This window comes from Abramis brama (assembly GCF_963993115.1).
Source record: "Abramis brama genome assembly, chromosome: 3".
In the NCBI taxonomy this organism is placed as follows: Eukaryota; Metazoa; Chordata; class Actinopteri; order Cypriniformes; family Leuciscidae; genus Abramis; species Abramis brama.
In genome coordinates this window covers 25,792,658-26,081,015 of record NC_139965.1, presented here as the reverse complement: position 1 = coordinate 26,081,015, position 288,358 = coordinate 25,792,658, and the positions used below count along the sequence as shown (strand labels likewise).

Below are 288,358 nucleotides of genomic sequence, written 5' to 3'. Positions count from 1 at the left end.
CTCTAACCAGAAAAGTGACAAATCAACATTTTGTAAGATAAATGATCTAAACAATGTTAAAATAAAATAAAATAAAATATAATATTATTAAATGTACATTTGTTTTATATGGAAAATGCTTTATCTTCTTAACTAAATACGTTTGTTTGTGATCATTAAAGCTGAGATTGGCATAATATTAGATATTATGCATAGAATGAAGCTATATTATTATTTCTTAATGCAAAAATCCACATGCAATGAATCCAAAAACATAACATTTTAGTTGGCGGGTTAAAAAAGGCTTTGCCTACCGTTCTGCCCTCAAGGCATTTATACATCTTATAGGCAACCATAACCAACCAAGACACCTGCTTCACAACAGCAAAATGAAACGCCATACATTACAATTCCTGTCACTCATAAAACCAGAATGGGCCCTCATCACTATTACATCCATCCATTCAGGAATCAGCAGGAGCCGGTCACAAGCTACCTCAAAGCATGAGTCTGTGTCTCACAAGGACATCAACACATATAGAGCTACACATTTAGCATTACATATACCATGTATTGGACTGCATTCATCAGTCAGATACATAAGGCCAAAGACAGCACTTTAATTAAATCAGAAACAGCTTTCAATTAGTTAGTCTAGGCCATGGCTGGGCAGGAAGGCTCTGTGTCAGGAAGCTGACTCATAAAGCACAAAAACTTTTTGTTTTTTTCCCTTTCTCCTTGCCTCCCCTCCCTTCAGGGGAAGATGTGTCTGCTGAATGAGATCTACGAGTGATTAAAAATGAAGAGAGGGAGAGGACAACTAAAAAATAAAAAGTACAGGCCATCTGACCTTCTGTGAAGCGATTGCGCTTCCGGCCCTGGACACAACCCGTGGTGCCTATTGACACCTGGCTCCCCAGCGTGGGATCAATGGTGCTAAAAGACACTGAGGATCAGCAAGAGGCTCTGCAAGCATCCTACTCCGAAAGCTTTGCCTTCATGTTTTGCGTATAGTTTATTCAGTTTGTGCATTTAATTTGGGTGTAAAATATTCAGATTCCAATCCCAAAATTAGCATTTGTTCAAAGTTCAGCATGAGCTCACCAGCAGAAAACAGCAGCAGCTGTTGCGGAAGCCTCACCTCCAAATCTCCACTTACGGTAAAATTTGACATCAAAACCGCGAGTCGGTGGGAGGGAGGCTAACAATCACGAATTCATTCTCAGAGCCTCGTTTTCACAAGCGAGAAAGCATCTGTCAAGGAGTTTACCAGAGAACAAGTATAACGGTGTCGTAAGACAATATCTAGTGTTGCCCTTAACCCCAGTGCCCCTATTAGTGCACCTGCATTAAATGTGATCATAACGTTTGACACCCCGGTCACGGTCATGGTCAGGGGCCAGGCTTCAGCATGAAAATTTGGTGCAATAAATTATAGAGAATCATAATTCAAATAATAGCATGCCTGCGGTTTCTGAGCTTTCATGCAAACCCCAATCAAGGCCATGTTGCTGTGATGAGTCATCGCTCTATCCAGCTGTCCACGGGGCATACATCTGATTAGCAAGCCCACGCTCACCCGGTAGGCGCAAATGTAAATATTGTAATAAAACCCTTAGTAATAACTCCCGTGTCTTGGAGAGGCTTCACTTTATTTATTTTTCCCCACATTTCAGTAATATTGTTTGAAGGAGACTGCATACTTAAATATCAGTTATTAAAGCAAACATTCAGGTGTGGATTTCCAGAAACCATTCTTCAACTTCAGGCTTTTTTTAAATCTCCCACAAGAGCTACTTGCATCATTAGTGTAATTATCCTTCACATCATTGTTGGAGTTATTTACCATCAAAGAAGTGGGTGTTTCGTTTCACCTACAGAACTGCAGAGTGGCACGCTGCTTGGTGACTAATACGCCGCAATATTTACAGTTTTTTTTCCCCCGTGTCCCTGAAGCGAGAATAGAGAGTTTTCAAAAAAGAAAGAGAAATAAATAAAATAGCAAATAGCATGCAAATCAAAGTTCAAGGGCTGCTGTAGAGGTTGCGTTTCCTGCAGTGGATCAGAACAATGCATTTCTTAAAAGATATTCAACGGGTGTGTTGCTGTGGTGACACAGAACGCTTGAGGGCCTCAGCTGAGCTCCCACTAAGAGGCTGTCCCCTCTTTGCCAGCTTAGCCACCTGGTACAGCCATGATACATTTGGCTAATGATGTCACGGACTCCCTTTCATGCCGCGCCTCCACCACCATGGCCCAATTGTCTATTCATGAGAGTAATGAGAAGTCAGGGAGAGGGAGAGTGAGAGACAGACAGAGAGAGACTTTGCTCATGGCCACTGATAACCCCAGACTAAACTTGCAACCTTACGAGGCTCGAGCTTAATATCTGGCCGTCAATCAGCTCTGCCATCCCTTGCCGGAGTGTTTAATTACAGAGATCAATTATTCACCAGCCTCGTCTTTCAATGGGCCACACTCCTCGAAAAAATACTGCCACAGGCTGAAGGAGGAGACAGCGGCTTGCCAGAACAGACCAGAAATATCCCCAGTACAACATGTCCACCAGGAGAATGCAGTCTGCACCTTACCTAAGCACACGGACCTATTTGCCATGCATGACCGGTGCGAGTGTAACATTACATGAAAATGTATTGAGGTCTGCCGCCTGTCCTACTGGCCCTGTCAATGCGCTGACGTCATGGCTTGTTGATAAATACCACAGCGTCAGCACTGCCGATTGCCGTCATCGGGTCTTTCACAGCCGGCCGTTTTATACAAAGTATTAAAGGAGTAGTTCACCCATTCAAGAAAATTCTGTCACCATTTAATCACCCTCATGTAATTCCAAACCTGTGGGGAACACAGAAGATGTCCATACAATTAAAGTCGGTTCAATGTTGTTTTGGACGCCATTGACTTTCACTGTTTGAACAAAAACAGTTTAAACATTCTTCAAAATATCTTCTTTTGTGTCCTGCAAAATAAACTAAATTTATACAGGTTTGGAACGACATGAGGGTGAGTAACTGAAGATACAGTTTCCATTTCTGCCCAATCTATGTCTTTAATTTTTGGTGCCACCTGTTGCATTGGCCAAAAAAAAAAAGAAGTAAATTAATGTTGGTGGTGTGAACAAAAGAGATGGTCACATATGACAGCAGGTGATATTCTACCTCAGTGAAAGAGGAGAAAAGAAGGTGTGGCCAGGATGGGCATCTTGTCAGAGGGTCACTTATCGCAGGACCCCATGCTTCAAGCAACTCTAAGAGCTTACCCCATTATCGCCATCTAATTCAGAATCACTGAAAGACAAACTGATCAACTGACCCCAGATCAGCCCGAAAGGTAACTTCAGCCAATTCCCGAATCCTCCCCCGTTCTCCAGACTGACAGCTCATTAATCTCCCTTGGCTGCAATCCTTCCTCCCTGGTGACAGAGCCTGAGCCAGAGCAGAGGATTCCCCTATGCCTGGCTGTGTCCATCCCTGCTGGTCCACCTGCCTGGATCAAACACTCTCCACAGGGAGGGGACAAGACGGTAAAGACTAGAAAAGGGGGGCGTTGGGGATTTTGACGGGCAATAAAACAAAACAAATCACTTCCTGTCAGGGTGTGTCTTTACTGAGTGGGCGTGCAAATGTGTGTAACCAGGCGCTAAGAGCAGGGCCAATAAATGAGACAGGACATGAATAAAGCAGCGGCTGGCTTCGATTGTTCGTGGGCAGGCTCCAGGGGAAAGCCAGTACCGAGGAATCTATCACAGGAGATTGGCTAGGTCGTGGGTGGACGTCACCAAGTAAAAAGGCCCTTTGGTGAGATCTGAGAATGGGCCCACCAGATCGCAGTGTATAAATCTAATAGACAATAACGTATGCCCCTTCACCAAGGAAACTGGAGAGAAATACACATTGCAAACTGTCAATAAGAATGAGTCTTTTGTTTATAAGATCACCTCAGGACATTCTAACACCATTATGTTCCTCAGCTCGGGTTGAGGGGGGCGAGGTGAAGTTTAAAGTTGAAATACTTTCTCAGTCAGTTTAATGTGCAGACAACTTTAGAGACAACATTGCTCTGTTTGTTTAAGCTGCCTGACATAGCAACACTGACTCAACCAATGGTGTGATTTGGGAGGCGGGGCAGTCTGTTTGTCTGACCAGTGGCAGATAAGTAGAGTGTTCAGGGAATCCTGTTTAAAAACAAGCAAGCAATCATTTTAAATGATAAAAGTACATTTAGTCATCCCAGCATTATAATGTAGAGTATAAAAATGAATGTTAATTTGGAGATTTGGTTTTTAAATGTTTTAATTTGTGGTTTTATAATATTTAAGTAAATGTTAGACAATGACAAAGGTAATGTAAATGAATGTAAATAAAATAAATTAAATGACCAATTAAAATCTCTAATATTGGAAAACTAGTCTGGTACAGATATATTGTGCTTCCCTAATATCATATGCATTACATTATAGCCACATAATGCCCATTTGCCATGAAATGCCAAGCCTCTGTCCTGCCTATTATCCTTATATGCCTTTGAAAATTCAGTGTTCTGATGATGAGCTGTGACTAAATCCTGTTAGAGAAATGTGAATGAGAAGCATGAGGACAAAACATAAATGTACACCTGCAACGATGGTATAATGAAAAGCCAGAGAGAAATTCATGGCAACACATGTATACAGGCCTTTTGCCCTTTCCAATTGGCTCTAACACTATGAGACAGCAATAGAATCATTCCTAAAGGGTCACATCTGGTTTTGAGATTGGTCTGAAATGGCAAGGAATGAAAAAGCTGAACCTGTGAACCTCCTCATATCAATCTGTTACACTCAGTTAAGCTCTATGTGCACTTGAAGATTGTGACAGAGAAGAAAAGGCGGAAAATGAAATGAAGTAAAAATGAAATCAGTCTCGCATTTTTCGTTTAACGCAAACTTTGCACACGCTCGTCCAGAAAAACTAATCCAATTGAATGAAACGTTTAAACCAATTTTCAACTAATTTCCAAACAGAAGGGAGCAAGGCATGCATCGCTACCTGGTCAGGTCACGTACTGTGCATGATTACACACGGCTGTAGGTCTAATGTGGACAAACATGTCTATTCCCCTCAGACAGATGGAAGTTCCCACTCCCCCATCTCCTACTCCGCTGCTACTGTCATTCTCAAATGGCTTCCACATTACACCCCTGTAATCAAACTGTAGGATTCACACTGCTCATTATTCAATTAGCCAAATGCTACAGTCGCATCCTGATGGTTAAGATAATTAGTGTAAAATGGTTATTCGGCCGGCAAAGTGGATCTGCAATTAAAGGTGAATAGAATATCTAGTTGTACCTAACGTAATTTTTTTCCAGGCTAATTTGGTGGCTAATGAGGCTGCTCTAGTTTGGCTAATTTATGGGCGAGTGGAAGGTGAAAAGGCCCAGAATGGGAGAGAATAGAGAGAATTAACAAAGAATTCCATCTTTCCCTCAGCTCTTTCCCTCTGTCAATGGAAGCTTCTATAAGAAACAAAACAGGATAATGAAACACTGAAAGATTGTCACTTAATGTACTGTAGTTCCCAGGTTTCATATATTTTTTATATATATATATATATTTTATATATATATATATATATATATAAAGCTGGTCAATGACCTGGTCAATGACCTGAAAAGAGCTGGGACCACCGTTTCCAAGGTTACTGTTGGTAATACACTAAGACGTCATGGTTTGAAATCATGCATGGCACGGAAGGTTCCCCTGTTTAAACCAGCACATGTCTTAAGTTTGCCAACGACCATTTGGATGATCCAGAGGAGTCATGGGAGAAAGTCATGTGGTCAGATGAGACCAAAATAGAACTTTTTGGTCATAAATCCACTAAACGTGTTTGGAGGAAGAAGAATGATGAGTACCATCCCAAGAACACCATCCCTACTGTGAAGCATGGGGGTGGTAGCATCATGCTTTGGGGGTGTTTTTCTGCACATGGGACAGGGCGACTGCACTGTATTAAGGAGAGGATGACCGGGGCCATGTATTGCGAGATTTTGGGGAACAACCTCCTTCCCTCAGTTAGAGCATTGAAGATGGGTCGAGGCTGGGTCTTCCAACATGACAATGACCCGAAGCACACAGCCAGGATAACCAAGGAGTGGCTCTGTAAGAAGCATATCAAGGTTCTGGCGTGGCCTAGCCAGTCTCCAGACCTAAACCCAATAGAGAATCTTTGGAGGGAGCTCAAACTCCGTGTTTCTCAGCGACAGCCCAGAAACCTGACTGATCTAGAGAAGATCTGTGTGGAGGAGTGGGCCAAAATCCCTCCTGCAGTGTGTGCAAACCTGGTGAAAAACTACAGGAAACGTCTGACCTCTGTAATTGCAAACAAAGGCTACTGTACCAAATATTAACATTGATTTTCTCAGGTGTTCAAATACTTATTTGCAGCTGTATCATACAAATAAATAGTTAAAAAATCATACATTGTGATTTCTGGATTTTTTTTTTTAGATTATGTCTCTCACAGTGGACATGCACCTACGATGACAATTTCAGACCCCTCCATGATTTCTAAGTGGGAGAACTTGCAAAATAGCAGGGTGTTCAAATACTTATTTTCCTCACTGTATATATACACATTGTACCTACTTTTACACACTTTGATATCTATGCTGTGACATCTATCTTCACATTTCAATAGAGCACAACAATTCCTTTTCTCCATACAAAAAGACTTGCTATTTAACTTACATTGAAACAATTTACATTGTACATTTTTTTTAATTATGTCATGTCAAATTTAAGCAGACAGTACCTTTGTTGGATTTTCAAGTATTATTTTATTTTATTTTTTTATTTTTTTGCTTTGAATCAAATCTTGTAATGTTATGAATAAATCTCAGAGCTGGTTGTTTTGGTTTGAGGACTCTTTTTTATTAAATGTTTAAAATCAAATTGCCTAATGGAGAAAAAAGAATGGGAATAAAAACACTTAGGAAGGAAAGGAAATAAAATACTTCTGGAAACAAGGCTGCAGAAAAAAATTCAGTGGTCTTTTCTGTGCTCTATAGGAAGGTGCTAAAGCAGTACAATGTCATGCTTGAAATCCCCAAAATATCACAAAATTCAGTTTTGCAATGGCTCTAGGTGATAAGCTAAATATGGGTAACCTTCCCTCAACTGTTTCAACAGTTCCCATGGCAATAGGAAAGTTGGCGTGGGCCACCACACATGTTGGTGACACCTGTAAGCAGAATGAGAAATGAAGTGTGCAGCCGTTCTTACTGGAATTTTTGTGGTAATTATGCTGTTGCAGGTACAGTGTGGCTGAGTAGCAGTTGTGAATTGGGAGCACAGGAGAATAAAAATGAGGGGAAAAATAACGTGATTGTTGTCATAAGCGAATGTATACAAGCAAAATATTGTCAAACAAGTAAAGCACAGACCATATGCCGTCACCGTCACAGAGCATTCAAGGGCAATCCCGCTTACAGAACCAATTTTGATGGATTGTCAGTGAAATCTCTACTCTGCAGCTGCCGTTCCAGGGGGTGACGCGTGAAAACCCTTAACCTGTGCTGCTATCCATTCCTGGATAGCTGCGTGGGAGGTGGCCGGCTGAAAGCCTACATTTACCCACTTTACTGTAATTGCTGCATTTACTCTTTGATTGCCTAAGAGCTCCATTCATACTCACTCCTGCCTTGTTGGATGAGAGCTTCTGCAGTGGGGTTGATTGCTTTACAATGGCAGATCAAAATATTAGAGTGATCCCTCTGAGCAGTCACAGTAAGCGTTTGACTAACAGTTATTATTACGCTGTCTGTCAGAGTAATAATAAAGGAGGCTAAATTGATAATTATTAGAAGAGCATGAACCAGCTCTTTTTTTCCACATTGAACAATTTGCTGCTTGCTTTTTACATTTTGAGACTAAACACTTCAAGCAATAAAACAGATCTCTACTGATTAGAAGACTAAAGTCATGGAAGTAAAGGCGCATCTTGAAATTCTGCTGTAACTCCCACTTAGCATTAAAATCAGCACAGTACAGTACGTTAAATACATTAATACCAGCATGATCTTTCCACATATCACTTTACTCTTATTGTCTAATCCCAAATTTATAAAAACAAATTGCTTTATATATATATATATATATATATATATATATATATATATATATATATATATATATATATATATATATATATACACACATACACGTACAGTGCTGGTCAGAATTATTTGCCTCCTTGGTAAATATGATCAAAGATGGCTGTAAAAAATAAATCTGCATTCTTAATCCTTATGATATTTTATTTTAAAAAATGTTTTAAAAAAATTGACAGATGAAACAAAACAAAAAAAAGACCTTTTTGGCAGCAAACACTTAATATGGGTTTAGTTCATACAGGGATAAAAAAGTACCACGTGCAAAATGAAATACTTTGCTGTATCTTTAATGCTGTGGGCCTAATTTTCTGCCAGAGGTCCTGGACATCTTGCTCAGATACATGGCATCATGGATTCGATCAAATACCAACAGATAAAAAATCAAAACCTGAACACCTCTGCTAGAAATCTTATAATGGGCCATGTTTAAATCTTCCAACAGGACAGTGATCCAAAAACAAACATCAAAATCAAAACAGAAATGGGTCACTGAGCACAAAACCAGGCATCTGCAATGGCCATCCCAGTCCCCAGACCTGAACCCTATAGAAAATAAGTGGGCTGAACTGAAGAAAAGAAGGGCCAACATGGATCTGGGAACCTGAAGGATCTGGAGAGATTCTGTATGGAGGAATGGTCTCTGATCTCTTGTCAGGTGTTCTCCAAACTCATCAGGCATTATAGGAGAAGAAAAAGGAAAAAGGAGATTGCAAAAAGTATTTAATAAAAAGGGGGCAAATAATTGTTCCCAATGTGTTTTGGAGAAAAACATTTATTTCATAATGTGATTTCCCCCCCACTTTCAATTCTTTTACTTCTATAAAAGGTTAGATTTTTGCATTTTTTTAATGCTGTGCAAAAGTCTTGTGATTATTACAATTAATGGCAAAAAGAATGTTTGGAAATGTAAACTGATATTTCCTACTGACACACTACAGCAAAAGATATAAATAACTGACTTAAAACCTTTTTTTTGGGGGGGGGGGGTATTAACATGCCTAAGACTTTTGCACAGTACTGTATATATATATATATATATATATATATATATATACAGTGCAATGCATAAGTGAATACACCCATGCTAAAGTTGACTAAAAAGAGGAATAAAAAATCATATTTTGGAAATTGAACTTAATGCCTTAATTTAAAAAATTAGGAAAAATCCAACCTTTAAGGACACCAATTTTCTTTGTGAATGAATAATGTATCGTAAATAAATAAATGTTCTTCCTTAAAATACATGGTGCATAAGTGAGTACACCCCTATGTTAAATTCCCATAGAGGCAGGCAGATTTTTATTTTTAAGTATTTTTTTTTAGGATACTATGCATCCTGATAAAGTTCCCTTGGCCTTTGGAATTAAAATAGCCCCACATCATCACATAGCCTTCACCATACCTAGAGATTGGCATGATTTTATTTCAGTTAGCCTAAAAGCTAGTTTGATTTGCATTGAGAGATGATCTTATGGAAAGTGCCCCATGCCAATCTCTAGGTATGGTGAAGGCTATGTGATGATGTGGGGCTATTTTAATTCCAAAGGCCAAGGGAACTTTATCAGGATGCATAGTATCCTAAAAAAAAATATAAAAAAATACTTAAAAATAAAAATCTGCCTGCCTCTATGGGAATTTAACATAGGGGTGTACTCACTTATGCACCATGTATTTTAAGGAAGAACATTTATTTATTTACGATACATTATTCATTCACAAAGAAAATTGGTGTCCTTAAAGGTTGGATTTTTCCTAATTTTTTTAATTAAGGCATTAAGTTCAATTTCCAAAATATGATTTTTTATTCCTCTTTTTAGTCAACTTTAGCATGGGTGTATTCACTTATGCATTGCACTGTATATATATATATATATATATATATATATATATATATATATAATTGCAATTTCTTTTTATAAATATATACACTGAACAAAATTATAAACATAACACTTTTGTTTTTTGCCACCATTTTTCATGAGCTGAACTCAAAGTTCAGAGACTTTTTCTATGTACACAAAAGCCCTATTTCTCTCAAATATTGTTCACAAATCTGTCTAAATCTGTGTTTATCTGTGTTGTGTCAATAAAACCTGTCAGTATCTGGTGTGACCACCATTTGCCTCACGCAGTGCAACACATCTCCTTCGCATAGAGTTGATCAGGTTGTTGATTGTGGCCTGTGGAATGTTGGTGTGGACCTCTTCAATGGCTGTGCGAAGTTGCTGGATATTGGCAGGGCCTGGAACACGCTGTCGTATACGCCGATCCAGAGCATCCCAAACATGCTCAATGGGTGACATGTCCGGTGAGTATGCTGGCCATGCAAGAATTGGGATGTTTTCAGCTTCCAGGAATTGTGTACAGATCCTTGCAACATGGGGCCGTGCATTATCATGCTGCAACATGAGGCAGGGCTTGACATAAGCAATGGCCCGACGGCCCAGGGCCAGTAAAAGAGTATGTTGGGCTAGTTGATTGGCCAGTGACTGGCCATCAGCAAAACAAACAGCAAACGTCATACACAGTGGCGCGAAGAGTGTCAATGTTACTTCAGGTTATTTATAACGCGTTAAAATGTCAAAGAACTACGAGGCTGATACGAGAAACGGATATAAATCCGATCTTCAATTCCCGCGCTATATGCAGATTTAAAGGAGTGCACGTCACCGAAAGCAACAGATATGAGCTGCATTTTATTGATCATCAGCTAAAATTTCAAAATCAAAGAGACAGCAGCAACAGCTTTGGTAAGATTATTTTGTTTCTTTACTTTTAATGATGATGATTGTGTGTTAAGAGTCTGCAACTTACTTTCACTTTGATTTGAAATAGTTTGCACGTTGGCTTAATGAATACATGCTCAGCTGCTCATCTGCGGTGATGCGTGTTGCAGTAGCGTCGTCTTATCTGGCTATAACATGACATAGCCTATAACACGCTCTCACACGTTTAAATTTTAGCATTTTTGGTAAGTAAGTATGCAAAACTCTTACTTACAAAAAAAAGGAGGAGGTCCAGTGAATAAAATGGACCGCTGAGGGAGAAAAGGGAGGGGCTAAGGGGAAGAGAGGAGGAAAAGTGGAATCTCTTAGTAAAATGAATCCCTGTGAAAACCACATTCTCTCCGTGTTGGCGAGCCTATGTTCATTGCAGGAAAAATAATATATACTGCAATAACCATTCATAGTTACAATGACAATTTGGTTATTTTTGCATGTCTCCAGGGGCTCTCTCTTAATTCCTGTACTCCCTTTGCTGTATTGATTAATCCTAATGTATACAATAAATACAGTTTAATGGAAAAGTGCTTTTCCTTATATTTCTTTCAGGGCCAGTAAAAATATAGAAGGGGCCAGCAAAACTCTGATCTACTGGCCCTGGGGGGTCTCAAGCTTTTTTTTTATGTTGAGCCCTGATGAGGTGATGGTCGTGGATGAATGGCACAACAATGGGCCTCAGGATCTCTTCACGGTATCTCTGTGCATTCAAAATGCCATCAATAAAATGCACCTGTGTTCGTTGTCCATAACATACGCCTGCCCATACCATAACCCCACCGCCACCATGGGCCACTCAATCCACAACGTTGACATCAGCAAACCGCTCACCCACATGACGGCATACACGCTGTCTACCATCTGCCCTGTACGGTGAAAACCAGGATTCATCCGTGAAGAGAACACCTCTCCAAAGTGCCAGACGCCATCGAATGTGAGCATTTGCCCACTCTAGTCGGTTACGACGACGGACTGCAGTCAGGTCGAGACCCCGATGAGGACGACGAGCATGCAGATGAGCTTCCCTGAGATGGTTTCTGACAGTTTGTGCAGAAATTCTTTGGTTATGCAAACCGATTGTTGCAGCAGCTGTCCGGGTGGCTGGTCACAGACGATCTTGGAGGTGAAGATGCTGGATGTGGAGGTCCTGGGCTGGTGTGGTTACACGTGGTCTGCAATTGTGAGGCCGGTTGGATGTACTGCCAAATTCTCTGAAACGCCTTTGGAGACAGCTTATGGTAGAGAAATGAATATTCAATTCATGGGCAACAGCTCTGGTGGACATTCCTGCAGTCAGCATGCCAACTGTACGCTCCCTCAAAACTTGCGACATCTGTGGCATTGTGATAAAACTGCACAATTTAGAGTGGCCTTTTATTGTGGCCAGCCTAAGGCACACCTGTGCAATAATCATGCTGTCTAATCAGCATCTTGATATGCCACACCTGTGAGGTGGATGGATTATCTCGGCAAAGGAGAAGTGCTCACTAACACAGATTTAGACAGATTTGTGAACAATATTTGAGAGAAATAGGCCTTTTGTGTACATAGAAAAAGTATTAGATCTTTGAGTTCAGCTCATGAAAAATGGGGGCAAAAACAAAAGTGTTGCATTTATAATTTTGTTCAGTGTATATACATATATATATATATATATATATATATATAATATTGTGATTTCTTTTTATAAATAAATATATATACACAATTTAAAACACAAATGAATTTAAAAGACTATTCTATTATCAATAGTCAATATACTTTCACCATGTTCTCTGGGAGGAGCAATTTTACTAGGAGCTCTTTTGCCAACAAACCAAGTGCCATTGCATTCCAGGGTAGAGTAAATTCGAAGTTGAAGAATAGGCTTCCTTTCATTTCACGTATGAGTAAATTTGAATTGAATTGGCCATTAGTTGAAATGGATTTTGAATTGGAATGACAGGAAGATGAATTTACTCAATTGCAATTCAACAAAATTCAACAGGTAATTCTGGGATATTAAATTTAAAAGACATGTTTTAAAAGTTTTTAAGTTTTTGAAAACAATTTGTTGACATTTGTTAACATGCATCATGCATTAATGATCAGTACATTTACAGCATTTAATAATCAAGGCTAATGGTACTTTCTATGCATATTAATACATTTTATAATATTATCAAGTTGTACAAATTAACATTAATGTATGAAAAATGAATTATGAATTACTGAAATTAAACATGAATTACTAATGAATAATAGAATATTTATAAACTAACATTAAACTAGATTAATATAGTGTAGAAAAAGTTGTTTATTGTTAGCTAATGCAATAAATAATGTTCACAAATTGACTTTATTGTAAAGTAAACATTTCAAAATTTTAGACACGACTGTCATGTCAACATTCAAAGTTAATCTTAACAAACTTTCTTAAATTGCACTTATTTGAGTTTTTATGAATTTCAATTAATTTGAATTTCCTTCCTTAAATTCCGTTTTCAATTCTAGTTCCTGTTTGCCACTTCAATTCAACTTCAGATTCAGAATATAAAAAGCATTCTCAATTCAATTCTAAATGGTGCACAACCTCGTTGCATACACAAACACATCTGTGAAATGCATTCCTTATTGAAGCACAGACGGTCTCATTATTTTTTATTTGATTATTTGGTTAAACGCAGGCCTTTGGCAGGCTGTCTCTGCACCAGTTGGCCCATGGGCGGATAGTGAAGTTAAGAGGTGCAAACCTTAGTCAGGAGTGGTGCGGTACTGTGGTGCCCCACGATCTGCCAACAACCCAACAGTGGTGCCATCACTGACTCAGTCACTGACCCGGAGCCCCCACCTGCATGAGCAACGATTTGAGCGGTAGGACCCAGCGATGCCCATCTCAAGCTGCCCACTAGAGCAGAAGGCCCTTTGACTCACGCCCATCTGGCCTGCTCGCACGTTAGAGTACGCCAAGGTCTGTGAGCAGCACTCTGCTAACTTCCCTACCCTTCCCAAGAGGGGACAGTTAACAAATCGGGAGTCCTAAAAGTTTTAGTGACAAACAACTTTTTTTTCTTGTCAAGACGGCATGTGGTTAACATGGCGATGACAAGTCAACATTCCGCCTCCAGGTTTTCCCACATACATACACAAACACACAAACACTAAAGTTCAATGTTGCACCCTGTGTAGGAGTTAAAAAGGATGCACGTTATGGTCTTTTTCATTAATTATTTCCATCTAAACATGTCACGAATCACATGATTTCTGATGATACTGCTATTCGAAAAGATATTTGGTAGAGGGTAAATATTCGTCAATATTTTGCATTTATTCATTTGGCAATTTGCAATCTTATCTCATGAAATCAGACATAATAACTAAATTACTAAATTGACTAAAACAATTGCAAATATTGTACCTTTAGGGGTACAATACAGCTTGTCACTGGGGCAGTGCCGTTATAGGGACATACCTTATTTCCCCCTAATAATACATATTACTACTCTAATGTACTGTACTAATATGTACCTTTTAGTGCTAGATAAAGTACCATGTTGTACCACTAAATGTACAATTTTGCACTTTTTTTCTGACAGTGTAGGTCTTTACAGATTCAGCCACAAAAAATATAAGTCCAAGATGCACATGACACAAATGTGACCTCACAAACTGCTAGATACATGTATAGTCAGTGTAAACACTTTATTTCAGTGAAAGCTGACTTCAGATAAAGAACTGACTGACCTGCCCGGGTTTGATGTCCAGAAACTGCAACACTTCCTTCACCATGACTGGTGTGTGTAAGGGTCTCTCGCTTTGGGTTGACATCTCTGAATTTTTTAACTCAGAATCAGGGTTTGAAGGCACTGAGCCAGTATAGGGCCTCAATGGATGCCACAACTTTCTCCTACATCGTCTGAACATTCTGGAGCCGTGGTCAGGAATCACGTCTTTACACAGCCCCAATGTCCATTTGCAAGGTGTAACCATGAAAAGATATATAGTTTGTTCGTTTTCTGTGGTTCTGCACAGAAAAGAGGACAAAAAAAGGTATGTGATATAATGAGAATAATACTGACAAGCTGTATAATCCAAGATATATCATTTTTGCAAGTGTCATTAAAGGTTTAATTAAAAAAACGGTGATATTTTAAACTCACAATCACTTAAAAATGCAAATATGGTGTGAAAATGCAAAAGTCATAATATAAATTACTTTCTTATACATTTAATATTACCCATCAGTTTATAATTTGTAAATGTCGCAGCATGAGAAACTCCCGCCAATATGATACGAGACACAAGGACACGTGCAGGACGCCAGAGCAAATGTTTTTCAGGGATGTGTTTGTGATCAGATTTTAAAGAAAGTGCATGTATTTGTTGTCATGTCTGTCAACACGTGATGTATTTACAGACAAACGTCTCCGCACACCATACAGTAGCCTATATATAATATTCAAAGGTCAGTTCGTAAACATAGAACTTACTATGCAAACAGATAAAACAATACAGCAGGTTGTGAATGATTGATTAATCGCTATATACTAATAAGCAAGGTTGCTTGGTCCTTTATTCAGCGCGGAGGTTCATGAGTGCAGCTGTGACAGCTCCCGGAAGAAACAAGAAATTACTATTTTGTGTTCCTCCTGCAACAGGACGAGCACAATACACTGAGATACATTATAGCGATATTTTACATGTGCAGCGACACTTCAATTAATGTTCATCAGTTTAATCACAATTTCTCAAATTATACACAAATATTTTACTTCATACATAGTTCAGTGATGCATGCATCTAAGAAATAAGTATGTGTTTTATTCACAACTGTGAGTCTCAAACTACAGTCAAAAATCTGTTTTTTTAGAACCAATAGAAAGATACAGCAGTAAATTAACATATTTTTATACATTTACAGGCATATATATATATAGTTGTCTGGAAAGTGAAATACTTTTTTGGTTTGGTTTGGTGAAATACTTTTAATTTGTTTCGTTTAATATTACAATACAATTTAATAATCAATCAGTTAAATCAGAATGGGGCTTTGGGTTTTTCCACATGGCATAAATGTGACTACTGCCATATGTACATGTTTAATGATTATGAATATATGAAATGATTATGAATATATGAAAATATGGTAGTATCAGGATTATACAGTAATCAGTACCTGTGTATTTTCCCCCTGAAGCTTTGAAACGGCAGTCGTGTGTTGTCTTCATGTTTAATCAGTCAAAGCGTTTCTATCTTCTTTTTATTCCAATACTTTGAAACATCATCGGGGCAAAATAGATCAGTGACATCACTGTGTGCAGTAAAAAAAATGGTCTCTTTTTAGATCCTTAAAACTGAAAAGCTCATTTTGGTCGCAGGATGTGGAACCTAAATTACATTCCGCGAAGTAACATTCAAAGTACGCTATCACTTAACTGAAATCTGCTATATATTACATGTTTTCGAAATCATATTGTTCAATGTAATTATATATTTTATGCAATATTCCACCGTAAATAAAACTCTCATTCGCCTAGAACCAGTCATAGCGTCATACGTCCCTGACGTAAGAATGCGCTCATCCAATCAGATGTAGGGACGGAACAGCAGCTTGTGTTTGAAATATTCGCGCTTATGGTTTTGGTTTTGCTTACTATCAGCTCAAATGTAGGCTTTAAAAGTACAAATTTCTCTTAATACCATAGCCAAATCATTCGCCGTAGATTCCGATTGTATCAGATGGTAGGTTATACACATTTTATTGCGTTAACTTGATCTTTTGTGATTCAAATGAAATGAATGAGCAGTTAGCTGCAGCTTTTAGCGCAACGCTAGCAGATGCTACTAACTAATGCTAATAATAGTTTTAAAGTAACTTATATCAACTAAACTTTATAGACGGATGATATAGCCAAGCGTGTAATGAATGTAACTGGCCTTGTGTTACTGTGCGATTAAAATGAATTGGCACCAAATCTGGTTTGCAGTAACGTTATGCTGGTTTGGTTTCAACAATGGCCTTATACTAAAACGTCCTGCGTAAGTTACAGTCTATGAGAGAATTTTATTGGTTGATATGCAGTATGAGGCTCAACGTTAGTTTTCTTATGTTGAGCCCCCTTCTGTTAGAGTTTATTTGGTATCAAGCCACAATAAAACAAACTAACGTTAATGTATGTTTCCAGCATGTCTTGACACTTAAAAGTAAATAACGTTAAGTGTCATAGGATTTGTTTTTGTTTTTCCCTACATAAAAAGTACTGAATAATTATTTGTAACTTGCTCTTTTTCTTGTATTTTATTTCCATTACTGTTAGATTGTTTGAAATCGTCCTGTTTATAAAAAAAAATATTCTCTTGTGTTGTACAGATACACAAACATCAAGAAGCAGAGATTTTCAGTGGGAAGCTGTAAAACAAGACAATGTCAGATGTGGAGGTGTGCAGCCACGTGAAAGTGGTGGTTCGTGTTCGTCCTTTAAACAACAAAGAAAAGGATGGAAATTGCAAGAAGGTTGTCCACGTTGTTGACAACCACATGCTTGTCTTCGATCCTAAAGAGGAAGAAGTGACATTTTTCCGGGGACAGCGGGTAGGCAACAGGGATGTGCGAAAGAGAGCCAATAAGGACCTCAAGTTTGTATTTGACAGCGTGTTTGGTGAGGACTCTTCACAGCTGGAAGTTTTTGAGAACACCACTAAAGCAATAGTGGATGGTGTCCTGAATGGCTACAACTGCACTGGTGAGACATTTTATTTCTCTTCATTGAATCTGAAAGTAACTTTCTGTGCCATGTACTTGGTTTCAGCAGTAAAACCAGGATTTATTATGCAATTTTGGGCTGACAGTCTTTGTCTTGCTTGAAGTTGATACAAAATGTGAATCCATGTCAGTGGCATAAAAGTTTTTGAAGAGCCTGATGCCTTTCTCACATTTTGTTACTGCTACAAGAGCAAGGCCTGTGGTGTTGTTGTTGTTTTTTTTTTTTTTATTTTATTCCACCTTGCTAGAGGGATCTTTTTCTCAAAAGCATCGTAAGCCTAAGTAGATCGCAGAACTATTGACACCAATGGTCTCTATGATCAACTCGGCATACAATATGTTTGGGAAACACACCCCTGGTCATTTATTTATTTATTTATTCATTTATTTGACATGGACATTGCAATTAAACATAGTACAAAACAAGTTTGTAACTGATGCTATGCAAAAAGAGTTTATAGCTAATGCTAATTTTCAACTTCAATTTATAAATGTGTCATTTTTAGATGCAATTATTTATTGTCACTATTTGATACTTCTCAGGAAATCAGACTGTTCAGATAGCTCATGTCATTATGGCAGTGGTATAGCTGATCAAGTTTATTCCTAAATTTGTGTCTTTTTATTTGGCCAGTGTTTGCTTATGGAGCTACTGGAGCCGGAAAAACGCACACCATGTTGGGCACTAGTGATACCCCAGGAGTGATGTTTCTCACTATGAAGGAACTGTTTGCTCGTATGGACCTCATCAAGGAGGACAAAGTATTTAACATAGCTTTTTCTTATCTTGAGGTGAGGTTTCAAATTTCCACAGTATTGTTCATTTATTAATTCAGATTTATTGTAGTTTTTTACCTCTTGATAGCTGGAGGATTTTAGTATTTTATGTGTCCATCACTGATATACACTACCATTCAAAATTTGGGGTCGGTTAAGATATTTATTTATTTTTATGATTCTGAAAGAAGTCTCTTATGCTCACCATCAGCAAGGCTGCATTTATTTGAACAAAAATACAATAAAACGGTAATAATGTGAAGTATTGTTACAATTTAAAGGGGACCTATTATGCCCCTTTTTATAATATGTAATATAAGTCTCAGGTGTACCCAGAATGTGTCTGAAGTTTCAGCTCAAAATACTCCACAGATCGTTTATCATACCATATTGTAAGCTAAATGCCCGTTTTGGAGTGGAAGGAAAAATATGCTGTTTTCATGCCTGTATCATTAAATGCAAATGAAGTACATCTCGTGCCTCAGATACTCTGCCAAAAACTAAAACATCTGTTTGGTTTTGATTATCATCTCTATCGCGGTCACGCTCACGTGACATTGCAGTTCTTCATCATCATGAAAGCTTATTATCTGCATGCGTTTTAAAGCTGTATCAATCTAAACTTATTAAATATGGTTTTCTGAGCTGGATGTCAGATGGCGTGTCCCGGGAGTATTAAACCAAGTTCTCTTTCACGTCTTATTGCGCTTAAACTGTCAAATGCACTCAGGGTTATGTCAAAAACACACAAAGTTCACATAAACACAAGCAATCACATGACATCACATTGCTTAGAAACTGAAAACGGCTTATTCTGAAATACTGCTTATGATTTATGGATATAAAAAAAGGAGTGGGTGGATTTTTACCATTATTGGGTGGTTGTGTACGTGCACACACATTTATGTTCAAACACCATGTAAAGATGAATTTTGCATAATAGGTACCCTTTAAAATAACATATTTTAATATTTAAAAATGTAATTTATTCCGGTGATGGCAAAGCTGAATTTTCAGCATCATTATTCCAGTCTTCAGTCTTATTGTTTTGATCATCTGAAATTCATGAGCCAACGTCTGAATGATTTAGTTTAATTACCTCCCATTATCTTACATGATTGCGTTCCCAAAAACCTGGCATCTGAACGCAACGTGTTTCGTCGTCTCCTCTGAGATGCAAGTCATTTTATGATGTTGGAAAAAAGTGTCCTTTACCCTTAAAATTGAGCAAATTGAAAATACGCCCAATGGAAACAATTTTTTAATTTAGCAAAAACCATATATCGCAAAAAAAAATAAAAAATACGCTCACATGAGGTGGGTTTTCAGGCAATTTGAAAATATAATATTTTGGAAAACTGCAATGAAATTTTTTTTTTTCGCATTTACAGGTCATCTACAGATAACATGCCTACGTCTTCGATAAAAAGTAATGGCTGATGTGGTGGCTGCGATATACTTAAACCTACTAATATCTTTTGTCATGATTTTTGGAATTAATTGTCACGAGAGGATAATTACGTTTTATTCGCATAACATCGTTGAATGGAAATGCCGTCGTTTCGCAATAGTTTTTTTTTTTTTTTTTTTTTTGACATTTAGAAAATATTGCAAAAGTTTTGTGCAAATCTGTAATTGAAACCTGGCTAATGGCTTCCCTGATTGCAGCAATTTTTTCATTTTATTTTTAAATATATATTATTTTTCATTTGTATTGCAGATATTTTGTCAATTCCCCAGGAAGTGACGATTTTGTTCTCTTGAACACATGGAATGGAAACACTGCTTTATTTGCGAATGTTTTATGCGATATTCCAATTTTTTTAACAGTTTTGTTCAATTTAGTTTGATCTTGATTAAATATAGTATTACTGACCTCAACCTTTTGAACGGTACTGTGCATGTGTTAAAGGTGCACTCAGTGTTTGTTTTTTGCACTAGTCAAAATATGGCAGGCATCTACTGACACTTAGCAGCGTGGATGCAGAATCACTCAAAAGCAAAATATTTTCATTACAATGCTTTTTTTTTTAAGCACTTTTTTAATGAGGGGTAAAACTGAGTGCACATTTGAGAGGAAAAACTGAGTGCACAAAAAGTGCTATATTTGTGTTAGCTCTAGTTCATTGTTCCTTGTGCAGTTTGAGTTAGTCAGCCCTTTTGTTTTCTGAGCAATAATGTTCTGCACTGTCTCTGGAACAGGTTTATAATGAACAGATTCGGGATTTGCTAACTAACTCTGGTCCATTAGCGGTGAGAGAGGATGGCTCCAATGGAGTTGTGGTTCAAGGACTCACCCTGCACCAGGTGAAGTTGGGCTGCATGTGTCATCTGTGCATTTTCAGTGACCTTGATTCATGTCACCATAGACCACAAAGAGTTGTCATTGGTTTGCTTCATCTGATTGTGTGTGTGTGACACTTTGTAGCCCAAATCTGCAGAGAACATCCTTGAAGCTCTTGATTATGGCAACAGAAACAGGACGCAGCACCCCACTGACATGAACGCCTCGTCTTCCCGCTCCCACGCCGTATTCCAGGTAAAAGGCTTCTCGCTATCTTGCCTCTTTTCTCTGTAAATATCACATCCGGTTCTGTGTAACTGTTTTTTATGCTGTTAGGCCTCATTCTGTGTGTGGGCACCCCTATGGGCCTGAGCAACTTTAAATTAATCCTCTTGTTTTGATATTGAGCGTGAGCTATCAGATGACTTGCGTGAATAGACAATTTGATTTTTGTGCTATTTGTGTATTTCCTGGAAGATTTGACAAGGCAATAATAAATCAAGCTGTTTGGCTTCTCTGATTATTTTATTCCTATACTTAGGGCTGTGCGATATAGCTAAAAAATGTATCACGATATAATGTTTCATATCGTTCGATGTCGATAATTATTGGCTTTTTTTATAATCTTTTTTTTTATTTATTTTTTTAAGACAAGTAGAAAAGTTTGAATTTAAACCACTGTTTTTATTTTATTTATCCACATTATTTAGGCAAACAACAACTTGTATTAGTTTTAGCAGTAAACAAAAAATCTTATTTATTTATTATATTAAGATAAAAAAGTAAGTGTTAAAGAAACTCTTGAACTTAATAAAATGTTACAAAAAAGTGTAAACGTAGAACAATCAATGCAAACTTTGAGGTAGATCAACATCTGTAATAATAAGTAGGGGTGTAATGGCTCACAAAATTCACGGTTAGGTATGTTTTTGATACAGCAAAAAGAAAGAAATGCCTGAGAAATTTCCTTGATTTAATAAAAAAAAGAATTATTTATTAAAAGAATTTATTTTTAAATAAGTGTGAGTTTTCCTACACCTTGAAACTTTTAGTTTTATAAATAGGGGTAATATTTGAAGGATGAACAAATAATGTTTTGGTCATCACATTAAAAATAACATTAAAATATGATAATATTTGAGTTTTGAAGTTCTGGAAAAAGATGTGTGACGTACTTGAAAACATTTTACTATTCCTGCCAAACTTCCATTGTTACAGTTAGTGTTACTAAATTAAATCCATGGTGAATGTTGCTGATCTGTGGACTTAAAGCCTATAACTAGTTCATTCATGGCACAATGTTTCTCCTGGTTTCCAAGTCAGCGCTGTTTGATCCATTAATAACGGAGAAATTTGAATGCTTCTCACTAGATCTCGCAGCGATGTTATTACTTCAGTGGCGAATTCAAATGCTTCCTTTACTGGATCTCTTAGCACTGTGTAGTAACAGTGTTGCTTGATTAAGATCGGCTCGCTGATAAAGATTGGTCCAAACTGATAAATGGTCCATGAAGCACAAAATAATGAGTAGCGCAGTTTCATTCCACTTTCATTACGTTTGCCATTTGATGTTGGGCAACGTTGTGGTGGTTGCGCCAGCAATGCGTGCATTTTTAGGAAAATATCGAGCAATATATCTAAAAAATGTTATATCATTACCAACAATGGTGTACCGTCGATAAATGACGCTACCGTTTTATCGCCCAGTCCTACCTATACTCATGAACGTAGTTTGTGATTTCAAAAGTAATAAAGCTTTAATATCTTCTCTGCAATCCAACATCTCAGTCATCTATCAATTGATCTGGGTGTTTCAGAGATAACTGCAAAATTTAAACCAGTGTCAGCTGGCTTATAAAGTTGTCAGGAGAAAATATAAATATTCAGCCTGAGAAATGTTCTCGCTCCATCTTTTTTTCTTCAGATCTACTTGAGGCAGCAGGATAAGACAGCCAGTCTCAATCCAAATGTTCGTGTGGCCAAGATGAGCTTAATCGACCTGGCCGGCTCAGAAAGAGCCAGTGCGACCAACGCCAAGGGGGCTCGTCTCAGAGAAGGGGCCAACATCAACCGCTCACTCCTCGCCCTGGGGAACGTCATCAACACGCTTGCCAATCCCAAAGTAGGTCTACACCTCCCGTTAAGATTGAGGGATTACCCAGATCTTGCTGAAAAGAGATCTGTTTTTATTATTAAATTGAAAACAGTTTATGTGATTTTGATGTTGTAAACATGGGCTGCAATTTAATGAAATGTGTACGCTTTTAGTTATAGGTTTGGACATTTAGAATTTTTTTCTCACTATCTTAAGTCTTTTAATTAAAAGACTTAACACCTAGAACGATTATTATATTAGTGTCCACATTAACATATGCCAGTGTTCTCTTTATTGTAAGTGCATGCTGCAGTTATGTCATCTTTAAAGGTGAACTAAGTAACTTTTTTTACCTTAACTGAACAGCTTCGGAGTCATTGGAATGGTTATATTACTTATTTCGGGTTGAATGGTGGTCGTTTCGCACCCCCCTGGTGAGCGGAAAATACGCACTTGCAACTTTGAGCCGGCGGGCCGCCGCGTCTGGAAGTCTCGCGTGATATCAGGTCTCGCGATGTAAACAATTGCTTTACGGCCAAAAGAAATCTGCTAAAATGCTGTCATTATTGCGCTCCCTCACGCTGTCCGAACCCGAATGAAGAAGACGTTTTAAAGAATGTCCCATCTGCTTTGATGTCGTTGATCTATAGCCTCTGGTGTCTGAGAATCACCAACGAGTTTTTACAACAGTGTTGTCAAATATCTATTCCGAAGCTGTGGGGGGAGCTCTAGAGAGAAACCTGCGAGCAAAAAGCGAGAATACAGCGAAGAAATCCCGAAGCTACTGAGTGCTGCTTTAAATGCTCAAGCTTGTTAAAGTTGGTTGGATTCTGATTGGCTGTCAATGTTTTTATCAGCTGGAAAAAAATTCTGAAAGTGATTCCAATGATGTTGTTCCTCTGTATTGTTATTGTTATATTTGTGGTGTGGACTGCCCTATTCTCATAGAATCAAACTTTAATGTTTCGTTCTTGGTGTAAACTTTACTGATTAATTGTGGGTTTTTTTTTTTAGAATAATATAAAAATTGCGGCCTTATATTTGTTTGTTATATTTGTTATATTTGATATTTGTTTTTTCTTTTCTTTTTTTTCTTTTTTTTGTTGTTATATTTGACATTTGTTTATTTTTTTATTTTATTTTATTTTTATTTTGGTCTAGAGTTGGGTATCGAGAACCGGTTCCATTTTAGAACTTTTTAAAATTCAAAAAAACCGGGGACTCGATAAGACGTGCGCATTTCTGTGCTGCACACACATTCAAAGCACACTCACAGAAAAAGGGATTTTAATGTGATTTTAAACCATTCAAGCGCAAGAAGAATTGCGCCCTGTTTTCTGTGCTGCACACACATCCAAAGCGCAAGCACAAAAATGGGTCTCATACTTTATACTGCATGATACTGATCTGGGTTCTCTTCTGGTTCTTTTTGAACTTGAAGCTCTTAAAGTGACAGTAGCCAACCAAAGACAAAGAAAAAATTAACTGGCTGTTCTTGACTGAATAACTTTTGTAATGTATATTTTAGAGCCTGGCCGATATATCGGCAGGCCGATATTAGGCATTTTCCAAACTATCGGTATCTGCATTTATAATGGCCGATAAATGAATATAAAAAAAAAACTAAAAAAACGGACGAAACACCATGTAATGAGTTTTGGCGTTGCATAGTTTGGCCCCAGAGGGCACTCTACAACGTCCCTGTTGACAATAGTCAGGCAGAGCGAACATCCACAACTGAGATCATCTGTGAAGTGTGTTTATGGTAATTTGGCAACTGTCACGAGACATACATTGCTTGAATAACAATTAAAAGAACATCCCCATCAGTTCTCAAATAATTCGTGAAACAAAATTCGTGACTGTCATGTCCAGTTTTGCTGCTGTTACATGTAAGCCGAGAGGGAAACGGTATTAGCTAGTAATTACGTTAAGTCGTTACAGTATAGTTGACTGACTGTCGGTTTAACTCGGACAATGTGACTGAAGATGTATTTATTTAATAGCGTGACAGTTATAGCAATGAGACGTATCATCTCTCCCCAGCCCGTTATTTTTAAAAAGTATAAATTATATACTAAATTATGGCTTATCATAGACTTTAGCTAACCACAAAGCTAGCTAATGCCATGGCTATCAGTGGAAGACCGCTAACATTAATGAGCTTGGAAAACACAACAAACTTATTCTGCCTAAATAAAGTAATGTTTACTGTATTTATAACTAGCATATCTGTAGTTCCAGTCCCTATGGTGGCCCAGTATTGCACAACACTACACTACGAAATTAAGCCACAACACAATTAAATAAATCCACAACACAACGGAAATAAATAAGCCACAACACAACGGAAAATGTACAACACAACGAAATAAAGCCGCAACACAACGGAAATGCTCCCGACCACTAGAGGGCTCTCGGAGCGCGGTAAAGTTAGTTTTCCTTGCCATTGTTCTATAGTCGGCAGTCTTAATATATCGATACCACTTTTAGTTTTTACAGTATGTAACCATTGTATATCGACATAAAATATACTTCAAAATCACCGACATTAATTATAGCTGCGTATTTATACTGGAGAATGCTTTGACGCTCTACCACAGCGCATCCCTAAGGCCCTTTCACACTGGATGCGATTTTGACGCACGAATAATTCGCGCGATGGTTTTATTTTTTGATCAGCTGTTTGTGTAATGAGTGTTTTCACACCGAACGCGAATGTGCTGCGGCAAAAAAACGAATTTTATTTTTTTCGTTTCGATGTCGATTTTTTTTTTCTTTTGCGGCGACAGAAAAGGCTTCAGCCAATCGCATACTACAAGGACAATGATTGTGTGGCATAGCATTGCCAACCAACTCGGTTATCACGACTGTGAGTATGTTGTGTGATAGTTTTAGTTGTTGTATAGTCCTGTGCTGTGTAGGCTAGCAGGCTAAACTACATTTGGGATAGAAAGCTAATCGTCAAAGATAGAGACCGTGTTTACGCGGCTCATGTGATGGGTTTTGACGCGAACTATTCGCACACGAACTATTCGCTTTTTCGTTACGCATCCGGTGTGAAAGGGCCTTAAGGGAACGTCTGGCAATTCCACCAAGTGGTTAAAACGTATATTTAATTTTAATATAATTTGATTAATCAAAACCATTTGGTGAATTGCAGAATTACAGGAAGGTATTGGCACAATTTCACCTGTAATAAGTCAGTCTGGTCACTAGGAACCTACCACAAGCTTTGGGATATGAAAACAAAAACCTTTAGGTGAATTACAGTAGGCCTAATATTTTTATAAAAAACAAATTGTGTACTGTGCATACAGGGAGCTATTGGCACAATTTCACCTGTTGTAAGTCAGTCTGGTTAATAGGAACTACAACCTTTGAAACATGATTAAATTTTTTTTTTTTTAAACTTGTATTATATTACAGAAATTTCCCTAAAAATATATTGGGAAAAAAATCAGCTGTAGTAAGTCAGTCTACTACCAATACAATCAAGCTTTTGATTTGGAACATGTCTGTTTTTGAATGTTAAAAGTAATTTAATTAATACAAATTATACGTTTTAACAACTTGAAAGAATTGGCGGATATTCCCTTAGGGATCATGCGCTGGTAGAGCGTCAAAGCATTCTAGAGTATAAATATGCAGCTATAATGCACGTAGGTGATTTTGAATTAATAAATGTCGATATATAATGGTTAGCTACATACTGTTAAAACTAATAGTGATGTTGTAATTTTTTTAGCATGGAAAACTAACTTTAACTTTAACTTTACTAACTTTTTAAACTAACTCCGAGAGTCCTCTAGTGGTCGGGAGCATTTCCGTTGTGTTGCACCTTTATTTCGTTGTGTTGTACATTTTCCGTTGTGTTGTGGCTCATTTCCGTTGTGTTGTACATTTTCCGTTGTGTTGTGGATTCATTTCGTTGTGTTGTGAACTTATGTTTGCTTTTTAAATTTCGTTGTGTTATGCACTATTGGGCCACCGTAAGTCCCTGGATTGTAAAACGTAAGTTAGGCACACGAGGAGTGAACATTTAGACATGGAGAAAAAGTATCAAACATAGCCTGTGCATAAAAGCTAGGTTTTCTTTTACGTGTGTGTGTGTGTGTGTGTGTGTGTGTGTGTGTGTGTGTGTGTGTGTGTCCAAGTGATTCAAGTGTGCGTTGCTGACTTTGTTCAGCCGCAGCATTAACGAGTCACATAATGGATTTAGTGCATCACTAAGTAGTACATTTTAGAAGGCAGGCAGCAAATGATGATTGAAAATGGTTTGTTGTAGCTTGATGGATAGAATTAAAAGAGTGCAGGTAAAGGGATAAGCAAGTTGACATTGTAATTATAAGGTAGCTTATAAGGCAAAAGGGACTAACAATTACATACAAAAAAAAAAACATTAGGTGTGACCTTTGTCTTGTTTTTGTTCAAAGGACTTTAAGTTTCATATCTTAAGTTTGTATTTTTATACATTTTATTTATCAGAACTTTAATATATTTTGATGTTTCTCTGTTCTGGTGTGACACTAAAACAAACAAGTTTATTTTTAAACTGCAATATCATATTTTGGTGAGGTTGAGGACTAAATAACTACAAATAACTAATGTTAGGGAAATGTTTTTGTTACGCGTTTCTGGATTTTTAAAATGTATATCGGCTGATATGTCGGATTTTTAAATCACCAAATATTTGTATCAGTATCGGCCTTAAATCCTTTATCGGTCGGGCTCTAGTATATTTTATAAAGTGCGGTGTTATTTTTCATTTGATTACAGTTTCTGTACCTGAATACCTGAAAATCTTATAACACTGTTTATTTCAGTCATATCTTTGTTCGGTTGTATTTATTTGTGCAACTGCTAGTTTGTTTTTGTTATTTATTTTTTTTAATTACTGTGTTTACAAGTGTTTACTTGTATTTAATAATGCTTGAAATTTATATTAGTTAGGCTAGTTGTTTTTGCTATGGTATTTTTAAACCACAGACAAAAGTTCCTTTTGTTTGTGTTCTTTAGCTTTTTTATATTTGTTCACAGTATTCAGCTACAATGAAATGTTTGCAATAAGACTAACAAAACTAACACCTAACAAAAAAAAATTGTGGCAGTGCATATGTCTGACTAATTGATAGCAAAATTTGTTGTTCACTATCATTGTCAATTAGTGTATGAAAGAGTTTATCAAAGAATGTCTTACTTTTAGCTTCATTTAACACAAACTTAAATGCGTACAATGGGCACGCAAATTCTGTGTGGGCCTACCACAAAAGCAATTACCTGCCCCTTGCTTTGATGTAAACAAATGTATTTACTGTATCACACTACTATTACTTATCTTCACTTTAACCTTTCTTGGTCTTTATCCAGTCTGGGTCAGCTTGGTTCATAACGTGCTATGGCACATTTACTCTGATGGTATTAGTCTTCTCCTCTCTTCTTTGCTTTTGGGACAAACCCAAAGGTTTCACTGGTACAGTGGTTCAGGAACTGATGCTATCAGGGTTAGGAAACCTACAACTCAGACTCTGTTGTGTACACTTATCTCTTTCCTGTGTGTGTGTGTGTGTGTGTGTGTGTGTGTGTGTGTGTGTGTGTGTGTGTGTGTGTGTGTGTGTGTGTGTGTGTGTGTGTGTGTGTGTGTTCCTGCACATGCACTAGTGCTGATTCCAGTAGGCCTCCACCAGAGACGCTGTGTGGAACTGTATCCAGATTTTCCGTCTCTGAGGCTGTTTGAGGGTAATTTACCACCCAATCCCATTAGCCCGTGACGGATATAGAATGTAGTCTTAGAAAATGGCTGTTAAATCTGCCTTGCGGTGTTTGTTTCATGCCATAAGCTATTATAAACCATCCTTTAATTATTATTATTAGGTGTTAGGTAGGAATTTGCTGCGGTGTATTCAGATTATTCAGCTTTTAACTCACGTTGGTTATAAAAAATCACTGAATGGAAGCTGATGTGTTTCATGTCTGCTTTTTGAAATTGATTTATTAAAATTACTGCGCTATAAATTCATTGCATGGGTTTAGGTGATTTGAAAGGAGGAATCACAGTCAGTTTTTGTGATCGATATCATATTTACAGGTTTGACTCAAATTTTATTATAGGGTACAAATCAATTTGAGAGTCACACCTGTAAAAACAGTTTAATGGTTGGGTTCAGTAAGATATATAATTATATTATTATTTATTTTATTTTTAAAGAAATTAATACTTGTATTTAGCAAGGAGGCATTAAATTGATCAAAAGTGACAGTAAAGCCTTTCTTAATCTTACACAAGATTTCTTTTGAACTTTCTGCTTATCAAAGAATCCTGAAAAATTTATCAGTTCCACAGAAATATTAAGAGTCACTGTTTTCAACATTGATAAGAAATGTTTCTTGAGCACCAAATCAGCAGCATTAGAATGATTTCTGGAGGATCATGTGACACTGCTGAATATTCAGCTTTGCCATCACAGGGTGTCTTAATCAGCTCCCTAGTTCAGTAATCAGGGCACTGATCCCTTAACAGAAATTCTGAAGCTCAAAAACATAAATCGCGTGAGTCGGTTCACCGCACATAATTATATGCAATAGGTGTTTTGAGAAAAAAAAGAAAAAAAAAAACATTGTTTAAATATATTTTTGCAAAAAACATACATTAAAGGGGTCGTGAACTGCATTTTTATTTTTATTTTACGTTTCCTGAGGTGCACTTATGTTAGTATGATTTTCGCATAAAAATAGTCACTTTAGAAATAAATGTCCATTTTCTACACTGATTTTATCCCTCTTATTTGAACGCTCTGTTGAAAGTGTCTGCTGTGATACTTAAGTGTAAACGGCCACTGCTATGATTGACTAACATCTTGCATATGAAATGAGCATTACATATGGAACTCTCTCGAAAACTCGTACTATTACAGCTGTGGAGATTAACTAATTGTGAAAAGTGTTGATTAAAGCATTATATTTAGATCTACTCCTGTCACATGAAAGGTTGCAGCAATGAGTATGTAGCTGATGACAGACATGTCTGTTGAGCGCATAAATGCAGTGATCTCATCATTGCAACTCGATGCACTCTCACAAATAGGGGTGGGAATCACAGGGTACCTCCCAATATGATACATGGCTCAGGATACCGATAATTTCACGATACAGCTATTCTGCGATAATCGATATATCGCTAGTAGTGTTGCACGGTGTATCGATACTTCAAAAGTATCGCGATACTCGGAAATGAAAAACGTCACGATACCTAAATTTATCAGTATCGATACTTAAAAAAAAATAAAAAAAACCCGCCTCCCTATGGACGTCTGTGTTTTTTTCCTGACGCACGCAGCAAAGAACCTGCCGCTGTCAGTGTCATGTGACAAAACACTACAGCGAGATGGCTGCATGTGCGAGCACAAGTGGCCCACGACTCGTAGAAAAAGATGACGCGAGGAGTGACATATGGAAGTACATTGCCTACCTTGCTCTGTTGCACGGTGCACTGATACTTCAAAAGTAAATCGGAAATTAAAAACGTCACGATTCCTTAATTTATTAGTATCGATACTTCTAAGAATGACCGCGTTCAAGATTTGTAAGGCCGGTGACACACTGGCTGCGTGTCGTGTCCGTTTTTATTTCGGCTCCCATGTTAACTGCCTGCGTGACACACGCGTCTGGGCGTAGCTCGAGGCGCGCGGAAAACGTGTGCATGCTAGAAATAGAACCGACGCCTATTTTTCACGCAACACGCAAGCGTGTTGGAAGCGTTTCCAGGCAAAATATGTCATTTGTCATGTCATGTCATTTTGACACGAATACATATTAATAAATGACATTTTGATGTTTGAAAGTTTTGACATAAATATAAATGTAATTTAAAAAAAATATGATCGATTTTCAAATATTGCACCTCTCAATACAGAACGAATTATTCTGTAGCCTATTTTGCCGTCAACACTGCCGACGTTGTCTTTGCTGCTATTTATGTTTAACATGAAGTATAGGCCTTCCACAACTCTCTCTCCCACGTCAAATATATCACCAATGAGGCTTATCATATGTTACCAATATTAAACATTGTTTAATATAATCACTGTTCATATTTTTATTCAAAGTTCAGAATCAAGATAAAGCACTTATGTTTCTTATGATAAATGAGATAATGCTGCTAAATTTATCATTTTTTTTACCTTGAATGTCATTGCTCTAATGTATTTTTTATATTTTGATATTTCATATTTTGTTCAAATGTTTAATATATCTGCTGTTCATATGTTCATTTATTAGTGTGTTATATGATTAGAATGTTGTCCCGGTTTTAAAATAAAGCACAGCAATGATATTTGAGAGTGTTTCTCCCTTTTCAGGAAAAGTATCGAAAAAGTATCGAAATCGCAATACTTGACTTGGTATCGGTATCGAAACAATAATTTTGGTATCGTGACAACACTAATCGCTAGACAATCCTATAATGATACATCACAATATCTGTCTAACTATGGGGGGGAAAAATGCCTGTGAAAAGGTTAAGTGCAGGTTTTCTAATTTTTCATATACAACTGACAAACTTCCGTGAGGTCGCAAGCAAAAGTGATCTCACTTCGGGGGGTGTCTGTCTGTCTCTCTGTCTGTGTCTGTGTTCTTTACTGAAGGCAATACTCCAGTCTTCAGTGTCACATGATCCTTCAGAAATCATTCTAATATGCTGATCTGGTGCTCAAAAAAAATATTTCTTAAAGGGATATTTCACTGCTGAAAAGATTGTGTATTTAAATTGGGTCATTTATGTAGTAGAAATGTGAAATTATTTTAGAAGTTGGTGCCTTCTAGACTGAGAAAAGCCAGAAAATTTATTTTTGGCTCATGTCGATGAAAGACAACAACTCCCAGAATGCACTTGCTTCGCTGCCCTACGAGGCCACTCCCAAGTCACGCCTACCAGTTACAGAGGTATCGGAAGAAATGATACAACTAGGCTACTAGTTGACCCGAAACTGAAAAGACGCAGTTTTATCGTGAGATCCCACCCCCTATGGGTGGGTTGAAAACATGCAGAACTAGCTCCTACTACTGGCTGTAGTCTCTAGCCTCTGGCCAAAAAAGCCTCCAATGACGCAAAATGATTTTTGCGTCATCTGAGGGTTTTTTTTTTTTTCAGACACACAATACAGAAATCTCTCGTCTCAGGGGGACATGAGGGAGGGAAGCACGGTCATTCGAAAATACTACCAGGTTTCTACTGATACAAACCTTAATCCTAATCAGTGAAGTATCCCTTTAATATTATCAATGTTGAAAACAGTTGTGCTGCCATCTTTGTTGGAAGTTGGAACTGATGATTTTTTTCTAGGATTCTTTGATGAACAGAAAATTTAAATGTATTTATTTGAAATAATAATTTTTTGCATTATTACGATTGTCTTTTCTGTCACTTTTGCTCAATTTGTTGTGTCCTTGCTGAATATGTGTTAATTTCTTACAGACGCCGAACTTTGCTTGCATGGGTTGACTGCTGTCACAACCATGTGCGTGCGTAACCGCATTGTAACTGTTGTTTCTCAAACGTTTGTTTTAAGTGATGAAGTACTGTAGAAGTTTACTTGTTCTAGCTCATGTCCAAGTATCTAAATTGCTGGCTTTGTTTGTGTTTATTTTACTGAAGAGCAAAATGGAGGGAGGCATTATTTAAACGTTAAGGCTGTTCTAGTTTTGTACTCGTTTGCTTTGTCTGGAGTTTTTCAGCATGCAGTACATCTTTTTTTCGCCTGCAGAACAGCTGACTCGAACAAGCCTGTGACCCATAAATATGGGAATGGTCAAAAAACTGAGAGAGATGTTCACTTGAGTTATTTTGGTGCTGGATAAGTGCAGGCCCTCTTTCTGTGTATTGTCTGTCAAAGCAACATCCATGTTCTTTTCATTGTTCCTGTAAATTGATTGTACTTGTCGTCATGTCCCCATATGTTGTTGTTCTGGCACTGTTTAAATATTGTCATGGGATTGTTTGATTTGTTGATGTACTTTTATGTTTGTGTTGTGTTTTCTGTGGTTTTTGTATTTGCCGTTTGATGCTAGAGTGTTTTGGCTGGTGTGTGTAAGGTGAGGAGGTTTGTCCCTGTCTCTGGGCCCCTCCGCAGTGCAGCTTCATAGGTATTGTTTTCATGCCATCCGCATAAATTAACCTGTCACACAGACGGCTCTCCTTACCCACGTTCTCCTGGGAGGGCCCAAAACAGGCCACTCGCACTCACACACACTGCTAACGTTGTCGTGCCAACAGAGAGAACATGCTGCCTTCAGAAATGTGATTTTTCACAAACTTGCTATCATGATGGTGCAGCTTGTATGTTTTTCGGTTACATAATCTGGTGTTTTATCACTAAAAATGCCATTTTTTCTTCTTGGTGCAGCAGTTCCTACCAGAGAACGAGAAAATGGCTGAAAAGTGGGCCTAGGTCTTTATTACACCCCTTTGCAAAGGGATTTGTGAAGTTCCCAGCAGGCCACCACTTGATTCAAAGTTATAATGAAAACATGAGCACATACACAGTCCAGATGTAGGCTATAGTTTGATACATAAGCTGGACGAGATCAGATATACAACGTTTCCACATTTCCATCCCCTGACTGCTGTTTTTTTGTTTTTTGTGACTGCTCTTGTGTTTGTGTTGGCAAATTGTGCATATGTCATTCTCCATGTATGTTTTCACATTAGCAAAGTGGAAACTTGGCTTTGAAGTTTTTTTTTTTGTGGATGCCATTGTATATGGACTGTGTATCAATCGCTGGATCCTGAGATTAATTAGACCATCAGTTTGTGAATGCTTTCCTTTCGGGTCAGACAGACCAGCAAGATGAAAGCCAGAGTGCTAACTGGCTCTTTCAACGCTTGTAACGGTATGAAGCTGTTGAGATTAGATACATTTGAAGTTATTGTTAGGATGTGTAGAGAAGGTCAGTCAGCATCAGTGTTTTTTGCTACCTTAGAGAGGTAATTCACCCACAAATTAAAATTTTGTCATTTACTCACCCTCATGTCGTTCTAAACGTGTTTCTTTGTTCTGTTGAACACAAAAGAAGATATTTTGAGGGGAAAAAAAACTTGCATGTCAAACTTGCATGTTTAGAACAACTTGAGGAGGGTGAGTAATGATGACAGAATTTTCATTTTTGGGTGAGCTATCCCTTTAAAGGTGCTCTAACCGATGCTGGGTGACGTCACTTCTTGTTGACGTTCGAAGTATTGTCAAACAAAACGGAGGCTAGCTCGACTCTCCCTCGTCCTCATCCCATCCCCTCCCTTCCGTGGATTTAGAAAAAACAAACTGGATTTACCCACCTGTCCAGCAAAAAGAGAGCCAACTGAATGTCAGATTGGAAGCCCTTCTGCCGGTGGAGTTCTCGCCACCTTTTGAACGCTTTTCCGATGTAAATTCGGGACTTCACGTTCCTTCTCATTTTCCCTATTCTTTATTTGTTCATCGGAACGTCGTCTCTTTGGTCGTGTGTCGGCCATATCAAAATTCAAGAGAATATACAATTTTAACGTTAGTCGTTGTTAGGACATCTCTCCTCTAGCTAACTTCCCTCTTCATGCTTCTCTCTAACCCCCCAACCCCCACCCCCAAATCGTTCTTGCCAGTTATTGGCTGGAACACTGTGTTATGTTTCGTGGCCAAGGCTGGGCCAGTTTGTTTTTCTTGCTGTTTGTGGAGCCTGGGCTGTCTAAAGAGACCGCTTTTTTTTAACTTTTTTTTTTTTACAGTGTGTTCAGGGGACAGGCAGCTAGCGGATAGTGAGGAGACGTTTGCTGGATGTGACGACAAATGTTTTGGTGACATCGTGTGACAATCACTTAGAGCACCTTTAAATGTACTGAAGGAAATTAATATGTGGCTTTGCAAGCAATGGGCTTAGTCTTGTGAACAGCAAATTTTTAAACCAAAATCTATAACCAAATCAAGTTTTGGAACCAACATTTTTTTTATTGAGAATTATACTTTGAAATGCTTGGATTGCTGTTAATTTAAGATAAACTTCACCCTCCCTGGTTACTGTTGCGAACTCAGACAAGCTTCACAGAACATCCCATAGGAATGAACTGGAGATTTTGGATTGAAGAAAAGTAGATTTTTGTTTGTATGTGGTCAGTTATAGTTATTTGATCGGCAATTGAATGGTTCCGGAATCAGCCAAGAAAAATTGCAATCAGTGCATCTCTAGTTAAGTGGACTAAATGATTGAAGTCATGTATACATCACCAGAGAGAAGTCTTTCATTTCACTTAAAATCGAGTTATGACATATTGATTAAAAATTACAAGGTCAAAAACAATTAAAAAAAATCAAGCATGCACAAAATAATCGTTTACAATAAGATTAATAACATGAATTTAGAACATTTTGTGAATTATTTCATGCTGACTTGAAACCTCAGTGTGAATTTGTCTCTTATATGCTCTCTGGGTACATTGTTACTATTAAGTCACCCTGTAACAATGTTTTAGCCATTTAGTTATTTTTGGATGTTTTCCATTTAAAATGCTTTTACAACTATCCAGACACAAGGATTCTCCATAGACTTCTATTAGAAAAGAGCAAAAGCTTGTCTTGTCAGTAACATTTTTAAGGCAATGTTTAGCGAAGGATCTGTTGTAAATTAAATGTAAACTCATCTCAGAATAATGAAATTAAGCCTAATCATGCAATCTCAGACTAGTTTTAGAAAGCTGTATTTGTTTTGTTTTTAGGCCATTGTGTGTTGTGTGTCATTGACTTCCTTTTGTGATATTCTTGAATTAGATTTTTCTATGGTTTTGTTTGTTTTCTATTCTCAGTGCAAGAAGACGCACATTCCTTACAGAGATAGCAAGCTGACACGGCTCCTCAAAGACTCTCTGGGTGGAAACTGCAGAACTGTGATGATTGCGAACGTCAGCCCATCCTTGCTCTCCTATGAAGATACACACAACACTCTCAAATACGCCAACCGCGCCAAGGAGATCAAATCCACTGTACGTCCTACACATGCACGCACAGCTTCAGCAGTCCCTCAACCAACAACCCACAAGTTCACCACCAACAAAGATTGTATCAAAGCGTGATTATAATATTAATCGTATTTCTGATTCTCTCTCACTGTTTTTTAGCTGAGGAGTAACGTGATGAGCTTGGACAGTCACATTGGACAGTATGCCATCATCTGTGAAAAGCAAAAAGTAGAGGTAAAAAAAAATAAGCCTCGATGAATCTCATCCTTAATCACATCTTAATGTGGAATTATTTACTTTGTAAATCTGGTTTGCTTCTCTTGTTAGGTGAAATGGGGCTAATCCACATGAGACTAGCTTGCCTAATGAGTGTGTGCTTGTGTGTGCTTGCAGATTGTCATGCTGAAACAGAAACTCAAAGAGTATGAAGAGCGGAAGGTGGAGGTTTCTGCCTTTAATCCAATCCCCATCCAGAGGAGAGCAGAATTTGAGAAGTAAGCACTGTGTGTGTGCACGTGTTGTATGAGGACGGTTGCGTTCAGTCCATAAGTGTGCACTCATGCGACACAGCAAACTCTATTTGCAGGCATCAGCATGCAGCTTGAGACCTGTGTTTTTGTTTGTTTAGATGTTGTTTATTTTATGCCATGTGTGATGTGCAGCTCTTTAACGCTGTCCTTTGAAACTTTGAATACGTCTCAATTATTCATAAGTAAGAGTACACAGGACAAAGCCAGACACCATCGCAGGTGGAGGTCTTCTTACATCTGCATTTTTCATCAGGCCCAGCAGAGAGTGGAGACTTGTGCTTTGTGTTTTCCTCTTTCTTTAATTTTTCACTTTTTTTTTCTTTTTTTTTTTCCTTTTTTAAGTTTTGTTTGTTTTGGACAGAAAATGTATCATGGTTTTGCGATAGATCCCGCCCCCCCAACCCTCAGCCTCTAGATTTTGTGTGTGTGTGTTTCTCATCAGCAAAAACCGCCGCAGCATCCGTAGATGGGAGGGAGAAAATGAAGGAGAGGCGGAGGGAGGAGAGAAAGAGGGAAAATAGCAAGGGTGGGAGGGATGGAGAGGGGGAGGAGGAGGGGAAAAAGCTGAATGAGTCTCACTCCTACGTGTTTCATTCACCGGCATCAGAATTCACAACTTGCCGAGCGAGTGAGGGAGAGAGGTGCTTAGAGGCAAGGAGGGGTGGCGTGCTCCTGCCCGCATTAATAATGCAGGAGTCTGGCAGTGTCGGCGCTGCACCAACATTATGGCCCCAAATACAGCCTCTGCACTCTCTCGCAAATGTTTATTTTTATTTTTATTTTTTTTATCAAAACTAATACCGCCCACACACAGTTCAGGTGATATCTCAACGCATTCATTGAGGTGTCGTATGCTATGTTGCAAAAGGCTGTGTGGAGTATTGAAGGCTCTCAGTGGAGAATTTTTGAATGAGAGCATGATGGCCTTTAGCGCTAGCCTGTATCAAATAGAAGAGTAAAGGATGCAGTAAGGTGAGATATCTCCTCAGTTATTATTGGATGCACTCATGGCCAACCGTTGGGTGTGTTTCATATTTTTCTACTGCTCAAAAGTTTGGGGTCAGTAAGATTTTTAAATGTTTTTTCTCTTCCAACCCCTGCTAAAAAAAAATATGGAATCACCACACTTGGTGGATAGCATTTTATACTTTATAGCAAACAAACAAATCACAGATATGACACAAAAAAGGTTTTGTTCAAGTGCTTACTCACCTTAATGAGCTGTTGGACTTGTTTAATTGAAATAAAATTAATAAATAAAAAATGTAAGTGAATTTGTTTGAGGTATGTTTCATGAAGCCATAATGTTTTCATGACTCTTTCAACTTTGGCAAAGAAGTTGGTTGTTCCCACTTCCTAGTCAGCTGTGTTTCTAAAATGTGGTGCAAGTATAAACTTGTATAAAGTAATAAAAGGAAAATATACGGGCAGACCAAGGAATACGTCAGAGTGCCAGAATAGAAATCTCAAAGCAATATGCCTTGAAAATAGAAAATGCTCAAAACAAATGGAGAAAAAAGGGTGGAAACAGGAGTCAATATTTGTGACAGAACTGTAAGAAACCAGCTGAATGAAATTTGATTTGCTTAAAGAAGAGCCAAACGAAAACCAAAGCAGAAGAAAACAATGTTTGGTCGGATAAAGAGAAGCAATGATGGAGTGTAGATGATTGGATGAAAGTGATAATCAATGGTGAATCACGAATCTGCATTGGCCAGGGAGATAATCTATAACTTTTGCCTGGTGCTGCTTTAATGAAACAGAGGTGACTGCCTCTGGACCAGGGTTAATGGCAATCACAATTGCCATTCTATTTTAGGATTGCTTTTACTTGATTATTCATTTTTATTTGCTTATTTTTGTATTTAAAGTGTGTTGTTTTTCTCTGTTATGTTTGCCTGTAAAGCGCTTTGAGAAAGCAACTTTTTAAAGGCACTATATAAAATAAATGTATTATTATTATTATTATTATTATTATTATTATTATTATTACCTTAACAGTCAATTCACAGGTGTACATTGAAATGTTTGACTCTTTTCTCATTCCATCGATAGAAAATACATTTGGTGATGATGATGAAGTCATTTTTCAGGATGATAATGCATCTTGCCACAGAGCAAAGAGTGTTAAAGCTTTTCTTCAGGAAAGGCATATCAACTCAATGACATGGCCAGCAAACACTCCAAATCTCAATCCATTTGAAATTTAGGGTGGAAATAATAAAAAAAAATGGTCCAGATAAGGCTCAATCCTGCAAAGCTGATATATGTCAACCGTTATTTGAAAAAGTTAGAACCGGCTTAATAGTGAAGTCCATGCCTCAGAGAACTCAGGCTGATGATGCCATATTTTTTTCCTCAACATTGAGTGATTCCATACTTTTCCCCTCTATTTGATCTGGAAAAAGGCATGCCATTAATAAAAAAAAATGTATATGAATTTGTTTGAGGTACGTTTCATGAAGCAAGAAATAAAAAAATAAAAAAATTCAGTCATATCTGTGATTGGTTTGCTATAAAATAAAAAAGCTGGGTGAACAACATCCTGTGGTGATTCCATATTTTTTGCCAGAGGTGGCATGTTCACCATAGCTGTACTTATTTGATAAAAAAATACAGGAAAGCAGTAATATTGCGAAATACTATCATTTAAAATAACTTTTTTTCTATTTTCAGCAGTCATTATGCCAGTCTTCAGTATCACATGATTCTTCAGAAATTCTAATATGCTGATTTAGTGCTCAGTCATTTTTGGTTTTTTATCAATGTTGAAAATTGATGTTTTGTATTTCTTTGAGCAGCATTTTTTTTTTATTATAATTCTCTCTGTATCAATCCTTGTCACATTTGATCAATTTAAAGCATTCTTGCTGAATAAAATTATGAATTAAAAAAAAAATGTAATCCTAATGACCCCAAGCTTTTGAGTGAATAATAATTCGAGTGCCATCACTGTTTTATTGTGGCCTGCTGAATGTTGTTGTTTTTTTGTTTTTGTTTTTTTTAAACCATGTTGTTAAACACATTCATCTGATTTATAGTCAACATTATTTTCTAATAACCAGCAGCAGATGGCAGATGCTGTTTTGCACTAGTTTATTTAAACCCCACAACTCCATTAATTTTATTTTAAGCTGCTTTTTGTATTTTTATTTATTGGCTCTTTATTGGCGTTTATCACTCTGCCGCAGTTCCGACATTTTTTATCATTATTTATTTAATTTATACATATATTGTACAGAGGATAGGAAATCATGGTGAAATGCCACTTTTGTGTGTCGGAACATATGCATTAACCGCCAGGCAACTTTTCCTACACAGAACGTATACAGCCAGTATAGGTGTCTGTGTCTAATGTCTGTGTGCTTTTTGTGTTTGCGCAGGATGTCTGAGTCCCTGCGAAGTGTGTTTGCAGCACGTCTGCAGGTCCGTAAAGAGCATCTGGACATCGAGAAGCAGCTGAATGAAAGCAGGTTGACTATGAGACACAGGGAGTTGTGGCATCAGCAGAGCCTGATCTTCTTTCCTGACAACAGGGCCGAAAGGGTAACAACACTGATTCATAAACGGTTGTTTAAAAAATGATTTTTATAAATCCTTATCCAGTAATCGTGAAAATTCGTAGAAATTCTTTCAGTATGTGTGTGAACCCTGTTTTAGTCAGTTGTTTGTTTGTTTGTTTGTTTGTTTTAGGCCACCTGTAAATATGAGCGTAAACTGGCCTCCATAAAGTCTCACCAGGAGCACTTGCAGAAACGCTTGTTGGAGAGTGAAAAGCACTTCCAGGAGAACGAGGGATGGCTTCACCGCATTGAAAATGAGATGAAGCTGCTTGGACATGAAGGTCACACTCCAGAGGTCAGGGCTGGGTCACTTTTACTTCAGATTAGGGCTGCATGGGCGATATACATGCTGTTGTAGAAATGTCAACCAGTAGAGCTTCTGCTATATCTATAATACAGTGTCATGCTCAAACTGCTGCAAAATATGCGAACACAACCATCAAACACATCCGTCTAGCCCGTGTTTACAAAGAAACATAATGGAAAAGCGGCTCAGTGGATTGTCAAAAGGCCTTCTGTGGCCCCTGACTGTAGGTTGATTTATGTTTTTTGCTTAATTTCATAATATGAATCTGCTTGTGCATTGATGGAGAGATTTGTTATGAATTATCTTGCCTTCAGAAGGTTTGTTTCCAGTTTTAAAAAAGTGAATCAAATAAGTTGTCTCTCTTTAATCTTTATCAAATCTCTAGACTCTTGAAAAATAGACATTTACTTCATGTTTATGTAATATTAAAACCATTTTGAGTTTGAATTTGCAGCAAAAATAGCTGTATCATATATTGTGATATAAGAATTTGTCATACCGCCTACTCCTGCAACAGATATGTTGTTTTTTTGTCCTTTAGCTTACCGTGATATTTCTTTGAGGGCTCATTTCAGCCTCAGAGTGGACAGCCTTGGTCTTATCCATTTCGAAATGCCATTATTGAATGTTTTCATGTTTTCCACCTGAGCAGTGCACTAGGGTGCCAGTCTGCAGTGTTGTGTTGTCTGAGGCAGACATACTCCTCTGAGGCCCTGTATAGCGGTGCTCTTCTGAAGCACTTCTTTGAGCTCATCAGACAGCCAACTGCTCTTAAAGAGGTTTAGAAGACCTGGCATAAATTTCAAATTTCAATTGAAATATTTTGCGGCAATGCACACTGTTAATCAGTCTGCATGTAGGAGGCAGACATTCATCAACAGACTATAAAAAAATCATTGGTGTTATTGGACAAGCGTAGAATATTGTGTAATCTTTGTTTTCTCCCTCATTTGTGGCCCTTTGAAAGACACTGTGACCATCGCTGTGTCTCTTTCACCCCTCTTTTAGCTCTTCTCTCTGTTTCCCCACCAGAGGATGTCTTAATAAAAGAAAAATCAATGCTTTTCCTTTATCACTCCCTATAGCTGCTTACCTAAATCCACACCTCTTTTTTCTCACTCTCTTTTTGCTCTCCTGTTTTTCTTTTTTCTTTTTTTTTTTTTCCTGGAAGTAGAACGGAGTAGTGACGCACCCGCCCATCAAATGTTCTGTGCTCTGCTGTTTTGCGTTTTCTTGCGTCAGAGGGGGTAGAAGACTCCTCAGAAGGTGCATTTTCTGTGAGACAGAAAGAAAACAAGGAGCTAGACTAAAAACAACATCTAAGCCGTTTCATCATTTTTGTAGTGTCTTGCCTTTGTTGTCTTTCTCATTATAGCGCATAGATGAGATGGTTTAATCTTGTCGTTCTCTTCACCCAGAAAGCCACGAGAGTCCCACTCCTGAGCTTGACATTCTATTAAAATTTGTCATCTAATAGATGGGAAACTGCACATCCCTATCTGTGTCCTGATTTCTATATATAATTTATATATAATATTTTTCCCCATATTGTAGAACATAAGCCTATAATTTTCCTTTAATTGCATTATTTAACATGTTCATTTTACATACCTTATTAAAATGTTTAGTAAAAAGATAAATACAAATATTGTTATTTATTGCTTTGTACTGTTATATTGGTGTATATAAATCAAAATGATCAAATATAATTTTCCCTTGTTTTTAAGTAGATTGCATTTTTTTTTTTTTTTTTATCTGTTTATTAAAAAACAAAAACATAAAAATACAATCTATTAAATACATACATGCATACATACAGTTATATTGATGCGCAAACAGTAGGGGTGTAACGATACCCTCATGTCACGATTCGATACATATCACGATACTGAACTCACGATACAATACTATTGTGATACTCCAAGACATGTACAAGGTTAACAAAAATGTGCTGTTGATTAAAATCCTAAATTTGATATTACATCATGGGTGTAAATGAATAGGCTTGGACTTTGTGCTGATGCACAGGACAAAAAATATTCATGATTCTGAAGCTGAAAATACACTATATAATAAAATACACTTGCATCACTATATATTATATTCAACATTATATAGTAGTTTCATGTAGTACTGACTAACACTAACTGTACACAATACATATTGTCACTATCCACGATACATATTGTTGCATTTTTGTATTGCGATATATTGTGACACGATATATTGTTACACCCCTAGCAAACAGTGTATGTGGCTTTGCGCTCTCGACGCACCGATCACACATTGTATTTATGCACAGATTCATGTCATTACAGTCACATTGTTTCCACACACTTTCAGCATAATGTTTTGATTTGGTGTGTATGTTGCTGTGTTGAGCAGTTGTTGGATCCGTGCACAGTAGTAGGTAAATGCGTTTGGTTTAGGGTTGTTTTTTGGCAAACAAGCTCTTTGCTGTTGCACTGTACACATACTATATACTGTGAATCCTGAAAAGTTTTGTTCTGTAATGTTTTTTGTTTTTGTTTTTTCGTGTGTGCTTTGGTGTGCATACATTTATTAATTATATGGACTCCTTATATCATTTGGTTATTTTATGTCTTTGGAGTCTCCAAGTATTTTTTTATTTTTATTTTTTTGGAAAGACACCTAAGCTTACCTTGAAAAAAGCTTGCAGATATCTTCATCCGTCAATCCTCTCTCTCTCTCTCTCTCTCTCTCTCTCTCTCTCTCTCTCTCTCTCTCTCTCTCTCTCTCTCTCTCTCTCTCTCTCTCTCTCTCTCTCTCTCTCTCTCTCACGATTTTAAATAAATGATTTTGATATACTCATGCCCAATTCATTTCAAGGGACTAGAAAGGAGCTTCTGAGGTTGCTGTAATGATTGTTGCATGCATTTTTCTTCTTTATGTTAAGATGTGTTTTTGCCTACAGGAGCTGAAAAAAGAACTGCAGTGCCATCAGCTGCAGCTGCAGATCTCTGACCTTCAGCAACACATCAAGCACACGGGCCACCTCATCAGTGTTCAAGACCAGGAAAACACGCACACGCACAAGTATGAGTCAACACTCATAGAGGTTATGCACCAGGTTTCATTATTTTGAATTGAGTCACCCTTTATCTGAGTGTGTTTGTGGGAATGTTCTTTGTGTTCAGATTAATTTGAAATTTGCAATGTAAATGCCTCCATCTGTATCATTCAACTATATCACACTTGCTCTCCGCCTGTCCTGTCAGGTTGGTGAACGCCCTGCTGTCCACCTGCCGTCGACAGCACCTGGCGTTGAAGGCCGCTAGCATTGCCGCAGATGATGCTGAGTGGGAGGAGCTAGAGCGCCTGGTCCATAGGGAGCGAGGTGTGGTCTGGGCAGACCAGGAGAAAGCAGAGGAGAGGGATGATGATGGTCCAGGAAGCACTCATCTACAGCCCATCCTGTCTTTCTCACACCTCGTGTCTCACCAGAACACGCCATGCAGTGAGTGAAATCTCTCATCATCATACTTCAAACTGATGTTATAAAGTGTTTCACCAAACAAGGGAGTAAGCTAACCCACAATGTCTGACTTAAAAGTACACTGCTGTTCAGAAATTAATACTTTCATTCAGAAAGGACGCATTACATAGTAAAGATGCTGATCTTTTGAACTTTCTATTCATCAAAGAATCCTGAAAAAATGTATTACCGTTTCCACAAAAATATTCAGTTTTCAACCCTCATAATATGAAATGTTGGTTGGGCACCAAACCACCATTTAGAATGATTTTTGAAGGATCATGTGAAATAACTGGTTTCTATTTTAATATTTTAAATTGTAATGATATTTCACAATATTTGTTTTTACTGTATGTGCATAAGAGACTAAAAAACATTGAACCCAACTCAAAAAGAGACCCCAAACTTTTGAACGGTAGTACATGTGTAAAAAATGTGCCATTTCAATAACATTTTGTTGATTCAGACAATCATAATAAGCATTAGCATTCGTTTTAGCAGATAAACACCAGGACTATAACCATCAGGCCAAACTACAGATTTTTTGTTTCTGTTTTTTTATATTTTATTTTTTTTATATATAATTATTATGTTGATAATAATTGATATATTTTTTCTTACAAAACAATCTTTATTTCTATATCTTTTTTTTTTTTCTTACAAAACAATCACCTTTGTGTGACAAAAATTAGATCTTGTTTAAAATGCTATTTATCTCTCCTGTTTTGTGGTAATGTTCTCAGTTGAGGATGTAAGGAAATAATCCAAAAGGATAATGTCAGCAAACTTCCTGTTTCCAAGATGAGCCATCTCATTTGTGTCATACAGCCACCTCATAGTGATCTCATTTTATGTCTGCCTTGTGATTTACTGTTTTTCGTGTCGGTGTAATGTGATCTGCATTGTGTGAACGTTGACAGATGTATGTGCCTTGATGTGTTTAGTCCCTGTGTGATGTATATGCTGGATTGAATAGAAAGGACCAGCTGAAATGAGTAACAATGTATTTTCTTCACTCAGGCTCAGAGAAACACGCACGTCGAACCTCTCAGCGTCTCAGACCAACACACTCATCTAAAGGTAAACTCATCTCTGTCTCCCCCATTTTTCTCCATGGTCTGCTTCAACATACTCTGCTTAAGACATCAATCCAGCTGCCCCAATCTTTCACATTGCTCATACTGACAGCCTCAAGGCTTTAAGGTTTTGTAAACTAGCTTTGTTTAAAATGGTCCCCTTTTAATATGTCGATTCTTTATCATTTTCCATGTAAGCATTACAATAAAATAGTGCTTTACTAATAGCCAAATCATATCAGTGTCAGTTTTACAATGATAATTATGCAAATTATTAACAGAGTTGCTTGACATTCTCCATACTGACACAGTGAAATACAAAAACAAGCTTTGAGGGGTGGGAAATTGAGGGGTGGGAGAAAGGGGAAAAGGAATAGAGGAAAGCTTTGGGAAATAAGAGTGGTGAGTTATTGCTCAGTAAATGGAGAGTAATGATATTTGCTGCAGAACAGGTGTTCCTCATTTGATTGAGACACGCTGTGGGAAATACACACATTTCAGGAAAATACAAAGACCTGCAAGAAAGAAAAAGAGGGAAGTGGGGGAAAACAGACGGATACTGTTAAGAATTATGTTTAGAAAAAATATTGTAAACTTCTGCATTGATAGTATTGGGAATATTTTGCATTGTCGAACATCATATTTATTAGAAACAAATTTCCTATGTCTATAATTCTTCATTTTTGACAAGGAGATTGGGGTGTTTGTTTATTTTTTACCCGCAACCCCCCTCCCCGTCCAATGGTTGTTTAAATCTGAATGATTAATTTCAAACACCATATGGGATTTGACCAGGTCAGGACAGTATAAAAAGTTCATTTTCAGTGGAAGAAAATGGAACTTTTTGAAAATAATGAATAATGATTTGTTTGCTGCCTCAAAAGAAACGTAAAATATGATGCATATTTCAAGAAAAAAATGGTGTGCAGGTTTTTATCAGTCCGCTGGGGAAAAAACTTGTTTACAAGTTCCCAGTCTGCTCCACTGAGCTATTCCAAGGACGAACTAGTCGCTGGCTCTGCAAGGTTTCATTTTCGGCGCTTAGCAAATAAATGCAATATTCATGACCTCTACATTCCTTTATTGTTCTAAACATGAAATAAAGCATTTATTCCTTTTAGACAGATTTTAGTTTAGACTACGTGTCCTACACAGGTTTTCCATTCATTTTTGTGTAACTGTTCTATCCTATTTTTGTGAATGTGATGCAACGTTTTCAGATTGGCATCCGAATAAATTTGCTGCTGTTTTAAAAAGAGATGCTTATTTTCAAGGTTCACACTGTTGAACAAGTTCTTCTGGCATTCATGCAGCAGGAAATAAAAGCTGTGTTCAGTTAGTCCTGCTCTGCGTTCCCTGCTTAAAGACAATAGAGACGGAGCCCTGTCTGCAGGAACTGAAAGAGATAGAGATTCAAAGAGAGGGTTATGAATGAACCTCCGCCCCACCCCCCACCATCGACGTGCTTCATGACGATACTGTCTCTGCACTCAGGCTCAAGTGCTCGGTGGAGAGAGGGAGCGAGAGCGTGAAAGGGTGGAAAATAGTGATGGAATAGAGGACAGAAGCAGGAGGGGTCACGTGTCAACGAGCACGAGACTGCCGCCCCTGCTTCTCAGACTTAAGGCTGCAGTCTGTTGTCTGTTTCTTTACATTCTCCTTCCTCTCTTCACTCTTTTCTTTCATGTTTCTGTATGTTTTTATCTGTGTGCTCCTTATTTTTTAATCATCTTTCCATCTCCATTGTCTGTCTCCTCCTCACCTCGCCATCTACGTCTAGCCTCTTTCAGTAGCGCCGACCCTCCGCCCTTCTGAATTTCATTCATAAAATCATTGCTCGGTGCAGGGAGGAGGGAGCTATTACATATAGTATGAAACGCGCCTGGATTGGGCGAGGACAATTCTGCAATAAAAAGAGAGAAAGCAATGAGAGAGCGAGAGCCAGGCGACCCTAATCCGCAGTGGCTTCCTCCAGAAATAGCGATTCATGCATGTTTTAATCCCACCAGCCAAAAATACACCACCCAGAGCACTCTGCCACCAATTACTGATCGCACCTATTCCTCTGCCTCCGCTCTGGGCCATACATCACTGTCTGCCGCCCATCCTCTCTCCCATCCTTTTTTTTTTTTTTTCTGTGCTTTGTCACCTGATCATCCCGTGCCTCTCAAATGAAGTTCTATCGCCCGTGCGCTATAGCTGTTGGCTTCGAGAGGCAGTCAAAGCAAAGTGCATTCAGTTAGAGTTTCAGAAGAGGCGTTTAGTTCTCAAACTTTCTTTTGCTAAAAAAGTGAGTATAGTTAGTCATTAACAGGATGTCAGGTCCTCTCCCATGCAATCCAGATTTCTGAGAATCAGCACTGACTCAGAGAGAAGGAGAGATGGCTGTGTGTCAACAGTTTAACCAGCAGGAGCTCTGAAGCATTGCGATTGGTCAAGAACGCTTAAGATGCAGCCGCAGTGTCTTTCTCTCCCTTTTCTGCATCGTGTGAGTCAGTGTGCAGCCAGACTGCGACGTGCTCCGGCATACTCCACCACTCAATATCCAACGTCAGACCCCTCCAACAGCTTCCTGGAGCCTCCCTTGCCTTCCCTACCCACATACACCCACCGGCACACACATACTGTCTGTCTTGACAGAGCCTGCTCTTTAACAACATATCGCTCTTGGTGTGTTACAAACACACGAACGCTTGCTTGACAAGCGTGGATTAAATTATCACCGTTTTTTGAGGACATAATGTTTGTGTATTTGTATCAGTCATGTAAAATTATTGTGTGTGTGAGCTTCGTGTCCAGGAATGCGCCTCATAAATCAGATTACTATAACTGAGTAATATTATAACATACCCAGTTACTCGTGTTGGTCAGGATTCATTCAAGCATTATTGGCCCCAACACTTTTTACAATGACCAATTTTGGCCCCACCACTTTAGGAAAAAATTGGTGATGGGGTGTATTTAATACAAAAAAGGAAACCGCTCAAATTTAGAATGCGAGTTTTTGTTTCATTACTGTTTGTAATAGAGTGCTATAATTTATTCTCCTTTAAACTTTCACATTGATTAAGATTTTACATGTCATTTGTTATAATTTGTGGTAAGTGACAACAGGTCTGCCTATCTATCTTTATTCCACTGCATATCTGTCTTCAGTTTATCTCTATCTGTCTGTCTATCTCTCTCGATCTATCCGTCCAACTGTATAACTATCTGTCTAACCTCTGTGTATCTCTATCTATCCAACTACAGTATGTCTGTCTGTTCCCTTTAATTTTCTTTACTCTTTTTTTTTTTTTTTTTTGTCTAAAGTCTAAAAACATAAGTCAAAAAAAAATCCAAGGACTGACTGACAAATGTTGTAGTGAAGTTAATGTGTGTCAAATCAAACAAGTTTGAGCACTTGATTTGTTCGATAAGAACCGTCGTTACCCGTTTTTAAAATGGCAACTGTTTTAAACATTTCTGATGATGTTGTTGACAATTCAGCTTTGACTTGGAAATAATCAGTATATCACATAGCCTTTTCCATTTGGTGATTTCTTCCGATAAAGCTGGTGAATTTTGTGCTTCCTTTTTCTTTCAGGCCCTCAGGAGGCAGAGGCTGAATGTCCTCCTAAAAAAGTCAGGAGGAAGCTTTCTGTGTCTTCTGAGAACCCAGATGAGGCTGGGCCCATTCCTGTGCTGTCCCATTACCCTCCTGCCCTTCAGGAGGTCTTAAGGCAGGAGGGCATGTTCCTGCTGCAGTACACTCCTGAGGGGCAACCGCTCGCCTCCAACAACTTTGATCCAAACTCCACTATCGACATCGGTCACGAGGAGGACCCGTCAGGCAGTAATGCCACAGTCATCCTATCACCCGAGCCCCCTGGCCACACAACACTCCAGGCACTACGTGCTAACAACGGGAATGAGCCAGCTAAAAGGTACCGCATACTGTCATTTGCATGGTTTAATAATGCGGATGTTAAAGTGAACTAGGTAGTTCTGTTTTGGATGCCGTAAATGCGTTTCTCTCCAATTGGTTCCTAGGTTGCAGATCCCATCGTTATTAGACCTTCGAAGATCCAAACCGTCCTACATGGCCATGACCTCAGCTGCTCAGGTCAAGCGCAAGTTCAACTGGTGCGTGTTTATTGTGGGACCTGTTCACTACAGCTGTTTAAAATCTTGCCTTGTTGACATTTTGCACTCTTGGTGTTTTCCAAAATCTCACTTCGTGTCTGTTTGTACCAGTTCCAACCTTGGAAAAGAAGAAAGTTCTCAGGCCGCAGAACCCAAGCGCATAAAGAGAGATCCCTGCAAGCCGTCTAAACCACTGCGAATTCGACGTTTTGGAGGTTAGTATGCTATCCTAAATGCAGAAAAATTGTTAAAAGTTAAGTTACCCTCTATGGGTTCTCCATTTGTATCTTGGAAGTGGAACATAAGTGTCTCTTATTATATTCCATTTATGAAGTCCTCACATAATCCATTATCTTTGGTAAAGTATTGTAATAGTGTAATGGGTGGGCCGGCTGACAGCTGTGAAAGAATGTCAGGCGCACAGCCAGGAGCGCACAATCTCCTCCTCCCACTCCCAATGGCTCTTGCGCTTTCTTTCTCCTTAGTAATATAATGCCATGATTTGGCTGAATTTACCCGTTTCATAAAGTAATAAGCCATTAGAGGCCGTGCATTACAGTGATTTTTGCCACATTTTTGGGGAGCTGCTCCTATTAAATTAAATGACCAAAGAAAATAAGGCACCAATGTTAAAAAAGCCTCTCATTCGATTAAAAATTAATTAAATTAATTACATATGCTGATTAAGCAAATTAAAGGAGTAAACAGTGACTTTTTTTGTTAAACCACTGTTCTAAAGTTTGGAGACGTTACCATTTTTTGAAAGTTTTTTTTTTTTTATGCTCACCAAGGCTGCATTTATTTGATCAAAAATACAGTAAAGCATAATATTGTGAAATATTACAACTTAAAATAGTTTTTCTTATTATAATCTTTATACCCTCTGTTCTCTTTCTCTGCATCTAGTATCTTCGGAGAATGAGCCAAGCCGAAGAGTAGTACGGAGTGTATCTGAGGGAAACCTCCTTCAGCTTGACCAGCGGAAGTCCAAGTTGAGCTCAATGGGGCCCGCTGCGCTCTTTAAAAAAGTCACCAAGAGGATGTGAGAGGTTTCCTCTTGCTATTAAAGGCGCCGCTTTCTCATACACCGACTTTCTCACAGACTTCCTTCTCATTAGAGTTGATGTACAAAATATGTAAAAAGGGAATGTGGGTTTTAAAGTTGTTGGAGTTGGAGGAGCAGGTATTTGGGCTTAATTATTTCTAGGAAACTGTATTTTTTTTGTTAATGTTTTAATGTATGTGTGTATAAAACCTGTTCAGCCTAATATGAAGCACACATTAAAGTATTAATTGATGTTCGGGTCTTGTAAAGAAACATGGTTTTATTATTGCCACTGAATTACTTTTTTTCTCACCTTTTCAAATGTTTTAATTAAAAGAAATTGCTCCATTTAGAGTTCAAATGTGTTTCTATTTCCTGACTGATTAAAAAGAAATCAATTGAGAAATATTGACAGTGTATTTTTTTGAACTAAACTTTAAATTATTTTTTTTTAATTCATTGTCCTTATGCCCACAAAGCCAGAAAATTCAGGAATAATGCACAATATTTGGAAATTCTCTAAACTAGCCAATCTTTTGGCCACCTGGTTACACTATTTGCTTTGTAATAGTTTTAAACTTACTTTGTAACAGTAATGTAGCTGTTGCTCTGACTGGTAACAACTCAAATTAAGAACAGGGTTTTTATATTTCTAGGGAATTTACAACTACTATAATTGACATTTTGTGTTGTAACATTTTGAATTCAGCTGCACAGCAAAACCTATTCAGTCCAATTAACCACAGTTTTTCATTCATCTTCACCTCCAACTGTCTTACAATGCTGTTCGGTCATCTTGTTTCTTGCTGATTTATATGCTTTTCAGTGTGTTCAGAGATTGGGTTCAGCCCACATAAGACATAAAGGGAGTCTGGTGGTTTGGGGTCCATTTCCTGCATACCATCTGTCTGAACCAAAAGAAAATTGAGCCTCCCGTCAGGAATGTGGCCCATTTAATTTTCAAACTCTTTTAACTTATCCAATAATACAATGAGGTTCCATAGAAGTAGTAGTTCTATTCTTCAACTAGAACAGGATTCTCTGCCAATGTTTTGGTTTAGCCTAATGTTTGGAGTTGTCAATACTTGCTGCAGGTAAGAGAGAAGAAAGCAGTGTTATAAATATTATCACTATCTGTCTATATAAATTGGTGTTTTTGAATATTTTTGTATGTTTGAGAGACAAGCAGTTGTGCATAGCTGCCCTGGTTCTAACATCATGCCTAAGGAATTAACAGTAATTAATTCTGGTAATGAGGCTATTATTAACAGATAATTATGTAATATGCCTACAGGAAGATAAGTAGTGGGCTCATGGCATACAGAGCAGCACATCCATAAAGTTTCACCTGTTAGGCCTTCCAGTGGGCTAGAAATTTTTATTTTATTTATTATTATTATTATTTATTAAATTAGACTTTAAAATGTCTTGAGAAACTGCATTCTTCTGTACAGAGTACAGGAATTTATTTACCTTTTAATATTCACATATGCTTATGCTTACATAATTGAATAATTAATTGTGAAAGACTGATCACTTTGACACTAGAATAAATGTGGGACCTTTTCCTTAAACAATTTAGAATAAAACATTTCATGTTCATGGTATTTGCTGAATTGTCTCGCAGTGTGTGGCTGTTCTGCAAAGGAGAAGGAAACTTAACAATAGAATAACAGCAAAAAAGTGACACCAGGAGCACCCAAACACACGAAAAAGTCGTCTGAATGGAAACTGATGTTCATAAGGCTGTTCCTGGCATCACCCTTCTCAACACCTGGAATGTTAGTACAGTTAGGCTCTGGACTGCTGTCATACATTTTGGATTTGACAATCCAATTTATGAATTTTTAACAATGCATTGTTTTTTAAAATATCTAGTGGTGTAATGGGCGGACCACCTGACAGCTGTGAAGCAATATCAAGCACACAGCCAAAACCACACAAACTATTACTACTCCCAATCTCTCTCTTCTCCATTTATGATAATATGAAACTTTTTTATAGTGCCGGTGAACACGTCATCAGAGAAGAGATGATGCAAGAGGGAGGGGAAGTTATTTTGATGAAAGATGACAAGAACATGAATTTAAGACAAAAAAATAAATTAATTAATAACAATCGGATAAATAATTTATAATAAAAACTGCAATATTCCATAAAAAATATGAACTGTCTATTTTGATTTCATGGTGACTTTAAACAATTGGTCCGTATTTTCTCCCAAAAACTTACCGTGTTTTCTGCTCCATATTGACAGAGAAAAAGCCAGACCTGACATTTGAGGACCTACACAAGTCAGGCCACAGACAGTCTTCAACAGGATTTGGGAGGGACTCACCACGTACTCAGCTATAGAAGGTGTTCCACTACCTTCTGTACCGAAGTCACTGAAAAAATAAATTAAAAAAAGGTTATCTTTATCGCCATTATTCAAAATGCATTTATCAGGCACATTAGTCTTATTCAGTATTTAACAGAATTATCACATTTACATCCATTTAAATGTCTCTTGAGATCTTAAGTTGCAGACTTTCCGTTCACACCAAGAACGATAGCGATATTAGTTTCCACACCAACGCAGAATAATGTTCTGTTCATTATAAACACGCTGCAGTCTTGTCGTCTGTCGCTTTAAATGCTAGAGCTCTTTAAAGTAGGACAGATTTTGATTGGCTGTCAATGTTTTTATCGTTCATCAGCTGGAAAAAAAACGATACCAACAATATCATTCCTCGGTGCCATTATCATCAGTGCAGAGTAGATTACTCACAAACTGTAATCCATTAATAATCACAAATTACATGATGAAAATTGTAGTTAGTAACGTAGTCTATTTCATGACACATTTTAGGTAATGTAATCTGATTACTTTTGACCTAACTCATTTATCACATTCATTTGAATAGAATCTTGTAGAGTGAATTATGTGTCAGTCTTTCTCAAACTGGGGTTTGTGTAGGACCTCCAGGGGGGTCGTAAATTGACGAAAAGCTAGTAATTCATTTAATCTTAATGTTCAATTAAAAGAAAAATATTTTAAAATAAAATAAAAAAAATTTCATAATGGAACATTTGTTCACTTATTTATGCTTTGCACCCTCTCAATTTTCCATGTAATTTTGCCTAACTTAATCATTTTAAATTTAAAAGATAAAATTAGGAGAATATTAAGTAATCATAATCAATAAAAAGTAACTGATTATGAGTAAGCTATTTTAAAATGTAATCTGATTACAAGTATTTAATTTTAGGAATGTAATCAGATTACAGTTACTACCCAGCACTGGTTATCGTTATAGTTGTGGTGTGGTCTCTGCTATTCTTTTACATTTAAACTATATCTTTATCGTTATAGTTATCGTTTTTGGTGTGATCAGGAATTTTACTGTCCAATATTTGTATCTGAAGAGGCTGAGTTTTCTCAAAACTATACTCAGAATTAAGCTGTTTAACATCAATTAACAACACTGATGAAAACAAAATTTTTTATATGTCACAAATATAAAATTTCATATTACTGGCCCCATATTGGAGTTTACATCTGTCAATTCAATATGGTTTCTTTTATTCAGTGTTTAAATTACTTCAGATTTCTATTACACTACCGAGTGATTTTTAATCTTTGTTCTTTTTTTTAATAAATGTCTAAATTAGTTTTTTGAGTTTTTTTTTTTTTTAATTTAAAGCAACTCTAAACCTGAGGAATTTTTACTCTGACAATTTATTTAGTTAATTATTTCATGGTTTTGAGAGGATTTATTCGCATAAAAATATGAATACATATAAATTGATTCATAAATCTCTCTAATCTCATTTTGATTTCTCTTTAAAGGTGAACGCCAGAATTGCTCCAGTGATTTGGAAAACTACCATAAACCATCTAGTATTGATCACTGGTGGGACTATTGTTGAGAATTCTGAATTGCAGACTAAACAGTAATGAGATACTACATAATACCCCTTTGGTTGCTGTTTTCATATTCCCACAGCCAAACATCACAAAAGACTGATATTGAACATGCAATCGGACACCTGCCTCCCTCTTTTAGTGTCTCTTAAGCTCCGATCTCTTGGGTGAAACGCAATGCCAGCTAAAATACTGGAAACGTCTCTTCTTTAACTTTGATATCAGCCTCATAACTGTCAGTTTGCAGCATGCTTTCATTGTCTGCTTTATTTTTAAGAGTTCGCTCAAGCACCTGCTTATGTTCCTCCTCTCTCATTCACAAAAATCGTACACTGAGCTTTTTTCCCCTTTTTTTCTGAAAGGGGAAGGCTGTGACTAAAGTTTATTAACTTCCTCTGAGCCAATGAGCTCACGGCTGTGTTTCCAAGATTGTCCAATAGGACGAAGTGAGAGGTTGGAGGTGGATGTTGCTTAGCAACTGCAGGTAGAATGAGATCACGTTGAACTCATTGTCTTATCAGAGGGCCTCGAGAGACTTCACATGCATTGTTTTGTGATATAAATTGTTGAAAAAGATGCACGTGTAAAGTGCGTCAAAAAGCCCTAAAGTCTGAATTTGATGGGATTACAAACATTTTTTGGAGTTGATAAAGAAATCCTTTCATGGAGATAGTTGATAAAGTTATATCTTAAAGGGAAGTAGTGTGGGGGGGACTGTGTATTATCACCAGATATTGTTCAGCTTTAGGTTTACATGCACTTCTCTTTTTTAAAAAACATAATTTTAATATTGCCATGTATGAAGTTCTCCAGAATTTCAAAGCAGACTACTCCTGGCTGTTTTTGTGACAGGTGAGTGGCATCGCAATGTAAACAAACACACGCAGTACCTCCTACGGTGCAACGTAGCCAGCCGGCTCACATCACAGATGCCATGCTTTTGGTACCCGGATAATTACAGACTTCGGCACCACTGTACTTCCAACATGTGACAGAGAACACTTTCTCTCTCACAGAGAGTTTGCCAGCTAACACTTCAGAGATGATGCAGCCTTGATAACTTCTTGGTCGTGCGTATCACTACATCTGACCTGAAGTTATATTGCACAGATTTACGTGTGGGTGTGCAGTGTCATAATGCATCATTTTGACTAAATGTGTGGCGTACTAGCAGATGAAAAAACACAATTTGAAGCAAGATTAACAGTTGTATTGAAGTTCATGAAATGGTTTAACATGGCTTGTCTTATTTGCGTCTGTTATCCTTCCTATATTCCTTTATCTCTTGTTGTAACATTATCTTTTAAACTAATCCTCAACTTCTAATCTTCTTTGACGTCCAAGTCTTTTTAACAGAAAAAGCAATCATTTAAAAGGCCTTATCAGAAGATACTGCATGTCGGGGTGAAGCGGGGCAGGGACAAAGATTGGCTCAAAAGGAACACAGTGTTTTAGAATTAAAAAGACAAATAGGCTGAATCTAAAAGCTGAGGGGGAGAGCAACAGGGAGGGAAAAAGAAATAGCTGGATGGTAGTCGAATGCCTGAAAGGATGAAGATAATGAATAAGTGTGATTTGATTAGCAGGAACACCTGAGACGAACCCAGAAATAGATGCTGACTCAATGATGGCCTCAATATGAGTTGCAGAAAATGCCACTGATAGCCACAAGTCTTTAGAGAACAAGTAAGAAATGAGAAAAATAAAGATATTGATTAATTTATGATTAAAAAAAAGAACTTTAATTACATTAACAACAGTGTAACATTTTCACACACACACACACACACACATAGAGAGAGAGTGTATATAATGCATTACTAAGTAATTCATGACTTTTCACTTGAAAAAGTAAATTAAAGGATTTATCTTAATTGTTCTGTATTTTAATTAGTTACTTCTGATGTAATTACATTAAATAAAGTAGACTATAGAACAATTCATATAAAACAATAATGGATTTAACATCAAATTTGAATGCGTGTTTTTAATGTAACCTCCATTTAAATACTTTAGTCTGTTCGATAATAATCTGCAATTTTATATTATTTATTTGAAAGAATTAAAAGAGCAGTTTCATGTCTATCCTTGTATTGTTCAACTGGTCGATGTTGTTATGGGATTTATATATATTTATCCCATTTAACTACTATTATTAAATAATTTGAAAGTGTCAGTACTGCCTCAAAACTGAGCGTAAAGAATATGGTTAAATTATATATTAGGTTAAAGGTCATCAAATTAAATGTTGGCCTTTGTCTGCGTGTAGCTCCTGCAGGGAAGGATTGATTATTATGCAAACCACAAGCAGGTGTGCCTGTAACAAGTCTTTGATGCATTATCTTTTAGAAACTGCAGGTGAGTAATGGATAATCATATAATTATGAAATTGTTGCCAAAAAAACAATGGCTTTCTATATAGGCTAAAGACAATCTATGGCTATATTGGAAAAGCTGGATGCAAACAGAATTTAGTGAAGATTAATCACATTTTATACAAACAACAATACAATAATTTAACTTTTTTACTAAATTAAATTGTGGATAACAGCCCAGATAGATTGTTCATAGACAAATTTGATTAAAAAAATAATGAATTAATGATCAAATAAAAAAAAATAATAATAAATTCAAATTAATGTTTGATTTTATACTGATATCGTGCAGAAACCTTGACAAATATGAGTTTTGTCTCACTTTGTTGAGATCTTTTTGAAAGAGTCACATTGTGAGAGAAGATGAGATATTACTCTCCATTTATTCTCATTGCTCTCTAGGAGAAACAGTTGAGACATTAAGATCTCATGTATGATTTTCCTTTCTTGCGGGGATGACGGGCATCTATTATCACGAAGTTTGCGACTTTCATACGAAGGATTATAAAACAGGACTGTTTCAGCACACTAATTCCCAGCTTTCAGAGTGGAAAATATTCAAATAGATGGTATGGAAATCCTTGGATAAGCTAAGATTTGAAATGTAAAGCAGGGTACGTGGGAGATCGACCCGCTCCCTAATGCTCCCTGCAAGCTCCGCCACTCAGACGAATATCAAAATTCTTGGAGCAGGGAGAGAATCCGTGGATCTGGCGCGTTTTCCGAAATCAGACCCAGTCAAATGGGACCACCGGTCCGACACTACCTAGCAGCACACCACAGCATTAAGGTAAGCCTGATGGCAATTAGCATTCTGATGCAATATTAGTTCCTTGTATGAACTGTGGCTGTGTCCCACAGAAACACAGCCCGACAGATACAGGAAAAAGATGTGCAGATAAGATGGCCCAACCTGAAGTATGTAGGTGAGCAGTAAGTACAGATGAAGAATAATGAGAATGTTCTTGTTTTAAATGCTGAGCGCATTGTTCGAACCTTGCAAACAAAAGGTGTGTCATTACGTCACAGGGCAGCGAGAGGTTAAGCGCAGAGTGAAAACAATGCAGCTTCCATTCAAATATATTCAAACCAAAATACAGGATCACCACAATATCCCATTGCATGACAGCAGGTGATTGCATTTTGAGTATGGATCATGTGAAGGGCAAAAGTAGTGTGTGTAGTTATGGTTACATACAGACTTGAACCTAAGATTGGCTTTGCAGAATCCTTTGTAGAAAATTTCAGGCAGAAATGCATGATGAAACAAAATGAGGTATCATATTCTTTGCCTATTTCTTTTATTTCTTCCCACCATACTCCTACGTATACTCAATTTCCCTTCAAATTAAATTGTTGTCGCTACGTTACCATTCAGTGGGTCAATAAATAGGACGACTGTATGGGCATTAGTGTTGATGAGTCAGTCCCTGACGACCTCGCTCTTATTGTGAGAACACCTAAAGGCTGTCTATTGCCTTATCCTGAGGGTGAAAATGTCCTGAGGTTTGACAGTGAAATGAAAAATGGCACATAATGTGGACACTGGATTTGATTATTAGTGTGGCGATCCTCTCTGAGGATTTGACGTTTTGTTGTGGTGTTTTGCACCAATAAGGGTCATTTGGTTTCAGCCCTTTTTTTAACTTCAGTTGAGTCACAAAGGACCGGTGTTGATTAGGTAACTCCTGGCATCAGAATCCAAGGGCAAATGTCCATCCCGTCATGACAAGCTGACATTTGCGAAGGTTTGACGATAAACATTATCCGGTCTCTCACGAGGAGGGAAGGAGGAACGTGAGAGAAAGCAAGGGAGTGTCTTGATGCAAACGTTCTTATAGGCTTTATTTTGTCTCTCTCTGCTGCTTTCTCCTCCTTTACCAAATATAGCAGTAGAATAATGAAAACAATATCCAGTTTATATCTGCAAGTTAGTGAGATACCCACTCTCATTTGCAGCGAGAGCAAATGACCCCGGGGATGAGTCATAACATCACTTTAAGGCTGTTACATTCTCTCTACACAAACATGGCGAAATCCAACATGCGCCCAGGTATCCTTACTAAATATAAGTGGCCAGAGAGCTCTGTTACCCAGCAGGGCCACGAGTCCCACAGTCCTTCCCCTCGATGCCCTTCCAAATCTAGCCTCTCTTTGAACATTTCCATTGAAAGGCAGCACTTTACCCATGGGGAGTGAGATGAAGAGCTAATGAGAGACTTTTCTAGCTGATTAGACCTGCCATACATGAAGCGTCTGATAGTGTGATGTGATGGTATGTTCACATTGTGAAATAATATATATTCTGTCATTGTTTAATCACCCTCATGTCGATCCAAACCTGTATGACTTACTTTCTTATTTGTAACACAAAAGAATACACTTTGGAAAGTTTTTTTTTTTTTTTTTTTTTTCATGCAATGGCTATCAACCTTCAAAATATTTATGTGTGTGTTCCAATTAATGAAAAAAGTTGTACAGATTTGGAACGACATACGAATAATTAAATGATTTTAATTTACATTTTTGAGTGGATTATCCTTTAAGTTGGACTTGATATTACGGAGCATTTTAAATTAAGTGTGAGGTTTTGCATTATTAATTTGGTGGTTTTGACCTATACATTCTTATGAGATTTATTTTGACCTAAAAATGCTTATGAAGTACTGTAAACTCAGTAACATTCCACATGACTTAAGTGGGAAAAAAACTTGTCTACATGCAAACTATTGACTGAGGACTGTAAATACTGTATTTGTCTTATCTTTTCATTCATCGTGCCGCAGCATACTATATATGGTTAAACACATTATTTTATTCTATGTCAGATGACTGACATAAAATCATTTTCATTGTATTGAAACCATCTTGAATCTGTCTGACCACTCCCTACTATACAGCCACAGGCTTAAAACTAAAGTGTTAACAGTCTCTGTCTTATCAGACAGATATCAACTTTGCTTAGTTTAAAGGAAGAAAAGAACCAAAGGGAGGTGGGAGGTGTGTGGGGGGGTGGGGGCTGGGGGGGTGGGTGCTGGTTGTAATCGGACCCTGTTTCCAGGAGTCTAAGAGGATTTCGATGCAGTAATATTATATGTCGGTCCGAGCTAAAGGAAGACAAAGGTGCGCAGCCAAGCACCAGAGCAGAGCATGTCATCTAAATAGTGCTGGGCTTCTATTTGCAGTTTATTACATCCAACTGCTTTGTCAGTTGAGTTTGGCTGGGAGGCGGCACAAAGGAGGCAGTTTGTTCACCCTCGACAAGCATGCTTTTATTTGCGGCAGCCCTTTGATGTATAGAGAGAAACATTTGGAGTTAGATATCCCTAACAGATCAACAGGGAAGAAATCCCACTCTTTTAGTATTGTCTTTAACAATTCCCAGCCTTTCAGCAACTCCCGCCTTTATTCACTTTAATGGCCTTACTTTAGACCATTGAGCGAGCTGTCTATTATTATAGCGTTATGGGGAGACATTTGTGTCTGAAAGTTTAATTGTATGCATGCCAAACGTGAGGGAATGGACATGTTGGAAATTGTAGTTTAACAGAAACAGTAGTTTCTCACGCCAAGTGCACATATGTTCGCTCAGTGTCAAAACAGAATTACAGACCCAATTACAACATTTAGTTTGCACCTGGTCCTTAAGACAAGGCTATAATAACAAAGCTAGTCAAGGAATTAACTAATATGCCATTAGCAAGATCTAGTCTTAATGGTAAGTTGCAAATGATGATGCACCAAACTGTCAGACAATTTGCATTATAATACATTGCAAATTATGTTGTTGTGACTCCACTTGAACAAAAACAATAGTTTAGTGGTTAATGACTGTGGAGAGGAAGCTCATGTCCTCAGTTTTGTTTTAAAAGGACCATTCACCAAAAAGGACATTTCTGATGAAAATGACTGATAATCTCTCTCAAGATCTTTGAATCTTGATCAGTTTGATGAATCATTCAGACTGGTTTTGTGAATCAAATAAAGTGATTCATTAAACAGATTTGACTCCGGCAACAACTTCTCAAGAACTGAACTGTCAAGAATGTGCCAAGGAGAGCTAAAACGGGTGTCAACCTTTTTAGTGAATAACGATTTGTCAAATTGTCCTTTGTTTTGTATGTTCCAGTTTCTGTCTCTATTTTTTGTGCATAGAAAAGAGTGACCAGTGCATTATTTAAAATGTACTTTTTGTTCCACCAAATAAAGTAAGCCATTCAGGCTTGAAGCAACAGCAGAATTGTACATTTAGGATGAACTTTTCTTTAAAGGAATGATAAATCATTATTTTCTATAGGTGAGGTTATCAGTACAATAAAAGAATAGTCATTTATTTTATTTGTCTCTTTCACACACTGTCAAGTCTTAATTAAAAAAATGAACTCTATTAAGAAACTTTTTACAACTGCCAATAGTACCACAAGAGACCAAATTCTAACTAAAATGGCCAACGAAAATGGCCACTGACTCACCAGATGAATAAAAACAGTGCAAGCGCATATGCTCTTGAGACTTGCAGCTTTCATGTCTCAGCCCTTATAAAAAGAACAACGGTATTTGATGTATTGGTACCTAATGATGTCCACAGATTAATTGTCTCATTTTGTGTTTGTCCTATTTTGTCTCGTTAAGCAAAGGGTTTTACTGATATAACTATGAACAGCGATGCTTATGGCTGTACGATGAACAGATCAATATTAGATGTCCATGTACTCTGAGATGCAAATAAACAAAACCTCACTGTTGTTGGCCCTTACAAACCTCAGCTATTGAAAAGCATGCAAATAAGACTAGTCAAATAAACTGCAGCACCTATGGGTGAGGGAACATTGGTTGTAGTTAAAAAAATATTTTGCTTTAAATTATATGGATTATAATTTAAATTATAAATGATATAAAAAATCTACTTATTTCATTAGGCAGCAAATTAATTTGTTGTGATATGTAAGTGCATGAGAATGAATGTGCTTTTTAGTTAATTTTAGCTATGTATAAAATTGACATTTCTGTGATGATTCATGCTTGTTAGGCAGTGAATTTAATCACTTTTTATAATAAATAAATGGCATAAACAATGTTGTGCAAGTAAATTACTTTATGATGATATGAATGCATCAATGTAGCGAGAGAAAGATCAGACAGAAATATTTGTTATATTTAACAAATAATCCATAATATCCCTCACTCAAGCAAACCATGGACTAGAGTTAACTGCAGCTAACACACAGGCAGAACCAGGTGTACGGTTACAGGACACATTAAGACTGATAAGACTTTTTATGACCAAAAGGAATTTAGAGAGAGTTTTGACTTACTTAATTCTCGTTGAAAAGGCTGAATAAACCCTTTTAAACCTATATATTCTATATACACTCACCTAAAGGATTATTAGGAACACCATACTAATACTGTGTTTGACCCCCTTTCGCCTTCAGAACTGCCTTAATTCTAAGTGGCATTGATTCAACAAGGTGCTGAAAGCATTCTTTAGAAATGTTGGCCCATATTGATAGGATAGCATCTTGCAGTTGATGGAGATTTGTGGGATGCACATCCAGGGCACGAAGCTCCCGTTCCACCACATCCCAAAGATGCTCTATTGGGTTGAGATTTGGTGACTGTGGGGGCCATTTTAGTACAGTGAACTCATTGTCATGTTCAAGAAACCAATTTGAAATGATTCGAGCTTTGTGACATGGTGCATTATCCTGCTGGAAGTAGCCATCAGAGGATGGGTACATGGTGGTCATAAAGGGATGGACATGGTCAGAAACAATGCTCAGGTAGGCCGTGGCATTTAAACGATGCCCAATTGGCACTAAGGGGCCTAAAGTGTGCCAAGAAAACATCCCCCACACCATTACACCACCACCAGCAGCCTGCACAGTGGTAACAAGGCATGATGGATCCATGTTCTCATTCTGTTTACGCCAAATTCTGACTCTACCATCTGAATGTCTCAACAGAAATCGAGACTCATCAGACCAGGCAACATTTTTCCAGTCTTCAACTGTCCAATTTTGGTGAGCTCGTGCAAATTGTAGCCTCTTTTTCCTGTTTGTAGTGGAGATGAGTGGTACCCGGTGGGGTCTTCTGCTGTTGTAGCCCATCCGCCTCAAGGTTGTGCGTGTTGTGGCTTCACAAATGCTTTGCTGCATACCTCGGTTGTAACGAGTGGTTATTTCAGTCAAAGTTGCTCTTCTATCAGCTTGAATCAGTCGGCCCATTCTCCTCTGACCTCTAGCATCAACAAGGCATTTTCGCCCACAGGACTGCCGCATACTGGATGTTTTTCCCTTTTCACACCATTTTTTGTAAACCCTAGAAATGGTTGTGCGTGAAAATTCCAGTAACTGAGCAGATTGTGAAATACTCAGACCGGCCCGTCTGGCACCAACAACCATGCCACGCTCAAAATTGCTTAAATCACCTTTCTTTCCCATTCTGACATTCAGTTTGGAGTTCAGGAGATTGTCTTGACCAGGACCACACCCCTAAATGCATTGAAGCAACTGCCATGTGATTGGTTGATTAGATAATTGCATTAATGAGAAATTGAACAGGTGTTCCTAATAATCCTTTAGGTGAGTGTATAGCCACTTGAGAAAGTTGTAAACATGTATCCAATTTTCCCATCTCATGATTTTCATTTTATAGGGTTTGGCCTATATATTAATTCAAACTCAGAATTGCATTCTATGGTTAACTAAAATCACATGTGTAGCATGTTTGGTATGAACTCCAATTTGTATTCCCTATTTGTTCATTTACATCACATGTTGCTAACTCTGTGACCCATTAGTATTATAAGAGTCTTGAAGGTTCTTCTCTAAAACACCCAATCAATTATTGGCTTACACACCTCCAGAGTGTGTGACAACTTATATAGAAGATCACAAGATCAGGGTGGATTCTGAGAAATTATAATGTGAAGATGATGCTGAGCTAGAAATCTTCTAAGGAGCCCTGAGTTTGTGCCAGGCTGCGGCCTTGTCTTTACATGCACCAAAGATCCTCTGACTCCACCTTGTTCTCTCTCATCAAGACAACATCAGCACAGATCAACTAGAGCCTCAACATACTGCATCAGAACAGATAATGGGTGAGACAAACATAGTCTCATTATTTGATACATTAAGTATCCCTACCCCCTTTCAAAGAAGGGTGTATTAGAACTAAACTGATGGTTTGCTCAAGGCTGTTGATCAGCTGAATTTCAAACAATGCTACAACTTCTTGTTTTCCTGTATTCTGCTTCAGCTCTCTTTCCGTTGCTAAACTGTATGCATGTATGTATGTGTGTGTATGTTAGATTAGTCTACGTGTTTTGTCTAGTTAATAAAGTCTTGTTCGTGTCACATTTAAAGTTGTTTGTGGTTCGTGCTCATATACTGGAGTCCCTAATCATGCAGATTTTGGCTACATGCTCTGAGTAGTACTGTACAGTATGAAAGTTATTTTCCATACCCCGGAAATTAACATTTCTTAGAATTAATAAATAATTAATACTAAGCATTCGCTGGACGAACAGGTTAGTAGATAGTGGTATTAGTTCTGCTATATTCAGTTAATTCTATTAACTGATCCCAATATTTATAACTAATTATAATGAGTTATAATTAATTATTCATATTTCCCTTGAGCTAATTTGCTACATCAACTTACATAACCTAGTAGCCTACATTAACTGTTATCACATACAGTGTGCAAATGAATGTGTTTGTACTTGTGCATTTAGACATGTCTCTCTCAGTACATGTATGGTGACTCCTAGATCTTTCACATTTTAAATATATGTGTATCTAATGCTGTGCACTTACATTAATGCTAAGATTGTCTTTGTGTGCATCTGTGAAACCATATGAATGCTATAGATCAGAGCTTGTAAAAAACTTAAAAGCCTATTATAATGGCCACAGAGTGAGTGTATCTATTTAGGAAGTATATTGTAAAGGTAAAGAGCTCTACACACTACCCTGTAACACAAGCTCAATGCTCAAATTAAACATTTGATTTATGTCGCAAGCTCCAGTACTAGTAGTTTCTCAATTTACACCACTGTGTGTTTGTTTGTTTGTTTGTTTGTTTGTTTGTGTGTGTGTGTGTGTGTGCGCGCGTGCGTGTGCGTGTGTGTGTGTGTTTTCTTACAATTGCCAAGCAGCTTCACAGCCGGCTGTTAGCCATGTCGTGTTGATATGTAAATTGTGTTGATGTGCTACTAGCTGGAAACTGTTGCCTGGTAGAGAGAATTAATAGTAAAATGCTGATTTGATTGATGACTGCTTTTCAGATCCGCTTTAAGTATGATCTTAGAAAATATAGAATAGAATAGAATAGAATAGAATAGAATAGAATAGAATAGAATAGAATAGAATAGAATAGAAAAGAATAGAATATGCCCATATCTGAAAGCATGTATATCAAAAGTTCACTAAGCATAATGACAAAAAACTTTATCTAAAAAACGATTGTTGATAAATGTTAGAGGAGTGACTGTGATGGACTTTTTGTCATCAATCTTATAGTCATAACAAGTTTGACATCATCATCAAGTTTTAACACTGCATTATGACTCATTATAATATAAAGATCCACCTCCCCATGTGATTCAGTCATTGGCACTTTTTCATCACAAATCACTAGATGCTTTACTATTTTAAATCATGAGGATTCTTGAGGTAAGATCTGCCACTGAAGAATTCCAGTGTGAGTATCAAATCCCAGATCTAAGCACTGGGAAACAATATGTAAGTCTTTTCACATTTTTAAGCAATGGGTTTAAAGCATAATAGGTTTCACCTGGGATGTGTAGAACTTTGTGAATCACAGGCATTCCAATTCTGCTGAAATCTTCAGGAAAGTTTGGTGTGTGCAGATTTGTTATAGGCCTGTACATAAAGTGAATATAAGATATAAGCAACAGTGAATATAAGATATAAGCAATAGTGTATGAACAATTTGAAAAAAAAAGATGAATGGGGTGTCAGGTTTACTTCACCCTTGCATTAAAATGTTACCTCACACGTGATGTTGCGCAATTCTGAAAAGTGTCAGAGTTGAACTAGCTTAAACAGTAGAGCACGGCACCAGAAAGCAGCTGTAAAAGAGAGTGAGGATGACAGAGAAATTAAGTGAAGAAACAATAGATGTCCCTTCAGCCCTATAGAAGACGAGATGCATCCTTCCACCGACACGTGCACACACCCACTGCTGAGGGTTATTTTTACTGCCAGGTACTGTGTAAGTTGTGACGTGCAAGCCCCATTACTGATATTTATGGAACACAAATTGAAACAGAGAAATGATACGGCATTCCCCACGGACCCATCCACTCTTAATAGTGGTCGGTAAATGGAGTGAAGAAGGGGGCTCAGAAATGCTGACGATGCAATTCTTTTGGCTGCCATACACTTCAGTTCTCATAATGATTTTGGAGACTGAGCGAAGCCCAAATGTAATTAGGCATGACAAACAAGCGAGCTCAGGTGACCTGGATAAAGACAACATTGGGTTCAAATAAAACTAGCCAGAGAAATGAATTTACATATTGTGACAGTATAGAGTTATAGGATAGACCTTTCTACCCTCTCCTCCCAAAGTTTCTTTTAATAAGGGACTTTTTTTTCTTGTTAAACCTAAGTTTTGTGGTTTCTACAAAGATGCACAGTATTTCTCACTTCCGGTGAAGATCTCCCATGCCGTGCTAATATTTTTGTATATTTCAGAAAATTTCATTTCATTTTAATTATTTGTAAAATCTACTAATTATTTCTACACAAATTTTTTTCAGTGCACTATTGTCTTCAGGCTTTTGTCAACTAAGCCCCAAAATGTCTAACTAAAATTATTTTACTGTCATAATTAAAAATAAATTGAAGAGAACACGTCTTGCATTGAAGTAAAGTTCATAATTTGGGCTCAAACTGTTCACAACAGGATCTAAGATTGTGTGTGTGTGCGTGTGTGTGTGTGTGTGTACTTGTACAACTATCTTTGTGAGGACCAGTTTGAGTTTTAGACCATTGGAGTGAGGACAAAGAGAGTAAAGTGAGGACACATTTTGGCCGGTCCTCACTTTCTGAGACCCCTTTAAAGGCCTGTTTGAGGGTCAAGACTTGGTTTTAGGGATAAGATTATAATTAGGTTAAGGGTAGGTTTAGGGTAAGGGTTCGGGTTAGGCACTTAGTTGTGATGGGTAAGGTTAGGGTAAGCGGCTAGAGATTGCATTGTGTCAATGAATGTCCTCATAAAGATAGATGTACAAGAATGTGTGTGTGTGTGTGTGTGTGTGTGTGTGTGTGTGTGTGTGTGTGTGTGTGTGAATATTGAATATAAATGGCAGTGGTTCAGGTGCTTAAATATATTACTGTTCAAAAATGTAAGGTGTCGGATGAGAGTGGGTGCAGTCTTAGGTAGGAGACGGTGCTGGTGGTCTAACTGACCTGTAGTTTGAGGTTCTGGGTATCTCTTTAGGAGTTACGGGGGAGGGCAGAGGTGGTGCAGAGGGCCGTCCTCTGAATGTGAGTCATCCAGGGTGCCTGTGAAAACTGTGGGAGCGTGGAAAGAACGGAGGAGAGGAAAGGAAGACTGGAGTGATGAAGTGATGTGGCTTTGAGAAAGAAGAGGAAGTGATGACGGGTTATGAGGGAGGTTCTGGATGTGTTTAGACATTTAGAAGACAATTAGTGTGGCGTCCTCAGTACTGGCCCTGAACCCTCCACAAGAGTTATGCTTTTTTGTGGCGGTGTTTTATTCTGTTTAACCACTTCAAGGACCATGTCCCTAAGCAACATAGCCCTCCTTCATCCGTCTCGACGGTCTTCATTTGAAATATCTATATACTCCACAAACTATACTCACCCGTGACAGTGTTTTCAACCTTGAGCCATTCATTCTTCAAAAAATGTCTTCCGTAATATCTATGCTCATTAATGTGTCCTTACAGAGCATTGTTGACCCTCTTCTGATCACGGAGAACTAGAACGTGTTAGTCTGGAGTGCACCAAGACCTGCAAGAGAAAAATGAGTCACGCAGGGACGAATTTGAGGCAGGAAACTCAGTAACAGAAAAATGTTCAAATAAAAAAAGTGAATAAACCTTTAAAAGAAACACTCATACTTTGCTTAAGGTATGTAATGTCACAACCCAAACATTGTATGGTATTGTATTTAATTGTTTTGTTTCTGCTTTAGTAAATAAGCAGATTCCGATATCATCATAATTTATTTAATTAAAAAAAACATGAAAAATACATTCAAAGTGCATCTAAAAACTCTTGAAAAAAACTTTAAAAACAATGTGAGATGGTCTGTAAAAATGCTGTTGCAAATTGCATTATATCTTAAGCAGCCTGGCAGGGATGGAAGTTGCAGTTGTGTGTAATCAGCTTTTTCTTGAACTAAAGCAAACCCAAGATGAGAAACACAAAGCCAGCGTGTTTGCATTAATTTCCTGTCTGATATGAAGGGATCAATTGCCATATGTATTCTATAATATATAGTAGTCCATGGCCCCATATATGAATGGTTAAATGAAGGAAGGAAGGAAGGAAGGAAGGAAGGAAGGAAGGAAGGAACTTGTTGAATCAAAGCAGCAACTTGGACTTTGCTAACCAGAAAATAATTTTATCTAAGAAAGGGGTCTGTCCACTGATCTTTTGAACTTTTTCTCCCTTTCTTTCCCCCCCCAGCTCGTTTACTGTGTATGTCTGTGTTGCCTCGGCATACTGTTTACTGTTGCTCTGAGTTATAAATACAATAGGGTTTCGTGTCTTTTACAACTCTCCGGCTCGAACGAATCTTGGATCATACGCGGGTAAATATCACCTATTACTCATGTTACTTTCCAGCACATTTGTAGGACACATCCAAGCATAGCGCCTCGTCACTGCATAACAATTAGATGTCTGAGTGTTCGCGCTCTGATGGAATTTTACTGATAACAGACAACGGTCGCCCTTGGATTTCGTGACTTCCATTTCATTCTTTATGTTAAGATACTCCCGTACTGGGGATAATAACGTTGTCATTTCTTTAAGTTGACAGCGTGCCTAAAGACTGACGAGGATTCAGCTTTTTTCTTTTCCTATAGTACACACAAAACGAAGCTCAAAACTGTTTTGCACAGATGTAAGTATGGTACTTAAAACCATGTTTTTCCTCTGTTTAGCTTTCAATACCACAGCTTTGCAGCAGCAGCAACAAGTCTCCCGAGAACTTAGTGCTACTTGGCAGAAAATAAGATTGTGAAATGTGATCTTACCTGACTTCTCCCTCAGCTGGGAAAGCAGCCAGATTTAAAATGTCGTGAACTGTACCGGCTTTGCGTAATGTTGACATATCACGCGCAATGCACGCACAGACAAGCGAAAAAAAGTGCACATTGCTGTCTTGGATGTGCAACTTTTCTTATGGTCATTCATTTTCACTCAGCATCTCGGGGTTGTAGTTACTGGTCAGTTTAATTACCACATAAACTCGACCGCCTTCGCTTATTTCAATCACGTAAGATTCACGTTTCTCTGAGCGAGGGCACTGCGTAAATCTGTACAGGGGTTTTGGGTAAATCGCGACTGGTTGCTATTTGTCCTGTCGGCACAGTCACCAAGGTGTTAGAGAGTTTAAGCACGCGGATATTGCAAAGGGTTATTAGATTCATAAGTCACCCAAGTGGTGGGCGATCTTCTGAGCACGGCAGAAGTTCTCATATGATGACTTCAAACAAGACACATTACCTACCAGCATCTGTTGGAGTGTGTGGATATTAAGACACTTCTATCTCCAGGACAGCATAGGGGAAAATGGTAAGTAGCATGGAAATACTACACTTAAAGGAATAATTACTCCAAAAGGCATGGCTTGTGTTTACACTATAGTGCTGGTAATCAAAAGAACAGATTTTGATGTACGACATTTACGAGTGCTCTCGTGCTTATGGACCCTAACGCTGAAGGCTACTTAAACAAGGGTTCAGGTTTGCTAACATGAATGTAAAACTTTGTAATGTTGCTGTTTTCTGTGATTCGTAGGTAGAGAAAAAAATCTGAGCGAGGCAAACGCAGACACATACACAGCCGTAGAGAATATAAATTCTAATTGGGGTTTTGCCTTTGTTGCGCTGTGTGCCAATCTGCGCTTTGATGCCTATTGGGCGTTTAGCCTTTATTCTGAATTTAATTTTTTTACAAGTGCTCTCTGTCAATGAAAAAGCAACATGTGTAGACATGTCCATCTGCCCTGCAGGACAAAAGCAGAGCACCAAGACGCTATAACTGTGTGATTTGGGGACATGGGTTTCAAGCCTTTTGGGGGGACTCCTTTTTAGAGGGTTATGAGCGACTTTTCAGATAAGTGATTCTTTTGATAAGAAAACCACCGACCAACATGTGATCAAATATTAACAGGACGGGCTTGCCAAGGATATATTCACGTGACAAGGCGTGGGGAAGCAATAGAGTAAAGCATTATCAAGTGGCACTTAACGAAAGTATAGATTTTGCCTCTAAGTAACCTTAGCTGTGCTATGATTTCAGCACTTTGGACAGAGGCACCGGAGTCGTTGAACGCTGAGGACTAACACGGAGTGAGTGGACATCGCCTTTTGTGTTTTGCAGTATTTTTGCCAAAGCTAGGGAATTGTTCCACTTTTTCCTTCTTTTTTTCGCTTTCGGAGGGAGACCGGTGAAAAAAAAAAAAAAAAAAACAAGCAAACGCGAGGAAACGAACCAGTCGATAGTGGGGCTGCTTTGCGCTTGGAGTTTTGTCGCCACTTAGAGCATGTGAAAGTTGAAATGGTAGAGCTGCTGTAGTGTACGCGTACTTTGCAAGCTCCACTTGGTGCACAGTGTTAACTTTGGGAAATGCAAGTATTGGTCTTGGAGATCTAACCACTGATAGTGGTTGTCAGCTCTTAAAAAGGTAAGACCTGTTTGTTTTATTCACCCCTTTACTAGCAGTCGTTCTTGGGCAGATGTTTTACTTGCACATGAAAAATTACACCACTTTACGTCGCCTATTTTAAGTTTGATTAGTGGTTACTGCTAGATAAAATGTTACGCTGTGAGGAACAGCTTTGGGTAGTGATGGTAGAGGGAAATGTTAAACTTACGTTATCATTTTACATTTTCCCTCTACTTACTCGTATGATTTTACTCTGACTAGAGCAGAAAACGTAGCGGTGACAAAGTTGTTTCAATTAACAGCCACGGTTCTGTCACGAAATCATAGAAACGGAATAATGCATGTATTTCTATATCTCACAGTTCACCCCATAGACTTGTTCACAATTAGCAGGTATTTTAAATGAGTTGCTATTTATAGCGCAAAACAAAATGTAGAAAGTAAATTGTGCATGTAAGTGCGAAAACCAGCTGACTTTCCGTCCTCATCACAATCAAATGCTTGCGGAATTCTTGTTGTCTTAAATGCGCAATTGTCTAGCACACGCTTTTCTTTGCTTGCTGAATAATGGGGTATGTCTTTAATAAAATATACGACTCAGCACGAGCTGCCATCTACCACTACATTGTCTTGCTGAAAACGAAAAGATCATGATCTATCTATCTATCTATCTATCTATCTATCTATCTATCTATCTATCTATCTGTCTTATCTGTCTGTCCGTAGCAGTCATTCTCATCATCCTTTCTTATCAGCTAAATGTTGTTTTCGTTAGCATGGAGGGATAATTTATTCGTTGAATCGATCATAAAGTGGTGCAACCAGCCCTATCAATGTAATCGCGACTGTAGCATCTCCGCACTTCGTCATCGTGGACAGATTGCTAGTGTTTTTACTACGGACCGCTTCTCCGTTTCATTCATCCCGAGATTTCCACTCCTCTCCTCCAGCATCACCTGCTCATCTCGCTCCCAAGCGCACAGGTCTGTCTGTGCACACGCCGAACTGTTGGGAACCACTTAGAGCTAAAAGCTTTCGCCACAGATAACATATCATGTTAAAATATTTTGAACTGGCTCGCCAAAAATAGCCCGATGGTCAAAACATTATGTGTGTGTGTGAGTGTGTTTGTGTGTTCATCTATATATTTCCAGTTAAAGTGAATAAGAATTTGGATAGGCGTGGTCAGATTTTGTTCAGTCTGGGTTAGATGGAGCCACCGATAAGATTGCCTGATAAGGAAATGGCTGAGAGGGTGTCACGCGTATTGTGGAGAAAGCTGTGCAACACTGAGACGAAATTAGGACAGTCAGCGTTTTAAAGGAGCTTTTCGCTGATGATTTTCTGACTTTTATGCCGACTAAGTTTAGGAATTCGTCTCAGTTTCTGAAAGGGGTGAGCGGAGAATATTGGCTACGGTCGATTTTTTCTTTGTATCCAAGAATCTGATTAAAGGGTGAAGCGATTGAATGACAAACAGGCAGATATGAAAGCCCACGGGCGCCTCAGCACTGCGTTAATCAAGAGTCTATCAGGCGGAAGACATTCAGTGTCATTTAGCTGCTTTTAAATGATCCTTATGACTGTTTCTCTTTGTTCGAATGCATTAGCTTCTTTCATCACTGCTAAATCGGTAATTTCTCAATTAAACATTTATTTCCTTGTCATAATCGTACGAAACATGTTATCGAGAAAATCTCTGTTGTTACAAAAACAATGTATCGAACATCTGACTTTAAAGTGACAAATCAAGCGGGACAAGCAGCAGATGTTTTTTGGACTGGTCCGAAAATATTAGCAGCTGATATTATAACTCGATTTTATTATCGCTGTTTTATCATTGTGATCTTCGTAATACCCATGTCATTTATGGGCAAATTTTATAAGAATCATTATTGACACGCAACAAAACGGTCACGAGCGCTGTTTTTATGAGCAAATATTTCATGCATAATTTCATGTTTTTCAACGAAATAATGCCTGTTTTTGTTTATACAAATAATCCAGTGGTGAATGACTAAATACTTCTGCATAAAATATTAAATGTATTTTTTTAAAGCTTTGACTAGAGTGAAATCTTATTATTAAATTGTTCATTTTTGTCATTTATTGCACACCAAACGGCTCAGAGTCGTGTTTTCATTTATTGAATGCATATGTTTTATTATTTATAAAATGAATATATAATATCATTTTAGTTCATGAGACAGAGGGATAGAGATGTGGGTTGGTGGTGTGGGTGTGGGCATGTGGGGGGAGGGGGGCTGGAGGCGGATGCGGGGAGGGTGGGGGGTGCTGGGGGATGGCACGACACACTTTGTATGTACGGAAGGTTTTTTATAGAACTTTCTGCAATGTACGTCATCGGATCAGTCCATAAATGGGGTTGTGTTATCTAGCTGAGAATCTCCCTCTCCGCCCCCCTCCCCTCCGCTCTCCGATCGCTGCAGAGTTAAGGGTGGGCGTCAATAACAAATCTGAGCTTGGTAGATTTCAATTCAGACATCACATAATGCTATTGTATTGTGGCATTATATTTCTACAGTTTAATCGGCGTTTACTTCGTCCTTGTTTGACTGACCGCCGCGGATGATCACAATATGAAAATTGTTTTGTTTACGGAGAGCGGCTTTCCTAATTAACTTTTATAGAGATGTACCGACTTATTGCGCCCTGCTTCACTCGCGGGAGGAATTTATTATAGGCCTACTGAATATGCAGAGTTCCTCTGGGAAATAAAGCGTGTGCTCGTCACAATTGCGAAAAAGAAAAAGGTCCGGTTTTTTTATTTACTCCCTGAAAAGATTATTTTTTTGCGAACAACAATAGTCTCACAATTTTGCTAACAACAAAAGCAATAACTATACAAATAATAATCATCATTTTAATATTAAGATTAATCACAATTTCTATAAATTGCAAATATAAGCAGGCTAATTAACTACGTGGTGCCAAAATAATTTGAGTGATACTTCCGATGCATTTAGTGTAATTATTCTGTGTTTATGGGGCTATTTGGACAAGTCTAAAGTCATTAGTCAATTAGCACCTCCGATTGCAGGTTTTCTGCGCAAGAAAACCTCAAGAGGCTTGAGGAATTGTGCGCGCGCTCAATACTAAGCAAGAGCGTGACTTGCTGTGCTCTAGCGCAAAGCGCTTATTCTGAAAGAGGTCGTGTGACATCTACACTTATGGTGTAATTCCTCAATAATCTGCTTGCTAGATATGTATATTTTTCTGTAATACTTTTGAAAATAACTAAATGGAACACCACCATTTAGGCTGTTGTGACCCCATTGTATTTGTGTGCAGGGTTGTTTGTGTGTCTGTGAATGTGTGTATGGTATATACAATATTTATATTCTTGACCTCTAGTATGTATCTGCATACAAGTTTCTTTGATGGGGTCTGTATGATGTGCTTTGCTAGTTGTTTGCCCCCCACCTGTGTGCTTTACTCACTGATATAAAATGGAGTGAATAGCTACAGAGCAGCATTAGTGCTGGTGCCTGGCAACTAAGGCTCCGCCAAGGAATCCTCTAACTATTCGCCAACGTCAATGCTTGGGTATGTATATGCAGGACTTCTCTTAACATGTTTGCAATTTGCCTCTGCGCATGTTGGTTAAGAATGGCATCCCGACTGTGTTTGTGTCTGAGCCTGACTTTGATATACTTGCTTAATGCTATTTCTTAGGTATCTAAAACAAGGGTGTTTAACAAAGCAAAGGGTTTTTTTTTTTTTTTTTTCAACATTTGAATGTTTAACATTTCTTAGAGGTCATTCAGACTGCACTTCCTCTGCTATTGCTTAGTAGAACAGTGATTTTCATACTTCATAGACAGTTCTTCATTTCTCATCTTTATTCTCATCTGTGCTATTTCTCAAACTACACTATAAGTTTATAGTGGGTTTTTTTAGATGCATTTGTTTGTATATTAATATATCCATATTTTAAATGGATATCCAAACTATGAATCTAGTAACCACTAAATGTGTAAAAGACAAGAAATGTCTGCCTAATTATGTAAATATGCTCACCCTTGACACATAAGGGTTTGTTGGGCAAGCAAAAGGCTAGATTACCAGAGGATGTGTGTACAAAAGGATAAAGTGCAGCAGAGGGCTTATACCCAACGGATACATTACCAGTGTAGCCGGTGTATGCTGCAAGGGATAGATTACAGTTACGTGGATTGTATAGCTCATTGTGTGTATGTGCTAAAGTGGATATCTAAGTGTGTAGTCCTATAATGTAGCTGCTATAAGTCAAGGCTTTTGAGATCTTTATCTTACACGGCTGGCCGCTGTTGACCACCTTCAGCCGTTTATTGAAAACAGGGACCTGTTGCATCTTGCTATTGGAAAGATGAGCACTGCGCAATTCTTCAGTGTACTGAGTGGGTCTAGAAAGAGAGACGGTGATGTGAGTCACACAAAGCACTGCCCAGACTCCCTTCACTAAAGACAGCAAGCCGAAGAAACAGAGACAGGCACCCAGGAATGTGAAAACTTAAATTCCAAAAAGTGACTCACTCATTTCAATGCAATGACAAAATGGAAAGACAGAACCCACTTGAACAAGTGTACATACTTAAATGTACACTCCACATTACAGTCCAAACAACACTAAATCATTGACGTGGGCTGAGTTTTATAAGATATACTCTGCATGATTTACACGTTTTTCACATTCGTCATTCATATTTTTGTTGTCATTCATATTTAGTGTGGGAAATGTTTGTGAACACTTGGCTACACTCTTAAAAAATAAAGATTCCAAAAGGATGTTTTCGCAGCGATGCCATAGAACCTGCCATAGAAAATGCAAAAAGAACCACTTTAAAGAACTTTTTGTGCAATGAAAAGATGAATGTTAAAGGTTCTTAATTCAACAATGTAAAGAACTTTTATTTTTAAGAGTGTACTTCAGTTTGAAACCTGGTGCCATGCTGACAAACATTTTGTGATTTTTGTTTTTCATTGCATCGCTGATGGTCAAAAAGGGCATTGTTCACTTTCCTGTACTCTGTGACACTACTGTGATGTGTTTGATGAATGTTATAAACTAACTTTATTGGCCTGTCACACTAATATCTGGTCTAGTTTTCTAATTTTCTAGCAGTGGCTCAAAACTCTTTTTTTCTCAAAGTGACTTATGAAGAAGCCATCACCTCTGTTTTTACAACTATTTTTGATACTCTAAAAGTTTTATCTTGCCCTGAAATAGCGTAAACTATTCCACCATTTCAGGTTTGTATAAGACACTGATCACCTTCATTAGGTCTCACAATGCAACTTCAGAATCCTATTTTGCCATTATGTGGAAGACCTGTTCTGATGGTTCCAGGATGGAATACGCTACGATGGGTCAAGACAGCACACAAGACAACAGAGGGAGAGATTTTGAGAAAGCTGAGGTGACGTCATTAGCGACCCGACCTATTGGATAGAGACACGGCCATCGCTTCTGACGCCGCTCCGACTCTCTCAACATTCAACACTTTGAACATGTCGATCCTGATCATCAAGTTTCAACCAACGTTTCAGCTATAATGCCCACACTGTATGGTTTGTCAACATTTTTATGGATCCTAAAGTTTTCACAAAGTTGCAGCGAATGAAAGTCAAGGTCTTCCCACAGTTCATCTCTTGCTGTATTCTCATTAGTCCATATGTCCACTTTGTGGTTATCATAGTTCTTTCTGTGGTGGTGTCAACTTTGTGCTGTATGTGCAGTTCTGATCGAGATCCATGTTGTTTTTGTGCTCCTAATGAGAAGCAGAGTGATTTATTTATGGATTACCTAGCTGGAACAGCCCTAATGCGCAGTGTGAGAGTGTACATGAGTGTGTGTGTGTGTGTGTGTGTTTTACCTCTCTTGGAGTCATGTCGCTCAGTAATTGCTGATGCAACTCTTTGTCATCCAGGGTTTGCCCTCTCCTCCTGTGAGCCTATGGGATGAGTTATATTCATCTTGGCTTGTCCCTATAGGAGAGAGGAAGGGAGCTGTAAGCATGAATATGTCGAAAGGAGTGAAGGAATATTTGTGAAAGTATGTAAGTTTAGCAGTGCAAAAACATGGAAGATGAGAAGGAGAGAAAGAAAGAGAAAGAGGGAGTTTGTGTGTGTGTGTGTGTGTGTGGATGTGTGTGTGTGTGCGTGTGTGCGTGTGTGCGTGTGTGTGTGTGTGTGTGTGTGTGTGTGTGTGTGTGTGTGTGTGTGTGTGTGTGTGTGTGTGTGTGTGTGTGTGTGTGTGTGTGTGTGTGTGAGAGAGGAGGGCAGGTGTTAGCATCCACTCTCATGCTGGGAACAGCAAGGTTTGAAACCGCTCCATCTCATTACCTTATGCAGAGAAAAATCATCATCACTATACATGAAACTCATCAATATAAATCTTGCATTGGACGAGATCCAAAAGCACTTGGAGCTCAGAGTCTTGGTGAAAGTTTTGGGCTAATGATGTGGTACAGCATGGGGTGAAAGAACAAAGAATGCTTTCCCTAAACTCTCCCTGGAAGGTCATTTTAAATACTACATAGAATAAATGGCAAAGCTGCAGTTGAAGAGCAACATTATATCACCCTCTTATTAGTTTGAACATCTTTGACTATTTACCTTACACATATCAAACAAAGCGCTCCCATTATTGGAGGAATATAACTGACACTGGAAGAACAATGAATAGTTTTAAAAGCATTGAACCAACATCTGGCACATAAGCTCCTTTGGCAGACAGAGGGGCTCAAACTGACAATAGTTTAAAATATCACATACAAAGATGGCCAGGGAATAATAGATCCTTGATGTGGCGGGGACAAGGAGTGAGTTCTTTACTTTGAAGCTACCTTTGTGGAGTCACAATTGCAAATATCAATTTCAGCAGATGATCTATAGTCTTGCCACAAAAAGGTGTTTCATATTAACCTAACAGCTGTCCATTAGGAAGCTATTGCAGAATTTGGTGGCAGCAAAGCCAATGAATTGAAAGTGCAATGAACTGATGAGATTTAGATGGCAAATGTAATAACTTAAAACCATCTTTTAAATTGAGAACGGCAAATGTAATAACTTAAAACCATAAATTATTATTTTACAGATTTACGAATTAAGCTAAAACTAAACAGATTTCAAGTGTTCACCTGTGGCCAATTTCTGATGTCTAGATAGCCTACAAATAGCCTTGTCAACGAAAATGAAACAAAACACTAGCCTATGTGATTCACTCTGTATCGGCATACAAAGGAATCATGTATATATAGCCTACCTTTATTCTAAAAGACGAAGAGAAGGAACAAATATCAAAAACCCACATTGATTGTTGACTGATTATCAGCTGAAGGAGCATTTAAGAGAAGAAAGCGATTACTTCAAAAACGACGGATATAAAAAAAAAAAAAAAAAAAAAAAAAAAACATTTTCAGGCTCAGTATGTTCAGGAATTATGAAGGTTTCTCTCATATGTTGCTCTTTGGCTAAACGCCACAATAACATTCTTTCCGGTTATTCGTAAGGCATAAGTGCCTCACTCGGTAGGCGCTCGGTCGCGCTCTAGCTGGAGTCACATGTTGCAACGTCACGGCAGTAGTTAGTTACTGTAGTCGCGAGGAATGAAGCCGTCATTTCAAGCTGGAGAGCTCTCTCAATGCGCACTACACCGCGAGCGCTCATCATGCCATCCAACTGCTTCAACCCAACTCCAAAGGATCCGCTCAGTCATGGGAGTCCATTACCTCAACCATGCAATTTCCACTATCAATAATTTAATCTATTTGCTCAAAAGCTGAAGAGACTACTTGCAGCTGCTGCTTGGCGAAGAGCGGGCGAATATCGCAAACTAGTTACGCGGAGGGCTTATCCAAAACATCCCAGATGACACTGTCCTCCTGAATGGTCTCCTTTACGACTGGACAGTAAAGGTAGGTTTTTTTGTGCGGAAAAGAGTGATTACTGCAGCTTTTGTAGCCTACTGACTGCGTCTGAAATGAGAAGGGGAGTTAGGAAAAAGTAATCAAGTGTTGGATCATGCAGCGGCAACATGAAACGGTATCCTCGCGTTCATTAATACGATACAGCGTTATTATGTTGATTGAATTTCTGTTAGGGGTCAGTAGAACCAAAAAGTTGTTTTTGCTTATTATCCAGGGCTATTAGCTGTTTATCCTTGTAGCTTTTATCTGTTCAACTGTTTATTAGTTAGTTTTACTGATATAGCCTGTTTTACGTATTAATAGCGTATTAAAGTTTCACCAAACGGCATAGCATAGGTTATTTATTCATAAGGACAGACAGTTTAAGCGAAAACTAGGCTATCTAAAGAACGTCCAGAGAATAAATGCGTTTGGTGAATTCAATGAGACTTGGAAGAACATGAAACTTGAGATCATCGTTTAGGTTTACTGTGTAGGAACAGATGAACTCCCAAAGCAAACATCAAGTTTTCGAATTAAAAACTAACAAATAAATGATAGTTCTAGGCTGCTTTTTGGATGTTAACTGGACAACACTGCTTGAACAAAATTACACTTAAGTTGATTTCCAAACATTTTCTCCAAATCCTAATTGACTCTAATGTGTGTTGTAATTTATGATGCTTACACACAATATTCTGTTTGTAATTTGTTTTAGATGAAAAGCATATAGATAATATAGGCTGCAGCAAAGAAAGCAGGCACATTTATTCTTATAGCTATCTGGTAGCCTCATTAATCTGCGTTCTCTTTGTGTGAGCGTATATGTTTATGTGACAGAAAGAGAAAGAGATGTTTCTCATGCTATGCTTTTCTGCTTGCCTTCACTTCAAATGAGCTTTGTGTAGACGAATGCGCCATCTAGTGCAGAAGTGTTGTAAAGGCTATTAACGAGTAAAGGATGGATTGTGTGGATGCCGCTGTTTTAAGAGAATCCTCTCTCTGACACCACTTTTCAAGTTTAGAAACTGTAATGTGACATAAAGTTTATAGCCTACTTCCAGCACCACCGCGGCTTGAGAAGTAACGTTAGCCTATGTGTAGGCTACTTGGATATGTTTTCAATTCCCTCGAAAGTTCCCGGAAAAAACTCAATCTCTACTAACATATAGAATGGCAAATCTTAGGTGATATTTCCCTCGCGGATCCTGTTCGCCAATGCGTTGCCCTTTCTCCTGTTACGAGAAAAGACGAAACTTATACATAAATTATTACAGCACTAATGTTTAATTTGTCTTTGTCTTCTGCCTTTCAGCTTTAGAGCCACATTTACAATCGAGCGAATTAGATTGGCTTTCAGTGGGGTCGTGTATTTTAGAGGGCTTTTAAAGGAATTTCAACTGTTCTGTTTGTAATAGCCTATTTAATTTTAGCCAATGGGTGTAATAATCTGTTGAGGTTCGTTTTGCGCAACTAAACGTGCCACTGTAACCTTTAGCTAAACGTCAATAAAAACTTTTAAACAAAACATGTATTATGATATATCTGTGAATATGTAAATCTATAGGCTAAAGAAGTGATAAATAGTGACTTGCTTTTCTACTTACCGCCCAACACTGATCGTATTGCGCTTGCGCAACTTTTTGTTGTTATGGTTACCTTTTCTAGCGAAAGCGACTTCCGGTGAAAGTGCAGGTGAAGATACGCTTAATTGCAATCTAACTTTTCTCACTGGTGAGGTGATGATAAAACACCGTTTAAAGCTGTATAATCTTGTAATGGAAATATATATTTTACTAAGACCCCACCCCATATCACATTATTGATGTGAGCTACACCGCGTCTTAGTTCCCCTTCTAGTATTTATTTTAATTTTGAATTTATTTTTTATTTTTTACAAAATTTAGTTTTCAGCAGTAGCCTACTCATACTAATATAAAATACTGTAGTTTTGGGGGTGAGGGGGCTCACTCTTGTTGCTTTTGTACATTGCATTTTTATCGTTATTTGTAGGCTATAGTTTGGGATAGACAAGATAGAGGCCTTGATATCCTTAAATCAGCTCTTTGAAAAAACTTGCTTTTGAAGACAAAGATTTCACCACAGATGAATAGAGAGTTGTCCCTTGTTGTGTTACCACTAATGCCAGATTGTAACCGTTATGAATTCCACATTTTAATGTGTTCTCAAAGTCAGAATAATAATTAACAACTGCGACACCTGTGTGAGCTTAGGTGATGCACGCTACAGTTCATTGAAACAAGTACACCAAAGCAATCTAAAATCTTTTCTTATGCTACAAGCATTTTCCCCCAACCTTTGTTCTTTTCAAATATTTAATCATGCATTGTTAAGTATCTTGCCCTAAGGAGTGAATGCTGCTTCTTTTTTTCTATTTTCCTTTAGAGCGCTAAGACCAACAGAAAAGTGTATGTTACCACAATACTTTTAAGTTGGAAGATCCTTATACAGCTGTCATGAGTGTTTTTTTCTCCTAACCCTTCTATGGCATGGAGATTTAAGCAAATACAGTTGTGGGGGAATCAGGATCATGTAGACCTATCTATCATGTCCTATACCTGCCACTCTCCAAACAATTGAGCAGGTGCATGTAGACTTTTGCCAAAACTATAGAGCTGCCACTCATGCCCAATTAAAGTACAATCATGTTTTACAGTGAAAGGTGTTTGAACGTGCTCCTATAAGCCCTGACCACAAGGATCAAATACAGCTGTGTGGATGAAGTATTTCATCAAGATTACTTTGTAGATAGAGAGCTTGAAAGATCACTGCAGGCTGAATGGTTTCTCATAAGAGTTTTGATTGATGGAACCTTGTTTGTAGTATTTTCAATGCCTCATAATGAATCTGGCTTCAAAGGTCCAACAAATAGGACTCGAAAAGCATGAATTAGCAGCTTTGTTAACATGACAGTCTAACAGATTATCTCAGCATCAACCATGAAAGTCATCTCCTTCATTTAGACATTTAAACACCTGAAACCGTGACTAGATTCTTTTATTATTATTTTTTTTTTGTGATGGCTGCTACCACATAACCACTCTCTTTCTGTGACCCATCAAAACCACCTGTACTCTCTCTATACACAAACACACTTGTTTGCACATCGTACCATACGATGACAGGATATTGATATTACATTATCATACGCAGTTCAAACACACGCATATTAAAGCAGAACAAACATGTCCGTCAAGGTAATCTTGTCTTCCCTCGCTGCTTTGAATGAGACAGAAGGTCTCAGTTATTGCCAACTCAATCCCAGAGCAATAAAGTGATTCATCGTCTAGATTACGTTTTAACAGGAAGTTGATTGAGAGTGTAATCCATATTGATTCTCTTGATGGAAACAGGAAATAGCAGAGTTAGAAATAAAATCGTGTGTTGTTCCTGGTGAGAAGGGACCCCAGAGGGAAATGGAAAGCAATTGCGAGCTGATGAGTGGCACTGCCCCCTAGCACCACTCCTTCTAGCCCCACCGCCCTTTTCCTCTCATCCCCCTTTGAGACCAGAGAGAGACGTCATCAGGGTTGTTGTGTTCTTGGCCTCCACCCCCTGCCACACAACTACACACCGGTGCTCTGGTCTAATTAGGAGGGAAATATACAATTTAGTCAGCTTTTCGAAGTTCAGTAATCAACAATAACTGACCTTTTACATGATACCGCAAGCCAAGTAGCTCTGTAATATATTTATTAAGGTGATGTATCACCAGTAGGATTTGGATGAGAGATGACATTGGTACTCCACCTGCTGTCAGGTAGGCAACATTAGGGATTTGGGTGTCAGCATGACTGATGCTGGTATTTCATTCAGAAGCCTCCGCAATATATATATAAATACTTTGCTCATTAGGGAGACGACAGATGTTTGCTAATTGGGATCATCCTGAAACTGGGGCGGTTACTGGGCTACGCTTCTCTGTGTGTGCGTAAACCAGCATTAAGGTTGTCTTGAGAGTAGGAACGCTGACAATAATCCATCCGTCCTCACAGGCGCGCCACATCTGGAGGAATGAAATAAGACAGAATCATTGAATAATCCTCAGGCAGGCACTTTAAATTCTTCGCTATATTCAGCAGAGGTAATTGCTGACAATGTAAGAAGCTTTTTCCATTACGGGGAAAGCTGACAGACTGAAGTATCTTTTCATGCCTGCAGAAGCAGCTTGTACACACATTTTGCGTGCTGCCTGATTTGATTAAGATTGATCTGTCCTCCACAGCTGTATCCTCGGCTCTGGGTTTTTCCATGCGTGTTTTTGACCATTTGAGAGGAGAGATTAAAGATGCTTCCATCTCATCTCCCTAGCTAAACACACACACACACATTGACGCACACACGCTCGCTCACACACGCCCCTCGTGGACTGCAACGTCACTGAGCGAGGGGACTTTGAGCTCATTAAGTAGAGGGCTGTGATATTCTGAATCGAGACTGTGGGACTCCCAACCGGCCTATTTATAGAAAGCACATCTCCATGGCAGTCATCTCTGCGCTAGCAAATCGCAGCCGTGGCCCCAGACACCAATTAAGAATGAAACAAATGCCTTTTAGACAGGGCGTGTCCCTCCTTGTCTCCTGCTGGCCCGTACTGCCTTCTGCTCTGGGAGCGGATCCTCCCTCTGCCTCTTCCTGAAGCTGCGTGGGGCATCGGGAGGACAGCACGCAGAGAACTGGCGAAGCCTTGCTGCGGTGCTGGATATTTTTAAATGCACCCCCCTCCACCCCCCTTACCCCAGCCCTACCTCTCCTCTTCTCCTTCTCCTTAGGAAAGTGCGAGTAATGGGTATCTTTTTTGTTGTTGTGTATGCATGTTCCCCTGTCTGTTCGTATGTGTCGGGATGCCGTTGGATGCAATGAATCACAGCGACTCATAGAGGGACTTCAGAGAGGTAAGAGAAAGCTGCAGAGGGGTTCGCAGAGAGGAAATGAGAGAGATGAGGAATCAAATAGGTTTCCTAGAATTGTAATTTATTTGCATTGATTTTGTAGCCAGGAAAAATTCCATTGACTAAAACATGCAGTTTGTGTGTAGGTTTGAAAGGATAAATGAATGACTGGCATCTTTTCTCCTTATCTCTGTCTCGTTCTCTGATCACTTGATTTCAGATCTCTCTCTGCTTTCTTACAGTGTCTTTCCATATCTCTCTCTGTTCCTTTGTCTCTCTGTTTCAGTTTGAAACTCTCTTAGTTGGAAAGATAATCATCTGTGTGGCATCGTGGTGTGCAGGCTTGTTCTTCCAAATTTGTCCTGCTCAGTTCATTCCAGAGAAGTTTAGATGTTTGTTTTACATTTAAGCAGTAGGTAAAGTTCATCCTTAACTTGAATTTTATAATCATAAATAATTATGAAAATAATAATAATAATAATAATAATACAATTATATTATTTAAATAAGAAGAATATATCATTTTAATAATATTACATTTTAAAATACAATTATTTCAGCATTGGATTACTCATGCAAACTAGACACTGTTCTGTCATTTTTTGGTGGGATTTGACATGTCACCTATTTCTGCTCCATCTGAAAGTCACACAAGCAGTTCACACACCTCTAAGGGAAGAGTGGAGGAGGCAAGGGAGCAGGAGAGAGTGGAGGAGGAGGAAGGGAAGGGGAAGAGAGAGACGGAGGAGAGTGGGAGCAGTTCTCTGGTGTCCTCCTAATGATACTCCAGGGTCTCTGAATTTAGCCTGCTGCATTTGCTGCTAAGGGGGAAGGGGGGCGCGAAAGTGCAGGTGTGTGAATGGGGATGGAGAAAGTGTGCAGTGTTAGTTGCACTCCCGTGGGCCAATAACTAAAAATGAATCAAAGAAATAACAAGTTGGCATGCTGTGTTTGTGTCACGCTTTGTACGGAAATGATTTGCGATCTCAGTTTCATTGGCCACAATAACCACACAAGACTATTAATCTTTCTTTGATTAGGGGAGAAGTGTTTCACGTAATGTTACATGCAGTATCTTGAATGAAAATGGTTTCTTTACGTTGTGTTTTCTCTTCCTCCCTCCTCTTTTTCACTCCCCCATCCCTCTTGTCTTTCCCCTTTTGCTGTCTCTAGTTCCAACAGGTTAGAAGAGTGATGACCATCCTGTTTGTTACTATGGTTATTTCATACATCAGTTGCATGAGAGCTGCGCCCGTGAGAGAGATCCCGGGCCTGCAGGGGGGCCACTGGGCCGAGAGCTACCTGGATGCCGCTGCCGCCTCCGCTGCTGCCGTCACCTCAGGCAGCCGAGGCCACGGGACTCCACAGAGTGGGGGCGGGCTGCCCTCGCTTACGGACACTTTCGAGCAGGTGATTGAGGAGTTGCTTGAGGGGGAAGGGGAGGCGACGCAGCAACTGGGGCCCGGGGCCGACCAGGGCCAAGGAGGGGGCGGTCCCGCAGCCACGGCAGACTCGAAGGACGTTGACCTGTATGCCTCGCGGGTGATGATCAGCAACCAAGTGCCTTTGGAGCCGCCGTTACTCTTTCTCTTGGAGGAATACAAAAACTACCTGGACGCCGCCAACATGTCGATGCGCGTGCGGCGGCACTCGGACCCCGCACGGCGAGGGGAGCTCAGCGTTTGTGACAGTATTAGCCAGTGGGTGACGGCTGTGGACAAAAAGACGGCCATAGACATGTCGGGCCAGACGGTCACCGTCCTGGAGAAGGTCCCTGTGACTAACGGTCAGCTGAAGCAATACTTTTACGAGACCAAATGCAACCCCTTGGGGTACACAAAGGAGGGCTGCCGAGGAATAGACAAGCGGCACTATAACTCGCAATGCCGGACAACCCAGTCTTACGTGCGAGCCCTTACCATGGATAGCAAAAGGAAGATCGGCTGGCGGTTTATACGGATAGACACTTCGTGTGTATGCACATTGACCATTAAAAGGGGCAGATAGTGTACACAATGTATAGATTTTATTGAGAGTTCTAAAAAAGAGAGAGAAAAGAGAAAATATCTATTTGTATATATACATAACAGGGTAAATTATTCCGTCAGATGAAAATTTTATGGACTGCATGTAAAAAAGATGAAGTTTATACAGTAAAAGTGATACTACAGTCTATTTATTGAACATATTCATGACCTTGTAAACAATTAAAAAAAGATCTGATCAGTCATTTGCGCCCAGTTCAAATTACTATATCACATTCCTCGAGACATTGTGTTTTTTACGTTGCCAAGATTTTGAGAGATGAGGAGAGGAGGGGGTGAGGAAGAATTACATTCAAGAAAAGAAAAAAAAAAAAAACGAAAAGAAAAAAAAACTTGCATGCTGCTTCAATTGTGAATTCAGAAACTGTCCACTTTGGGAAAACAAGGAAACGATTTCCGACCAAAACATTCCGTTTACATTCTCAACCGTAACAGGATTTCCTCCTCTCAGTACTCTGTCTGTTTACTATCCTCAACTTCTCAAGGTAATGTTGGAAATACATACTATGTCAAGGTGCTGTTGTCAAAGCTTTGCTGTTTATTTTTTTATCCCCACAAGATGAAAAAAGTATATATAAAATATATATAAAAATTTATTCATTGACATGTGTTCTGGATTAATATAATTCATTTTGTATGTTGTGAAGTTGTTTGCAATATTAAATTGAAATATTTGAAGAAATAAAATTACTATAGGCAACTGAAAAACAAAAGCAATGTCAATAAAGTTTGAGCTCTCGCTTTGCAGGTCTAAATTTGGCACAAGTTTGGAGAGAACATCTTCTCTCGCAACGAACATACATTGGATCCCACATTCAAATGATTTCAGAAGGGATAACAATTTATTTCAGAATTTATCTCCCATCCTCTCATCATATATATATCAGTATAATTGAGCAGATGAAATGCTAGTTTGAAATTTTGCATTGAAGAATTTTGCAAATGCAGATGAACACGTATGCAATGTAGTTTCGACTCTCTTCCACGGAAGAACAAATAGTCCAGAGAGTTCTCAGGTAAGACTTGTTCTAAAATAAGTAAATTCTATGGAAACCAGTCCCTCATGTAATGTTGTCCAGTCAGTGAGTACAGGCCTTCATCGCTAGCACTAAGAGATTAGGATTTTCTTTTGTCTGAAAGATAGATCAATGGAGTCAACACTCCAATGCACTCTACGTGATATCTGATACACAGACACAGACCTATACACAAACCTGCTTTCCTTCAAAGGCTGTTATCAGACAACTAAACAGAAACTGTCTGACACCGATACACTGCTACAAATAAGAGAGGACACAGAGTTTCATCTGTTTATGGTAAGTATCTCACTGCATCATATAAGCATGTGGACAGGGCAATAAGGAAATGATGCTCATGCAGGAAGTCAAAATGCCTGATCATGGGTGCATATTTTCTCAGCAAACAAACCATTTTCAGGTCTTTATTTCAGGTTGAAATAAATAATAGTTCTCAGTATTGCATTATTAGAACAAAAATATAAAAATATAGTATGAGCTCTTTTACTGCAAAATGCAACATATACAGCAATGGCAAATGGACTAGATAAGGAAATAGACAAAACAAGATTATCCTGGTGCATTTTAGCCGAGAAACAACTTGCATGACTGAGTTATTTTTGTGAGGTTCAGATTTTCCCCAGTTCAAAGTAGTCCTTGGTAAGACCCAGCAGGGCCCTGTCCCATTTGCTACAGAAGTAGGCCACTCTATTCTCTTTTTCCCTTTCTACAATACCAGCAACTAAACCCCTAGAATCACTGTTTTAACAAGCCAGTCCAGTTTGTTTTGTGGCTTTGATAAAATATTGAGTAAAAAACTAATACAGCAAAATGAATCTAATGAAAATATCATAAAATAATTGCAGAATTAAGTAAAATAATTACAGTTAAAATATTATTTTCAGTGTGCAGTTTGGTTATAAAAGTGTGTTCTCAGGATTGTATATTTCAAGGCACATATATGTAGATTAGCCTTCTTTTAATGGTGTTCTTTAATTATTTTATTTTTTTTAAATAAAAGAAATTCAAATGAAATGTTTTCTTTTATTTATCTGTACGTTTGTTACATATAATAAACTATGAAACCCTGTGGTTTTAATACATAAAGCAAATCATCCTGGTTATGCAGATGTCCTGACACAAATGACAAAAATGGCTGATGGCCATAAAATAATATATAGAAGATCATAATTTTTTTTTTGCATGGCACAGTTCTGGTAACCAGGGGCCAGTTGCATAAACATAGCCATTATATTTAGACTGTGTCTTAAGACAGATGACCATCTAGCAGTTAGTTAGTAGTAATTAGTCTTACTTTGCGGTATCAAATAGTGCTGGATAATTGATTGCATGTAATCTGGATTACGTAATCAGATTCCAAAAATTAAGTACTTGTAATTAGATTATATTACTTTTTAAAATACTCGTAATCAGACTATACAGTTTGGCCTATACTTTTCTATTGATTACATAATTAATGGCTGCAGATTATTCAATTCATTGATTCTACTTCTTTGTTATATCTACATTTTACGTTCTATAAAAAGTCTACTGTGGCTATTCTACATTCAAAAGGTCTTCCAGGTTTGTAGAATTGCACTGATGAACCGGCCACTATGAGCCGATCACTGAAAACCGAGCAAAAAAACACTAGATTTACAGAAATCTTTTCACTTTTGACAAATCATTTCTCAACATTGCATATCTAATCAACTTCTGACGAACACAATCATTATTTGAATTATCACTCAGTGACAGTGATTTATTAAACCATGTATGACTGTCTTTGGAAGGCTTTTGTCTTTCAAACACATTAAAATGTACAAATTCACATCATTTCATGTTAATGCAAGGATTCCCTAACTTTTTTGTCAGCTGAACCTCTTTGCCCTAATATGTTTACTTGAAGAAGGCCCAAGCCCTTAGATTTTAAGTTAATAAGTTAGGTCAATAATGAAATTAAGTTAATATAATAATAATAATAATAAAATTATGTTCACGGTTGGTTCTCTGATGTTGGTTTATGGTCACATAACATGCAGGTAAACAAATATGTTTTTAAACCTTTTTTTAGTAAATGTTTAATTTTTATTATTTTTATTTTAAAATTATTATTTTTATATGATTTAATTACTTAATAGCTTTTCATTAAACTCACAAAACCCAGTCTGGGAAACCCTGACCTAGTATTTAATGCTTGATGATGTTGATAAAAAGGGGAATATATTTTATTTCTCTTTGTATTGTTATATCAATATGGTACAAGATGATCCTATTCAAGTCAATGTGATAAATGAGTTAGGTAAAAAGTAATCTAAAAAGCAATCAAAAAGTAGTCAGAAGAATACATGAATACTGAATACATGTAGCTAGCCTACATAAAAATAGTAGCCTAATCTAGATTAGGCTACGTTACTACTAGCCTACAATTTTTGTTATGTAATTTGGAATCAGTAAATGACTTCAATTTGTAAGTAATCTACCCAGCACTGTTATCAAATTAGATCAATCTACGTTTTTATGTAGCCTAACTGATTTTAAAAAGTTATGAACAGTCCTAAAGAAAAGAAAAAATGGATGACTAACTTGTAAGACTAGTTTTAGCCATTTATGCAAACGGCCCCAGGGGATATCTTCCACTGAAATCATGCGACCAAATGAATGTGCTTAATAATAGTATTTGCATGACAATTTGTGTTAATATAGTAACAGTAATAACATATAAACCAAGGCCGATTCCCTGCTGTATTTGCAACTCTGTATAGAAGGTCTTGCCAAACAGTATTCTTTAGCTGTAATTATATATTTTTTTTATTACTTAAATATATTACATATTCCTAATATATAATATAAGCATATTTCCTTGGGCTGCTCATAATGAAATATTGTTTGTTGTGGTATGCAAAGTGTCTGCACAAAAGCAGCGCAGGTATGATGCTCTTGACTCGTCCTCTAATCTCTTTGCATTAGCCACAGCGCTTAAGCTGAGCAGCTAACGTTAGCTAGCTAGCTAACAGCAACAAACACAGCAGCGGAGACGTGAGTCTGGAGATTTCGCCAAACGCAAACTCAATAACCAGGGCTAAAATGGCCTCTTTAGGAGAACCTGTACGTCTGGAAAGAGGTAAGCCGCACGCTGAAACACTTTCTGTTGAATGTAATGCTCAGGAGGTTGTGTAAATCACGCTTTTTGCTCTTAACATCCCGCTGTCACTTCATGAAATGGATTAGTGCAGTGGACGACAGCGAGCTAACGTTAGCTCCCATTCATTGTATCAACTCATTCATAATATTCAATAAACACCGCGACGTATACGAAAACGTATAAAATGTGAAGTATGAACATCTTTTTCTGTCGTTAAAGCGCATGTTTACGTTCAATGAAAGCAAAACACGAGGCTAGCTGTCAGAGGCAGTAATCTTTTGTGAGCAGCACTGTTAGCATGGTCATGCCAGGTCAGTGTTTAGTAATAGTATTAGACATCAGTGTACAGTATTTAATTGTTTCTGGTGGTTTAGTACAGTATTTCAGGGAAATGCTTAAAGACATCATCTTATTTGTTGTCCAACTGACAGTTTATGGGGCTTTATTTTGTGAAGAGTGAACGTTGGCTAGTAGATTAGCAAAAGCGCTGATTTAATGATGATAATCAGAGGTCTATTGTTATTTTGATATTTGTATCTGTATATGCCCTTACAAAGTTAGTTGGTGCATTAGTTGACTTGTGTTAGTTCTGTGGCTGAATCTGAGAACTATACAGAGTATTTAAAGATCTCTTCCACCCAGAAGTTATATTATTTTTCAGATTGATTAACAAAGGATATTTCTTGTTAGCTGTAGAGAAATTTGATCGCAGTCCATGCGAAACACGCATATAATAATAATAATAATAATAATAATAAAAATAAATAAATAAATAAATAAATAAATAAACAAACAAACAAACAAAACATAACATATCAGGGCGAACAGTTGTAATTTGATTTTATGGAAAGAAAATTTCAATGTCCTCCAGTCCTGAAATATTAACTTTTAAAGCGTTTATTGTTATTTATTAGGCATAGTTGTTTAGCCAAACAACATCTCCAGATGGCATGATGCATATGATTATCCATGGTCTTGGTCTTGCCCTCACTGTTTTGCATATGTTCTTCTACAGACATATCTCGTGCTATTGAGCTGCTGGACAAGCTCCTGAGAACAGGGGAAGTGCCTCCCCAGAAGCTGCAGGCACTGCAGAGGGTTTTGCAGAGCGAGTTCTGCAATGCCGTACGGGAGGTAAGTGTGCCAGCATCACATTCATGCATTCAAATGAAATTCAAATCCTTATGTAATCTTATAGCCCATGACTGTTTTGCTTCATTCATCTGTATAGAAGTTTTTGTTTCTGACCCTAGCAAATCTGTCTCATGATCAAACTAGGGATGTCAGTTTACATAAATTCTCATAATGGATATGTCTAAATTAATGATCAATTGATCAATTAATCATTAACATTAACCTCTTAAATCCAAAGCGGGTAGGTTATTATGTTACTTACCAACCACTTTTTTAACCAACACAAAATAGGTGTTGTTTAAAAGCTTAGAAGCTTGGATTTACGGTGAGTAGAGGGAATATGACCATCACTTAAAGGAGAACTCCGGTCAATTTTAACATTGAGCTCATTTTTTTGTAAATTTGGAGTGCTGTCAATACAGAGAACAACGACAAAAATCGGTGTTGCCTACACCATGTTATCCTCTTTTTAAAATTTGCACCCTGTTGACTTAAATGGGGCAAGTTTTAAACCTGCTTTTAGCCACTTAACATCCTTGATGTGTCATTACAAGTGCACAGCCAATGTGAGTAATTCCTTCAGAGTGAACACGGGTGAATCTGACTGTAGTAGATGTGAAAGATATGAATAAAAATGATGTTATTTCAGCCAGCGCACATACCTGTATTTACATCCTGTTTTCGGTCGTAGTCCATAGTAATCGATTGTCATGTGTTTTGCACATGAGCCGCACGCACCTTAAAACTACGCACTCTCATGATGGACCTTGCTTTATCGACCATGGTTAAGTTTTATCGATTCAATTATTATCGACAGTCAATCGGTCATCGATTAATTTAAATTCTAGGCCATTTGGTTGCCCATGATGATTTTGGTTGTCCTTTACAACACTGTGTTTGATTTATTAGAGATTTGAATAGTGATATTCAGAAGTGATGCAGTGATTTCTCACGAAGACACAATAACTTATCTTTACTTATTTTATTTACTTCAAAACAGTTAATTTTGATATACTGTGGGATTTTGCTTTATTTACAGTTGGGACAGCAAGACTTGACTTTTTAACTTGTCACACTAATGAGACTCATTCACTTAGTGCACGCAAATTTGTACACACAAATTTGTCTGTGAAATCTGCGTACAAACATTTTCATAACAAATCCTGTTTCACCTTTTGTACTGAGATTTAGTTTAAATTTATGAAAAAAATGTAGAAGCAACTGAAACCACACATACCCAAAATCACATACTTTGGGTGGCCTTCTAATCACGTTAAGATGAAATTTTATGGATTTCATCATATACGAGTAAGGAAATCGGTTATAGCTTGAGCTACATGGTTTCTCTGTTACAACTCAGATATGCATATATGAACAGCCGGCTGATGAGGTCTGTAATCTGGGTCTTTATTGTGTTTGAAATAGTTTTGAGGAGAGTGCGACTTTAGAAAGAGTCATATGTTTGCTGAGAGTGATGAAATTCATGTGCGTATGAATGTTGTGAATTAGGGTGATTCCTTTTCCCTTTTTTTAACGGAAGTTGTTTCATCCTCATCACCAACCCCTTTTTTCCCAGCCAAGTACACGGCTTATGACTGAAAATGCTCTCATCACTTATGACAAAGTGCTCATTGGTGTAGTACATGGGTAGTTAGTTATTGTTGTGCAGAAGGACTGGATATTGATTCTGATGTCCGCAAATAACATCCATCCATTTGTCTGTTTCAGACTGGGCATAAAACTAGTGTTCTGTTGCCCATGTAGTGAATCTAAGACTGTTGGCACTTGACTGGTCTCCTCCCTGCTGCTTGGTCATCTGTCGTGCTCACTGAAGACTCTGAAGTCTCAGCACAAGTGATGCTCGCAGCAGAGATGCTGTTCCAGCCTTGCGTGAGAGCCTAGAATAAAGCAGGGGTTTCTGAAGCAAAGATTTGTGAAAAGATTTGAAGAGGCTCTATGAAAATCAGTTAATAAGGATCATCATACTCCTAATACTGTCTACAAGTCAAGGCAGGCACTCATCTTAAATGATTTTGCCCATTTATAAACTGTATTTTCAGTTTTCAGCAGCAGTGTAAGAGTGATTTTAGTATGGGTATGTTTAAGTTTGTTCAGTTACGACAAAGTAATTTCATTGTCATAAAGCAACTGTTTATTTATTTGTAGTGATGCACAGATAAGACAATAATTATTTTCATGTTACGCCTGGTAACTGATGAATGTCAAATGTTAAAATTCCATTCTTCTAATGATTTCTAAATCAAGTAAAAATATTTGTTTTAAATATGTGAGTATAGGCTTAATATTATAATGGACAATATTAAAAATGGATACTCATTTTGAGGTTTGCCAAACATGAAATTTAAAGTACTGTTTTTAATGCTTCGTTTTAAGTAAGCTAAGGTAATCTAAAGGATTTGTTAATGTTTTTCAAAGAAGTCACTTATGTTCACCAAGGCTGCATTTTATATGCATTTTATCAGAAATACAGTAAAAAAAACTTAATATTGTGAAATATTATTACAATTTAAAATAGCTGTTTTCTACTTGAATATATTTTAAAATATATTTTTTTCCTGTGATGCAAAGCTGAATTTTCAGCACTCTTACTCCAGTCTTCAGTGTCACATTATTCTTCAGAAATCATTCTAATATGCTGATTTACTGCTCAAGAATCATTGCTTATTGTTGGTGTTGAATAGAACATTCAGCATTTATTTAAAATACAAATCTTTTGTATCATTACTATCACTTTTGATCAATTTAATGTTAGGGATGCACGATATGTATCAGCCACCATATCGGTATCGACCAATATGTTCATTTTCAATTTTATCGTTATCGGCCCCATAAGGAAATTTGGCAGATATATCAAAGCCGATAAATCATTTATTATTTCCTTCAGCTAAGACGCTTCAGATGTGCACTGTTCACCATGATAGTTGTGAATTGCTTGAAATATGATTGAAATCACTTCAAAAAGGAAAACTCAGTCAAGTGTAACATATAGGTCAATAATTCTGTCATATAGACTATATAAAATGATAATGGGATCATTATTATAATTGTGTGTTTGGGACATGGTTTTTAATGTTGAGACTAGGGCTGCACGATTATGACAAAAATCATAATTGTCGATTATTCCCTTGAAATTGTAATTGCGATTATTAATTACGATTATCACAATTTACATTGAATATATATATAGGCATATACATGTTTACTTAAAAATTGTGAACACACACTGTCCCCCTTTACTTAACATACACATAAATTGTAAGAATATGACTAATAGTAAAGACTACTAAGAAATAAACATTAGGCCTATGCTAAAGCTATTAAATAGCAGTCCCAAACTAGCTTTTGTTAATACAATGTTGGTATGAGCCACCAAAGTCATTTAAAATATAAAAAATAACACTAAGTGAAAATAAAGTGGCATTTTGGGGTTAATACACCAGGGCTGCCAACTTTTGAGTTTAGCTTGGAGTGGAGTTTTTTTTTAAAAAACAAATATTGCATCACAATAAGTGTATTTGTGATTGTCAAAACATTTGGTAAACTAAATAGAATTTTATGAAGTTTAGTGACAACATGTTACAATGTTTACATTGTACAATGACTGTAGGATACAGTTTTTATTATTGCTTGACAAAAATTTCAAGATTTTTAAATTCCATTCTTGTGATTTGATTCCGATTTTGATTCAATATTGACTAATTTGGATACATGTTTATTTTAAATTTGAAAAAAAAATCTCACCTAATGCTGTAAACATAGAGGGCCCAATCTGCTGGTATTATTAAAGGTTAAAAATAACAAATTAAATTAAATATAATGCAGTTTTTGTTATAATAACAATTATTTAATGTAATAATCAAAATATAATAAATGTGTAATATAGTGCTCAGCAAAATCTCCTCTCTAGCTATTTTTTCTATTCAATTAACATGCTATGGTCATTAAATGGCTTTCCTGAGGTAAATGTAACGTTATGTGACATAATTGTTCTCCTGCTGTTATACTGACCTCTTTCTGTGGTTGAAAAACACTAATTGGTCGATATTATGTATACTTTCGGTAAGTTGTACTGCATCTTTAAATAAAAAAGTAACAGATGATCGGTTCACGCGATCTGTCACGTCACATTTACAAGCGCCAAATCAGTATTTTTGTCTGAATTTCGTAATAAAATTGACGGAATCTAAGAGCTGAGAATTAGTTTAATATTAAAAGTACCTCTTTGCTCCACAATTTTTCTGTGCGTGAGAAAATGGATGTGTGGCGTGAGAGCGTGTGAAAAGTGTCAATTGCGTGAGTCTCACGCTCAATGCGTGAGAGTTGGCAGCCCTGATACACTGATCTAGCCTATATAGAATGTCATTATATAGATCAGTGGGTTAATATTAAAACGACAGTTACCATGGTGATACACAATACTAACAAGAACTGTTAATGAAACATGGAAACTGCTCCTGGTGAATAGAATGAAAATCATCCCTGCATGCAAATCCTTCTCAGCTAACACACGGCGTACCAGTAACGTGATTTATTGGTATTTTACTTTTGTGACTTACCAATTTACAACGTAACAACGTTGCATGCTCGTAGTTTCCTTTGCACTTTATACACAGCGCGCGCCGCCGCATTTGCGCGTGCAATTGAAGAGTGTACGCTACGAGCACAGTAGCCTATAACGGCTGACATGACAGGAACGTCCGTTTTTCTGAGGTGAAAGACTTTTTATTTCAGCGTACACATACGTCGCTGCCTGGTAGTTCCTTCCTATTGTGCTGGGTTTTCTGAAGTAGTTGTGATTTGCCTCTCATAACATGCTCTAAATGCACGCAGAGTGGATTTTTTTTTTGTAATCGCGGCTTTGAACGATTACGTAATCGTGGCATCCATAATCGTAATCGCGATTATAAATTCGATTAATTGTGCAGCCCTAGTTGAGACTTTTGTTTTTGTAATCAGGCTCTCAAATTATATATATACAACAATATATAAACAATATATCGGTTATCGGTATCACTCAGCCAAAATGTTCATATCGGTGCATCACTATTTAATGCAAAAAAACTATTGGCCAATTACTAATATAATGTGGATGACAAATTTTTTATTACTAGAAAAAAAATTGTAAATTATTATAGTCTGTATTATAGTTCAAGCACCTAAATGTAGTTTTATAAAATGAGTTCTAGCACGTTTTATAGTCTCAGCAGTTTTTTTTTCTCCTCCCTGTTGAGTGTGTAAGTCTTGAAAATGCATCATTAGTTCACTGAAACTCCTGGAAAGTTTAACTTCACTTATCCACACAGTGCCTACACAGTTTTAATAAACCCAGACCTTTAATAAAACGGTCTGTTTTGCATGTTTTGTTTTCTCCAGAAATGCTTATTTAGGTTGTTGCATGTGATGGTGCTTGAGTTATGTGCTGTACAATTTGTGATTGATGTGTAAAGTGGCTGATTAGTAACTCAACAGCTTCGTCTCTTAAACATTTACACTTTGCACTGAACCTCTGAATGCTTGCTTGATTCTCAGATAAACTCGCATGACTCGCAGTTGAATGCTGAGGTATGTGGGTGGACTTATAACAGCGGCCCCGAATGGAAGATGGAATAGAGGTTTAACGTGCTAAAGCATCAAGAGGCAAGCCATGTAAAGAGATTGATTTGATACTGTAGCTTCTTAATGGTGTGGCTTTCCAGTCACCGATTACACCCGGTCTAATACACAGTTGCTCTGTTAATGGTGGCTGTCCACTGAAGATCTGATACAGACTAATGTGATTCATTTAAACTGCTTTTTAAGGGTGAGTTACGATTCACAAGTAATTTAGTTTGTAACTAAACTGAGAAGGATCTGGGAAACTGCCTCAGGTTCTGGAAATCTGGCTCAAATTGTACATCGGTGTATGAATGAGTGAGTGAATGGGTGAATGTGAGGCAATATTGTAAAGCGCTTTGGTGGCCATTGGGTCTGTGAAAGCGCTATATAAATGCAGTCCATTTACCATTTACCATTTACCATCTGTGTTTGTTTACCTGGATAGTTTATCAGAGGACGACCGTAGAGGTTCTATTCAATACTGTATTGGCATTTTTTGTTCTGTTATTTTCAGGTATATGAGCATGTGTATGAGACAGTGGACATAAATAGCAGCCCAGAGGTGAGGGCGAATGCAACAGCAAAGGTAAGACGCTGAATACCTCCTAATCGAATGGACAAAAGTTTTTTTGTAACTCACATTAAATCCACACATTGACAGACAATCTCATTATCTGATTGGCTTGGTTGTAATGCCTTCTTTAACACCACACTGATGGCCTAAAAATATATGAGCAACTTATTTGTGGCATGTAGCCATTTGCAGTTTTTTATTATATAATGAATAAATAATGTATTTATTTATTCACTACCATTGAAAAATTTGGGGAACTTTTGAAAAATGTTTTTGAAACAACTCACCAAGCCAAAAACAGTAATAATGTGAACTATTATTATGATTTAATGTGTTTTCTATATATATAGATTATTATTTGTTGTATATATAAAATGTTTGTGTATGTTAAATTTGCACAAGACAATAAATTAATGGTACTCATAAGTGGTTGATTTACGGCCATCTTCGCTTTGTTCCCAGGCTACAGTTGCTGCATTTGCAGCCAGTGAGGGTCATTCTCACCCCCGTGTGGTGGAGCTCCCAAAAACAGAGGAGGGACTGGGGTTTAACATCATGGGTGGGAAGGAACAAAACTCACCCATCTACATCTCCCGTATCATTCCTGGAGGCATCGCTGATCGGCACGGCGGGCTAAAGAGAGGAGACCAGCTGCTTTCCGTTAATGGAGTGGTATGTACATAGCTAATGCCTTGCACACCCACATGATCCACAATAACGCTTTATATGTTGTAATTAGGGGCCAAGCACCGAAGGTGCGGAGGCACCTATTGTAATCGTTAGTGTTCTTCTTCTTCTTCTTCTTCTTCTTCTTTTTCTTTTTCTTCCGACTGGGAGTCTATGGCAGCCCATAGAACCGCTTGCGGGAAAGTTATGAAATTTGGCACACTGATAGAGGACAGTCCAATCTGTCACCATAGCAAATTTGGTGTCTTAAAAACAATCCCTCTAGCGCCACCAGCTGTCCAAAGTTACACTCATGTTTATGCTAATAACTTTTGAACCACAAGGGCTAGAAACAAAATGATTTTCCCCTCTGATTCCCTAGCTCAAGACTAGGGATTCTGTCCAAGATTCTGCCATTTTGAATTTTTCGAAAAACCTACTTTTTCGAACTTCTCCTAGGCCGTTGCTCCGATTTTCACATTGAACCAGATCATCTCCAGACCATGACGACAAAAAGTTATGGAATTCAAGTTGATTCGTCAAACCGTTTTCGAAAAACCCACGAACAATTTTTACGTAGCGCTTGCGAAAACAGACGTAAGGCTGCATCTCCACAACGCTTTATCGGATTCAGACCAAACTTGGTACATGTCATCATAAACATGACCTGAGGCTACATGCTGCGTTTCGGCGCAGCGCCACCTACTGGTCCGGAGATATGAAAAAAGGCTATTTTAGTTTATAGCTTTTGAACAGTTTGTCCAAAAATCATAAAATTGGTCTCTTTAGATTCAGGGCAACATGCCAAGTCGACTTTACCATATTGGCCATTTTTGCTGGCGGCCATTTAGAATTTTGTGCTAAAACGCTGTATTTTCGGATCGCATGAACGCATTGTTACGAAACTTGGTATGGGGCATCAGCACGATGCCCTGAATGAGCCTGAGAAGTTTCAAACCAGCACCACCTAGTGGTCAAAAGTTATAACAAAATTTCCAAAAAGGCTAATAACTTTTGAGTAGATCTGCCTATTGTAATACCACTGGTCTTAATAGATTCCTTGGGTCACGCCGAGAAGATAGATACCAAGTTTACCTTATTTGGCCGAACTTCCTGTCCACCATCTTGATTTTCATTCTAAACCTACTTTTTCGAACTCCTCCTAGACCGTTTGTCTGATTTTCACCAAAATCGAATTGTATCATCTCCAGACTGTGCCGGCTAAAAGTTATGGATTTCGTGTCGATAGACAAAACCGTTTTCGTATATAGCGCAGCAGCAAAATTTAGGCATGATGCCAAAAGCACTATTCAGGCTTTATCTCTGCAATGCCTTGACATATAGACGCCAAACTTTGTATGTGTAATTGTCACTTCACTCTGACCACATCACATCAGTTTTTTAACTGTGCCACCTATTGGTCGAAAGTGATAATCAATTAAATCATATTTTTTATTACTGTTTATATGATTTTTCAGCCATTTCGCCTAAAATCCTCTTTAAATGTTTTTAATTGCTCATTGTTGCAGTTGGTCTGACACTTTCAGCAATGTTGGCATGTCTTGTCATCTTATTCTGCTTGGCCCCGGTAATTGCTGCTTGCAGCTATATTTTTTAATAAGTCTGTTTAAAGCCACACTATGTACGATTTTTCGATTAAAATATCCAAAAACCACTAGAACAACGTTATATATTTTGTTGATTTGTGTACTTACATTATCCCGAATGTTTAAATCCAGAGAAATTAGCTGTTTTAAACAGGACGCAGACCGGGTCCATGCATCGCCTATCAATGACATCATACCCGCGTTACCCTCGATTTCCGTTTTTATTTTGTGGAAACCATGGAAACACCAAAGACGCTTTAATATATTATGTGTTTTATTAGACAATTGTGCAACTGTTTGGATACATTCCATTGACAGAAAACAAATCATTGTTACACAGCTCAACACAGTTAGTCTTTTTGTTTAAATCTTGTTTTCTTGATTTACCGCGAGTACCAGTTTTACCATGCCTATTATCGATCTAGCTCACTGCAGTGTGCAACAAGTGTCTCACAGTAGCTGCCGAGCGAACGCACAGAGTAACATTATAAAAGCTCCACTGCTCCCGACTCGAGCTGTGTGTCGAGCTTGTCTCTCATTACCAATCGTTCCAGCGGCCTCATTCCTCTCCAACGGTTTTTGTAACGTTAATAAATCTTTAATACATTAGCGGTCAATGAATATGATTTCTGCCCGAGTCCATCGTATTCTCCACTGGGTGTAGAGGTGAAGACAACAACTCCCATGATTCCCCGAAATCAAGGCGTCATCAAGCAAGCGACCTCTAGCGGTGAAAAGTTACATTGTGTGACTTTAACAATAGATTCATTGCATAATTTGTGATGGTTTATATTATTTGAAATGCCTCACAAAGTATGTTTACATGCATGGGAATGATCGAGCTTTGCCAAATTGAAGTCTGATTAATCCATATACTTTCTGGATGAAGTCGAGCTATAATCGCATTATCTTGAACTTTTTGCAACAAAAAAAAAAAAAAACTGACTGGTGCTATTTTAAGCATTTACATGACATTTCATAAAGATGAATTATTTATTTTGTCTGACTGGGATTGAACTTTTAAAGTGCATGTCTTTCAGAGTGTAGAAGGAGAGCACCATGAGAAAGCTGTGGAGCTGTTGAAGGCTGCTCAGGGGACAGTGAAGCTGGTGGTACGGTACACCCCTAAGGTCCTGGAAGAGATGGAGTCGCGCTTTGAAAAGTTGAGGTCTGCCAAACGCCGGCAACAGAACAATTTCCCCCAGTAGGGCGTCTCGCCTGTGTCCCCCAACCCGCCCCTCCCATCTCTCTCGCTCTCTCTCTGTCATTGTCTTTAATTCCTCTGCCATCTGTCTTCCTCGATCACACTCACTCACCCCCTTTCTGCAGCCAGGGATTAGCCACATGTTTGGCACTCCTTTTTGTGAAATTTTCTAATTCCTCACCTCCTGAACAGTTTTTTAACAGTCTTTTCACACACTTCTTTCTCATAGCATGAACACTACTATATGGGCTCTGGATGTTGTCACGTAGACATCACATACATGCACTATCGGTGCATTACTAAGAATGTACTGTCATTTGAGATGTTGATTAGTCAGATATGCAAGGGGACCATTGCAATGTTCAAATCCTGAGGTCATCTGAATGAAAATGTCAAAAAAGTGCCTCGAGATGTAAAAAAAAAAAAAAAAAATGTCCGCAGCCCTGTATGTCCCATCGTAGGTTGTTTTATGGTCCAAACACAACACTACCACCTTGTTAAAATGCTAAATTGTGTAAAAGTTTCATGATCTCGAAAGAGCAGGGGGTTTTTTTCTTTCAAAAAGGGTTTATGGTGTATTGTTTGCCACAGAAGAAGGAAAAGTTCCTTTTAAAAGTTTTAATGTTAAAATCTTATTTTGAATCTCTGGAGAGTTAAATGGCAGAGTGGTGACATGAGCATCCTATCAGAATTGCTATATGCTTCAAACACAAAATGTCAGCTGTGAATATACTCCAGTACAAAAAATGCCAAGCCGATCCCACTTGCTGACCCAAACCGATGGACTCCTCATGTTTACAGTACATGTCGAGCTGACACTTTTTTTTTCTTTTTTTTTTTTAAATGAAGGAAAAAATGCTGTGAAAATGCAGTTATTAATATATCAGCTCTATTGAGTAAGCAAATCCATTTTTATCAACAAAAATAGAGAAGAAATAACCGTTTGGGTCTGTTTAGACTCATTTAAACAGTCTGCTTTTGATTGAAAATATGTGAATGGAGCGTTTACAAATTGTTCAAGCAAACAACAACTCAGAGGGGATGCTCGTGGCACTGTTTGGGTGTTAGATAACCAGAAAATTACTTAAAAATAAAACATTTTCGTAGCATATGCAGAAACACAATGAAGCAGTCACTAGCTCTCATTCCAGTTTTTATTTGTAGAATTTAAGATTTTAATTTAAAAGCAGAAACACTAAGTTAAAACTGTAGTGAGAGATTGTTGTTTTATGGTTTTGTTTTATCTTCTGTTGTTTCATAACGCTTTCTGAATGTTAATGTGGCACTTGCCTTTCAGTCGGCTGTGGGTCCATATGTTACGCCCAGTACATTCTGATTATAACAATATTATAACACCTGCATCATGTTTCAGAATTAATTCACTTAAATGGTTATATTAGCATATCATGAGGTAGCAAAACAGCAATGAATGCATAAATGAATGTTAAAGAATGTCAACCTTATTCACCATGGAGGCATGTCTAAATGAAGCTCAAGTGAAATTGATTGTCAATTGGTGCTGTCTTTTTTTTTGTTGTTGTTTTTTTTTTTTTACCTGATCAGTTGTTTTTCTGAAAAGTCAGTAATTCATTCACCCATATTAATGTCAGACTTTATGGGGAAAGAGATGCAGATCTGGAGCTGAGATGTTTAAGTTTTATCAGGTCTTCTCCAGATACCTCAGTGGCTAAAGAAGCAGTCCCGTTACATTCACTACTTAAGCTTCAGTTCTACTTGTTCATGTAGCCAAATTTTAAGGATTTAATTGACATGTTTTTTGTTAAATCCTGATTTGTCAAGATTCATGTTTTAAAAGTAGTTTCACACTGCACTTTCTCTTTGTACTCGTTTTCACGTTTAAAAAATGCAACACGTTTGATGTATTTTTAACCTCAAATGCAGGTATTTTCAGTGTCTGACAAGCTTGGAAAAAAACAATCTATTTTTCTCAGTCTCTCATAAAATATTTAACGTGTCTAATTATAGAGGCCCATGACTCACCCTGAGCTGTGAGATACGTAGGTGTTTTGGGGGTGAGAGATAAAAGGGAGGTCTGATGTCTTGCATGAAGGAATCATTTGTGTTATTGACAAAAAAGAAGCATCAAGAATCAAGTGATCCCTTTCTTTCTTTGGTGTAATATGTGCTCAGGTTGGTTCTTTCTACAATATCATGAATTTTAAAGCATCATGTTTCACAAGAGCAATAATAAGACATCCTATTCCTGTCATCATCTCTAACAGGTTACTCACTCCCCATTATACTTGGGTTTTTCCACAGGGGGCTGACTAACTATTTTTATAACCATTTTCTTTTTATATTTTACCCATTTTGATAAAGTGATTTTTCTCTCTAGATTTTTTTTCCAGGAATGTTTTGTATTGATTTGTCTTGGCCACGTTCTCCCTGTGACTCAAGTAACAAGACCAAACTTGCATCCTTTTTGGGAGCTCTTTCAGTGTCTGGTCAGCTAGTTTTTAGACTGTTTTTAAGTATCTGTTGTTTTAATGTATTATTTGACAGTTCTGTCTTGCTGTATTGTGTTACATTAATGTGGATGTATAAAGACTGATCAAAAAGTGATTTTTGAGGATAGAGTTTAAATATACTGTGGGTTTAAATATTTTGTGTGCTTGCTTTTTACTTTGCATGTGTGAAAGAGAAAGATATATAGTTTTCTTTTCTTTAGAAAAACAAAACCAAAATAAGTGTAGTAATTGAATTCCCAGGCAACAGTACAGTTGCATCGTTTAGCCAGACTAGTACGCATTTACCTAAACACTAGAGGGCGCTGCAGGACAACACTTGTTATAACTCTTCTCTGGTCTCGGGCTCTTTTAGCACTGAAAATCTTGATCAGAATAAATAATTGCAATTTAATTGTTTTAAAACACTGATAAATGATTGTAATGTTATATAATCCCTCAGTAACAGAAAACAAATGTTAAAAAGAGCAAACAACATGGAATCACAACATTAAGTAACAAACCTAGCATACAATATTACAAAACCATGTGTGGCATTGAGTGGTAACAGGGGATCCGAAAATGACATCATAACATTTTAAACATGTTAATTACTTCTTCTTTTTTTATATACAATCAAATTTCACTATAAACACCTTAAAGATTGGGGATGAGTTTACATACTTTTATGTATAAATAAATTAATAATGTATTCAAGACCTCGATCACAACAAGCCTAGATGAGTCTTGTGTCGTAAAGCGATGTCACACCGTCACAGACCTATAAACACTCTCGAGGGATTAGTCAGCCCAATTTAGTTTCTTGTCAATATTGTCATCGACCGTGTTCCGTCTATCTCAGGTTGCAACGTTAAGACGGGGCCTGCACGTCACCGAAAAGACCTACTGATTAATAACACGTAATATAAAAACAATCCCTCTTCTGACAAGGTGTAGAGAGTTTTGAACTGTGGTAATGAAGAAAGAATAGGCCTGCTGACTTTATTAATGTATGGATCTGTGACTGTCATTCAAGCATTGCCAGCTCTGCATTTCCTCGGACTGTTTTCCAGTCGCGAACATCCGTGCTGAAGTCACGTGGCTCCACTGAAGCCAAGGGTAGTAAAAGAAAACCTAGATTATATATTCTACCAGTCAAAAGTTTTGGATCGGTAAGATTTTTTTATGTTTTTTAAAAAAAGACTCTTCTCCTCACCAAGGCTGCATTTATTTTATTAAAAATACAAAAACAAACAGCAATATTGTGAAATATTATTACAATTGAACAGCAATATTGTGAAATATTATTACAATTTAAAGCAGCGGTTTTCTATGTGAATGTATAGTAAAGTGTAATTTATTCCTGTGATCAAAGCATCATTCTCAGCATCATTACTCCAGTCGTCAGTGTCATGATTCTTCAGAAATCATTGATGATATTATTATCAATGTTGAAAACAGTTAATTACATTTTTATTTCAGGATTATTTGATGAATAGAAAGTTCAAAAGAACAGCATTTATCTGAAATAGAGAGCTTTTGTAACATTAAATAAACATAGAATTTTTATTTTATTTTTTGGGGGATAGAAATAAAAGAATATATATGAAGAGTTCAGATGCAAAAGCCTCTAAGTGCCATCTGAAATTTTCTTCTAAAATGATAATTTTTATCAAGCTTGTATATTTAAGTTCAGTAATTTCACTTAAATGGCAATGAAAATGACCTATTAATTGTCATTTAAGTGAAATTACTGAACTTAAATATACAAGCTTGATAAAAATGATCGAAAATTTTAGATGGCACTTAGAGGCTTTTGCATCTGAACTCTTCATATATATATATTGGTTAAAGTGGATTTTGGCAGGTGGGGGAACCCTCAAATTTTGTGTAGGTGCAACAGGGAAAAATGACTCACCGTGGGACTACATATTGAGTATCGTGATATAGCAATACTTTTTGGGACAAGAGTGTCACTGTGGCACCAAGTATCACAATACTTATTTGCTATTTTGGTCCATCTACATCTACACTCACTGATATGATGATTATACTATGTTAAAATTGCCGAACACCACAAACATAAAAATGGCTGAAGACAACTATAACAGAAATAAATCACATCCACAATTATGTCAATTTGACATTAGCCTACTTCACCTTTGACTTTTAACTCCACTGCAACATCCACTTGCTCTAGCTAGAACAGCAACTGTCAGGGGCGGACTGGGAGAAAAATTCAGCCCTGGCACTGTAACCACACCAGGCCACATTACCGTATACCATTTTCTTAGACAAGTTAATTTACTCAAGGCTACCAGGGGAAGCTGTAGCCTAAGTCAGTATTGCCAATAGGAACCTTCTACAAGCTTTGGAATTTGAAAACGTCTGTTTTTAAATGTTAAAAGTAATTTTAAATAATACAAATTACAGGCTGTTTACCGCAGTTGGTGTAATTGGCAGACGTTCCCTTAGATATCATGTGCTGTGGAAACGTGTCAAAGCATTATCAGGTATAAATAGCTATAACGCACGTAGGTGATTTTGAATGAATATTTCTTGTCAATGGTTACATAATGTTAAAACTAATCCTGCTATTGATATCTTTGTAAGACTACCGACCCAATAGAACAGTGTCAAGGGAAAAGAAATGTCGGCGCATATCGAACCCAAAGCTAACTTTACCGCGCTCAGCCAGCGTGAGTGCATCTCACGTATTAATCGCTGGCGTTCAGCGGGGAGGGGAGGAAGGACTTGTCTGCATGCGTGAACCGGCGTAGATGCATTCAAATCAGACAGGAGAACCGTGACTGATAACATAACGTCGGGAAGCGTGTTTGTGAAGGTATTTGTGATATTACGTTTTGATTTGATGCGGAAGGACTCAAAACGTGTACACGTAACAATTTTACCATCGCGCTATCATTGATATTAATGAATCTATTTTTTTTAAATTTATCTGCATGCGTGAACCGGCGTTCCAGCCCACTTTAACCCCTGTTCACTAGTGAAATGTCACCATAGGCTGCCATTCAAATTCAATTGTTGATGTCAACAATTGATTTCTTAGGCTACTAGTTGAAATTGCAATTTCACATATCAGAAATTAGTGATGTATGTCTCACTTTTACGTGGTCTCGGTCTTGTCACGGCCTTGACGGTCTTTGGTCTTGGTCTTGTCTTGGTCTCGGACCTCTCGGTCTTGTCTAGGTCTCGCTGTCTCAGACCAACATAGTGGTCGGGGGATTTAGCAATACAATACTACAATATCCACGACGACACAACGTTCGATAATGCAACATTATTATCCGCAACGGAACGGATTGAAGCGCGCGTCCGAGTGCTGACAGTGCGGCGTGTGCGCGAGCCACACGAGAAAACACTGTATCCGCGGCCACTGATCGCAGCGGCAACGAGCACTTTGATCACTTGGTTTAAAAAACACATATCAGTAACATGATGGGTTTTAACTTTATTCAGGAGTCATTCATTTTGGGTAACTGCACAACTACACAACTGACAGATGACTTTGAGCGTACCGCCAACGGTGTGTGTGTGTGTTACCATAGCGACAAAACGACCAACTTTCGGATCCCGCACTTAAGCCTATAATTTCGTTTTTAAAAATGTAATTAAGTATTTAAAAGTTGCAGAATGGGTTCATTTGGAGTCTGAGACTCCGAAATCGGCAGAGATAGGCAGGCATTTGCTTAGATGAATTTGTGTCTTTGATATTTGTGTGTGTGTGTGTGTGTGTGTGTGTATGTTGTGTTGCTGGTGTTAGACTAAATAAATGGTCTTTTAAATATCATCTGCATATCTCCGTTGTGTTGACTAAACATTAGGCCTAATCCAAGTTTATAATTGTGTATCTTTAATTTGATGTTATACGTTTTCATCTACACATTAATTATAATTTCAATTGGTTACATATTTCTCATTCTTTAGACAGTTGTTGGAGGAGCAAGATGGTGTTGGAGGTGTTTGATGTTTTGTCAGATGAACCAGTCAGTACCAGTCATGTCAGTCCTCAACAGTACACAAAAGTTAAGGGAGTCTCAATCCTCTAATAGTGCCGTCATGCAATTGCTACACATAGTTGATCTCACCCAGTCTGCAAAAACATTTACAGTGAGCTCACAGTCACACACATGACATGGTCTGTCTCTGTATTGTTCTGGCTGTGTAGTTGAAGTAATACCATCTAATATGTATTGAATGTAAACTGCGGCTGAACCCTATGCTGTTCTTGAATTCATACAAGTTATTGCTTAGCTTCAACACTAGTCTGTTTTTTTCCCCTCCGGTCTCGACTTGGTCTCGGTCTTGGTCTCGACTTGGTCTGTCTTGGTCTTGGTCTTGTCTTGGTCTCGATACCCTCTGGTCTTGGTAATGTCTTGGTCTCGGTTTAGGCGGTCTTGACTACAAGTCTATCAGAAATACAATTCTTACTAGTAAATCCTTTATTTTTCGATATCAAGAATTCAATTGTCACTAGTTGAAATGTCTATTTTGATATCAACAATTGAATTGCTACTAGTAACAATATTAATTTTTTATATAAATACTTTGATTTTCATAATTCAAGAAAATCCAGGTGTCCAGGCCGAAGACGGTGGTGTCCGTGCCGGAGACGTGGGTGTCCGTGCCAGAGACGTCGGTGTCCGTTCCGGAGATGTCAGTGTCCGTGCATGAGACGTTGGTGTCCGTGCCGGAGTCGTTGGTGTCCGTTCCGGAGATGTTGGTGTCCGTGCCGGAGACGGTGGGTGGTGTCCATGCCGGAGACGTTGGTGTCCGTGTCGGAGACGGTGGTGTCCGTTACGGAGACGATGGTGTCCGTGTCGGAGACTTTGGTGTCCGTGCCGGAGAGGGTGGTGTTCATTCCAGAGACGGTGGTGTCCGTGCCGGAGTCGTTGGTGTCCGCTCCGGACGCGATGGTGTCCGTGTCGGAGACTTTGGTGTCCGTTCCGGAGACGATGGTGTCCGTGTCGGAGACTTTGGTGTCCGTTCCGGAGACGGTGGTGTCCGTGCTGGAGACGGTGGTGTCCGTGCCGGAGACTTTGGTGTCCGTTCCGGAGACGGTGGTGTCCGTGCCAGAGACAACGGTGTCCGTTCCGGAGGCAGCGGTGTCCGTGCCGGAGCTATGCCAGAGACGTTGGTGTCCGTGCCAGAGACGTTGGTGTCTGTGCCGGAGATGGTGGTGTTCATTCCAGAGACGTTGGTGTCTGTGCCGGAGATGGTGGTGTTCATTCCAGAGACGGTGGTGTCCGTGCCGGAGTCGTTGGTGTCCGCTCTGGAGTTGCAACTATGGCAGCTGAGAAGGCCATTATTTATGTTCTTTTTGAAGAATTTTCGGAGCCTGATGAAATCGGTATAAATACGTGTTTAATACTGCAAAATACGCTCGATGTTACAGTCACTGCCCTTGCCGTCCAGAATAAAAGAGAACATCCAAATTGAGTGAAGGGATTTGTGGAAACTGACAAAACAAAAACAAACAAACTAATAAATAAATAAACAAGGAGGCATTTCAAGACGTTCGTCTTACATTTTTTTTTATGTTAGGCCTACTCGTTACAATAAAACGTCCATAATATTAGAAAATTATAAAATGGAATGGTCACATAACCAATGAATTATTTATTTATTTTTTAATCTACTTAAACTTAATGTGAACGTTAGCAAAACGTTCGTAGAACATATTTCTATCAGCGGGACATGTAACGTTTAATTAAATCTAAAAATAATAACAAATAATATTGTTATTGCAAATACAGTTTGTAATATTTTGTCCAGTAATAAAAGCAGTTGTAAACAATGAAAGAAATACCTGTGTAGTGTGTGCACAAGGACAGAGACACAGCTGCTTAACTTCAATATGGAACAGGCCATGCAGTCATTTTGACACCTCGGCCATCATGGCATGTCTGGGACTCATTTCAAACATTTCATCCTCTCAAAATTGCCACTGGAGAAAATTCCAGAACAAAGCCATGCAGGCCAGCCATGGTATCTATCTGCTCTCAGGATAATACCACTGAGTTGACGCTTCCAGATGGACTGTGGGACATACTGACCATGTGCATGAAGAATGCATTTGATAGCTGGGCCATCACTCATAGTTAGGAGAGTGCGTCACCATGATGTAGGCTATGGAAACTTCCGGTAGACACCTGTCTTCCGCTCCCAGGGTGACTGGTTTCTCAGGTAGCTAATTGATGGTGTCTGCTAATTGACACATTTATGTCATAGTTCAAAGAAAAATGAAAAATGAAATTTCCTGTGTGTTCGGGAAAATTAGCAAAAAATGCAAATGAGTAATATAATTATATTACGAATGTGTTCAAAAGAAAACCAGACGATAACAATAAGCTTCAAGAAAACTCAGCTTTATTTAGCACGTTATATACCATCAGAGTGTGGAAGAGAAAATACTAGACCCTACAGCAGAGATCTTAAATACAGTAAAATGAAGTGAAATAAAATTAACTCAAGCAATAAAGAAAGGAAAACCACACCTAAGCACAAACCATGGGATGTTAGTGAGAAATGGGGAGCACAAGCAAAACAAGAAAACCACAGAAATATTTCTTTGCTCTGTCATTTGATCACGGACATGTCATAGGGATCAGTTTCAGGAGACAGAAAAAGGATAGTGACACAGTTTCTCCAACCCATTACGTCTCTCTCATTTCTTGATGTCTTTTATGACTGGAGCTGCAATGAAGTAAAAGAACCATTATTAGATTATATCCTGCATTTACAATAAAAAAAAAGGCTACCACTGTAGAATTACCTAAAGTTACCTTAAATTATGTTTAAAATAATTCATTATACGTCTGAGTGATCTACAACAAACCTGCATGCATTTCAGAGCTCCATCTTCAAAGTGGATGAACCCATTTTTGTTAATTTTGATCATATACAACTGTACTGGGCATTGTGAGTTGAGAAGTTTAATGTTCATTTGAAATGAGTAACTCGTATAAAACGTATAGATAGATAACCCGTGGAAATGTTCAATGTCCAATAAGTTATATATTACAGGATGAAAAACATGGATAAGTGCACCTGTTGAAATAGTTTGGGGTCAGTAAGATTTTTTTTTTTTTTTAAGATAAAAATATATATATTTTCATTCAGTAATGGCACAATACATTGTTTAAAAGTGACAGTAAAGACGTTAACATAGTAAAAAAAAAATATTGTAAAAAAGATTTCGGTTTCAAACTATGTTCTTTTGAACTTTCCATTTATCCAATCCTGAAAAAAAGTATCACGGTTTTCACAAAATGATTAAGCAGCACAACTGTTTACAACGCTGATAATAATAATAAATGTTTCTTGAACACCAAATCAGCATATTAGAATGATTTATGAAGGATCATGTGACACTGAAGACTGGAGTAATGATGCTGAAAATTCAGCTTTCCCATTACAGTTATTGAAGATTGTAATAATATTTGACAATATTATTGTTTACTGTATTATCAAATAAATGCAGCCTTGGTGAGCATAAACAGTTTCTTTCAAAAACATTAAAAAAATCTTACAGAGACCAAACTTTTGAACAGAGGTGTACTTCAACTGTGTGTGCAACACTAATATTAGTTCTGTCAGTATCTGGTGGCTCAGAGACCAAGGGTGCTTCTCATTTCTTTAATTGTGCTTCCTAGTGTCCTTTTCTTCACATCGCGTCTAATATCCTCCATCTCAAGATACAAGGGAAAGATTCAAGGATCAGACGCAAGGACACAGGCATCATAGCAACACACAGTATATGTGTATGTACGCTGAATACTTGCTTATATGTGGTTTTATATATATATATTCTAAACAAAGTTACAGAAAAGTTTGGATTGAAATCATAGGAGGAAAATGAATGTGTGTATCATGTGTTTCAGCAAACGTCTTCATAGGATGCAAGCGTTACCTCTCCTCGCTGTGCTTTTAGAGAATAGATATGTCCTTTGTGATGGCGGAGTTCGATCGATGTCAGTACTGAGAAGCACCCAGACAGTCTGGATTTGAGACAGTGTTTGTAAGAGAAAGTGCATGCAGTGTGGGTGTGATTGCAACACATGGGGCACCATCATGCTTACCTTGGACACATTTCACACAGAGCAAACCTGAGCTTACTGTTTACTCACGCACTGAGGGAGTGAGGGCGGTAGGGAATGTGAAGGGAAACAGGAAGTAAGGAGTAAGTATTAAAGTGTGACACACGTCAGGAATCATGGATCACTAGAAAGAGATCCATTCTGGACCTTCAGATACACCTCTAGGTCCAATCCAATAGTTATTAACCACAATGAAACATTTGGATTATGCCAGGACATGTCATCCATGTTTCTTTATTTTGTTTGAGTAAAACTGCCGTTCTAGGATTTTTTTTTCTAACTCACAGCAGACTCCGTATTAACATTTTATAAAATAAAAATAAAATGTTAATACAGCATGGATGGATTTTGATCTACATGTCTCAGCATATATCTTTCATTGATCATAAGATTGTGCTCTTATGTTCAGCGGTCATTCAGGCGAGTTTCATTCACTCACGTATACATACACTACCATTCAAACGTTTTAGATCGGTAAGAATTTTAATGTTTTTTTTGTTTTTTTTTAAAGAAACCTCTTCTGCTCATCAAGGCTGCTTTTTTTTAATCCAAAATACAGCAAAAACAGTAATATTGTGAAATATATTTATAGAATCATTACTCTGGTCTTCAGTGTCACATGATCCTTCAGAAATAATTATAATATGCTGATTTGCTGCTCAATAAACATTTATTATTATTATCAATGTTGAAAACAGTTATGTAATTTTTTTTTTCATTTATCTGAAATAGAAATATTTCTTAACATTATACACTACTGGTCAAAAATTTAATTTTATTCAGCGAGGATGCATTAAATTGATCAAAAGTTACAGTAAAGACCTGTATAATGTTACAAAAGCTTTCTATTCATTAAAGAATCCTGAAAAAAAATCAACATTGATAATAATAGGACATTTTTCTTGAGCAGCAAAGAAAGTTTGCTGCTGAATGATTAGAATTGAATGATAGCTTAGAATGATTTCTGAAGGATCATGTGACTGCTGAAAATTCAGCTTTGCCATGACAGGAACAGATTACATTTTAAAATATGTTCAAATAAAATGTAAAAATATTTCACAATATTATTGTTTTTGCTGTATTTTGGATCACATAAATGCAGCCTTGGTGAGCAGAGGAGACTTCCTTTAAAAACTTTTTTTTTTTTTAAATACCAATCTAAAACTTTTGAACTATAAATTAGATAGATAGATAGATAGATAGATAGATAGATAGATAGATAGATAGATAGATAGATAGATAGATAGATAAATAGATAGATAGAACACACACACAGCATCTCATAACTTTTTTCAGTGGAATGCCCTGAGATATACAACACTGATGAATGTTAAAAATAACAAATTTTTAATGTATTTAATGTCACTTTAAAATTGTAATAATATGTCACAATATTTCTGTATTACTGTATTTTTTTATCATAAATAGATTCAGCATTGGTGAGCATAAGATACTTCTTTCAAAAACATAAAAAATCTTACTGACCACAAACATTTAAACAGTAGTGTAATTACTAGACAAATCAGATATAAAATATACAGTATGTAACAATGAGACAATTTTCAGTGAGACTTCAACCAAATGATGCTAAGTAAATCTCTCAGTAGCTCTTGAGCAAGAGTCAAGTACTTACAGCGAACTTCCAGTTTGCATTCTACTAAGTCTTCTCCGCTTGCGTTGACCGCCTTACACATGTACACACCTCCATCAAACGGACACGGCTTACGGATCTCCAGGGTCAGCACACCCTGATTGCTGAACATACGATACTTGGCCTCGTTTGTAATGTCCATCTTGTTTTTGTACCATGTGATTTTAGGCTGCACAAAACAATCAGATGTAAGTAGAAACAGATTATCTTTCCAATTTTCTTGCATAAACATAATGATAGATAAGATAGCTATCCAAATCTATTGTTATTTCTTTCTTCGAACCTGCTAATATCTGGGTTAAGATACTAATATATTTATCAGAATTATGTGTAAAACAAAATGAAGCTGTCAAACATTTCAAGAGCAGGGTAACATGATTCGGTGTTTTTGTAAATTCTACTACATGGTCAAAATAAATAGACTAATTTGAACTCTTAACAGGTTGGGCATTTTCCACTTCTACATGACAGTATTCTTGTGAACAAAGTGAGGACTTTTGGGATGAATTGTAATGCCGACTGTGAGCCAGAGCACATTAGTGACCTCACTGATGCTCTTGTGTCTGAATGAGAGCAAAAGCCCAGTTACATTCCTTTCAGTTTGAAATGAAACGCTAAACAAGCACAAATGAGTGTGATATTTTCTGCTCATACTTTTGGCTATATAGTGCATCACCATTGCTAGTAAGGTCCCACATGCTCACCTTAGGGATGCCTCTTACGGAGCAGCTGAGTGTAGCGTTGTATCCGGATATAACTGAGCGACTCATGAGAGGATGTGTGAACTTGGGTGCCTCAGAGAAATCATGCTCTTTGTAGGAAGGATGCTTATACACAATGCCTGTAAAGAGAACCAAAACATTTTATCAGGAGATCTGGGTGAGCTACATGGGAATTAGAAAGATTTCAAATACCAAATTCAAGCAGAAGTATTCTTGCTATATACACTGCATACTAGTGAGCAGACATGAGAATCTAGTGCATCTGGGCACAAATGGTCACCTGTTTTCTGGATGTAGGCACTGTCTTTGGAAAGGCAAGGCTCTGGACTCAGACCCACCATGTTTATGGCGTACACACGAAACACATATTCATTCCCCATGATCAGGTCTGATACCACACAATTAGTGCGACGATACTGTTCATACACAGTGTACCATTCCTGCGAAGAAAAGAAAAAACACATAAACGTAGTCATATATTGTGTACCACATTGTACCACCCTTTACTGTTTAAAAGCTTTATCTGTTCTTCTCTGAAACTGACTAGACCATAACATTATGACAAAAATATCTGTTTCATGGAAATAATTAAAATATCCATAAAATAATATATCATTTTATAGGTACTTAAACTACCGTTCAAAAGTAAAAAATAAAATAAAATAGAAATTAATACTTTTATCCAGCAAGGCTGCATTAAATTAATGAATAGTTAAAGTAAAAGCATGTATTGTTACAAATGGATGCATCAAAATTTCCACAAAAATATTAAGCAGCACAACTGTTTTCAATACTGATATTAATGAGAAATGTTTCTTGATCACCAAATCAGCATATTAACTCTTTCCCCGCCAGCATTTTTTTTAAGTTGCCAGCCAGCGCCAGCATTTTTGATAATTTTCACAAAATGTTCATGAATATTTTGTTGTATGAATATCTGAACATGCAATATACCAAAAGAAAAAGCAGAGCCAAGAATAATTAAAAAGCAGAGCTAGAATAAAACTTCATGCATTCTTTTTAATCAACACTTGAATGTGTGTAAGTTTCATAAAAAAGCAACATTTTGAGCAAAAAGCTGAGAAAAAAAATGCGTATTTGTCAAAGACTACATCCAGATCGGATTCACAACGATGATCAAAACATAGATGGAGTAGATCGAGTCAATCAACACCATCAAAGCATCACAGTCCTGTACCTTGTCCTGGGTCGGCATTTCATTCAGTAACATTAGGCAGTTTTGATGCTGTTTAATGTTGATGATCGCGTTATTTTATATAATGCGTCTGCTTCCATTATATGCTATCATTTGTTTCTGCTTTGTCTTCACATATTGTCTTTTGATCAAGAGATTCAGTAAGCAATGCGTAATAGCACCCCCTACCGTATAATATAATATAATGTAAAGTAATATAATATAATAATACATATTTTCTGCAGTTGTGTACTTCCAATATCCCAAAAGTTCCCAGAGATTTTTAATTTCAGAGAAATTCCAATTTTAAATAATGGCTTGTCCCTGGTCATTGTCGCCTGTCAATGACGTAATATCCGCGTTATCCCTGGTTTCCACTCGTACTGCCATAGTAACCATGGCGACAGACATGGACAACTGCGTTACGTCTAGTGGCACGCTCACACTGTTGTTGTTTCGTTCAAACATTATGGATCATGGCAAGCAGACTTTGGGACAAAAGGAGAACTAAAATGAGGATCAATATCAGCGAGAGCTCCACGTCCGCGACTAATTTGGACTTGACAGCGCTTTGAGTCACGACAGAGACACCGCTCTTGCATGTACTTTATTAGACAGCTGAGCAAATGTATATAAATGTAATCAATGTTATATAGCTCAACATGATGAAATGTTAGAATATGATCAGTATGTTATTCTAATGTTGATCTAGCTTACTGCTAGTCTCATACAGCCAACAAACTAACACATAGAATAACATTCAACACACTCAAATGCTGTTTAGTGTGATAGTGTAGACCAAGTGAAACAGCGCTGCGTTACCTCACAAGTTTAATTCGTCAAATAAACTGACCAGTGTGAGTAGTAATTCTGCACTTGCGGGTAGTTCGGTTGAATGAAATGTACTTATTCCTTTATATCCGCGGGACTCGCGTGTGGCGCTGATATCTGTCTCTCATTAGCAATCGTGCCATTTGTTATTCTAAGAGGTTAGCGACCCCTAGCGGCGGAAAAAAAAATACATATTGTAGCTTTAATCAAATGTATGCATTCTTGGTGAGCAAAAGACACTTATTTCAAAAACATTACAAAATCTCACTGAGCCCAAACTTTTCAAAAGTAGTGTATTTAAAATTTATTATTTTGTTTCGGCTATGTTTTAATCATATTTATGTATTTATTGCAGGGTGGGCGTTGCATTGGATTTAACTGTTTGTACACGTTTCATGTTTGCTTTGTGCTGGTTGTAGCCTATGTGTTTGTTCATTCAGAAATGTACTAGGAACTATTCATTTTAAAGCTTTTAAAATTCAGCTTAAAGTCCCCATGAAATCAAAATTGACCCTATTTACGTTGTTAGCGCATATTACTAGTCTTGTGGTGAACAATTAATCCGTGCAAGAAAATATTAAAAAAAAATTTTTTTTACCATGGTAATCTTTAATCAAAATCTGAAAATGCCCCTCCCCTCTGCATTGGAGGACCTTCTCTGATGACGTAGGTTTGAGGAATTGGTTTGGGCAACGCTTAACCACTCCCCTCAAACCGTTAGTCTGCTATGAGCAGAGATGGAGAGGAGGAGCGCTAGAGTAAAACCCTGCCCTCTGTTCAATATTCCTTTTCACTGGGAAATACGTCATAACACTGGAGAAAAGTCGTTTGCAACTTCCGGTTCACGGGGACTTTAACTATAAAAATGGGCATAAAACACTGCATGTTCATGTTCATTGTGAACCACTTTGTCATATGGTCACCAGCAAACAGTATGTGGCTATACTATGGCACCTATTATCCATGCTAATCTAAAACATTGTCACGTGGCTCTCAGATGTCAGAATATACCACTGTAAAATCATTCCGGCCATTGTTATATAAGTAGACAATGGGGAAAACGTAGGATCGCTTAGCACATGTATTAAGCCGAAGTGTCATTACTATGTCCGTGGGAGCAGTAGATGCAGAAGCAGGTAAATGGCCTGCCTATGAATGTGCCCCAAGGCCTGCAGCCTAAAGAGCTTTTATATTTAGCAGCAGAGCATCTCCGATTTCTGATTGAGATTGTCCTGTGAAACCTGATAATTCGTTGTCTTCCTGCCTGCTGCTCTGAACACAGCAAGAGGAATAGACTGGCTCTAGTAACAATGTGAGGTGAAACCCAAACCGGGTGCTTTTTATTTAGCTGCTAACTTTAGTGGCTCAAGAGTACAAAGGGGTAAAGAGAGCACTATAATGACAGCACTTAAAGCAGGGCAAGGCCGTAGGCTAAGATTACAGCATGCCTGCACCGAAGGGGGCACAGGTGCCATGGAGTGGTGAGTGGTAGGGGTCATTTTGGAGCTTTGGGTACTGGATGTTCTGGATGCTGTTCCTCTGGCCCTCAATTCAGTGCCACTGGCCAAGTGTATATCACAAGAGAGGCCATAAACTCAGAGCGTCCCTGTAATGCTGTGCCACTGATGAATAGTGTACATACATTACTCAATTACAGTGATCACAAGCTTAGCTGCTTTAGATAGACAATGGCAGGCTGTCAGTGTGGGGAGGCTTCCGAACCCAGGCTACGTTCACACTGCAGGCTGAAACGACCCAATTCCGATTTTTTTGCCCCTATGCGACCTGTATCTGATCTTTTCATGACAGTCTGAACGACACAGATCCGATCTTTTCAAATGCGACCCAGGCCACTTGGGTATGTGGTCCCAAATCCGATACATATCCGATCTTTTGAAATGCGACTTGTATCCTCGCATGTATCCGACCCGCACGTCATTGATACGCGAAAAACGTCATAATTCTGCGTTGAAGTAGTAGTCGGTTTGAAAATGGACTGCATATTCGTCGAGCTGAGGTAAATCTGCCGAACGGGTCGACCTCGACGAGCCCGTTAATTAAAAAAATAAATAAAAGCCCACGGCCACCATCATTATATATGACTAACGTTATGTTAACTTATTTGTGCTGATATTAGATAGGTCAGCGGCTGCTGTCTGGCTCTTGTGTAACGGTCGCTGCGCGCGCTCGTGTGTGTGTGTGAGAATCACAGTTAGTTGAAGTTTAGCTACTAAGTTTAGTGACGTCGTTGACCGTTGAGTACTCTTCTGCGCATGCGGGTCACTTCTGGGTCATTTCACGTTCACACAGGAGATCACAAAAGGTCGCATTTAATTGGAAATGTGAACGGCCTTGCAAAAAAATCTAATTTTTTCAAAAAATCGGAATTGAGCATTAAGCCCTGCAGTGTGAACGCAGCCTAACTCTCTCTTTTTCTCAAATTTTTTCTCTGAGTCTGAGTTTTACTACTAACAGTGCTCAGCAGGGGAGCAGAGCTCTCTAACAGTACATACAGTATGTATAACTCTGAACATATCAAAGAGAAGAGGTAGGGCAGTCATTTTCTAAATAAAATAAAATAATTTTCCATTTCAGCAAAATCCCTAGTTTGCAGGTTTGGGTTTACCATGGTTTTCTTGTCAGCCTTCTGGATGGTGTAGCCTGTGATTTCACAGTTGCCATTATCCTTGGGTGGTTTCCACTCCAGGGCAACGTTGAAGCCCCAAATATCCATCACCTTTAAACTTTGGGGTGGGCCTGGCAGGTCTGACATTAGAAGAGAACGAAATGCGTTCTGATGTTTACAGATGCAAACAAAGACACAAGTACTATATAGAAGAAAACACATTCTGTTTATGTGAACAGAAACTGAACATTGTACTGTATGTACTACAAGTTATTCTTGGGCAACTGTGTCAAATCTGGTCAAAAATACAGGTTAAACTGACAGTGTATGCTGTGTGTCCTAGTAACTTACCAACAATCTGTATATTCACATTGGCTTTGTCCTCCACATTCTCAATCTGCACTTGAACCTCATATTTCCCAGAATCCTTTCTCTCAGATCTCCTGATGAAGAGGATGGTATCAGTGTCGCTGTTCCGTATGCTGACCAGCTTAGGGTCCAGAGGCTCATTGTTTTTTGTCCAGGTTACTTGAGGCCGTGGTTTACCCTTAAAAGTGGGTGAAGAATGTGTCAAGACATCTCACTAACTATATTACTGACAAGAAACATAAAAAGTACTTATGTTATGACAAAAATGGATAGATGGAGAAGTTTTAGACACTAGAATTCCCTACAGGGGTGTTACAGCTGCTGTTCAGCCTCGTTGTGTCATTGACTGCCATCTGTATGCAGCCTCCTTCATTGTATTACAGCCATAGAGTACAGTGTATTTATAGAGTGAGAGGATGAAGATCTATGTTTCACAAACTGGGTTCTGTAAACAAACAAGTGGACAAGTTACAGTCTAGCCGAACACTGAAGCTCTGGCTGATGGAAACTGTTGGAGGTCAAAGTCTGCATCAAAAGAGGACAGCCAATGGCTTCATTTTGTGACAAATAATGCAGCTGGATACAGCAATAGAGAACATTGCTGGATCTTTTCATAGCACTCATGCCTGCCAAGAAATTAATCTAAATTGTTTGCATTTGAAAGAGGTTCAAATGAATTATTCACATGTCCTGCGGCATAATTTTGTTAGGTATTTGCATGTTACAAACACAGTCTGAAGGATGACTTTTCTCACCTGGAAGGGGATTACCAGGTTAATCGTTTCTCCTACTTTCTTGATGAGTGTTTGACGAAGGTTACGGGGAAGCCAGATTTTGGGCCGCTCTGCAATAAGAGAATGTAAGTGATTCATGAAGATAATAGTCTTCATCTTTGTCTAATCTTTTCCATCTAATTTCCTTCCCAACACTAGACTATAATGAGATGTAATAGATGGATCTTCACTTAAAAATAAAGCTTATTTGTCTGAACATTACCATGTATAAACTTAGCTTCAGTCTATTATCAAGTAGACTCATCTGTAGCAAGAGGCCTCACATTTCATGTCTGTAAACACAATCTATATAGGGGAGAACAGGCCAATATGTAGGTCAGAGAAGAACTGCACCCTCCCCCATCGACACTGTTGCTGAACTGAATTGAATCAACATTGAACTCTTGCAGTCCACACTGTGCAAAAAAGTAATCATTGTGTTTTGTATCCCAGGGAAAAACACACCTTAAAGGGTTAGTTCACCCAAAAAATGAAAATTCTGTCAGTAATCTCGCGCATGCGTCGTGGCGCTCGCATCAGAGGCCCACACGGAAGAAAATTAATAGTTGAATAAAGTCATTATTTTGGGGTTTTTTTGCTCACAAAAAGTATTCTCGTCACTTTTAACAATTTCTTTACTAACTTTTCTGGGATGGCAGATATCGATTAGCTAGCAGCCTATGAAGGAGTGAGCCAGCTCTCAGATTTCATCAAAAATATCATTGTGTTCCGAAGATGAACGAAAGTCTTACGGGGTTGGAACAACATGAGGGTGAGTAATTACTGACAGAATTTTTGGGTGAACTAACCCTTTAAGACATTGAGGGGGGGAAAGTCCCCTCCCACCCCCCAATAATTAGAAATGGCCAAATTGTCCCCCCAATATTTGAAATTCTTGCACTGCTCTGCTGCACTCCATTATGCAGCAATGCACGTTGTTAGGACGATAAAAAGGTTTAAAAGTAAAAAAAATTGTCTGGTCTGAATAGCGCTCGTTGATGTCAAAATGATTGAGATGGCCAATCAAATCAAAGTAGGCGGGGTTTACTGTTCACAAAAGCAGAGTGTGAATTCCAGTGCAAAGCGTCAGTTTAATTTTGAAAGAGTGTGAGAGATATAAATATCGAAATATTTAATACAACTTTTACGATAGAAATGTTAAACCACTGACAGTAACATCCAGTGATGCAAACTACTCGAATGCAAAATGATTATTTCCCAACTAGAATTAGACCTAGAATTTCCTTCACTGTTCTGTTCTATTTCTTTATGCTTTCTAAAAAATTGGTCCCCTCCAATGTTCAAGACATGGTTTCGGACTTGTCCTTGGGTAATGATCCAAAAAGTTGCCCTTAAATGGGCTTCCCTAACATTTTAAGATTACTCTCTGTCTTAACTCACGCATGATTTCACGGATGGTGACTGCTTGTTGCAGTGAGGCTGGAGGGCTTGGGCCTGCCATGTTATACGCCCTCACACGGAACTGCATCTTCTCTCCAGTTGGCAGGTCACGGATGATCACAGAGGTCCTATCTGTGAGACCCGAAAATGCAGGGATCCATTCATCAGCTATAGAGATGAAATAAAGTTTTCAGACACAGAATATTGAGGATTTATTCTAAAAAGCATTTTGATGCTGTTGAAAATAATGTTTTTACACCAGGATTGCTAAAAATAAGAAATAAATGCTAGTGCATTGTAACATGAGCATTTGTAAAATAGGTTTGATGGAGATACATTTCATACAAATATCACTAGGCTGAAGCTACACTACCGTTCAAAATGTTTGAGGTCGGGAACATTTTTCATAGTTACAAAAAAATTCTATTTCAAATCCCCAAAACTTGTTTTTCAACATTGATAACAAGACTAAATGTTTCTTGAGCACCAAGTCAGCATATTAGACACTGAAGACTGGAGTAATGGCTGCTGAAAATTCAGCTTTGCCATCACAGGAATAAACTACATTGTAAAATATATTAAAATAGAAAACAGTAAGAATACAGTTTTTGCTGTATTTTTGCTGTAAAAATGCAGCCTTGGTGAGCATAAGAAAAAAATCTAACCGAACCCAAACATTTTAACAGTAGTGTACAGTTGTGTTCAGAATTATTGGCATCCCTAGTAAATATGATCAAAGATGGCTGTAAAAATAAAACAAAACTCCATTGATTATCCTTTTGATCTTTCATTCAAAAAAATTGCAAAATTCTAACCTTTCATTGATAATTAAATACTTTTTGCAACCTCCTTTTGCCAAGATAACAGCTCTTGAGTTTTCTCCTATAATGCCTTATGAGTTTGGAGAACACCTAGAGATCAGATACCATTCCTCATACAGAATCTCTCCATATCCTTCAGATTCCCAGCTCCATGTTTGTGCTGCTTCTCTTCAGTTCAGCCCACTCATTTTCTACAGGGTACAGGTCAGTGGTCTGGGACGGCCATGGCAGCAGCTTCATTTTGTGCTCAGTGACACATTTTTGTGTTGATTTTAATGTTTGTTTTGGATCTTTGTCCTGATAGAAGATCCAACCACGTCCCATTATAAGATTTCTAGCAGAGGCCGTCAGGTTTTGATTTTTATCTGTTGGTATTTGCTAGAATCCATGATACCATGAATCTGAACAAGATGTTCAGGACCTCCAGCAAAAAAATAGGCCCACAACATTAAAGATCCAGCTGTATATTTAACTGTGGGCATGGAGAACTTTTTATCCCAGTTTGCACCAACCCCATCTAGTGTGTTTGCAGCCAAAAAGCTGCTTAGTTGATTGGAACTTCTTAATTATTGCCCTGATGGTCAAAATAGGGATTTTCAATGCTTTAGCTAATTTTTTACAGCCACTTTCTATTTCGTAAAGCTCAAAATTCTTTTGATGCACATCAGAACTATATTCTTTGGTTTTACTCATTGTGATGGATGATTAAGGGAATTTGGCTTTTGTGTTTCCTCATATTTATACTTTTAACTTTGACTTACAGCCTTCCTTGCAGTACTCAACCTCATAGCCTTCAAGCTCAGCTGAGCCTATCCTCTCTGGAGCCCTCCATTTCAGCGAAATAGAGGTATCACTGATGTCATCAACACACAGGCCAGTGGGCTCGCTGGTAGGAGCTGTAGACAGGAAGTTTTAAGAATGAGATGGTGTTCCACTAAAAAGAAAACATGTTCTTGTATAAAATTTTGTTCAAGTGCTTTATATCAGCAGCTGGAGTAAATGCATAGTGAAACTGTTGGAAAAGTTCAACTGACACTATAATTTTTCTTTCCATTATCACTTTAGCCACCATGGTTTGCATTTTTGCACCTAGCCATTCTGAAATGATATTGTACTAAATGTTAGCTTTGACAGCTGATTACAAACCATTGTGTGTATGATGTATTTTGAGTGCACACATTTTCTGTATTACATTTATGCACTGTTACTAAGCCATCAAATACAGAGATAGTACTGAAGACTTTTTACTACATGGCTGGATTTACCTAGACTTATCACCCTGGTCTCCAATAAAATCTCACTGAATAATGTGAGAAGAGCATAGCATTGTCACAAGCCAAGCAGCCATAGAAATAGAAGCAAGGTTCATCATTTCTACTTCACAGTAAGCCTTTCCTTACAGACAAGAATAACTAACATTGCTTGAATGAGTCTGAGGTTGACTAGGTCAGTGGTGATAAGGGCCTCCTGAAGATATACATGCTCTCTACTGTGATTTGCAAGCAAGCTTCAGTCTGAAATGTTTGTGCCATATTTAAGCGGCAATGACATGCCCAGGTCAAACTTTATTTAAGACTAGGAACTTGCAGCAAATCCAAGTACATCTATTCTTATCTAGCCAAGTTATCTAGAGTGCAGTTACTTTTCCTTGAAATGCAAACAACCGTTTATCACTGTAAATAGGACGGCAACTGATTTTTAACTTAAATAGATAGAGTAAAAAGATGAGGCTTCAGTTTGGTGTACTTATTCAGGCCTTAAAGTGTGGTTACATTTACTATTGTTCAGCAAATTTTCATAGTGCAATAGGAATTTGCACTATCGGGAATTTCGCTTCAAGGCGAAAGATTTCCATATGCAGATTTTGCATTGCGTTCAGGTCGTGTACACAATTCTGATGTGTTGACTGTTGACCAAAATAAAACTGCTTGGTTTGGAAGTGACTTTGAAAGTGGTCTGTGCTTCATACAGTCAGTGTTGTATAAAGTACTGGAAAGCAATACTTGAGTAAAAGTACAAGTATCATACTAGAAAAAGACTTTGGTAGAAGTGAAAGTTACCTTTTAGAACATTACTTAAGTAAAAGTCTTAAAGTATCTGATATATACTGTACTTAAGTATCAAAAGTAATTTTCTGATATTTAATGTACTTAAGTAATTGAAGTAGAAGTAAAAGTAATTTTATTTTATTATTATTTTTTTTTAAAGCAAACGGTTAGAACTTTGATTGTGAACTTTATTGTGGCTTTATTGTGGGGTGGGTGGGGAAGTTGTTGGGATGTAAAAAAAAAAAATCTTGCATCACAATATGCAATATTGACTAATTTGGATAAATATTAGGTACACAAGATAGGCATTAATTTTTCTCAAGAAAAAAAAATCTCACCTAATGCTGTAAACATACAGAGAGCCCTAACAGATATAAATATAATGCGTTTTTTATCATAATAACAACTTTATTTAATGATACAAGTAAAAATATAATAAATATGTAATATAGTACACATATTTAGCTAAATACTCTCTATAGCTCTTTTTTTTCTAGCCAACTAACGTGCTATAGCCTATATTATGGTCATCAAATGGCTTTCCTGAGGTAAATGTTATGTGACATAATTGTTCTCCAGGTGTTTTACTGACCCTTTCCGCGGTTGAAAAACACTGACTGATCGATATTATGTATGATACATTTCGGTAAGTTGTAGCCTACTGTTTCTTTTAACATTGTTCATTCGTGTTTATTTACTATTAGCTAGTAGAGATGATCGGTTCACGTGCGCTAGTGATCTGTCATGACACATTTACAAGCGCCAAAACGGTATTTATTGTTTGAATTTCGTAATAAAAAGCTGAGATTTTTTTATATCATAAGTAACCTGCTCTGTCTAGTCTGTCGGTCTCCGTGTCCTCTTTGCTTCGCGATTTTTCTGTGCGTGAGAAAATGGATGTGTGGCGTGAAAGCGTGTGAAAAGTGTCAATTGCGTGTATCTCACGGTGAATGCGTGAGAGTTGGCAGCTCTGTGTCAGGGTGGTCGTCTACGATAACGGGAGGTCCTCCAGTAGGTGCTTGTGCTTCCATGGCGGTTTCAGTTGTGCTTCCTCCTCCTTTGGCATTACATGGCAACAAACAACCATTACGCTGAAATAGAGCGCGCGCCGTGCGGAGTGATTCGCCAAACCTCCCTTATTGCAGTCGCACACATTTCTTCTGATTTTATTTTGTAGTAACGAGTAACGAAGATGCTTTGTGGAAATATATCGGAGTAAAAGTATACATTTTATCTAGGAAATGTAGTGGAGTAAAAGTGAAAGTTGAAATAAATTTAAATAGCGAAGTAAAGTACAGATACGTGAAATTTCTACTTAAGTACAGTAACGAAGTATTTGTACTCCGTTACATTACAACACTGCATACAGTACATCACTAATCACTAACAATGGACCTTCTTTACTCACGTAATTTTGCTAACGTTTGCATGCAACCATTCACACAAAAACCACTCGCGTATTAAAATTCTACATGCTCAATTCAACAAAACAAAAGTTTTAAGCACATCATTGCCCAAGCCAAATACAATAGCCTGTGATTACATGCGGACAGGCATTATCAAACCATTTTAGGTAATTCCTCTCTATGGCATTGTCATCAGTGAATGGTTCTGGACATAAGTTAATGACAATGATGGATCAAAACAGCCATAAAAAGAGATATAAAGATGTCATGGAGACTGATATAATCCCTGCATTAATAAGCTCCCCAAAAGATTGTTAGAAATGGACGCCTACTGCCAACAGGTTCAGGCTCTGGTTCCGGCTCTGGTGGGGGGGCTGCTTCTGCAGATGGTACCGCCTCCTGTACTGTTGGTGCTGCTTCTGCTGGAGAAGCTCCATCTTCAGGAGGAGCAGGAGCTGCCTCCTCCTCAGCTAGAGGTACAGGAGCAATGCCCTCTTGTGCAGCTAGAGGTACTTCAGCAATGCCCTCTTGTGCAGGTTCTTCTGGAGGAGGTGCTTCTGGCTCCGGCTCTTTGGTTTCTGCTGGAACATTGGGCACCGGATCGGCCGGTGGTGTTTCAGCTGGTGGTGCCTCGGCTGGCTTCTTCTCCGCAGTCTTGGGGAGCATTGGTTTGGTCATTCTGCCTCTGGATCACTACAGTCTGGTACGTTTTCCAAGGAGAGCCTCCTGAAAAGTGTCTGTCCGCTCTGTAACACCTGCTGTGGTCTTCTCCTCTGGCCACAGTGACGCGACAGGGCAAGCAACAAAGGAAGTGCACTGTCCTGCCCCCTCCTCTCTTTAGACAATGCCATAGATACAGCTTTGCAGAGTTTTAACATGCCATTATTTATAGAGGAGGATGCCAAGAATAGTTTCCTAATCAGCTGTCTTGTAACAGACAACAGTCTACACAGATAGCAATCCTTTTAACGCAGCTAACTAGAAGATTATGTGAAAGATGAGAAAAAAATGGACTCAGAATTTAAACTGAAACGACCTTTTTCTGACCAGTTTAACAACACACAACCTGTTGAATGGACCAATTAGATGAATGGCAAGATGTGTCTAGTCATTCTACATGTCTGGAGATGAACAGCAGCCACTACCTATTACATTTAAATATTGGTAGAAGAGGTTTAAAGAACAGCAAGGGAAACAAACGTGTCCCTTATACATAAGTAAAGTTATAAATCAAAGCAGTGAAACTCACCAACTGGCACAAACGGCTGGGAGGCGGCACTGGGGCGTGACATGCCGATGGCGTTTACTGCATAAATGCGCATCTCGTAGGCTACGCCCTCAATCATTCTCTTGGCTTCATATGTTGTCTCTTTATAAGGATCAAAATTGAGTCTCATCCATCTATAGCTCTTTTTCTTCTTCCTTTCTAGGACATAACCTTAGAAGACATTAAGAACACACTGTTGTCATGCATTTTCCTAAAGTGCACATTTAAAAGGAGATTTTCAGACTTTTCGGCCATATAATTAGGTCATTTTTCAGAATATCTAGGTTGTATAGGTTTACATAACTTCACTTAACTTCAAGTTAGATGGGGTTTGTGGTTAAGTTAGTGGTTGAGAGAAACTCATTTATAGTTCTTATGAACTTGTAATGATGTCAACAAGAGTTACTGATGATACAATATTAACTATGTATCGTAACATGTACTGTAAGGTAAGTCACCTATAACTGGCTGACCACCATCAAAGAGTGGGAGATCCCATTGGACAATACAAGAATCTTCACCAACGCTAAGGATTCTGGGAGCTTCAGGTGGATCTGGCACATCTGTAAAACATTAAAAGTGCAGTCAGACCATTTCTTTTATAAGGGTCAAAGTGCGGTACAGCTAATATACAGTTACATCAGAGGCATTTTGCTCTAAAATGGACTGCAAACCTCATAATGGCAATACATGAAGCAATCTATTTCTGGAGTGATAATAAACGTCTAGATCCAAAAAAAGAGATCTGGACAGTTCAGTTTGTGGCCTTTTTTTTTTATTATCTAAAGACAAGAAAGTGCAGTTCTTCTGTGTGCCAGAAGCCATGAAAAAACCCAAGAACTTTTTTAAGAAATCTAAAGAGCTTTCTGAGTTCATGTACAACAGGGTGTTGCAACATGACCTGTAATGAAATTAGGGCCTAACTTCAGCCTCCTGGAGAACAGCTGGGAAGCGTACCCACACTAATGAGGTTAAGCTTACCAACAACTTTGACATTAATGTCAGCTGTATCCTCTCCAGCAGGATTGCGTACAATGACAGAGTACACGCCCTCGTCCTGACGCTCCGCCCCCTCAATGGTAAAGACGCAATGGCCTTTGGTACTCTCCACATGGACACGCCCATCTGAGTCTGTCAGCACCTGATCGACCAATCAAAACCACTTGTTAAAAAATGGTCAGTGGTTTTCAACCTGGATCAGTCACAGGCCCTCACATTCAACTCTGAATTTTCAAAACCAGGCAATCAGGAATAGATAATGGAGAAAGATCAAATATAATACTTGCCAAAACACTCAGATATTATACATTACCTGGTAAATACCTCCCTCTAGTTCCTATGAATGGAAGGTGCTTACCTATTATTTTCAAACTTTATACTTTATGAACATTAAATCATAAAAGACGCACTCACCTTGTAGACACAGTATTCTACAGAGTAGTGTGCGGTGTGTGAAACACTTGATGCTTTGTAGCAGTGTAGGGATTTCACAAGTATGATGAGTTTTGTTTCAAAGTGATGCTTGTGTTAATGTTAGAGCAGCTTGTTTCCTTTGTACCCAGGGAAAGACAAACCACTGTTAAAGTAGAGAAGAAAGAACTAAACTGCACTACACTTCACTAAATAATAAAAAATTAAACACTTAAAAATGAAGTACTATTAAATATCGACTATATATATGAACATGAGTTCCCATGGAGTGTCTCCCTGGATTAAATCAATCAAGACTGCATCATCATCATGCAGCATGGGTCAATAACAAGGCATCCAACATCATAGCCAAAGCAAGAAGCATATAAGGCACAGAATAATGTACATTGTACAAGCAGTCGAGGATTGTTAAGGCCCGAACTCACTTCACCGTTCTTCACTGTCCATGTGTGCCTCGGTTCAGGACGCGACTCTCCCTCCTTAGAGCTATCCTACATGAGCAGAGCAGAAGCTGTGAAGCCATGGCAACCAGGTCAGGGGTTTAGTTAAGTGTGAGAAACTGAAGTGTCAACCTCTCATCTCAGCACAAACCTCCCAGTCCCAGTGAGCCTCAACAAGACTTTCTGGTTATGGTTGGGAGATGTTACAGTACCTACCTGTCAAGGCTTCTGAAGCCCACATGCTGGATCTCCTGTTACATTTGCAACAACATGGCAAATCGTAAAGAATTACAGTACACCACAAACTGCAGATGAATTCAAACATAAGTTGTCCTCAAATAAAAATGATTTTCTAACTAAATAACATTCTAAAGGAAATGTTTGGTGTCTACCCTTACGAAAAAGAAGTTTATTCAAGTGTTCTATTAGTATACTTCTTTTAAACTAAAAATAAGAAAGTACACTTTCAGTCTACATTTTATATTCTTAGAAATATACTTTATGTACTTCTCAGAAATATACTTAGAATTACACTTAAGTGTATGACTAGTGTATCTACTAGTATGACTTGTACTGAGAGAAAAGTCCAAGTATATTTGGCCTGTACTTGTACTCAATCTTTTGATTGAGATATACTTAAAAGTATAATTAGTATTCAACGTATACTTGGTTGTGTTAACTCTTTTGATCGAGTAGCCTATTAAACATACTTTTTTTTTACAGTTTTTCATATTCATTCGATTCACATGACGTCACTGTAGCTTTGCGCCGCCATCTTGCAGTCTTATGAAACTTACATTGTTTGAAAATATTTATTCAAATATTTATATAAAGCAGATATGTTTCTAATTCTGCGTATGTGAATTTTTGTGTAGGCTAGTCCACTGGTAGTGTATAGGAATTTACTCTAATTCTACTTTTTCCCAACATTGACTGAATTTTCCAGCTATCCATGTTTTCACTGTTATAGGGTAGGGGGCGCTATATGACACATCTTCTAGTAAAGAATCTCCGGATCAAAACACAGGAGAAGAAGAAGCTGAAACAAGCGATAGCAGATTGCTCACGCAAATGTAAAATAAGGCGATCATCAAATATTAAACAGCTTGTAAATCAAAACTGCTTAATATTACCAAATGAAATGTCAAACACATGAAGAGAAACGACTGTGAAGCTTTGGGGATGTTGGACTCGATCTACTCCATCTGTGTTTTGATCGTTCTTAATCTGATCAAGGCGTTAGTCTTTGACAAAAATGTGATTTTTCTCTGATATTTCACAGATTTTTCTTTATGAAACGTACCGACATGCAAGTGTTGATAAAAAAGGATGCATGAAGCTAATAAAATGTTTTTAAAATTAAAGTAAATAGTGCTAAATAAAAAATAATATCTACATTTGAACAATGTGTACTTTCATAAACTAAAATGTACTATTTGTATTAAAATAGTAAACTACTAGTATACTTATAAGTTTACTTGTAGTATAGATGCATTACAAATGAGAAACCTAGTTCTGTACAGTTTACTACTGTTGCACTTAAATGTATACTTTTATATACTAAAAGTGGGCCAATTTACTCCCAAGCAGTTTCGAAATAGTACACTTACAAGTTTACTAGTACACATTGATATTAGTATACTTACTACATAAAGTATACTTAAAAATATACTTGAACATTACTTAAGTATACTTCATAAAATGAACTTGAAGTATACTTCTTTTTCGTAAGGGTAGGTTTGGCTATTCTGCCATAACTGACCAGGGCTACATTTCCCAAAAGCAAGTAGATCATACAGACTATTGTTGCCAATTGTTTCTAAGATCTACTTAGACTTGGGAAATGTAGCCCAGACTTATTTGCTCAGAGAGGGATCGGATAAATTTAATGAATCGCTCTTACCTTTTCTCTTTTTGTCCAAACCACAGTGGGGGCAGGATCTCCAGTAATTGGTACATCTAGTCGCAGTTTGTTTCCAGCCACAACCAAGATTGTGGATTCAGCGGTGCGTCCCATGCAGTCCAGATGAATCTTGGGAGGATCTTAAAGTAAACAAAAGAGAAGTATTTTTTTTTTAAATCTAAAACAAAAGAGAAGTATTTTGGCACATACATTACCTTAAGAATGTACTGTATGACACAAGTCAAACAGAGCATTTATGATTTAATGTCGTTCCTAGAAATACATGATTGATAAATTATTATTGATTATGTTCATTTTTTTACCTTGACGGGGAACAAAGTCAATCTTGACCTCTGTAAAGACAAAACACAATATTAAACAATGGAATTGAAATTAAAAAAAGTTTAAACTTACGTTCATCAGTAATAATTAAACAAGAGGAAGTAGGTTACCTAAAAAGTTGAGCTTGGCAGAGAGATTGAAGGCATAGCCTTCAGGTACGAAGGTGTAGTCACCCTCATCCTCTGGCTTCACGTCATCAATGGTGAGCTTATGAATCCTAAATACAAATATATAAATTACCTTTACATATATTATAAATTACCTTTATATAAATTACCTTTATATAAACATCTCAGCAGTGTTGTGCAACAGTGAAGTGAGGCTGTAATATATTTTTTTGAAATCCTGTTGATTAAAAAGGGCCCTAGCTTTGGCAATCATTACAATGCTAACTTTTCTCTGACAATGACAGCTTTGTGTAGTTTCTGTTTTGTTCGTCGGTTTTGATTCAGAAAATGTGAATCTCTGGCTGCTTCTCAAATGGAAGGCTGCATATCTCGGCTGCCATGTCATCAAGCACAGCTGAAGGCCATCTCAGTTTGAAGGATCCTTGAAAGGCTGCCTTTGTTTCGCATCCTTCATTCAGCTCATTTTGAAGGATGCATCAAGTGTATTCCACATCCCAATTCACAAAAAAGAGTCGGCACTGAGCTTGTCTGAGTTCATTGTGAAATGTAAGACAAAAATAATGTTTTTGGAGATGATGGCATACGTTATCTTTGTTTTGGCGTAAATTAATCAGCACTAAACTGCCAATAATGTAAGCCACTGGGAGACCACAGATGGCTGTCATTCACTGTATTGTATTAATAGAAAGCCAGTAAATACAAAGATTTTTAATACAAAGTATTTTTCCAAAATTAAGTTTTAATAGTATTTGTGCCTTGAGACTAGACCGACTAGACTGTCTCATTTCTATGGAATAACTTTTTTTTTTCTTACAGTTGGTTTAATACCTTTAGGTCAAACGGTGTGGTATTTTAACAGACTTAAATGGGTTTAATATTGTATAAAATAATATTCTGAGTAATTTACAGTTGGTTTGATACCTTTAGGTCAAACAGTGTTGTAGTTTAATGGATTTACAGTATTGCACACATTTTAAGTTCTAAAATTATTATAAAATGTATAAAATGCTAATTCCAAAAACAAAGCCTTGTGCTATAAAAGGGAAATCTTTCTGAACGTTTTACTATTAGTTTGATACCATAATGCCATACTATTTAAATTGTTTCATTGATTTATAGATCTAATTAATATACATTTTATTTCTTGAAATTAAGCCTTCTGCTATGCAAAGGACATTTGCTTATGTATATCTGAATTGGTTTGGGATGAAAACATGAAATGCGCAGAGAATTTAATGGCTATTAAACCGACTGTCTAAAGTTAAACTAACTTTACCGCCTTTTGGAAGCGTTTCAGATAATTCAGTCTATATATAGCTACTATATATATATATATATATATATATATATATATATATATATATATATATATATATATATCGAAAAATCTATATTTTTGTTGTAGGTTGGCTACCATTCAGTTTAGATTAATCTTAGTATTTTTTTCAGTAGAACTGTTGTTAGTTTTTTTTACATTTTTTTATAATGTGCTCAACCAGAACCAGTAACACAACTAAATGCTGTCAGAAATCAGATTGTGGGCGTGTGATGAAATGGTATATACTAAACATTTATACTGGCTAAAACTAATCCTAATAAATGAGTGCATAGACATTACATTTACGTTTCAAACTCACCATTAAAGTAACACACACATGTACTTACCTGCCAATGTGTGTGATATGAGTTCTGGCATCAGATTTCACCTCCACTCCATTTTTGTACCAGATGCCTTTCACATTCTCATCAGAAACCTCACATTTGAACACAGCCTGGTCTTTGGCCTTCACGGTAAGGTCAGCAATGCTTTGATAGACCTCTAGCTGTTTCTCTAAAGGTCAGAGGTCAAAGAGAGAATTATGTCATCACTACCGCATTACACCAAAAATGCTATTCTAGCATACAGTATGTATTATCAAATGTAATGTGGAAATTCAGGTGTTAGATGTATAATATGAAAAATTCATGTTTTCATGTGATGTTTTATTGTTTTTGGGTGGACTATGCCTTTAAGATTATAATAAAGAGAGGTGGGGTAAAAAAAAGGTAACAATCCCACTGCAGCCTGGTAGAGTTACAGTATTGCTTGGCAGCTGTTTTTTTTTTTTTCCTTGGCACCTCTTGCACTTCAAAAGCCCAGACAACCTGGTAGCTGACACACCTGGGTATCAGTTTGCTTGTAAAGTGCAATACATGCTAGAAGACTCAGAGACAGAATGAAGGAGGGAGAAGAGAGAGTGTGAAAGAGACAGAAACAAACAATAAAAAGAAATGGGAGAGAAAGGTCAACTTTCTAAGATGCTATTAAAAGAGATGGATGGAGTGGTGTGTGACAAAGACAGAAAGAGAGAGTGAGGGAGGGAAAGAGTCATCTGCCCTGTTAAAATATATGGGTCAGGTGGTCTAACAATAGCTGGCATGTGGGCACTGTGAGTGGTAACCTTGTACAGAAGTGTCGGTGGCCATGTTTCGTGAACTGACAAGAAGTGGAGTTTGAATGACATGGCCATGAGGGGGTGAGGTTTAAGGGAGGAGTGAAGAATGAAGAACTCTTAGATGTCTTGAACTTAAATCATGGCATGCAGACTTAGAACTATAGTTACACATCCTACATATTAGAAACCTTAACGACTGCCATATGCAATAGATGTGTGTGTGTACATTTTTAATCCATTCCAGTATCAAACACAAGTTACATTACAAATCTGGAAACATTTGTGGGGACAGACATCTGCAAAAAAATATCAAAGGCCTTGAAACTATATCCAAAATCAGGTATTTACCCTGAACCATGAGCTCTGCTAATGATTGTCCTCCATTGGTTTTCACCCGGTAGTGTCCACAGTCCTCCTTAGTCACCTCATTAATGATAAGGACATGCTTACATCCATCTTTCTTGAAGCGGTACTTGAATGACTCATCTCGGGTGAGTTCCACACCATCTTTCTCCCTGTACAGGTCAGAGGTTTGCTATTAGTTAATATTCATTAAAACTTCAGTCAGCATCTCATTGAATTGCAATTCACTATTCAAACTCATTTACATATTCATTTATATATTTAAACTCTATAGAGATTTGTGTTAGTATTCATTTGAATTATAATCTTAAAATAATTATGAAACAAAAGTAGCAACAGATCTTTTTGTCAGTATTTTGACATATATTCAAGTGAAATGGTTCTGTCCATCGGTACTTGATTGGATTTTGAGATGTGAGCATTGCACTAAAAAATGAATGCGAGCTTGCAGTAGATTGTAAGAATGGGCAGGGTTTAAGGGGACTAAATAATTGGAGAAGTCTGTCGTTTTGACCGGAAGACCATGTTATGATATTTTATCATGAATGGTTCACAGTAAGTTCTGTAGCATGCATTTACTAAATATATGCATTTCAAGCTGACTTTAAAATCTCTAAAACTTTACTGAAATTAAGTTAAAAATCCTTGGAAGTACTACAGAAGTAACTAAGTCCCTGAAATGACTTTTGTGAAACAAAAGGCATGCTTCTCTAGTGCCTAGGCATTTCATACATCTCAAACCACTATTATCTTGAAAACGAGCCAGTTAGAAAGAAATCAATGACAGAAAAGATGTTTAAATACAATTGTAAGGGAAATTCCAAGAAGGTTTGCATCTGAACATTTTTGAAGGTGTAGCAATGGCTAAAAGAGTTATTGCCGAGGTGTATACTCAATAATAACAACCTCTGAAAAGTAAATCTTGATTTATGAGCATTACTTCAGGGTAGTAGTGGGCAAATGTGATAAATCAAATGGCTGACATAGTAGACTAACGATTTATATTAAGTTTGCAGTTGCTAATCTTTTCTCATACACACATAAGCTTATGTGCTGATCCCCAAGCCATGCAATTCTCCATCTTGTACATGCGTTTAGACTAAAGACACACAAAAACACATTACTACCCCCATTTTACTTGTAGTCATACACTGCGGAGTCTCAGTACCAGGAATAGTATCTACTTCTGCCTTTCCCTAATCATGTTGGTTCTAGAAAGTCATCCACTATTCAAGAGAGGTGCCATTAACCACCGGTGACTTTCTCATTCCATTCTAGGACACTTGTGAGGTGCTAAAAGGCTGCTATGACCTTTTCCAGGCACTGATCATTTACAGCCCAGGGTGATATAGAGCCTTGGCTACAGGTATGGCAGAACCAGCACTCACTCATGCACCACCATCTGTCAGCCAGTGTGACTCACCCAACCAGCCAGCCACGCTGAAACAGACACATATGCCATCTACTGGACATCTGAAGAATGCCAGGAATCAAGGACAGCTTGTGCTAACCTCTTCTCTGACATTGTTTGATATCAACTTTTTGTTTGATCATTCATGTTTACTACAGATGCACATCTAACCAGAAAGGCCTTTTTTAATCTGTCATGTAAATGTGTTATTAATAACGAAAAGGAAAAGGAATAGGAAGTGTGCGCATGTTGATAGACCTACCATTTCACCTGAGCCCCCTCTTCAGACACTTCACACTCAAACTCGACTCTTTCTCCTTTCATGACCATCTGATCCTCTAGGTTACGTACGATCAGAACAGGAGGCTCTAAAAGGCACAGAGAGAGAGATTCAATTTTTTAATTTTTTTTATATTTATAAAATATTTACAAAATGTCTTTTCTCAAAGATCTTTGTCTGTGGAAGTTAATTACCTTTAACAAAGAGCTCAGTGACGGTCTTCTCATCTCCAACTACGCACATATAAGCAGCATCATCTGCCAGAGAACAGTTGTTGATGGTGAGGAAACGTTTGTTGCCTACACTCTCAAAGATGTACCTGCGAAAAACAAGAAATTGTTCAGTAGCATTTCCAGTTTTGTTCTCTAGATGGGGACAAAGCATCACTGTTGGAGAGGCTCTTCCAAACATACATCACAAATTAACAAAACACTTTTATAAAAGTTTTTTTTTTTTTTTTTCATCAATGAAGACATTATCATGTCAGGAATTTTAATATACAATTGTTAAACATATGACAAGACTTTTTCAATTCACAAGATGTATTTTTACAAGAGGTTTCACTTAACTAAGGTCACTGAAAGCTATTATAAGCCAATGAGGATTGTTTAGTTTGTTTTTCCATTGTTATTTCAGTCTGTCCTTAAACATCTGACAGTCTCCATCCATTGCCACAGCTGACATCTGAGTCTACAGTGCTGCTGTGCATTCTTGGAAAACTGTCCCTGCATATTCATAGTCAACAGGCTGTTTGAGACATCTAACCCCACAGACGAGCCCCGAGGTTGCTTATCAAGTGTAGGCTGCGTACTGTCATAGGCATACTGTTGAGTGTCACTCACTTGCTAGGGTTGACAGCGGAGAGCAGGAAGAACAGTCCATCCATCAGCAAGCACACAGCGTTTTCAAAAGTCAAAGAAATAGACAGTTATTTCTGATCCTGCCCTTTCCATGCGCTTTACTGCTTTAAGACAATGCATAATAATTATAACGCAGAATGTGTTTCCCCCCCCTTTTAATTAAAGTGAAAGGACCTAAATAGATACCTTCCAGTTGGGTGTATCTCTTGTCCATTTTTAAACCATTTTACTTCTGCATCTGGATTGGCCACTTCAATTTGCATTTTGATCTTGTGTCCCTTTTCGACTTGGTAGGCTGGGTCCAGCTTCCTAAGAAAAGCTGTGAATAAAATAATGAAAAGCTCAGTCGCACTATCAGAAAAAAATACTTCTTTAATGTTACATTGTTTGCTGTCTTTTATTGGCTTTGTGCTCTTGTATATTGATACAAGTTTGTAAGGGAAAAAACACTTCACTTCTAATGCATCAAATGTGCATGTAACAAATAAACCTTTGATGTTTTTTATTGAACAAATCCATTTCAAGCTATAAAACTGCAAAGCATAGTCTTTCATGTACTAATCCACACAGTATATTTCTCCATCATCCTTCCAACTTGAGCTATCGCTAATAGTCACATTTTTGTGGTCTTTAAGATTAACAAAGGGCTACAAACCTGCACTTTTCTTCTCTTCTTTTTTTTTCATTTTTTTGAGTCTCTTAAGCATCCCTCGCAAGTCAGTGATTCCATACTGGAAGGCGATCTTTTCATACTCTGACGGTGGAGCCTTCTGGAGGATATCCCATACGTCTATGTCAGGCTCTGTGGTCACATGAACAGCTCTGCAAACCCACAACAGAAGATGGATGTTGATCAGGAAAGGTAAATCAAGCCTGAACATCTTGTGTCTTCACAATGATTTAATATTGCTCTTTTAAGAGTTTATTAAAGGGATAGTTCATAAAAAAAACTATAATTTTGTCATTATTTGCTCACCCTCATGTTGTGCCAAACCTCTATGACTTTCTTTTGCGTAATGCTGCAAAAGATTATATTTTGAAAAATGTCTCTGTTTCTGTCCATACAATAAAAGTCAAAAACTGCAATGTACCCCAATGACTTTCATTGTCTGGAACACAAAAACAGTTGAAACATTTTTCAAAATGTGTTGTTTTGCAGAAGAAAAAAAGTCATACTGGTTTGGAATGACATGAGGGTGAGTAAATGAAGACAGAATTTTCGGGTGAACTATACATTTAAGACTCAAAAATAATGAAAATATAAGCATTAAGAGTGTTCGGTACATTATTCATTCAAATTCTTTTTTTAAAGTATAGAAATGCAATTTACAACAGCAAATAAATATTAATAAATGAAATCAATGTTATTACTAGAATTTTATTCTGTATTTTTAAAAAATCTTACCGTAGGCCAGTTTTTAAGAAACTGCTGTACTTATGTAGAGGCAGAACCCAAGCATCAAGCAAAGACAAACCACAGCTGATTAATTTCACATTATCAACCTTTTAGATCACAAAGCAACAAACTGCTAGACCATCAAGACAATTTCACAATTCATTTTTATACATGCATTAAACAAAAAAACATGCATAATCTACATTGTAGCCTAAAGAAAAGTTTCTATTTATTTATAACATATCTTCCTGTGTCTCTTGTGTCTATTAAACCTATAAAATATATATATATATTTTTGAGTGTTTACTGACATAAGCATTTTGCAATGCCGTGGCAGAGTCAGTGAATGTGGGATGGATGGCGTGGGATGTAGAATGACGAGGGAATCGTGAGAGTTCTAGGTTTATTAATGTGATTAATTAGGAGTAAATGAGTATGATAAAGGAGTTTGCTAAAAATAAGTAAAACGTGACTCTATCTAGTTCCAAGTGGGTGTGCAGTCTACGGAGTGGAAAAAACATTGAAGGACTAAAGTTGGCAATCAGTGGCTGATTAGGAGAGAGAACAATCAAGGTATCACACACACACACACACACTTGGCAGTACAACACTCAACATTCCTTCATGCACAAGCAGTCAGTTCACTGTGACTCACTTACTCTCTGAATATGGGAGTGGCAGAGCCACAGAGGAGAAAAACAAAAAACAATTAAACATAGATGAGCCTAAAAATTATATAGGGAAATTGGAATAAATAAAGCTTATACGTCAATATAGTAAATCACAATTTATACATTAAGGTACCTGTATTTAATTTAAATCATTCACACCATATGTAGCTCTAAACATACAGTGGAGTTAAAACGTCAGACAACACTTTGAAAATTTTGGATTTAAAATCAATTTTAGACTTGGAAACAAAAAGTTGTAACATTGATTGCAACAAAAAACATGAAAAAGGAGCAGGATCTATGCGCAACCGTTTTTAATAATAACTAAGGGTATACATGACCATGTACAGACGACAATGTTGTCAAAACGATCCCTGTTCACACGGATCCACGGAAACCTTTAAAAACGCTGTATTATGCATGCCAGGTCAGTAGTTGGCGATGTGCACATTGTAAAGAAAAGCTACGCACCTATAAACTAAACACGTAATGCGCATGTACATGTTTTTGTAGTTTACACAGAGACGATAACAGTATTGTTTTCAAAAACCTTGCACTTTGAAACCCGTTTTCAAAAGATAGCATTTTCTGCCCCCCAAAACACTGTTGTCATGTAAATGAATGGCCAAAACACATAAAAAGTTTTCAGTTTTTTGTTGAAAACAGTGTTGTATAAACGGCCCCTTAATCAAAATAAAATACTAAGGCATCTAGGCAAATCTCAAAAGAACTGGAACAGAACAACATCCACAATGATAATAACGGAAAAACTAAAGCACAAACTAAGAGCTAAATATACACAAACTAATCAGGGGTAAAAAATGACAAGTGTGACTAAATCAATGAACTAATGAGTAACCATGGAAACTAACCAGAAGCGGGAACTAGGAACAAAGGAAACAGTTCGATTTTTCAGGACAACTTAAATTGTTAATAGTTATTTGTTCAAAAATGCATAAAATGATTGCATTTATTCACAAGTGGTCTCAGACTTCTGGACCCCCACTGCATTCATTGTGAAAGTTTTGGACATGTGTAGACAATGACAGACCTGCCAACCTGTACGCATTTTGCGTAGCGGATACGCATTTTGACTTCAAAGTACGCTGGTACGATTTGTCACTCTAAACTACGCAAAAACCTGGTGACGCATCTGTGCACGCGCTGTCCTCAAATCAAGCAACAGCAAAAGAAGAAGAGTTCGACCAATCATAGCGCTGGGTTAATTCCCCAAATAGCAAGCGGGAATGATTGACAGATGCGTAAGGCCTATCATTAAAACGAGACTGAAAATCGACACCAATAAAGATTCCCGCTCGATCCCCCTTCCTCTCCCGCGGCCGCTGTCTGACTGATTTCATAAGCGAGGAAATTTTTTTTGCAAGGTTGGCAGGTATGCAATGAATGTATCTGTATGTTTTAGATGCCTCAAGACTCACCTCTTTTTCAGTAAAGCACTGAAGTCCAGTTCACCCGAGTCATCACCTGCATCTATGCTACTGTAGGAGAAGAAGGAATCGAGAGCCACAAAACATGAGCATTCAAAACTGTTACATTCTAATCTCATTATAAGGTAAGCACATTTTCAAAATAGGGGAAATCTTTTAACAGCTTCTATAATGTTAAAATGCAGTCATTTAAAAAACTGAAATGTAATTAATGATTATGTAAAATAACAGAATATCAAGTATGTTGATGCATATGTCATGTTCAAGCTGTATTATTATGCTTAAAATATGGAATGGTTCGGTAAGATTCTTTAAAATATTTTTGAAAGAAGTCACTTATAGGCTACTCACCAAAGCTGCATTTATTTGAGAAATTACAGTAAAACTGTAATAGTATGAAATATTATTACAATTTAATTAAATGTTTTCTATTTTATAATGTAAATTATTCCTATGATGGCAAAACTGAATTTACAGCAGCAAAAGAACAGCATTTATTTGAAATAGATTTTTTTATTTTTATGTTTTTGATCAAAAGTGTCTTTATTGTCATTTTTGATCAATTTAAGGCATCCTTGCTGAATAAAAGTTCATTTCTTTCTAACTAAATATCTTACTGACCCCCAAACAGTAGTGAACCGTATGTATACTGACACATACAGAGCACATTTGGGACAGATGTGTTATGCTGATTTAGGAGAGATGCACAATGAAACACATGCAAATAATTTTCTGAGGCAATGGAAACTGGAACAGATCTGCACTACGCTGTTTTTAAAGTGCCCCTATTATTCAATTTTAAAGGTTCCTCATTAGGTTTTGTAGGTATCCTATTATAGGTTCACATGCTAAGTGTCTGAAACGGTTTGATAAAGGATTCGGTCTTTCTAAATCACGTCTTTTCCGAGAGCCTGCTCTGATTGGTCAGATGGCCCAGTCTATTGTGATTGTTCTCCTGCTCACTGTGCATTTCGGAAACAAAATGCCCGTTTACCATATCTGAATTTCAGCTCCAGAGGCTTCCTCAGTCTTTGATACACAGTGATTCGAACAGTAACGATGGTGTTGGATTTACCATATCAATTCGAGCCGAGTATCAGTTCGAGCCTGAGATCAATTCGAGCCTTTGGAAATGCCTACAAAGTGGCAGCGCAGAAAGCAACGTCTTCTCAACACAAAACAAACTATTCCAGGTCTCAGCTACAACTACAGTGCTTGAGGTTGGGTCAAATTAGACATTGTTTGCGGTGTGTCCAGTGACGACCATAGGCTGGCATTATGAAACTTGTGTTTGTGCAGGAAGTAAGAATGGAATTACTGATGACTCATTTCAGGCAGTTCATAATGGGCTCTTTCTTTTGGGAGACAATGACTCCATTTATTGTACACTCTGACCTTAAACCGAAACTTTGTAGACCTTTTGCAGCTGTATAACAGACTACATGAAAAGGTAATATCCAAAAAAAAAAAAGCATAATAGGGGCACTTTAAAGGCACTTTGTTGGACAATGTCGAAGATGAGGGTAAAAACACAGAAATGCTGATGCACAGAAGAAATTCATGGCAGACTCCTTCTAGGGTCATTGTCATTGACCTCGGAGGCTATTTAGTTATTATAAGGCAACAAGTGAGGAACTTCTCTTATGGTTTGACAACATAGCAAATCACCATGGAATGAAGAGGAGCAACAAAAGAGACACATCACTCAAAGTTTGGGCAGCTGGTTCCACTGATTTTGACAAGGTATCAGCCACAGTTAAGAAGTTGAGGTGCATGGAGAGATTTCTGTTATTATATTTCAAATAACCAGAATTAAAGTATTACAAAACAGTCACGAACATAGTGCAGTTTCTGATTAAACTGGTGGCAACGTTATTAGTGTGATCCTCTAATTTGCTCACTCTTAATCAGTGTCTGCACTTGAAAAGATCAGTGGACAGGGAAATCATATTCACTTTAAGGCCGTCTGCCTCTGATACACAGTAATGAGTGTTGGGGAAATTGCCCTTCTCACAAAAACAGAGAAAATGGTCAGAAGGAGAGAACAGGAAATGAGAGTCATGATGAGAGTTTGCAAAGATCCTTGGAGAGTGAGTCATAAAGCGTCAGCGATGAGTAATATCACTCTCCTTAGATGTTGGCAGACAAAGGGAAGATTGAAAAGGACAGAAAGAAAAGGGCAAGCTATAACAGATGTCTGACAGAGGGACACGGATGGACACTGAAGGACTCAATGAACTCTTTGATGACAAATCAGAGGGTTTGGTTGAGTAAAGACAATGGACAGTGTTGTGAATATATCCCCTGCTGCTGCAGCAAACCCCTATACTTAGCTACCTGCCAGGTTCTCCCATCTTCTTCTTACCACCTGCACTGGTGCTCCTGGGTAATCAGCAGTTCCAAAAAGGGTTAATGCAGTTTAAATGCAAAATTTTAAATCCCAAATATGGACTCATATGCTATCTTAATGTACAAACAAACCACGAAAAGAAGTGCTAGGATCTATGCACACAAAATTATTTCATCAAACTTCAAACCAACCAAGCAAGCAAGCAAGAAAAAAAAAAAAAAAACAGGTTAGCATTTCAGTATGTTGCTGAAATGGCATGATACTGTTGGCCAGCATGACCTTTTTTAATTTTAAGGAAGAATTGTTGAAATCAATACTTTAATTTATACTTTAATAAATAAAGAAAAATAATAAATGACATAAATACTCACGTGCGTCTAAATGCAGAGCGAATATCAAACCCTTCTGTTGAACGAGCCTCTGGAGTAGAATGCACACAGTGAAAAGCACACATTAGAAATTAATTTAGCACAATTATAATTATTAACACTTAATTATTCCTTGTTGTTGTTTATCAAGCATGCAAATGGTTCTTCTTATTCAAACTGTTTTTGTCAGGCCCAAAATAAAGGTTTGGGTCTTACCATGTACTACTAAGTCAAAGTTACAGCTGTCAAACTTGTCTCTAGACGACACCTCACATCGATAGGCTCCAGCAAAGTTGGCTTTAGCTGCAATGATATGCATCTCGAATGTGTACACCTGAATAGAAAAAAAAATATTTTAATTTAAAAATTTTACTTATTTTTGACTTTCAAACTATTCTAAATGTATTGTGTATTACGTAACTATTTGAACACAGACCTTATTGTTGCGGTCATAGTGCTCTTTGAGTTGCAGGTGCTTTCCTGACTTGCTGGCCAGATCCATCCACTTTCCTTTGAACCATTTTACCGTGGGCTTCTTCAGCAGAGATTCACCACACACCCGAGCAACAATGGTAATGTTCTCACCTACATGGGAGGAACAGATTGGAGGAATGTTTTCATTTCATACGCATTATCAGTTTCTTTTTGACTAGAGGCAGTGTCACTTACCTACATTCACCTCCCCACTTTGGGGCTTCTCTGTGAAGAGACCTGTAAGGTCCTGCCTTGTGTCAGGATGATGACTTTCAGGCAGAGCTTAAAAACAAACAGAAAAGAGGGTTTGTTATTCAGTCAATTTCAATCATTTGAAATGTGTAATTAGATGACAAAGCATAATTAAATATGTCTGTGTGTATTTTTCACCTTCAGGTACTACACCATCTGACGCTGGTCCACTGGTGTTTGGATTTGAGCTTTCAGAAGGTGCTGGTGGAGCTTCTTTAGGTTCTTCAGGCTTAGGATCCACAGCTGTAGGATCTGGGGATATGGCTTTTTGTGGTTCCTTCACTGCAAAGCAGGATGCAAAATTTTTTTTAGCTCACATGGCTCTTGAGTATAGCTTTTTAAACATAAAAACATTTCAGATATATTACCCTTAAAACACACTCTCTGTCTATTAATGAACATGCTTTTGCATCTCCTTTTTAGCTTTGATATCACTCTCTTCAGGATTCTACTGGCCACACAAATTAGCACTTGCTTTCATCTTCGTCTGTGGCTGGATAAATGGCTCTAAATACCTGATGTATAACCATTGATCTATGTAACAACGGTAGAGACTTAAAGTTGCAATATGTCCAGATGAAGCACATGAAACATTGGTCATTTATACTCAAGTGTGCTTTGGCCATGAAAAAAATAGCACTAATACTTGTTATACTGAACCTCTTCAACAGTTCTATTTGGACAAGAATAATTCTGTTGAATTTCTGTTTCTTTTTTCTGAGAATCAATTTATCAGGAAAAAATGCACTAAAAGACAACTAAACTTTACTTTGCCTCTCTTGACAGTGACTTTATTAGGCTATTCATCCAGTATTTAATTGAACCCACACTTATCTTTATAATGCCTTACAGGACCACAAGCTCTATGACTGGACACTGCAGTTTGTGCGGTTTCACAGACAAGGCATAAGCCTAGTCCCAGACTAACATGCATGTTTGAGTTGTCTTAACTGAAAGCAACTTGCTCTGACAAATCTTAAAATATATCAGTGCCATTGTTTTGTCTCAAGATGCATAAGTAATGTTTTTCTTCTAAGGCACGTTTAAAAAAGCTACTTAAATGTTGTAATTGAACTAAGGACTAATCCTAGTTTAATCTAAGCCCTGTCGGTGAAACCGGGCCTAGGAGTTTGAAGTGAGGAACAGCTATAACTAAGAGATCTGGTGAGTTTCCCAGATTCCACAGCAGTCTGAGAAATCCTTACAAATAGTGTTTACATGCTCAGAAAATGTGCATTAAAAAACATCTGGTTGCAACACCAGGGAAAAAGTGAATCAGAAAGGAGAATGGTTATGGTGCTCTGTGACTGTTTTACAAACGAACCAAAGGTGGGGAAAAAGTGAAGTAAATACAGGAAAGACATGAGTCACCATCCAAAAATCACCCACCTTCTGATTCTTTTATTTTTAATTCAAATTTGACTTTTGACACCCCAGCAATAACAGCATATCCCACTGCATCCTCGTGGACTGCATTGTTTATTGTGAGAGAGTGCTTAATGCCCTCCGCTGAGATGGTATATTTGTCACTGGATGAGATGTCCTTGGAGTCTCGCTGCCATCTCACTTTTGCATCAGGCTTCTCAGTCTCAGCTTCAAATATGACTGTTGCCCCAATCTCAGCAGTCTGAGACTTTGGTTTCTTGATGAAAGCTGAGACTGAAGGAGGGAGGGAGGGAGGGTCAGAAGGAAAGGATGTATTTCCAAAATCTCCATTTCAAGCTCTAATCTCTGAAAACCTCCTCTCTAGCCTCTCCAATATTGCACACTTTGAATGGTCCTCAAGACTTTGTGGTCTAATGCTTAGATCTCTAGATGTCTCATTAAAATATTCTATCATTTAGCAATATAAGAAAATGTGTTTAGAAGAAGATTAAGACTAATCTAATTTATATTTACAATATATATATATACATATATACTGTGTATATATATATATATTGTTTTTTGTTTGTTTGTTTTTTTTAAATTGACAACTAAATTGATTTGCTGGTCAGGGTCAAAAATGGAAGTCAGACTTTATAACATATTGTAAGACTGGAAAAACTGGAAGAGAGGGCAACTCTCTGAGAGAACAAAGGAAATTAACATTTGAACTCACTCTTGTGCACCATTCGAGACGCAAGTCTCACCTCAGAATCATCCTAATCTACATCTCTTTCCCTCTTCCCCCCTTCCTTCTCTCTCATGCTGAGACCACCAAAATTCACCCAAGAATCTATATGGTTTAATGTGAATAATTATCATACAGTATTACACGTTTGGTATCATTTGAAATGTCTCAGTGCAACTGGTACAAATGTCTCATTCCCAAAGAAGTAAACCAAAAGGTAATAAGGTATTTAAGAGTTTAGAGATAACTCGCACACAGAGGAGGGTGTGTCTTCCAGGCATCCTTGGCATCCTCAAATGGCATCCTTCTCTCAAAGGTGTAAACTCAATGCAAATTCCCATTGTTAGCAAATGTTTCCATGTAAATCAACTTCTGTCCCCAGTAAGTCTGGGATGGTGGTTAATGCAAATTCCCACTGTGAACTCTTGTTTACATTTGAAAAGAGGTTTCTGCCTTGGTCTGAGTTTTTAGGGAGATGCTGAAGAAGGCTTGTGGCGATTTGTAGCTCAAATTAGCCTGTGATGCTGAGAGTGGCCGAGACTCTCAGCATCATGTATTTTCTAATGTCAGGTTCGCATCTTTTCTCCTTATTCCAGAGCATTTGATGTTTTGTAATTATTATCTTTGAACTGATTATGAAATTGGCATGATACACATAATAAATTGTTACATTTGATTTTATTCCGACTGACTCTGAAATTGTTTTCCCAAGTAGATTAAACGGATTTGTATGTTCCCGCAAGTTTTGCGTCAGATTAGTGACGACTAATATTTGGCATCAATTCAAGTGTACTTGGTTTGCAAAGACAAGAAGTGAATTTACCTCTGTTTTAATTTAATGTTACTTTAGATAAGTGTACGTGGGAAACCACGGCATGCCCAATCCAAAGCTATTATAAGAGAAGTAATGTTAGTCAGCTTATATCTATAATAGTGGCCATACCTCTACTGAAGTAAACGTTTAAGTTAAATTCAAGTGTATGCAATTCCATGGGGGCTATACCAAAGTATCTTTGATTGTGTAAGCATGAATGTGACCGATCTCAGGTAGGATATAGCAATTACCTCTGTTCGGTGACCAAAACTGAGCTTGTGAACGTGAGACCCTGTTAAACAGAAGACATGAGGACCTCTGAACAACATAGTTTCCTAATCTGAACGGGTTAAATATAATTAAAGAGTTAAAAAGAATAATCAAACATTCGCTCACTTTTAATGATGCTCAGATATCATTAAAACATTTTTCATTTATGGAGTCAGATGAAATAACGAGATAATACATATGAGAAAATGTATTTCATTTAATCTTGTTGTGTTGCGTAAAAGGAAAGACAGTAACGTGCAAAAACCTTCACCCGTATTATTGGAGACCGCCCATTGGACCGATAAACGGGCTTAAAGTAATGGTGTTTTGTTTTTGAACTACATTGTGGCATCCACATTCAAAGCTATAAAAAAGCAATTCTAAACTAAAGTTTTTACACTTAGTGGATTTGTAGTGTCCTTATTTTTATTTCCAGTGAAAAAAATCTAAAACACCTGCCCCAGACTAAAATACATGTTTGAGCTCTCTTAACTGAAAGCAACTTACACTGACATATCTTAAAAAAATGTCAGTGCACTTGTTTTGTCTCAAGACGCACACCAGTAATGTTTCTTTCTAAAGCACGTTTATAAAAGCTACTTTAATGTCCTAATTGAACTAAGGTTTAATCCTAGCTTAAATGCTTTTTCACTTTTTCAAATTTAGTTAATTTGTAAAGTTGCTGTTTGAGCATAAAAAAGATCTGCAAGGTCACAATGCTCAAAGTCCACTCCAAAGGGAGATATTTTTATTCAACAGAATTCACTTTCCAAGAACTACAATGAACGACTCGTTTGGACTACAACGCAATTTTTCCGGGCCTTATGAAGTCACAATGTTACTCATTTAAATAATCTCCACCCACACAAAAAAGGGACGAGGCCTGGCTGAGCTGTTGATACAGTACGTCAAAGAGATGCTGTTTTTTCCACCCCTTTTCCAAAACTCATTTGTTTGACCTTCCTAAGGCTGACGAATTTAGAGTGGTTAAAATTTATTTTAAACACTGTTCCTGAACATTATAATCCAGATGTTTATCTGTGTGCAGCTCATTTTACAATGAACAGTTTCAAGAAACTAAGAGAGTACAATGCAGACTACACATAAAAGCTTCTCCTGAAATGGAGCAGTTCCCACTTTGTCGGGACAATCTGTTCTTTGTGGATCACATCTTGTAAGTAAGTCATATTATTTGTAGCAGTGTTTTCTATTAAAGTCCCCCTGTGGTGAAAATCAAGTTTTTAATGTTGTTTTAGTCTATGTGGTGTTTTTAATATGCTTTAAGACAAACCATGTCCAAATTCATAAGTCAACACCATTGCTGAGTATTTTCCCTATAAAACTGCAGTGAACCCAAAACAGTCTCAAAAACACGGTCTGAAATCGCTGGTGTTTCTGACGTCACAAACTACCTTGTAACCAATCATGTACGTGTCAGCGCGCTTTAACATATCATTAAATGACCGCTCTGAAACAGTGAAGTCTCAAGAGAAGCCAGGTTATCCCAGTATATTTTTCTGTTGATATGTAAAATTGGGTAGATTTAGCAATATAGTTGGTAAATTATGTAATTATGATGTTATGATGAACTATATACCTTTCTCCACTGACTTTCTGAGTTGTTCAAAGTGTTTCTAAGGATACTGAGGCAGCAGTCTGAGATAGCCAACGGGAACATGGTTCATGTAACATTAGCAACCGGTATTAGCTGCCTGTATGATAACATAGTCAAGCAAACGGCTAATCATATTAATTACCGCTATGTGTCCATCGTTGTAAAGAGCGATACCATTGCGCAGCGTTTACCTCATGAGTTGACGAGTGAATCTGTGAGCTGGAGTGAGTGGAGGCGGGGCTAATTAGCATATTCATAGATCTGCATGTACTAAATGAAGCAAGGGTGTAGAGTTACATTCAAGCTATTTTAAGGCATGAAGAATTTTTTTCACAGGAAAAAAAACCGTTTAAATATGTAATTTTGGTGATCAAAGATGAGTTTTAAGGGATACAATTATTGACTACAGGGGGACTTTAACAGTTCCAATTATTTTTAAGTTTTATGTTTTTGCTACGATGTAAAAATGTCCTGTGAAATCCATGCTTGCATAGTTCATACATGAAATCCGTTCTGGACGATCCTCTTCCTTGTTCACATTATTAAGTCTGAATCAGGTTTGAATTGGTTTGAAAATATCCTTAATATTTACATCAGAGTAGAGCTCCTGTTATATGGTAAGGGGCGTGACATTTCCCGGACATGCGCTGAGTGGTGCCAATCACAACACCCTGGGCCAGCTAACCAATCACTGTACATTTTGTATTTCGGAAGGAGGGGTTTAATCGAAACAGGAACTATGGCATGTTTGAAGCAGACTGGGGAGACAGGTGCTGTAATGTAAAATATGTGAAAAAATAATGTGTTTTTTGAACAACCCTGCATGAAAGCATATGCTAGTACACCCCAAAAACAAAATCAAGACTTTGTAAAAGGGCATAATAGGACCCCTTTAGTCTAAGCCCTGTCTGTGAAACCAGGCCCTGATGTATTTAGTTTGCTTTTAAAGTTAGTTTTTGGTGTGCATTTAGCTCATTACGTGAATTCTCCAGAGGGAATTCTGTAAAAATACTAATGTGTAAACATAGAGTAAAATATATACACACAGTAATTTGCTTAGGAATAGCTTAGGCAATATTTGGAAAACTACTTTACACTTTTGACACTTGAAGAAGGTGTTACTGGAACTTGATCTTCGTGGCTATTGTTACTCACATACCTTGAATTATTAACCGCTTATTCATCGTTCTTCCTTTCACTTTGAGTCACGCATCTTCAATCGCATCATTCAAACATAAAGCAAGCCAAACCCTCTGGGTTTAAAATAGTGCATGTGCTCTCCATTGAGAACTGCAGTCCATTTTGACACAGCAGCAGGTAGCTGCTAGATGGATTAACTGAGATCTATTTCTGTTGTATATCAGTACTGGTCCCTCTCTTGCCATTTCAAAACTGCTGGTATCCACATTGTCTTTGTTCCATGGATTGATGGATGTTTATGGATTGTTATGTTACTTTGTTCCACAGTAAACTATTGATCTCTATGTGGTAAATGTGTTTTGAACTATAATGCATGTGAGGTAAGCACAATGTCAGGACCTGTACGAGGATGCATGTTAATTTGAAATGTTGGGTTGAATGCCTAATAGAGGACTGATACGTAAAAGGTAATTGTCTAGACTCTAGAGTAAAAGAGGCAGTTCAAGTCAGCCAGTGTGCCAGCCAATAGTCACTGGATTTCGCTGTGAGCTGGGATGGGAAGGGAAAGTATTTCATGAAGGTGACTTGTATCATTAAACTTATACTAGATGCTGATGGTTGCCAGACAAACATTTAAATCCTAGGCGTGTCTGTCACTCAAAAGAAAACATGATATCTGTTCAGTCACGATAAACTTAAGAGAATATATATTTGTTGAGATGTCCTGTTTTGAATATAAAGCAGTGGTTCTCAACTTTTTGACTCTAAGGCTGCCCTTTGTCCAAGATAATATTCGAAGGCCCTTTAATCTGATGTACCTCTGGTATTTCTGGTGTAATAAAAATAAATAAACTCAAAAATATTATGTCAGTTTAATATTAAGCATCTTTATTTTAATTAAGATTGTTAATATAACTACATCTAAATAATTTTAAGACTTTTGGGGCTCCACTGTAAGTGTGCCGAGTACCCCTATTTGTCCACTGCCCCTGATTGAGAACCACTGGTCTAGAGCCACTGAAGTACACTGAAGATATTGAAAAAGGGAAGATGCAACAGCATTGTTAGCAAGCTGTTGGTCTTAGCGAATATCGCCTGAGTGGGCTGTCAAACAGGTGGTATCACATTATGGCAATCCTTTAATTCCTGCTTAGGCAAGGTTATTCTGTGCACTTTTGGAAAAAAGCCCTTTGGTCCACTGCCATTATTCTATCTCTTTTGCTTAGATAAAGCATTAAATGGTATTTTGGATTAAAAAAATATAATAAAAAAAAAAACTGCCAAGAAGAAATTATACAGCAGTGTATAATACAGTCACATGCTTTGAATGCTGTTTTCATACAGTATGCAGTACAGTTTAAAAGAACATCTTGACAGTATATTAAGAAAATGCTCATCAAATCAACTGATTCTGCCCATTTTGCCCATGTGTTCAACAACAAATGTTCATAATTGTTCAAATTATTACAGATTACACCAAAAAACAACAAAACAAAAAAACAGAGGTGCAGGAGTTCAATTCATGGAAAGCACTGTATATATTACAAATTGCTGAGGTTTTGAAGTTGTACTGTGATCAATCCAGTACACATAGGGTCAAAGTTCAGAACAGAAAGGTTAACATTTCCTCAACCAACAACTCTTTAAGTTAAGAACAAAAACACTAGCATACCTGTTTTTTTAGTTGGTTCTGGCATCCTGGTTGAGTGTCCCAAACAGGCATTGTGGACACCAACACCAACACTTCTCTTTTAATAGATACCCCCCGCCCCCACACCCCTTAAATGTCGCACAGTACTTGCCCCAAATCATCCTGTCCACCCCTTCACACATCTATGACCTATCATTGAGCCCACCTTCCATCACCCCCATTGGATGACAGAACAAAGAAGCTAAAGGTGGATGGAGGATAAGGGAGCAGATCAGATGGGGTAAATTTAGAGTCTGACTGTAGCAAAGCATCTTCAGATGTTTCAAAAGTAGCAGTCAGTATGTGGTTTGGCCAGCAGCTGTTTTGAGTACTACAGTGCATCTCATCCTCATGGACTGCACCAGATTTGCCAGTTCTTGCTGTGAGATATTACTCCACTCTTCCACCAAGGCACTTCTGGGGGACGCATGGTTACACGCATCTTTCTTTTGGTGTTCTGGAGTCAGAAATGTCTCTATAGTGTCCTAAGCTAGTATTGTTTAATTGTATACTGCCTGTAAACTGTTAGTATATTAAGTTCTTAGTGCTGTTCTTCCTTTTTATGGTTCATTGAAAAAACATAAATTAAACCATTTCTAATAAAGATCTATAAAGCTTATTTGGATTTTACAAAATTACCTTTAATATACAATATCCTGAGTTGCTGAGTATATAATCTTTTTTATCTCCTGAAGGTTCTTTTATGCAGGATTAATTTACTTAACTTTGTGACTGCTTTCACATACTATTGTCAACCATGGGGCGCAACTGCACATTTCCTGAGGGCAAGATCAGTGTATATTCAGAGTATATGCCCCTGTATATTCTATCCCCTAACACTAAGCCTCACAGAAAATTTTGGAAAAGTCAATGACAGCCACGGTAATTATTAAATTATATCTGGATGAGGTGATTTACTCACACATCCAATTGTTTCTGATATCATGTTTGACTGCACACAGAAGATTAACAAAAGATGAGGCCAAAAGTCCAATACCTAGCTTGTGCTTGGAGTGATGCAAACTCATCAGGGGTTAAAAAAGTGACAAAGATGCAACTCCTCTCCCCACCATATTTGATACCATAGCAAAACGCAAAAAAGTGTATTGTATAACACCCCCTTTAACCCCCTGACAGCCGTTCGACCTCAGACAGAAATGTTTAATATTTTTTTTAAAACAAACACGTTTCAAACAACGCATGTATTGCTCACTTTTTAGTTACGCAATTTTTGAATGATTCATGGTAATTATTTCTTATTTATTTGTCTAAAAATTATTCATATTTTTTGTATATTTTTATATAACATGGGAACATTACATTTAAAATTCACTTTAAAGATGATCTTTTTTTCTTTCATTTTTATTCATGGAGATAATTCATGGGAAATGTGCCATGCTTAAGTCGAAGATTTCTGCCATCTGGTGGAAAACAAACACTTTTAAAATGAAAATGACATTTTACCACTACAACCGGTAGATGGCTGCAGAGGATCACTCATTGTCACATTTACCATTTCCACTCCCTAAAAGTTTTGCTTTTGGATTTATATTTAAGCACTTAAAAATCACTTTTTTTGTGTAAAAGGTCAGCACTGTTTTGTAGTATGAAGTAGCAAGAGTTTTTAAAAACTCATCAGATCTACATGAATCACACAAATAGCCTATTTTGAATTCCAAACAGCGATTTTTGGCAAAAGGTGACTAGTTTTCATCCCTGTTAAAAATCTCCTCATTTCCTATCGAATGTAAATTGACTGCCCATTTACAAACAAACCATAACCTTATTTTTTGAGCGACAGAGATATTTGGAAATTAACTGATATTTAATAACTTTGCCCTCACAGCCTTAATGACTTACAATAATAAAAAAAAATGATAGGTTAAACTTACCAATCTCTGTTTGTTCACTTGGACATTGCTGTTCTCATTTTAATGCATTGTTTTTAATTTCCCTTTGTGCTTTTCTGTTCTGCACCCCAGGACGTTTCCCTGACTGTTCATTTTGGTCATGTGACTGTGTAATGTCGAAGGTTGAGTGGTTAATACTCACTTGATAATAAATACATTTTTGAACTAATTTAAAATGCTAAAAAAAAAAAGTTTAATAAAATATTTCCTTTCGATTTTTTTTTTTTTTTTTTTTAACAAATAAGCTTTAGGTTATTTACGTTTTATTAAAAAAGATTTTCACAGAACAATTTCATCAAAATGGTCCCTGCATATACTACATACCACATTTAGGCGCCCCAGTGTCAACCTTTCCTTGACCCCGAAACCGAAGCATAAACGACACAACAGAACATCAACAACCACTGGCTTTTGATATATGCATCTGGTTTTGATCTTACCTTTTAAGAAAATAAACCCTGTCGTTTAACTGAATGCCCTTAGATTAATATTGCATCTTGACATCAATCTAGTATTCAGCTAGCTACTTTTAGATACATTGCATGATACTGTTAAGACGACCTTCTAACATACTGTTAATTGCAGTGCCCTGATGTCCTTTTGTATCTTTTGAAAGTCATGTTGTAAATAACAGATTACCATTGCATGTATTACTGTCCGTCACTTTGATAAGTTGTATGGTCTTTTGACCACAGTCACACAGGCCTGTCAGCACCTCGTCATTCCAGACAGTCACACTTGCGGTTGCATGCTGACAACTGCATGAAAGGCTTCAGCTTTCGACATGAAAGAAAGTTATTTGCAGTTTCTTGTAATGACTATATATTCGCATCGGGTACCGCAGTCGGCTTTCTTCTAATCTAAGTGTGAATCCAGGAGGATCTGCCACAGCTGAATCACAATGAACTGGAATTATCAACCACTGTGAAGCTGTGTTGTGTGATTTAAGTATTTCCTTGTAAATCGAATAACCACTTGGACTATTTGGATATGCATTTTATGTATAGCCTACACATGACGTGTTTCACAGCAGGATATTATGACCTCTCAACATGGCCAACGCAAATAAATGCGTGTGGACTAGCCTACGTGTGCGCTGTCACTCTCACAATGGCACATTCCATTGACATTCTGTGAGGGGTGGGAAGTCTGCGTCGCGGTTAAGATCTGTAGTCTGTCTGGAGTCACAAACCAAAGATAAGAGCTGTCTGACAGGGTCCTTGACCTATAACGAATACTGTGAAATCCCGCGTGTAAAGCAACTTTTTAGTAGGCTAGTTTAATTTCGCACAAAAACAAAGAATGAGAAAACAAACATTTTTAAAAAGGGGAAACACACAAACAAGTAGGCCTATTCTCTTCCATACAAATTCACAAACTTAAGTGAAGAAGCTGCTGTTAATAATAATAATAATAATGTGACACTGGTGATTTATTTTAATGTTTTATTAATCTGGTCAGATAGGATCATATTTATTTGACAGACAGGTTACACGTAAATAGAAAAATGCTTATTCTATTAATTTATTTGTGATTTTATAAAACTTTCCCGTTTTAAAGGGATATTTCACCCAAAATGAAAATGCTGTCATGATTTACTCACCCTCCTGAGTTAATACTTGGATTCCCCCTAGCGGTCTGTGTTACAAAATGAAATGAAAATTAAAAAAGAAAGAGAAAGAAAGAAAAGGAGAGGTGACAACAATCTAATCTTATCGAATAACGTAAGACAAAATGTAAATAAACTGAAAACTACACGGTATTTAAACATGTTTGAGATCGTGTAGGCAGGCCTATACTACATTCACCCCAGTGATAAAACATTTAAATCGAATATGGCTAGATTAATGCTTACACTTAATATTTAAAATTGTATTTATTTTTTTAATGTAAGCAATTATTTTAAATTAATTAGTAATACTGTTACATATTTTAAAAAGTAATTATTTTCGACATGAGACTTTTATTTTGAAACGAAAGGAGCTTTAATATTTGCCCGGAAGTAGTATGCTGTAATCGCATAATCGCCGTAGAAGAGCAAGAGCATCTGATCTGTATATTATAAATCACGCAACGAGAGCCGTGTAAATAATCTAGAGATCCGTAAACCAGAATTTGATTTCGTTTATGTCCTGTGTTTCATTGTGTTTTCCGGACACGTTATTGTTGCATCAGATACAGGAAAATGGCAAGCACGGGAGATATAGGTAATATTTCTCTATTTACTTATTTCACTTTTCTTGCGATGTAACATGCATGATGTATGCTACTGAACATTAATGCGTGCTCGTTCTGTTAGACCTGTTTGAAGTGATTAATTAATGTTGGTTCTTTTCAAACCTGCAGCTGTTACAAGATTTTGCCCACTATTTATTCTACTATTTTACTGCTCTTAACATAAACATGTAATGTTATATGTGGCAACATCCCAGAGTCTCTCCTATTGCTGTTTCACTGTCTGTCATATTGTTTTATTAGCGCCGTGTCGGAATATTGCTTTGACAGTTAAGATGAAATCAGTCAGCCGAAATAGTGAAACACATATGACACATAAGGAGTGAAATAATTTCATATTTAACTAGAGGTGGGAATCGAATGGAATTGACCTCTTCCGGTTCTTTGACGTTTACATTAATTATTCTGTGATCGTGGGTATTTTTGTGAAAGAAAATGCAGCCTGTTACAAAATAATGAGATCATTATCAGATTGCATCAGATAAGAATCTTTTTTCAGAACATACACAGACACACATACAAATAAGTCTTATAATAAATCAATAATAAATCTTAAAATAAATCAAATAAGATTTATTCATCCTCAACTGTTTCATAAGTGTTTTTAATTTAATAAAGAAAAGATTCATGATAATCTATATCCTTTTTTTTTTTTTGCTCTTTCCCATGTTGCACTCATTCCGCAGAATTTTGTCATGTATTGTTTTTTTTCACAACAGTACCTTAATCAGTGTTATTGTAGCATTATTTATATACTATTATATTTGTACTATTTGGAGTTAACTTTTATTTCTTATATTTTCACAATTTATTTTTAGTTTAAGTTTTATTGATTTAGTTATGGGCTTTTGTCATTTTTATTATTATGATTTTATTTATTTTTTAAAAAATATTTAAAATATCCTCTCTTTTTTTCAGTTACATTTTTGTCATTTTAGTACTTTAACTTAGTTATTTCATTTCGGTTGGTTGCCAAGGCAACATTTCTCATTTTCATTTAAGTTTTTCATCTATTTTCTTAATTTTTTTTATTTTATTTTAGCTTTATTTCAATTAACGAAAGGATTTTTCATAGTTTTACACTACTTTTAGCAATAACAAAAAACAATTTTAATTTCAGTTAATTTCAAAACAATGTCATTGAAGTTACCCTCAATTATACAATTAATTGACATATTTGTGAGTGTTGTTGTCCAAAAGTGTGTGATCAGATTATTACAGTTTTATGTTTCAGAGGAGTGAGGTTAGAAAGGATTACAGGTGTCATCACAGGCATTCTCTACGGGCCCCTTGCTCATTTCTAATGTCTGCTCCTCTATGTGTTTATGTGTGTCTATGCCCTTTTGTTTTCCCAGCCTTTGATTATGGCTTCTTACTGCGCATAAGTGAGGATGCTCGCAGGGTTGAGGCTCTGAATGAGTACTTGAGCAGTCGCAGTTACCTGGCTGGCTACGGGCCTTCGCAGGCGGATGCAGAAGCCTTTGCGCTTCTATGTGGGCCTCCACCTGAGCGGCATGTCCACGCCCTGCGCTGGTACAAACACATAGCCGCCCTGAAGCCCCAAACGAATGACCAGACCTCAGAATGCAGCAGTGAGTAGACAGAACTCCCCCTGTCATAGTCAGGGTGCATGAACGTAGGTTGTAGCTGAATTGTGCATTGTGCATTTTGTACTTCAAGTTAGTGGTTTCTGTGCTGAGGACATCTGCAGAATGTGTTGCATGATTCTGAGGGGTTTTTGGTGTGTTAGTATACATAAGCTGAGGTGTTGACAGGAATCTGACATCAAGGAGTGTAGTCAAAACGAGACAAGTTTGAGTTGAGGTGGTGACTCGTCCACATTGAGGTGTTTGTGTTTTTTCTCTATGTGCAATCAATGTTCAGTTTGCACATTGTTTGTTTCATTTTCACTTTGTGATTGCGTCACCTTTTTCTATACATGTTTTATGTCTTCTATGAGAAGAAAACCTCATCATATACTTTTGCAGCAGGTGTGCAACAACAGTTATTTCCCATAGTGCACCTGTTGTTTCGACACAAATGCTGGATAGTTTTGGGATTGGTTACTATAAATGAATCTATAGCTCTGACTCATTTTTGTATCAAACAAAGTCATTTTGGTTAAAAAAAAGTGTCTCTTGTTTTTCAGCAAAGGGGAAGCGGGTGCAGCCACCGTGGTCTCCCCCACAAGGAACAGACATTTCAAAGTTGCGTCTTTACAACAGCCTCACACGGACCAAGGTATGAAAGATAAAACAACATGGCTTCAACTTTATATTATACTTTTCCCTTACTACAGTATAATATTACCATTCAATATGTTTTTCAAAAGTTTGGGGTCAATAGTACATTTTTATTTAAGAAATGTATTTATTCAGCAAGGATGCACTAAAGTGATCAAAGGTGACAGTAAAGACATTTACAATGTTACAAAACTGTTTTTCTGTTTTAAATAAATGCTGTTCTGTTGAACTTTGTTCATCAAATAATCCAGAAAATATGTGTAACGTTTCCACAAAAAATATTGAGCAGCACAACTTTTTTTAAACTAAAATCTAGCTTCGCCATCTCACCAGGAAGCCTTAGTGAGCATAAGAGACTTGTTTCAAAAACATTACAAAGATTTTACCCCAAACTTTTGAATGGTAGTGTACATGAAAATCTACAGAATTCATTGTTGTTTGCACTGCCAGTAATGAGTAATCAGTAAAGTTGGTATCTTTGCTGGTTGAAATTGAACAGATACAAATTCTCGTCCGTTCTGTTCTTTGTTGTTATTGTCAGAGGTGTATATTGGATGCTGACAATAAACTGCCAGTATCATTCATACCTGTTCTGTTTTATGTCTTCTAGGAGGTGTTTGTACCACAGAAGGGCAACAGGGTTTTGTGGTACTGCTGCGGCCCAACGGTGTATGACGCTTCTCACATGGGCCATGCCAGGTGACATATTCCCCATCCATTCATAGATGTTTCTTTGTTTTCAGGGTCCCCCAGCTGTTCAAAACAGCCCAATAGACAGAACAACAGTCAATGAAAAGGCTGAAACAGACATTCAGCCATTCAATCTGAGCTAAGGATTTGTTAGTGTGTGCATGTGAGGCTGTAAACCAAATCAGAAAGCACATTGAACTGTTGTGTTTGAATATGGTTTGGTGAAAGACAGAGAGAAAACAGAAAGTTTTCCATCCAAGGCCCTTGCTGCATGTTTTATGCACAGTATCAGTTCTCTGTATTTCATGAGGATTCAGTGTCCTTGTTCTTTCAGGTCCTACATATCTTTTGACATACTCCGGAGAATACTGAAGAATTATTTCAAATATGACGTCTTCTACTGTATGAACATCACAGATATTGATGACAAAGTAAGAGCAGTGCTTACAGAGTCTTTATAACCTCTTTAACTCTTTTGGTCATATAAAATGAATTTAATTGTCACATGCGATACAATTTTCTCAATATACGATCATCGTTGTGACTTCTTCGTTTCAGATCATCAAAAGAGCCCGACAGAACTACTTGCTGGAGCAGTACATAGAGAAGAAGCCCAGTGCCTCTCAGATCCTGCAGGATGTGTTAGCAGCCCGAACGGTGAGGGAAAAACTACATCACTCATACAGTGAAGTGAACGAAAGGGGTAGTTTGGACAAAATAAGTACGGTTATTATCTACTCAGACTTGTGGGGTTCAGTGCCATTATTAGTTTTCTTTTCTGTGGAACTTAAAAAGGTTTGTTTTTTCAGACCCTGAGAGAACCTAAAGTCCGAGGTCACCATGATATCAAAATGGACCATACTACTAATGAAATATTTAGTGTTTATTTAAATCTTTTAAAAAGTGCCCCCGTAATGTTTAATCAAAAATATAAATGTTCCTTCTCCCTCGCAATGACATTTCTTCTCTGATTATTACAGCAACCTGTCACTCACATGAAAAGATCACAGTAAAAAAAAAAAAAAATGATTCATGACAGTCCAATCAGTTCCCATGGGACAAAATCAAATCCTGCCCTACACTTTTTTTTTCCTTGTTCAAGAATACGTTTCACTCAATATATAAGTCACAGTAGAGAAGACGGTTACAATGAGCATTTCATGCCGAATTTAAGTTAGTCAGAAATACAGTTAAATTTTAATTATTTTCTGTGAATTAGTAGTTTTTAACCAGAAGGATTTAGCAAACTTCCAAGGGTGCCATACGATGACTTAAAATGATTAATTTTTAAATCTAACTTGATTCAAATGCTAAAATCACAAATAAACCCAGATGGGGGGTTTTTATTGAAGAACACAACAAATCAGGATCTTCTTTAATCACAAAATTACAGTTATTTTTGATATATCAACATTCCTTGTTTCTGTTAATATAAAGTTTGAGAACAAGCAGCATTGTTATAATTACATCAGGAATACCAAAGGAAATATATTAGCCAATATATTTTGAAAATTGTGTTGAACTATGGGGGGCCTTCGAGTCAAAAAGGTTGAAAACCTGTGCTCTAAATGACACTATTATGAATACACTTTTCTTCTAATAGTTCGGATCTGTCTCCAGTTATCACTAAACTCATTATCAGTCATTATTATCAGTGTGCGCTGACTTATGGTGGCACAAACCTTCCAAGTGAACATTAACAAGGTAATAAAGATTTATATGTACTGCTGAAGTACTGGCAGAGCTGCTATTGACTAATGAAAATAAATGATTTTGCTTAAGAGGTTTAAGCAGCTCTGAAGACAAAATAAAAGTATGACTACCTCAAACCCTCTAGACAGTTAGTTACTGGCCTTCCTACAAATGTTTGCATAGCTTTCATCTCGTTCTCCATCACTGTGCTTTAATGTAATTTGGTTTTATTGTGTTTAGCCTTTTAAAGCCAAGCTTGCTGAGACTACTGACCCAGATAAGAAGCAGATGCTGGAGAGGCTGGATGCAGCTGTGGACGCTGCCCTGGGTCCCCTGCAGATGGCAGTGCAGAGCAACGCTGCGGGCCATTCACTCCAGGATCACGCACAGGTAGATGATTCGCACAGCGTTTTAAAAACACATATGTGACCTAGTTTGATCGGGGCCATGTCCGAGGCATTTTGTTCCATATCATTTGGCTGATGATATTCTGTGCCGCATCTATCAAACTTGTATTTGTAGTGAGATTCTTAAACCGACATCTCTTCTTCTTTTTTTTTAAATGGTTCTCATTTTTAGGTCTTATTGGACGAGGCCAAGGATCTTTTGTCAGAATGGTTAGACTACCAATTTGGGAGCCAAGTGACAGAAAACTCAATCTTCTCTTTGTTGCCAAAGTATTGGGAGGGAGAGTACCATAAAGACATGGAAGCCCTCAATGTGAGTGAACTAGTACTGATGGGAAATTCAATACCTTTAATGACCCAACTATGACTTACATTTATATAGTTCAAATGTTTGGGGTCAGTACGATTTTTTTGGTAACACTTTATTTTAAGGTGACGTAGTTACACGTTACTACATGTAATTAATATAGTAATAACAGTAAATTATGCATAATTACAAGTAACTAACCCTAAACCAAACCTTAACCGTAACTTTATAGTAAGTACATGTCGTTAATTAATATTACTCAGTACTTATTTCAGTAAGTACAATGTAACTGTCACCTAAAAATAAAGTGTAACCGAGTTTTTTAATGTTTTTGAAAGCAGTGTCTTATGCTCACCAAGGCTGCATTTATTTGCTAAAAATAGAGTAAATACAGTAATATTATTGAAATTTAAAATAACTATTTTCTGTTTTAATATATTTTAAAATGTAATTTTTTCCTGTGATGCAAAGATGAATTTTCAGCATCATTACTCCAGTCTTCAGTGTCATATGCTGATTTGCTGCTCAAGAAATATTTTGTATTATTATCAACGTTGACAGTTGTGCTGCTTAATATTTTTGTGGAAACCAAGACAAAATATATTGTGATGTACATGCTGATGTGTAAAAACTAGCACGATTCACGATATATCGGCTAACATGTCGGTATCGGCCAATACATGTTCATTTTTAATGTTATCGGCCTGATAAGAAAATTTGGCTGATATATTAAAGCCGATAAATAATGGATTATTTCCTTCAGCCGAGACACTTCAGATGCACACTATTCACCATGATGTTTTGAATTGATTGAAATCACTTCAAAAAAGAAAATACGGTTAAGTGCAACATGCAGCGCAAGTCTGTCATATAGACTACATAAAATTATAATGTTCTCATTATAATTGTGTGCTTAGGACATGGCTTTTAATGGTGAGACTTTTGTTTTTGTAATCAGGCTCTCAAAAATTATATAAACATTTGGATTTAGATTTATTGGCCAATATATCGGTTATCGGCTTTTAAATATAAAGAATTATCGGTTATCAGTTATCGTTATCAGCCAAAATGTTCATATCGGTGTTAAAACCCTAGTTAAAACATGTTAACTCTGAGCAGTGACAAAAGCCTGTGGTGTTTTTGATTGACAGGTCCTCCCTGCTGATGTTCTCACACGGGTCAGTGAGTACGTTCCGGAGATTGTGGCATTTGTCAAAAAGATTGTGGACAATGGTTATGGGTAAGACTAGAGATGTCTTCTTTCTAGATTGTTTGATTATTTTGATATTTCATGATATGCTCCTTTAAAAAAAACCCAATACTTTCCTAGAATGTCTATGAATTAATTTTCTTTCTTTTCTCACAAGATATGAGTCAAATGGGTCAGTATATTTTGACACGGCAAAGTTTGATGCCTGCCCTGCTCATTCTTATGCCAAACTGGTACCAGAGGCTGTTGGAGATCAGAAGGCTCTTCAAGAGGGAGAAGGTACAGGAATAAATTGCAATACATCATTTAAACTGATTTACTCTTTATTTTTCTTTTGCAAATGGGTCTTTGAAAAGTACAATAAATGTATGCAATTCAGCTGTCTATCGTTTCCATGGCAACTTGATGTGGAATGGCAATGCAATATTGCCATAAAGCAACTGCCTTGATGCTCACCGAAAGGGCAGAGTTATCAGATAATGTTTATAGCTCGAATCATAATATGAGCAGTGGATACAATGAGCCAGAATCATCTATTGTATAACAGAGCATTAGGACCTAATGCAGTTGCTTGTACTCTGAATTCTTTTCATGAAAAGTGTTGGCTTCAGTGTTCACCTGGATCTTGAATGTTTTTTTTGTTTTTTGTTTTTTTTGTTTTTTTTGCAGGAGACTTGAGTATCTCAGCAGACAGACTCAGTGAAAAGAGGTCACAGAATGACTTTGCGCTGTGGAAGGCCTCCAAGCCTGGAGAACCATCTTGGGATTCCCCTTGGGGAAAGGTGAGTAAGTACACATCAGGCAAAAATGCGTGTTACTTTTGTTAAGTTCAGAAAATGAATAGATGAGTATGATGATTTGGCAGCTTAGTAGGTTTAACATGGTACAACAAAGGTTTGAATGCATCGCCCATGTTTTCAAGTCGGGCTGAACATTTACAATTCTGCTGGGGTCGTTACAGGGGAGACCTGGATGGCATATTGAGTGTTCCGCCATGGCTGGATCCATACTGGGAGAGTCTATGGATATCCACGGAGGAGGTTTTGACTTGCGTTTTCCTCATCATGACAATGAGTTGGCACAATCTGAGGTGAGAAAATAAGGTCCTCATATAAAGAATATGTCCAGTAGCCATTGCTGAAAAGCTATTATTAGAATCCAGTTCATTATTCCATAAAGATTAATGCTTCATTCACGTCACTTTGGAATTACCATAATAGTCTTTGTCAGACTTTTAATTAAAGTCCCCCTGTGGTCAATAGTTTTATCCCTTAAAACTCACCTGATCACCAAAATGACATATTTAAACGTTTTTGCCTTAAAAAAGCTTGGATGTAACTAAACCCTTGCCTCATTTAGTATGCGTGGTTCTATTAATATGCAAATTAGCCCCACCTCCACTCACTCACACCAGCTCAGAGATCCACTCGTTGACGTGACTGGTTACAAGGTAGTGACGTCAGAAACACCAGCGATTTCAAACCACATTTGGTTTACTGCAGTTTTAAGGAGAAAATACTCAGCAATGGTGTTGACATATGAATTTGCACATGGTTTGTCTTAAAGCATATTAAAAACACCACATAGACATATAAATAACATTAAAAGCTTGATTTTCACCATGGGGGACTTTAAAACATATTTCTGTTTGATGTGTATATTATATAGTCAATGTTAACAGTTGCTCTTTTTTTTATTTTACACGAGCATATAGAGAGGAAATAATAAGGGGGTGATTAAATATTTTGCTGTCATCAAACACAAAGCTGCATTATTTTTTATTTATTTTTTATTTTTTTTGGGCACTGCCATGTTAACAAATTTTTTCTAGTAAAAAGTAAATCTGAAGACCGATAGTAAAGAACTTGATCCTGGTCCTGGATTCCTGTTTGTCACACCTTTAAAGTTGCAAACAGTATGTGTGGATTCAAGTTTTAACATTGTATATGTTTGATAGGCTTACTTTGAGAATGATCACTGGGTACGGTATTTCTTGCACACGGGTCACCTGACCATCGCTGGATGCAAGATGTCCAAATCTCTGAAGAACTTCATTACTATCAAAGATGCCCTGGCCAAACATACGGGTAATTATGTTACAATTAAAGTTTTATTAGAATCACTGTGTTATATATTTAGACATCTGCATATGGGTCAAAGATTTTTTTGGTCTGAATTTATGGTTTCAAAAATGTGATTGAAATATTTTTAATTTGAATAATCCTCATGTTTTCAATTTTCTAATTAAAATTATTTTTGAGATTATTATTTAAAAAAAAAAAAAAGATCTTATGACAAGAAAAACATAAAAGTACCCCTTTAGACCTTCATGAGGTCATTATACAAGCCTCTTTGTATATATCACACATTTCGTCCTCTTAAATGAAATGGCATGTTTTGTTCAGGTCAAGTAGAGTATGCAAAAGAATGATATTAATCTCATGAATTTTGACATTGGAAATGTTCTTAAGCATTTTTGAAAATAATGATTAAATAAACTCGCATATATTCAAGGTTCATGGAAATTATTTCTGCTTGATAGATACACCACTTGTCATTTTAAGGGTTATTAAAAAAAATGTTTTTGCAGAAAAACAATTTTTCAAAGATGTATTAAACCAACATTAATTAATGCAAAGACTAGAGACCTTGGCACACAGTTTTTTCCTTATCTCAAGAAATGTATCACAGAACTATGTAATTATCTGCAAACTACGATAGGATGTCAAAGTTTTGACATTGTGCATTTGTGCTCTGTTTCCTTTTAGCAAGGCAGCTTCGTTTGGCCTTTCTGATGCATACATGGAAAGACACGTTGGATTACTCCAACAACACAATGGAGTCAGCCATCCAATATGAGAAATTCATAAATGTAAGTGAGAAACCAAAAATTCATAGTCTATCCAAATTTAATATTTGCCACTTATCAGCATACAGAATCCTCATAAATCCACAATAGGCTTATCTAGATTCCTTCATGAACCCAGAAGGTCGGAGAATAGCAGGTGTCCTTCAGGGCGCATTAATTCTGTCTTGCGCTTCTTTCTTTCTATCAATTACTCTGTCACCAAGGAATATAACATGGGCAGAGCTCCAAATTTGCCTGATACTCACACAGGCAGCTATTAGCATGGGAAGTATGCGAAGGTTACTTATGACTGACCTACATGCTATATTTTCTTAGACCAGCCTCACCCGAACTTGAGGTGTGGATCTTAATGAGACACACCATGTTTTTCCTCTACCCCACTGCGCCAACATACTTGAGTAAAAATGGAGATGGCTTATTAGAGGGTGATGCAATAAGAGTGCAATTCCCTCAACAGAGTTTGGCTTAAATAAAACTGGAGATGAATAGATATTCTGTGGTCCCAAATTAGAAGTAAAAGCTGTAAATATTCAAACAAAGTAAATTAAAAAAGCTGAGGGTGTTGTTCGTGTCTGTACAGAGAGGAATGTTTCATACTTTGTAAACTAAGCACTGTTTTATGAATGGTCTAGATTCTAGAAATAGCCATTTTTTTTAGTTAAATAAATAAAGTGCTTCAAAACTGCCTCAGGAAAGATGTTTATGAATTATGCTTAAAATGAATTTATGCATGCAAGTTCTTTGCTACACTTGAAGTAATAGGACCTGGTGGGGTTTTTTATTACTGTGGATTGTCTCAATATGTTAACTCTTAGTATGGTAAAATATTTTTAAAACACTTAAACGAATGAAAGGAATATGATGGATTAAACACAAGCTCGATCAACAGAATCTGTGGCTTGTTGTTTATTACCACAGAAAATGCACTATTATTCAAAAGTTTGGGCTCAGTAAGATTCATTGTTCATTTTTAGTATGGTAAAATATATATTTTAAATACTTTTGTTCAGAAAGGACACAATAAATTGATCAAAAGTGACTTACAAAAACTTTTACATGGTTACTTTTTAATTAAATTTAGCAAGCAAATCTTTTGAATCCTGAAAAAAAAAAAAAAATGGATCACAGTTTCCACAAAAAATATTAAGTAGCCAAACCATTTTCAGCTGTGATAATAATAAGAATAAATTACATTTTGAGAATTTAACGGTACGGTGTATCAAATATTAGAACAGTATGGTGTAATTTAAACTCCTCTCACAGTTCATTCAGTTCTTATTTTACGTTTTCACAGGAGTTCTTCTTAAATGTTAAAGATATTCTGAGGAGCCCGACAGACATCACTGGCCAATTTGAAAAATGGGAAGCTGAGGAGATTGAACTGAACAAAAGGTGATGCATACTTTCCGTACTTTTTAACATTGTCTTTGTCTTGAAAGTAAAGTGTTATCACTCATCATTATAGTCATTTGTGTGTATGTGTGTTTGCGTAGCTTCTATGAGAAGAAAACCTCAGTTCATGAGGCGTTGTGTGACAACATAGACACTCGTTCGGCTCTGGAAGAGATGCGGGCTCTCGTCGGTCAGAGTAACACCTACATGGCTGCCAGAAGGAGTGCAAAACTGCCGCCTAACCGCATGCTGCTGGAGAGCATTGCCCTGTACTTGACCAACATGCTTAAGGTAACATGTCAACAATTATTTTATTTTTTTAGTAAAACAGCTTGACTTTTGACATACTTGAAACCTGGATGCAACAAAGGAACAACTGTTTCTGTATTCTCTGTAATCCTTACCCTGTTTGCTACATTAAACCTTAATGTCTAGTCCTTTCTTGCAATCTGCATGAACTGAGATGTCGGGACAGGACTGAAACTGTGAATGCACAGTGAAGTGCTTGCTAAAGCTGTTTTCTGCTTTGACAGACATTTGGAGCAATTGAGGGAACTGAGCCCATTGGCTTCCCTGTTGGAGGAAACGGTCAGAATGCTGATGTAAGCAACACCACTCAGATCATGTTTGATTCATCAAAGGTTTTCTTTTTAATTAATGTTACAAAGCTAGACTTGTTAAGACATGTTATTAAAGATTCAATCTAATAATGCTTACTTGTGGATTGTAAAGATAATGACTAATCTGTCATTAAACTCTACTTAATCTTTTGGTTTCTGTTTCAGTTGGAGAGCACAGTCATGCCCTATTTGTCAGTGCTGTCGGATTTCAGGGAAGACATCAGAAAAATCTCTAGAGAGAAGAAAGGTAAAACTCTTGCTGTTTTTTATTTATTTATATATTAGTGTGAATATCTGCTACAGTACAAAGTCATTTGGTTTGTTAAAAATTATTTCTGTATAAAAAATTTTTTTTTTTTTTTTTTTTTTATGGTTATTGTTGTAGCTATACCTCCAGCAGACATTTGCGTACAATACAGATTGTACTTTTTATGCAGAAAAGAGAATTCATTAGGAAAATTTGTTTGTGTTCCAGTGACAGAATTGCTGAAGCTCTGTGACGAATTGCGTGATGACACTTTACCTGAGCTGGGTGTCCGACTGGAGGATCGTGATGGTAAAGTAAAGAAATAGAGATTAGCTTAAACTCTGAATGTCATGGAAAATGACAAGTTTTTTTTTTTTTCTCCTCAAAGGACTCCCCACATCGGTGAAGCTGGTGGACAAAGAAACTCTTCTGAAGGAAAGAGAAGAGAAGAAAAAGGTAATGACAGAATCCGTCTATATGGCCATGTACTATGATCTCTCTACTTGATATTTTCTGTTTCAGTGGTGTAGATTTTGTATCTCATTTTACATACACTACTGCCAGTGATGTACTGTTTGTAGTACACCTTATTACAGTAAAAATAGCCATTAATCAGATCAAAGTTATCTCACCACCAGGGTAAGGTGGTGTGTTTTTCTTTCCATCTCAAGCATCACAAAAGAAATGAATCAGATGCAAACCAGGTCATGAAAAATGTATTTAGGTCTTTCGAGCTTGTGAGTGTAAATGCTGGCCTTCTGAATGTATTATAAGGACTCAAGTTGCACAGGTTAATTGTTGTACCTTCTTTGAATTACTCCTTTGAATCTTGTATGCATGCTTACAGCTTTGGACACGTTCTGCTGATCCATCATGATCCACCTGAGATGGTCATTGATAAACAATAAACTGTTTCTAAAATAAAATGTGTGTGTGTGTGTGTGTATATATATATATATATATATATATATATATATATATATACATACATACATACATACACACACACACACACACACACACACACACACACACACACACACACACACACACACACACATATATATATATATACACATATATACATACATACATATATATGTGTATATATATATATATATATATACACACACACAAATTTGCATATATATATTATATATATATTTATATACGCAGTTTTTTGTGTGTATAGAGAGAGAGAGAGAGAGAGAGAGATGTGTAACTGTTTTATATATATTTCTATAGTTTATTCCTGTGGTGTCAAAGATAATTATTCAGCCAATTCCTTCTGCAATCATTATAATGTGCTGATTTGGTGGTTAAGAAACATTTCTTCTTATTATGATGTTGAAAACAGTTTTGCTGCTTTACACTTTTGTAGAAACCATGATGTCCGTTTTTTAAAAGTTATATTAAAAGATGATATTACTTATTTTGTTAATTTGTTTCATTTATTTGACATGTTAATGTTACTGTCCTGCATAATACTTATATTGTTTTATGTTTCAAGATGGAAGATGAAAAGAAAAAGAAAAAAGAGGAGGCTGCCAGGAAAAAACAAGAACAAGAGGTGATTAGAGCGATTACAGAAACCACCTGAAACACTCCATAATTTAGTCACCCGTCATGTAGAAAGCCTCTCATGTCTATTGTTAAATATTTTTATATTTAAGAAAGTATGTTCCCGTTAGTCCTCCATTGTTTTTTATTTATTTGTATATTTTTTGTGATAGATGGCAAAGTTGGCAAAAATGAAGGTTAAACCCAATGAAATGTTCCGTTCAGAGACTGACAAGTACTCCAGCTTTGATGAAACGGTAATGCAAACCATTCAGTCTTCTTTTGTCTTAAGATACACTCTTTTATGTCACACTGCTGTATGTTGGATCTATTTCAAGGTGACTATTAGTCTATAGGGGATAGATGAGTCCTTATGAATTTTTAATCATTTGGTTACATCTATTCAGAAATGCTAATAGTATGTCTGTTCTTTGTATATACAGGGTTTCCCAACACATGATGCTGAGGGGAAGGAGCTCAGTAAGGGACTGACCAAAAAGCTTCGCAAGCTTTACGAGGCTCAGGAGAAGCTGTATAATGAATACCTTCAGTTGACTCAGAATGGGAGCTGAGAACATGAGGCATTGAGTCTGATGCAACCTGCGATCCGCCCATAGTGTCTGTTGTGAACTTGTCTTTTGTTTGTGAAAAGGCAGCAAAACTCAAAGACCTCATCTGTGAGTTTTGGCTCTAAACTTTGACAAGGTTTGGCAAATCCTTCTGGTCATGGTTGGAGGATTTTTGTTTTCCTGATGCTCTGCAAACATGACTTTGAGAGGTATTTTATGACTACGATATTAAGGGTGTATACTTAAAATTTTGTGCTTTTTGCACATGTAGAACAAAGATGCAAGTATATCAGAATTTTTCTAATGTGGGTTTGGTAGTTTATATGAAGTATGCAAGAACTATTTAGCTTGTTAATGTGGAAATGGATCAAACATTTAATGTTTTCATTATGGATTTTTAAAATCTGGCTGATCAAGTAGGTGTTTTCTCTGAAACACGGTTTACAAATCAGCTAGTGTTAAAAATGATTCATCCAGAATCAAAATATCTCTGATAATACAGGAATGAAGGGACTTCAGGTTTGTAGGTTCACCACAAATGAAAAATACATAGGAGCACCAGTTATTGTTAGTATTTACATAGTCTTTACAGGAACATGAAATGCCAAAATAAAAAAAGGATATGCTTATTTGTCTCCAATAACTTATTTCTATATATTTTTTCCATAAAGACTTTTTTTATTTAGTTTACAGTCATAAAATATATGCACAGAGCTGCATATACCAAACCTAGTGAACTTCTTACCTAGACAATGTTGTGGGCAGCTCAAAAGCCATTAAAAACATACATGCATTTATTATTATGTAACTATTAATCATTATAAAATTATGCATACAAAATAAAATAGAAAAAAAACGACAAAAATAATAAGTGTGTGTGGTGTGGTGTGGTGGGGGTAATAATATAAAATGTAATTAGAATAAGGGTAAATTCAGGTATAAAACATCAAATGCTGTCTATGCACAAGAAGCCTGTGATTAATGAAATCGAATTTGTCAACGAATTTTTAGTGGGATATTTTTAATGATCGTTATGTCCGATTCTTAATGAGCCGAGAATCGGCACTTGGAATGAGAACTTGAACACCCTAATAGCAGAAATGTTACAAATGAAAGGTGCTAGAAATTTATTAAAACATGCAAAAAACATTTGAGATGAAAATGAATTTTGGTAATGTTTATTGTAAATGCAAATTATATTTAGGTACTAAATTACTTTGTGTATTTTATTCATGGCTGCAACAAATTAAACTAAGATAAGTTAAATGACAATAAACCGCTTTATTTGAATGTTTTTGAGCATACAATATGCTACTGAACGAAATCCGACTTATTTCAGCGAATCGGTTCTATCGAACAATTCATCTCAAAGAACCGGTTCAAGTCTATGGTCAAACACATACTGTCGCTGAAGCGGAGTACTACTGGCCAGCCAATGCGCTTCAGCTTTACTGCCGAGTCCATCAGCCGAACAACACCCGCTGATTCAGGTAAGAACAGCAATCTCCCTGAAACAAATAAATGTTTCAACAAAATGAGGCATTTTACTTGAAAATACATGATATATTATGCGTGTCCAGTTTATACAAAGCAGAATGGGTGATATTTTCGTGGTTGTAAATGTCTTATATTAGTGTGCCGCTTGTGCTCTCACTGCATGCCATCTTTGTTTTGATAAAGTTACGAGCGACTATTATGAATTGTTACAGCTTCAATACAAGTCAGTTAGCAAACAATGACCCTGAAACCTGTTAAACGCGGCAGAGATAGTCAAAGCTCAGACCCGGAATGTGTTTTTGTGAGGGTCTGTTAGCCTGCTAACCTGTGACATTTAACGTTACACTTCAGCCGTGACCCGTCTACAGTGTTCGTTTGGAGATCGTCCAGTGTCCGCCCTCTGTCACTGTTATGACCCCCACCATTCACATGTGCTAAACTCTGTGGTTGTGGAGATTATGAGATCTGATCTGATTTGATATGGTCTGGATGTGGCTAGTTTAGCGTGTTAGCTGCTAGCGTGAGTGTGTATCTCTGATGGGCGTCAGCATGACACATCTGCTTGTAACGTTACCTTTACTTTGAGATGTTGATTTTGATATTTGCAGTTTTGCTACATGGCACGCTAACATAAGCAATTTAAACGTTTCTTTGGAACAAGGAATATTTTTCTTTCTCTTACCAGCATATTCTATGCTAAGCAAAGTTTCCACCAAATGAATACAAATATAACAAAAACAAACAGAATAAATGTTCTTTTTCAAGCTAAGACGTTTCCAAAATCTTAAGTTAATTATAATACTTTTTATAATTGTTATCAAGAGTATGTTATTATTTTGAATAGTTGTCATAATAAAAAACAATAATTGGCTTCTAATACCAAGTTATCTGTTTTATTTTAGTTACAATAACTTTGTCATATAATAATGATACAACAGTAACTATTAATTACGTGGAAAATTTTGGGTTGTTAAATGTGTAGCTTGAGGTTTTAATTTTTTTTAATAATAATAAATTCGAGTCGCTGTCCATGATGAAAGCACTGAAATATTTGACACAAATGGAAACTGCATTGGTTTTCATGGTTAAAAAAACAATTAACTTCTGACTCTGTGTTGAGGGCCATTTAGGTTTATTACACTGATGTTTTGGTTGTGCATTTCCCAGCATCAGCTGTTTTTAATACATTTTGTTGTTTTTTTAATAAATATTAGTTAAAAGTCTAGTTAATTAAAATATGTACTTTCGTCTTAACTAATAGCCAAAAATTTACTTTTAGGCAAGCTGAAGTTGTACGTTTTGTGTTTTTCATAGAATATTTGAGCTGTGGTAGCAAGATGGATGCTGACAAGGAAGCCAAAGGTAAAGGAACTAGGAATTCCTGGTATTGTCTTTGATTATTATCAAGCTCACAAAATTTTTAAGATGAGATAAACCTTGAATATTCTATTTAGTTGTTGTTGTTTTTTTTAGTTTTTTAAATACTGACACATTTATGAGCTGGCAGAGAAAATGTTTTTAATGTGTGCTACTGATTCATGGTGCTGCTCAGACAAAAGCCAGTATAATGTTTCAGTGTAAAAGTTTCATGAAGCTTCTGCACATCACTGTTGCCAATGATTTAATGGAAAAGATTTTGGAGGATATCTTAAGAAGTCTTGCAAACCTACTGAGAGCAATATGAAAGTCTAAAAAATTAAATATGAAACAATAGTGGTGTTTCTCTGTGCTGACCATGCTACCTTTAAAGTGGATGTCTGTTTCTGGAAAGGACTGTGTGCAGTATAAACATGCTTTGACTTTGAGACATTTGACTGATGAATAATGATTTAGTGCATTCATTTTTAATGCTGGTGATGGCATGTTATTTTCAGGTAAGGTGAGCGACCAGGCGATGCAGAACCCACAGGCATTGGCAGCTCTTCAGGACAAAATAGACAGTGTCTCACATAGTGCTTCCATCATGGACAGGTAAGCGAGACACAGAAGGTGAAACACTAAGGCTGTTTCATACAAACCAAACAAATAACTTAGAACCAAGGAGAGACTAACAGGGCAAACAAAAATTCTGTACCCGATTGTCTTTATTACTTGTCATGGCATCATGTTTTTATTGTTTCCTATCTTAAGAAAATCTTATTCTTATTATATCTTATCTTATTTCCCGACTGGGTGTGTCTCATATTTCCTGCGTGGAATTTTAAAATGCACATTGCATTTTCATTGTTTCTAATGTTACATAGAGAGACAACCCTGCTAGTGTAATATAACCGTCTGTCTTAGAGGGGAAAACTTTAGTCAGGCCATCTGCCTGCAACCTAAAATCTGTCTCTGCTTGTATAGTTATCACACAGAAGTCAGTCCTAATGGTGTGTGTATGCATGTATGTGTATTTGTGTCAGATTGAGGATGCCTAGAGAGAGGTCACACACCCATGAATGCTAATTTCACTTCCTGAATTTGGCTGTAGTTGTAGTGGTTTATGAAAACGATGATACAGACAACAGTATTTGCACAAAATTTTCATTTTTTCATTTGTGTGTGAACACTGCAAGACCAAACATAAGACTTGTGGAAAGAATGCTGTTGGGTCAAGCAGTCAACTTAGACTAAAACAGGTTCAGCAGTTGTAGCACAAACCTTATCTTTGTTGTTTACATGAAGCGCATGACTTGAGTTCTCAGAAGTTTGCTATGTGATTTGAACAGGGATCTTGTATCTGATGCTCTTACTTCAGACCAATCTGTTGACCCCAGAGAGCAGGGAAATGCACCAGTCCAGCTGTGCATTATCGGACACCCATCTGCTCACATAATGTCTGTCTTCTCTTCCTCTATCAACTTCTGTCCAGCTTACCAAAGTCTGTGAAAAGAAGAGTCAATGCCTTAAAGAATCTTCAGGTTAACAGCACACACATCGAAGCCAAGTTTTACAAGGAGGTGCATGAGCTGGAGAGAAAGTATAGCGCTCTTTATCAGCCGTTATTTGACAAAGTGAGTTTGTGTGTGTGTGTGTACACTTTTTTTTAAATATATATTTCACAATAATAATGTTTTTACTGTATTTTGATCAAATTAGTGCCGCCTTGTTGAGCATAAGAGAACGATAGTGAATATATATATATACCATATATATCTCAGTCATGTGAAAAGGAAAGTACACCCTTTTGAATTTTATGGTTTTACGTATCAGAACATAATAAAAAATTGGGCCTTGTCAGGTCTTAAAATTAGGTAAATACAACCTCAAATGAACAAAAACAATGACATATTATTACATTTACATTTAGTCATTTAGCAGACGCTTTTGTCCAAAGCGACTTACAAATTAGGACTAAGTTAAGCGAGTCATATTATACCGTGTCATTGTTTATTTAACAAAAACTAGGCCAAAATGGAGAAGCCATCGGTGACAGACTAAGGGGGTACTTCGTTTGTCACCCATGGCTTCTCCATTTTGGCCCTAGATTTTTGGCTCAGATTTTGGCCTATAAAATTGTTTATTTAACAAAAACTAGGCCAAAATGGAGAAGCCATGGGTGACAAACTAAGTACCCCCTTACTGCTTCCATAGGAATTAAGAGTGTAAGTAACAGTCAGGCACTGCTAATCAAATGCCTTTGATTAATTGATCATCAGCAAGCGTGACCAACTCTATAAAAGCAGAAGTTTTAGCAGTTTGCTAATCTGGAGCATTCAGGTGTGTGATAACACAATGTCAAGTTTGATGGGCTAACCCTAACCCTAGCCCATCAATCTAGGAAGTGTTTCAAGGCCATTTCCCAACAAAAAGCTTCTTCTCTATAAAAAAGAACATGGCAGCATGGCTTAGGTTTGCAAAGTTTTATCTGAACAAACCACAAGACTTCTGCCACAATGTCCTTTGGACAGACGAGACCAAAGTGGACCAAAACCACCAAAGTGGTTTGGCCATAATGCCCTAGGCCACTTCATTAAAGGAGAACTCCGGTCAATTTTAACATTGAGCTCATTTTTTTGTAAATTTGGAGTGCTGTCAATACAGAGAACAACGACAAAAATTGGTGTTGCCTACACCATGTTATCCTCTTTTTAAAATTTGCACCCTGTTGACTTCAATGGGGCAAGTTTTAAACCTGCTTTTAGCCTCTTAACATCCTTGATGTGTCATTACAAGTGCACAGCCAATGTGAGTAATTCCTTCAGAGTGAACACGGGTGAATCTGACTGTAGTAGATGTGAAAGATATGAATAAAAATGATGTTATTTCAGTCAGCGCACATACCTGTATTTACATCCTGTTTTCGGTCGAAGTCCACAGTAATCGATTGTCGAGTTCACGCGCGTGATCATAGGTAACTAAACCTATGCGTGTGAACTCGACAATCGATTACTGTATTGACAGCACTCCAAATTTACAAAAAAATGAGCTCAATGTTAAAATTGACCGGAGTTCTCCTTTAATGTGGCTCCATGAGTAAATTGGTCAATTGTACACATTTGTCGAGTTCACGTGCGTGATCATAGGTAACTAAACTTATGCACGTGAACTCGACAATCGATTACTGTGGACTTCGACCGAAAACAGGATGTAAATACAGGTATGTGCGCTGGCACATAAATGAGTCCAAACATAATCAACATAATCCATCACTCAGAACTAAAAATATTCCTCATGGAGTTCTAACACAAAAAATACCACAGACACACAGACTCACATAGCCAAGCAAGGTAGCTTAGACTTGGCCTTTTTACTCGTATCTTCATGAAACATACATCGATCATGAAAAATGACACATCGTTATTTACAGCAGGAGCTCACGATTAAAAAGAGCCATCAATATATTCCATCAATAAGATCTAAAGATATTCCTCATGGCGTTCTAACACAAAAAATACCACAGATGCACCTAGCCAAGTATACAGTGAGGAAAATAAGTATTTGAACACCCTGCTATTTTGCAAGTTCTCCCACTTGGAAATCATGGAGGGGTCTGAAATTGTCATCATAGGTGCATGTCCACTGTGAGAGACATAATTAAAAAAAAAAAAAAAATCCAGAAATCACAATATATGATTTTTTAACTATTTATTTGTATGATACAGCTGCAAATAAGTATTTGAACACCTGTCTATCAGCTAGAATTCTGACCCTCAAAGACCTGTTAGTCTGCCTTTAAAATGTCCACCTCCACTCCATTTATTATCCTAAATTAGATGCACCTGTTTGAGGTCGTTAGCTGCATAAAGACACCTGTCCACCCCATACAATCAGTAAGAATCCAACTACTAACATGGCCAAGACCAAAGAGCTGTCCAAAGACACTAGAGACAAAATTGTACACCTCCACAAGGCTGGAAAGGGCTACGGGGAAATTGCCAAGCAGCTTGGTGAAAAAAGGTCCACTGTTGGAGCAATCATTAGAAAATGGAAGAAGCTAAACATGACTGTCAATCTCCCTCGGACTGGGGCTCCATGCAAGATCTCACCTCGTGGGGTCTCAATGATCCTAAGAAAGGTGAGAAATCAGCCCAGAACTACACGGGAGGAGCTGGTCAATGACCTGAAAAGAGCTGGGACCACCGTTTCCAAGGTTACTGTTGGTAATACACTAAGACGTCATGGTTTGAAATCATGCATGGCACGGAAGCTTCCCCTGCTTAAACCAGCACATGTCAAGGCCCGTCTTAAGTTTGCCAATGACCATTTGGATGATCCAGAGGAGTCATGGGAGAAAGTCATGTGGTCAGATGAGACCAAAATAGAACTTTTTGGTCATAATTCCACTAAACGTGTTTGGAGGAAGAAGAATGATGAGTACCATCCCAAGAACACCATCCCTACTGTGAAGCATGGGGGTGGTAGCATCATGCTTTGGGGGTGTTTTTCTGCACATGGGACAGGGCGACTGCACTGTATTAAGGAGAGGATGACCGGGGCCATGTATTGCGAGATTTTGGGGAACAACCTCCTTCCCTCAGTTAGAGCATTGAAGATGGGTCAGGCTGGGTCTTCCAACATGACAATGACCCGAAGCACACAGCCAGGATAACCAAGGAGTGGCTCTGTAAGAAGCATATCAAGGTTCTGGCGTGGCCTAGCCAGTCTCCAGACCTAAACCCAATAGAGAATCTTTGGAGGGAGCTCAAACTCCGTGTTTCTCAGCGACAGCCCAGAAACCTGACTGATCTAGAGAAGATCTGTGTGGAGGAGTGGGCCAAAATCCCTCCTGCAGTGTGTGCAAACCTGGTGAAAAACTACAGGAAACGTTTGACCTCTGTAATTGCAAACAAAGGCTACTGTACCAAATATTAACATCGATTTTCTCAGGTGTTCAAATACTTATTTGCAGCTGTATCATACAAATAAATAGTTAAAAAATCATACATTGTGATTTCTGGATTTTTTTTTTAGATTATGGCTCTCACAGTGGACATGCACCTACGATGACAATTTCAGACCCCTGCATGATTTCTAAGTGGGAGAACTTGCAAAATAGCAGGGTGTTCAAATACTTATTTTCCTCACTGTATACTCATGAAGCTGTCATGTTTGGTTTTCGCTCATAACTTCACGAAGCATGCACAGATCGTAGAAAAATGTACATCATTATTTTCAGTAGACTATCACAATTAAAAAGAGCCCAAACTCAGCATAATCCATCACTCAGATCTAAAGATATTCCTAATGGAGTTGTAACACACGAACCCCCACAGGCGCTCACAGAGCCTTGAATATAGATGTAGCCTAGCACTTATGTCGCGTTTTAACTCATAACTCAGTGAAGCATGCATAAATTGTGGAAAATGGCACATCATTATTTACATGAGATTGTTAAGATTAAAAAGAGCCCAAACTCACCATAATCCATCACATGCACATATGTGTACATAAACAATGAACATGCTCTGTGCCATTTTGTACAAAATAAAAGTTTTTCAAAACAAAATTCCTGGTGAAAAATGAACAGTGCCAATTTTCTTCAGATTTTATTTAATATTTCCAAAATTATTCAAAAATAATGTTTTTTTTACTCAAAAAATTAGATGCTTACTCTCAAATAAATGAGGCCTACGGTTAATCAGATGCAAATAGAAATATAAAACCAGTCCTAATTGAAAGAGAACAAGTTGACAAAAAGATTGAATCCAATATTGGGTGATAATACAACATAACAAGTGATTTATAAGCTATTTTTTGTAGGCCGGTCATTTTTGACCGGGAAGACCACAAGTGTGACAATGTGCCATTTTGTACAAAATAAAAGTTTTTCAAGACAAAATTCCTGGTGAAAAATTAAAGTAGACTAGTGTGATAAACAGTGCCAATTTTCTTTTGATTTTATTTAATATTTCCAAAATTATTCAAAAATAATGTTTTTTTTACTCAAAAAATGAGATCCCTACTGTCAAATAAACGAGGCCTATGATTAATTAGATGCAAATAGAAATATAAAACCAGTCCTAATTGAAAGAGAACAAGTTGACAAAAAGATTGAATCCAATATTGGGTGAAAATATAGTATAATGAGAGATTTATAAGCTATTTTTTATAGTCCGGTCATTTTTGACCGGGAAGATCCCGGGGGTTATAGGGTTTTGAACACCACACAAGGGTTAAAACTTGCCCCATTGAAGTCAACAGGGTGCAAATTTTAAAAAGAGGATAACACGGTGTAGGCAACACCGATTTTTGTCGTTGTTCTCTGTGTTGACAGCACTCCAAAATTACCAAAAAATGAGCTCAATGTTAAAATTGACCGGAGTTCTCCTTTAAGTCGACCATGAACTCCTTTGTATACCGTATAGGTTTTGTATAAGTATCCTTTGTATAAGTATTCTTGAGTCAAATGTGAGGCCATCTGTCCGACAGCTAAAGCTCGGCTGAAATTAGGCCATGCAACAGGACAATGATCCCAAGCACACCAGCAAATCTACAACAGAATGGTTGAGAAAGAAAAGAGTCCAGGTGTTGCGCTGGCCCAGTCAATGTCCAGACCTCAACCTGATTGAAATGCTGTGGCATGACCTTAAGAGAGCTGTGCATAAACAAAAGCCCGCAAACCTCAAAGAAATTGTTGGATTACAAATTTATTAAATGTTTAATTTAGTTTGCAACAGTAAAAGTTGAGTACATTGAAGTTAGCATTTTAAGGTTAGGTTAGGATAATAGTAACAACAGTTTCTGCCAGTCCTGTTTTTCTCTATTGTGTTTTAAATGAGTCAGATCACTGAGATTCTCACCTTTCGGAGCCCAGACGTTGAATCATTAGGTTGATTGACTTTCACCTTTTGTCTTTAATGGCTCTCGGATGGCTCTTGGAATTGGAGTTCCTGGCCAGTATCAGCATGTGAATAGTTATGCTGATTCAATTGGACTCAGAGTAGGGTGTGTTCCCACTTCATTTGCATGCTTTATTCAGAGTTCCCGCCTCTATGTAATCCCTCCCCCTTGGAATGTATATAACTACAGTGCATACTGTATTAGAGTTAGATCATGGATGTACTACAGCAACGTACAGCGGAGTTCTCAATAAAGAATAACTTCCGTTGAACGCAATCCCAACTGTCTCCTGGTCTCTGCTTCGATGAAAGAAAACTTTCCAACAGATGGTGCCTTGTGACCCGGATGGAGAAAAAGGAAACTCAAAGAACTTCAAGCAGCTTCCTCCAGATTGAAAACTTCAAGCTCCAAAAAGATCTCAATGGCTGACTGAGTTCCAGACTGAATCTTGAAACTTCAAGCTCAAAGATCTCAACAAAGCTGACTGAGTTCCAGACAAATTTTTTTCTGTACAACCAACGGTTCGGTGAGTTTCACTCCATTCAAAGAACCAATGCAGACCAGTACAAATGTGTTTTTCCTCTGCGCCGTTCAGAGAAGTAGTTAACAAACAGCTGTAGAGTTTGGTTAACTAAAGATGAGCCTCTAAAAAAGTTTTTCTTTTAGAGATGAAATTTATCCTCTGTTGTTGGCAGGGAAGATTAACAGTTACATGTTAATATTGTGTGTATGCTCTTGCTAGAGAAGACCTATCTGTAAGCTAGAGAAAGTTAGCATCAAGTGCTAATAGTTGGCATCCTTTGCTTTAGGCAGAGAAGAATTAGCTTTACGTGCTAGTTATGTCTGTTGATCCTCTGTTCTTGTCGGCAGGGAAGTTAAGTGTGGTAATTTGGAAAGTTAACAATAGTTAAGCTGTGTTAACAAGATTGTACCCTCTGTTTGTAAGACAGTAGAGAGAAGTTTTAGTGTTTTGTGATTGTGAAGTAACAAAGGAACTCACAAAATGGTTAGAAGGAATGCGAGACTATTTCCCACAACTGAAAAAGCTGGACGAGCTACACCGTTATGGACAGACAAGGAGTTTAAGCCTTTGTTATCGGAGCACATGGACACAATAGTGACTGAGCAAGTCAGATTGAATTTAACAAGGAAATTTGACATTGATGCAGACAAAGTATGGTCAATTGAAGATTGCAAGAAAGTGTTGGGTGCATGTATCAGGAAGAAAAATGTGAAAGGCATTATCTGTTGTCACAGTGAATTTAGCTTATCCATTGCACAAGAACAAGCTCAGTGTATTGCTAAGTTAAACGATCAGAACAAACAATTGCAGACTCACATGTCCTGTCTCAAGACAAAGGTGGGCCATAACAAAGCCTCAACCAAATGTGATTTAGAAGACCAACAGTCAGATGAAAGCTATCCTGATTTACAGTCATTTGATAGAATAGAGGACAATGTCAATGCAGATGTAAATGCAGTTGAAGTGTGTGGAGCTAGACAAAAGCCTCAGGGAAAAGGTGTTGATACAGTTTCATTTGCAACCCCCATATTGCAGCTACAAGCAGTCAAAACATCTTTAGGTCCTAAAGATATCTAGAGAATTGCTGAAAGTTTGCCATCAGTGCAAAGAAATTTTTCTGAGTTTAGAAGAGAGTTGTCCAAAAAGATGCAGCTCTATGAAATGTCTCTATCTGAAATCACCCAGCTAATATCACAGATCTTGACTGAGTCGGAATTCAATGATTTTGAAAGTGCTGTAAGCAATTCCGAACTGCAACATGTCAGTAAAGGTGATTTGAGAGAAGGTGTTTTGAAAATCCTAAAGAATATCTTAGGACCCAAAATCGATTGGTCGAAAATGACCAATTGTGTACAGAAGAAGGGTGAAACTCTTTGTGAGTACACAGAAAGATTTTGCCAGACCGCTGCCGCTTACAGCGGAATTGCTTACACGCCAGAGAAGGTGTTAGGTGATAATGGCCCTTTGGTTCGCACATGGTTTCATTGTCTTTTGCCAGAACACAGAAAGGCGTTGCCTTACTTAAACATCACATGGTGTACGAGAACCCTGGAAGACAACTTGGACAGTTTAGTCACTTGGGAAAGAGACTCTGATGTCAAAGAGAGAGTAAGAATTGCAGCAGTTACTGTTAAGGTCAACTCAGAGAAGCAAAAGAAACGCAAAAGTCCTAGAGAAGCCAGTTGTTCTTACTGTGGTAAGCACAGACATTTTGGAAAAGAATGCAGAAAAAACAAAAAGAACTTTAAAGAAGTTAACAAGGTTACTCAGCTTCTGCTTAGCCTGCTTGATATTCTGAAGCAGCCTCTCCCCTCCTCGTTGAACTCGTGGGGCAACTTGATACGGTGTTTACCATTTAGGCTGTGAGTGCTTAATTTCCCCAGTAACTCACAACAAAGATGAAAGACTTATTTTTGTTTAATAGAACAAAAGGAAAGTGACTGTCTCAGCCTTTGTTTGGGGGACATTCAGTATACTCACAGCCTTAAATGTTATGCCACAGAATATTGCAGTCAGACAACCATCCTCTGTTAATGATGTTTATTAGGACTGATGTTTCACTGGAGAATGGAAATGTGCCAATTTTCTCACACACTGTACAGTGTGCACACAACAGGGACAGAATAGGACACACAGACCAATGCGGAGCCGATGGAAGAACCGAAGTGCAACAGGCCTCGGGGGTCAGCCATGTGGTGAAGATTTCCTCATCCCCCACTTATCCCCACCTCACTGGTCCATAGGTGTCAAATAAATTAAGAAATAGGGAAAGAATGAAACAACAGCAGACTCTGAAAACGATACAACCCGTATTTAAACAAATACTGCTACAACCCTAGTGTTTGAAGAAATACTGCTCTGTCGTCTTTAGTTTTCTTTCTTACTCTGTGCAGATAAACACTTTTTCCGAGATCCATATGCAACGACCGTCTCATCTGCGTATGAAGCCCCAACCTCAAGAAGACAACCAGACCCACTGCTGAACGAACTATCACAAAAGAAAATGAAAAATACACAACGCAGAGACTTCACGGACCCTAATTGCATGTTTGTTTCTGTGTCAACATGCAATTACAGAAAATCAACACAGAACATGTGCGACTTATGGAAGAATGAAGTCCATGCATGAATACTGCTGGTCTGCCGTTTCTTTGTTTTATTATGTTACAGTTATGTGTGTATGCCATGATGTCATCACAAGCGGCATACTGGTATAAAGCATCACCTCAGATTTCCATGAACAAGCCTCATGAGGGACGAGTCATCAGAGCGACTCTACGTGGGAAATAGACTCTACAGGAAACAGACTTCACAGCTATTCAGGCGCCATGGACTTTCAAGACTTCCACTCTTATCCTACATGGTTTTCTGTGTAATCATGTGACATTTTACACCCTGCGTCGCAGGTGTCAACAGTTATGGTTTTGAGAAGAACTATGACACTCATGTAAATCAAGGACACAACACAGAATAAGTTATACGTGCCTGTAACTTACACAAGTTACAAGAATGAACTTGCTATGTGCCTGTAACTTACACCAGTTACAAGAATTAACTTTTAAGTGTCTAAATTTGTATATTATGTGAGAGTTATTAGAACTCTCAAAGGGGGAAATGTTGGATTACAAATTTATTAAATGTTTAATTTAGTTTGCAACAGTAAAAGTTGAGTACATTGAAGTTAGCATTTTAAGGTTAGGTTAGGATAATAGTAACAACAGTTTCTGCCAGTCCTGTTTTTCTCTATTGTGTTTTAAATGAGTCAGATCACTGAGATTCTCACCTTTCGGAGCCCAGACGTTGAATCATTAGGTTGATTGACTTTCACCTTTTGTCTTTAATGGCTCTCGGATGGCTCTTGGAATTGGAGTTCCTGGCCAGTATCAGCATGTGAATAGTTATGCTGATTCAATTGGACTCAGAGTAGGGTGTGTTCCCACTTCATTTGCATGCTTTATTCAGAGTTCCCGCCTCTATGTAATCCCTCCCCCTTGGAATGTATATAACTACAATGCATACTGTATTAGAGTTAGATCATGTTGGAAGTACTACAGCAACGTACAGCGGAGTTCTCAATAAAGAATAACTTCCGTTGAACGCGATCCCAACTGTCTCCTGGTCTCTGCTTCGATGAAAGAAAACTTTCCAACAAAATGAAGGAACATTGTAAAGAATAGTGGGCCAAAATTCCTCCAGAACGATATGAGAGACTGATAAAAACATAGAGAAAATTATTACTTCAAGTTATTGCTGCTAAAGGTGGCTCTACAAGTAATTCAATCATAGAGTGCACTTAGTTTGTCACGCATGGCTTCTCGATTTTGGCTTTATTTTTGTTAAATAAATAATGACCTGGTGTAATATACCGTGTGTTGTTGTTCATCTGAGGTTGTATTTACCTAATTTTAAGACCTGTTAAAGACCAGATGTTTTTTTGTTTTGTTTTTATTATGCCCTGTTACATAAAACCATAGAATTCAAAAGGGTGTCCATTCCTTTTTTTACATAACTGTATATATAAATGATATACACACACATAGTACATATGTGTATATATATATATTATGTATTATTCTTTAATTGTAATACATTGTTATGCATTATAAAATATAAACAATTATAGAATAAATATTCTACTTTTCTATATTTCTAGAGAAGAAAATGTGTGTCTGGAGAAGTGGAACCCACTGATGAGGAGTGTGAATGGCAGAGTGACCATGAGGATGAAGCAGCATTAGCAGTGAGTATTATCTGACCACTCACATTAAAATCAGATCTGATGCTGACAGAAGAGCAGTACTCCAATGCAATCTTTTCTTTTTCAGGAAGATCTGAAGAAGAAAGCTGCTATAGGGGAAAAGACAGAAGATGCTAATGAGGAAAATCCCAAGGGAATTCCAGAGTTCTGGCTCACCATATTCCGGAGTGTGGACATGTTGAGCGATATGCTGCAGGTGAATCATCAGCAGAACCTTTTCATCTGAAGTCTCTATTCTTTTCTTATTAATGATTATTTAATGTTTGCTTTCGCCCTGTAACATTAGACAGACGATATACAACTCCATATTATGAATGTGAATACACTTATATTACATATTTATTGAAAAAAATGATGAATACAGTTTCATGAAAAAGACATGGTAATATTCAAACACCACATTTTTTCCCATTTTTTGAAATTAAAAGAAAGCTTGTGCTCTTTCTCAACAGGAGCATGATGAACCAATACTTAAACATCTTCAAGATATTAAAGTGATATTTTCTGGTCCTGATCAGCCTATGGTAAGGACAAAAATTTAAAGGCTTAAGATTATTTTAGATTATAAAATATTGTCATATTGCTAACTGCTGGACAAATCAGATCATTTTAAATTTACTACACTACTATTATACTATATATTATTTTTTATTATTATTAATCCTGTATTTTACAGAGCTTCACATTAGAGTTCCATTTTGAACCCAATGAATACTTTACCAACACAGTCCTCACAAAAGTATACAAAATGAAATCGGAGCCAGACGCAGAGGATACTTTTTCGTTCGAGGGACCAGAAATCATGGACTGTGAGGGGTGAGCAGTTAATCAGTAAGACTCAGATCGTCAACAGACTTTCACACTTTTTCATTATTCATCTCTCCTGTTGGCAGGTGTGAAATTGATTGGCACAAAGGCAAAGATGTGACGGTTAAAACAATCAAGAAGAAGCAGAAGCACAAAGGCAGAGGGACAGCGAGGGTCATCACCAAACAAGTGCCCAATGACTCCTTTTTCAACTTTTTCAACCCCATTAAAGGTACACAATATAACAGTTGTGCATGTGAACTTTTATGAATGCTAATAAAGGAAAATGAGACTGGTAGGTTGAATACTTTGGGAAACCATTAAGGTGTGCTGTGTAAGGTGTACTGCAATGTATAAACACATCCTTGTTTATACTTTCGCCTGGCTCCGCACCGCGAGCCTCCGCTGACTGCGCGCCCCTTCACAAACGGAGGAGGCGTTTATACTTAACTATTCTTTGAAACAACTCTGAGTAATTGTGCTTTAAACCATCAGAAAGCAGCGGTAAGTAGTAGTATGCTGGAACAACACTCAAAGCATGTCATCTCACGTGGAGTTGCTGAATACATTTTTTTTTTTTACATACAAACTGATTAGGTTAGGTTGTGGGTCATTTCGGAAGGCACACATGAAAATGTTTGTTTTTAGTATACTTCACTAGCCTGGCAAGCCAGACCTACATCAAGATGTTAGGTCTGGCAACTTACCATAGACACGGCTCAATCCGAGGGGCGGGATAAACGGCTGTCTTTCAAATTCACTCTGCACACAATAGGACAGCGCTTCAACCAACCAGAGCGTTTTCCCAACAGCGGAGCTAACGTTAGTTGATAGATTCAACTTTTGAATCTGGCTGGCAAAACTACGAACTCATCTTCCTTTTTTAAGAATGACTTAAGTGCCGTTCTTTGCTCTTTTCTCAAAGAAAAACTTAACTCCAAGTCCTCCAGAGTCGCGGCCAACTCACAACTCTGTCATCATTATGTTAAGCCCGCCCCACCTACTCTATACACGATGTGATTGGCCTGACCCAATTTAGGTTTTTACAGCTCCGAAAGTCAACGGAGAGTTGCTAGACTACCCTGGCTGCAAAATAAATTTTGCTGCCGCTAGGGTGCGTCTAGATTTCTAGGCTAACATTTCACCAAACCCACACTACCAAAAAAATCATGTAAACCCAGTAAACCTTGAGATTATTACTTGTGACATTAGAACAAAATATATGTATATAACATATGTATAAAACTAAATTGAACAACAATCTTAACTTTTTTCTATTTTCATTCATAATTTTTATTAAACACGGATCTTTACTTTCATTAAAAGGCCTATTTCTGCTATTGTACTCATTTTGTAAATGTAAAATTTAATTAAATTTAACTTAGAGCGCTTAATGCAAATGTATATTGGTCACATTTATAAATATTTTATGCCAAGTCATCTTTATTTTTATAGTGCTTTTTTCAATACAGATTGTTTCAAAGCAGCTTTACAGGGGCAAACAGAAAATAATAATTCAATGATGCAAACTGAGTTCATTTCGACTATACAGTAGCTCTAAAAAGAAAAAAAATGTGACAGAATGGAGAAAAAATCCTTGGGAGAAACTAGGCTCAGTCGGGGGGGCAGTTCTCCTGTGGCCAACGAACGATCATTAGTGTGATTATGATTCCAGAGATCACTGGAATCACAAGTCAGATTGTGGATTGGTATCATTCAAATTATTTAATCTAGTTCCTTCTGCTTTAAATAGAGACAAAAGTATGAGGTTAATCACGGTCTGTCACCATCAGTTTAGTGTAGTGATTGTGTAATTGTGAAGACACTGATGAATGCCACAAAAAATCTTTATCTTTTGGTTTTTATTTTTCATCAAACTATGTAGTTTACAATACAACTTTAAGCAACGAATTCTAATAAATGAATTCTAATTGAACTAATAAACTTTATATACAAAATTTTTTACTCTTTATATACAATAAAAATAAAAAGTACTTTACTTAAAAAGCTTTGGACTCAAAAAGGACCTCAAAGGCACTTTTTACACCTGTTATAAGATGCGTTTTGATCAATCGGATCACAAGTAGACGAGGGAGACACATACCCGTTCACACCTGGTATTTTTTGTCCACTTTCAACCACTTTTGTCCTGATTTCTTTGAGGGGAGGGTCTATGGGCAGGTAAAAGTATTGACTTTTTAAGATCTTTGGATCTAATGAACGAAATAAGCATATTTACATATAAACGCGACTGGAGACGACGGAAAAACACACAGAGAGCAGCAGCTTTCATTTCTGCTCTGACAGCCGCAAGACCACGCAGAATGTCATGAGTGTGTCTGTTAGAAATCAGGAATAGTGAGAGAACATTGTGCTTGGCACGTTTTTCATTTTCAAACCAAACTTGGGTCTCCAACCAAAGTTTAAATCCTGTCTGGCTAGTGCACTTCCCATAATGTTTATGCGTTAGGTCAGTAGGCGGAGAGTAGATGGTATTTTGTGGTTGTTGAACGCTTTCGACCACATGAGCGTTTACACTACGAAAGCAATCCGATTGAATGCATTTAACTACCTCTGAAAGTGTTCGAAAGTAGACAAGCTCAAAACGTTTTATAACCAGTTTACACCTGTATTTGGCTTGGTCCACTTGTGATTCGATCGACCAAAACGCATCTTATTACCAGGTGTAAATAGGGCCAGAGAGAGATCTGCCTCAGATCAGTGTCTCCATCACTACACTACTACTTCATTATACCTCTGAAGAAATTTTGCATGCTCAAAGTCTAGTGTGACCTCGGCTTTACGCTCCTGGTGTTTTAAAAACGTGGCACTCCTATTCGAAAACAATTGGAAAAATATGCTTGCCGCGGGGGGAAAAAAAACACACGGCCTAAAGGCAGAGGAAGTGAATATGATCGACATTGTGTGATGTCACGATAAGTCTCAATATGGTTCTTAAACTGAGTATAGTTTAGGTGTCACTGTTTCTTTAGATTCCTTGTTATATCCCATTTTTATCAAAATTCTTTATTTTGAATTAACATTATTTACAGCTATAGTGTTGTTTACAAACTACTGTATTTAAGCCCACTTCAATTTTGATTGTACACGTTGTACCAATGAGCCGGAGTTTTGTATTAAGTAATTATCAGATGAATATCAGATGAATATTTATATTCTGTCGTTCAGATGTTTAACTTACTGCAGGTTTACTTTTTGCTATCGCATGAAATAACCAATATTTTTTTCTGTTTTAGTTTCACCAGATAAAGAGTTGGTAAGTATTTTGTTACTTTATCCTTTTTAGTTTTAGCTCATCCTGTTTAGTTTTATCTAGGCATTTAGTTTGTATGAGACCAATTATATGTAATTTGAGGATTTTTATTGCCAATAAAATATGATTTTGCCTGCCTTATACACCATCATGCCTTCTGATAGACACGAGTGATTAGTTTACTTTTAAAGTTTAGAGAATCATTTCAGAGATCTAGATATAATCAGACTTAATTTTTCATCTTCAAATGATCAAAGAAGTTGATCTAATTCCTTTGTGTTCAACAGGATGAGGATTCAGAGTTCACCTTAGCCACAGATTTTGAAATTGGTCATTTCTTCAGGGAAAGAATCATTCCGAGAGCAGTTTTGTACTTCACAGGAGAAGCTCTGGAGGATGACGAAAGTGTACGTATTTTCAAACAACTGTTTCTTGTCTTACGATTTCTATGGTTCCGCAGAATAGTTCCAGTGTGCATTCATTTGTAATATACATTCATTTATTTGTTTGTGTCAGTTTGAGGAGGAGGAACTGGATGAGGGTGAAGAGGAGGTGAGTTCACCATATACATAGTATTAAAGATAAATGGAGCAATCAGTGTTTTATAAAACTTCACAATGAAATATGTTTTATTTGATATTAAGTTGCAATTGTGTAGGGTAAGTGTGTTTTGTGTGAAATAGGACCAAGATGAGGAGGATGAGGATGATGAAGAGGAGGGAGATTCCAAGGTGAGTTTGGATTTAGATTATAACTTGATCTGAATGAGTTGAATTTGAAAAGGAATTACTGCATTGTCTTTTTGTTTAGCAGTCCTCACTCTCTGTAACTTAATTTTCTGTTCTGTTTTTTCTTTGGATGAATGTTTGTGGTGTATTTGCATGTTTGATGATTAATGCTGATTGTGGTTGTTTTCTACCTCCTCCTGTTCTGCCCCTAGTGACAGGCATAAGTCATTCTCACTTCATACATTTCTAGGTAAGAAATGTCATGAGTCCATTCTAACCTTTGCCTTCACATCCCCCTCGGCCTCGTCCCTCTCCTTACGTCTGCTATCCCATGCCCTCAGCAACCCTGTAACATTGTATTGAACCATTCATTTCATATCATATTATTAAGGCCTTGCCCAAAATCTCAGTACATGACTGTAAAAGAACAGAGAAGAGGACAGAATCACGACTGCTGTATTAGAGAATTTGGGGCAATGTCCTTCCATCCCTTTTGCTCTATGTATTAACCCCCCCCGACCCCCCCTTTGATTTTTTTTTGATCAAAGAAATGCAGCCTTGGCGAGCATAATAGACTTTTTAAAAACATTAGCTTAACATTATCTTGAACAGTAGTGTACATTCTTTGGTCACTATGGTCCAAAGCAATGGTCCCCTAGTGAAAAAAAACTATACCAAAATGTATTTAAAATACATACATTTCTTATTAAATATACTACAAATCCATAAATATATTTACTGACATATCGCTTGAGACTTACTGATATACATATCTTTATTTGGAATACTACTTTATTGCACAATGCACATTTCTTAATATTAAGCCTAAAATGTGTTTAATATCACTATTAGTAAGGATAGTATGATCTCTGATCAGTCTTTAAATACGAGATATTTAAGTCTACCTTAAAGGTGGGGTATGTGATTCTCTTTTTTGTCCATTTTTTCAAAATCACTTGAAATCCTATTCCTAACCCACTTACAGCCACTGAGTTAGAAGCACTGAAATGAAAATTAAGCAATTTAATCATCTGTGGAACGGGCAGGACTCGAACAACTCCAGCCAATCATTTCCAAGACCACCTAGAATCATTGGACAGTAAGTTCGTCAATCAAACGGTCGTACCATATCCCCCCCCCCCCCATCCCCCTCGCGTGCGTGACCGCGAGAGACAGAGAGAGAGTAATGGGTGTAGTCAGGGCCAGCGTTGGAGGAAAGAAGGTAGGACCATTTGAGTTGTGTATTTTCAAAATCTGCCGGCCGTTTTGCAAATCCCATACCCTACCTTTAAGTATACTTGCAATAGTTCCGCTTTAGCACGATCAAATATACCTAAGTATATCTTTAGTTGGACCTCAGCACTATTTCTGGATAACTAAAGTGCATTAAGTGCAAAATTAGTTCCAATTTAGCAGATTTTAAGTATATCAATTTAGTATACCAAAAGTACAATTGTAGGGTATTTATATTAAGTGCATAAATATGTAAATGTATTTGTAGTGTACTTAGCATAAAATAAATGTATTTCAAATACATTTTAGTATATTTATTTTTCACTAGGGCCACTTATAATGTTAGTCAGATTTTATTTTTGTTTTATTTTTTCCCTCAAACTTTTTTCTTGACCATTTCAGTCACTTCACCATGACTGGATGGGCCAATTTAATACTGCGTAAGCAGAAACTGAAGGATTTCAGAATGAAGAGTTTTAGCAGTTTATTAGTGGTCTCTTTGCACAGGAGAGGAAGTTATGGATTTTTTTTAAGTTGAAGGGAGATTTGATTCATTGTAATATGACCCCTTCATGCAAAACAACTGCTTCAAACAACCATTTTCTTTCGGTGGATCAGGCTCTGGTGAAACACGCTTTCTCCCATTTAGTGATAGTGATGTATCTCCAGTACAAAAGAGTGGTGATTCACTTTAGATTCCCTCACACTTTTATCTTAATTAATGACTGTATTCACATTGTTGATCCTACAGATGCCTAGAGAGATGTGTCAGTGTAAATGTGCTTTCATTAGCCACTCTTCTGTGATGAAGATATATCTCCCTTTCTCTTTCTCCTGCACTCTAACTGCCTCAAGTTGCAGATGCAGTATAAAGTTATTGAATAAAGAATTCTCTCTCCTTCTCCATCCCTATCTTTTTTCTCTTTTCAGCCCGTGGATCCTCAGCCTGCAGAGTGCAAACAACAGTAGTTTGAAGCGCTCACTCCTGCCACTGTCAAACCCCATCAGCTCTGTAGCGCTGCATACAGTCTCTGCTGAGCACACCATCTAACAAAACAACATGATGATGCAGTACATTGGAAAATTAGTTTTTTTTTTTATCCAGCACAATTCGATTACTTTACAAACTAATACAACAACCAGTATAGATAAATTGGGCAATTCCACATTACAGGCAGCCTCAGAATTATATATATATATACATATAATATTTATACAACAGTTCGTTCTGGTTCTCGAATCTGATTGGCTGAGAGCCTTTTCCAGCCGTGTGATATTCCCCCAGTATCAGCACTCGAACCCTTTCACCATTTGTATCACTCCATTTGCAACATTTTTCACAGAGAGTCATGGCGGACGAGCAAACCACCATCGTTTTAAAAATACTACGGTTATTGTGTCATGGAATGTAGTTTTAAGAGGGTTTTTTTAGGCGAGAATGTATTTAAAACGGTGAAACTTTTCCAGTGCTGATACTGGGGGGATATTGCATGGCTGGAAAAGGCTCTCAGAAAGAACTGTTGTATGTGTGTGTATATGTAAACGTGAAACAGAAAGACATAATGACTTCAGACATGCTGTTGCATAGCCAAAAAAAGTTGACAAAAGCACAGGTTTGAAACAATCTTGCATTTTTATTTAACTTGCAAGCATTGTGTCCTTACATTCAGACAAGTAAAATTTTAAGCCTGAATTGAAATAAATGGGATTGTATTATAACTTCCTGTGCACATGTAACCTTTGTCAAGGTTGTTTGTATTTAACAAATTGTTTCTTTACTCAATTTTGAAGTGTTCTGTGTCATGGGCATAACCTTGTTTTCTTTGTTTGTTTTTTTAACACAGCATATCTATTTATTTACTTTTTGAACAAAACAGCATGTTTATGCACTTATTTATTTATGGAAATGTGTGGACAGTTGCTAGCTAGCTACCAACTAATGTATCGATGATACCTTGCAGGCATCAAGAAATTGTTTAATCATATCTGGCTACTTTACAATATGGATGTCTAACATTTTTATCTTTCATAATTTAAGAAAAAAATGAATCCCTGCACTCCACTACTTTAAGTACCTATATGCTTAATCAATGTAGTGTCATTTTGTTTATATGTACTTCAATATACATAAAATCCATAATGCTGGAATTGCTCAATTTAGATATGTAGTAGTCAAAGACGATAGGGCGAAAGTCCACTGCCAATGGTCACTGAATTCTGAGTGAACTGCAGATGATTACACGTCCTGAAAGTCACATGTTTTATGTGAGCACATCCTCAAGGCCATTTTTTGAGATCCATCATCACATCCCAAAGTTGACCGAATAATTTATTTTGTGACTTGATCTCATAGGCTACTCAGGGTTTTTTATGCCAAGATGACAGTGTGCGAGTATCCAGCATTGTGAAACTGTTGATATCTAACCTGCTTAATGTTCTTTTTTGTCTCGTAAAAGAACTAAATCTTTTAGTTATTACAGAGTTAATTATATATCTTGTTTTCCATCTTTTTATTATTGTTTTGAACTCTCTGTGTTGGTCTTGTGCTTCTTGGTGGATCCCTGAGAGAATATGTTTTGCTGATGTATGTACTGTACTTAGTTGATTATAGTCCCTTTTAGCATTTTAAAAATGATTTTGCTGTACTGCCCAAGCACTTACTAAAAACAAAACAAAAACAATTAAACATGTTTATTGCCAAAGAGAGTGATCTGATTTCCCTTTACGCCAACCATTTCTTTGTCAAAGCATTTCAGGTCTGCATTTCATTTAAAATAATTTGACAGATAATGATACTAAAGAATGCAGGTTATGTTTCAAGTTAAGCTCAATCGACAGCATTTGTGGCATATATGTTTGTTACAACAAAAGATAAGTCTGATTCATCCCCACTTTCGCTTTCAACAGCAAGAAATATGAAGCTGATACAAGAATTTGCATTTCTTTTCTTCAGTGTTGATGTGAAAGGTCCATGCTTTGGGATTAATTGTTTCCAGTCCACCTTTGTTTCTGCTCAATGAAGAATAAGTCATTTTCACTAATGAGGAGGAAATACTGAAGACCTCGGACTGAAAGAAGTGAATGAATGATAGGTCAACTGAAACGTACAAGACATTAAGTTACAAGAATAATATTGAATTTTGAATTGAATATTGAAACTGTTACTATGTAACTATGTGCTATGTACCATTATGCTTCAATGAAAATCACAGCTTAATTATTTTTAAATGATTAAAAATACTTAAGTTATAAGTTATCCATCTGTTGTGGCAGTATGTGGTGTTATTGTGAAGGGTGGTAATGACATCATAGCATGCAAAATTCACAATTTCTTCAAAAAGCATTCCTGTTTTGGTCTTATTAGCAGGAAACTGCCATTTTCTATTCCTAATCCTACACCCAGTCAGGTTTGTTATTGAGGCAAGCTGGAGCTAAATACACTACGTTATTATTATGCTACACTGTTTTGGAGTCATCTATGTCTTCTGTCTTCTAAGGTCAAATCTAAAAGCAAGGCTGTGTAATAGAGTTCTTCCATTCTTCAGAGGTGTTGTTATTAGGTGCATTTTGGTAGTATTGTCTATAGGGGGCTCTGCAACCACTTTCTCCCCGACTCACTTTTTCATTTTTATTTAAGCAAAGAGAAACCCCCATTCACATGACATCTGTCATTCATTTTAATAAGCACTTTTCAAATGTGTACCATCCTAAGTGATGACATCTCTGTTATCATACTTTTAAAGCACAGATAACAGTTTTCATATATTCTCCAGGACAAAAGGCCAGCTTGACTCCCTAAGACAGGCTAAAGTGCTTATCCTAAAGAGTGACATGCCAGTCGGGTCCCAATGTCTAGTTGCCGGGGAGTCTGTAAAAATTTGATGTGCTGATTGTCAAGCACTTACACACAAGAGTCTTCACTCTCCTTAATATACTGTCACTGTGATGTCAGTGGACTCTTATTCTCTCTCATCCAGTGGGACTGAAATCTTAAAAGGCCTTATCGCCATGACACTTGTATTTTATGCTCACCATGGCTATATTTAATTTGATTAAAAGTACAGTAATATTGTGAAATAATATTCCAATTCAAATAACTCTTTTCTATTTGATTATATTTAAAATGTAATTTATTCCTGTGATGGCAAAGCTGAATTTTCAGCATCATTACTCCAGTGTTCAGTGTCACATGATCCTTCAGAAATCATTCTAATATCCTAATTCGGTGCTCAAGAAACATTTATTATTATTATTATGAACATTGTTGAAAACAGTTGTGCTTATTAATATTTTTGTGGAAACCATGACATGTATTTTTTTTCAGAATGCTTTGATGAATAGTTAAAAAAAGAACAGCATTTATTTGTAATTGAACATTTTTTTTACATTTTGTTTGATCAATTTAATGCTTCCTTGCTGAATAAATAAAATCAAACTTTTCAACAGTAGTCTACTTGTGCTCACATGCTTCTATGTATATTAAATGGACGATGCAAAGTGAAAACATATCACATAATAAATCCAGCAAAAAATCACCATTATTAGTTGCTTTCTTACTGAATATGTTTCTTCTACAATATATTTATATTTCTTTCTCTTATACATGTTTCTTCTGTTAGCATCCTTTAAAACTCCTGTACTGTCCTTGTATGTAACTCATCTGTCCTCCCGCTAATTGTCCCCTTCTGCTTTGATTGATTTCAACTTTTTATTTATATGATTATGAATTATTCTATCGAATAGACCTTAAAAAGAAAACCTTTAGAGTTTTTAAAGCTCTGTCTCATTTTCATCTTTTGTGATACGTCTTTGGCTCTATTTTGCATCCAGATCCTTTTTTTTTTTTTTTTCACTACACAACAACCTTTCTTTACCTCCATCTCGTCCCTTCCCTCTTCGCCATTTTTCTCCCTGCCTCTGTCCTTCCATTCTCCCATTCTGTCGTCTTTCTCTTTCCTTTAGCCCCCCACCCACATCCCTCTCCATATACCAGTTGATGAATATTCATCAGGTTCAGTCAGACTATACACTTCACAGTTCTTGTTTGGAGCAGTGTGTTAATGACATTCAGCAGAGAGTCCAAATGTAGATAAGTGTGTAGCGCCCCCTACTTGCCTTTCCTGTAATTAAGTAGGATCAGCAGCGCTCCAGATTCAGTAACTATATGCCTACAGATGTTGAAGTTAGGCCCCTCTGATGTCACTAACTGAATTAATTCTCTTGTAGAAAAGTATAATATTTATCTATACTCAATTGTGCTTAAATGTACTGCTATAACCTCTCTTGAAAGAATAAAAGTCTTTGAAAGTGACAAAATGTAACAAATTTAATTTGTGTAAAATAAAAATAAATAATATTAATATAACGAATAAAACAATGTGTGCGTAATTCACAGTTATCTATTATCTCAAATCACAAGGACACAATATTACCCCAAAAGCAATATATTATTATGCCAAAATGAATGAATGTGTATGTCACACTTTCACTGCATATGAAAAATGATCAAAATCACAGTTTTAACTGTACTGAATAACAAAAATGATAACCAAAACACTGTGGGCCCACACACAACACACAACAGTTAGTCCCCACACACACACCGTTGCAGGCCTGAATCGTTGCTGGGGTACGTGGTGGCCTTGGAAACAATAAAACTGGCCGCTTCACTCTCCTGAGCGGGAAAACAATTATACACAAAGGATACCTGAATTCAGATGGTAACCATAAGTGACGCAGCTGCACTATGAGGAATCCCAGGAAATCTTCCTCCTTTGCGTTCGTTGTTGCGCGCCCGTTGAATACAGGCCCACGACTCCTCGGCCCAGAGTAACCGTACAGGTCTCCGCGATATCCTCCTCCGGGGCGCGACTGCGCGTCCTCTGATGACGATGCAGAACGTCTATCACGGCTGGCAAACTTCCGAGTCTCTCGTCAAAATTTCAACGATTGATAATAAAACGGAAGTGTCTTCAGTACTTCACCAGTTCTCTTTACAATAACTGTAAACACTGTCTGTACTGTCGAACTGTCCCATAAAAGAAAAGAAAAAGGTGCCGCGATGTCGAGCAAACACACGGTGTGACTCAGTTACAAACAAAATAACTCTTCTTCTAAAACTTGTGGGTATTAACAGACGTTACAAGGCACAATAAGCGTTTTAAACAGATGAATTATAAAGATAACCACTTTTTGTTACCGCAATCTCTCCGTCTCTTTTTAATCGACCGCCTCGTCAATCTCCTCTCTCCTCTTTCCTGAACAACCACTCACGTTACCTAAAACACCAGTGAGGGCGGGACTTAATTCACATAAACCAATAACATAATGAAACGCCTAACTTGTTTGTTAATGCCACGTTTTTCGCATGTGCATATCAATCAAACTTGAAATAGGGATGACATTCTTAAAGGAACACACATCTTTATACATCACTGAATTGAAATGTATATTTCAATCACCTATTAGATCTGAATTAGAACCAAACAAAAGCAAATAAAATTGAGATAACCCATAACCTGAAGAATTATATTCTACTGGGTTACATGCTCCCCCTTCTAAACCTCTCATGACCCCATGAGATTACTTCTCAGCACTTTAATGGTGACTTTAGGCTCAGTATAAGGGTTTATTTGAGTACAACGAGCACACTGTGCCATAGGGTGACACCACATGGTGTTACAGGGTTTCGTTTCTGACTCTTCCCCACCCTCTACATTTATAACCATCCCTCTATGAATCAGAGTTAAAGGTCGGTTAGTGGGCTGGCCCAGATTATCATAGCTCAACTTGACTACAGGTCTTATGTCTCTTTTTGGGCGGGACTGAACTGTCTCTACTACCTCTTTAGTAGCATTGACTATTTCAAGCTCTCCCCCTTCTAAACCAGGATCTCCCATTGTCTCTGAACTCGGATCTGGAAGCTCCCCAGGGCCTTCTTCCATGAGTATCAGCTCTGCCATTTCTGCAAGGGGTCTATCCAAGTCACCTCCACAGTTAACAGTTTCATCCTCCACTGTAGATTCCTCCCGTGTAACACCCTCTGGCCTGTGCGGTTCCTCCACTCTATCCGAGTAGTAATAACACACTTCATCCTCTTCACTTTCAGAGTGGTTCCTTAATTCACTTCCTGTCAGGGTCACATTCTTTTCTCCCAATCCTCTTCTCCGTTTTCTCTCCACAGATCTTGTCCTTGTCTCCGGCGGAGCAGAAACTTCCGTTGGTTCTCCCAGATCTGCCAACCTCACATGGTCCCCAACTGGTAAGAGATGGTCTCGGTGTAATGTTCTTACATTTCCCATGCCGGATTCAGGTTTCAGGCGATACACAGGTAAATTCAGTAGCTTTTCCACCACCAGGTAAGGAACAGAATTCCACTTGTCTCCTAATTTGTTCTTTCCAGTCACGGCCAGATTTCTTATCAGCACACGATCACCCACAGTCAGACTCTGGTGTTTCACTCGCTTGTCGTACAACCGTTTGTTCCTTTGTTGACTTTTCTGGGCAGTTTCAGTGGCTAACTGATATGCTCTCTGTAACTCTGATTTCATTCTTTCCACATACTGTCGATGGTTACCGGCTTCCTTTCCATCAGGCGAAGTCCCAAAACACACATCCACCGGCAGACGAGCCTCTCTTCCGAACAGAAGATAATAGGGTGAAAACCCGGTTGCTTCGTTCTTAGTACAGTTGTAAGCGTGTACTAATCTGTTAATGTGTTGACTCCATCTGTTTTTCTCTGCAGGATTCAGCGTACCAAGCATGGAAAGAAGTGTTCTGTTGAACCTTTCGGGCTGTGGGTCTCCTTGTGGATGATAGGGAGACGTTCTGGATTTTCGGATTCCCAGCATGCTTAGTAGCTCTTTTATGAGACCACTCTCAAAATCTCGACCCTGATCTGAATGGATGCGAGAGGGTAAGCCATAGTGCACAAAGAATTTGTCACACAGTATCTTAGCCACAGTCAGGGCTTTCTGGTCTTTGGTGGTAAACGCTTGAGCATAGCGTGTGAAGTGGTCTGTTATGATTAGCACATTACCAATACCTTTTGAGTCAGGCTCAATTGACAGGAAGTCTATGCACACTAAGTCGAATGGCCCACTGCTGGTTATGTGATTCAATGGTGCAACTCTCTTGGGTAATGTTTTTCTCGTTACACAACGGCCACAATCCTTAACATACTGCTCTATGTATGCAGACATTCTAGGCCAATAGAAGCGATCTTTCAGGAGTTCCATAGTTTTCTCTACTCCCAAATGGCCAGAGTCGTCGTGCAAAGAGTGCAACACCGTAGACCAGTACTTTCCGGGTAAGACGAGTTGTGTCTTTTCTCTACCACAGGAACTTTTGGTGACTCGGTATAAAAGTTGGCTCTTTATCTTTAACTTGTCTCCCTGCCGCTGTAACAGAGCAATGGTAGCATCAGAACTCCTAGCCGCTGTAAGTATTCTCCCTGACTCCACTTCTTGCTTTACTACACCAACTACGGGGTCAACCTCTTGAGCTTGCCTCAACTCTGCATTAGTCAGCTGTTCCATTTGACCAAGACCCAAAGCTGTGGGACAAGAGAACGCATCGGGAATACTCTGAGGTAAAACACCTAAGTGATCTACCAGTCTGGATGATGAACCTCCACATTCAGCAACCACTGCTAACTGACAGATGGCTCTTACTCCTGACTTGGGTATTTCCTTCCATTCAGAGCAAGCAGTCGATTCACAGGGGTAGCGAGACAATACATCCGCGTCAATGTTGTGACTTCCTGGTTTGTATTGCAAGCTGAAGTTATAGGTAGCTAATGCAGCTAACCAACGATGACCCGTCGCACTCAGCTTGGCACTTGACAACACATAGGTAAGTGGATTGTTGTCGGTCTTCACCACAAACTGGGCTCCATATAGATAATCGTGAAACTTGTCCACAACCGCCCACTTGAGCGCCAAGAACTCTAGCTGATGAATGGGGTAACGCTGCTCGGAGGCACTTAGTTTCCGGCTTGCATAGGCTACGGGCCTCAGTCCTCCAGAATGCTCCTGATTCAAAACGGCACCCAGTCCACTCAGACTGGCGTCTACATGCAGTACATATGATTTGGCAGGATCAGCGAAAGCAAGTACTGGGGCATGTGTGAGACAGTAAATGATTTTATGGAAAGCTGTTGTACAGGTGTCGTCCCAACGCTCTCCAAATTGCTCAGATACTCTGAAGTATTTCTTGCCATCGCTTGACTTTCTGTCTTGCCCAGATGTTGGTGGGTAACCTTTGGTGAGCTCCGTCAAAGGCCTTACAATGGCAGAGTAATCCTTTATGAATCGCCGGTAAAATCCACAAAACCCCAGGAACGACCTCAACGTCTTTAGGTCAGTGGGCCTTTTCCAGCGTGTTACGGCGTCAATCTTGGCTGGGTCTGGTGATACGCCAGCAGCTGACACAATGTGCCCCACATACCGTACTTGAGGCTGGCAAAACTGGCACTTGTCAATTGACACTTTCAGGCCACACTCTCTCAGGCGATCCAGTACTTTTAACAGCCTCTCTTCATGTTCTTCAAGTGTGCGCCCGAACACAATGATGTCGTCAAGGTACACTATAACTTGGAGAAGATGCATGTCACCTACAGCTTTCTCCATTAGCCGCTGGAATGTGGCTGGAGCTCCAGTAATTCCTTGAGGCATGCGTTCGAACTGAAAGAATCCCAGGGGACAGATGAACGCTGTCTTCTCTTTATCTTCCTCCGCCATGGCTATTTGATAGTATCCACTGCGGAGGTCCAGTACAGAAAACCATTTACTACCAGCCAAACTGTCCAGGGCATCGTCGATCCTGGGAGTGGTGTACTGATCAGGGATGGTACGAGCATTTAGCGTTCGATAATCGATGCACATTCTGATTGCCCCACTCTTCTTCCGCGCTACAACAATGGGCGATGCGTACGGACTCCTTGACTCCTTAATTATTCCCGCTGCTAACAGTTCTTTGATGTGACGTCTTACATCCTCGATATCTGCAGGAGCGATGCGTCTGGAGCGTTCTCTGAATGGTTTTGGGTCTTTCAGTCTGATGATATGCTCAACCCCACGAGCTAATCCAACATCCCATTCCTCAACAGAAAACACATCACCTCTGGTTGCCAACTTTTGACGCAGTCTCTGTTCCCAGGCCTCAGGAATGGATGACTCACCAAAATTAAACAAGCTCGGGTCTATTGTTTGGGAGCTCTGTTCTTCAGAACTTGCGGTGAGTGTGTCGGTCGGATATACATTGGCAATTACTGTTCCTGCAGGAATGGAGATATTTTTTGATGTTTCATTATGGACCAGCACTTGGATGTTTTGTCCTTCTACTGCGGATGATGGGAGTACCACTGGGGTTATGAATGTTCCAGCTGGAAGACTAGCGTCCTCGGGCGTGTCTACCACAAAGATCTCTTTTCTTAAAGGCTTGTCAGTCTCCAGTTTACAGACAGCACACACTTCTCCCCTTGGTGGAACTATGCAATCACCAGGTCCTATCCATCTGACTTTTCCTTCAGGTGAATCGGGAAGAGTTTCAGTTTTTTGCTGCTGTGGCAGATGGATTGCAGGGTGTCGAGTCTGGATTCTCAAAGCACATGCAACATTGGATCCTTCTGTATCCTGGGTAAGAGCAGCAAGGCGTGTGAAGAAACTGGCATTGGTACCAATAATGACTGGCAGCTGGGAAGGACCTTGGGGTTCAGGACATACAAGAGCCAGGATGGACAGCGACTCCTCCACACCAGTGACAGAGGCAGGAAAGGTGACATCCACTATAATATAGCCCTTATAAGGATAACTGGAAGAACTGAGGCCCCATATGGATAATCCAGTCAAGGGGTGAATGGGCACATCAGGCAGGTTCTTGGAATACCAGCTTTCAAACACAATCGTCACTTGTGATCCGCTGTCTAACAGTGCTTGACATACACGGCCATTAAGCTTCACTTTTACAGTGGATGCCGGTCCTACTAGTCCTTTAGGAAGATGGCTGGATTCATGGATGGTGGTCTGGCTCTTTTTGGAGAAACAGGCTTGGTTTTGAGTAGTTCTATTGTCAGCTGTCTCATGCTTCCCACCTTTTGCCTGCCGCAAAGAACGAATCAGCTTCTGAATCACTTGATCCGAATTTGGTGGAGCTTGACACTTGGTGGCAATATGGCCATCTTCTCCACACTTGTAGCAGAAGTAGTCATCTCTTGTTCGGGCTGACTGATATCTTAACGCCGCGGGAACAGACTGGCATGGTTTTGGCCGCTGCTCTAGCACATGAGGTGAGTATTGAGTAGAACTGACACTCAGAACTGCCAACTGCTGCTGTAGGTGTTGGACCTGTTTCTTTAACTCTTGGACTTCTGAATCATCAGCTTTTTCAGTTGTTTTCTTGAGTGGTTTTTCTTTGGTTTTAATCACTAATGATGAAGTAGAAACATCTTGGCCCTCAACCCCGCTTATTTGGGTTCTCAATTCTTGAAGCTCGGCCTTGAGTTCCTGGATAACAGACACGCTGGCTCTTTCATCTTCGTGGAATAGTATGGCCTTCGCTTTCGCGGACATTCTGTGGCGAGCTGCTTCACTCTCTTCTGCCTCACGTATTTCCTTCAGCAGACTCAGAAAAGAAGGTGGGTGATTTTTTCTTTCTCTCAGCCTCAGTTGGAGCAACATCATGTCAGAATTCACAGCCCCTCTAATCAGCTGTTCCACTCGTACTTTATCGACCATACTGAGGGTCAGTCCGTCTCGTTCCACGACTTTGCTGAGGGTCTTCTCCATCCTTCTCAGGAATTCAGATAAAGCCTCCCCGGTGCCCTGGCGCATAAGACGAAACTTGAAGTATAAATCCTCACCAGACTCAGATGATCCAAAGGTGCTCTCCAACGCTTCCAGATACTGTGAGGCACTAGCTTCAGGATCAGAGAATCTGACAGCTCTTACAATATCCATTGCAGGCCCCTTGAGGCTTTCCACAATTCTGCGTCGTTTTTCTTTTTCGGAGCAGTCACACTCAGTTATCAGCAGCCTGGCTTGATCAATCCAAGTTTCCATATTCTCCTCACCCATGGGAGTTGGAACTACGGCTGAAAATGTGCGCAGGCGTCGGTATGTGTTGTTGTCGCTCGAGTGCTTTACTGTCTTTTCCAGGACCTCACCCATGGCACGTATGATTGACTCGGGGGAACTGTCAGTGGCACTGTGTGGAGAAATCAAAGCTTGTACCTCGCTGAGAGACTTTCCTTCTTCCATCAGGAACTTTGCAAACTTTTCTATAAACCCTGCAGAAGCTGTGTCAGATGCAGATTCTGTGGTCTGGATTACTACGACTGACCAGGGCTCTTCCTTTTCTCCCCTTGACACTTCAGGAGGTATGCACTTTGGGTCAATGGCTTGTCGACACTCACACAACACCAGCAGATAATGTGAAGTGGGTCCTTCTCTCGTGTCTCGTACTCGAACTCTTCCTAGAGCTTTTACTGCTTCCATCACCTCTTCAATTTCGGCCACTTCTGTGTGAACAGGTACATTTACCAACATAAGAGCATGAGTCTCATCAATGTTAACATCTTTGCACCAGTTGGCCAACTCTGCTTGGAGACTGGGGTCTTTTGTTAGGGCCATGACGACACTTTATGCACTATTCAATTAATTATGATGTAATTACAGGGGTGTGTTGAGCTTAAATTTCTTTGTTTCTTCTTCTTTCAGCAAACTATTTTGTGACTTGCAGAGGGAGATCCCGGACGAGCCCCCACGTTATGTAGCGCCCCCTACTTGCCTTTCCTGTAATTAAGTAGGATCAGCAGCGCTCCAGATTCAGTAACTATATGCCTACAGATGTTGAAGTTAGGCCCCTCTGATGTCACTAACTGAATTAATTCTCTTGTAGAAAAGTATAATATTTATCTATACTCAATTGTGCTTAAATGTACTGCTATAACCTCTCTTGAAAGAATAAAAGTCTTTGAAAGTGACAAAATGTAACAAATTTAATTTGTGTAAAATAAAAATAAATAATATTAATATAACGAATAAAACAATGTGTGCGTAATTCACAGTTATCTATTATCTCAAATCACAAGGACACAATATTACCCCAAAAGCAATATATTATTATGCCAAAATGAATGAATGTGTATGTCACACTTTCACTGCATATGAAAAATGATCAAAATCACAGTTTTAACTGTACTGAATAACAAAAATGATAACCAAAACACTGTGGGCCCACACACAACACACAACAGTTAGTCCCCACACACACACCGTTGCAGGCCTGAATCGTTGCTGGGGTACGTGGTGGCCTTGGAAACAATAAAACTGGCCGCTTCACTCTCCTGAGCGGGAAAACAATTATACACAAAGGATACCTGAATTCAGATGGTAACCATAAGTGACGCAGCTGCACTATGAGGAATCCCAGGAAATCTTCCTCCTTTGCGTTCGTTGTTGCGCGCCCGTTGAATACAGGCCCACGACTCCTCGGCCCAGAGTAACCGTACAGGTCTCCGCGATATCCTCCTCCGGGGCGCGACTGCGCGTCCTCTGATGACGATGCAGAACGTCTATCACGGCTGGCAAACTTCCGAGTCTCTCGTCAAAATTTCAACGATTGATAATAAAACGGAAGTGTCTTCAGTACTTCACCAGTTCTCTTTACAATAACTGTAAACACTGTCTGTACTGTCGAACTGTCCCATAAAAGAAAAGAAAAAGGTGCCGCGATGTCGAGCAAACACACGGTGTGACTCAGTTACAAACAAAATAACTCTTCTTCTAAAACTTGTGGGTATTAACAGACGTTACAAGGCACAATAAGCGTTTTAAACAGATGAATTATAAAGATAACCACTTTTTGTTACCGCAATCTCTCCGTCTCTTTTTAATCGACCGCCTCGTCAATCTCCTCTCTCCTCTTTCCTGAACAACCACTCACGTTACCTAAAACACCAGTGAGGGCGGGACTTAATTCACATAAACCAATAACATAATGAAACGCCTAACTTGTTTGTTAATGCCACGTTTTTCGCATGTGCATATCAATCAAACTTGAAATAGGGATGACATTCTTAAAGGAACACACATCTTTATACATCACTGAATTGAAATGTATATTTCAATCACCTATTAGATCTGAATTAGAACCAAACAAAAGCAAATAAAATTGAGATAACCCATAACCTGAAGAATTATATTCTACTGGGTTACAAGTGTACTCTGGGAAAGGGTTTCCCTCCCGCTGGCTAACAACACTCCCATTTATGGGATGTTCATGATGGCACGGTGGTCAGCCACACTGGACGGATTCCTCCTGTCTCTAGCATGCACTGCTTTACGAGCATTTAAAATCCACTTTTATGGTCATTATGATGAGAGCTCCCTCTCTTTTTGACCACTGTCCTCCTCTTCTTCACTATACAGGAAAATAGGGTCATGTTCATGGCTCCATCAATGGAATCTTTGTGGTGCACTTTTATGCAAACCTATTTTAGAATGGATGGGTTTAAGTCTATGTAGATTTATGCGACTATAGTGGGTCTAGTATTGATGGACAGGCCATCTTGGAGGTAGAATCCCTTTGAGAGTGGATCTCCACTGAGCTGTGTACATTGTTAATGGGAAGGGCAGGACACAGCCGGGTTTTGTGTGTCTAATGAGTGGTTTGCCTGAGGAGGAGATCAAACTGCTGCTGTCCCACTGCTGGCAGCCACTCCCACTCTGCTTTTGTCCAAATATATCTCCACCCTCTCTTTCTCTCTTATTCTCACATTTCCTGTCTTTATGCCATTGTGATCAGAGTGACCAGAGTTCTGTTGTTTCAAATACAGACCTCTTTCCTTAGGTGATTTTCAGACCTGGCACGACTGAGCAAGTGTTATTGCTTTTATACAATAACGCAGTAAGCAAGGAGTTAATATAGGAAGATTTAGGGTGTGGTCACATTAGTAAAATTTATGCAGAGCTTCTTGGACAAAAAGGTTTATTGTCTATCGCCAATAGTATAGCTATAAAACACAACTTTCACTTTCAAAACAAGCTGTCACGGTTGGTTGTAGTGAAGCGCATGACGAAAGGAGTAGGGAACAAAAACAGTCTTTAATAAATCCATAACAGACCACTTTGCAGGAGATAACTTTTTTATGTCAACAGGTTCCACATAACTGGGTTACGTTAAACAAACATAATGTTCATGTAACTTCAACATCATGGAATGAAGTAATTTTAAGCGACCCATTTAAATAATCTCAAAGTGAATTTTTAAAGGCTCCCTGACATGATTCAGGTATATATATATATTTATTCATCCATTAAGATTTCATTTATTTTAGTGACACACAATTGAATTGATAGTCTATAGCTAGCTATTTGCTTGCAGTAGCACATATTAGCATCTTAAATGCTCAGATTTACATGCTCCTTCACCCAAAACATCTGAAAGTATAATTGAATCATTCCATAGACTAACGAAATGCTCCACTCTTCTCCACAATGGTAACCCACTGTAATTTAAATGGTTCTAATAATTCCAATGTAACTGAACATTGAACACAATTACACACTATCAAGTTTTCTCATTTTCTCAAAAAAACATAAAATAACACTTAATTTTAACATTTATTCTCTCTTAATTCAACCATATGCACAGCATGCTGGGAACTAACAAGCACCGCCCAGTTTCAGTTAATGCAACACAAATCATTCATGTAATCCAACACAAACGGATTAAGTAAACTTAAATTTTACATATAATTAAGCAGATTGAACACAATTAAATTAAGTTAGGACAAAATGTATAGCAATTGTGTTGCTTAAGCTAATTTTATTTAAGCAATGTGAACAAGCAGCAAAAATATTTTTTTTCAGTGAACTAAGGAAACACAGGGCTTAAATACATGAGGAGCATAATCAATGTCAAACAGAACAGGTGCAGGAACTAATTAACAACCAGGGAAACTGACTAGGGAACACAGAAAGGCAAACAGGGAACCAAAACAGCATGATAATAAAACAGAACAAAACAGAGCATAAACTGTTACACAAGCAGCTTTCTGTAGTCCTGTTGTGAAATCTGCATATGGAAATCTTTCGCTCACATGCGAAATTCCCAATCGTGTGGATTTCTATTGAAGAGACTGCATGTCGATGCTCACGTTAAATGTGACAGCATCCTTTACATTTAGACGCAATAATGTCAGTTACTTTGTTTATTTTTGCTCAGATAATAGTTCCAAACGTAGCCACAGCAGAATTAACCGTTGTGTTTTCAGGGCAACACGCAGTAGTGATCAGTGTTCAGTGATCAGTGTTCCTGATTCAGGAATCATTTAGGTCAGTGGTTCTCAACCTTTTTGACTCGAAAAGCCCTCTTATAGGACATAGGCCTATTTTTCCTGATATTTCGACTGCAATTATGAAAATCAAACTTTGTATTAAAAGAAACTAGGAGTGTCCATGCATTAAATTACTTAACCACAATCCATTAAAACATCATGATTCAAGAAGAAAAATGGGGCAGAAATATGATTTCAGTTTATATCATGGTTTTATGTGTTTGTAGCATTTTAATTTAGATTAGAGTTAGATTCTTTTAAGATAATAATGTAAATTTACTTTTTTAATTAATTACATTCAAAGTCATCCTGAGGCCCCCTTGAAAGTTTGCTGAGGTCCCACTGAGTTAGGTGGACATGTCACTACCTTCTAGTGTAATGAGAAACCTACTGATAATCCCCACCACTAAAACACACACTGACAATACAAACACTAGACGAGCGGAGTGCTACAAAAGTCTAATTGCTTTCGGACTAAATATCAGAAGTCTTGGAAGACTGCTCAGCCAATCAGATTTAAGAACTGACACTAACTGTTGTATAAAATACAATATTCATTGTTTCTTGCAGTGTTTCCCACCAGCTTCAAATATGCCACAACTTCTGAATGAGGAAATGTTAGTATAAATAATAATAAGCAATTGCTTGTTCCCAGGAAAAAAAGGAAAGAGAGAGAGAGAGAGCTATATATCATATCAAGCCAACAGAAATCATATTTTTAGCCACAACAACAATAGTTCATACTTTTTTTGGAGTCCAGGAAAACAAGCCAAGCAAAACCAGACCTTCAATGTATTGTGGTGAGATTTCAGGCTACTTCTTGGGTGCCACCCCATTCGTACAGTCGTAGCCTACATACCTTTCTACTCCCTCTCTGGGCCGCATGCCAGCTTATCAAAGTGGCACTGGACCACCAATTGTACCACTGAGCTTTTTGTCATATGCCTATGTGCCACTCCTGAGTCTCAGTAACCATGGTGACATGCTGACTGTGCCAAGCATACATTTGGTGCCCTTTCAATGACAGAAGAGAGGGCTAGTAACTGGGCAGGGCAGTTATTTACAACACCATCATATTTGGGGATTGGCTCTGCTGGTTCACTCTAAATAGATGATGGGTAATTTTGTCCAGACGAGAAAAACTTTAAGTGAGGCATTCATTTCCATACTTTGAATAATAATAAAATATTAAAAATCGAAGCTCTTATTTATTCATTTATTTTCATTTAAAAGCACAATTCATGTCTTCATTTTCTGAGGACACCTAGAACCCGTCATGGCTTGAATGTCCCAGAGCTGAAAAGTCTTTCCCAGTACATTTTGTATAAAACTTGAGTGCTGTATGCACTGCAAAAAGGGTCATAATTTTTTTAAATGCAACACTTTTCTACAGCTTTTTCATTTCATGTGTCATCCCTTATTTAGAGTCTTTCACTCCGAAAAAATACTGTATTGATTTTCTCATTCAGATGTGTAACAGTTCAATAATGAATACACACTGGAATAAAACACTTCTAAAATGCCTTGGCTTTAAATTCACTGACATGTATCGTTTCAAGGATGTAAAGCTAATCTCATTCATTCACTGAATCGTGCAATGAACAGCATGACTCAGATTCAGATCAAGCTTAGGGCAATACAATAAGGTTGCCTCTGACTTCTTCAAATGCATCTGATTGCTTGCTTTCTTTTGCAGTAAAATGTAAGTAAGTAAAATGTACTATAATTCTATGTTGGTTTGACAAAACATACTTTTATGCGATCAGCAAAACTGATAAACTGCATGTCCTCAGGACTCTGAGGGAGCTTTCATTCATACAAGCAGTTTATAACCCTAAACAAGCTTTATAGCCCCAAAATGAACTGATGTGAGCGGATGTTCGAGATGTGTATTTGTGTTTTGGGGTGTTTCTTTGTGTCTGTAACAAGTGCATATAATCGTTCTTTTTATTTGTTTTTGTTTTGAAGCAGAAGCAGAAGCAGCCCACCCTAAAAACAAGCAGCACACAATCACTCCATTATGCAATGACAAAAGTGCCTTTGATGTGGTGGAAGCGGAGCAATCTAGAGTCACAACAGCACAGAGAGGCAGGAGATATTTACTGAGTGAACACACTCGGCTTACAGGAGCAGTGCTGTTTGGAGAGACAGCAGCTGCAGGAGGGACATCCCCGTTGTTTGATCTGTTTCAATCCCTCTGCGGTTTGGATACGGTTACCCCCAGGAAGCCCATCGGTTTGCAGTTGGGACTTGGGAGAGTTCAAATATCTTAGCCCATTCTGAACATGATTGGCCCAAGGCAGAATCCACATACACATACACTATAAAATATTAAAGTCTGTACCATAAAACATACTTCCATGGGTAATGAATAAATGCTTACATAATCATCTCCCATGCTTTTCTCTAATCTGTTCTGTAAATACTCAAGGCTGGACCCTCTCCTCAAAATGTTGCCATGTGGTGTATATGATAACATTTTACGCATAGTATCTTTTAGTTGTGTGATGTATAAAGAGTATAAACCTTTTCTTCTTTCAGTTAGATAGACAGATAGATTATAGATGGATAGATAGATTTGTGTTCAGAGACAGTAGGCTATAGGGTCCCATGCACATGGCTGACTCAGTGGCCAGGCTGAGTGGGATCCTCAGCCTGTAGGAGCACATGACACGGATGCACATGTGATCTCTCGCCCCCTCAGACACCAGGAGAGAAGAATTCTCTCTCAGCCCATTTGAAGGTCATGGCAGAGGGTCCTGCAACCCCAGCTGTGTGTGTGTTTGTGTGTGTGTGTTGCAGACTATAGTGAATCTATGACTTGCATATCAATAAACAAGTGAATGTTATTGACATATAATTATGTTGTGGATTATAGTGGCACATGGAATTGTCTTAACATTGAATACACAATGCATGATATTGTAAATATAGAACACATCTGACTTTAGGCTATAATACATTGGGGAAAGCTAGCAACATATCAGCACATCATATAAGATATAAGGGTGTATTTTCTCATTGCTACTAGCGAAATACGGAGCTCTAAATAAATCAATGTATGTTAATTTTACATTGTTGTGTCGTTTGGCGCAGCGCGTTTGGTGAAACTATCGTGCAGCCGTGTCTGTACACGGAAAGGGGGTGTGTGAGGATACTGGCAGCGTTTCATGCAGCTCCAGCGGACACCTAAAGCGGGACTCACTGGTGTGTGTGTAAAGAGAGCTAACACACTCTCACACACACTTAACATTTGGACACAACATGGCGATGAGGGACACGACGACTCTTCCCCGACTAACAAGACCACGTTATGTTATAGGTTAGGGGGAGCGCGCGACAGGGAAATACGTGAAATTACGCGAAACGAATTAAACCTGAAGAGATTATTTCCCGAATTCCATTATATGCATGTAGCTTGTAGCGGTCATATAAAGCACACTGCTTTACCCCGCTGCTGGAAATCAAACGCTGTACATGGCGGTGGAGAATATCTGGCTCTTCTGTCTACTTTCTCTGGGTTACTGTGGAATATCCGTGCAAGGTAATACAAGCTAAATCTAATCCCCGGTGTTTTCCCATGCTATGTCTTTTAAGTTGTAGCCTATGTGTGTGTGTCTTTTAGCCTACATATTTAAATATATTTCTTTGTATCTGTCAGAGTGTGTGAGTATAGATGGGCTGGAGAGAGAAACTGTGCACCTTGCTTGTTGCAGCGTTGTGGAGCTTTTACTTTTTCACGTTTTCCTTTTTTAAAAAACCTTTACGCAAACAGGCAGCCTATTTGAAGTAGAATATTTATTTGTGGATTAAACTTTTTTGTCACATCCAAACTTCACTTTTGTAAACGCACTCAATATAAAGTAACGGTTGGTTAATTTAACGTAATATTGAAACATTAACAATAAAACAAATCCCGGATGAAGAGACAAATAATGCAAGCCAATTAGCTCAGAGGGGCGGATAGTGTAGTAGGGGGCTCTAGTTTTGGAATGTACAGGTTCATAGTCATCACTCATCATTATAGCAAAGTAGCCTAAATCTGGTCAAAGAAATGTTGGACTTTAAAGGGGGTTTGATTGAATGCCTTATTTGGACTTATTTAGAAGCCCCCCGATCGATGGACGAGGGGGTGTCTTAAAAAGTCCATATTATCAGTCCACGTAATTACTTAAAAGTTGCAACCCATTAACTCATGTTAATAATTATTAACTAATATTTAGATATTAGTGTTCTGAGTGTCCTTGAGTTGAATATGAAACTAATTTGTCAAAATGGCCATTTTTTGTTTGTCTTGACACTGAAATAAAAAATAATTTAAAAAAATTAAACACGTAGAAACTCCAGAAGTTAAATTGTCATAATTCCTCAAATTGTTCTACTAAATTGTGATATAGCCTATATACCTATAGACATATTTATTGTAATCTTGCGTAAATAAATGTACACTGTAAAACCTAAGACTGAAAGTTACTAAACTAAATGAGTACATTTAACTTATTTTTTAAAAAAAGTTAGTTTAACTTAATAAAATATGTGATATTAACTCAAAAACTGCAATGTATTAAGCAGAACTTAAACCGAATAAGTTATGAATAACCTATTTGTTATTTTAGCTTTTAAATTTTATTTTTCAAGAAATTACTTTTGTATAAGGAGATGAAATAAACACTTAAATACATACATTTAACATTTTCTGCTTCATTTGAAGCCTACATTTAGGTCTCTCTACGGCGTTCTCCCTCACGCACCGGAAAACCCCGCGTATTTATTTCAATCTGCCCATCCCCCACAGCTCAGCTCACACACGAAGTAACTCGGAGTCGGAACAGAATGGCGGCCATGGAGAGATTTAACAGGTAAGCACGGCAAAATGCTTCGTCCTCTTTAGAGCACTTGTACGTTTAACGTTGTATTGTCGTTACTCTTCATCTTATGAAGACCGACTAGCTAAAGTAACGTAGGCTACTAACTACTGTAATAAGACTTAGTTATGCCATTTGTGTCACGTCACAGAAACGCCAAGCCAACGCGACATTGCATTTAGCACTAACTTAGAGATTTTTTTTTAATCAGCGGCAGTAAGTTAGTTGTACTGTGAGTACACGACAGTTTTGTCACTGGAACAGTAATTTATATGTGTGTGCGTTTTGTCACATTTTTACAGAGCGTGTCCCGCGCAAATTTGGATATTTATCAGTGAGGACGAAACTGACTGACTCCACTAGTGCTAACGTTAACCGTCATTCACACGGCAAAAACTAAAGAAATAGGTAACGTTAATACAAGCTGACATACTCTTTAATTTATTATGTTGTGAGTAAACCACAGAAGTGGAAAATTAATATTTTTTGTGTTTTCTCATTTTAGCGTAAACAAACGTGTCCCGCGCAATTTTGGATATTGTGAGGAGACTAGCAGCTATAACGTTATCGTCCACCGACCGACATTTACCCGGCAAAAACTAAATAAAAAAGGTAATACAAGCTGACCTATTTCTTCATTTATAATGCTGTGAGTAAACTTAATTTTTTTCAGTGGAAGATTAATTAATTTCTGTGTGTTTTCTCACATTTTTGCTTAGACAAAAGTGTCCCGAGCCATTTTGGATCATCATCAGTGATTGAGACTACCATCCACCGCCCGTCATTCACATGGCAACAACTGCAGAAATAGGTAATACAAGCTGACTTATTCCTTTATTTATTATGCTGTGAGTAACGTAAACCAATTTTTTGACAGTGGAAAACTAATTAATATTTTGTGTTTTTTCTCACATTTTGTCATAGACAAATGTGTCCCTTGGGCAATTTTGGATATCGGTGAGGAGACTATCAACCACCGACCGTCATTCATACGAAAAAAAAAAAAGGTAATACAAGCTGACATATTTCCTCATTTATAATGATGAGTAAACTACAGTTTTGTCAGTGTAAGAGTAATTCATATTTTTGTGTTTTCTCACGTATTTGCATAGACAAACGTGTTCCGTGCAATTTAGGGTCTAGTGAGGAGACTGACTGACTGTCCTCCACATCGTCTGCCATTCACGTGGCAAAAATGAAAGAAAAAGGTACTACAAACTGACCTATTCTATTTATTATGCTGTGAGTAAATTATATTTTTGTCAGTGGAAAATGTATTAATTTTTTTTTTTTTTTTTTTTTCACAGTTCAAAATAGACAAACGTGTCCTGCGCATTTTTGGATCTATTTCAGTAAGAAGACTGACTGACTATCCTCCAGTGACTGTCATTCACATGGCAAAAACTAAAGAAAAAGGTAATTTCCCAGGGAAAGCAAGAACTGAGAACTGATAAGAATGTAAAATGTGCACCTTGAAATGCAATGTAAGTCATTTTGGATCTTGTCAAATCTAGTTGTACTGTCAATCTCAAAGCTCTTTTCCATTTTAGATGTGTTTGTGTGTTTTTATAGTGAAAACAAATACTGCCGCTCAGTCTTTTTGCCACTTAGCCGACGGTGACGTCACGCATAACCTCTATTCTAGCATTTATGCTGTGAGTAAACCAGTTTTGTCAGTGGAAGATTAATGTTTTTTTTGTTTGTTTGTTTATTCACAGTTCGCCAGACAGAAGTCATGTGCAGTTTTGTATTTTGGACAGTGAGGAGACTGACTGACCATCTTTCACAACATTCATCACTGAGAACCTTTTGTAAAATAAATTATTTTTCAATAAATACTATTAATAACTGCATCCTTTTCTTTGACCATTTCTTTATACCAGGGTTCCTCAAACTCGGTCCTGGAGGGCCACTGTCCTGCAGAGTTTAGCTCCAACACTGATCAAACACACCTGAGCAAGCTGATCAATGTCTTCAGGATCTCTAGAAACTCACAGCTAGGTGTGTTTGATCAGGGTTGGAGCTAAACTGTGCAGGACAGTGGCCCTCCAGGACCGAGTTTGAGGAACCCTGCTTTATACCAATGTTTTTCCTTTGTCTTATAAAACTTTATTAATTTGAGTTAAATCAACTTAAATCATTTACCGCAATCGGTTTCCTAAAACCATTTGAGTAGCTATATAGTTGTTATGACTTGATTAGATTTATTAAATGAACTCAAACCAGTTAGTTTAAATGGTTTAAATTACTTTAAAAGTTTAATGGAATGAACTTAAAATATTCAAGTTACATATACTCAAAATGAATGACTAAACGAACACTAAATTATGAGTGAATATGACTCAATATATATAAGTTCACAATACTCATATGTATTTATTTTAAAACTTAAATGGTTTGCCGCAATTAGTTTCCTTAATCGGTTTGAGTTGAGTTAACTTGTTGGGTTTTACAGTGTAGCCTACATGTAAAAGTTCAAACGACTACAGCTTTAACAACAGAAAAGTTTATTTTGTTATTTTTAAACGACCAAAGTGCCTTTCACACAGAACAAGATGACACATGAGTTGGACAAGTCAGGTAAAAGAGATGGCAGTCTGCTTATGTTTCATAGTGTCTTTTAAGTGTCTTTAAACTTAAACCAATAAAATACTTATTCTGCAACATTTTCCCACATTCCCTAAATTGCCGAGACAGCAACACATGAAAATAAAAATATTTTGTAGCTTGTTATATTACCTTTGTCGCCCACTAGAGGGACTGGACTGAAATACCCCCACCCCCCAAAATGTACCCCCCTGAAAGGCATTGTGTAATTCGCACCCTTTTTAAAGTAGAGATATGGTGACTTGGGTGAGTGGAAAATTACTGTCACGAGCTTGTTGTGGTATTGATATTTCTAGCTTAGACATTTAAATCAAATAATTGACTTATGAGTTTAAACCAGGCTTTGATGCTTTTTGTGTAGAATACCATAGGCCTACTTTTGTGCTATTTTATGGCATATATTTATCGCACTAAATGGCATGTAATGAAATTAGAGAGATCAAAGACGGTGTTGTTATGGCTTGAGAGGGGTGAGTGCTGGCGCTGTTCAGTGCAGGAGCTTCGGGCAGGATTCAGCGACTTGAATTCAGTCACAGGCGCTGGAAGAAAAAGGGGTGGGGAGTGGTCAGGGCGACTTATCCAAAGACTATACACCTTATTTACATAACAAAGAAGAGCACTGAAACACATGGGCACCTCTTGGCATCCAGCGATGCCCTTGTCTCACCGATGTCCATTGGGAAGTATAAACGGCAAACACAGCGGTCAAAACAATATGTCATCTTTGAGCTCTGTTAACGATTTTAGTGCCTATATTATTTATGGCGGGGCAGGACCTACTAGTGGTAAATTGCATTAAAAATGTTTGTGCTAGACCGCTGTGCCGTAAGGTGGCTCTGTTTTCGTTAAAGTAGCCTACTTATTTAATTTTTTTTTATTATTTTTTTTTTTTATATATATTTATTTATTTGTTATTAGAAAATTCTAAATACAACTTGTGATTTTCTTCCAGCATTGTTTTGACAGATTTTTTAAAACATCTTAAAGGTAGGATAGGCAATTTCAGAGAGGCTAGCAATGGTTTTTAAGTCCCAAATAAGTCCCGCCTTCTTTTATTCAGAAGGTAGGATTCTGCCATATTGCTTGTTGCAGTTTCTCCCATTCATAAGTAATAGGAGTGTTCCATCTTTGTATGTAGTCTTTGGCAAAAACTCATTTCCAAGAGGTAGCTTGAATAAAAAGATAATATTATAGTATATTATATTAATTTGCATAAGCCATGTGGTTCATTCATTCAGTAATATGTTGAAAGCAAGTGTGCCGCACAAGTCCTTTAAAGTGAAGCCAAAGCATTTTGATCGCCCCCTTGTGGCTGGTTGTAGTATGCCTATTGGTCTTAATCCCCTCCCTCGACACGAGCCAAACTAAAAAAATCCTATTACACTTTGAATAATTTTTTTCTGAAGATGGTTTCACGTAGACCAAGTTCAAGTGTTTGTTTTTCCAGTGAGTTTGGTTTTAGTTAGTTATTTGATGTTATAAAAATGGGGTGTAACATCATGATTGACAGCTGTGCTTGCGATTGAGTACTGGCGGGACCTTGATACCATCGCTATCAATATGCGGAAGACTCCCAGAACTTCCGGGAGAGGTGGGATGTCTGTAGCCGTGTTCGCAGGATGCGGACTTCGAAGGCAGTGAAGATCAGACCGAGCATTGTTAAGTGGGACGGTCTAACCTACGGGGGATTGTTCTTGTTGCCTAGCAACCGTGACAGCTGCAGTCTACGAGCGGGAGTAGCGTTTGTACTAGACTTTTATGAAAAATATTCAACTGTCTGAAAAAAAACAGGATTCTCAACCTGTCTAAATATGTTCACCGTGGTCCATTTCTGTACATAAAAGTATGAACTGTATAAAATCCCTCTCAGTAAGATGTCAACATCTGAACCGCTTTAAAGTTTTTTACTTTTTTATTTTTACATTTGTATCATTAGATATTCCAGTAAGTTGAAACCCAATACTTACATTTAAAATTGTAAAAAAAATCCTGTTGTCACCTGCATGCAATGAACTCTGGGGAAGGGTAGGGAACTCCTTTAAGGATCCATCGGTTGTATCCTCCATTGCCCGGGAAACGAAGGACGCATTTCGAGGCTACATTTGAAGGAGCCTTTAAATTGGGACAGCCTTCGTTGCGGCACTGTGACGCAGTCGGCCTTTGAATGTGGATGCAGTCTCTGAATTGGCAAGGAGCTTGTGACTGCTGCAGATTATTTCGTTGTTGATAGTGTTACCATAGAAATGCACAATTCCAAGTCCGAGGACGTGAACAGCGAGTAGAACGTCATGGGTTGCCATCTCTTAATTAATTTTTGATGAACTGTAAAAGGTGGCTATTGTTTGTTTGTTTGCTGCTCGGTGACTGTCTGTCTACAACTCTGCAGCGGAGCACAGTATTTTGACAGGTGTCACCGCAAGAGATGCTGTAAGCAAAAACGTTACTTTGAGAAGGTAGAAGGGGTGGTTGTAAGTAGACCTCCTTGTCTGAGGGTTCAGGTTGATCTTCGAAAGTCATGAACATAACACCCTATTTGTTCACTGCAGCTATTCCCTCCTGTCCACTAAGATTTGTGCCCACAATTTCAGGCTGGCTTTCCCTGAGGCTGTGTGCGGGGTTTACAAAGAGGAAGAGGAATGTTGTTATATGTATGCGTGTTGTTGTGTTAAGTGATGCTGGAGAATCTTGAAGGTAATTTGAGGTGATCTATTCCTCTCTTTTTTCCCCTTCTTTCTCTTTATAAAAATATCTGTGAACTCTTGGTGACTAGATGATGAGTGGTGCACTGATGCACTTAGGAGGCTGTACATCTCCACATTGAAAATCCAGTTTATGTTTTGCTTTCTTATATTGTGTTGTCTAACATTCCAGTGTTCTCCTAAAAAATCCATGTACAGCTGTCTGTTTTGTTTTTTTCAGTTTTTTTTTTAAGACAGAAGCAGCGTAGAGGCCAGAGGGCATGTTTTACAGGGTCTGTCACATGGTCTCACAGGCATGCTGCTCCAAAACCCGTGACTCAGTGCTGCAGTGTGTGCTCTGTCCTGGGGGGCTCACCATGTTTTGATCACAACATCAGTGCAACATAGCCTGTCCTGCAGAAAGGAAAGAGTTACTCTTTTGTGCTCCATCGCATTATTTTCAGCTTCATCACTTGATCTGCTGTGTAATCTTTCTCTAGTACTGCTGCAGCACTTCTGCCATTACCACCATTAAAGCATCCCTTCATGACCTAATTTTCCCTCTTCTTTATCAAGCCTTAATATTGTTTAATGCTCCTGAGAGGGATGAAGGGATTTTCAATAATTGCACAAACTGTAGACTGAAGCAGATGCTTCTGCATGAAGTCAGGGTAGTTATAGTAGGGAACAGTATATAGATGCATTTATACTTACTTTCGCTGTTTGGTCTGTGATCCTTAAGTTGAAGTTATTGTTCAAAAAGAAAATGTCTTACTGGTTAACTTCTAGGGATGCAGTGATAGAGAAAATTCTGGCTTTCCTGATTGTTTTGATGTTATGGCTGATAATTGATAAATGGTGAATTTTATAAGCACAGCAACTCTCTTCAGTATGTGCTGAAAGTGTGTGTCAAGAGCTCTTAAATCTTTGCCATCATTATCCTTTTAAATTGATTATCTAAATCTTAAAACATGCAGATATACTTAAATTATCAGCTGATGAAAATTCAATATCAACTGATAAATTAGGGAAAAAAATCAATGGTATTTCATATGCTGAGTATGTGAACTGTCATTGAAAAAAGATGACTTTATAATTCTTTGTAGATGCAGCTTGGGGTTAGTGCGAATAAAGTCAGCATGGAACTTGATTTTGTCCGCTGTGAATTGACTGGATCATTGTCATTTGCTAATTGCCAGTTTTTTCTGTAGGGACAGTTGAAACTGGTCTTGCTGTTGGAAAACCTTATTGCTCTGTCCTCGCGCCGGAAACAGAAAAGAGATGTCGTTTTTAACTCTTTCCCTGCCATTGATGAAACTTTTTCGTCAATTATGAGACAACGCTTCCCGCCTCCTGCTTTCAGTGTTTTCACTGTTTTATGGTAGAGGGCACTATGACACATCTTCTGAAAGAGTACTGAACCTCCTGACCAAAAGACATGTGAAGAAGAAGCAGAAACAAGCGATAGCCAGGGGGGTAATCAAGCTCTCGAATTCCGTACCACCCCCGGGGGCCGCCATTGGCTAACAAGCCATCACCTTGCTGTTAGCATTCCATTGACTCCCATTCATTTTGGCGTCACTTTGACAGTGAATAACTTTACATCTGAGGCGTTTAAAGACTCCATTTGTCCATTGTTTATTTCTAAAGAAACACGACAATGTATGAAAGGCTCCATTACCTTGTATCTTGCGTTATGGCCCCGTAGAAGCCGTTTTTGTAAAAATAGGCTAATGATTGCATCATAACCACGCGACTCTCTGGAAATTACCGTATAGACAGGAAGAGAAGCTCACAGTCAATCGGGGGGACGTGGAGGCATAAAGTCCGATAAAGTCAAGGGAGAAGCCCATAGAGAGCCATAAAGTTGCTCCTGCTCCTAGCTCATGGACAGCTCCTACTCACGCTCTCCGTCTCTGCAAGATTCGGAAGGGAATGATTCAGATTTCGCCTGGCACAGCTACTAGAAGACTTACAACTGTCAGACAGTTTGCTCACGTCACATCTACGTCGTCAAGCTCAGTCTGAGTCTGCGCAATACGCTCAGCCATCAGGAAGTGAGTGCTTCTAATTTGCTTCACTTTTCTCCGTTGAAACCTATGGGGTCGCTGTGTCCAGTTTATATACTGTCTATGGCGATAGCATAATTATGTAAAATAATGCGATCATAATTAAAACTGCCTAATGTTACTGAATGAAATGTCGACCCAGCACGAGGTACAGGACTGCGATGATTTGGGGGTGTTGATTTACTCGATTTTCTCCATCTAGTATGTTTTGTTCATCTTTCTGAATCCGATCCAGATGTAGTCTTTGACAAAGAAGCATTTTTCTCAGCTTTTTGCTCAAAATTTAGCTTTTTTTAATGAAACTTACCCACACTCAAGTATTGATAAAAAAGAATGCATTAAGCTAGAATAAAAGTTTTTTTTTTTTAAAGCAGGGGCTGTTTCTTTTGATATATTGCATGTTCAGATATTAATACAACAAAATATTCTGGAGGCCATGAACATTTCGTGAAAATTGTCAAAAATGCTGGCAGTGGCTGGCAACTTTTTTTTTTTTAAATGCCGGCGGGGAAAGAGTTAATTAAAGATTAGGAGGGCACATTGTTTTAAAAAAATAATGTGCACATATAAATCATTTATAATAAATTCTGCAACATTCCATGAACAACTTTGATTTCATGGTGACTTCGTTTCAGTTAAGATGTTTCTGCTGGCTTCTGTTTGTTTTCTAGAGTTACTGTGTATGTCTTTGTTCTTTTATACCTTAACTTTGACGGAAAGATTTAGGTTGATTCATATTATTTAGTCTTTTTTTTTGTTTTGGTGTATGTGGTTGTTTCAAGCCTCCTTGTATTTTGCATTTGCCGGGTTTGCTGCTCATGGTGAGGTGAATCATTTTTAGGAGAATGAAATGTGGGTCATACAAGGAAGTTATTCATTATCCTACTTCCTGTCAGTCTTTACAAAGGTCTGCCACAGGTTGTTAACCCTAGGAAAGGTTGACAAATCTCTTCAATGATCTCTGTAATGTACTTAATGTTTTAAGTAGTGAGACCTGAAAGTGATTCAGTTGTTGTTAGAGAAAAAATTGAACATCAGTGTAATATATATTTGACCACCTGCATTAAGTCCAATAAGAATCCCCAAATTGATCTATGGGTCATATGAAGCTGATAGTGCTTAGTTCTCTGTGTTCTGTGTTGCAATGGCTATTTGAGTTCAGCATTTGTACACATGGACTCCAGGGATACTGTGACCTGGATAACAGCTGTCAAAATCTATCAGCATGTGGCTTGACCAGAGATAGAACCTCAGATGGGTCAAAGGGAGATGAAAAGAAGGACAAAGGGAGGTACTGGATGGGTCGATGGGAGAATGGACATGTTTAATGAGTAACTGGAATAATTAGTATTGCCCATTTAAATGATCATTAAAGTGATTGCTTGTAAATTCATTTAATTTAAATGTAATTTAAAGATAAATTAAATTCTGTCAGCAATTACTTACCCTCATGTTGTTCCAAACCCATGACTTTTTTTTTCTGCTGAACACAAAAGAAAATATTCTTATTTTCTTTTGTCCATAAAATGGAAATGAATGGTCACCAAAACTGAATATTTTCTTTTGTCCATAAAACGAAAATTAATGGTCACCAAAACTGCTCGGTTACCAACATTCCTCAAGACATTTTTTATTTATTTATTTTTCACAGAAGAAAGAGCATTTTACTGATTTGGCACGAGATGAGGGTATATGATGACTATCCCTTTAAAGTTCTCTCATACTAGCAAGTGACAGAGCCAGTATAATGATTTTTATTTATTTATTTATTTTTATTTCAAGTCCACACTATAACTTAAACTTCAATGCATCACTGCATTTTCTCCACTATGAGTTTATAATTGACTTGTTTGCTTACATGCAAACTGCCAAGAACATTCAAGCCCTGCCAGAGGCCTCTTAGCCAAGAGCCAGGAGAATATTTTAAAAATAAAGTTGAAGTTTTATTAATGGTTTCTACTGTTCGTAATCACATTTGATCCAGTTCCCTTAGTTTTATTGGACAGCTTGCTGTTAAGCGTAGCCAGAAATGTTTCCCTCACAGTGATCAACATCCAGTGTTTTTTCAGCAACTCACCTCCCACTTGAGTTTCTGCAGCTTATGCATAGCAGCTTTTTAAACTAAGACTACTATCACACCGACCAGAATGACCACAGTCAATTTTGTCTGATATCTGTCCATACTGTGCCAGTATCTGTTTTTGTTACATAAGTACACACACACACACACACACACACACACACACACACACACACACACACACACACACACACACACACACACACACACACACACACACACACACACACACACACACAAAACAGCTTCAAGCCCATGTGTACTGTGATTTACAGCGATTCACAATGTTTATCCAGTCGGTAAACGTTGGTGTCTAAAAGAGGTCATGATCCTTTGGGTTTTGTGTATTCTCTATACATTTGCTGAAACAGAGAAGATCATCACTGCTGTTCAGTAAATTATAGAGTTTCAATGGGTTGACATTAGTTCTCTGAATGAATCTTGGAAAAGTAAAAGTTGGGTCCAAAATGATGATTTTTATTGATTAATTAAAACGTAGGTGTGTCATCAGTCATCATTCTCAGACTGTGAGATAAATGACAAAATGTTGCAGTAAGTTTATGTTATGGATATTATGTTAAGTACAATGTTGAATTCTGTTGTGTGTTTAATGAGTAATCATTTGAGATAATGTGTTTATGTATAGTTGCATGTTAATGTATGGGTTGGTGCGTGCATGTGAGCGAGTGTGTGAAGCGGGGTCTATTCCTCATGAAGCTGGTTGGGTAAACAGTCATACGATCGCATTCCTTCCATTCCGTGCTGCTGTCCACTTGGTCACATGACCACACAGGAGGGCTCATAGTGGTGTGGGGAGGCATGACTTAGGAAGGGGAGCCATTTATCACTAAGGACAATTGTGGATGCAGGCTCCCACATTTACAAGGGTGTATTTTTTTCTTCAAAGCAGATGTATTAAACATGTCAGATACTGACTGTTATAAAAATCCTGACACACAAAGAGGCTGTGAAGATAATTAACAAGAGTAGATTCATAAAAGGTTTATAACCTTGCCGGTTCACCAGGTGTTTGGCTTTCGGTGCATGATTTTGTCTGTCTGTGTTAGTGCCTTTGTCCTGAATTTCCTTTTTAAAATGTTGTCAAAAGACTGCAGTAATTGCTTTGACAAAATAAAATCGCAAATAGTTCACAGAGGAGAAAAAGAAATTGTAAATACCGTCAAAGACTCCAACTGAGCTATTTAAATTCCTGCTTTTAGTATTGATGACAAATGTGTGGATAAATGTGGTCTTAAACCAGACCTGTGCCAGGATTGGGCCATCTGGGGACCCCACTATTATAGTGTTGTGGACTGGGATACCCTCTTGAAAGTCTATAAAAAGACAGTTCTGTTATTTTGAGGGTAAGTAAGAGTGAGCACACCACAGGACAGCAGACATTTCAAGTCAACTCAAAAGTGCTTTATTATGAAAAGGTACAGTGTATTGCCAAAGCATTTGCAAGATCTACAAAGAATAAAAATTATACACATAAATTATGTATACTATACAGTGGCCCCAAAAAGTATTTGGGATTGTTCATCCAAAAATTTACTCGCCCTCATTTTGTTCCAACCCATACCACTTTTGTTCATCTTCGGTACGCAAATTAAGATCTTTTTAATGAAATCTGAGAGATTTTTGTACTCTCCACTGACAGAACTATATGTGTATAAAAACCTAAATTTAAATCTGTTCAGTGTATGCCTCTTCAGAAAATTTGGACAAAACCACTCAATTCATATGGAATAGTTTTACAATCTCTTCATTAACTTTTTGAAGTGTCAAAGAGTGGTAGTTGCGTGGACTGTCAATGGAGGGATATTCAAAACAGAGACAAGTATTTTGACATTTTCGAATTTCAAATGTTAGTTTAACATGCTTATATGATGGACTACTGTTATTATACTGTGAGAGGAAACAACTTCATACATCCACTAAAAATTACCTTGCCAGGTCTAGGTCTGTCATGTGTTTGCAGATGTGACTTGGTTTAATTAATCTTTAATTTTTCTTGTAAATGTTTTTTTTCTCTCTCTCTTTCTCTATTTGCATGACATTTATAGTGGCCAAAGGTGTTCATATAGTGTTTCACATATTTTTGTAAAGCATTCCTGTGGCTCACGCAGTGAAGGATGTGGCTAGAAAAGCCAATGTCAAGGGTTCATTTCCCAAGAAGTTCATGCCACTGATAAATAGTCTTGAATGTAATGTAAGTCTTCCAGGTAACATGCCATATGTGTAAATGTCCATGTTCTTAGTGCATCTGCTGCAACATCTCATCTTTTCAGTGAGACTCAGTTGTCAGATTCCTTTTCTTTTAGTTATAATATATCTCATACTATTGCCTAGTTGTATCTGTCTCTGCTCTGCTCCTTTGCTTTTGATCTAGCTGCACCGAGTTTCCCTAAGCAGAATTCCCAGAATTTTATATGCAGAGACAGATAACATCAATACATATCATGTTAGAACTTTTGTGTCTGTGGTTTACAGATAAAGAGGTAGAGCTGAAGCTTCCGTAACTGTCATGACTGTTACCTCTTATCATACAGATAGCATCTGTGACAATGGAAATGCTTCTGCCATTGAGTATAGATTTGGAACTGGGTTTTCACTTTGCCATTTAGTTTTTCAGACAGACTAAGGGCATTTACTTGCACTTTAAAGGTTCTATTTCACATGGACTAAAGCAATAATTTGTTTTGGGGGGCCTCAAAAACTGTTAAAAAGTTTGGGGTCAGTAAGATTTTTTTAATGTTTTTGAAAGAAGTCTCTTAAGCTCACTAAAGCTGCATTTATTTGATTAAAAAATACAATAAAACAGTAATATTGTGAAATATTTTTACAATTTAAAATAATTTTTCTATTTTAGCATGTCATTTATTATTATGACAAAGCTGCATTTTCAGAAGCCTTCAGTCTTCAGTGTTACATAATGCCTCAGAAATCTTTCTTATATGCTGATTTGGTGGTCAGAAGAAACCACATTTTCTTTGATAAAAAGCTCAAAAGAACAGCATTTATTTGAAAATTAAAATATTTTTAACATTATAGATGTCTTCACTGTCACTTTAAATCAATTTAATGCTTGTTTGCTAATTAAAAGTATTCATTTCACAAAAACATCTTTCTGACCCTAATCTTTTAAATGGTAAATATGTATGAGTGGTAACTATGGACATCATGGTCTACTTTTGAGTCCAGTTGCAACGGTTCACATGGCAGGGGCACAGCTGCAGGATGTGCAAAGTCTAGCGAGTGAGTCATTCTCCGTTCATGGTCTGAGGATATAACTTGTCCATTCCAAAGGAACTTTGTTTTGGCCATGGATGCCAGAACTGCCACAGCCAGAAAGAGAAAAAATGGTTTTACTTTTTTGTACATAAAAATATTGCGAGAGATTTGATGCTTGAGAAATGAATTAGTTATCTTTATGTCGAGTTGTTTCAGCGCAGCAGACCACTGAATGGGACGGCACTCTTGCACAACTGCTCTTGAAGCCCTATTTAAGACATTGTTAGGCTGTGAGAATTGGCTGTCAACTTGGGAAGCCGTGACCTCTTGAATAACATCGGCTTATTCCACTCATCAGGACTCGCTCAGCAAGCAATTTAAAAGTCCTTATCATCATCCTCATTTTGAACGCAGTGAGATTTGCTTGGAATCCTGTAATTGTTTGCACATCTCCCTAGAGCACTGTGGTTATTTTTTTGGTGTACTGTAATCTCTTCTGTCATATTCCTGAGAGGCTTTCCTTCATTTGGCCTAGAACCGAGACACCACAATTGTTTGGTAAAGAGATCAGAATACTAAATCCTAAAGCTCGGCTGATAGGATGTGCACCTAGATAAGATTCAGTGTTCGCTGGGTTTCGTTGATAGACCCATCCTGCTAGTATAGAGATGTCGATGAATACACAAGTTACAATTAAGTGCACTGAGGATTAGGGCTGGGTATTGACAAGTTAAGGGTCATTTAATGGCTTTTCTGATGTAAATGTAGCATTATGTGACATGTTGTTTACAAGCTGTTTTACTGACGTCTTTCCACAGTTGAAACACTGATTGAGCAATTACATGAGACATGATACGGATATCTGTAAGTTGTACTGTATCTTTCAACATACCTTCTAATGTTCATTCATGTTTATTTTGTGTTGTAAATAGTAGTAAAGTGGAAGAGGTGATCAGTTCTCATGCGCTCTGCGCTGCTGCTTTGCTTGAACTGAGATGCTACAGTGATCTGCCACACCACATTAAAGAGCGCCACAGAAGGATTTATTGTTTGAATTTCATAATAAAAAGGGTAGAATTTGTCAAAATATAACTAAGCACAAAGCGTGCAATTTATTGAATGAGAGGCGTGCTACAAAGTTTTGTTCATTCATCAAATGAAAACAGACTAAAATACCAATTCTTGGGATTTGAGAATCAATATTGGTTCATAAAAATGAGAATCGATTAAAATCAAGAAATCAATCATTTTTACCGAGCCCTACTTGAGGATGTTGTCTGAACTGTCAATGGATGCTTTACACATTTCTGGGGTTCTCTTCTAAGAAGTGGAAGTCATCATAATTGGGTAAACTTCTGTGGTGAACAGGAACAACAAATAAATTTTTTGCATTCCCATTTGATCAACAAAAGTGTTTCTATGACTTTCCAAAAGAGAAAACAAACATAATGAGAGACTGATTGGTCAGAAGAAAGAAAAATGTCAAATTTGCCGTCACTCCCTCAGCTGTTGTGTTAGTAACACTATCTCAGTAGCGTTAACAAGTGTTCTGTAATTTAATGTCAAGGTAATAAAGCACAAATAGTGTTATAAATGTACATTACATTTTTTAAAAATTAAAACATAAAAAAACATAATATTTATGACAACATCCATTCCTGGGTCCTGAGGACACTTACTAGATGTGTTCACTACTATCTTCAGTGTCTTTTCCGGTCTGTCAGTATTCCTCACATGCTTCAAGAGCACTGACATCAGTAATCAAATGCTTTAAGTGGCAATACACCTTGTTTCCCTTTTGGTTGCTTTCTAGCTAAACAGATTAACAACACCATTGCAATCCAGACTTTATAGGACACTTATCAGTGATGTTGAGAAAAGCTCCTAAAATAATCACCCTGCACTCTACACTGCGGTCTTGCAGTCACGTTCCTGTCACTACTAATGGCCTGCTATTAGTTTGTTAGTGTGTTGTTGCTTGCTGACCTATCAATTTGCTGATTTATTTATTGTCACTACAACTAAATGACACATCTGTCACTCTACTGTCACTGTTTGCTCTGAATTCCTCCTACTTCAATCCCTTAGGCATACCATTTTTTTATTAAATACAATGTCTGAGGAACAAAAACACATGCAGCCTCTTATTTGTGACTGATGACTTTATATCTTGAAAATTTGAAATTAGAGATGCATGATAGTCGATTTTTCATTACATGGCCAATATTAAAATTCTAGATGTTTTTAATCTAAATGCATTTAAAATAAATTACTAAACTAAAATGAATTGTTTTAAATTCATCACGTGAATTTAGGCATCACAATACTGTAATGTACAGAATGAAAAATGGATATTCATTTTTTAATTTGCTAAACAATTGCCAGTTCAAAACTAACAGTTCAAAATTTGAAATTAGAGATGCATGATAGTCGATATAATGATTTTTATGATATTAAAATTCCATAAGATTTTATATATATATAAAAAAAAAAAAATCTTTTTAATTTTCATTAATTTCATTACATGGTCATTATAAAAAATTCTAGATATTTTTATCTAAATACATTTAAAATAAAAATGACTAAATTACAAAAAAATAAAAAAAATACTAAAACAATTTTTTTTTTTTACATTTATCAAGTGAATATAGGCATCACAATATTATGATTTACAATATGAAAAAAAGATATTCATATTCATTTTTAGATTTGCTAAACAATTACAATTGTCCTATCTGTAGCATTTTTCCTTCTAATAAACTGATTTGTTTTTCCAAATGTTTTTCTTTCACATCAACATTTTCTTTTCTTTTTTCTGCTGGCATAAGCAATACATTTTGCTTATCCAAATTTGAATTTCTTTGATTTCTGAGTTTGATTTCTGAGTTGGCCCAATGTTAAGTTAAAAATGCAGTGTTATGCAGTGGTCTGAAAAGATTTTGTGACTGTTTGAAAAGAATGTAAACTCTTTTATTCCTAACCCCGAAAGTCCATTGTATTCCTTAAATGTGCACAGCCTGTCCTGGATTCCATCCATTGTCCCCTCCTAGAATGGCATGTCCTTCAAAAGTCTCCAATTTTGGGTTTACATCATGATAAATCTGGCACATACAGTAGTTGTTAGCAATGGGTTAACAACACTGTGCTTTGCTTCTGCAAATAAGATTACTTATAAATACACTGTAAAATATAATTCTTTGATCAAGTGAACACTGCTGATAAAATAACCAAATATTGGCATATTAGTGTAGTTGTTTGGTTGACTTTCTAGGCTGGGGGTCTCACAACGTACTACTTTCATAAACAAGTAATGCATCTCAAGGCAGCTTTTCTATTAGTTCAAATAGACCTACAGTCCCATTTGGCCTCTTTCCAGCATACACTAGTGAATGCATAATTGAATATGGGTGCGTTGCGTGGTTTTGCTCTTTTTATTTTAAACTTTTTTTAGTTTAATTTGTTTAGTAACTTGTCTTGTGATGTCAGAATGTGCTGTTTCTTTATTTAAAATGATTAGGTAGTTGTCACCCTTGTTGTGTTTCATGTAACAGATATTGTGTGTGGCATGTGAATTGCACTGAATAGCACTGGACAGTAAATGCCCTCTTAATTAAATGCCCTCTACAAATAACAACACATACTTACTGACTAAGTCCCCAAAGCTTCCCTAGAACTAAACTTAACGTATTTTTTTAGATGTACAGTCAAGTAACCTTTATTTATATATCGCTTTATACAATACGATAGTTTCAAAGCACCTTTACAGTGATAACAGGAAAACGATGCATCTCGGCTGTTGTTCAGCTAAAGTCAGTTCAGTGTTGATTCAGTTCCGTTGTAAAGATCATCAGTTATTAAATTAGTTTATTCTTATTATTATCATCTATAAAGCAGTTCTGTGAAAAATTATGTCATCGTCCAGCTCAGCTCAGTTCAGTTCTCATTTAGCAGCATCAGAACAGTCAGATCAATAATTTTGTTGAATATTAAGTGTCTCCAACTAAGTATGCCAGAGGTTCCTGCAGTGGCAAGGAACCCAGACTCCATCAGTGTGACAGAATGGAGAAAAAACGGGCACTTGCCTTGGGAGAAACCAGGCTCAGTCGGGGGGCCAGTTCTCCTGTGGCCAACAAACAAAGATGGTGTGATTTATAATTCAGGCTGCATCACAAATCAAAATTTAGGTCTGGATCGGTAGCATTCAAATATTCATCTAGTTCCTTTGCGGAGGACCTGTCTGGTTTTTGTGGTCTTTGCTGAGGATCTGTGCCGATGGCTGTCATGTCAACGAGGCCTTCACAGGGGGTGGTCTAGTAGACACAGTCTTTGCTGACACTCAGGGCTGTGTTTATGGTCGTGTCTAGGTGCAGGTCCACCTTCTGATCTATGGACCGGATCTGGCTGACTACGGTAACCTCAGGATAAAAATGAGACGCACAGACAAATATTAGCATAGATGCCATTCTTTTTGCGATGTAACAAGTACATCGGGTGTTATAGGAAGTGTTCCCGGTTCCAGTTGACCTCATTTATGCAGCCTAACAAATCATTTAACTGATTTGAATAGAAATTGATAATGTGTTATGTGTATGCCTGGTTAAAGAGATGTGTTTTAGTCTAGATTTAAACTGACAGAGTGTGTCTGCTTCCCGAACAATGCAAGGAAGACTATTCCAGAGTTGGGGTGCTAATTAGGAAAAGGATCTGCTGCCAGCAGTTGATTTTGATATTCTAGGTAGGTATTATCAACTGGCCAGAATTTTGAGTATTTTTAACAGAAAAGGTAGATTCAAGATCGGTCTGTAATTAACTAGTTCTTTAGGATCAAGTTAAGTTTTTTAATAAGAGGTTTAATAACAGCCAGCTTTAAAGTTTTTGGTACGTATCCTAATGACAATGATGAATTAATAATATTAAGAAAAGGATCTATAAATTCTGGAAGCATCTCTTTCAGTAGCTTAGTCTGTACTGGGTCTAACATACATGTTGTTGATTTTGATGATTTAACAAATTTAGACTATCCTTCTTCTATAGCAAAAAAATGAATGGAATTGTTCCTCAGGGGGTCTATAGCACAATGTCCATTGCGATACTGTTGTAGACGGTTGCATGGTTATAATTTTCTCTCTAATACTATCAATCATGCAAGTGAAGAAATTCATACATAGTCATTTCTGATGTGCTGTTTGGAAACTTTGGAAAATCTTTATTTCTCGTTAATTTAGCCAAGGTATCAAATAAATACTAGAGTTGTGATTTTTCTCTTCTAAGAGAGTCGAAAAGTAAACGGATATAACCGTTTTTAAGGCCTTTCTGTATTCAATAACACATTCCTTCCACGAAATGTGAAATACCTCTAATTTTGTTTTCTTCCAGCTGCGCTCCGTTTTTCTTGCTGCTCTCTTAAGGGCCCGAGTGTGCTCGTTGTACCACGGCATTGGTCTATTTTCCTTAATCTTTAAGCGCAAAGGAGCAACCTTGTCTAAAGTGCTGGAAAAGAGAGAGTCAATCGTTTCTGTTGCAACATTGTGTTCTTCTAAGCTATCTGGTATGCCAAGGAGTAAAAACTGACCAGGAAGATTATTTATAAAGCAATCTTTAGTGGTAGAAGTGATAGTTCTGCCATATTTGTAACCAGGAGTTTGTTTTGCCACCTTGGCTAAATGGAGCATACACGAGACTAGATAATGATCTGAGATGTCATCGCTCTGCTGCAGAATTTCAACGCCATCAACATCGATTCCATGTGACAATATTAGATCTAAAGTATGATTACAACAATGAGTGGGTCCTGACACTTGTGGTCTAATTCCAATAGAGTTTAGAATGCCAATCCCAATGCATCTTTTTTATTATCTACATATTAAAATCACCAACAATTAAGACTTTGTCTGCAGCCAGTACTAATTCCGATCAGCAAATTTCTTTAATAAGGTCTGTATGTTGCCCTGGTGGCCTGTATACAGTAGCCAGTACAAATGTCAAACGGGATTTTATCACTTACACTAGATAACGTTACATAAAGCACCATCACTAAAGAATCACACTTGAAACTAGACATCTGAGTAATATTGGAAATATTATAAAATAGAAATTACAGCAACACCTCCCCCTTTGCCTTTCAGACGAGGCTCATGTTTATAACCATGATCTTTGGACTCATTTAAAGTAATGTAATCGTCTGATTTTAGCCATCCAGGTTTCTGTCAAACTCAGCACATCTAGGTTATAATCTGTGATCATATCATTTACAAAAAGTGCTTTTGTAGAAAGCGATCTAATATTCGGCAAACCGAGCTTTTATCATTTCCTCATCTGTGTTGTACTGTATCTGTTTTTTATTTGTTGAACATCAATTAAATCTTAACCCGTTTGGGAGTTTTTTGTATTTCCTAGTTCGGGGAACAGACACAGTCTCTATATGATGATATCTAGGTAAAGAGTATCTATGTGTTGGAATTTCTTCTGTGACGTGAGATGGCTAGCAGATGGTCAGTTTAGCCAGTCTGTCTGCTTCCTCACCTAGGCAAGTTACAAGTCTAAGACTATGTGCCATTTTACTAAACCATCCCCGGAGGGATGAAGACCATCTCTTTTTAACAGGTCAGGTCTTAGGTACCTTTCCAGTTGTCAATGAACCCTATATTATTCTGCGGACACCTCTAAGACAGCCAGCCATTAAGTGACAACAGTCTGTTACCTATTGCGTCACCCCGGCATACAGGGAGGGGGCCAGAGCATATGAAAGTGTCTGACATTGTACTTACGAGTTCACACAACTCTTTAATGTTATTTGTGTGATCTCCGGCTGACGAAGTCGGACATCATTAGTGCCATTATGAATAACAATCATAAGAGTATTTACGATTAGCATAAGCCAGCACTTTTAAATTTGCTTTGATGTCGCAGGCACTCTGGTTCCCGGCAAACTTTTGACTAGCTTGTGTCTCTATTTTCTCATTCTGTACAATAGAATTACCAATAACTAGGGCACTTTCAACAGGATTCTTAGTGGTTGCATCACTGAGTGGGGGAGAACATGTTGGTTGTTTTAATCGGAATGGAACAGCGGTGTTTTGTGCCGCGACCATGCCATCTCACAGTCACCCAGTTGCTCTGTTGCGGGGGGAACCGACAACTGGAACCGAATAATGTACAGTGTACAATGTCTCACTAGGCTAGTCACATCCAAAGCAGTATCTAGAGACCTTGCATTCTTACTATCCTTGATTAAATTTTGGATGTGTGTCTCTCTAATTCTGAAATCCTGACTATTTCCTTGCATTTATCACATGTGAAACCCTCATCGCTGACAGAGATGGCTACGCTAGACATGTGTCAGACAGTGCAAGTGACAATAACAGGAGAAGATGCCATGACTGTGTTTGTTGACTGATTCCGACTTAGTATATCTAGTCATCACCTCTTTGCAGTTGAATATGTTCCTTTATATATATTATGCTTCTGCATGGCCAGTGAAACTCTGCTTTTTCTCTTCTGAGAGAACTAGAGTGAAGTTGGATGAGCCACAGTATTTCGACCTTGCAATACCATGGTAACTTCTATGCTGCGGTAAATTGTTTTCTCATCATTGCACTCTCTCTTGTTATATCCTCAAAGATGGAGAGTTTGCAATGCTCCCACTCATTTCCCATAAACTGAAGCAAGTGCCCGTTTATTCTTCCAATCTGTATAGTGTAGGAATTGTACCAGCATGATGACGCATGGATGTTGTTGATTGTCATTAGGTTTAGGTCTTTTTTGAACATACAGGCACATTTTGCAGCCTTTCCCTTTACCCTTTTTAAATGGTTAGTTATGTCATAATTTACTCACCCTTATGTCATTCCTGTATATAATATTAAATATGATCGACCATGAATTCTACTGTGGAACAGAAAATGTGATGAATGTTTCACCTGTTGTTGTCCATTCAATGAAACTCAGTGTGGTCCAAAATATCATTGGTCTCTATACTGACTTTCATTGTATGGATTGAATAATTGTATAATAAATAAGTACATTGTATGGAGATTTTTATTTATTTTTTTATTTTATTTATTTATGCAGAATTTTGACTCAATTTGCAAAGGAATATGCAATTGACTTGGCTTCTTCTGAGACAAATCTTTTCAGTTCTTTCCCGCCTTATTAGCTGCTTTCCGACCGGAGGAACCTTTTCACAGTTCCTAGAACTATGGCTAAAGTACCTGGATGTCGGCGTGTTCGCACCGCAGGAACTAGGAATGATTTTAGTTCTAGGAACTCCATTTGGAGGAACTAATTTAGGTCCTACTTCAGAGTAGGGTCTAAACCAGCACTATAGGAACTACCTGTGATGTTAGTGTACGCTGATTGACCGAACGCACGCGGAACACCAGCACTCGCCATTTTTAAAACAGCTATAATGTAAACACACAGATTATAGCCTATATATTTACTCCAGAAACTAACTATACAAACATGGAAAACAGTGATAGATGGGTCTCTAAACCTTTATGCTGAAGAGAAAATCCAACGCAACTTTGAGGGGACCAAGCCAAACATGATTATGTTTATCTGCCCAGCTAGCAACACTGGACATCAACATAGACAGTATAAGAAGTGGACAGAGCCATCTCATTGGATCTCAATTGAAACAAGTGAAGCCCATTTTTAGCGATTTCTTAGCACTTCCTTTCCTGACGCGCAGACTCAAACAGAGCAAAGCATTACACGGACCACGTGAGCAACCCGTCTGTCTTCTAGTAGCTGTGCCAAGAGAAATCTGAATCATTCCCTTCCTAATCTTGCAGAGACGGAGAGTGTGAGTAGGAGCTGTACATGAGCTTGGAGCAGGAGCAACTTTTGCTAGGTATTTTGATTAATTATATTGTCATTTTGCCTCCACGTCCCCCTGATTGCCCGCGAGCTTCTCCTCCCGTCCATACGGTAATCTCTCTACTGTGCGACAGAGAGTCACGTGGTTATGACGCAATCATTAGCCTACTTTTACAAAAACTGCTTCTACGGGGCCATAACATAAGCTACAAGGTAATGAAGCATTTTATACATTGTCGTGTTTCTTTAGAAATAAATAATGGACAAATGGAGTCTTCAAACGCCTCAGATGTAAAGTTATTCGCTGTCAAAGTGACGCCAAAATGAATGGGAGTCAATGGGGATGCTAACTGCAGGTGAAGTTCTGCTACAAGATGGTGGCACGCGGCCGGCTTCAACTTCCGGTCGACTTCCTTCCCGCCTGGACATCAACCACACGGCATAGGCTAATAACCTTTTTTTCATATACTGTCTACTTTCTAAAACAGTTCTATCTAATAACATATTAAACAGTACTGTTAGACAGATCGCTAACTAATAAACACAGAATGCGAGCATTATTTGCTCTGGTGTTCTCAGCGCCGCCAAAATAAAGGTCCTTTGCACCGTCAAAATAAAAGTCACAGTGCTTGCGTCACTCCCTTACCCCTCCTACCAGTTCCTATGGCCACTTGGCCAGTACGAACGCAAACAGCAAAACCGAGTTTGGGGGAGAGTAGTTCATAGAACTGTTTAGAAGTGGACAGTTCCTATAACTAAGTTCCTGTAACTACTTGGTCGGAAAGCGGCTATTATTAGGAAGTAGTTAATTCACTTTGACTTTTCACCCATATGTTGGAAGTCAATATGAAAGCAACCTGTCAGATCCTGGACAGAAATAATGGACATACTTTTTTTTTTAACCTGTTAGCTAGCATCGGCCCGTGGGCGGGCCGTCGGAGGCGTGGCTATACTTTTATTAATTTTTTAAGCTTTGTTTTATAGGAGGGGGGTTATGTTTGTGTAACTAATGATTCATTAACAAAAAGGACAAATATGACAAAAATATGTGACTAGGTATTGCAAATAAGCATGTCTTGCAAATATGGACTTACACTTCATGCCAGAGGTGGAGAAAAGTGCATGTAGAGAGACATTTGAGAGATATTTGAGTCGTGATCATCTGACATTTTGATGTTTAAACAACCAGACATCAAATAACATTATTTTATTTTGCTTGTTTTGTTTAGTATTTTTTTATAATTTTTTTACCTTGTAAATGACTTGTAAAAAGGACAAAGTGACAAAATAAATTATGAATGAGGATTATTCTTTCAGTGAAAAGAACATTTACAATACTACTTATTCTTTAAGCTATGTTTGTATCGCTTTATAGTACTTTTTATACCTTTACACTTTTAACCCTAGCCCTAAAAGAAAACATTTTGTGGGGAAAAAACATTTTATTTATTAACAAATTTGTCTCCAAAGTAAAGATAAATAACCCCACAAGAAACATGATAATATTACAGATCATAACGTCTTCAAGGCTGACTACAAATAATTAAAGCCTAATTAGTGAAAATATGTGACAATTGTAAAGCAATGTCATCTGTTACCAGGCACCGATCAGTCTCTCTTGTTCAATGGTTTTGTGTTTTATTCTTAGTGTGAATGAACTTAACATAATAATGTAAACATTTACAAAAATATAAAATAACTAACATAATAGAAAAATATTCAAGGTGAAATCTAGTCAATTTGTAATTGTGAAATCAATATGATAAATCCTGGAAAATGTTAAGTATTAGTATTAGGACAGTGAGAAATAAACTAATTTGTAAACTGTTTCTGTGTAGGTGATTCATCTTTGTGATTTATAACTTATTTTATATAAAAATTTGATGTGACATGTTACATGTATGTTGTTTCTGTGGTCATATTTTCATGTATTCTCCCTATCTCTCTCTCTGATTGTGCCATGCTGCTGAGTAATAGCTGGCACTGCACCCATACTGACACAAATGCACCCACACAGACATGTTGCCATCTGAATTTAAATGGTTTGTTGCACTGGGCTATCAATCAGACCATCTGTCCCTGTCCTCCCAGCCGTCATTAGTGGTTGTGCGGTGCATATGTCACACATCCAGCTGGCACAAACGCATGTTCACACACAGCTCCACCTTTGTCCACCTCGTGCAGTGCTAGTTGTCAGCCAATAGCTGGCAGGAGTGCCAACCAGAATTGCTCCATGTGAGTGTGAACTGAACCCTGATTTAGTGTTTACAAAGTGTGTGCGAACTGCAGCAATCCATTATCAGACAGGATGTCGTATCTATTCTTTTTGTTGTTATCATCAGCATATCTGTTCAGATATGGGGTGTTTGGGTGTGTTGTTTTCCCATTTGATCATGGCTTAAAAATGCCAAATTGCTGTAAACAGTTCTTTTAAGCGTAAACTTTTGTGACAAATCAATATAATTGTGGCTTAATATTTATTGATAATAATATTAATATAAAAGTTGCAGTGTTGCCATGTCTAGTTATTATCGGCATCTTTGGCCACCACATAGTTACGCCCCTGATGTTGTTCACAACAATGAACATATGTATAACTTCAACATCATTTTGGAAGATATTTTGAAGTAAAAAAGAATCATTAGGATGTGATTTAATAATTACACATTTAATTATTTAATAAAAACAATCGCTATAAATAAATATATATATATATATATATATATTATATATATATATAAAAAAAAAAAAAAAAAATATATATATATATATATATATATATATATATATATATATATATATATTTATATATTTATTTATTTATTTATTTATTTATTTATTTATTTATTTTTTTTATTTATTATTTTTTAAATCAAAGGATAAAAAACATTTTGAATACCATTTATTTAATAAGTAATGCTGTATCAGTAGCCAATAAGCTCGATGCTCAACTCTCAACTTTCAAATACTTGGTCAGCATTTGCTTTAGCAGTTTGCAGCGTGCTTTCAGAAACCCTCCACCTTCCCCAGCTCCACATGTATAGATCTGCTACAGGTATATGTATGCTATTACAGCAGCAGCATGTCTTACTTGCTCACAGCAGTGTATCTTTGTATGTATTATTGGCAGTAGCAAGTCCCATACTTGCTCTGTAGAAGCACCAGCAATAATCAACAGCAGCAGCAATATCAACAATGTTCAGATAGTTCTTGAAAACTCGTGACTCCTAGCCTAGAAATCTAGATGCACCCTTGTGGCAGCAAATTTTATTTTGCAGCCAGTGTCGGCAAGCAACTCTCCGTTGGCTTGCGAGCTGGAAAAACCAAACTCTAATCTGGCCAATCACCTTGCAACTATATCATTGAACTTTAATACATAGAGTAATACATAATTTCTATTCAACTTTTGGCCCGCAACAATAGAATAATGACAAATAAATAAATAAATAGTTTAGCTTTTAACACATTTTACATGACACTGTTTATTTTCATGGCCATTGGTTAAAATAAAATAAAAAATCAGTTGCAAGGAAAAAAAATATAAAACAATTTAAAAAATGATTTCAGTCCTCCTGATGTTCTCTTGTATAGGCTACTTTTCTTATGTGGGCTTCTAGGTCGCTAGCACCTTTATTTAACACTGACACCTACGTGACAGCTTTGCAGGTCATGCATTCTGCTTCACAAGGATCCCGACGAGACGAAAACACAGGAATTTCCTCTATAAATCCTCTGTGAATTTACATTTGGGCTTTTTTTTACGCTGTTCAGGAGCCATGTGCCACTGTTGACAAGCAAGTCGTGGTGCTGAGGGTAATGACTGAGATGCAGTTTGACCAATGTTTGCGTTACGTACATGACCGAACGACAAATGGTGGCGTACGAGAAGGCGCGGGACCTAAATCAATGCTAAAACTTAGCGTTCATGTAAACACTACGTTCAGATTCATCAATCGGAATGAATTCAGTCCGACTGAAACAAAAGGTGTGCATGTAAACAAACATAATGAATTGCGACTGTAGAAAGCAAAAGTCGAATTCCTGACATTTTGGGGCGATCTAGAAATCCCGGCCGGACTTATTTTTTTAGGTCCAAAAAGAGGACATGTCCGGGAAAAGGGAAACAGAGGACATATGCTATTAAAGGGATAGACTTTCCTATAAGAATCATTGTTCTAAAAATGTTTCTTATGTAGTTAAAAATCAATTTGACTTGCAAAATGTTTCAGTAGATGTCATGACGTTGAGAGTGTTCTGCTCACACTGATGATGCAGTAAGTTTTATAAACGCAATGTGCGGTGTTTTGTTGAGTCACATATCACGCATGTTTCATGCCTTTGGCAGTGCAATCTATAGTTTCACTGGATAGACCACAGTTCAGACAAAATGTCCTGTACTACCCCTGAGCACTGCCTCCACTTCACAGCAACATGCAGAGGCGATAATTTACTTGCGTCTCTTGTGAAAGATGAGGTTGGTGTTGCATAACTGAGAAGTTTGCACTGTGTATAATAAATGGTCAGGTGTTCACAGGGAGATGCTCTCGTAGATGAATGCGTATGTTGTAGCAATTATTGGAGCCAGAATGACTAGAACATTCTTTTTTTTTTCTTTTTTTTTTGCTCTGTCATTCTTTTACCAGTTCTAGTCTTAGTATGGTTAGATGGAGCTGCTGAAAAGACCAGCTTTTATGATAGATTGAAACCAGGCATGCATAATCAGATGATATTTGGTCATTATGTGAATATCAACATTGGTTTGACAGAATAACACAACGGGTCATGGTTTGGCTGGTTAGGTATACCATGGTGCAGCGTCATTCTCCATTGACCACTTTTAAAAATAGCTGTGTGTTTTAATGAAATAAACCAATTTACTAGTAAAATATAAATCTCAGATATTTAGTTATTTCATGATTATTTCACATATTTATGAAAACGTTTCTCGAATTAAGTGCTTATAAGCAAAGATCAGCAGTTATTATGTGTCTTCAAATATTTGTAACAAGTTTGGAGCAAATGTTTTATAACTTTTAAATTCCACAATTTTCCTCGTGTATTATTTTAAAAAAGTGTATAATGAGAATATAGAATTTGTAATTATTTTTTGTATATCAGTCTAGCTTAGATTATAGCATACATTTCCATGCTAGTCCAGACTTGTTATGGTAGTTAGTGTTGATTTGGTGCTGTTCACCAGCAGGACGAAGTGTTGTAGATCGATCTGCTTGATCTTTCTGGTTGAGAGACTGCTAAATAAGGAAACCAGAATCCAAAACATATTGTATAGTCTCTTTTCAGTGGAGTGTTTTATGTTTTTGGTTCTTGCTTTGTCAGATGCTATGGGCAACTACATAATTAGTGTCTCACTGGAAAATACTGTCTCTTCTATCTTCCATCTCTGTTTATCGCTCTCTTCATTTGCAAAGGCAGAGTAACATTGATGATTTGATTGGATCTCTGCCATGCCACGAGAATCCCCACCCGATTGATCTTAGAGCGAGTCCACAGCAGCAGAGGTGCATAGGGGTGAGAAATCACCCCACAAACATTGCCATTTCACAAACTCAGCAGGGTCTCAGGAAGCTGCGGTGCTTTTGCACGCGCACAGGATAGGGAGCAGTACAAAATGGACAGTAGTTCATTTTAATGTGTGTTTTGACGCATTACAAGCATGTGCTCAGAAGGATTTGTTCTTTCTGTATGTGCTTCATGCCAAACTCTGCATGTGAGAGAGAAGTTGGGAGGTATAGTCGTCAAGGATCTCAGAAACCTTAGGAGGTCAAAAATATTCTCAGAGAAATTGCCATAAATGCCCTTAATTAGATTTAATTAGAGATTGGATAGAAGCAAGACAGCAAGAGGACAGAAGCGATCCCTCAATCTCTGTGTATCTGTAAATGGCTGTGGTGAAAGTAGGCCAGTGTTTCTGTTATTATGGCCCACAGATCTTTCATGCCTTTGATGCAGGGCAGCTCATTGTGGGCAGCATTTCATGTTGTTTTTTCTCAGATCTGCACCAGACACGCGCATTTGTTCTCTCGCTTACTAATAAGGTCTCATTTGGAATGGCGCTGGCCTTTTTGGAGCCAGAGACTTAGTGGCCTTATTTTCACCTATAAACAGAGGTAGGCGATTGAACTCGTGGACCCTGCAGCTCTGGTTGTGCTGAACTTATTACGAGTCTCTCTCTCTGTCAGTCTGTGTTCTTTCTGCCTCAGAAGTCACTCTCTCGCATATTTGTCTGCGCACTCTGGCTTTCAGCCATCCAACAAGTAATATTGTGTTTTCTCTTTTTGCTGTGTGAGCTGCTCTTGCTTGCTAGCTTGTCTCAGTCACACACACGCATACACATCTAGGGATGCCGGAGGGTCAGCTTCCACTTTAATCTAGGAAATAATTCCATTTCCCATTAGCGTAATTAATTGGGAGCTTACTGCAGCACGAAAATGTAGAGGACCAATGTGTGCTCAATGTGTGGTCTTTGTGTGTGTGTGTGTGTGTGTACAGAGCGCTGATATAGTGTTATGGATGGCTGATTAGCATAGTCGTTATAAAATTATTGCCTCATGCTTGACATGACTGACAACGTGAATAACTGTTCTCCAGGTTCCTTTGGGTGTAAAGCAAATGGTGTTTTCCAGATTACTGTACGCTGATACAAATTCTGTTTTCATTGTTTGGTGAAAGTAATGTAATTTATTAATAAAATATTGAGACAAATATGCTGTTGAAGAGTGATGGTTTTTTCTCTGGTCATTATTTCTTCCTAAAATATAAAGATCTCTATGTTCATGTATAAATAACCGTTTATACAGTACTGTTTGTGAAAACTAACAACATGTTGTCTCGTTTTAAAATGAAATTCAGCTTCTTTTGTCATTTGTATTGTAGTCTAAACCAAAAGAAATTCGGAAAATATTATGTGGAAAATATTTTTTTCTAACCATTGGTAGAGTAATGTTAGGTATGTACAGTGTACACCCGAAGAGAGCATTTTCAGTTCAGTTTAATTTAATTCACTTGTATCTCGCCACCCTATGTTTGTGCAGGTAATGTTTCCTTTCAGCTTACTTTCTGAAGTAGTTTGTTTGTTTTTCTTTCTTTTTTTTATTGATACATTAGGGGAAGAATTTGAAGAACTTTACATTCTAAAAATACTTAATTCTTTAATTTAATTTTGTTGAGGCAAATCATTCTAAATGATCCAAAAATTGCCTTTGAATGAAAAGAAAGTGAATGCAATCGATTCACTGTTAACAACCCTTTTCACTGATCGTTTTCTTTTGGGTTAGTTTCTTTGTCTCTTTATTTTCTTCATTTGAATTGTTTGTTGTTTTTTCATTTAACCCCCAGACCTCCCAACCTAGGGTTGTATCATCAGCTCTGTCTCTATTTCTCTCCTCCTCTCACTCACTAATTAGAGAAGCCTGTGTCCGTGGAGCTGAGCTGTGGTGCTGGTCCGGTCCATGTGGTTCTGGAGCCTGATCACCCTCTGCTGCTGGACTGCCATCTGGGGGCCAGTGAGCCCCCCCTCAACGTGACCTGGCTGCGGGATGGAGCGGTGCTCTCTGAGAGCCAGACCATCCGGCCTTTGCCCAACGGATCCCTGCTTATCTCGCCATCCTCCACGGATGGCCAGGCCCCAGTGGGTGTGGAGGGTGGATACAGCTGTCTAAGTACCAGCTCGACAGGAGCCCTGACCAGCCGGGCTCTCACCCTGCATCTCGCCAGTGAGTATGAACACTTTTTACTCTGATTTATCTCCAACTCACAGCAGCTGTGAGTCAAAGAGAGATCAAAGAGCCAGATCATTTCAAACTTTAGAGGCTAGCCAATGTTTAGGTTTTTGGTTGTATTTAAATCTGCATCATCCGTAAAGCATCACATTCCAAATTACCGTGTACACATATCTGATAAACATCATCATCTTGTGCTCTGCGCCTGTATGTAAGGAAATAGCTGTCTATATCAGCAGGTATCAATAGTCTATATTCGTCATTCAAAAATAGGAAACCGAAACTAGGACTGCAGATATACAAACCATAAACAAAGCAGCGTTTGCTTACCATTTTGAATATTAATCATGCTGATCACTTTCCTCATTCCAGATGGCTCATGTTGTGATGAAAATTTTAGCGTATTGGAATGATAAGATTATGTAAAATTAGAACAGCCTTCAGTCTGTGCCGTCTTGACTTCTTTGCTTGCTTTCATCACTTTCTCTTTTATTCTCGTGCACCCACTCGTTCAGATGTTGTCTGACCATCGGCTTGGTGTGTCACGGCCCTTAAAAAGAGTAAATACATTCAAAACATTTTGAAAAGTATTATATTATTTTATGTTATATATTAACTCCTAGATACCATCCTCTCTCTTTGTCTCTCTCTTTCTGCCACATTCAGAAATGTGGCAGAAAGCCACATTTGTCTTTGCTCGGCTGGAGCTGAGTGTTGTTCTCACCTGGTTAGCAGAAGGACTCGATTGTGTTTACTGAAGCGCCTGAGGAGGGGGAAAGAGATCAGACTTCAGCCCCTTTATCTCTTTACCTCTTTTCTTTCTTTCTTTCTTTCTTTCTTTCTTTCTTTCTTTCTTTCTTTCTTTCTTTCTTTCTTTCTTTCTTTCTTTCTTTCTTTTTGTGTTCAAGGCAGCCCACTAGACGATAAAGACCATTTCCTTTCATTTTCCATTTCATGAATTACGTTGGCCATGACTCTGTCGTCCTTCATTATTTCTGTTCAGTCAGTTTTGCTTTATTACTTTTATGTATATAGTAATGATGCCTGGCATCTCTGCTGAAGACCCTGTTGGACATTGTGGTTTTAGTGTAAGAGAGAGTGTCATGTTAGTCTAACATGAAAATTAGAAAGGATAAGGATACACAAATTGACAAATTCACAATTTTTTTTATCAAAAAGGACAACAAACAGTAGTTCCTGAATTTTTATTATTGTTATTTTTCCTTTAATTTTTTTGGTGTTTTTTCTGTGTTGTGGAAGCAATTGTGGTTGGAAACTGCATATGGATATTAGAGACTGAATATGAGGCTACATAAATAACATATTGACATTATTATTCATCATAAAAGGACAGAAGTTGTTCCTGAGTTTATTATTTCATTTTATGTAATGGCGGCTTTTAACACACTCGCACTAATGCAAGTAAAACAAGTAAGAGATACTATAGATAGATAGACATTTCTTGAATCTTTACTGTAAATTGTGAATGAGACCGGAACATAGAGATATGGAAACTGGACAGTACTGGGACTGGAGACAGTCCAAACAGAGAGACCATTTCCTCCATTGAGAAATCAGTGCAATGAAGGTCTCTACCGGGTACATGGTTTTGTAATCAGTACATGGTTTTGTAATTTACCCCGGTTATCTGTCATTTCACTTACAGTTATCATGATAATTATCTTACTCACTTGGTAGTGACAGTGGCAGAATTAAGGGGTCCTCATTTAAATAGTTTTGTCTCCATTTTCTCTCAGTGGCTGAATATTTCTCATTATTTTTGAATAGCTTTAAGTTCAGATGCTCACACCTACACATAACCATACTACTGGTGTGTGCTGCAGTAAATATCCCATGTTTTTTTGTAAAGTATGTTTGCTTTGGACCACATGCTGTGTACAAGTCAAAAATATGTTAATGTTTAACGGGTCTCAGCCAAACAGGCTGCACTACCTGCGGAGTTGTTATGAACGCCGCAATGCTTCATGTGTGAGCTTTTTTAGGAACTTTTAATTTTAACTGTTTTTATACAACAGTTTTTTCTGGTTCTCGAATCTGATTGGCTGAGAGCCTTTTCCAGCCATGCGATATTTGCGCAGTAACAGCACTCTAACCGTTTCATTGTCTGTATAATTCCGCCTTTACTCTACATAATACAACAAGCTTCAATGAAGCGACGCAGCGTTCCTTCGTTACTAGTTCTAAGGCCGTGTGTCCACCAAAGCGTTTTTAGCCAGCTGAAAACGCTAGACGCTCTGCTGAAAACGCCTGGCTGTGGGCGCTTGAGAGCGTTTTGGCAGCGCAGTGTTTTTTCAGTTGAGACGCTTCGTTGCTATGATACAGAATATCCGCAGCACAGTTTACTTGTAACTGAGTTCGCAGATAATTTGTTTCATACTAAAAATTTATTTTTCATTCATTTTGTTTGGTTAGCTCTGCTGGTTGATGTCGTTGTACAGAAAAAATGTTGTGACAGTTGGTCGGTGTGGTTTTAGTCCCGCCCCTCCTCCACTGTGATTGGTCGGTTGGGTAAAAAGTGACAGTGATGAGCGCAGCGTTTTACCCAAAGTTGAACATTCTTCAACTCTCGGCGACCTGTAAAAAACGCCGAACGCTCTGCGCTTCAGCGTGAAAAAGACGCTCAGCGCCTCGTTACGCTCATGGCGTTTAAAAAACGCGGCGTTCCCATTGAAAACAATTGAAAAAACACGCCAGCCGCGTGGAAAAACGCTTTGGTGGACACACGGCCTAAAGTGACGTTTTAGAAGTAGTAACGGAGGCTCTGGCTCAACTGTCAAACTGTCAACTTGAGATTTGAATCCATGGTGGAAGGAAGTAGTTCTGCACAAAAGAGGGTTTTTAAAGACACTCCGTTGTTGTTTCTTATTTACTCACGTGTGCCGGCGAACTGTTGTATAAATGCAATATCACACTTGTAGCCGTGCGATATGGCTGTATATCAGCATGCTGTGATTACCTAAGGCACAAGGCCAAGGCCGAATCACAGCCGTGCTGATACAGCCATATCGTACTGCTACTCGTGTGATATTGCTCATGTATATGGATGAATTCTCCCCTGGGTGATCATAAATCACCTTAAGAGAAGCTTCAATAGTCAGCACTATCCCTAGAAAATGCAATGGTCCATTATAAATTATTGTATTCTTAATTTTCATTATATTCATTTTATTTAAAAGCAAAATGTTATTAAGAATTCAATAAAAATCTTGGACATTTAGTGTTTAATTTAGGTTTAATGCAGATTTTGTTTGCTTAAGTGTTGACAGTTTTGGATGTGAAGTTTGAGATCATAGTAACCCTTTACTGTAAATTTGAATTATCATGCACTAACAATGAGCACGTTTTTACAGCATTTAATAATAAAGGTAAAAGGTACACTATGTAACAAAACTGCACGCATTTTGCAGAAGAACATTGTTTTGGTTGTGCTACGGCTCTGCATGACTGTGTGGATGAATATGGTTATCCTACTGCTCATAAATCATTCAGGCTTAGTCAATAATTGTATCCCTTAAAGTGCCCCTGTTATGGTTTTTCGAATATTCCCTTTCATATAGATGTTTGTGAATGTAAACGTTCTGCAAAGTTGTAAAGTCGAAAGTGCACGATAAATATAATTATTGTCTCCCAAAAGAATGAATCGAGTCTAAACTGCCTTAATGAGTCGTTTGTTTCGAATCCTACTGCTTTACGGTTCTATGTCACTAGAAAATACATTTGCATAATGCCCGCCTATGTTGTATGTTGTCCGTCGTCCGGGTCATTTGACTGCTTCTCAAATCTCAATTTGGGAATTCAAGGCGAGATTCGCAAAATGCTTGCACTTGAAATATAGTCAGTACTCAGTTTATTTGGACCAGCGTGCTCATCTGAATCACAACCTATAAGTATGAATAATTATTGATGTATACATTTTCTACCTGGTGTTCAAAATACATAGTTTTGTGTTTTATATTATGTAAGTTTCCGGCTAACTCACGTTATTACTTACTGAAATACTTCTGCTAATCAGCTGTGGGCCACTTTACTTAAAACTGTGTCAATTAATGCAGATTGTCTGTCGTTCTTACCATGAGTAAAGATAAAGGATGGAGCAAGATTTGTTTTACAATGTTACATCAGTCATTCACGTTAGTGCTTGGCTAATGTATGCGCTGTTATTGATAGAGTTCCCACATGTGCACCACAATAAATTAGAAATATACACATTGATTTGTTGATGAACATACACTTGTTAATGCTGATGGTGAGAAATTACAGTTGCAACATCTCATAATGTACCTCAAACTGAGTAGTGTATCACTGAGAATCTTCCTGCTGAAGTCATCCTTACAATGGAGTTTCGGGTTGAATAAGTAGTTCTTCCAATGTATCATCATTGGACTCGTGATCGGATTGATATGGTAAAATCGATGTACTTCCTTGAAAATAAATACTAGTAGGCCTACGGCGTTACAAAACCATAATGAAATGACCCAGTAGGTAATGATTTACAATGAATTCTGTTAGAGATTGACATATGGCAATTATCTGTTCAATAAAATACCTTACTCACCTGTTGAATAATAAAAACACCATCTCCGTGTCCTTTTTACAACATTTCAAATACCCCAGTACTCCCCATCTCTGAAAAGCCAATGTTGATTATTTTTTTTAAATTAGCTCTGTCGCGTTATCTTTTTGGAGCAGAGACTCCTCTCTTTTTCGTTGTTTTTTGTTTGTTTTAAACAGGGAATTATCCAGAGGTTTGAGATTTATCATGCTTTATGTCCCTTTCTCACTTACTGTGACAACTAATGCCTAGTTCACACTACAGGGTTTTAAGCCCGATTTAAGCCCGACTTGCAAGTTAACGAGCTCGCCAATTTTTATGTGTGAAATACTAAACATCGCATCAAAAGCGCTCGCTGACACCTCGCCGACGCCAGACAAATATCTAGCATGCTAAATATCTGGAGCTGTTGGCCGACTCGATTGCCTTTGGTGTCACGTGTCGCGACGAGCAACAGCCAATGATCAGCTTGTTATCACATTACACACAAGCCTTTTGTATTTGTAACCATCGTTGCCAAACCACAACACGAGCAGGCAGCTGCTTTTTCATTATAAACATTTTACTCACCTCCAACTCTCTCTGACAGACAATCCCTGCTGCCTGCGTGTGCTTATCCATCCTTTCATCCATATTCTTTTTTTTTTTCAGGGTTCTAAACAGATCATTGCGCAAACAACTTTTTTTCTTTTCTTTATTTTTGCACCGCCAGTTTTGTCCCAGTGTCCATTTTCAAATAGACAACTATTTCGCGTCATTTCCCATTCCACTTCTCGCGTGTGTTTTCGTGACAAAACATGGTTTGGGGACCGGGTTGTCAGCTCGTGTAGTGTGTAACCCCTGTTGCAGATCATTCACGTAGTGTGAACACCACAACGACTTCAAGACTCCAGAGCAAGTCATGTAGTCTAAACAGCACAGCGATCTGCCGACGTTTAAAGTTGTGTAGTGTGAAGTTGAACTAGACATAACCTACAACTTTTCTCATAATTTGCGGTAGGGGTGCAGGAATATTAGAATTTTCGAATATTTGATCTGTAATTATTATTCGAAAAATAAAATACTATTCGAATTTTACTTCGTTGCTTTGCTGGCCGTAAATGCAGTGAATCCACGGTAAATCCAAGCACTTACTCACAGTTATAATTAAATGCACTGGGTAGCTCTGTGGAGCGTGTTAACAAGTTTGTATTTGATCGTCGTCTGCCTCGCGAAGTTTAGAATTATTTTTTAGATGAAAATTATCTTAATAAAGGATATTACAAAATGGAATTACTTTTAATCAAATTAATTAATGAAACTGTGTTATCATAATATCCCCACCACAATGAGAAATCACTTGAAATCCAAACAGCAGTCGAATCACTGCGATTGTTTTTCTGAACATGAAACAATATAAACACGATATATGCTGACTCGTGTATGTTGTATTATAATTGGCACACTCTAAAAAACATTTCCTTTCGCGCTGCTTGAGCTGCTTTTTCAGCTTGAGCTTCTTTATATTTTTTGTTCAATGTTTTAAACTAAAATAAAACCTTAAGATATAAGGTAGCCTAGTCTAAGCTTGTTGGGTATATTGCCTAATCATAAGCTTAAGCTTGTTTAGTAATGGTGACAAAAACGTAAAAATTACGTTTTTCTCTTTTTAAACATCATTTAAATAAACGAATATTCGATTCTTATGAGCCCAAATATTCAAATACAATATTTTAGAAAAATGCCCATCCCTAATTTACGGTTATTGCCGAGACATGCACCGGCGAGTGGCGCATATTTACCGCGAAAACCATAGCGCTAGGTCTAAATACCATGAATCAGGGTAAGACAAAAACACGTATTGACTCATTATTTAAATTTTGTTAATTTTGAACTAAACAAAGTTACATGGTGTACCTTTAATGTGAATATCTAAATATACTATTGTTCATTCACAATTGTCCATAATACACACAATTAATACATTTTTAGCATTTCAAATTGTATAAATTGAAATGTTAAAAATGTATTAATGTATGTTGAAATTAACATTAACCAAGAAATTAACATTAACCATTAGTTTGAATAATGAAGTTTCCTCTGGCTTGTTCTATGTGTGAGTTGTTCTGTGGGCTTATAAGCAGTGTGAGTCTAGCAGATGTAGCAGATCAAAGTGAGTATTTTCAAAGCTCAGAGGCACTGGAGCAGAGGTCAGGGGCCCCGCTCTCTCTACTCCCACCATGTGGCTACATCTTGTGCTTATTCAATAAGTGAATGTAATGCATTCACTGATTCACTTTTTTTTTCTTGTTGCTTTCTGCTCCTTTTCTCTTGGCCACACTCTGCTCTCTCTGTCTTCCTCAGGCTTGTCCCGTATTCTTCAGGATCCTGAGCCTCAGGTTGTGCCTGTAGGTGGCACTGCCCGGTTTGAGTGCTATGCAGATGGCTTGCCCACTCCAAGTATCACCTGGGAGAAGGACCAGGCACCTCTACCTGCACCTGCAGAACCTCTAGACCCATCCAGGTAAGTCATCTGGGCATAAGTTTTGGAATGTATAATTTCCCTTTTGTCATACTTTATTCAAGTATGACAATGTTTGCACTAAGGACCCCATGGCAAGCGCAAAGCTAGTCCAACATTGGAGCTAATTTTTTTGTTAAAAATAAGGCTGCGCAATTAGGCCTATTGGGAAAAAATAGATATTACTAATAATACACTACCGTAGGGGTGTGCGATATATATCGTCTGCGATATCGTAATTGTTGTTTTAACGATGTGCGTTTTGACATTATCGAGTATAGCCTATCCCTCACACACACCCAGAGAGTGCATGCATACTCTACGTGATGTAGTCTTGTAGATTAGACTAGTGCGGGTGCGTATTTAGAGTGCACGCTTTTACTGCGTGATTTAGTCTTTATTTCTATCATTTAGTAATAAATATCACAAGAGTGCAGTTTTTCTCCAAATATCAGCATGATAACAAATGTGAGATTGATTTTATACAAGTTTAAGAAACAAGAAGTTAATATTAAGTGACTTACATTTTAGACACCATATTGCCTGTTTTTGCTCCATTTCGCCAACGAAAATAGTTCAAAGCAAAGCCACACAAGGCGGTGTTTCCTTACTGAGGGAATCAGCTTTTTGAACGAATCAGTTGAGTAGGATAGATTAAGGTGGTCAAATGCTTCTTTCCTTGAATGAATCAGTCGTTTGAATGAATCGTTAAATCAATGATTCGCTCATTAACAGTGACTTGCTGCCACCTACTGGCAGTTTCAATTTCACATTTAAAGTATCTTTTCTTGTTTTAAATCATTTTAAATATCAATATTCAGTATTCAATATTGCAAAGATGAATTTTGTTAATACTGATTTCATTTGATTGGTAACAGCCCTATTGTGTCTTATTTTTATAATTGAATTTGATTACATTTATGAAATTGACACAAAAGATGATGCATGCATATAATAATTTCTGTCACTGCTGTGAACTGAGCACCACACAGAGTATGAAGAATATCAAAAACTTTAGGAGTTGGCTCTCCACGACAGTCCTAAACCTGCCAAAGTACCAACACAATAAATACACTCAGCAAAATATCGTCTAATAATCGTTATCGAGAAAATCCCAGAAAATGTCGAGATATCATTTTTTTGTCAATATCGCACACCCCTACACTACCGGGGTCGGCAAGATTTTTTATGGTGTGTTCCATTTATTTGATCAGAAACACAGTGAAATATCTATAAATGCCACTTGTCCAGCCTTATCTTAAAAGTAACAAATTGCCAGGTAGCTTTCTAGTGCCATAACTGTAGTTCTGATATTTAAACAATATCCTAACAGATTATGGCCTGTGGTAAAGTTAGAAGCTCCCCAGTTCCCCCAGTTATATGTCTTGTCTATAGAGAATAGTTTCCTTGTGGTGTGTCCAGTGGTGAAAACTCATTAGACATGATAAGACTACCCATAGTGTTTGTAGTGTAGGTCTGCATGGACTGCTCCTGTATGTGCCCAAAACAAGTCGTAAACTCAGAGGGGACCGTGCCTTTTCTGTGGCAGCTCCGAAATTATGGAATGATCTGCCTCAGTTTATTAGACAGGCCTCTTCAATGTCTCGTTTTAAAGGGGAACAAGGCAACTCTAGCCATTTCTTCGCTGATTTTCACTTTTGTTGTCGCGTGTTTTCTCAACGAGCTCCCCCTACAGCTGTAGGCGTATATTTCACAACACTGTAGTAAAAAAATCTCACTTGCGGCACCCTCCTCCTCCCCCTTTCTACCACTGCTCATGTGCATTTGTTATTATGGGAGCCGGCCAACTTTATCGTGTGGAGCTATGTCTACCGAGGTGGGTAATACATCATACACAGTATCGTATGGCGTGTGTGTTTATGTCGAATTGCTGTAAAGCAGTTTGTGTTTCTCGCTCGTTCTCGCTTCTCACGAGACTTCCTATTTCCAACTTACCGGGACGTTAGTCCCCATGTTGCAAGGTTGGTTTTCCGCCGGGGAATGCTGGGAGGTGCGGGTAAAGTCACCATTCTCACCAGAACAGGTTATTTAACCCAGGGGTTTTCAAAGTGGGGGCCGCGAGGGGGCGCCAGGGGGGCCGCAGCAAGTTGGAAAAAAAAAGTTAAAAAACATTAAAAAATAAATATTTGCTAATATGAGTATTGTTATGAAAAAAACATTATAATAATTTGTTGCATAGCCTATCTGATATCTGATTGATCGGCTAGTGACAAGAATTGGCCGATTTTCACATGATTTTCAGTCTGACATGCCGATTCAAATGCACTCGGGCGCCGCATGAATAACATCGCGCAACATCAACATCACACATGCACACAGAACGCACATGTAGGAAACCTTGTGAATTACGGCCGTTTCAGATCGCGAGCGGCGCGTGAGCAGCGCGAATTTTTTTCGGCGTGCATGTTCAGTGAGTGCATTCACACCGCGAGCTGGAGCAGCGCGTGAGCGTCAAGCAGGAGCGTCGCATGAGCAGCAGTGAAGCGGAGGGTTTCGACGCCGAGTCTATTTTTGTAGCGCTGCTCACGCTCAATTAAAGTGAAAGCACACTTTTGATGGACAAAATAAATATGATTTTACTCAAAAAAAATGCACATAATTTGCATGTATAGTGTGTTTTAACAAGGAGTAGGCTATGTCAGAAAAGAAAATGAAGACAAAAATATTTATAGAGAATGTATCTATTTAAACTTGTTTTTATTAACCAGTTTGGGTAAAAGTGGTGTTTTATTATATATATATATATATATATATATATAGAAAATAAATATTTGTTTGTGCTGTAAAGTGGTTAGAAAAAATTAAATCAGAATCGGCTTAAATCTGTATCGGCAGGTCAAACTCAATGAAAAATCGGAATCTGCCTTGAAAATTGTAATCGGTGCATCTCATCTTTCTGATTGGCTGGTATCAAACACCATCACATAATCTGATGTTCACCTAGATGTTTTATTTATTTATTTCTACATGTGCCGTGCCGTAGTATTGTCGATGGGTTCAATACGGGGGGCCTTGGCCAGAACCTAGTGGTATTTGGGGGGCCTTGGCATGGAAAAGTTTGGGAACCCCTGATTTAACCATCCAAATGATTTCTAAACGGATTTATTAAGTTGAAATAGTTGCCAAGTTCCCCTTTAAATCTCTTCTAAAAACCCATCTTTTTTCTTTTGCCTTTAACACCAGAAGTTGACATTTTGTTTATTTTATTGTTTTTATGGTTTGGCTGTTTTTCATATGTTTTGTTTCTTAATCTGTTTTATATTGTATTTTATGTTTTGTATGAGTTTTGTATTGTTGTGTTCTGTTTTTGTATATTCTTCTGTACAGCACTTTGGTCTACTTCGGTCGTTTTAAAGTGCTTTATAAATAAAGATTGATTGATTGATTGATTGATTGATTGATTGACCGCCTGTGTGTCTGATGTGGAAATAATGTAGGTTTGGTTGACTAATTCACATTAGTACTATGCTCAGGATTTTTCTTCTTTTTTTTATGTAATTGACTTAGAGTACAAAATATCAAACAATATTTTTCACCTTGACATTCTATTATTAAATCACATCCAAAATAAAAGTTTGTGTTTACATAATATATGTGTGTGCACTGTGTATAATAATTTATATAAATAATACACACACACATGCATGTATATATTTAAGAATAATGTGTTATTTATATATAAAATATTTAGATTTATATATAATATAAATTATGTTTAAATATATATGTTACCGGCAAAGTGTGAAATCCCGGTATTGTATAGAATGCCTAGGCAATGTATAGAATTCCTGATGTTTTTTGCAAAAAATACATTACCTAATTCTATACATTACCTAGGCATTCTATAGAATGCTGGATTACACACTTTGCCGGTAACATATGTACAGTATATACATGAAAATACTTAAATATATGCATGCATATGTGTGTATTTATATATACAAAATAATTATACACAGTACACTCACATATATTATGTAAACACAAACTTTTATTTTGGATGCGATGTGTGTGTATGTTACAGTTGCTTTTGCTATTTGTCAAGTTAGAGCAGGAAAGTCTGCACATGAGAAGCCCATCAGAGGTCGAAGAGTTGGGAATGGGCCCCATCAAAGAGGTGGGCATCAGAGGGAGGGAGGCAGAGGGTAGGGAACTGTTGCATCAAATGAAGTCCGGGTTATCGGTTTAAAGTATGTCATGTCATGTGATGAACGGAGGGCTTACTATAGCAGACGCTGCCAAATTTCTCAGTCATCCCATCTGAAAAGGTCAACTACAGAATATGTAAGAAACTGCAAAGATTTTTTTTGTCAAGAAAATCTCTTACTGGCTATGCTGCACAGTAATCATGTAAAGTATTGATAGTGTACTCTACTGTCCAAGTTATCTCAAAAACCTATGGTGTCATATAATTCCTGTTTGATTTATTTTTTTCCTTGTTTGATTAAAACATTTTCAGGTTGATTTCATTTAGCTGGATGTAGCTAGGTTTGCTGAATATACAGTCTAGATAGCATTGCATGTTTACCTTGCAACTTTGAGTTTCCCAATAAATAATATAATTATGTTTCTTTTGCATTTAAATTTGGCTCACTGTATTGTCTGTTTCTTAGCTTGTGGAGATGTTAATGGAATGTCAAGAATAAAGTTCAAAACAGTATTGCAAGGGTTTATTTTGCAGTATTGATATGGTTGGGATCACCAAATTGGTTGTGTTTCTAGTATAGGGGTCGACAACCTGGCACGCAGAGGGATAATCACTAGCATATGACAATAGCTAAAGAGGTGTATGTATTTAATTTAAATAAAGTCCCTCGAACTTGCTTACAGATCTACATTGAAATCATTCCTCATAGTCACACAGACGGTTTTATTAAGTTATGACCGTGAGGTTATAACCTGCGTGTGTGCGCAGATCTGACAAACCATTCGCAAGACCGGAGTTGCGCGCTTCAGGTTATCCCTCTGCGTGCCATATGTTGCTGACCCCTGTTCAAATATTTAATTCCTTTTTAGTATTTTTATAATTAATATAATTAATCTGGCCTTGCATTATAGCACATCATTTTGTGTTCTGCTCTTTTTATTAATTATTATTGCAGATTGCTGCATGCAATATCTTAATAGGATATTGTCCATATGCCAAACTCTTGATTTTATTGGATTAGCATAAAAGGCATTTAGCTACTGATTGTTAATTTTTGGTAAAAATTCAGGAGCAAAACATGCAATGTTTCAGAAAGCTGGTGAGATTTCTCTAATTATTTTTAATTTGTATTCTCAGTCTCTGCTGATTCCTGATCCTCTTTCTCTCTCTTTTTCTCTCAAGTGTCTTTTCTGTTTTATAATAAGAACATGCGTCTCTTGCTCTGTTTCTATGACTCGCACGTACAAAAATGTATAAAAAAAGCACACAAAGAAACTTGCACATAGAGAGATGTAGGTGTGCAGACAACACTTGAAGCACACATTATCACTATACAAATAAATGTAAATTGAATTTAATTGATTTGAATTAAATTATATCACAGTCTCTTTCAGACTGAGAATGATAAGGTGCTATAAGAACAGTCATGTCCAGTGTTATTACCCATCCTGGTATCCTTGGGAAGCATTTCAGTTTTTAAAATCAATCTTTGATATCTTTTGTTTCACATGTAGCCAGCCACATCATAATATTATTATTGTGCATCAGGTTTTTTATACTTACTGTTTACCAATTGATTGTTTGGGTAAGACTATTAGATAATTTATCCATTAATATAGATATTTTCAAGAGTTAAGGATTATGAAAAACATGCAGAGGGAAAAGGAAAGACTTTTGAAATGTCAAATAAGGACATAGCATTTTATTAAAATGTCTCCTGATTGCATCATTGAGATATTTCATCATCTGCTGTCAGTTCCTGAATTCACCGAAGAGTGTTTCTCTGCATATGACAGCAACTGTGTCATGGTTTGCATCAAATGCCATCAAATTGATTTTTATTTAAATTTTGTTTATTGCTTTTTTATTTTTAATGAATGGGACACTGGAAAACAGACAGGAAAGCACAGGCAGAGAGAGGGAGAACTGGAGTAAGTCATGACAGTAGCTGTGTTGTTGACATGTCGAGAAGACACTGTTTTCAGCACTGCGAATACACTTTGCCTGCACTTCAGAAGAATGAGAACTTGCACTGGAATTCATACAGAAAACCAGATGCCATCATTCGTATCACTGAATCAAGTGCTGAGGAAGCCTCCGGAGCTGAAATTCAGATATGGTATTCGGCATTTGGTGTCCGACATGCACTGTAAGTGGTAGACCAATCACGACAGACTGGGCTGTCTGACCAATCAGAGCAGAGTAGCTCACAGAAAGGAGGGGTTTAGAGAGACTGAATCTTCGAACGAACCGTTTTCTGACTCTTTGAGAAATGAGGTGATGTGCATTGTATATAATGAGAAACCTGAATTGTTTTTTGACCTTGGATGCATGTAAACCTAATTTAGGAGACCTACAAAACAAAATTAGGAACCTTTAAAATATCATAATAGGGGCACTTTAATACTTTTATTCAGTATGGATGCATTAAATCCATCAAACGTGACAGTAAAGACTTTTAGATTGTTCCAAAAGATTTCTGTTTCAAATGCTGTTCTTTTGAACTTTCTATTCATCAAAGAAATGTAAGAAAAAAACCTATAACTGTTTCCACAAAAATATGAAGCAGCACAACTGTTATATATACAACATTTATAATAATTAGAAATCTGAAGACTGAATTAATGGCTGCTGAAATTCAGCTTTGCCATCAAATTAATAAATTATATTTTCAAATATATTAAAATAGAAAAGTTATTTTAAATTGTAAAATGTTAAGCATTAAATACAATGTTACATTCGATTGGGGACTTTGACTCTTTTCGACACTAAATTACAGACAGCTAAACAGATGTGTTTACTCTTAGCCATCTGTTTAACACTTTTAATCATTAGATGTAAGATTGTGAATTAATTTTGTAAGCACAGTAAATGTACAGGACAGAAGTGAAGTTCTAGTGATAAATTTGTCACTGCATTTTCACATGAGGTTTTTAACCTCTTACAGCTTATTTTTCCTCTAGCAGTTTGGAATTACAAATGAGAACAAACTTGAAAAAGGATACAGATTTGGAGACGTGCCTCTGAGATCATTCCATTTGCATCAGATTCTTCCTTTTGTATCCGTAAAAAAGTGTCTTTTGTATTCACAGCCCCTCTCCATATTAATGAGAACACACTTGCACATTAGCCGTGCATTAATACACGCTGTCGTGTTCTGGCGGCTGCTGCAGTCACTCTCTCATTTACATCCCGAGCGCAGCTGAGGCGGTGCCGTGTCGCTGGAGGTGTAGCTCTGGTGTGGACGTGTCCTCAGCTGAACTCTCACAGCCACAATGAATTCTGAATTCTAAAACGCACCCGGTTTCAACCCGCTTGCACTCACAGATAGACAAATTCACCTAACCTTGGTCTTTGTGGCCTTTCTGCCAGAGTGTCTTGCTCTTGGGGATAAGTCTACAAGATTAATGGTGTATAATATCGGTCCTGAATGAAAAGAGGATTTGAAAGCGGTCTCTTGGGGAGAAAGATGACTATAGAATGAATATTAGTGGTGCAACCTGACCTCGCCACTGCAAACAAAGAGAGAAAGAGTGAGTGGAAGAGAGAAATTGACTTTTGTAGATGCAAGCTGCCATTTTGGGCTGTTCTCCTACATCTGTACACTAAAATTTGTTTCTACTTCTTTTCTCTGCCCTTTATTTTTCCATTTTTCACTCCCCCGCAATGGTAATTCTTCAGTATGGTTTGTGTATATTGCCGCTTTATATGTTGATCTGTGTTGACTGGCGCTTAGTGCTGGGATAAATAACAGATTTCTAACCTAAAGCTTAAAAGAAGCTTCAATTTAGAATTAAACAAACCCACACATATTGACACACACACACACACACACACGGTTGATTTAGAAATGCTAACACTAGTCTCATTCTTTCTCTTACAGGTACATATCTCTTCCTAATGGGGTGCTGCAGATTTTAGGAGTCTCTAAAGAAGATGAAGGCTTGTACCGCTGCGTGGCTTTCAACTCTGCCCACAAGCGCTTCAGCCAAGATGCTTCTCTCACAGTTAGCCCAGGTATAATACAAAAACCTGTTTCTAGTTACCCCATCATAGATGGCTTTTCATTATTCTTGATCCGTTCACCTCACAGACTTTTGAGGCTCCATTCACCTCATCTCTCTGACTCACACAGTAATGGCCTTTTAGAGATTTAGAACTCTGGAGAATTCATTAAACATTGGAATTATAGAGTTCCACTTAATAGTGCTAGTTATAATGTTAGTTATAACTTAGTTTTTCTGCCCTCTCTCTGACCCTTGGAATGAAATGGTTTGTTTTTGTTGTGTTGCCCTCCAAGTACACTGTAAGAAAAAAATCTGTAGAAAAACAGATAATGTTCTAGCACAAAATTACCAGTATGTTTTCCATTAAGTTTACCGACATTTAAAAACACAACACAGTGCACTGCGTAATTCAGAATACGGGTAAAACAATTGTGCAAAAAAAATCGATACGGAAAATTCCTGAATATTAAAGGGATAGTTCACCCAAAAATGACAATTATTTCTTCTGCTGAACACAAAATGAGATGTTTTGAAGAATGTTGGTAACAAAACAGTTTTGTTGTTGTTGACTTTAGTTGCATATTTGTCCATATAATGGAAGTCCTTGGGAACCAACAGTGTTCTTCAGAATATCTTTGTTTGTGTTCCACAGAAGAAAGTAAGTCATACAGGTTTAGAGGGACATGAGGGTGAGTAAATGATGACAGAATTGTCATTTTGGGAGAACTATCCCTTTAATGGTACATTGGGCTGTATTTTTGAAGACTTTTCTTAGTGCCTTTCAGTATGGGAAATGTGAAATTAACTTTTCAGGTTGCTTCGTCCTTCACTAACAGTCTCTCTGCAAAAGCTAGATTACATCGTGACAGCTTCACATCAATCTATGCTGAAATGTGCAAAAAAATCAGACTGGGATGAAAACTTTAGAAGCATGGCAGTGACATTTTAATCATATTTTACTTGTCGTTTTACTGTTTAGGCATGATAGTATCTATCCTATTTTCTCCCATTCCGCTTATTAAGTCTGATGTCACACATCACCGTTTCCGGTCCAAACGCTCTATCAGATCCCTAAAGAAAACAACAAATGGTGTTAATGTACACTTACGCTGTGCTGTAATACTTCCAAAATATCATGATCCTAATCTTTATCTCCATGACAAATATCTCCAGACAGTGATTAATTTCTTCTGAATCGTTAAAATGTTGGTGTCCGGAATGCCATGAGCCCAGTGACTGTTTTTTTATTTTTTAAAAGCTTAGCATAATAGTGCTCATATATGTCTGTTGAGATGGTATTCTCACTTTAAACGGAGTGGAGGCTTGAAAGAGTATTTGTTAAGTCGTAATTTAACAAGTGGATGATTTTACCGTGATGGACAGGCCGGGTTTCTAAACACCATATGGTCTAATGTGTACCTTCTAGATGTCATACAAAAATGAAATTAGCTATTTTGCAGCATAATTTAGATTTTTGGACTGATTTGAATGAAAGTTAAAGTATATTTTCATAATGCTCATATATTTTGTATATCATAAGAACATTGGAAATGTGATTCCTTATGATATTATCCCTTAACCCTCTAAATGCATGCAGTATCAAATGGCTCATTTGGGAACATTTTATTGATTTATTGAAAAAATTTCCTCCCCCAACCCCCCCACCCCAAAATATTTTTTTGTTGCCTGAGGGCAACGTTGTGCAACAATGGTAAATAAAATTATCATTATACAATTCTCAGAGAGCAATACAAAAAAAAAATGTCAAGAAATCATTTAAGTAAAAAGGGAAAAACACTTGAAACACATCAATATATTTGATTTGATACAGACATAGGTTTGTATCATGTAGTGCGTCATGTCATATCATGTATCATCATCCTAATCATCCCCATATACACTACTGTATATTGACAAAAGTATTGGGACACCCCTCCAAATCATTGAATTCAGTTCCAATCACTTCCATGGCCACAGTTGTATAAAATCAAGAACCGAGGCATACAGACGCTTCAACAAACACTCTCAGGAGCTCAGTGAATTCAAGCACGTTGATAGGTTGCCACCTGTGCAATAAGTCCATTTGTGAAATTTCCTCACTACAAAATATTCCACGGTCAACTGTTAGTGGTATTATAACAAAGTGGAAGCAATTGGGAACAACAGCAACTAAGCCACAGAGTGGGGTCAGTACATGCTGAGGCACACAGAAGTCGCCAACTTTCTGCAGAGTCAATAGCTACAGACCTCCAAACTTTGTAGAGAGCTTCATGGAATGGGTTTCCATGGCTGAGCAGCTTTTTCCAAGCCTTACATCACCAAGTGCAATGCAAAGCGTGGGATGCAGTGGTGTAAAGCATTGAGAAACATATCTATTTTATGGTTCTATTTTAGTCTTCTTATTTGAAGTAAAGTTTCAATATCTGCAGTGGCCCTTTCAGCATTGTGTGTGTGTGTGTGTGTGTGTGTGTGTGTGTGTGTGTGTGTGTGTGTGTGTGTGTGTGTGTGTGTGTGTGTGTGTGTGTGTGTTTAAGTGCCCTCTGCAGAGGTGGTCCGTGTTGCAGGCAGAATTGATTTCCTGCTGTCCTTAAGGTTGCTCGGCTGATGAAATGGAGAGAGCAGAAGGAGGGATGGAAGAGAGGAATGAGATGAGGAACAAATACAGAGAAGGCTAGAGAGATAAAGAACTAAATGAAATAAAAGAGAGTGTGGGAAGACGAGGGAGATGGATTGGTAATGCTATGAAGTCAGTACTTATATCTCCATGCTGACCTTTGCTCATTTCCATTATGCTTCTGTGATATCAGCCAGAGACCTTAATGATTTTCTCTGTGTGTGTGTGTGTGTGTTTCCATCTCACACGTTCATCTTTCAAGCCATCTTTCTAATTGTTCCACATTCATCTTACTGCTTCAGCTTCTCTCTCTTTTTGGAACAAAATTAAATGTCTTGTGGAATGTGTGAGTCTCAGAGATAGAATGAGAGAAAGAGAGAAATTTAGGAGAGATTGAGGGAAAGAAAGAGAACAATACAAGGAGGAGTAATAGAATGAGATAAATAGAATGACAGAGATGAAGGGGTAGAGTTAAAGTGTTTGAAATCAGTGTTTTGTTGAAGTCATTTCAGTAGGAATTCACACAATCTGTAACAACTTGTGAGGGCCAAAGGGTTCCCTGTGCAAATTTTGCTCTGAGTTCAAGTCAGTTGACTAACAGAAAGCTGCTTGGTTTGAAAGTGGCTTCTGTGTGAGCTGTTCTTAATACATTGCTAAACTACTAACAATGGACCTTTTAGAGATAAAAGAAGACCAATGGAATATCTATCCATTCATCCATCAGTTATTTATTTCAGGCAATATGCATTAAAGTATGTCAATATGCCAATCAAAAAATGAATTTGACGCCAAATGAGAGAAAGAGAAAGAAATAAAATGAGCAAAGAATTGAAGAACCCTAATAAGCAGCTTTTCAAGCATGACAAAAACTAATTCTTAGAGATGGACGTACAGCAACAGTGGCTGCCAGATACGTTTTAGCATGTGGCTAAATATGTATTGTATCATCCCAGTATGTTATCTGTATCTTTTTTTCACCATGGTGACCCTGTGTGTGTCTGTGTGTATGTATACATCTTATGTAATGCTAATGGACTTCAGTGTTACATAAACACTTACTGTAAGTCGTTGTTCTTTGTGTTGTCTAACTTATGTGTTGTCTAACTTAAAGGGTTAGTTCACCCAAAAACGTCTTTTGCAAACCTGTAAGCCTGTAAACCTGTTCATCTTCGGAACACAAATTAAGATATTTCGTATGAACTAACCCTTCAGGTTACTAACTTATCAATTATGTTGTTCTTTTTTTGCACATCTCCTCAGCTTTGCCAGTATTTAATATTTATAGTCCTGCCAATAAAACCATGTTGAATTGAATAACGAGAGAAAGACCGATTGAAAGAGAGCAATCTTCACCTTGAGGTAATCATAGCTTTATTCTGTGAATACAATGCATGTTTTGCCCATGAGACCTTACAGCTCAAGAACACATAAACAGTCATTGTGAGAGTGTGTTTGATTCACATGTTGAGATGTGAGGCAGTAGTTTGGCTCATCAGTTCTGCTTGATACTGTATGTTTTGTTACACACTCACTTTATCTTGAAAGAGCTGTATAGCAAACTTTTGCAGTTCTTCAAGCAGGCATTCATGCTTTGTAGTGGCCTATTGCTCTCATTATCAGGGTGTTTTTAAAACAGGCACATGTCCACTGTAAACTGCTTTTACACGGTGCACCCTGTAGCCTCAGACAGAAATCTGACCCATTTTAAATCCCTGGGCTCTCATGCATATGTGATTGCTGCTGGATTAAGTTATGACCGTCATACCGTATCCATAGCTGCACGCTTATGTTTTACTTCATTATGATCTGTGGGTGTGTCTACTGAATTCATGCAGGCTCTTCTTAGGCCACAGGAACAGGGCCTTCACCACTGAATGTATAGTTTATAGTCAAGTCTAACTTTATCTATAGAGCAGATATAATACAAAGTTAACCTAATGTGCTTTACAAAACTAAATGTATACAATATATGTGTGTATATAAAAATACATACACAGCATAACACACACACCACCATTCAAAGGTTTGGTGTCTGTAAGATCTTTTTTTTTAATGTTTTTGAAAGGAGTCTTTTATGCTGATAATCAAAATACAGTAAAACAGTGTAATGGTGAAATATTATTAAAATGTAAAATAAATGTTTCTATTTCAATATTTCAAAATATAATTTATTCCTGTAATTGCAAAGCTGAATTTTTAGCATCATTACTCCAGTCTTCAGTCACATGATTTTTCAGAAATCATTCTAATATGCTGATTTGGTGTTCAAGAACCGTTTCTTATTATTATCAATGTTGAAAACAGTTGTGCTGCTTAATCATTTTTATGGAAACCGTGCTAAAAAATTCATGATTATTTTATGCATAAGAATGTTTAAAAGAACAGTGTTTATTTAAAATAGAAATCTTTTGTTACATTATAAATCCCTTTACAGTATATTTGATCGATTTAGTGCATCCTTGTTAAATAAAAGTATAATTTGTTTTATATATTATTTATATTTTATTTATATATGAGAGCTGCAACCCCAGAAAAAATGACACCAATTTTCTTTGGCCTCGAAGTTTGCCTCTCTCTGTTTCATTACTCTTTCCTCCTCTGCTACGTATCTCGCTTTGTCTCTGTCTCTCTCACTTCATGTGAGCGGAAGAGGAAGCAGAATCCTCTGTTGGGTTACTTGCTTCATCTAGTGCTACTTTCACTCAAGCAAACCACTGTTCCTGATGGTGAAGGCTCTATCATGTACACAAACACACACTCATAGTCTGTGTCTGACATGTGTAGGTCTGTCTCAGGAGAGTGAGGTGGTGATTGTGGCTCCACCGCGGAACTCTACAGTGGTCATGGGTCGTCCAGCTGTGATGGAGTGCATGGCTCAGGGTGAGCCCAAACCATTCGTGTCATGGAGCAGACAGGGTAAGACGCAAACACAAATATATTACACGCATGCATCCATATCGTATGTGTGTGCAATTTTATATGTATAATACATTTTGTTATTTATTAAAATGGTTACATTTTCAATTGTCCAATCGCCCAACATTCTACTAACTGTAAGATACTTTGCAACTACACTCACCTAAAGGATTATTAGGAACACTATACTAATACTGTGTTTGACCCCCTTTCGCCTTCAGAACTGCCTTAATTCTACGTGGCATTGATTCAACATGGTGCTGAAAGCATTCTTTAGAAATGTTGGCCCATATTGATAGGATAGCATCTTGCAGTTGATGGAGATTTGTGGGATGCACATCCAGGGCACGTAGCTCCCGTTCCATCACATCCCAAAGATGCTCTATTGGGTTGAGATCTGGTGACTGTGGGGGCCATTTTAGTACAGTGAACTCATTGTCATGTTCAAGAAACCAGTTTGAAATGATTCGAGCTTTGTGACATGGTGCATTATCCTGCTGGAAGTAGCCATCAGAGGATGGGTACATGGTGGTCATAAAGGGATGGACATGGTCAGAAACAATGCTCAGGTAGGCCGTGGCATTTAAACGATGCCCAATTGGCACTAAGGGGCCTAAAGTGTGCCAAGAAAACATCCCCCACACCATTACACCACCACCACCAGCCTGCACAGTGGTAACAAGGCATGATGGATCCATGTTCTCATTCTGTTTACGCCAAATTCTGACTCTACCATCTGAATGTCTCAACAGAAATCGAGACTCATCAGACCAGGCAACATTTTTCCAGTCTTCAACTGTCCAATTTTGGTGAGCTCGTGCAAATTGTAGCCTCTTTTTCCTATTTGTAGTGGAGATGAGTGGTACCCGGTGGGGTCTTCTGCTGTTGTAGCCCATCCGCCTCAAGGTTGTGCGTGTTGTGGCTTCACAAATGCTTTGCTGCATACCTCGGTTGTAACGAGTGGTTATTTCAGTCAAAGTTGCTCTTCTATCAGCTTGAATCAGTCGGCCCATTCTCCTCTGACCTCTAGCATCAACAAGGCATTTTCGCCCACAGGACTGCCGCGTACTGGATGTTTTTCCCTTTTCACGCCATTCTTTGTAAACCCTAGAAATGGTTGTGCGTGAAAATCCCAGTAACTGAGCAGATTGTGAAATACTCAGACCGGCCCGTCTGGCACCAACAACCATGCCACGCTCAAAATTGCTTAAATCACTTTTCTTTCCCATTCTGACATTCAGATTGGAGTTCAGGAGATTGTCTTGACCAGGACCACACCCCTAAATGCATTGAAGCAACTGCCATGTGATTGGTTGATTAGATAATTGCATTAATGAGAAATTGAACAGGTGTTCCTAATAATCCTTTAGGTGAGTGTACATTTCAACTAACTCTCATTAGTAGACTGTTAGGTTAGGGTTAGAGTTAGTAGAATAAGTTGACATGTAGTTGCAAAGTTACTTATAGTCAGTAGAATGTCTGTTGGGGGAGCATCAAAATAAAGTGTTAACAGATTAAGCAGACTGTCTACTAATACTCTAATGACTGGTAGTTTACATGTAGATGCAAAGTTACTTAGAAGAATGTCTAAAGTGGACTATTAAAATAAAGTGCAACCATTCAAATATATAATAAAAAATTTTCATGAATTCCTTTTGGGCTCGGTTTGGCTAGAGGACCCAAACTAACCGGGTCAGGCAGTTTGAAGTAGGAGAGCCCGGTAGGTTCAAAACCTGGTGAATAATCCTTAAACAATCATTGCTGTGCCCTTAAACCCCTGGTTGATTGGGAGACACTGTGCTTATAATAAGTGCATTGTTGTTTTGAATAAGTTTCAGCCGAATGACCAAATTGTAATTAGTGTTGTTTCCACTGTGAACTTGGAGTGCCTACATTAAACAATGTAAATGAACCCCACATATCTGTGATTTATAGAGTGAGCTTATATGTTTGCTTTATAGACACGTGGCTCTGCTGCAGCAGACACCCCAACTACCCACCCACCCATCACCCTCACTGTTATTGCTTCCATCCAGGTTCATTACGGACCTCATTTTGTCCTCTTTCCTCCACAGTGATGCCAAGGCTTTATAACTGAGAGCATTATTCTCATTAGGTTTCATAAAAAATTAACAAGATGTTGTAAATTGCAGAAGGTGTCTTTTTTTTCTTTGTTTGAGTGCTAATATGGCAGCCGCAGACGGTCAGTGTCTAAGAATCGTTAATGCATGCCGTTCCTCCTCCAGTGCTTTACTGACCTCTGTCTGTTCACATTGCTCATTGCACACCAGTATGGGATGAAATGCAGTGTTTGTGATGCACATTTTTCTTAACAGCTTAAAGGGATAGTTCACTCAAAATAAAACATCTGTGATTTTTGGGCCCTCATGTTGTTCCAGACAGACACGTACTTTCTTTCTGCCATGGATTACAAAAGGATAATTAATTATGGACAGGTTTTTATACTTTTATGGTGATTTGCGTCCTTTATTGAAACTAAACCTTCGGCTCCCATTCATTCACTACCAACGCACGGCTTTTTCAAGGGTGCCATTTCTTCTATAGAAATACTTGAAGAAATTGTCAATGTCTCAATGCTTTCTTGATTGATTTATTTCCCATTTTCGTTTTAATTTTGTACATATTTTTTTTTATACATTTTGCATTCTTTTTACACAACCACTCCTCTGGGATGCATAGATGGGAAGCCTATAGCTACTGATGTGGTTGTCCTGGCAACCAACCTAGTGATTCCTGACACCCGCAGTCACCATGCTGGAGTGTATGTGTGTCGTGCCAACAAACCCAAGACCAGAGATTTCATCTCATCTCCTGCTGAACTTCGAGTACTGGGTAATTGTGTGTGTGTTTTCTTTTAACAGATCCTGCATATTCTGAATGAATACTGGATACATTACTGAGGGATTGTAGATAATGCAATGAACAATAGCATTTATATTAACATTAACCTACATTAATAAATGTTAGTTGATTTTACCTAATGCTTTAATGTGAACAAACTGAACTGTGTTGTTCTCACTTATTCTGCCCAGCTCCACCAGACATCCTCCAGCACCCAGAGGCAGTGTCCCTGTCCCGGGGGAATACGGCTCGGTTTTTGTGTAATAGCTCTGGTGACCCTCCCCCTGCTCTGCGCTGGCTTAAGAATGGAGAACCGGTCCAGTCTAATGCCCGGGTTAAGACTCAGAACCCTGGAGTTCTTCTCATCAACCAGCTGCGGCTGGACGATGCAGGATACTACCAGTGTATTGCTGCCAACAGCCTGGGCACCGCCTGTGCCACTGCCAAGCTGTCCGTCATCGTGAGGGAGGGGCTGCCAAGCCCTCCTCGTCATGTGTCGGCCACACCCCACTCTAGCACTTCAGCACTGCTCACCTGGGACCCACCTGAACACAATAGTGACCAGATCATCGGCTTCTCAGTGCACTACCAACGCACAGCAGGTGTGTGAGAGAGAGAGAGAGAGAGAGAGAGAGAGAGTGTGTGTGTGTGTGTGTGTTTCATAATTCAGAATGTGTAAAAAGAAATGCAGTTCCATTACCTAATCATGAGATCATTTATAAAATAAATAATACATTTATAACAATAATAAGTCTTTTTAGAGGTGCATACAATACTTGGCCTTGACTATGTATATCAGTGGTGAGCGATGACGTCTTTAACCGGGTATGCTGGGCGGAGCGTAATGTCAAAAATGCATCTAGTGCAGATGTGTTTATAATAAGCGAGACGCTCACATTCGCTCTAGACAGAGTGTTAGCTGCTCAGTTGCTTACTCTCATGACACATTAGCAACACAGCTAAAAGTATTCCTAAAATGTTGGACCTTTTATTAAAAAAGTAGCCTGTATTTACCTGTTGAGAGTGACATGCCGTCACAATTGAAACTACAAACTTCACCTTTAATTGGTACGGTACTTCGTCTTAGGACATCTAAATCAGAGACGACAAATAAGAAACACCATGGCAGGTGTCAGTTTAAATGTATGCTGGAAGTGTTTTTTTTATTTTTATTTTATTAAGAATTTTAAAAAAGTGTAATATTATAAATATTAGTAGCCTGCTAAAGTAAAAAAGTAAAATATAATTATAGTAAATATCATTATAATAAATAAATATAGTATTTCTTTAAAAAATATTCTTAAAAAAAGTTGAAATAATGCAATGACTAAAAAGACTTAATTAACAACCTCGGATAGTTACAGTTGGTATGTCTTTAACGGTTTATAATCAGTGTTTGTAAAAAAAATACATTTCCCTATGGAGAAAATGAAATGCATTGAAAATAGTTTCAGTTATGACTTTTTTTCATTTGATTTAGTCTAGGTAGCTTTCTATCAAATACAATGTGATTTTCGTTGACCGAGATCTGGCAGCAACAGCACATTTTTCTGCTTGGGCGAGCGGACAGCTTTCCCTGCGCATGAAACCCCCCATTTGCAAACCAATGAGAACGTGGGACAACGATGGCGATACATAACAGAGCGTAGGCTCCAAAGCTGCTGTGGATCCGCTTACCCGAAACCCTCCATTAACTGGCAGAGGAAATTAAAGAAAATTACCGTCATTTGGAAAATAAATATGACAGACAGTTACATAAGTATTACAAACATTTTATCATGTAAGCTTTATGGTGCACCTCAAACAAGGGGAATTTATAGTAATTTATAGTGATAATACTAATTAGCGAGTCCACGAAAGGCTTGGGTATGCAGAGCATTCGCAGTTTATATGGACCGCATAAGTACTAAACAAAAATGTGGTAACATACTTTTCATTGATTTATATTTATAAAATACTACTGACAAAATGCATAATGATTATCTTTATCTAGACATTGTCAAACAGTCAATAATTACATAGATTTACAGTAAGTCTGACAGTTGGTTGTAAGCTGTATGAAAAGAACCAGCTGTTCTGTAATTAAAGGACATACTTGATTTATACTGTACATTCAGTAGTGGCGATGTAGTGCTGCTTAATAAATAATGCTGGAATGCTTAAATATGTTAAATATAAATATAAATATGCTATGGAATGCTGTTCTAAAATATTTTGTGAGTTCAACATAAATAAAAAATAAAAAATAAAACAGAACTGGTTCTCGGTTTCCATCCATATTCATAATCTGTTTAAATCAGTGTTATTATTCTTAACTAAAACTTTTAACAATTGTCCTCTTTAATTGAAATAAAGTTGAAATAAAATACAATAGAAATATTACATGTAAAACGGAAAAAAAATAGTAAATAGTAAAATGGAAAAAAAAAGTTGCTTTGGCAACTAAACTTAAACTGAAATAGAACTATATAAAAAAAAAACTAAATAATAAAATTGACAAAAGCACATCACATAATTACTAAAATAAATTAGAATTGAAATGAAAACTAAAAATAGTAAAAGGTTAAATCAAAATATGAATAAATACTACAATAGTATATAAATAATACTAAAATTTCACATTAGAACAAAATTTGGAAAATATTATCTTGTTCTCCTAAACTTTCCGAGCTCTTTCCTATTTTGTTACTGGAGTCCCTGTTTGACCCTGCCGTGTGTCTCATTACACTGAGTGTAGCCAGCTTAAGTGGATCAGTCCACAGAGAAAAATCCTGTCTCATTACTTTGCAGAAGCCAATCCACTTCATAGATCGCTGCTGTACAGAACCACAAGCCATAAGTAATGTTAGCTCTGGCTGTTATTGATGGGGTCACTTTTCTCCTCATTTAGAAACTCATACCCAAAAGACTAAGAAAAAAACTAATATTTTGGCTCAGATCAATTTTTAAAAAAAAAAGCAAATGTACTATTTGTGTGTTCTATAAATTGTGTGTTTACAGGCTCAGACAACATGGAGTATCAGTTTGCGGTGAATAACGACACCACAGAGCTGCATGTAAAGGAGCTGCTCCCTCACACAGCCTACACCTTCTATGTAGTGGCCTACTCGCCCATGGGGGCCAGCCGCCCGTCACAGCCCGTTACTGTGGAGATGCTAGAGGATGGTGAGCACTGACTAATGGGGAGAGGTCAGGTTTTCAATGTGATAAGGAATGTTGACACATTTAAAAGTGGTATTTTTATGATATGTATAGACCTTATGCGCCAGAGAAACAAGCGCACAGCCATCTTTAGAATATTGTCTTTGAACTTCCGTTTTTGCGGTCGCTCTGTAGATCTCTGGCATCGCTGTCCAGGAGTAATTAGCTGGTGAAGTGGATTTACTTAATGTAAAGTTAACGAAAGTTATCATGAGGATTGTAATGTTTAAAGCACATGTCTTAACACATATCAGTAGACTGGAAAGATTTTAAAACGAGCCGTTCATTCATTAATACGCAAGATCGCTGTGAAAATACAGACCGGAAGACAAAAGACAACGAGCGCAGCGCTGAAAAGGGGCGGAGCTACATAAGGTCTATACTGTGCATAATAGGCACGTTTTCTGCATGCACCTAACTTCTACAGACTATGCATAATGCTGTATGCAATGTGCTAGACTTGACCATTTACGTTGTGACTAATCAACCAGAAGTATGATTTATTTATTTATTTTGCAACTTATGCACTATTCTTTGCCATTTTGTAGTATAAATAGTACTGTGTTCACACTGAAAATTCCAACAAGAAGAAGTGCACTTCAAATGCCCGGATGATGTACTTATTTAACTGAAAAAACAAAGTGTGGAATTATGGAAACTTCATGCACTGTTGCAGCCTTCCTTACATAGTGGAATTTTCATTTGAGTGTATTTGCATAGTGCTTTTCACAACTCGTATTGTTTCAATGCAGCTTTACAGAAAATGCTTTATTGAAAATTTTCAGTGTTACAATAGGAGGGGAGGGGCTATTAGACTCCGATGCTGGATGACAAAATAACCGTATGAAATTCATACACTAGCAGTGCATAGTATTTGTGCATGGTGTATAGTTTGTCATTTGAGACAACTACTGTTTTGTAAATCTGTATTTGCTTTTTGTTCTCTGTAGTTCCCAGCGCTTCACCGCAGCTGTCCCTGCTGAGCACATCTCCCACTGACATGAGGGTCATGTGGCTGCCCCTCTCCTCACAGCTGAGCCGTGGAGCCATCACACGCTACCGCATTGACTACAGAGCGCTGGAGCAGGGTAAGACAGCGCCACCTACTAACCCCTGCGGCGTTAACCCAGGAAAGGTTTATTGAACCTTCCGACAAAATGTTTTTGTTTTTTTTATCAAAAAGGATTGCATTTTTTTTATGTCATATTTGATACATCAGGGTTTTTTGGCTCATATAGTATGATATGGGAGAATATAGAGCTCATATTCTGAACAAAACTTCAGAATATGTTTTTTTCCCTCCTCAGAGGCCCAAACTGAACAAAAATATGCAATTTGATTTTTATTACTAAAACGTAAGATGATATTATGATAGCTTGTAATGTAAATCAATGAGATCTTTTTTAACAGTATAGCAGACTACTTGCATAAAATGCATATAAATATCAGCTGTCATTAATGCTTAGTTTTATGACCAAAGCTCTGTAGTTTTAGTTGTGGGGGGTAAAACATATTATGCAATGCAATGCAATACAATGTTGTTTGAGATATACAGTACAAATACAGTAAATGTTCCGCAAAAGCTTGATTTATCATTTGATACTCACATTTTAACATGATTTTTCAATAACAACAAAACATTTATGGATCAAGGAAACCTAGTAGCTTCAATCTAGCAAATGTTCATCTTGAAATATTACTAATAATATAAAAGTGATTACCTTTGTTTACAGTCAGACTACTGAAGGCATGTAGTAGATTTTTCGAGCAAAGCTTTGATCATGTTGAAATCATGTAGAGTGAGTAGACATTTATGTATCAAATATGATACAGGGTTAAGATCTATGAGGGGTATGTGTGAGGTTTTTCCTTGACATGTTGATAAATTCATGTTGGCTGCTGAATCTGTAGCTTTGTGCATTTATCTGCAGTCACTAGGAGGGCAGCATGCATGTCTGGGGTATTTTGAGCTGAATGACAAAGGCATGGCTCATTGCTTCTGCTCTATTAGAGCTCTGGATGCTTAATGAACAGTAATAAAGGTGGAACAAAAGACAGATTCGGCCTGATGGCCTGTGACACAGAATGAGAGACAGAACCAAAGTCAATTCGGACATCCATTGTTCATGCTTCTTTATCAGCCAGCTGCAGAAATGATTTCCACTGGAATACTTACTTTCTGGCACATGTTCGTGTGTGTGCCCTGCAGTGGATCGCATAAACTCTGTGGAAGTGGGTGGGAATGAGACACAGGTGACTCTAATGGATCTGAAACCAAATGAAACGTACCAGCTCCGGATTGCAGCAGGAACACGAGCTGGGTTCAGTCAGCCTTCTGAGTGGGCTTCGCATCACACACCAAACCTTACTCAGGGTGAGTAAACATAAAAATGCACTCATACGCAAATGCACTATATGCACATAGATACCAGTTTCAACTAACTCACAGTTAAACTTGTATACAGTGGTGCCTCCAAGGGGCAGCCGGGGGCTATGGATCCCCCTAAAGCAACATTGACCACTCCATTAGTCTCACAGTCACCAAGATGTGTACAGTTTTGGTTACCTTAAGACTAAATAGTGAATTTAATGTCTACATGTCTTATCAGACATGGGCCAAATACTTTGATTAGTGTTCATGATTTGAATATTTTGAACTTGATGTGTCACCACATGCTTTATTTCCCTAGTAATTGTTTTGTGTGCGGTTTAGATCTTGTCTGACCTGGTACAATGTTCAAATCTATAGTCAAGTACAAGGTTTTACATACACTACTGTTCAAGGTTTAGGTTCAGCTTATGCTCACAAAGGCTAATGGCAAATTTTTTTCTGATCAGACATACAGCAAACACAGTAAAATTGTGAAATATGATTACAAATTAAAATAACTGTTTTCTATTTTAATATATTTTAAAATGTAATTTATTCCTGTGATGTCAAAGCTGAATTTTCAACATCATTACTCAAGTCTTCATTGTCACATGATCCTTCGGAAATCATTCTAATATGATGATTTGGTGCTCAAAAACATTTCTTATTATTATCAGTGTTGTATAATCACAGTTGTGCTGCTTAATATTTTTGTGGAAAACATGATACATTTTTAAGGATTAATAGAACGTTCAAAAGAACAGCATTTATTTAAAATATAAATGTTTGTATCATTATAAATGTCTTTAATGTCACTTTAATGTGTCTTTGCTGAATATATACATTTTTTAAAAATCATCCTGACCTCAAACTTTTGAATGACAGATGTAATGATAAATTATTAGCATAAAATATGGTGTGATTTTATCACAAATGAAATTGTGGCAGTGGGATAAGCTTGTAGGCTTCTTTTTGGTTGTTTAAAATACAAGTTTAATTTGTTTGCAATTTCAGTGTCATTTCTTACATGCTTCTTTCTTACACACTCTTTCATCCAGCAATTATTTGCCAATATTTGGCCATTTAGAGACGGGCATCAGTTTTAAAATCTCCCAAAAGTAAATAAATGAAAAATGTGTCTTTTTTTATTTAATTAATTATTTTTTTTAATGTATTTTAAGTAAATATTGTATCATTCTCTCTCTATATATGATATATATTCAGTATATATATCCAGCTTTTTTATCACAGAAAGAAATTACATTATAAATTCACAAAATGACTGTATTTAATGTGTTAGTGTATGTTTTTAATGACTGTTTAATTTGTTTGCAATTTCAGTGTCCCCCATAAAGAATGTCCTGGAGGCGCCACTGCTTATGTACAAGCCCTGCTAGTGTGCACACAAAATACACACCGCTGTCCTCACTAACTCCCTTTGTTGTTTTTCCAGTGCTCTTTGCTCCCACTGAGCTCAAAGTGAGAGCCAAAATGCTTTCCCTCCATGTCACATGGCAGCCACCACCCAATCACACTCAGATCACAGGCTACAAGCTTTCCTGGTGGGAGGTGGATGGAGAGGAGCTGACCAATGAGGAGAAGCCTGTGATCAATGAGAGGATTCAGCAGATCAAACTGAGGAAGAGAGTTAAACACCATGAGGTCACAGGCCTTGGTGAGAGTTGAGCGGTAACTTTATTCACAAATATGCTATACTCTCATATAAAAATATAATTGAATATTATATAATAGACACTTTTACAAAGCTGCGCATATTTTCCAAATGCAGGGACTGTGTTCATGGTACTGATTTTCTGTCACTATCAGCAGTTATATAAGTTATAAAGTTAATTGAAACTAAAACCATGAGGACATTTTTGTTGCATGAAATAAAATAAATGTTAACTGAAATAAAATAATATATATAAAAAACATCAACTTATTTTATTTCAGCTGGTTTCTAAGGCAACATTTCAGATTTTTTTTATTTACAGTAGTTTAACTCGATAGACAAAAAATCCTATAACTGAAAATGAATAAATTATATAGACATTTAAAAAAAGTGTCAAAACAACAAAATTACTAAACCTTTAACTAAATGGAAAATGAAAAATATTAAGTAAAAACTAATTTAAAATATACTAAAATAACACGGGTCTAACTTGCATGAATGCAAAGTATGTAAAATGCTTTACAATATGACCATTTGTGATTGTGTTGTTTCAGCTCCTGATCGGCTGTACGAGGTGAAGGTTTGGGCGTTTAATAAACAGACTGAGGGTTATCCTGCTGTATGGAAGGGCAGAACAGAGAAGCTCACACACGGTGCGTTTGGTTATGATGAGAAGACAATGACAGATAAAATCATATCTACCTGTCCTGTATATTCAAATCTGAGTACATTTGTGTGTGTGTATCATTTTCTTAGTGCGGAAAACAATCTCTCACCCACCATTGCCGCCCATCAGCGTCAGAGCTCGTGCGAACAGTTCCACCTCTATCTGGCTCCGCTGGGAGAAACCACACTTTAGCAATGTGCGAATCATCAACTACACAATACGCTGCAGCCCCGCAGGAATACGCAATGCATCGCTGGTCTCATACTATACCAGGTGTGCCATGCATATTCACAAAAATATTTATGTATAGTCAGATTATAAACAATCATTGTGAAACAGAGGTACATATCATATCCTTACTTTTTTCTTACATGCTTCTTTCTTACACACTCTTTCATCCAGCAATTATTTGCCAATATTTGGCCATTTAGAGACGGGCATCAGTTTTAAAATCTCCCAAAAGTAAATAAATGAAAAATGTGTCTTTTTTTATTTAATTAATTATTATTTTTTAATGTATTTTAAGTAAATATTGTATCATTCTCTCTCTATATATGATATATATTCAGTATATATATCCAGCTTTTTTATCACAGAAAGAAATTACATTATAAATTCACAAAATGACTGTATTTAATGTGTTAGTGTATGTTTTTAATGACTGTATTTAATCAATTATACATTATATCTGCCACACTTCTCTCTAAATAGCAGCATTGACTATTAAAAAAAATAACTTATTGGTTAACCAGTCCTCTGTATTTTTCTTCACTGTCTTTCAGCTCTTCTCAGGAGATTTTACTGGGATCACTGAAGCCCTTCACTAGCTATGAAATCGCTGTGCAGTCTAACGGAGTTGATATGAGTGGCCCCTTCAGCAGCACAGTGGAAGAATACACACTTCCAGACAGTGAGGACAGCCCTTTTAGAATATGAAGATGATATATTGAATATTTCTCCAATTTTCCCTCAAAATAAGCTTTTCACACATGAGTTTCATTTCTTAGTGAATCTGGCAGAGTTCACACTGTCATGTGTCTGTTCGTGTGTGAGTGAGAGCTTTAATTATAGTGTGTATACAAGTGTGAGTGTCTAGTTTTTTTTTGTTTTTTTTTGAGTAGGAAGTGATGAATGAATGCGGATCTGTTAGTATACTGTGATTGTGTGGGTCATTGTGAGTCGGTGTGTTTGTGTTAGGTTAACAGTTAGGGGATTAATAGGGAGAGGCGTAAGGAGATAATTGGCTTTAATTAAAAGCCCAGATGGAATTGCCCCTCTTGTTGGCCAAGAGTCTTTCAGCTTGTCAGTCAGTCTAGCCAAGTGATGGCAGGGAGGAGCACGTTGCCACAGCGATTTAGTGTCAGACTAACTGAGAGGAGCTTTATCTACCCTTGAGGGGGGAGAAAGAGTGGGCACTTCAAAAGAGACCTTTCACTCTAAAAAAACAACAACTGAAATTATACTCGCAGTATCTCCTTAAAACTCACAGACTGTACATGCTATGTATGACCGTTATAACATCACAAACATTTAAATGTGCTTTTCTTAGAAAACACTTTTTCTACCAGAGAAAAAAAAATGCATTTTTGTTTGTTATATTTATGTAGCATTAGCAGCTATCACACAAGATGGTTTACTTAAACCATTGTTTACACTTTCTCATGTCATTCAAAACCTATTTTTTAACGTGGAACGAAAAATGCTCATTTCCATATAATCAAAGTGGATAGTTATTTTTACAGTCAACCTAAAAAAAATGATCAAAAAGCACCATTAAATTACTCCATGTGACTTGTGTGCATACTGTATGTCTTGTAAGTTATTTGCTGAAAATCTTGTATCTTATTGTTAAATTAGTGCATTCAGAGTACACTTAAAAAAAGTGCCAAAAACACCTTAAAAGTCCCATGGTATTCTTGAAAAGTACTGTACTTTGACATACCATGTAAATACTATGGTAAATTCCTTAGTACTTTAAGTATAAGTAGTCTGAAATAATGGCTAAATAGGTTTTATATATATATATATATATATATATATATATATATGCATGGGCATTTTGAAGATTGTCTAATTCAATTCAAAATGATTGGGAGATAATAATTATTATGGTTGTTTATTTTCATTTGTTTGGTGTTTTGTGAGTCAGGTTTAAACGTGTGTTTTCATCGTAGGACCCTCCTCTCCTCCTGTGGATATGCAGTTGAGTGCACTGGACTCATTCTCTGTTCTGGTTAGCTGGCACCCTCCACTGGAGCCAAATGGAGTCATTTTGACCTACTGGATCTTCTACACTGGCAACATCAGCCATCCAGATCACCTGTGGATAAACCTCACACATGATGGTGAACCTAAACACACACAGACACAGACACACACACACACACACACACACAGACAACATATGAGAATTGTTATTGCCTTTCTCAGGTTCTGTCACCAATGCAGAAGTCCAGGGCCTGATGAGTGGGACTCGTTATTATTTTAAGATGGGGGCCTGCACTGAAATGGGGATGGGACCATATTCACCTGTGAAGGATGTCTATACTCCGCCAAAGAAATATGGTGTGTATGTTTTTTAAAACTGTTTTCACAATATTTAGTGAGTGTATAAGTGTTAAGGTTATTTTTCATATTTTATATATTACGTTTCTGTGATCACCAATTTGTTTTGGTTTAGTAAATACTTTGCAGCAACAGATCAATAACCAGTATTGTAACACTATGCCGGCTAGTTTTATTTATTTATCTTATTTATTGATCCAATGAAACCCTTTCATGAGCTGCACTTTTAAAAGCGATAAGCCATGCAAAATCAGTTAAAGGAAGTTCCGCCCTGCAATTAAAAGAAAATTCACCAGGTAAACTTTTACCTCTCATGTAAATGGACACTATATTGTTCAAAAGTTTGGGGTCAGTAAGATTTTGTTTAAAATAATTGTATACTTTTAATCAGAATTGACACACTACATTGATCTGAAGTGACAGTAAAGACATTTATAATATTACAAAAGATGAATGGTGATTTTTTTTTTTTTTTTTTTTTTTAATTATACTGAAAAATATGTTTCATGGTTTCCACAGAAATATTAAACAGCACAACCGATTTGCCATCACAGGAAAAAATGACATTTTAAAATATATTCAAATAGATTTATTTATTTTTTTACAGTGATAAATTTTTTTTGTGTAAATAGAACTTTAGAGAGCAAACGAGAGAGAGTGAGCCATTTTGCAAACTATAACAAAGATTTTCAGTGGAAATATAAAAGAATAATTCTCTCATAACCACTCGTTGAAACCTCTGAATGTTTACATTATACATTTGCACCTGTGCCTTTGGTAGATGCTTTTATACAACACATTTATCTGACATTGTATTCAGAGTACAAGTTTTATCTGAATCAAACCAATGACCTTGCAGTAGTCTTTGAGCTACAGAATTGCTTTGAACACTTGGCTTATATGTGAAGCTTTTGGGACAAAGACATGAACCTGAAAATATGTGTCATTATGTGTATGTAATATTTGCTATTGCTTTGGCAATGTAAACCCCTTGTTTGTAATGACAGTTAAGTTTTTCTGAATCTGTGTGTGTGTGTGTGTGTGTGGGGACACTGCCATCTGCCTCTGCCCATCACTGACACTCAATTAATAGCACTCCCACAGGGAGTGTGAAGTGATTCAGTCCAGCCTCATATACACACACCTTCTGTGGGGAGTTGGCCACAGAAATTCACAGACTTGCATATACCAGTCCTATAATGACTTATAATTAATATAATACATTGTGTTATAATTAATATTTCATCATTATATATACAAGTATGGTTTGTATTGAATTACTGTGAGGTTTTATTATGTACAATTGCTTGATGAATGATTTCTACACTTCTATCATGCATTCTCTTTTTTTAAATTACTTTGCCTTTCTCTTTCTCTGTCTGATCCCCCCCCCCCCCCCCCCCCTCTCTCTTTTGCTCTATCACGTTCCTACAGAGCTGGATATCCATGCTGTGACTGGTATCATAGTTGGAGTGTGTCTTGGTCTGCTCTGCATCCTGTTCTGCATGTGTGTCAGTTTCCGCAACGGAAAAACACGGTACGCACCTGTCCAAACACTATAAGATCCACAACACTCTCAGTAGATAGCTCTGTTGATTATAAATATATAATTTACCCACGTCATTCTAAATCTTTTTTCTGCAAAAAAAAATAAATATATATTGTATGTTTTTTTCTGCTTTTGTCATACAATGAAAGTCAGTGGTGTTTGAAACAACACTGGGCCAGTGTTGTAATTGTTAACTAAAAAGATTTTGACCATTGAAATAGAGCTGAAATAAAATAAATTATATACAGTATATTAAATGAAAAACTTATTTAGAAAAACAATTAGAAAGGTCGCCTTGATAAATAACTGAAATGAGTTTGGATAAGTTAAAGTACTAAGATTACTAAAAAAAATAAAAATAAAAAATAAATCTGTATAGAAATATAAAAAATGGCAAAAGCACTAGGGGTAACGATACCCTAATGTCACGTTTCGATACATTTCACAATAATGAACTCACGATACGATATTATTGCGATACTCCAAGTCATATGGGAAAATGTTAACAAGGTGACTTGGTGCTGGTAATCCAATGCACAGGACAATGATGACACCAGAATAAAAATATTCATGATTCTGAAGCAATTCTGAAGAATTATTTTAAATGAATATGCTTGCACTCTGACACTAACTAGATATGTTCCAAATAATGTAGGCCACTTTTTACTGTAACATCAGACATTTGGCATTATCAGGACCCACAAATATTCCCCCATTGCATTATTATACATTATATTCAACATTTATATAATAAGTAATTATTTAATGTAGTACTGACACTAAAACTCAAACTTAAAACATTTTCTCACACAATAATTTTCATTTTGGGTGAACTATACACAATACATATTGTCACTATACACGATACGTATTGTTATATTTTTGTATTGCGATATTTTGTGACACGATATATTGTTACACCCCTAAAAACACATAACAAAATTACTGAAACTTGAACTAAAATTAAAATGAAAAATATATAAAAAATAAATAAATACTGTAATAGTATGTAAATAAAGTGTTATAAAATATCACTGTTCATCACAGCATTAGGGCCCTCTTACTTTCATTGTATGGACTAAAAAACACTGAAACAGTGTCTTTATTTCATTTTTTAGGTGAACTACCCCATAAACAAAGAACAATGTTGCAACAATTACAGCTTAGGCTGAAATCTGTTTTCCACAAACGATTTTAATGACAAACGAGCTGCAGCGAAAAGCCTCCTCAAATTACATTCAAATTCAGAAAGTTTCAAGGACCTTTTGGATATTACTTTAAACTAGAACGAGACATGGGTGAATAACAACACTCAATTTCACAGTGTGTGTGCAAGCGTGTGTGTGTCTGAAGCAGATGTGGAGTATTGAGAGCTGAATGACAGAGAGTCATGGCTGATTGCTCTTGCTCTATTAGAGCTCTGCTGGTTTAATGAACAGCCACAGAGGCAGATTGAGTCTGCTGGGCCTTTGCATTTAAAGAATGAGAGAACCAAACTCATTTCACCTTCTTCTGAGATTTGTGGTCATTATTATTGGTTAACAGAGTCTGAATAGGGCACTGTGTCTCCATTATACACATGTGACCTTTACATTTCAATGTATATTTTTCACATAAGTATACACTGACATTAATGGTGGGAGATTTGACAAGCTGTGGGAGTCTGGGTTAATTTGCACTCATCAGTCTCTTCGTTGGGGGTTTAGAATGGTACCTCCAGCTGTGAAATTGAGACCAAGCTCTTTAGATAAAATGACTGGTTCTTTAATATTCACCATGTAAATGTATATAAAAGGAAAGGAGAAAAGGGGCAGGTTACATTTCTGAAAATATAAAACATTGTGTATGTCTTTAAAAAGAAATAAGAAATGTTTGATTTTTTTAAGTCAATTTCAAAGCAGCAGTTAGGCATACACTGTTCTTTGTTTGATAAACATACACTATTATCATTCCACAATAAGTGTTATAAACCAACTAAGCAGTTTAACATTTGATAAATTCAAATATAAAAACTGTTCAAAACATTAACAATCGAGTTGTATTTGCTAACTTATTTTATTGATGATATTAGGCAAGGCAAGTTTATTTATATAGCACATTTCATACACTATGGCAATTCAAAGTGCTTTACATAGAAAGGAATAAAAATAATCACAATTAAAACAGTTATTCAAATTGCTTTACATAGAAAGGAATTAAAATTTCATTATTAATTACTATGGCAATTCAAAATGCTTTGCATAGAAAATAAACACAAAATAAAAGCAAGGGAAATTAAAACAGTTATAAAAGGAATGAATTAGAGTAAAATGAATTAAAGTGATGACAGAAGATGATACATAGAATACAGCGCAGTCAGTCGGACGTACAGTGGATACTCTGAGATTTTCCCATGATGGTCAGTCTTTTCTGTGGTTTTTCCCTCGATGTGCCTATATAACTCTAGACGTCTCTAGAGAGATCAATTTTCACCTCAATTGAAAAAGGTGAGCAGAGCACTCACAACTTGCTCACAAATTTGATCATCGAGAGGTTTCCCCCACTACAATACCTTGGATTAACTAAACCCACCAGACTAGTATCCCCGTACTAATCTGGACTAGTGTCCCCGTTCTAATCTGGACTAGTATCCCCGTACTAGTCACCACAGTGTTCCTTTGACCATCATGAGTAAATCCCCCTCAGGTACCTTTTAACAATTTAGACAGTTATGAAAATAATTAAAATAGATAAACTGGCAAAACACTGGTGTATCATATTTTGTACAGCTGCTTGTTATACTGTGAGATTATCCCATGTGGATTGTACTGTGTCTGTGGTGATATTTCGACGCGCCTAAAAAATCTATTTGACGTCTCCAATAGACCCGATTTTTCCCTAAAATCGGACAGGAGGAGCTCTAGGACTGACTAGAACCTCGGGTTCACTAGCCCATCAGTCCACACCCCAAAAAACCCATTTGTTCGGAAGCTCTAGGAATGGAGTCGATCCAGTCCGCACCCCACAGAACCTCAAGTTTAATTGACATATCAAACTCACTACTCCACCACAGACCAAGGTCATCAGCATGGTTTCATCTCTCAATTTCTCCAATTAAGTAATTTATGTTTGTCTCTCATCCAATTTTCAATGCCATTTGAGTTTAGAATCAAAAGGAGGATGCAGAAATAAAATACAGTATAATCGGTCAGATGCACAGTGGCACAGTGCTCATTCAGTAAATGCACAGCAAAACAGATGTGATTTGAATGTGACTACTGTAGGAGCACATCTGATCTCTTCTGGAAGGTGGTTCCAGCTACGGCTGGCATAATAGCTAAAAGCGGACTCGCCATGCTTAGAGTGAACCCTTGGTATGTCTAGTTGATGTGATCCTAATGATCTGAGTGATCTGTTTATATTCAGTGAGCATATCTGCAATGTATTGAGGTCCTAGGCCATTGAGTGATTTATATACCAGTAATAATACTTTAAAATCAATCCTAAATGTAACTGGGAGCCAATGTTAAGACCTGAGGACTGGTGTGATGTGTTCATATTTTCTGGTTCTGCTCAGATCCTGGCAGCAGCGTTCTGTATGAGCTGCAACTGTCTTATGGTCTTTTTGGGAAGGCCAGTGAGGAGTCCATTACAATTATCCACCCTGCTGGTGATGAAAGCATGAACAAGTTTTGCGTTCACCTTGAGAACTTCATCTTTGTTTCCAAACGCAATGACTTCAGTTTTGTCTTTGTTTAACTGCAGAAAGTTTTGGCACATCCAACTGTTCACTTCATCAATGCATTGGCACAGGGAGTCAATGGGGCTAGTCGTTAGGCGATAGGGCTAAGTAGAGCTGTGTGTCATCCGCATAGCTGTGGTAAGCAATTTGGTCCTTTTTCATTATTTGGCTCAGTGGGAGCATATACAGATTGAACAGGAGTGGCGCAAGAATTGAGCCTTGAGGGACTCCGCATCTCATGGATGTCCACTCAGACTTATGGTCTCCTTTACTCGCATAATAAGCTCTTACTTCTAAGTATGACCTGAACCATTTTAGGACTATCCCAGAAAGCCAGACCCAGTTTTCTAGCCTGTCAAGAAGTATGTTATGATAGACCGTGTCAAATGCAGCACTGAGGTCAAGTAGTACCAGAATTGATGTTTTGCCTGTATCAGTATTTAAACGAATATCGTTTATTATCTTTATATGTGCTGTCTCTGTGCTGTGATGTGGTCGGAAACCAGATTGAAAATTGTCGAAGTATCCATTTGAGATTAAGAATTTGTTCAGCTTATTGAAGACAACTTTTTCAGTGATCTTCCCTATGAAAGGAAGATTTGAGATTGGTCTATAGTTGCTTAATATGGTCTTATCCAGATTGCTCTTTTTTCAGCCGGGGCTTGACAACTGCGGTTTTAAGGGACTTTGGAAAAGTTCTTTATAGATGTTATAATGGACTACAAGTTTTGTCTTCCGCCACATGCGCTCAGCTTTTCTGCATTGTCTTTTCATATTTTGCACTGCTGTTGAGTTTCTCCAAGGTGATTTTTGTCTGCCACTCTTCTTCCTGACTTTCACAGGAGCAATATCATCTATTACACTCTGTACTTTTGAGTTAAAGGACTCAAGGAGAGAATCAACAGAGTCCGCAGATATGCTTGTTGTTAAAGAAATGGCCTTCATAAATGACTCCGTGTACATGTTGAGTCAGATCAAAAGTATTTTAAACAGTTATGATTTCTTTTGCCATATTGGTTTCTGCATTATCTATGTGAATATTAAAATCCCCAGCAATAGCAAAACAGTCCTCAGCAAAGGCTGGAGAGTTTTTATGTGTGGAGCACCTTTTAACACAATACCCAGATATTCGAAAGACGGTTAATTCCCAAATGATAATTGCTTACATTGATAGACATCTTTAAATACCGCAGCTACACCCCCACCTCTCCTACCCGCTCTGCAGACACTGTAAAGTAAAGTTAGGAGGGGCTGTTTCATTGAGGACTGTTGCACTGCAGCTGTCTTCTAGCCATGTTTTGTTTAGAAGCATAAAATCCAGGTTGTTTGTGGTTAAGTCGTTGACTAGAAGTGATTTATTTTTAAGTGATCGGATGTTTAAAAGTGCTAACTTAATTTTTTCCCCCACAGCAATCTTAGTTTGACATGTAACAGGCAGCAGATTAGATTGGTTTGCTGTATGGCTTGGGAAGAGCTGGGCCCGCAGGCTTTGGTGGTCGCCCCTTTTTGGTTGATATCTGGGGGCTTGCAGCAAAAGAGTGGGATAGTTTAGTTTAAGCACACACCAGTTCCTCCAATTTCTCGGAGAAGCTCAGATGCAGGGAAGCTGGAGAGAGGAATAACATGTCTGGTGAGAGGGGCTGTTGCTCCAGTGTTACCGGAGGCTGTGATATGTTGTCCTGGTTTTCCTGGCTGTTTTCCAGAAAGTCATCCTTGGGTGCTGAAACTTCTAATCCGTCACAGTCTGTCTGTGGTGAGCTCTGTGGGCAGGGCTCAGCTGAGATTGTGTCCGTGAGCAGAGGTTGTTGTGGCTGCATGGTGTTATCATTGTCCTTGTGTGATATGTCAACCACATGTCCATTCAGGTGCTGAAGTGAAGTCCTGTGTTCATTTATACTCTGTCCAGGTGTGTGTGACATTCAGGTTGAGTGGATTGGCACACACTGCTGAAGGGTGATGGAGGGAGAAGTTAATGTTGTCCTTTAGCACTCTTGCACCAAGTTTGTTTGGGTGGAGGCCATCCTGTTTGAACAGTTGTCTCTGACTCCAGAAAAGATTGAAGTTGTCAATGAAGTTTACTCGTTTTATATTGCAGGTTTTTTGCAGCCATGTATTAAGCCCAAGCAACTGTGAAAACCGATTTGTTCCTCTCGCTGGAAGTGGCCCACTGATGAACGTCTGAACTTTCAGTCTTCTAATTGTTTCAAAAAGTTCATTGAAATCCCTCTTGAGGAGTTCTGACTGCTCTTTCTGAGTATCATTCTTCCCCACATGAATACGTCGATTTGCAGTCTTATGTTTCATCGGAATGTTCTGAAGTTCCCTGTTTACATCAGAAGTTGTTGCTTGTGGAAGGCAGCACGTAGTTGTATCCCTGTTGCTAATGTTTCTGATTATGGAGTCACACACTATCAGAGTCCTGGGCTCGGCTGCGCTCTGAGCAGAGTGCCGCTGTCTGCTCTGCCTTGAGTGCCAGTTAGCATCAGTGTTAGCAACTGGCTGATTAGGTCTGGGTTCAATCACATTCATCTCGTCTGGAGATTCCTCATCTACATTCATTAATACTTCAAATCTGTTCTCAAGATGTATAGGCGGTGGTAGGAAACCAGTGTTTGCAATCCTTGTCATAGCCACATCTGGGGTAGAGAATGCTACTGCGGCAACATGTGATGCTTCATGTGACAATCTGATGTCTCGAGTGCCTTTGGGTCTCGCTCCCTGTTTGTGCCATCGATTAGTGTGTTGATCGGCTTGTTTCTCTACACTCAGTATGGCTTGTCGAGGAGCACTAGATTTATTGGGACTCACCGGCTGTATGCTGGGGGACGTCCATGAAGAAGCTCTGTTGTGTGTTCCGTCTGGTTTGGTAGTCCCGCAAGTAACTTTGTTTCAAGAACTGCAATCCTTTGTAAAAGTCTGTGGCAGTTTGTGCAGCAAGTAGATTCTAGAGGCATTTTCTTTCTTATCCTTTTGGATGTAGGCAGCTGTGTTTTCCCTTCTCTGGAATGTAAGCTGATGGCAGTGGGAGGCTGGTTGGATAGGAAAACCGCTTTTTTGTAGTAATCTTCCAGTCACAAAAGTTTCTAGTTTTAACGTTGACGCCAAGCTTTGTCGATTTAGCACTGTGCTGATTTGCTGAAGTTAAAGTTAGGAGATAAAATATAAAAGCGATAGAGCAAAGTGCGTATTGCTCATTGTTAGTTTATGTTTAAGTTAATATATTAACTAATTTTAACAAATGAAACCTTATTGTAAAGTGCTACCAATTTTTGAACAGTATTCTATAAACAAATTTTCCCCCCTGAAATGTACTCTTTCTAAAATTGTGATGTATTTCCGAGGCAATGGTGCTACAGAGTCAATCTCTTTAAAAAGCATGTCTATATATGTTATATTTATTTTTATGACCCGTTTCAAATAATTTTGTATGTACTTTTGGATATCTTCGGTGTTAGCACTTGTTACACAGTAAGAGAAATGCCTCAGGACATGCATTAATTTGCTGAGGTCTTATAGAAGTGTAAATCATTTGCATTCAGTTAAGCTTTATAAATAAAGATGTTAAGTGATTTTTTTAATGATCTTTCTCTCTGCCATTGTTAGGGATGTCTCTGGTGGACTTGACTCGAGTTCTTTGAGTCCTCAGTACAGGAAGGGTGCCCGTCCAGTGCCTGTTGCTGCACCTGACTGCAGTGACTGCCATGAGCTGGAAACCCTCATGCCCTCTAGTGCACAAGACCCCAACAGACCCCTCACAGAGCCCAGTGAGGAACAGAGTCTAATGGTTAATGTAGCAGGGACTGATGATGGCCTTTCAGAATCCAAGGTGAGCATTGCCAACATGGTGATCTAGTGTAGTTAACTGTGCCAGCACCTACTGTACAACATTACAGTGTACTATGGAACCATTTTCCCAAGTAGGACGTGTTCCTGGAGCAACATCCTTGTTGGTCTTGGAAGAAGGTTCATATCGCCTAATGAGATTAGGTTTGGCTTATGGTTGGGATAGGACTGTTTCTTTGATAGGAATCTTCCAAACCCAACATAAGGTGTTGATCCAGGAGAATGTTTTCATCTTTCAAGTATATTAGGTCTTTCAGTTCTTCTTTCTGCTCCAAACTCAGTCAGCCTGGAACGGATCCGTTAGTCGGAATTGGGCCAATAGGATCACTAGATACAGAGATACTATAACTGAGGATTCTTCGGCTCTCATCAATGGAGCTCTAGAGGGACCACCGTCAGAGAACAGTAAGGTGAGCCAAAGGAATGTATATATGCTGATGTATGTGCATGTGTGTCAAAGGCAGGCAGTATAGAAGTACAGAAGTCGCATAACAGATTTTGGATCTTTATCTTATGAAATGCACATTATCCTTCTGTTTGTGCATTTATGAATGTGTGTGATGGGGGAGGGGGCTGATAGATTGTGCCTCATGCAGCAGGAAATGTACAGAGAAGTAATTACCATTAAGCAGACAGTAGGGAAGACACACAGCTAATTAGTATGTGACACCTGAAATGAAAAGCTGAAGTCTGCATACCTTTTTACCAATTACCGTCCTTCTCAAAGATACTCAGATAGGCGGCAGGAATTTACACCTTTGTCCAGCTTTCCTCCTCATGTTATTGTTTTATTTCCCTGTTGACATTTCTAAAAAATCTGTTTTTGTTGTGAAATAGCGCTGTCTTAGTAGTGTAGTGTACAAACTCATTAACATTTCAGTTTGTGATGTTCCACCTTGCATACCCACAATGTGCAATTTCCACCCCTTAATTCAATGTTTATTATAGCCCTGTCAATTTAACGCATCGATTTAGTGCAATTAATTATTGAAGAAAAAAATTAGAACTACATTCAAATTGTCATGGTGTCTCAAATCCATTACATTCATGGTGTAAGAAACTGGGAAAAACTATGGAAATTAATAAATAAAAATGTATAAGATAAATAGACCATTTAAAAATAGCTCACAAAGTTTTATATAAACAATTTTAGATACACTACTGTTCAAATGTTTGTGGTCAGTAAGATTTTTTTTAATGAAATTAATACTTTAATTCAGCAAGGATGCATTAAATTGATCAAAAGTGACAAAGACATTTTTAAGATTTCTATTTTAAATAAATGCTGTTCTTTTGAACTTTCTATTCATCAAAGAATCCTAAAAAAAAATGTATAACGGTTTTCACAAAAATATTAAGTAGCACAACTGTTTTTAGCATTGTTGCTGTATTTGCAGAGCGGGCATGTGGAGAGGCTGTATTCCCTCAGCAAGAACCAGGTGGAGGCTGAAGTCATTGTGCATTCACAGCTGTCTAACACAACAGTTGACCAGGGTCCACAAAGCGACATGGAGCTCTGTCTCGAGTCTCCATCTTCCCAGCACCCTTCTCCTGGAGACAAGGCAACTCCATCAACCCCTCATCCACCTTGTGCTCACAGCGAGGACAACACTGAGACCCAATCTCCATCTCCAACCCCCAGCACTCACATCTCTGAAGTACTGTCCAATCACAATGGACCATTTGAGAGTGAGCTTAGCCAGCCAACTGTGGGTGGTGCCAAAAACCAAGGAGTGGGGCTTACTAATGGCTTCCACTCGTCCAAACCCCTTCGGTCAAAGGCAGAGACCCTGGAGAACGGGACCCACAGACTGTGCCCCACAGGAAAGGTTCTATCCTCACCAGGTGTCCCCACTTCCCCCTCATCCTTCGCCAGTTCTGGCCTTGTCCATTCTACCTCAGGGGCGCATAACTATGTGTACCCCTAAGCTGGAAGGAAGAGAAGTGTAATAAATGGTGTTCCTAAAGTTCTGGGACAGAGAAGGACAACAGTGGAGACCAACGAGTGGCACCTTCCTGCTGGAGAAATTGATATTTTCTCATAGCCACGCTTGCCTCCTCTCTCGGCTGTTTTATTGCAACCTTTTGGTTCCATTATTTTATATGTATGTACATATAGAATATTTTTTTAGCACTAGTATCCATGGATATGCATTTTATGGCATATCAGTGGCACACTTTAATTCCTCTATGTGTGCATGTATGGAATGTGCTGAATTGGTTTATATGTTTACATGCACACGTGAGGTCAGAGTGTTCTTACTCTGAGGTGAAGTCGAAGGATCCTGAAATCAGCCCTGCATATGGAAACAGAACTCATTCACGGGACAGATGTCACGGATCGATCCGAGATCAGTGCCAGTGGGTGGAGACCCATTTTGTCGGAGAAGATTACCCTGCCACAAAGTACCACCTCCTGCTGTCTCAGGGTTGCCACACACAAACACATAGATCTGTGCTTTCGAAATGGTTATTACAGAAAAATAGCACCTTCTTCAGTTCTACGTGGATATTGCGTAACCGTCTATTCGAGTTGAAAGGGATTGTGCACCCATCAATGAAAATTTCGTCATTTACGTTCCGAACCTGTGCATGGACAAAAACGTCTTTAAAATACCTTGTTTTGTTTTCTGCAGAGGGAAAAAAGTCATACAGGTCTGGAATTTTCATTTTTGGGTAAACTGTCCCTTTAACTTGGTCAGATCAAAGGTACATCTTCACATAAATACATGCAAACACGAACCTGAATACAATACAAATAAAAACCCACATTCCTTGACTGGAGCGTAGCGTCTCAGGAGTCTCAAATTCAAGGTGCATTTGTATATACATGATTGCTGTATTAAAAACGTAGAAAAACATGACAAAAATGAAGGAAAACAATACAAAAAGAACACTCATGTACATTTTGTATCATTTCAACTCTTGAGTGTACTTGTAAAGACACATCACACTCATTCATGCTCCAAGTTTTTCTCAGTCAACAGCACTACCTCATTTCTTTACAGGATTGTATTATTTTTCGGTGTGTAATTAAGAAGGCGACTTCTTATGTGCGGTTTTTAAGCCGTCTGATTCATAGCCTTTGAATAATAGCAGAATCTACAGCCCTTCTCGCTCTGTGTCTGTGTTCTTGTGTAACGGTTACTGAAACTTTCGTCTCTGGTTATTAGCCTGTGTGCAAGCATGTGGTCATTCGCTTGTGTAGACCTGTGATATGGGAGAAAAATAACTTGATCATCACAACAGTTTTGCAGTATACCCTTCAAGTAAGGGATATAAAAACAATGGGAAGCTAAACACATGGTTTAACTCAAGACCTTAAGGTTTGTGTCCATAAGATCTACCTGTTGACATGCCAGTCATCTCTTTTTCTCAGGAACTTCTACACAGGGAGTCTGAGAAGAACATTTTCAGCCAAACTAGGAAATAGCCTCCATCTCTCAGGCAGGTCTTGTCCCGTACCTTATTCTTTGTCTTTTGGCCACGCATCTGTCACCATTTAGGGTTCATCTGGAACTGTAAATAAACTTTGTCCTCCATGCAAAATCATGCATTGCTGCTGAGAGCAGGATCTGTATCTATTGCGCTTCCCTTTTATGCATTTTAATGCTTATTTAAAGTAGTTTATTTTATGTTAAAGCTGTTATATTGGAAGAGAAATATCAAACTCTTGCTTTCTTCAGGTCATTGACAGGACTGCCCGTAATGTCAACGACAACTCTCGGTCTAGTCAGTCTCTGTCATTTGATTTTACTCCTAATTCAATAATTTCACTGAATAGTGCTTTGGTGCTAGATTAAGACTAGGTTCTTTTTAAGATGGTCTTTTAAACATTCCAGTTTTTGTATGTACAGCAGGCCAAACTCAGGGCTGATCATGTAGGAAATGAAGATGATGAATGTCTGAATTACTCTGGCTGCTTTTTTAACAACATACAGTAAGCATCTCACATATCGTCAGTTGTCTCAATTCTAGATGTACAGTGGCCAGTCAACAACAGCTTGATCTGTAGCTTTAGTCGATGATTTTACTGAGATTATAATGTAATTGTTAAATATGATTCCTGTCAGTTCTGTGCTAAAAGAATAGTTCACCCAAAAATGACAATTCTGTCATTTACTCACCCTCATGTCGTTCCAAACCTGTATGGCTTGCTTTCTTCAAAAAGAAGATATTCTGAAGAATGTTTCCAAAACAACATTGGACCCACTTGATTTTCTTTGTATGGACAAAAATTCCCATTCATTGTTCAAAATATCTTCTTTTGTATGCTAAATGGTAGAAGAATTAGAATTTTGGGGTGAATTATCCCTTTAAACTGCAAACAATGGTAATTTCGATTTTCACAAACGGTTACATTGACACGCAAATCATTCTTGTGCTTTTTTTTTCTTTCTTTCTTTCTTTTTTCTCTGATATGTTAGTGTTGTCAAACTGACTGTCTTAGCTTTGCTCCTGAGTCTTATACATCAGATTATAGTGTTAGCACATCCCACCAACAGCATTAGGAATGTGTGGGGGAAATGAATTGATTTCTTGTTTTGTCTAAAAATAAGGAAATTGTGGTTTTGCCAGGGTCAGCAGATGTCTTGTCACTCAGATATGCATGTTATTTTTCAGCAGTCCTTCAGGATAAGTTATAATTCAGATACCTCATTTGCTGCTTGTTAATTTAATCACAGATATACCTTCTACACGCACATATAGTTACATGTGTAAAGGATTCGGACGTTTGGATCACGTGTTTGGCAGCAGTGTTTTCTTAATCTGGAGTTGATTGTCTCATTTTACCTCATTTTGAAGCTTCAGGCTAGTTTCTACTCCACTATGTTAAGAAAAGGAATGGTTGTCATTTGTGTTTTTCTGGAAAAGTCTGGGATTTTGCAGAGCGATGGATAGCAAAATGCTTGAAATGAGAAATCAGACGACCAGAGGGTTCCCCTGTCAAGCCATACCTCTCAAAACAGACACAAGGTTGCATGTGGGCCATTTTTACACTGTGCGTATAATCAGTGCTTATTGCTCAGGTGCCCTGTCTTTGCATTAAAACTCCAGGGGAATGCAACGGCTTACTCTGATGGAAGGCAAATGTGCATTGAAGTATGAAAACTTCACCTGTCATCCTGTAAAATAAAGGCTTCAGTGACAGGGGGAAAGCAACAACAAATAGTAACACTGATGGACAGACATTTTTCTAAAGAAATCGTGTATTCTAATGGCTGTTTTCTCTTTGGTGCTTTGTGGTGACCTTTTTATTCTGGTGATGTGAGAATTCATCCATTTTTTTGTAGTTTTCTCCCCAACCAGCAGACCTGTGCTTTTCTGAGATTGTCAGCACACTGTGGACACATTTGTGTAACACCAGCAGCAGTGGTCTCTGACGTCTGTCGGTAAATGTGAGAGACAAAACATCAGTCTCAGCACACACAAAACTACACTATCCCAGTGAGATTACAGCATGTGTATGTCTGCTGTCTGTTTGTATGTTCTCATGGCCTTCTTTGTAAAATCAAATCTAGAGATTGTAAAGGGTTTAAGGCACAGTTTGAAGAGATTTAAGAAGCGCTCATTGACCATTTGGCTTCTGTTTCTTGGGATATGGGTAATACTGTTTAAGTCACATAGAAATGTTATACTCTACAAGCCCTATGATCTGTAGATCTTGTTTCCTTTGCTGTGACATCAGACTTTCATATATATATATATATATATATATATATATATATATATATATATATATATATATATATATATATATATATATATATATATATATATATATATATAAAACTTCAATTTACTCACTAGATTGGATCTAATCTTTTTAACTGGAACAAATGTTCCCTATGAATAATTGAATTATCAAATGAATACTCAATTATATCATATACATGAGCTGTGAAGGATGGAGTTTGGTGCCAGATAGATGGGTGCAGTGGAGGACAATATGATATTATAATGTTTATGTTCTTCCTCTGTCACTGTCTCTGTTCGTGAGGTTTGCAGCATCTAAGTCTCTGCAAACTTGTGATATGTAAATAAACATCTTAATACTAAAAATAATTTGTCTCATTGTTTTTGTATTTTTTTCAAAGCAGTAAGACATACCACATACAGCGGGGAAAATAAGTATTGAACACGTCACCATTTTTCTCAGTAAATATATTTCCAAAGGTGCTATTGACCTGCTATCTGAAGGTCTTTTTGAAGCTCTCCACAAGTGGTCCTTGGCTCTTGGACAACTCTTCTGATTATTCTTTTCACTCCTCTGTCAGAAATATTTCCGAGGAGCACCTGGTCGAAGCAAATTT

General features: G+C 37.7%; 10 protein-coding genes and 2 long non-coding RNA genes across 32 annotated transcripts in view; 10 read left to right on the top strand and 2 right to left on the bottom strand.

The window, feature by feature from the left end:
* Positions 1-15,535, bottom strand: part of mettl15 (methyltransferase 15, mitochondrial 12S rRNA N4-cytidine) — a 76,835-nt gene extending 61,300 nt beyond the window's left edge. For both annotated transcript variants that reach the window (XM_084108038.1, XM_084108037.1), the window contains exons 1-2: positions 15,402-15,535; positions 14,656-14,935 (exon numbers count right to left, since the gene is read on the bottom strand). Coding sequence is in view for 1 of the 2 variants with exons in the window: in XM_084108037.1 (XP_083964163.1) it covers positions 14,656-14,901 (246 nt within the window). In the remaining variant the exon portion in view is untranslated. The remainder of the gene's footprint in view (positions 1-14,655; positions 14,936-15,401) is intronic.
* A 956-nt stretch (positions 15,536-16,491) lies between these two features.
* Positions 16,492-50,204, top strand: kif18a (kinesin family member 18A). The gene is made up of 18 exons (XM_084108032.1): positions 16,492-16,653; positions 17,282-17,654; positions 18,309-18,466; positions 20,654-20,758; positions 20,880-20,990; positions 22,660-22,857; positions 35,657-35,833; positions 35,969-36,043; positions 36,203-36,303; positions 39,723-39,885; positions 40,033-40,197; positions 43,145-43,266; positions 43,449-43,687; positions 44,726-44,785; positions 48,368-48,707; positions 48,814-48,906; positions 49,018-49,121; positions 49,813-50,204. The coding sequence occupies exons 2-18, from the start codon at positions 17,336-17,338 to the stop codon at positions 49,950-49,952; spliced, it is 2,670 nt and encodes an 889-aa protein (XP_083964158.1). The 5' UTR covers positions 16,492-16,653; positions 17,282-17,335; the 3' UTR covers positions 49,953-50,204.
* Positions 50,205-68,251: 18,047 nt separating this feature from the next.
* bdnf (brain-derived neurotrophic factor) lies at positions 68,252-85,596 on the top strand. 9 transcript variants are annotated; one of them, XM_084108054.1, is made up of 2 exons: positions 68,252-68,362; positions 84,129-85,596. In XM_084108054.1, the coding sequence occupies exon 2, from the start codon at positions 84,150-84,152 to the stop codon at positions 84,960-84,962; it is 813 nt and encodes a 270-aa protein (XP_083964180.1). In that variant the 5' UTR covers positions 68,252-68,362; positions 84,129-84,149; the 3' UTR covers positions 84,963-85,596. The 9 variants fall into 9 exon arrangements, with proteins under 9 accessions (XP_083964180.1, XP_083964173.1, XP_083964175.1 ...); XM_084108047.1 differs by lacking the exon at positions 68,252-68,362 and adding an exon at positions 68,909-69,036; XM_084108049.1 differs by lacking the exon at positions 68,252-68,362 and adding an exon at positions 70,013-70,150.
* Positions 85,597-88,999: 3,403 nt separating this feature from the next.
* On the top strand, positions 89,000-102,585 carry lin7c (lin-7 homolog C (C. elegans)). Its single transcript, XM_084108055.1, has 5 exons — positions 89,000-89,140; positions 90,177-90,295; positions 96,426-96,497; positions 96,948-97,157; positions 99,799-102,585. The coding sequence occupies exons 1-5, from the start codon at positions 89,104-89,106 to the stop codon at positions 99,964-99,966; spliced, it is 606 nt and encodes a 201-aa protein (XP_083964181.1). The 5' UTR covers positions 89,000-89,103; the 3' UTR covers positions 99,967-102,585.
* Positions 102,586-105,180: 2,595 nt separating this feature from the next.
* On the top strand, positions 105,181-108,893 carry LOC311079446 (uncharacterized protein). Its single transcript, XM_084108884.1, has 2 exons — positions 105,181-105,272; positions 107,016-108,893. The coding sequence occupies exon 2, from the start codon at positions 107,103-107,105 to the stop codon at positions 107,802-107,804; it is 702 nt and encodes a 233-aa protein (XP_083965010.1). The 5' UTR covers positions 105,181-105,272; positions 107,016-107,102; the 3' UTR covers positions 107,805-108,893.
* Positions 108,801-150,149, bottom strand: mybpc3 (myosin binding protein C3). Of its 9 annotated transcripts, none has more exons than XM_084108876.1 (32): positions 149,834-150,149; positions 143,599-143,868; positions 142,348-142,491; positions 142,153-142,239; positions 141,920-142,068; positions 141,700-141,817; positions 141,487-141,535; positions 138,757-138,816; positions 136,656-136,679; positions 135,906-136,072; positions 135,437-135,569; positions 134,585-134,709; positions 134,373-134,478; positions 132,685-132,851; positions 131,567-131,732; positions 129,884-129,990; positions 129,755-129,784; positions 129,432-129,571; positions 127,514-127,579; positions 126,639-126,798; positions 126,116-126,220; positions 125,640-125,828; positions 121,698-121,832; positions 120,116-120,283; positions 118,697-118,785; positions 117,924-118,119; positions 117,573-117,712; positions 113,201-113,360; positions 112,903-113,039; positions 112,181-112,367; positions 110,530-110,580; positions 108,801-109,144 (listed from the first exon to the last, which is right to left on the bottom strand). In XM_084108876.1, exons 1-31 carry the CDS (start codon positions 149,856-149,858, stop codon positions 110,570-110,572), a joined length of 3,810 nt encoding a protein of 1,269 aa, XP_083965002.1. In that variant the 5' UTR covers positions 149,859-150,149; the 3' UTR covers positions 108,801-109,144; positions 110,530-110,569. The 9 variants fall into 9 exon arrangements, with proteins under 9 accessions (XP_083965002.1, XP_083965000.1, XP_083965001.1 ...); XM_084108874.1 differs by lacking the exon at positions 110,530-110,580 and adding an exon at positions 141,103-141,147 and having other exon boundaries at positions 149,834-149,952; XM_084108875.1 differs by lacking the exon at positions 110,530-110,580.
* LOC311079447 (uncharacterized protein) lies at positions 123,147-129,568 on the top strand. The gene is made up of 2 exons (XM_084108885.1): positions 123,147-125,093; positions 129,458-129,568. Exons 1-2 carry the CDS (start codon positions 124,711-124,713, stop codon positions 129,489-129,491), a joined length of 417 nt encoding a protein of 138 aa, XP_083965011.1. The 5' UTR covers positions 123,147-124,710; the 3' UTR covers positions 129,492-129,568.
* Positions 150,150-153,832: 3,683 nt separating the features above from the next.
* Positions 153,833-168,431, top strand: cars1 (cysteinyl-tRNA synthetase 1). 2 transcript variants are annotated; one of them, XM_084108027.1, is made up of 23 exons: positions 153,851-153,968; positions 155,352-155,588; positions 156,146-156,237; positions 156,850-156,938; positions 157,264-157,360; positions 157,488-157,586; positions 158,862-159,011; positions 159,201-159,341; positions 160,487-160,575; positions 160,703-160,824; positions 161,215-161,327; positions 161,507-161,635; positions 162,503-162,632; positions 163,314-163,417; positions 164,709-164,806; positions 164,908-165,097; positions 165,340-165,408; positions 165,592-165,673; positions 165,902-165,982; positions 166,062-166,129; positions 167,184-167,243; positions 167,407-167,490; positions 167,677-168,431. In XM_084108027.1, the coding sequence occupies exons 1-23, from the start codon at positions 153,947-153,949 to the stop codon at positions 167,803-167,805; spliced, it is 2,475 nt and encodes an 824-aa protein (XP_083964153.1). In that variant the 5' UTR covers positions 153,851-153,946; the 3' UTR covers positions 167,806-168,431. The 2 variants fall into 2 exon arrangements, with proteins under 2 accessions (XP_083964154.1, XP_083964153.1); XM_084108028.1 differs by lacking the exon at positions 155,352-155,588 and having other exon boundaries at positions 153,833-153,968.
* Positions 168,432-169,170: 739 nt separating this feature from the next.
* Positions 169,171-191,090, top strand: nap1l4b (nucleosome assembly protein 1-like 4b). 2 transcript variants are annotated; one of them, XM_084108030.1, is made up of 15 exons: positions 169,171-169,292; positions 170,614-170,661; positions 171,174-171,270; positions 172,151-172,292; positions 182,238-182,324; positions 182,410-182,538; positions 182,795-182,866; positions 183,019-183,158; positions 183,236-183,381; positions 186,407-186,426; positions 186,711-186,830; positions 186,940-186,975; positions 187,107-187,154; positions 187,364-187,401; positions 189,315-191,090. In XM_084108030.1, the coding sequence occupies exons 1-14, from the start codon at positions 169,190-169,192 to the stop codon at positions 187,364-187,366; spliced, it is 1,191 nt and encodes a 396-aa protein (XP_083964156.1). In that variant the 5' UTR covers positions 169,171-169,189; the 3' UTR covers positions 187,367-187,401; positions 189,315-191,090. The 2 variants fall into 2 exon arrangements, with proteins under 2 accessions (XP_083964156.1, XP_083964155.1); XM_084108029.1 differs by lacking the exon at positions 187,364-187,401.
* Positions 191,091-195,263: 4,173 nt separating this feature from the next.
* On the top strand, positions 195,264-196,290 carry LOC311080343. Its single transcript, XR_014605561.1, has 3 exons — positions 195,264-195,460; positions 195,568-195,645; positions 195,979-196,290. It is a non-coding gene; the product is annotated as an uncharacterized lncRNA (long non-coding RNA).
* An 11,564-nt stretch (positions 196,291-207,854) lies between these two features.
* On the top strand, positions 207,855-284,909 carry igdcc4 (immunoglobulin superfamily, DCC subclass, member 4). 2 transcript variants are annotated; one of them, XM_084108024.1, is made up of 20 exons: positions 207,855-208,267; positions 238,501-238,809; positions 245,732-245,891; positions 253,940-254,073; positions 259,462-259,593; positions 262,294-262,446; positions 262,647-263,057; positions 265,456-265,620; positions 266,607-266,744; positions 267,866-268,030; positions 269,481-269,702; positions 270,254-270,352; positions 270,456-270,639; positions 271,149-271,276; positions 272,541-272,711; positions 272,797-272,931; positions 274,366-274,468; positions 281,805-282,027; positions 282,326-282,454; positions 283,442-284,909. In XM_084108024.1, exons 1-20 carry the CDS (start codon positions 208,201-208,203, stop codon positions 283,970-283,972), a joined length of 3,759 nt encoding a protein of 1,252 aa, XP_083964150.1. In that variant the 5' UTR covers positions 207,855-208,200; the 3' UTR covers positions 283,973-284,909. The 2 variants fall into 2 exon arrangements, with proteins under 2 accessions (XP_083964150.1, XP_083964151.1); XM_084108025.1 differs by lacking the exons at positions 281,805-282,027; positions 282,326-282,454 and having other exon boundaries at positions 208,010-208,267; positions 283,442-284,903.
* Positions 209,443-211,441, top strand: LOC311078958. The gene is made up of 8 exons (XR_014605307.1): positions 209,443-209,582; positions 209,891-209,996; positions 210,094-210,200; positions 210,308-210,399; positions 210,513-210,595; positions 210,701-210,796; positions 210,896-211,004; positions 211,307-211,441. It is a non-coding gene; the product is annotated as an uncharacterized lncRNA (long non-coding RNA).
* Positions 284,910-288,358: the final 3,449 nt, after the last annotated feature.

Excerpts from the sequence above, each read along its gene's own strand:
- kif18a (XM_084108032.1), top strand. The coding sequence starts at position 17,336 with ATGTCAGATGTGGAGGTGTGCAGCCACGTGAAAGTGGTGGTTCGTGTT. Across the intron at positions 36,044-36,202 it reads GTGAAAAGCAAAAAGTAGAG|ATTGTCATGCTGAAACAGAA; the intron begins GTAAAAAAAAAT and ends GTGTGCTTGCAG. Across the intron at positions 43,688-44,725 it reads TCACCAGAACACGCCATGCA|GCTCAGAGAAACACGCACGT; the intron begins GTGAGTGAAATC and ends TTCTTCACTCAG.
- igdcc4 (XM_084108024.1), top strand. The coding sequence starts at position 208,201 with ATGGCGGTGGAGAATATCTGGCTCTTCTGTCTACTTTCTCTGGGTTAC. Across the intron at positions 266,745-267,865 it reads CTACAGAGCGCTGGAGCAGG|TGGATCGCATAAACTCTGTG; the intron begins GTAAGACAGCGC and ends TGTGCCCTGCAG. Across the intron at positions 270,640-271,148 it reads CTGGTCTCATACTATACCAG|CTCTTCTCAGGAGATTTTAC; the intron begins GTGTGCCATGCA and ends ACTGTCTTTCAG.
- LOC311079447 (XM_084108885.1), top strand. The coding sequence starts at position 124,711 with ATGGACGCCTACTGCCAACAGGTTCAGGCTCTGGTTCCGGCTCTGGTG. Across the intron at positions 125,094-129,457 it reads CTCTGGATCACTACAGTCTG|TGGGGGCAGGATCTCCAGTA; the intron begins GTACGTTTTCCA and ends TCCAAACCACAG.
- lin7c (XM_084108055.1), top strand. The coding sequence starts at position 89,104 with ATGGCCTCTTTAGGAGAACCTGTACGTCTGGAAAGAG. Across the intron at positions 96,498-96,947 it reads GGGCGAATGCAACAGCAAAG|GCTACAGTTGCTGCATTTGC; the intron begins GTAAGACGCTGA and ends CTTTGTTCCCAG. Across the intron at positions 97,158-99,798 it reads TGCTTTCCGTTAATGGAGTG|AGTGTAGAAGGAGAGCACCA; the intron begins GTATGTACATAG and ends CATGTCTTTCAG.
- mybpc3 (XM_084108874.1), bottom strand. The coding sequence starts at position 149,858 with ATGCCAGAACCAACTAAAAAAACAG. Across the intron at positions 118,786-120,115 it reads CACCATCCGTGAAATCATGC|AGCGGCCCAAAATCTGGCTT; the intron begins GTGAGTTAAGAC and ends CTCTTATTGCAG. Across the intron at positions 113,361-117,572 it reads AGGCTGACAAGAAAACCATG|GAATGGTACACTGTGTATGA; the intron begins GTAAACCCAAAC and ends TTTTCTTCGCAG.
- nap1l4b (XM_084108029.1), top strand. The coding sequence starts at position 169,190 with ATGGTCAAACACATACTGTCGCTGAAGCGGAGTACTACTGGCCAGCCA. Across the intron at positions 182,867-183,018 it reads CTGGTCCTGATCAGCCTATG|AGCTTCACATTAGAGTTCCA; the intron begins GTAAGGACAAAA and ends TGTATTTTACAG. Across the intron at positions 186,427-186,710 it reads TTTCACCAGATAAAGAGTTG|GATGAGGATTCAGAGTTCAC; the intron begins GTAAGTATTTTG and ends TGTGTTCAACAG.
- LOC311079446 (XM_084108884.1), top strand. The coding sequence starts at position 107,103 with ATGTCAGTGTCCGTGCATGAGACGTTGGTGTCCGTGCCGGAGTCGTTG.
- cars1 (XM_084108027.1), top strand. The coding sequence starts at position 153,947 with ATGGCAAGCACGGGAGATATAG. Across the intron at positions 161,328-161,506 it reads GGGATTCCCCTTGGGGAAAG|GGGAGACCTGGATGGCATAT; the intron begins GTGAGTAAGTAC and ends GGGTCGTTACAG. Across the intron at positions 166,130-167,183 it reads AAAGAGAAGAGAAGAAAAAG|ATGGAAGATGAAAAGAAAAA; the intron begins GTAATGACAGAA and ends TTATGTTTCAAG.
- bdnf (XM_084108046.1), top strand. The coding sequence starts at position 71,486 with ATGCCGACTAAGTTTAGGAATTCGTCTCAGTTTCTGAAAGGG. Across the intron at positions 71,528-84,128 it reads CGTCTCAGTTTCTGAAAGGG|TTCCAACAGGTTAGAAGAGT; the intron begins GTGAGCGGAGAA and ends TGCTGTCTCTAG.